The sequence below is a fragment of the Cydia pomonella genome, chromosome 13 (assembly GCF_033807575.1).
Source record: "Cydia pomonella isolate Wapato2018A chromosome 13, ilCydPomo1, whole genome shotgun sequence".
Classification (NCBI taxonomy): domain Eukaryota; kingdom Metazoa; phylum Arthropoda; class Insecta; order Lepidoptera; family Tortricidae; genus Cydia; species Cydia pomonella.
In genome coordinates, this window is record NC_084715.1 from 18,478,785 (window position 1) to 18,704,547 (window position 225,763).

General features: G+C 38.5%; 9 protein-coding genes and 1 long non-coding RNA gene across 12 annotated transcripts in view; 6 read left to right on the forward strand and 4 right to left on the reverse strand.

The window, feature by feature from the left end:
- Positions 1-6,611, reverse strand: part of LOC133524478 (uncharacterized) — a 12,434-nt gene extending 5,823 nt beyond the window's left edge. Inside the window, exons 1-2 of the long non-coding RNA XR_009800383.1 lie at positions 5,893-6,611; positions 3,465-3,634 (exon numbers count right to left, since the gene is read on the reverse strand). This is a non-coding gene — a long non-coding RNA (uncharacterized LOC133524478). The remainder of the gene's footprint in view (positions 1-3,464; positions 3,635-5,892) is intronic.
- A 15,203-nt stretch (positions 6,612-21,814) lies between these two features.
- On the reverse strand, positions 21,815-99,326 carry LOC133524471 (von Willebrand factor A domain-containing protein 8). The gene is made up of 21 exons (XM_061860507.1): positions 98,977-99,326; positions 98,115-98,238; positions 93,422-93,557; positions 92,630-92,797; positions 88,925-89,089; positions 48,074-48,232; positions 45,515-45,851; positions 44,747-44,993; positions 43,592-43,732; positions 42,024-42,159; positions 40,914-41,811; positions 39,715-39,920; positions 31,774-31,961; positions 30,751-30,910; positions 29,371-29,526; positions 28,942-29,050; positions 27,008-27,128; positions 25,741-25,921; positions 24,157-24,305; positions 23,681-23,782; positions 21,815-23,482 (listed from the first exon to the last, which is right to left on the reverse strand). Exons 1-21 carry the CDS (start codon positions 99,158-99,160, stop codon positions 23,371-23,373), a joined length of 4,179 nt encoding a protein of 1,392 aa, XP_061716491.1. The 5' UTR covers positions 99,161-99,326; the 3' UTR covers positions 21,815-23,370.
- LOC133524476 (uncharacterized) lies at positions 58,906-63,347 on the forward strand. The gene is made up of 2 exons (XM_061860512.1): positions 58,906-58,978; positions 62,299-63,347. The coding sequence occupies exon 2, from the start codon at positions 62,369-62,371 to the stop codon at positions 63,323-63,325; it is 957 nt and encodes a 318-aa protein (XP_061716496.1). The 5' UTR covers positions 58,906-58,978; positions 62,299-62,368; the 3' UTR covers positions 63,326-63,347.
- Positions 64,326-77,624, forward strand: LOC133524475 (inosine-uridine preferring nucleoside hydrolase-like). Its single transcript, XM_061860511.1, has 8 exons — positions 64,326-64,512; positions 67,228-67,347; positions 71,622-71,721; positions 72,490-72,658; positions 72,748-72,864; positions 73,324-73,457; positions 74,581-74,767; positions 75,843-77,624. The coding sequence occupies exons 1-8, from the start codon at positions 64,442-64,444 to the stop codon at positions 75,971-75,973; spliced, it is 1,029 nt and encodes a 342-aa protein (XP_061716495.1). The 5' UTR covers positions 64,326-64,441; the 3' UTR covers positions 75,974-77,624.
- On the forward strand, positions 78,535-88,233 carry LOC133524473 (inosine-uridine preferring nucleoside hydrolase-like). 2 transcript variants are annotated; one of them, XM_061860510.1, is made up of 8 exons: positions 78,535-78,688; positions 82,299-82,421; positions 83,714-83,813; positions 84,611-84,779; positions 85,045-85,161; positions 85,601-85,734; positions 86,416-86,602; positions 88,044-88,233. In XM_061860510.1, exons 1-8 carry the CDS (start codon positions 78,618-78,620, stop codon positions 88,184-88,186), a joined length of 1,044 nt encoding a protein of 347 aa, XP_061716494.1. In that variant the 5' UTR covers positions 78,535-78,617; the 3' UTR covers positions 88,187-88,233. The 2 variants fall into 2 exon arrangements, with proteins under 2 accessions (XP_061716494.1, XP_061716493.1); XM_061860509.1 differs by having other exon boundaries at positions 78,539-78,688; positions 82,284-82,421.
- Positions 99,327-99,864: 538 nt separating the features above from the next.
- Positions 99,865-112,507, reverse strand: LOC133524472 (zinc finger protein Xfin-like). Its single transcript, XM_061860508.1, has 10 exons — positions 111,829-112,507; positions 110,167-111,430; positions 109,276-109,494; positions 108,132-108,298; positions 107,582-107,741; positions 106,557-106,750; positions 106,071-106,171; positions 104,452-104,565; positions 102,920-103,074; positions 99,865-100,726 (listed from the first exon to the last, which is right to left on the reverse strand). The coding sequence occupies exons 1-10, from the start codon at positions 112,191-112,193 to the stop codon at positions 100,280-100,282; spliced, it is 3,186 nt and encodes a 1,061-aa protein (XP_061716492.1). The 5' UTR covers positions 112,194-112,507; the 3' UTR covers positions 99,865-100,279.
- A 326-nt stretch (positions 112,508-112,833) lies between these two features.
- Positions 112,834-120,539, forward strand: LOC133524461 (arginine-glutamic acid dipeptide repeats protein). The gene has a single exon (XM_061860499.1). The coding sequence runs from the start codon at positions 113,218-113,220 to the stop codon at positions 118,744-118,746; it is 5,529 nt and encodes a 1,842-aa protein (XP_061716483.1). The 5' UTR covers positions 112,834-113,217; the 3' UTR covers positions 118,747-120,539.
- A 411-nt stretch (positions 120,540-120,950) lies between these two features.
- On the forward strand, positions 120,951-135,447 carry LOC133524462 (uncharacterized). The gene is made up of 13 exons (XM_061860500.1): positions 120,951-122,001; positions 122,716-122,874; positions 123,742-123,863; positions 124,206-124,350; positions 124,768-124,992; positions 126,873-127,017; positions 127,379-127,488; positions 129,388-129,582; positions 130,307-130,493; positions 130,829-130,944; positions 131,897-132,070; positions 132,945-133,049; positions 134,385-135,447. Exons 1-13 carry the CDS (start codon positions 121,924-121,926, stop codon positions 134,481-134,483), a joined length of 1,860 nt encoding a protein of 619 aa, XP_061716484.1. The 5' UTR covers positions 120,951-121,923; the 3' UTR covers positions 134,484-135,447.
- Positions 135,448-137,793: 2,346 nt separating this feature from the next.
- LOC133524488 (palmitoyltransferase ZDHHC8) lies at positions 137,794-193,652 on the reverse strand. Its single transcript, XM_061860545.1, has 9 exons — positions 193,451-193,652; positions 190,003-190,121; positions 178,059-178,216; positions 168,836-169,011; positions 167,999-168,193; positions 155,329-155,500; positions 151,155-151,345; positions 149,758-149,910; positions 137,794-143,449 (listed from the first exon to the last, which is right to left on the reverse strand). The coding sequence occupies exons 1-9, from the start codon at positions 193,540-193,542 to the stop codon at positions 143,014-143,016; spliced, it is 1,692 nt and encodes a 563-aa protein (XP_061716529.1). The 5' UTR covers positions 193,543-193,652; the 3' UTR covers positions 137,794-143,013.
- Positions 193,653-193,991: 339 nt separating this feature from the next.
- Positions 193,992-222,903, forward strand: LOC133524483 (SWI/SNF-related matrix-associated actin-dependent regulator of chromatin subfamily A containing DEAD/H box 1 homolog). Of its 2 annotated transcripts, XM_061860532.1 has the most exons (15): positions 193,992-194,574; positions 199,234-199,484; positions 199,821-200,146; positions 200,529-200,697; positions 201,079-201,263; positions 202,011-202,204; positions 205,027-205,162; positions 205,992-206,127; positions 206,880-207,017; positions 212,033-212,275; positions 212,587-212,814; positions 213,300-213,511; positions 214,858-215,013; positions 215,813-215,943; positions 216,787-222,903. In XM_061860532.1, the coding sequence occupies exons 1-15, from the start codon at positions 194,454-194,456 to the stop codon at positions 216,858-216,860; spliced, it is 2,700 nt and encodes an 899-aa protein (XP_061716516.1). In that variant the 5' UTR covers positions 193,992-194,453; the 3' UTR covers positions 216,861-222,903. The 2 variants fall into 2 exon arrangements, 1 of the variants encoding a protein (XP_061716516.1); XR_009800385.1 differs by lacking the exon at positions 216,787-222,903 and having other exon boundaries at positions 214,858-215,438.
- The last annotated feature ends 2,860 nt before the right edge of the window (positions 222,904-225,763 follow it).

The following is a 225,763-nucleotide window of genomic DNA, read 5'->3' on the forward strand; positions in this document are numbered from 1 at the left end:
CTGAACAGTAATATATGATCACGCGCCATATTGCGGACTCACACACACACACACACACACACACACACACACACACACACACACACACACACATACACACGCACGCACGCACGCGCGCACACACACACACACACACACACACACACACACACACACACACACACACACACACACACACACAGACACACACGCGCGCGCGCGCCTGCACGCAAATTTATCATACTAAACTTAACTGTCACCCTATACATGAGAATAACACCGCCCTCTTGACAATGATCATATATTTCTGGTCGGGCTTTATACATATAAATTAATAATAGTATTTTATGCAACAGTTGTATAAGAAGGGTCAAAAAAGGCGAGTGGCGTGAGTTACAATGTGAGCCGGAGCCGAAGGCGTAGGCGAACATTGTAAAGGAATACGCCACGAGAATTTTTTGACCTACTTATACAACGTTGCATACAATATTTTTCCTACGAGTCAACAAAAATAAATCTTAATTTAGGTAAACAAATTACAGCAAAAGTATATAGCCAAGACGCGCGAGCATACCTTATTATGCGCCCGGCCCGCCCCGGGCCGCGGCCGGCCGGTCGGCGACACCTCCTCGTAACTCATGAGGCCCTGGTACTTGCTACTTGCTAAATTAATTTTTTGGACAGTATTTTCTCAATTTTGGCCACCGTAGCCTACGGAGACTAACAAGCAACGCTAAGCGGTCTTCGTAGTCTATGGGTGTTGCTATATTACGGGTGTCACATGCGTGTTTCTGACTTATGAAGTAATTATTTTTACTATGCAACCAAATGAATATTTTGTAAGTTGGCAGCAATGCACTTAGTTTAAAACTGTATTCGTTTTGGTTTTGTTAGGTTGGTAGCCATTAATCGCAGTAACGTTATAGCTTATAAAAGCACAAGAGCTTTTATGAGGAATAGACAATATAGACTTTTCTTGAAACCTTTTATGTATGTTCTTATATTCGTGTTAATGAATGCATAAATGACAGATAACAGTAGAGGAGTAGGAAATAGTATTTTATGCAACATTTGTATAAGAAGGGTCAAAAAAGGCGAGTGGCGTGAGTTACAATGTGAGCCGGAGCCGAAGGCGTAGGCGAACATTGTAAAGGAATACGCCACGAGAATTTTTTGACCTACTTATACAACGTTGCATACAATATTTTTCCTACGAGTCAACAAAAATAAATCTTAATTTAGGTAAACAAATTACAGCAAAAGTATATAGCCAAGACGCGTGAGCATACCTTGTTACGCGCCCGGCCCGCCCCGGGCCGCGGCCGGCCGGTCGGCGACACCTCCTCGTAACTCATGAGGCCCTGGTACTTGCTACTTGCTAAATTAATTTTTCAATTGGACAGTTTTTTCTTAATTTTGGCCACCGTAGCCTACGGAGACTAACAAGCAACGCTAAGCGGTCTTCGTAGTCTATGGGTGTTGCTATATTACTGGTGTCACATGCGTGTTTCTGACTTATGAAGTAATTATTTTTACTATGCAACCAAATGAATATTTTGTAAGTTGGCATCAATGCACTTAGTTTAAAACTGTATTCGTTTTGGTTTTGTTAGGTTGGTAGCCATTAATCGCAGTAACATTATAGCTTATAAAAGCACAAGAGCTTTTATGAGGAATAGACAATATAGACTTTTCTTGAAACCTTTTATGTATGTTCTTATATTCGTGTTAATGAATGCATAAATGACAGATAACAGTAGAGGAGTAGGAAAAATACAAAAGATCAGCCTTAACACTGGTTTTTCATTCATATGTTCCCGAAATAGTACGGGCAAGGTTAGGTAAGGTTAGATTAGTTTGCCAACGCTTCGCCCGAATTGTAGATGTTGATTCGTAATGTAGATGACATCATTAGCATTATCTTCATTCTTTAGATAAGTTTAGATAAGTTCTCAATTAGATATCGTTTGTATGTCGTATAATTGACAGAAGCAGTACGATTCGGATCGGGCAACCACACTTTAACGTTAGAAATATCGTAAATAGATCTTATTAAGATCACATCAGAATCGAAATAAACATCAATTTTGACATATCGTTTAGTTATCGATCTTTTCAATCTCTTTCCAAGATCTTAAGCATCTCTTAATCATTCTTCGAATCGGGCTCCTACGCTTGTAGTACAGTAGGCTGCAGAGATATCTGACCCCCCTGCATATAAACTTGTTTGCATATTAATTACATATAATTGTTACGTATAAGAGAATATCTGGGCGACCGAGCTTTGCTCGGAAAATATATAAAAATCGAAAATTGTGCGTTTCTCCAGAGATAAGACCTAGCTAGATCGATTTATCGCCCCCGAAAACCCCCATATAGCAAATTTCATCGAAATCATTAGAGCCGTTTCCGAGATCCCCGAAACTAGCCAAATAATTAGGCAAAATCTGTAAAAATAGGAATATTTGAATATGTCTGAGCAGTCTAAGCACACTTGGAGCTTACTACCAACCTATTTTAAATTCATAGTCCGGTTAAACTCAACATGTCCAACTCCTTTCGGGTATTCTCGGCTCCAATCGGCTCAGCATTGCTCCGAGCAATTATTAGGGTTGGCACAACTTGACGTCCCTATGCGTGCACGACCTCAGAAGCCTTGAATTTAGACAACCCAAAATAGCCGAAAGGGATAGTACCATACATTAGAAAGGGACAGCATGACTCGTGCCTGAATCGCTGTCAAACTTCGGTTACTACCGTAAGTCTCGTCACAGAATAAATAATAATACTTACTAAGTACTATTATTTATTCTGTGACGACGGCGCGGACTGTTAAGGCCGGCAACTCCGGAGTTGCAGGCGTACATAGGTTACGGAGACTGCTTACCATCAGGCGGGCCGTATGCTTGTTTGCTACCGACGTAGTATAAAAAATGAGGCCTTGCGAAGGAAGATTTGGCATGCGCGCGGTTTTTAACGTTTACCTCAATAAAACCTACATGGCATGGCATTCACTATAAAAATTGTAGTTTAGATACGTGGCCCACGGTTTATAAACAATGCTTCGTTAGCTATTTTATACTAAAATTATATTGTTGTGGTATATATGTGGTGGTAACAATATACAATTGAAAATAAATGAAAAGTAGACATCTTTTCGAGATTTTTTTCTATCGCGCCAACTTTAACATTTTAATTAAAAATAAGTGACAGTCCGTATCAAAAGGGACCTTATGGCGGTCGGCGATTGCGCCATTATAAGCGGCGCGCCAGTCCTAGTCCTATCCTAACCTAATGTGGTACTATGCGACGTGAGCGCCGACCTCCATAAGGTCCCTTTTGATTTGGATTGTCACAAATCAAAAATCATTTATTTTCAGGCATCAAAGGCCTATAGATACATATTTACCTTAACCATAGACTAAACTAAAAACCGTTTAGGCAACACAAGTCTTTTGAACACAATTTTTGTAACCCCCTCTTACACGCGTAATTGTTGTAGTCCTACTATAGCTATTCCGGGATGTTAAACTTGACTTTCTTCCTCAGTGATCATTGGAGCGGCAGCCGTTTCGTTGTTTCGTTGATTCACTTGGATCTCATCGTCGTCCCTGCTCGCGAGTTTTGCAACGCAGCAACATAGCAGGAGTAATGCCTGTTGGTAAAAAAAATACATTAAAGGAAGCTTATTGGAAGGAAAAAGCCTTTTTTTATTCTACGGTGGCAAACAAGCATGGCCCGCCTGATGGTAAGCAGTCTCCGTAGCCTATGTACGCGTTGCCGACCCTAACCAACCAGCCTTTTGATAGAATCCAAAATGTCAAGCACTTTTTGTCTTTGGCATCCAAATAATGGACAATTTATTGCACAATCTTATGAACCCTTTGACGGCGGTTGCCCTGTATAATCAAATTCAACCACTCAGTATATGTGAAAAATATAACAAATAAATAATTTCTTTTACTACTTAAATATCAAATCACACATCAGTACCCCTAGTGTAAATTTGATCGACATCATAACGTGACGAACGCGTTTGCGTTAAGTCTCATTTTTTATAGGATTTTGAGTTTCCAAAACGTCCCGCTTGGCGCGCTCTTTCTAAATCCAATACGAAATGAGACTAAACGCAAACGCGTACGTCACGTTTCGAAATCGAATTTATTTATACTAGGGGTACTGGTTTCGACACATGTTGACTGTGGTCATTTAAACACTTGTTATTCACCAATTGTTGGTAACGAGTAACTAGAATACGCAAAACAAGATAGAGAATAGATACAGGCAAAACTATAACTAAAGTTTAGAGAGCTTCTTCACCTGTAAAAAGTAGAGTCAAATAGTGATGTGATCAATTCGCACGAGAGTGGTACCTACAACCGGACGCTCGCACTAATTAGTGTCACCTATCTATGAGAGATTTATAAATCTGTATTTGAAATTGTCGAAGAAGAGTAAAAAAATGTCATAGTAGTAAGGCTGTAATACGAGACGAAGTTCCTCATCTAAGGAACATGTCGACTGAATCATATATTCCCATTATCGATGTATGAGGCGAGGCTCTAACGTTACGCTAATAATATTTACGTACACACGTGCTTCCGCCGCTGACCTAGAGGCTGTTATTATTTAATACGCGCAGAAACAGTCCTTGTAGGTCTTCATTCCGGGCAATCCATGAACTTCTCGTATCGTACAGCCTAGTGCGGAGATATTACGTCATGAATGAATATTGTTCAGTGATTGTTTTTTTAAGCCCTATATTTTTAACAGAGACGTGCGTAAAACAAATGTTTATTTTTAACACATTGAAAATAAATTCTAGTTGTTTAAGAACAGAGCCAAAATGAGAAGATTTTTATCATCAATTGTAAATATCGATATCACTATTTACAATCCCTAAACTTTTAGTTGTTTACTTAAAATTTGCTTTTGCGTGTATTTTTTTACATTTGAAATATTGTTACCGATATTCTGATATTTCTGAAACGGAAAACGACCATTACAAAAGTCATGGGCCCCGGCGACCGTGTGGATTTAATTTAATTATGTGGTGTAGACGAAAGAATGAAATTCAAGGACATTGTCTTTCTGATACCACTTGTAACCGATTAAAGCAAGAGGTGCGGACGCAAAAAATGCCAACTCTCGCAGCGGTGAAAGTTGCTTGACAGGATAGATTAAAGCTCGGCGCTTAAGTCCTTTATGCCAATTTCCGCATTTTTAAAAATTTCGAAAACCTGGATCGACTAAAAGGAATGAAATCCCACCACGGACCGAAAGGAACTAGTTCATCTAAAGCGCTCTTAATCGGTATCGACGGTACTTAGTAACAGATAGTCTATAGCCGTGTCCCTCTCGCACACTAGATAACGGCAGCCACGGACCGGATCGATTTAGCTAGCTCCTTCCTTTCCTTGAGATCTCGAGATTTGCTCCTGAAGTAAAGGAACTAAAAGAGCGAACTAGTTCCTTTGACCGATATCGGAGGCTTCGGAGCGCTCTTTTTAAAGACCGAGCGGGCACAACTCTACTAAATTCAAATACGGAACGTCAATCGAACACTTCACACACACATACAGGACGAGCTTTAACTACTGTTTTTTGCCAATATAATAACTATGGAAGGTAAAGGCAAGGAACAGAATCTCCTTAGATAGAACTGTTGCAAAAGTGTCCAGCTGTCAGCTATAAATAATAGTTCCAAATCTCTCCAGAGTAGCGCTAGAGTAGCTAAGAAAAGAACCTAGGCGTTATTGACGGAGTGAAGTGCGCTGTCTATGATTAGATTTTTTTCTCAAGTAAGTATTCTAGGTATTGTAGCGCCACCTATTTATGGTTTTTTGTCGGACACTTTTTAGTATATGGAGATTCTGTTCCCTGCCTCTACTTCATAATAATAACATCACTTACGATCACCATGATGATAATTGTTGGAGTAGCCCCCATGTCGATGTCCCTCGGCCTCTTGCCAGCAAGGAGGTCCCTCGCAAATTGTGTCGACACTATTCTCGCTTTCCTTCTTACTCTGCCCATTTTGAAATAAACTTGATACCTACACTTTATATAAAGTTTATTACCTAAACTAGGCCACTGTTTAACATTTTTGTTTTGCGTTTTGAACACCAAAGTTAGTCATAATTTGTAATTTTGTGTGTTTATCGCGAATTTATTAAATTTTCAACGTTTCAACGAAGGTTAGGTACTAGATGAATGACAAACGGGAAATCGAGATATATAAAATAAATTTGCGTTAGAAATATATTATTTAATATAATTTATCCATGGTTACCGTCGGATTATATCACTTAACTTTACTTGAAGAAAAGCCGTTTTCTGGTCGAGAGTTTTATTTTTTTGCAATTTAAAAGACCTTCCTGACAATAGGTTAAGTTTTGACTTGAAAACTGCACAACTGTTTATAGATTTTTATTAAACCACTGTAACTATAAGACTATTCGTATCACTGTGTAACAAACTTGTGAGAAAAAACACACTCAACCAATGCAAACAGATATAACACGTAGTTGGTTTTTTTATAGTAAGTAGTTTGTTTTTAGCGAGATGACGGCGCAAAACCAGACTCACTTCCGAACTTCCACTCATTGCATTGCATGCAGGCGCGCAAATAACCAAAACGTGTATAGTATAGGCGCATAGCAGAGGGCCTACCGCGAACCACGTTCGACGTGTTGCCTCCCTGTCACGTTTACGTACGAATTTACAAGTGCGACAGAGAGGCAACACATCGAACGTGGTTCGCGGTAGGCCCTCTGTTAGCACACTGCATACGATTCGCACGTCATCGTTCCAATCTGCCAGCGGGATGGCGCTAAAATACGTGCATAGCGTTGTCTCACTCAAACATCGGAGCGACATGCGAATTGTATCCAGTGAGCTAAGCGCCATAGCTAGAGTCAGACCAATATAAAAACTCTGCAGCAAGTTTTACATAAAACACAGTAATGTTATTTTATAAATACGCTGAAAGGACCCAGTGAAAACGACCGTTGTAACTGGTTTCGACTGCTGGTTTATTTTGGACCAATACACCTAAAAAGCACAAGTACGTACGGACATTATATTATATTACACAGCATAAAACACAAAATAACACCGATTCAGTCCAAAAATGCAAGTAAATTTCCCGAGAAATCTCTTTCGGATAATTGCGCCATCTAAACATCCACACAGAAACTACGTGACCATTTATCTAACGCAGCGCGCAAGAGTGCAATATCAACATGCAACAAGCGGGTCAACGAGTGAGACAACAACTGATTTCGTATTGTTATTGAGAGCGGTTGATAGCGAATGCCCCGCCCACTTAAATAAAAACGTTGCCGTAAAAATAGGCCTAGATTCAGGCGCGGAAGATAATTAATATTAATTTACACTATCTAAACAAAAATGAACGCATAAAGTGGTAGAAATTTTACAAGTGCCGACATAATATCTAAATACTCCAAATTGTCTCTTCAATGTCCCATGACTGGTGCCGTTAACATAGGTATATGTGAGCGATACGAAGAACTTGCAAAAATCTTAGCATACGGATGTCATAACCGCGGAAATCGAAGTTCGTCAATAACGGGCACTCGTTACTGTCACTCTAATTACGTCTTAGTGAGAGTAAAAGAGAAAGATGCCCGCAGTTTGTGAATTTGGGTTTTCGCCGCCGTAGGCCTCCTGTCTGCAGGTCTACACACGCAGCTCCACCACATCCACACTTCAAATATCTTCTTACGCAGTTGCATCTATTAATTTGCACACTTTAGTTTGCATTTTCATACAATCAGCATGCAAAGTCTCCGATTGCAAGTAAGTTTGTTACTTAAATTTGGTACTGAATATGCAATTTTGTCTATTTGTTTAACTCGGGTGAAAGGCACCGTTTCATCCCTTGGTTAACAATCTACTACTTATATTTTATGCTCCAGTTTAGCGTATTGTGACGGAAGAGGAACTACGGAACCCTACACTGAGCATGGCCCGACATGCTCATGGTCGGCTTTTTTTTTACTTGGTCATGGACAACGAATTTTTTTTAGTACATATGGTGCTACTTTCCCGCTCGCGTGCGGGAATGAGCACGTTTCGTTCATATGTTCATTAAAAGATTAGTAATTATTCGAATTCTATGTATGCTGTGTATATTTATTGTCTTTTATTTTCATGGATATTGGTGGCATCAAGTTTTTTAGTTGTAGTTCTAGATTTCGTTCTAATTTTAGTTCTAGTTTTAGTTTTACCAGGCATCACTCAAAACCAGCGTCACGTAGTGTGTTGTAAGACTAATTTCGGGACATGAAGCTGAGCCTTTTAGAGCAATTTTCTATGTAAAAGTACCTACAATTAAATATACAAATAAAAATGTTGATCATACATGCTATCGGAGACCTCGTACAGTCAGCATCAAAAGTAGCGGATCAAATAACGTTTCATAAGTATCTACCATTCTGTAACAGCTTAACAAAAAGTGGTATCTTTAATATAGAACAACTAAGACTGAAAAGGTATACTTTTGAGCGCGAATTTTAACAATTTATCTATATTTGGAAAAGTTATCCGGAATATCATATACTTTTGGCGCGTTGTTTCATCCACTACTATTGATGCTGACTGTACATGCTATACTGTGGTTTTTGACAGTACCAGTTTTTATTGCATTTTTTACTTGTCATATATGGCAACAATATTTTTTTCACGTCAGCAGCTCGAACAAAGGTTATTTGCTGCTTAAAAATAGTGAGCAAAAATGCATTTTGCTCACCGAGTGAGACAAAATAACATTCAAGCGACCTTTAGATTCGAATGTCATTTCAACGTGCGGGGCCTAATTAGGGTTGCCACCTTTTTGCGCCCCAAATAAAGTATTTCTCGTCTGACGGTACAAAAATAAAAAGTACACGGCATAAAAATAAAGTATTTTATTATATTTTTTTAAATAAATATTTTTTGTTCGATTTTGCGATGGCTAACAGTTTCTTATCAGCTTGAAATATGTTTATAGCTTCTAAGCATGGCATGCACAAATTTAAATAAACTAGTAGTTCATTTCTGATAAGCTTAATGGAAGCTTTGTTTCTGTCATCCCGCCATTTCGCATTCATTACGGAAAACACCCTTTCTGTAAATGCTGAGGTGGCGGGAACTGACAGTAAACGTGATACCACTTTAAATATATTGGGAAACACTGTTTCCTGAGAAAAGATGGATTCCCATTTTTTGGCCGTGCAAAAATCCTTAAAACTACTGTTGTAAATTTTTTCCCTCACATCATTTAGAAGGTTTACTTCTGTATAAAGGCAATCCATATCTAATTTTGATTGCATATTCAACATTTCAACTATTTTAAAAATCTGTTGAAAGGATAATGCCGAATTTAAGTCAAAGTGACTTATGATGGCTAACCAGTTGTCATTATCAAAGTTAAACCATGTTTCTAGATAACTTACAGCTTTGTCTATAAATAAATCAAAGTTTTTACAGATTTTATTTTTCTGTCCAGGTGAAGATTGTTCCAGTGATTCTATTTTCTGTATTGTCATAAATCCATAAAATTTATCCTCTTTTCTTTTCAGTAAATCTTTTTTTATATTTGTCATTATATTGAAAACATCTAAGACTGTAATAGAATCACCCTCCAGGCTCTTAATAGTTTTACTGAATACATTTAATATATGGCTGCAAAAATTTAAATACACTTCTATTAAATCTTCACTACTATTCAATAATAATAAATTTTGTATTATCATTGGGCAATCTTCACCTAGACTTACAAAATAATTTCTTATCGCTGTCCAGTTTATCAAAACTGTGTCCACACAAGGTAAAAGTGAAAGCCAGCGTGTTCCCACATGTCGTTTCAATTCATGAAAATTACCATCAACTGCTTCAACAAATTTTTTTAATTCTTCTCTCCTTACTGCTGAATGTGCAAAGTGACTGTAAATTTTTAAAATCACGTTTTCAACATCATAAGAAAGGAAGTCCATGGCACGCTTCACACAATTGTGAATAATATGTGCATGGCAGTTGCCTTTTAACACATCCGGGACCTCATCTCTAATATTTGTAAATAGAGAGTGTCGAGCACCAAAGTTTGCATTTGTATTATCAGCACTAAATCCACAAACATTTTCAAAAGTCAAACTAAGATTTTCCAATGACTCCTTTACTGCATTAAACATGCCATCTGCAGTTTCATTACTATTTTCATAGAAATCAAGCAACTTTGTTTGAAGACCATTTTTTGCAGAGAAATATTGCACAACAAGAGGAAACAGCTTAATATTTTTTTTGTTAGATGCATCTGTTTGAAGGCTGAAGTATTGGTCTTCATTTTTTAAATCATCTATAACACCCTGAAGAGAATATGGCCCCAACACCTCAGTTACTAAAGCCTCCATTTTGGTTCGGCCTAGTCGAATGCTGGTTGCTGTGCTGGAATCTACATAGATAATTTTATTTAATTTCACTAAACAGTCCATACTGTTATATGAAAGATTGTGCTTTATGGCATGATATGTTAAGGTAAGCTCAGCAGCTGTAACATTCTCTGTGTTATTGTTAAGACATGCAGTTGCAGAAGTAGATGGAGTTGCAAGAAATTTATTTAAAATCCCTGATGTTTTTTTAATATTCATTTTAATTTTGTGTTGCTTTGAATCTTGGTGTTGTTTTATCTGAAAATTAAAATAACAAACCTTGTTACCTCCACCTCCTATCCACTTTATTCTATCACCAATACTAGTTAGTACATTACACACACACAAATCAGGTCACAAACATATAAACAACACAAAAACACACATACAATGCAATTTATACAATACAGACAGTATAATAAAGTTATTAATTTTTTGGTAAGGAAATTTTAATATAATTTATTTATTTAGACTAATAATAGTTTGATCAAAACCAATAACGATATCAAAACTGTACCTATATGCTACAAAAGCCAAAGATGAAAGGTTGTTTACAATGCATTGAAATCTATACTGAACAAATGAATTAAACTGACTAATTTGGTTGATTTGATACATAAAGTGGAATATTTTTTACTGTTAAGTCAAGGCAATCAATGTAGCCAGTTGTTTTGTTGGTACTTGGCTTTGAAGTCATCTCGTTTATTATAAAAAGCAAGCAATAGGTTTTATTAGTTCAAAGCAATCTAGTTGAAGGTAATAGAATATGCTGTGATGTGATGTGATATAAATAAAATAATGCTCACTCGTCCTAAGCCACCTGATGCAATTGTGAACACAACGCCACATACGGTGCATTTTCCATTGAACTCATTGTTTGGATCGCCTTTCATCCATGGAAAATCAGCTTCCCAAGTAGTTTTATATTTCTGTATGCGTTTTTGCACTTTACGTTTTTTAGGCGTATTGTAGTTGTAGCTGTTCACACTAGGACTTGCCACCGAATCTTCGTCACTCAAGTCACTTTCCATTTTAATTTAAAGAAACTTCGACTGCTTCACACGATTCAAAGAAAACTAACAATTCAACGCAAAACTTTTATACTTAGCATTTACCCGCCGAGTTAAACCGCCAACGAAAACTTTATTGACAGCTGTCAATGTCAACCGTTGACTTGTCAAGTTCGAAGCGTATGATTAAGGTTGCGTTCAGGAACATTGTCAAATGTATTTTCCTGGTGAATATAGATATGAAATTTCCAAAATTTGCATGTTTCGCTTAAAAAAATATAATTAATGAATAAAGGTCGTAAATAAAGTATTTTGGCGTACTTTTAGTGCTTCGTAAAATATAAAGTACACAAAGCTAAAATAGAGTACAATACTTTTTATAAAAGTACGGGTGGCAACCCTAGGCCTAATACAAGTTCGAAATATTTGGATTATATTGTCTTTATCCCTTTCACGTCATTAGCAAAAAGAAAGAAACAAAAAAGTGCATACCTACGTAATTCAACGGTATATTGACGGTTTATAATAGACCCCCGAAATAAGTCAGACCGCATCATTCCAAAACACCCTACGAGTCTTCATTCGTAATAATTAATTAATGAAATAAAAGTTTAAAATTTAATAAAAACACCATATTTTACGTATTTTATTATACAATCAAAACAATGAACTTATACAAATTTACGTAATTGTTACACAGTAAATAATTCTACTTAACTACTTTTAACGATCTCTACTATAGTTGACAAATAGTAGTATCCGCAATACGGACCGGATCTTACAAAGTTTTTTTTTACAAAAAATAAGTTGTCGATTGAACTGTCAATTGATGTTCGTTAATTCATTATTTTCGTATTATTTTATTGAAATTTCCTTCGTTTTGTTTTATTGCGGTAATTAAAGTTAATTGTTAGAATACCTTCAGAAAACATGAGTGAAATAGTGATCCGTCCGTCTGGATTACATTTTTTCAGGTTGTATTTTTTGATGGCTGACTGACGTGAAAATTTTTGTGTACCACACGAGATCAAAGTTATTTACATCTCGTGCGCTTTTGAGTCCTTTACTACGCTCAAGATTCTAAATTATAGAATCTTTCGCTTGCACGGGACTCAAAATAAGCACTCGAACAAATATCAATTTTTGCTCTCTTGTTGTACAAATAACTATTTTTAGTACATATGGTGCTACTTTGTGCGCGAATGAGCACTTATATCACAGATCATATAATGCTTATATCAACATTATAATCAATTTCCAGGTCCTTTTTTAAGTCAAATCAAAAAATACGAGTATTTTGAAACATAAATAATCTATATAAAATTTTCTATAAAAACTCATTCATCAATATTTATTAAGCTTATAAAGCGAAAACACAATGAATGTATAGAATTAGTATTCTTATGATAAATTAAAATGCATTTCAAATTCATTCATTTAATTACATAAAATTGTAAACTTTTACTGTAAATATACCTACAATATAGCCTACATTAGGTACAGTCGCCATCTGATATATCGAGGCGGTGCTCACAAATATCTGAACACGCACTCTAACGCCTTGACAATAGACTCAGGTCCGACCGAGAACGCTTTTTTCTGTCTCGGCCGAGACCGAGACCGAGACCAAGACCGAGATTCAATGAGATTCTCGACCGAGACCGAGACAGAGAATATATAAAATAGAAAAAAAAACTAATTTTGCACTAAAAATGTTTTTATAATCGAAATTCGTTCGCAATCCACAGCCGGAGCGTCCGCGGAGGAAGTTCCTCTTAAACCGCACAGTACGCGACCAGTTAGGCTCTAGGGTATGAGGATGAACACCCTGTCGACGGCGAACGGTGCGGTGATACAAAGACTCCTCTTCTTCTTTTTCTTTTGTCTTTTATCAAAAAAACAATTAAGTCTCTCATTATAAACGGCATGCTGCATAACATGAAACATGGCATGAATAAGCCCTAGTGAAAAAGGGTACAAGTCTCTGGTAGTTTAGGTGTATAAGGGCATAAGTGTTACGTGGAACTTAGACCCCTTTACACCTGCGCTGCCAGAAACTTGTACCCTTTTTCACTAGGGCCACAGAATTGTAGGTACCAACCTATTAGTTTTTATTGGTAATTTTTATACCTACGCCATTTTACGTATCCTGCAACTTCTTTTCATACTTTATTCACAATACGATTTCCCGCTTAATAAGCGTTTCCGTCGTGGTCCTTCAGAATCTTTCTCAAGACCCAGTAAGTTCGTGTTCTTCTCTCACTTTCACTGATCGTAAGCGGGAGCGAGATAGCGAGGAAGTAAGTGCCCGGGAGCGCGGATAGGATATCCGCATTTATTATTGAATACTTTTAATCAACATAACGGATATATACAGAGGATTGCTATAACTATAGCTTAAATCTAAAAGAGGCCCTTGAGGGCTTGAGGGTAAATAGGCTTGCTGGCGGCATTTCCTCGTTGTATTGCAATAGTGATACGTTGTGCGAGGAAGCCGCCAGTTCTTCGGTCACCAGTTATTTCAATTTGAATTAATAGGGTTGTTTCCAATTTTTGGGAACGCTTGTATTACGTTCTATATTAACTAAAAGTTGCCCTAAAATTCAAGTTTTATACTAAAAACGGCTTTAAATATGTTAAATTTACAAAATATATTTTGACAGATGCTTTCGCGCCCAAAACGCTCTGAAAATTGTGTGACGTCACAGTTTACGGTTTGACACATAACTACATACATAGTACGGTCGCCAAGCCGCTCCGAGGCCAGATTTAATTGACTCAGCTCGGCCTTACCCACAACCGGTATCAATGTGTTCGGACAGTTCTCCTGATCACCGTACATGCGGTAGTAAAGCGGAAAAATGGTGGAGGGGATAGTAATGACGTCACAAAGATGGCGGCCGGACCTATTCTTTTTGGCGGTGTATCTCGAAAACCACTTAACCGATTTTAATCATCGAGGTGTCAAATAATAGCTTATATTATGGAGATTATTTCCTTTCCTACAAACATTTACGTGAAACCTATAGGAAAAAAAATAATCACAAAAAACAGTTTTTTTATAAAATTATTATTTTTTATTTTGTAAAAATCTCCGTAAATATTAGCATTTCGCAAATTTTGTTTAATATAAAACATATTGCTTCGTTATCAAGGAATATAATGAGCCTTAAAACATACAGATCGAGTAATAAACAATGAAGCTACACTCATTTATTTGCGCATGGGTAACGATAACTGGCTTTTACCGGTCGAAATTGTGGTGACTGTTACGATACGTATTGAATGGAATTTATAGAGTATCGGTTTTAATTACTGAAATTATAAAAACCAGACACAATAATGTTACCTTACTTCGACGTTTAGTCTCTTTTTTCGTCTTAATCATAGGTAGGTACATATTTCTTTTTACTTAAAAATTTTATACAGGGTGAACTTTTAACCACCAGTCATACTCTGCGCAGCGACTTTATAGGTCATACTTAACAACTTTTACTATGCGACCAATTCCGAAATCGCGAAAAAAATTTTGACTGCCCATATAAAGGTGCGACCAACTTTACCAGACCAACACTTTTCCAAAATGAGCTACAGCTGTCCGATGAAGTTAAGTACTTAGGACTAACTCTCGACAATAAACTCAATTGTAACAACCACATCAACAAACGGATAGACAAGGCGGGAGTTGTCTTCTGGCAGTGCAGAAGGATGATTGGTAAGAGGTGGGGACTCAACCCGAAAATTACCCTCTGGCTCTATAAGACGATAATCCGCCCCTTACTCTGTTACGGTGCTCTGGTTTGGTGGCCAAGAACAAACCTAGGCAACGTACGAGACAAACTACAAAGACTTCAAAGGCTCGCATGCGCGGCCACCACTGGCTGCACGAGGTCTACCCCGACTGCAGCCATGGAGGTCATGCTAAACCTTCCACCGCTGCACCTACACATACAGCAAGAGGCCAGTCTCTCAGCGGTAAGGTTGCGAACCCTCAAGATATGGTCTAACATCACAGGAGCTCTTCACACAAAATGCCTGGAAAAGGTGTATGACGAATTTCCAGTGCTTAGGTCAGGCACGGACCGGATTCACAAACAAGCTATCTTCGATAAAAGGTACAAAATACAGTTATATGAGGACGACAATCATGAAGGACTCAATCCCCGGGAGCTGAGAATCTTCACTGATGGGTCCAAAACAGACAGCGGATCGGGCTCTGGAACCTTCTCAGAAGACCTGAACATGTCGATCACCACTCCGCTAGGAGCCCATAACTCGGTATTCCAAGCTGAGTGCATGGGCATCATAAACGCGGCGGCTGCCATCACTGCAAGGAAGGTAGTAGGATCCTCCATCCGCATACTCTCCGACAGTAGAGCAGTCTTAATGGCTCTAAATAGCCATATAGTTACATCCAAACTTATACACGAATGCCACGAACCGGAACGATCCCGAGGTAACGATGCTGCGGACGAGCTTGCCAGGCAAGGATCGAATGCGGGGGCGATTGGTCCGGAAACGATTCTACCGATACCATTTAGTAAGGTACGCTCAATGCTGCTGGCACGTACAGGGAAACTACACACAGAACACTGGCTGAACCAGACTGGATGCAGACAGGCAAAAGAAGCCATGCCTGGCATCAACGGAAAACTCACAAGGGCGCTCCTGCAACTAGGGAAGGTCCGACTGAGTATGGTAACCAGTGTCATAACAGGTCATGGACTATTTAACAAACATCTTTTCACAACAGGTGTCACAGACAGTCCCCTGTGCCGAGGTTGCATGGAGACAGAAGAAACAGCCTCTCACGTGGTGCTGGAATGCAGCGGAGTGACTCCATACAGGGCTAAACATCTCGGATCTCCGAGAGACCTCCCCGAGGTCCTACTCAACATCAAAGGTTTGATAGGATTCCTCGAGGAGCTGGGCTGGCAGGACTAGCCCACCCCCAACATATCACGCAAAATAGGCGCAAGTCGTCGAGTTGCGGAAAAATCGCCCGAATACAATACAATACAATACAATACAAGGTGCGACCAGACCGCAGCTTAAAAAACGGTCACGATACGGAATCGCAGGGACGCGTCGTATGCGTACCGTTTTTGACGCATGCTCCCCACACCGCTGTTTAAAAAACAGTGACGGTACGGAATCGCAGTGACGTGCTTCACGCGAATCTTTTTTGTTCGCAAAACAGTTGCGTCTTTTACGTCACCGGTACGGTGTCTGCCATAAGATCTCCGTGTAATATTTTTTGCGATTTTTACGCAGTTCAATTTACGGTGCGTCAGCTTATTTTAAGCAGCGGTGTGGCGAGCATGCGTCATGGACCCGGGTACGTCCTTAAACTACGTCCAAAAGAGAGGTATGGGCATTGTGAATGTCATCTCGCTTTGTGTGGTAGGGCACAGCCAGTGGGTGTCATTCCAGATCCAAATTTTCTTGCGTGATTCGGCATTGGTCCCATAATAAAAGTTGTTCAGTATGACCTGTAAAGTCACTGCGCAGAGTATGGCTGGTGGTTAAAATTTCATATTATACCTATATTCGACACAAGTAGTAAGTACTTACAGACCAACTATGATACACATTTTGCCTGTATAGTGATACATAGTGAATAAATTAATACCTGATTTAAAAAATAAAACAAAAATAACAAATAGCATGTTATTTAATTCAGTAATCACTAATCAGTCTTAAACAATGAACATCATACTTTTAGATTAGACAACAAAATGTATATTTATACTGTGTTTCGACTTGAAAGATTTTACTGCTTTAAAACATAAGACAAACCTACCAACCAAATGTATAAAAAAAAATGTTTTTTGTGATTATTATTTTCCTATAGGTTTCACGTAAATGTTTGTAAAAAGGAAATAATCTCCATAATATAAGCTATTAGTTGACACCTCGATGAATACAATCGGTTAAGTGGTTTTCGAGATACACCGCCAAAAAGAATAGGTCCGGACGCCATCTTTGTGACGTCATTACTATCCCCTCCCACCATTTTCCCGCTTTACTACCGCATGTACGGTGATCAGGAGAAACGCCCGAACACATTGATACCGGTTGTGGGTAAGGCCGAGCTGAGTCAATTAAATCTGGCCTCGGAGCGGCTTGGGGACTACTAATAGTAAAAGTTGTTCAGTATGACCTATAAAGTCGCTGCGCAGAGTATGACTGGTGGTTAAAAGTTCACCCTGTATAAAATTTTTAAGTAAAAAGAAATATGTACCTACCTATGATTAAGACGAAAAAAGAGACTAAACGTCGAAGTAAGGTAACATTATTGTGTCTGGTTTTTATAATTGTCATTATAATTTCAGTAATTAAAACCGATACTCTATAAATTCCATTAAATACGTATCGTAACAGTCACCACAGTTTCGACCGGTAAAAGCCAGTTATCGTTACCCATGCGCAAATAAATGAGTGTAGCTTCATTGTTTATTACTCGATCTGTATGTTTTAAGGCTCATTATATTCCTTGATAATGAAGCAATATGTTTTATACTAAACAAAATTTGCAAAATGCTAATATTTACGGAGATTTTTACAAAATAAAAAATAATAATTTTATAAAAAAACTGTTTTTTGTGATTATTTTTTTTCCTATAGGTTTCACGTAAATGTTTGTAGAAAAGGAAATAATCTCCATAATATAAGCTATTATTTGACACCTCGATGATTAAAATCGGTTAAGTGGTTTTCGAGATACACCGCCAAAAAGAATAGGTCCGGCCGCCATCTTTGTGACGTCATTACTATCCCCTCCACCATTTTTCCGCTTTACTACCGCATGTACGGTGATCAGGAGAACTGTCCGAACACATTGATACCGGTTGTGGGTAAGGCCGAGCCGAGTCAATTAAATCGTGTTTCTAGAGGGCTTTTGAGATTTGGCGACCGTACTAACATACGTAGATATATACGAACTGTCAACTGACATTTGTCATTTGTTGTTTATCGCCTAACCGTCAACAGTGTCAATCCGAGAGTTGTGACATCATCAGAATCTTCAAAGACGTTTCGAGTTTGGTCACGTGACGTGTGCCAAAAGATATTTTAAATTCAATATTTACAAAAAGATGGTCATTACAGGTCCCCTAAAAGTAGTTAAACATGTTCAAATAATTCAAAAAAAAATATTGGGATACAATTCTGCCCTAAGATTTGTAGATGGAAACAACCCTATTGTACCTACGTTGAATCAAATAAAATCCCTCAATATAATGTTGCCGATTTTTATAAGCAATTTTTATATTTTTAGCTTTTGTGCATAATTTGTTACAAATTTATTAAGTGCAGTTTTGACCTATGTTCGTGATTTTTTTTGTATTGAGCGAAAGTCAAAAACTCAGGATTTTAATCGATACAACCCCTCGAGAAAGGCCTTAAGATTGCTAATTAAATTTATGGCAGTCGTATTATAATCCTTAAAAGCGCTAAGACTTTTTTTGATATACGTTTTCTGAACCTACTGCACCTTGAGTGGGTTCTAATGCATGGGCGTTGGCCTCCGGTGATATCAACTTCACCCCCCCCCCCCCTAGTTTACCCTCTCGTTCTAATGTAGTTACTCCGGGGTGTTAACTTGACTTTCGTCCACGGTAATAATTGGAGCGGTAGCTTGTTCGTTGTTTGGTTTCATTTGGCTCTCAGAGTCTCCGATGCTCGCGAGTTTCGCAAGGCAGCAACATAACAGGAGTAATACCTGTTGATAGAAATAATACATTAAACAAAGCTTGTTGGAAAGAAGAAGCATGCTTCTTTTGGTTCCTTTTTACATTTCAAATATTGTTAACGATGTTCTGATATTTCGTGAAACGGAAAACGACCCTTGCAAGGATCATCGGGCCCGGCGCCCGTGTGGATCTAATAAACCCTTATATTGTCACATTTTGATTATGTCGTGTGCACGCAAGAATTGTCTTTCCTTGAGACCGATTAAATCTGGAGGTGGACGCAAAAATGCGAAATCTCGCAAGCGGTGAAAGTTGCTTGACAGAATAAAGCTGGTTTAAGTACATGTCCGTCCAGCAGGTAGGGTTGAAAAATTCCCGTTTTTTTTCAAATAGCCATGTTTTTAAAAGTTTTATTCTAAAAAAAACAATGTCACTTAATGTCTATACTTATTTTTCCGATAAAAACGAAAAATCGGAAATAAACGGAAAAAAAGCACATTGAAAAGAACTTGTGATTTTTTCGATTCATATTGAATCCATTGTTTACATAGCTACTCCTGCTTAATCGTGTTTTGTTATCCAAATGCTGGCATTCTTTTCCAAATACAGAAGATACGAAAATTTCAAAACGTTCTAAAAAATAGATTTATTTTTTCCAGAATTTACAACCCTACGGGAGTCGAAATAAATTTAAATGAGATAGACGCCAATCTAATTATGGAGTGTGGAATAAAAGGAGGAACATCTCTATGTATGAAAAGTGTCCATCAAAAAAACATTAAATAGGCGGCGCCACAATACACCGAAATAAAATGTCATAGACCTAGTATTTATATAGATGTACTATACGCGTGCGCCCGTGAGGGACAGAACATAGTTACGCAATGCGACAAAATTAAAAACACATTTTAACATTCCTGACAACATACCCAAAACAACCTACGTAATTTGGTCGGGTTATTCGTTGCCCCTCCCCCATTTCATCTTTATATGATTATACCTCTATGGTTCATGTAATCCATGAGCCTACCTAGCGCCACCGGAGAGATTAGGAACTATTATTTAAACCTGAAAGCTGGTCACTTGCAATAGTTCTGCCATAAGTGATTTTCCTCCTTTTAATATATCAGTTAGCATAGTAGCAAGCTAAATTCAAATATGGAATGTCTATTCGAACACTTCACGGACACATGCAGTCAGCATCAAAAGTAGGGGATCAAACAACGAGTCAAAAGTATCTATCACTGATGGTTAAATCTGAAAAGATACTTTTAAACGTGAATTTTAGAGATTTATCTATATTTGGAAAAGTTTTCCGGGATGGTAGATAGGCGCGTTATTTCATCCGCTACTAATAGATGCTGACAGTCCAAGACGAGATTTAGCTACTAAGTTTTTTGCCAGTATAAAATCACTCACGATCACCATGATGATAATTGTTGGAGCAACCCCCATGTCTCTCATTATTCTCCACAAGCCCGCAGCGGCGGCCCTCCCCGCTGCTTTTGCTACTATTCTCCCTCTGGTTCTTACTCTGATGCCCATGTTCAAATAAATTTGATACACTTAAAAAGTTTAACATTTAAAACTTGCGCGTTTTGAACACCAGTAAGTCATAATTTGTAACGGGTTAATCCCGAATTTATTTTGTTTACTTTTATTTCCGAAGTGTCGACGAAGCTTAAGTACTGGATGAATGAATAACGGGAAATCTGGGTAAACAAAATAAATTTACGCTAGATGCGTTACAAATATATTATTTAATGTAATTATATCCATGTTTACCGTCGGATTGTATCACTTAACCTAGAAAAAAGCCTTTTTCTGGTCTAAAAGTGCAATTTAAGTATCTCCTTAAGGCAATAACACCTCACGGACAACAGGATAAGTTTTGGCTTGAAAACTACACATTTTTTATAGATTCTTATTAAAACAACTGCAACTGTAAGATTCGCACATCACTGTGTACATTTTATGAGAAAAAACACACTCAGACACATCCCCACCAACGCTTTATAGTAGTTAGTTTTTAGCGAGACGACTGCGCATAACCAGACCCACTTCCGAACTTTCACTTATTGCATTGGATGCAGGCGCGTATACAGCCCACACAGGTGTATATATAGTATAGGCGCTTAGCAGTCTCAACACTCTGGATACGATTCGCACGTCGTTCCAATGTGCGAGCGAGATGTCGCTAAAATACGTGCATAGCGTTGTCTTTTTCAAACATCGGAACGACGAGCGACTCCTATCCAGTGTGCTTAGCGCCATAGATAGTTGGACCAAGATACCTTTGCAGCGATTTTTATAGCACAGACGTGCCAGTGTTATTTTAAATGTCAAACTTCTACAAAAAAATCCTTTTAATTATATTATTAACTTTATTTATCCATATAGATCTTTTTTACCGTATCACGATTTATAAATACTTAATTAACAATATACATATCATATCGCCCACCGAGGGTTCCGTACCTTTTAGTATTTGTTGTTATAGCGGCAAAACATCATCTATGAAAATTTCAACTGTCTATCTATCACGGTTCATGAGATACAGCCTGGTGACAGACGGATAGACAGACAGACGTACTGACAGCGAAGTCTTAGTAATAGGGTCCCGTTTTACCCTTTGGGTACGGAACCCTAAAAAGCACTTAATACCTTTAGGAATTATTTAAAGAAGAAATGAATAAAAATATAGTTTTAAATACATCGATTTAATAACGTCACATATTATAAAATATTAATAACATCATAAAAGGTAACAAAATATACATTATAGCTTACACTAAAGGTATACTTATGTACAAGCAAACATGGTTTACAGTGAGGTAGCATTTATTCAAGTTAGGTACACCAATCCAAAATTATGATCGTAAAACCATTTACCTTTAGGTACCCTAAGGTCCGTCTATGGATAAAGAATGGATCCCTCACGCCTTAACCCTTTGAACGCCAAGAACCCCTAAAGGCGTCGTAACTTGTCGTGCCCACAGTGCCAAGGACAACTATAGGTGTTATGGCGGACGCTGTCAAAGTAACCTTCACACTTTCGAATAAGGTTCACATTAGCTCGCTTGCGCCCGGGAGCTTGCCGTTTGAGTGATTATTATATTAATAGAAAACTTCAATCCAAACTTATTTAGTATATGGGTTTTTGTTCACATTTGTGATAACCAGGAAACTATACCTCCAATTACAGGCTTAATAGGGGACATCACGTAGAACTCTACGTAGGGGGCGCCACTAGCACATACTGAGGGCCTACCGCGATACATGAAAATCGAAATTTCGTTATCTACATTTCTGATTTTCGCGGTTCGCAGTAGGCCTCTGTAAATTTATTTATACTTTATTGCACATAAAATTTTAAGTAAATATGGTGGAGTTAATGCCTTAAGGCATTCTCTACCAGTCAACCACCGGGTCAAAAAGAGATGGACGAACGAGACCAGATGTTTGTTAGGTGCAGGCAGGGGTTAGGTGTACTTGAGAATAATTAACCGATATTTACAAATTTAATACTAATTAATATAATATAATGAAATCATAAACTTAAACATATAAATAAATAAATAAATATTATAGGACATTATTAGTTATTACACAAATTGACTAAGTCCCACAGTAAGCTCAATAAGGCTTGTGTTAAGGGTACTTAGACAACGATACATATAATATGTAAATTATTAAAAAGACATAGAAAACACCCATGACTAAGGAACAAATATCCATGCTCATCACACGAATAAATGCCCTTACCAGGATTTGAACCCGGGACCATCAGCTTCATAGGCAGGGTCACTACCCTCTAGGCCAGACCGTTGTATGATATACTTACATAAATATCTACATATATAATATGTATACATTATACATGTACCTACTGTGAAACACTACATACATCTGTCATAAATGGTTGCGCAACATGCGCTTGAAAGTTAATTTACTTTGAACTTTTCTGATATTGAGTGGAAGGTCGTTCCACAGGCGTATCGCCTGAACAGTATAGGAGTTGGTCAGGAAACCGGTGCGATGAGGGGGGATGGAAAGTTTAAGGGTAAATGTAAACAAACCGCCTTGATGCATCAATGTCACGCCTATCGAGCGCGGCGTGTCTTCGTGAACCTTGTCGGAACGTACGAAGGTTGAGATTAGGTTGCAGCCATACGTGTTCGCTAACATCTTTGACGTTCATAGGGTTAAAACAGTCTTCTGTTCTTGGCCGGCGCTTTTACTGTTCAGAGCAAATTTCTATTCGGCGTTGTCCAGTAGCGAGGCGGCGAATATCTGCTGCATGATGTGCGGCAACGACGCCACGTCCATACACACGTGGGCGTGGCCTACTGGCAGCTTGCGCAAAAGGCTGGAACAGATTAAAATTGTCAACAGCAAATGGTAAAAAGGACAAACTATAACAATCATAGTTAATATTCAAAACTTGAATATGAACACCTAGAAATTCAGCACTTTACCGGCAACCGAAGTGAGGAAGTTTTAACTAACTTAAGATCCAGGAGATTCTCAATTCGTCTAGCAAATAAACAAGTTAGCAGTTACTTACGAGTTGGCCTCGTCGCCAAGACTGCCGATGAATATAACGTGCGCCTGCACTTTGGGCTCCGACATCAAGATGGCGCCCAAGTGCTCGGGCGGGATGCCGTATCTGCAACACAAGAAATAAAACCTAATGCAAATGCGGATAAAATAATTCATTCTATGGAAGGACAACCCTTCGCGCCTATATTTTCAAAATTTGCCGCCTTTTCTACTGACGGAAAGGACTGGCCCGAACTATAGCTTGCATGTTAGAATGGTATTCCACCTGTCCAATTACTTAGTCCAATGTGTATTTCCATCCCACATTTTTCTTAATAAGAGAGTGAAACGCAATGCACATTGAACAGCTGGAATACCATCCTTAAATAGATTAGATTATATTCATTTATTTCTGATTGGAAATGTACATTATAGTTTACATGTCAAAATAAATTGCATTCACAAAATAAAGGCTTGTATAGGTAATAACGCATGTCTTACCTCCTCAGATTGGCATCAGAAAGTATGAGCACAACGGAGTCCTCCTCATTATTTTCGGCCGCGAGAGTAGTTATGGCGTGCTGGGCTCCGGGCAGGGTGTTGTCGCCCGACCAGCAGAACTGCGCGTGCGCGTGCATAGTCCGTATGATCTGTGGAGATAAGGTTATTTTACATTGACACAGGAGTTTTTTTTCGTTGGAAGATATTTAAGAAATATGCCTCAAAAACACCTTACGTTACAGCAAGGGTCACGTCACAAATTGGGACGGGCAAAAAATCAAAATTTTGTGTGGTGTGATTATATTGACGAGGCCTTAATGGAGGCCCCCCCATCACAGTTATTCCTTGTGAACTTTGATACCAACTGGAGACCAATTGCAAAGTGGAAGACTCGACTAGGCTTGCGGCCGCATGCTTGTTTGCCTTTTGGTATTAAAAAAAGATAACTAAAAAAAAAGAAAAACAGATCTTGAGCGCAGAGATTAGTGGTCTAAAAGGTGAAGTGTAGGCTTTTTTTCTATTATTCAGTTGCAAACTGATTTCCAATGTTGATAACGACTGATACTTTCGAAAGTACGACTTTCGATATATCGTGTTTTGAGTTTTAAGTAGATTAGTCAACACGAAGAACAAACCGCTACTTATTGTTATCAGACAAGCGGTAAACTCTGACAAACCAATACTCTGAAAAACCATATACCTGCAATCGCTGTAACTCGTTCTCGGGCAGACGGTCTAATCTAAAAAAACATATACCTGCAATCACTGTTCTCGGCAGACGATCCACACTGACTAGCGCTAGTGCTTTTTCTTCACCAGAGAGCACGTAGAATCGTAGAAGTCGTATATGGTGCACGTCTCGTAGCCATTTATGGCCTCGGCTCGCACTACGGCCTCCATGGTATGTATAGCAAACCATATGACTGCAATCGCTGTTTCTCGTTCTCAGGCAGACGATCTACTTTGACTGACTGGGTGGTTTTTCTTCGCCAGAATGCGCATAGATATCGTATGTCATTATGACAACATCCCTTATAAAAACTGTCATCCTTAAAACCCCGCGAAGCATGTAACAATGCACTAATAGCAACACCCTTATTTGATCATTGATAGCTCTTATGTCGTCGCAATAATGTTAAAAATGGTACATGTAGTTGTTGTTTTTCGTTCTCAGGCAGGGAGTAAACTTTGACAAACCATATACCTTCAATCACAGTTTTTTGTTGGCGATCTACTGTGAAAAACCATATACCTGCAACCACTGTTCCATGTTGGAGGTCACTCTGAAAAAAACATATACCTGCAATCACTGTTCCTTGTTGGCGGTCAACTCTAAAAATTCATATACCTGCAATCACTGTTCCTTGTTGGAGGTCACTCTGAAAACCATATACCTTCAATCACAGTTCCTTGTTGACGGTCTACCCTAAAAACCATATACCTGCAATCACTGTTACTTGTTGGCGGTCTACCCTAAAAACCATATACCTGCAATCACTGTTCCTTGTTGGCGGTCTACTCCGAAATAACATATATCTGCAATCGCAATTCCTTGTTAGCGGTCTACTCTGAACAGCCATATACCTGCAATCGCTGTTTCTCGTTCTCAGGTGGACGGTCCACCCTAACGAGCTCCAGTGCTTTTTCTTCACCAGAGTGCGCGTAGATGTCGTATCTGATGCGTGTCTCGTAACCCTTCATGGCCTCAGTTAGGAGTACTACGGCCTCCATTGAACGTTCTAGACGCCCGTCATACGAATTGAATCTGAAAGTAAAATTCATGGGTTATGTTTATATGTTACAGGTTTGTTTAAAGTATCGTCCCGTCTATTCGGAATTTTCAAAATCATATATTTTAAGATATATTTGATACCACTGTAATAAGTGTTTTATAAATGGTATGTAATGGTAATTCAAAAAGTTATTTAGTCTATAAACGCTTCATACTTCAAATTTTACATTCAATGTAACATATTAACATTGCCATCTCTCTACATATATGAGTGCTGCGTATTTGTTAACTCTAACCCTGATCTGTTCCAAAGGAGAGAGCCACCACAAGATTTCAATCTGCGTCCTAGAAACCCTGGTGTGCACCTAGAAACGTGTCAAACTAGCCTTATGCTCAACAGTATTGTGACAATGGGCCCAAGGCTATATAATAAACTGCCTTCTGACTTCAAAAGTACTGGCCCGAAGAAATTTAAATGGTTGTTGCGCAAATTTCTTTTGGAAAAATGTTACTATAATGTTCAAGATTTTCTATGTGATAGTAGTACTTATATAAATATATTGACATCGAATTTGTTATATTATTCCTAAATGTAATTTAATATTAAACTGGCTGTACATTCTTATTAGTAATTGTAGGTGTAGTATGTAAGGTTTATTGACATTTTTTTTTATTTATTTGCTTTTTTTCTGTTTGTAACATGTATTTTAATTGAAAATTAATTTATCTGGGTAGTTATGTTTAAAAATGTCGTACGCCGGAAAGGTACATCATAGTTGCTACACGAAAAACACCCTATCACCTGTACTAAATGTATTTTATACCTATGATGACGAAATAATAAATGATTGATTGAATGTAACTGGCGCTGTATGGCTCCGTACATTATCCGTCCATTATATTAACTCTACTTGTGAAAAGTTGACGTTTGGCAATTCAGTAACTACGCAATATATACGGGCGCCGTAAATAGGTTTCTACTTTAGTTTAACGACAGTTAAAAATGATACATAATGATATAGTGATGATGGTGTTAATGATATTATGGTGGTTTGATAAACCCGTTTTTTTTTTTGGACTTCACATTTATACTAGAATTAATATCTCTTAGTAATTTACCTGTACATGCTTCCAGAGACATCTAGAACCAATCGCAGACGCTTCGGCTTTTCGGGCGGCGCGCCCGGCGGAGGCTCTTGTTCCGTCCGCCGCCGATAGATGGCGCGCTCGCCTGTTAGGCCTGCAAAATCATTGTACCACTAACTATAGTCCCTATCCTATCTCCTATTTAACTAGTTCTGGTGGTCTGAGGTGAAATCGTGAGGAAACCGGATTAATCTCAATAAGGCTTATTTTTCTCTCTGGATTAGCAGGTCAGATATAGCTGTCGCTATCGTAAGTACCAGCGCTTGCGCTTATTTGACATGACATTTACTGTTATTCGGTTGAAGTATAGGGTTCATCTACAGTATGGAGTTCTTCACAAAAGGAGTGGGCATGGACAGGTTTTTCAAGGGTCCGTAACGCGCATGTAACATCCCTGGATTTGCAAACATCCGTAGATTCCGGTAACCGCTTTTCATCAAGCGGGTTATAGGGGTGTTTGCCACAGATTTTGTGTAAAAAAATCCCGACTGCTAGCAAACAACCAGAAATTCCATCAAAATTTGGGACGGGTACCGCCGTGGCCGGGTGGTCCAGTGGTCAAGGACGTTAGCCACGTAAACTGAAGACGCGGTTCCCGCCTCGGCCACCGGTGGAGGCGGTGGACTTAGTCACTTTTTCTTTAGTGTATGATATTTATTTTAGTTTCTAGTTTATATTTTAGTTTATGCGACGACCGGTTTGGCCTAGTGGATAGTGACCCTGCCTACGAAGCTGATGGTCCCGGGTTCAAATCCTGGTAAGGGCATTTATTCGTGTGATGAGCATGGATATTTGTTCCTGAGTCATGGGTGTTTTCTATGTATTTAAGTATTTATATATTATACATATCGTTGTCTAAGTACCCTCAACACAAGCCTTATTGAGCTTACTGTGGGGCTTAGTCAATTTGTGTAATAATGTCCTATAATATTTATTTATTATTTATTTATATAGTAGTGTGACTACTTACAAACCACAAATCAAAAAAATATTTCATAAAATTCTTTCATAAAAAAAAAAGCGGTGGTGGCCGAGTGGATATGACGTCCGACTTTCAATCCGAAGGTCGCGGGTTCAAATCCTGGCTCGTACCAATGAGTTTTTCGGAACTTATGTACGAAATATCATTTGATATTTACCACTAGCTTTTCGGTGAAGGAAAACATCGTGAGGAAACCTGCATACATCTGCGAAGAAATTCAAAGGTGTATGTGAAGTTCCCAATCCGCATTGGGCTAGCGTGGGGACTATAGCCCGAGCCCTCTCGCATGAGAGGAGGCCTGTGCCCAGCAGTGGGACGTATATAGGCTGAATTATTATTATTCTCTTTATTCATTTAATGTCTTAGATTAGGATTTTTTATAATATGGATATAAAAGTAAAATATAAAAACACTTACAAAACAATACAAAAAATATAAACACATTATAAAAAAACCTAACCTAGGGTGCCGCCAGCAGCGGGGCAAGGCCCAAGCTGCCGGTGGTCAGGGCCGCAGAGAGAGGAACCGGCGGACTATCCGCGCCGTGCTCAAGATCACCGCCTTCTGCATCTGACCCTTGATCCAACCACCTAGCGAGAGTCTCTCAAGGTGTTGTTCGAGACTCTTCGCTATGAGACCGTTCGCTGAAACGACTATCGGGACAATGATCGTCGAATCAACATCCCGCATTGCGGTTATCTCGTGAGCCAAGTCTAGGTACTTACTGGATTTGTCCTTCTCGGCTTTCACGAGATTCTCGTCATGGGGGATGGTGATGTCGACGAGCACGGCCCGGCGTTGCGATCGATCTATTATCATTATTATTATTATTATTATTTGATTTGTTCCCTAGTTCCCTAAATATAAAAACATTTCGTCAAAAACGCGCGCGATATTGGCCCAGCACTTCTTTCTAAAGTCCTACCTTCTATGATTTTCCCATCATCTAGTTCCCCGCTGGTCTGATGCCGGCTCCACTGTCGCTCTTTCTTCTTCGCCTGCAACTCCGCCAACACTCCGCGGAGAGCGCCAATCTGTACGAGCAGGCGTTGATAATTTGAGAACCGCCCAATTAGTTGTTGCGTATAAAATTAACTGCTATAAAATTACATTCGTCTGGCAATTAAAACAATAGTTATTTGTTATACAATGGGGCAAAGTTGTTGTTTAACTGCTCGTGCGTTGATACGCGAGCAAGCGAAAGATTCCAAAATTGAACCACGAGCGTAGCGAGTGGTTCGAGAAGTGGAATGTTGAACGTTGCGAGGGTTTCAAGGCACGAGTGTTAAACAAACTTTGCCTCCGAGTGAAACACAAACTTTTTCAATAAGGAATAAAGTAGTAATCGACTTACCTGAGGTTGTACAGCCTTATAAAACTGCTCATATAGTTTAGCATCATATTCGCTGATGTTGATCTCCTTCAGCCGCTCTTCGAAGGCTTTCCTGTTCATCTCGCGAGCCGCCTGGTTCACGTGCTCCGGTACATCGTCTTTCTCCGCGTCTGATAACTGGAAACGCACATTAGATTAGATTATTAACCAAAATAAAAAAAAAGTTTTGGGATAAGGAAATTTTTTGGTACTTTAACGCTGACAGTACTTTTTTCCAAATGCAACTAATACTCATTTAGACAATTCTATAAACCCTAAACACAATTAGGTTGAGTTGTTTTATCACAGAGTTCCTACGGCCATCTCCTGTCTCCATCATCAGATCAACTCTATGGTACCATAATATTGCATTGTCACCCAACTTACATAAGAACAAACAAATGCAAATTTTCAACTTCATCGGAAACCGGGAAGTGGGTCAAATTTTACTTGCAAGATTTGACCCGTACTAACACAGATTAGATCCATAAATTGCAAGTTAAATATAAGCTTGTAAAAAATGATGTAAACTGGGCCTTTTAAGAACACCAGAAAGTACAAATAAAACATTCGTTTCTGTTTTAGAATTATATGACAATAATGTCAAAGAATTTAACCTTTTTCCAGGCCGCACCAATCTACAAGGTTTTCCCAAAAAAACAAATATATTCCAATTAATCCAGCTTTGATGATTCTTTGAAGACAAGTAACATTTCCTGAAAGTGTAATCTAATTTGAACCTTAAATCGGAATGCTAAAATTGAAATTCTAATGGCGCGTATGTGGTCGATAAATCGTACTATGCCTGGAAAAGGGTTAAAATGCTGACGATGATGACGATGACTAAGATTCTGAAATCGATAAGGCAAAAAGACGGTTATAATAACACGATTGTTATAAAAATAAATACGTCGATGTTAATGACTATTACGACTAAATACGTCGATGTTAATGACTATTACGACTAAATACGTCGATGTTAATGACTATTACGACTAAATACGTCGATGTTAATGACTATTACGACTAAATACGTCGATGTTAATGACTATTACGACTAAATACGTCGATGTTAATGACTATTACGACTAAATACGTCGATGTTAATGACTATTACGACTAAATACGTCGATGTTAATGACTATTACGACTAAATACGTCAATGTTAATGACTATTACGACGAAATTGGCTGAAATGACAAAAGAAAGAAAATTAAATCAACAATGACTTCGGCACAATATCAATGACAATGATTGGTTCTTAATCAGTGGGACCAGGAAAACTACCACTAAGAGACCACTTCCCGCTCCACGTGGTACTTGTTGTCGGGGTCCTCTTTACCCAAGTGTTGTAGTCCTCACCTGATGGACGTCATGGCCCTTGTCCAGCCGGTACGGCCCGCCCTTGCCGCCCAGACCTGCTGTATCGCGCCCTCCCGTGCCGCCCGCCCAAGTGTTCCCGCCCACATGAGGCTTGTTGTCCGGGTCCTCTTTGCCGTGCTTCGGCGATGATGTGTCTTTACTGAAACACATAATTGGGTACTTGACACATGTTGAATATTATAACAAAATTTAGTTAAATGGAAAGAAAATGAGCCATCCATTATAAAAAAGTGGAATTTAAAAATTATATTGAGATTATAAAAAAATACAAGGCTCCAGTTTCCAAAAAAAAAATTCTTTTTCTTTCAATAATAGAAAAGATAATGGTACCATTCGATCAACTATACACATAAACGCAATATTTCAGGGTCAAAATGTGTCTGTCATTTAGGACAGAGTAATGTCATGTGACGTCACACCACATTATCATCTTGTTAGAAGCGTTTCAATCGTCGAGTGCGAGCATCAGACTTTAACTCTCATTTCTGACCTTTGTGTTGCTTAAATGCCATGAGTCCCATATAGACATTTGATCCTCAGGAAAATCAAGATCGTTTGACATTATTTACAGAAAAACTGTCAAGTAGCCATATAGTCTAACAAACGTAATTCAAGTAAAATATGTGTATGTATGGTACAGTCAAGATATTAAATATAGATCAGGACAAAATGCCAAAAGTAAGTACACACTACTTTAATGTATAGGTAATAAGGTCGTTATCGTTACCCACTCGTCCTCTCTATAGTCATCTATCTTCTTCAGAGCTTCTTTAGAGCGTCCTTCTAACACTCTTCAGTGGGAAAATAACTAGCATTAAGAACTTCGAATTTTCGCAATTTCTAACTACATATTAAATATATTAAACAGGTTTCTCACGATTTTGAAAATTGCTTGACATATTTCGCTCCATAACGAAAAGCTTCAACGAAAGCACGCGTTGGCGGAGCGACAAAAACTTACAGAACACGGATGTTTTGTTATCAAACATTCTAATGACTTACCCACTTGTCCTCTCAATAGTCATCTGTATCTTCTTCAGAGCTTCTTTAGAGCGACCTTCCAGTACTCCTTCGGTGGGGAGACCGCTGGCGTGAAGAACTTCGAGAAGGGTATCCGCCATTTCCTTGCTGTAGCGATCGAAGTCGAATACGTTGCTTATAGCGCTTGCTAAGTCTTCTGATGGATATTTCTAAAAACATACATTGAATAAACTTAGTTACAACCGTAAACCCCATAGAGAAAAGTTAGGAATGTTTCCATTGGCAATGAGAAATTAGAAATCCCCATTTACAGAAAGTGGGTACAGCAGAAGGAGCAAAGCTCTTCCTTCTTTACTGTATTCGAGCAAGGTACGTAGACAAATAAGAGAATTCTTGGGCTATGGTTATAAGGGGTATTCTTCACTAAAATAAACTTCACAGGATGCTGAATAATAATTGTATTCACTTTCTTTACACAATTCGTTTTTATAATAAATTATTTTTACATCCGGCACTCAACTCTAAGCGTCTGCACTGTTCGACTGCTGTCAAGGCAATGAGCCGATGACTGGGTCTGCCCCTTTTATTATCGCTCGGCAACCGTCGAAACAAGTTGTAGAAGGCGCTGGACGGATATAGTCAAATAACAACTGTACTAATGACTTCTTGGTTTGCCGAGGGATAATCAAGTGACTTGCACGTAGTAAATTAAACATATATTAATTACTTATAAATTATTAATAAATAAGCTAACAGTTCGGCCATCCTGTTTGTAGCAAGTCCCATTGCTACACAAATGTTAAACTTTAATAATCACAAATGCCATAATCAAAATTCATAATTTCTACAGATGCAAGGATAATATTTTAATAATTAATACCGTTAGCATAATATTTAAATCTCATAACAATAACCTGTTAATGTTGAATTATTAACTGTAAATATAAATGAATTAGAAAACGCCATATCTACCTATAAGATTTAAGTATATCCACATATTATCATATTTGAATCATATAATATATATTCTATTCAACGTTACCAAATCACAATGAATATGATTAGCTATAAAATAGATGACATTTTATTTCATTAAACTATATAATATCGATTCAATTAGATGGGTTATTGTTCATGATCACTACTAGAACATCCAGTATCAACATCGCTATCGAATTCTCTTACAAAATTTAACCAGGGTTGAATTTTATCGAGTGCTACCACATTTTCATACCTGCGACCTTTCTTCTTTGTTAAGGGGGTATCTCCTATAAGGTATCTATCATTAGGGAGAACTTTCAAGATACGATATGGTCCCTGGTACTTACTTACAAGCTTTTGTGACTTTCCATCATGTGGTACTTGTCTCTCTACGCGCACCAGATCACCTTCCTTGTAAGTCGTACCGGGTTTTCGGCTTTTGTTAAACCTTAGTGCATCTTTATTTTGCTGCTCAGTTATTTTTTGTTTAGCCTGTTCTCTAACATCATTTAGGTCTTCCGTATTTACAACATTTAGCGTGTCTCTTATGACAGAGTTCAGTATCCCTTGCGAATTACTTGTAACATTGAATCCAAATAGAAGTTCAGATGGAGTTTTCTGAGTAGTTTTATGCGTTGTGGTGTTCAGACCTACCTGAATCTCGGCAACGTATTGGTCCCAATCCTTCTCATCTTTGCCATGTGTGGAGGTAGATAAGGCATTAAGGATTGTTCTATTAAATCTCTCTACTTGGCCGTTGGCCCGGGGAGTAGCCACGGCATTCTCAATATGTTTAATGCCATGAGATGAGACGAATTCTTTGAACGTCTTGCTTGTGAAGCTAGTTCCTTTATCTGTAATGAGACGGGTTGGTACTCCGAAATAACTTATGTGCTCTTTAATTACTTTGATAGAGGTAGCTGACTTTGTGTTCTTGACAGGGGTTATGTTTGCGTACTTTGTGAAGCCATCTATAATTACAAGAAGGTAACAGTGTCCTTTCTTGCTCTTTACAAAAGGGCCTAAGTGATCGGCGTGAATAGTATGGAAAGGTATACTGACCTTTTCTATAGGGTGTAGTTCGCCTTCCCGTTTACCTCCCGGCTTTTTGTGATGTGCGCATTCTAGACATGACGCAACATACTTTTTAACAAACCTTCTCATTTTGGCGAACCAATAATGTTTCTGTATCCGTTGAAGTGTTTTATCGAACCCACAATGTCCGACATCGTCGTGGTTTTTTTGAAGTATTTGCCAACGAACACTCTTGGGCACTACCCATTTTAATTCGTCAGCCACGATGCGGTAGACACGGTCATTTTTGAGTTTATAATTATTAAGGTAGTCAATTACCTGTTCGGAATTTGGGTCGTTGAGGGTTTCCTTTATTTTTTTAATTTCTGTATCCGCGCTCTGGACAGTCGAGATCCAGTCTTGGTCACTTACTTCCGTAGTGAGTAGTACATCAAGAACGTGAGATTCTTGTACACCGTCATCAACAGGGTGGCGACTAAGTGCATCTGCGTGTAGCATGCGTGCGCCGGGTCGATATTCGATGGAACAATCATATTCTTGTATTTGTACCCACCATCTCGCCACCCGTGGAATAACGTCGCGTTTGGTGAGTGTATATCTGAGGGCATTGCAATCTGTAAAGATTTTAAATGATATACCTACCAGATACACCCTGAAGCGATTCAGTGATGCTATTACAGCGAGAGTTTCTTGTTCGTACGAGTGAAGTTTGCGTTCCTCGGGAGTAGTCTTGCGACTAAAGTAGGAAATCGGTTGGAAAATTCCGTTCGAATTAGCTTGGAGTAATATCCCTGCAATGCCATCTTTGCTGGCATCCGTGTGCAGCTGGGTATCCGCCTTTGGGTCATACAGGGCTAGAAGTGGTCTCTGAGTCAGTAGAGCTTTGATATCATCAAAAGCTTTTCTTTGTGGTTCTCCCCATACCCATGTAGATCCCTTTCGTAGTAAGTCTGTCAATGGGGATGTTATGAGAGCGTAGCCCTTGATAAAACGTCGGAAGAATCCTGACAGTCCAAGAAACTGTCTTACCTCGTGCTGATTCCTTGGTGTAGGGAAGTTGGAAACAGCATCAGTTTTTCTAGATCCAGGCCGAATGCCTTCAGCGCTGACCTCGAACCCAAGAAAGTCGATCTGATTCTGGAAGAAATTGCACTTACTTAATTTTAGCGTTAGTCCTCCTTCCTTTAGTAAGTTAAGTACTTCTTCCAGCCTTTTTAATCCCTCATCAACATCTTTTGATGGGATTAAAATGTCATCCATATAGACAATGGCGTACTTAACTTTGGCTTCCGACAAAATTTTGTTTATTGTCCTCTGGAACACTGACGGCGCATTAACTAGTCCGAATGGCATTCGGTTATATTCATATTGTCCGTCAGGTGTGACAAAAGCAGTTTTGTGCCGTGACTCCTCCGAAATGGGGATCTGATAGTATCCCGATGCTAAATCCAGGGAAGTGAATAATGTGTTTCCAGAAAGCTGGTCCAGCTGATCTTCAACTCTGGGGAGTGGGTAATGATCCTTCTTAGTTTTGCGGTTAAGGGCCCTATAGTCCACGCACAATCGCTTCTCGCCGGTCTTCTTTTGGACTAATACTATAGGGCTCGCATATGGTGACGAAGACTCCCTTACGATCCCACTATCAAGCATTTCTTGAACCATATTTCTTACCAGTGTTCTTTCGGCGTGTGACATGCGGTACGGGCGGTAAACGACCGGAGTTGACTCTTCAAGTTCGATAACCATTTCTGATACCTTCGTGAAACCTAGATCACCGAGACCCTTCGAAAAACAATCGCCGAATTTCGATAAAAGTTGTTGAAGCTTCAAACGTTCTTCTTTGTTCACATTTGTACCACAGTTAACTGACGCATCAACTTCCTTTTCGTCGAATGTTACTCCACAACAGTCGTATGTGGTGTCGTCGCCGTCGTCGGTTGGCTGGAACTCAGCACGCGTCAGAAGAAAACCACTGTTCAGAGTAATTACGTCAGACGATGCATTCAGAAGGAGCAGTGTGCTGGTACCGGAGTTGATGTCGTATTGTCCTGGGAGCAAGTAATATTTCTTTCCTTCTGCTCCTCTTAGTGAGCCGTTAATGGTAATTGTTCCAGTAACGAGAGACGTCGATTCCACAGTGACTGGTGTCAACATATTGCATGGCAGGGAGACTTGGTTACGTACCTTTAGGTGTAACTTGCCATTTGCAGTCTTGATGAAGATAAGTTCCTTTGAAGTTTTAATTATTGTGATGTCCGGTTTTTCCGTGAAGGAATGGCCCAGTAAAACTGGTCGTTTAATCACGTGGTTTTCAACGACATATAGATCAATAACTTCCTTTATGCCTTGAACTTCAACACTGCCTGTTACTATACCCACAGGTGATACCAAATTAGCTCCAACGGTGTTCAGCACTGGGAGTTCCTCGGACGTGTCAATGTCCAGATTCAACTGTTTGGCTGCATTAATTGTTATTAGCGAGCATTCGCTGCCGAGATCTACGAAACATTTAATCATTGAGTTGTTGACCTTGACGTCCATTTTATATTTATTATTTGTATCACCCATGTGTACTGCGGCAACCTGCTTCTCCTTACGCTCTTTTCCTCGTGATTCCTCCACTTTCACATCGTTAGACTCGCGCAGTCGCTTAAAACAGTGTTCTGCCAAGTGATTCCTTTTGTCGCAATACGTGCATGTGGCAGCAGGTTTCTTACATTTACTGGCGCGGTGTCCAGTTTCACTGCAATTAAAACATACCTCGCCGTTGTTAGAGTTGTCTTTCGACGTGTCCTTCGACATCTGAGGCCGGGCAGATTTATTCCTGTAGTCATTTTGGCGAAACTTTCGAGAAGAATCTTGAATGTCTCTATCCCGTATCTGCCCCACCTTCACTGTTCTAAAGTACTTCAAGACTTGTTCAGGTTCAGAGAACTGGGCTGCTTGGGCACCTACCTTTACCGCGCGGTCATCTACGCCGTAGAGAATACAATCAACAGCTTGTCTTCCGTAAATTTTGCACCTGTTTAAGAGATTTACCTTCGCATAGTAGTACTGTTCCAGTGATTCTCCAAAACGGGCCCTTTTTGAGAGCATTTCTGTAAGAATCTCGGCGTAATCTTCGCGACAGGGAAATGATTCGATGAGTTTTTTCTTCCACTCGGGCCATGTGAATAAAACGCTAGATAGACCTTGGTACCAAGTTTTTGCAACGCCTGTGAGTTTGGGGAGAGCATAGTGAATCAATTCTCTATCGTCCCATTGGTATATACTGGCGCATTCTTCGACCTTTGTAAGCCAATTTATTACAGTCTGTTCCTTGGACATTGGGTCAAATTCGGGTACAACATTAGTATTAAAGGAAAGTTTCGGTTTGTCAGATCGTTTGATTTGCTTCAACACATGAAGAAACTTATCTAGGACAGCAGAGTCGCGATATTCCCCGTTTGATTTCGATAACCTTGGCCGTTTTATATATCTATCGTAGTGTTCACCAGATTCTTCTGACGAGCTGCGTCGATGTTGGCCATTGACTCTTTCCGACGGACTGTGTCGACGTCTGCGGCTGCCTCTTTCTGACGGGCTGCGTGGATATCTGCGGCCTGACGGACTGTGTCGATGTCTGCGGTTACCTCTTTCTGACGGGCTGCGTGGATATCTGCGGCTGTCTCTTTCTGATGGACTGCGACGATGTCTGCGGCTGCCTCTACCTCTTCTGTAACCGTAGTTTTCATTTTCGTAACCGTAATCTTTTGACCTATGTGCTCCTAGGTCATTATGGTACAGCGGCTGGCTTCGTGATCTAGGTGATGGTGATATGTCGTGGTACATTACCTGGTCCCGTGACCTGGGCGCTTCCGGGCTGCCGTAATACGATCTCTGACCCTGCTGCCTGGGCGCTTCTGGGATATAATAACATGAACCCTGGCCCTGTGACCTGGGCGCTCCTGGGCTGTCGTAATACGAACCCTGGCCCTGTGACCTGGGCGCTCTTGGGCTGTCGTAATACGAACCCTGGCCCTGTGACCTGGGCGCTCTTGGGCTGTCGTAATACGAACCCTGGCCCTGTGACCTGGGCGCTCTTGGGCTGTCGTAATACGAACCCTGGCCCTGTGACCTGGGCGCTCCTGGGCTGTCGTAATACACTCTCTCGCCGTTGTGATAAGAGTCCTGGCCCCGCGACCTAGGTGTTTCTGGGCTGTTGTAAGACAAGTCCTGGCCTTGTGACCTGGGTGTCCCTGGGTCATCGTCCGCCTCCATTCCTGAAACTTAAAGCAATCGTCTCTACATATCGGCTCTACATATCGCCGCTACATATCGAATGTACTCTACATATCGACTCTTCATATCGAATGTACTCTACATATCGACTCTTCATATCGAATGTACTCTACATATCGACTCTTCATATCGAATGTACTCTACATATCGACTCTACATATCGACTCTACATATCGACTCTACATATCGACTCTACATATCGACTCTACATATCGACTCTACATATCGACTCTACATATCGACTCTACATATCGACTCTACATATGTCCACACATGTCTATATCCAGGGAGTACCCGGGCAAGATAAACATACGTGTTTAACCATATTAACCTCCGGACTTCCTCCGTTACGGAAAATACAGTTGTTTCGTTTAAATTATCACCTAAAACCAAAATGTCCACACATGTTTATATCCAGGGAGTACCCGGGCAAGATAAACATGCGTGTTTAACCATATTAACCTCCGGACTTCCTCCGTTACGGAAAATACAGTTATTTCGTTTAAATTAGCACCTAAAACCAAAATGTCCACACATGTCTATATCCAGGGAGTACCCGGGCAAGATAAACATGTGTGTTTAACCATATTAACCTCCGGACTTCCTCCGTTACGGAAAATACAGTTATTTCGTTTAAATTAGCACCTAAAACCAAAATGTCCACACATGTTTATATCCAGGGAGTACCCGGGCAAGATAAACATGCGTGTTTAACCATATTAACCTCCGGACTTCCTCCGTTACGGAAAATACAGTTATTTCGTTTAAATTACCACCTAAAACCAAAATGTCCACACATGTTTATATCCAGGGAGTACCCGGGCAAGATAAACATGCGTGTTTAACCATATTAACCTCCGGACTTCCTCCGTTACGGAAAATACAGTTATTTCGAATCGAGAAATGGTTAATATTGATGGATAAAGATGAAATAGGAAAAAAAAAGTTACAACCGTACTTACGTGTGTGGCGTGGTAAAAAAAAATCGTTTAGATTTTTTTGTGATCCCTTCTTCTGAGTTATAAGGGGTATTCTTCACTAAAATAAACTTCACAGGATGCTGAATAATAATTGTATTCACTTTCTTTACACAATTCGTTTTTATAATAAATTATTTTTACATCCGGCACTCAACTCTAAGCGTCTGCACTGTTCGACTGCTGTCAAGGCAATGAGCCGATGACTGGGTCTGCCCCTTTTATTATCGCTCGGCAACCGTCGAAACAAGTTGTAGAAGGCGCTGGACGGATATAGTCAAATAACAACTGTACTAATGACTTCTTGGTTTGCCGAGGGATAATCAAGTGACTTGCACGTAGTAAATTAAACATATATTAATTACTTATAAATTATTAATAAATAAGCTAACATGATGGTCTCCCAACCAGACATTTTATATGCCGATCTTCCTCACATTGATCTTAACGTGAAAATTACGAGATGTCCCTCATGGAAAATTGGAAGGTTCTTTCCAATGGATTTTTCTTTTAATTCTTGTGAAATTTTCAAAAATTCTGATATTTTTGTCTCTTACCTACAAGTCAACTGGCCATGATCAACCATGTTTCTCAGAACAGTTTGTTCATGACATCATGAGGGACTTTAGGGCCGTAGGAGCCCAATGAGGCTTCAGGATTCCACCGAGGGGTTATCCTAGACCCTTACCTGCAGATGTTTGACAATATTCACGAGTTCCCTCGTCGAGTAGGGATAAGTGAGCTGTCCCTGATCAGCCATGTTCCTCAGAACAGCGAAGGCTTGGACCAGCTTGTTCATGACATCATGTGGGACATCAGGGCCGTAGGAGCGAAGGAGTTCCAACTCGGATTCCACGGAGGGGTTGTCCACGGCGTGGCAGGAGAACAGATCACCTGGGTGGACAATAGTTAATGTTTATTGTCCAAGTAGCGTAAACTTTCCAAAATGTTGAAAAAGTTGTCGATATTTTAAGATCATTTTTACAGGAAGTGAAGAAAAACTTTCATATTGGGAATTAGATACCGCTGGAGCGACAGTGTACAGCCGGATCTGTGCCAACTCAAAGCCGATAACTGGCAGGAAGTGGCACCGGATTGGGACAGGTGGCGTTCTCTCGTTTTGGAGGCCAAGACCCTCTTTGGATCACTGCGCCACAATAGTTAGTTAGTTATTGGGAATTAAAATTGTGGATACCCAAGTCTCCGAAATTTTGAATGTGAAATTTTGGAAACTTTCCGACGACAGATCAGTAGTCATGCTAGAATTGTGAAAGTAAGTAATATACTAGGACTAGGACAGTAAAGTAGGGAAGTCTGTTTATTGACATTACATGTGATCTGAGGCTTTATTTACTAGCCGAGGTATGTATAAAAAAATTCTGTCCAACGGAGCCGGAAAGCAGCAACTTTATTTAGCGCACCAATAATTAAAACAAAAAATTATAATTGAATTAAATATAAAACTATAAATAGGAAGCAATAGACCGTCCTATCGCTTTAAAGCGATCTTCCAAACAATCGTTGATTAATTTTAATAACAATGCTTACGTGAGACACAGACGTATTATAGTGCATTACGATACAAGTGCGAAAAATAGGAAATTCGAAAAGAGTGGCGATGAATTAAAACACGACCGAAGGGAGTGTTTTAAATCGACACGAGCACCATATGTACTGTAAAATATATTTAACGGTTCATACAAGTATTGTTAGTCAAAGATTGCTCGACATGACATTTTGCTCCATGACGAAGAGCGTCAACGAAGCGACCGAACGTCATGGGGCGAGCAATCTTCGATTTTAAAATACGTGAGTGACACGTCTTAATATATTTGACCGTTGGGTAGTGAAAAGTGAAGAATTAATAATACGACACGTCAAACTCACCCAATGCAGCAAAGAAATCATTCCCCAAGAACGGGAAACCAGGTCGGTTGGCCAACACTATCATTCTAAAATCTTCGTGCACTGGAATAAAACTCGCCGCATCCCCTCCAGAACTTTCCATCATATCCTTCGGCACTATCCTTCTCCCATCACTCAATATCATCTCTCCATTTTCAACTAGAGTTTTAAGAATACATGTCACATGTGTGGGCGCTTTATCAGCCTCGTCAACAACTAAAACGTGCCCATGTTTGACAGCCTTTACTAACGGAGAATCCTCATACACAACGACGCCATCTTGAACCGTCGGTTGAACTGTCAATGACTGAACAGTTGTATCTCTGTGCAACTGTATGTATTCTCTAGGCCGGTTCAACAACTGCAGTAACCTATCAGCGATTTTATTTTTACCAACGCCTTGGTTTCCTACTAATAACAAATGGTTTCCAAGTAGGAAATCTTGTAGTAGCCATTCGAGGAGTCTCACGTGTTGGGGTACGTCATAGAAGAGTATATCAGGTACTTTGGTTAAGGCGTTCGTTTTGAAGACTTCTGTGCTAGTGTTTCCTATAGTTACGACGCCATTTTTGACGGAGCAGCTGACTTTTTTCTCAGTGCCGCCAAATAAGCCGAATTTTCTTGGTGGATCAATACCAATTCTTGTGCAAGCGCCATCTAGCGCTCGTCTAGCTAAGTTAGGGAGGAATTTCGCTAGGAATGTTCTTTGGACAGTTTCGTAAGCGGAGTCAGTAGGGTATGAAGCCATGCGGCTGGCTATGCGGAGCAGTTGGCGGGTGGAGAGGGATGAAGAAAGGTTTTTGAGGGTGGCATCGTCGGATGATCGGAGTTCGTCGGCCAGGTTGATGATGGAATGTAGAGGTTGGGAGATGTCGCCGTACTGAAACAATGAGATTAACTTATTATATTACGAATGTGGATTATAGATTGTATACTAGTAAGTGTGATCGATTCCTTAATACAACTTTAGTTGAATTCTTAAAATATGCGATATGTCCTCAACTCAAGATGATATAAGGTGCTGCAAGTAAAAAAAAAATGTAGCATAGACGCAATGATAAAACTATTGATTTTTTCGATATATTTACTCACTAATGAGTTGATAATGAATATCTCTTCGTTCTTGCTCAGGTTCCTCATCTCGTGGAAAATGAACAAGCTCAGTATCTCAGGGGAGAGCCAGTGCGGCCCGCGGCCGAGCGTTGGTGGCTCTGCTAACGCCACTATTCTGGAAGTTGAAAAAAATATTGCTCATATATTGGTGAACACAGTTTCCAAGTAGTCAGGATCAGAACTGATGATGATGATACAGATGATGGCGTGACGTGTTGTGGATTCAGCCAGTAGTTTTATTTTTTATCTTGGTGTTTGTTTTTTAATCATAATATCAATCTTGAGGTCTTTTTCTAGTAAGTTGATCTATTCTAAGCCCTTATTAAATAACTATCGGGTGATAGAAAAGAATCACGAATATATTCACCATCGATTTGTATTTTTTTTTTTTTTACATTTAATTTTCGCCTAAAAATGCGTAATGCTATTTTTGATCGAGTTCAACCGTTACTTTATATTGTGTTAAAATAAAAAATAACTAAAAATAACAATTTCAATAACAATGATATCAGCATTCCTGGGGACGCACGGCCGTCCGCTCAGTGCTCAGCGGGCTGCGTTCGGAGAAGGACCTGAACTCTCTTTTTCAAACTGAAGTTTAATTAAAGTTCACCAATACACATTTGACACCCTTAGAGTTGCACGTATCTGAAAGCGCCTTAACCAATGATATTGATACAATATTATAGAAAACAGGCCCGGGTTTAGAGACCACCTTACAGAAAACAGCAGCCAAATAACACTAGACCCTACTCATAGTGTTGTGTTCCTGTCGGTGAGTAAGGTTGCCAGAGCTCAATGAGGGGGGGCGAGTTTAGGGTCGGCAACGCGCATGTGGCTCCTCTGGAGTTGCAGGCGTACATAGGCTGCGGAGGCTGCTTACCATCAGGCGGGCCGTATGCTTGTTTGCCACCGACGTAGTATAAAAAAAACCTATAGCCCCAAGGCACTTCGTAACGCATTTAGAATTAAGGGGGCCCCTTCTCCATCTCAAAACCATTGCTAGGTTGCCTTAGGCCCGGGCCTTGTGGGCCTAGGCGGCAAAACACGGACACCGGTTAAATTTCCGAAACGTTATCATGTACTTGGCGAAAAACCTTTTTATTCCGGTTTCGCTCGAAAAACCGTTATTTTTAAACCGGTTTTTATGAGAACAGTTCCTGTCAAATTAACCGGTTTAGAGCAATAAAAACTGGGTTCTTCCTATGTCGGTGTCTATGTTTACGTGGCACACCACCAGGCTGGTCGGCCGTTAAGTTGCTCATCGAATAATCCGTTTTTTAGGTTACAATGAAGTTCTTAATACGTTCGCATTACTTCGGAGGAAAACCTAAATAAACCGGTATTAACCGGTTCCAAGCCTTGCTAGGCGGAAATCCGGCCCTGATAACAAATAGCAACAAGAAGCCTCAAAATGGACTTTCTCCGACATCAGCGCATGGCGGCCGCCATTTTTAACTTTGTAAACTGGCCGTCTCAAGGCTGCGTGATACTCGTTACGAAAATTTTAAATATTGCTTAGCCGCCCGACGGGATAGAGAGCTCACCTAAAAGCGGGATGTATTCTTAAAACGCCGCTCTCCTCCAACTCCTGCTGCGTTATTCCTGAAGCAATGAGGTCATCGTATCGGTCGTGGCGCAGTAATCGCTTGCCGTCGTGCAGTTGCAGCTCCCTGTCGTGTACCAGTCTGAAACGAACAATTTTATTTTATTTATAGAATTTTACAAGCTTTTTCTTAATTTAACTTGCCCTGCTAACTAGTATGTTGTTTGTTAGTGTGGGTCAACGCACCATAATTTTTTTGTAACAATCGATGTTCAAAAGCTATTAACATGAGACATGTTTCTAAAAATGCGTATTTTTTTTTTGATCGAACCAATTGATTCATTCCTTTTTATATTAAAAATAAAAATACAAAACAAGGTCAATCGCGATCCCGTGCACGCACGGCCGTCCGCTCAGTGCTCAGCGAGCTGCGTTCGGAGAAAGACCTGAACTTCCGAAGCCTTAAGAATAATCTTACCTGTATAATACGGCAAGGATACTCGCCTCTATGAAGCCATCCGACACAGCTACGTGCCCTTTCAATGCCTCATTTACTAACGCATAATTACTCCATACAGTGTGCTCAAGATCATTTCTTAAAAGAAAACTATGAATTCTATTGCAAGTAGTTTTAAAGACGATTATTTCTATAGGATAGTCTTACCCAGGGCTCGGAACCGGTTTATTTTTAAATCCCAAAATAGCCCAATATTTTTAATTATTTTATACTCTTTACGTAGGACTGGATCATGTGTTTAGGCAACAACTTCGCATTATTAGATAGTCCCATTAAAAATGAAATAATAATAATACCGGTATTTTTTGTATGAAGAATAAACCGGTTCCGAGCCTTGGTCTTACCTATGTAACACAGCTAAAGTACTAGCATGTATCCAATGGAGCCCATCTACTACAGCTAAATGTCCTTTTAACGCTGCATCTACTAACACTGGATTTCTCCATACTGTCTCTCCGTAATATCCTACAACAGCAGCAGTATCATGGTCGCATTTTTGTCACTTTCGCACTTACATACTTGTTAGAACGTGACAAGCATGGTGACGAATGATAAAGAGCCGACCATTTTATCCCTACAGAACTATGGGTTCTATTGTAAATAGTTTTAAATACGATTGTCGCTTGAGGATAATCTCACCTGTGTAAAACAGCCAGAGTACTCGCATGTATCCTATGCAGACCATCTAACACAGCTAGATGCCCCTTTAGGGCCGCATCAACCAAAGCCGAGTTTCTCCATACAGTGTCCCCGTTGTCTAATGTAGTACGCTGTTGTACTAAATCCCGTGCTGTCATGTCTTGGTATAGCACTATGGGCTCAATTGTGTAGCCCAGCAGGGATGAAAGTTGCGTGACGAGCAGGCTCTTACCGCAGCCTTTTGGACCTGGAAGTAAAAGTTAAAGAATGTTATATTTTTTGTTTAGAGAGAAAGATTATGATTCTAGTGACCCCATACTGTAGTCCCTCGAGAAAACCTCGGCAGGCTAATTCCACAGCCGGAGCGTCTGCTGGACCATTTACTATTCAGGTTCCAGGGTGTGAGGATGAACACCCCGCCGACGGCGTGCGGTGCGGTGATAGAAAGCGGCCGTTGACATCACGTCGAACAATTCTTCAGAGCACAGCCCATTGTACAAGCCGTAGAACACACACAAGGAGACAAAATCTTTAAGTTGTATTCTTTAGTTATTTTATGTTTATGTCTTTCTAAAAACTCAAGGAAGAAAGTCACGAATACGAGTAAAGACAAAAGATTTTTAGCTGCTTGAGGTTTTGTGAGACATAAATATGTGTATGTTTAACCATCATTAAACGAAAAATTACGAAACAAGTTTAAAATAAGCGTAAATAAAAAATAGAGGTTTATATTATGTTTCTACAAAAGAAATATTCGATGATACATACCTACTATACAAAAATCCCCAACACTATGGCTCAAAAGCAGCTCATTAAGCAGCTCACTCTGAAAAGCAGTCTTCACCACCCCTTTCTCTTCTCTCCCCTTCTTCCCCTCACCACACGGCACGGCAAACTGACTCGTAACCCCATTAATATCCATAGTCAACAAGGCATTTTCCTTGAACTGTATATCTTTGAGGGATATGCTCCATTGAGGTGCGGTGTCTATTTTGAGGTTGAGTAATACAGCTTCGGCGTTTTTGATGTGTTCCTTGGTTAGGAAGGTTTTGTAGGGGTAGAGTAGGTAGATTAGCTTATGGATCGGAATGCTTGGGTTTTTTTCCTGAAAATATACACAAACAGTAGATAGTCATCACGTCATTCTATTTAGACGATGGTGCCGTTAAGACAGAACATTATTTCTTACGGTAGTAAAAGGTCTCCCTATAGAGCAAGATCCCAGACCTTACTTAATTTATCATGAATAAAATACTTTTAATGTCTGCATACTTGCTATATTGGCCCGACGGCGATTTGTCCGGTACAAGGTGCTAACGGTGGGTAAAAATAATACTAACTTTTTTTATATTTTCATGGCCGATTTTTATCAACATTGCCACACCAATACGGCGGCGGAAATAGGGCGTATAAACAAAATGAAGGAATGGAAAAATTTGTACGCTTCTGGTAATCATCAGAGCTTAGTTGGTTAAGAGAAATTGGACCGATGGTCCAAAAGGTAAAGTTTATGAAATTTATAATATGTTTGTAAATTTATAAGGAATAAATACACAATATGGGCCTTGTTGACTGCTTAAATTTAAGAAAATAGGTACCTAATACGCGCAAGCCAAGAAAGTATAATGCAAAGTGATTAAGGCTAAATTCTTGCTTTTCTTCCAACCCTGAACATTAACTATTGTTTGACAATGGACTTGACACCAAGTTCAGATCTGATGAGAGAATCGCGTGAAGACATGACGTCACAGGTATTTTGCTCTCACAACAAAAAAAGATTATCTAAATTGACGAATGCACAGTAAGTTGAGTCTTGTGGAAGTATTTTTAGAGATGATAATGCCTCTAAACTATTATTGCAGAAGTTTTCTGTTTCTTTCGTCAATGACATTCAATGTCTAGTCTCAAGGACAAAATTTGTTATTATAGAGCTGTTAAAAGTACGCAACACCGAAAATCATACTAGTATAAAGTTTCATTGATCATAAATGTGAACATACCATCAAAGATGGTTGACGGTTGTCTTCGCAAATGTTGAGAGATAGCAAAATCTACGATAATTGTTTCTTGCAACACAACACAAACAACAAGCCTAAGACATAATTAGATTTAGGTTTGACGACCGGTTTGGCCTAGTGGGTAGTGACCCTGCCTACGAAGCTGATGGTCCCGGGTTCAAATCCTGGTAAGGATTGGAAGATGGATTCGTGTGATGAGCATGGATATTTGTTCCTGAGTCATGGGTATTTTCTATGTATTTAAGTATTTATAAATATTCATAACCTCGTAAGGCCCAAGGTCCTACCTATAGGACTTATTCAGTTCGATTAAATTTAAATCATATTCAATTAGGACAGAGTTGCATTTATTTTGTTTCCTGCAATTTTCAAACAAAATAAAATCAACTGTATTCCGTGCACTATAGGTTCAAATTCCAGTGGCAAATTTTGGAGTTTTCATTTCTATGGCTGGGCCTTAAGAGGATATATTATTATATATATATCGTTGTCTAAGTACCCTCAACACAAGCCTTATTGAGCTTACTGTGGGACTTAGTCAATTTGTGTAATAATATCCTATAATATTTATTTATTTATTACCACCCTTACCACCCTTTTCAGTCAAGGGTCTACTAGACGAAAGGTTTTGAAAGAAGGGGATTCAATGGGCGCTTTTATACTTTGTCGTGGTAATGATAATGGTTTTTTATGGACGATATTGTCCACGATAGTACAAAAGCGAGTGCATACGATCTCCTACATTTAGATCCTTTATTGTAACAATAAATCGCGTCGTGATTATTGGAGAAACAACCGTCGAGGAAATTTCTGATTTATTTAACCAACAATTCATCGAGGCAATTCTAAAAAACCCAAACAAAATTAGGTTACGTAGTTTTATTACAGATTTCTTATGGCGTCCTCCTATGTCCATCATCAGATGAGCTCGATAGTACCATAATATTACATTGTTACCCAACATACATACTCGTATGTATGTGATGTTTCAGCTCAATCGAATTATGAGAAATTAATCTAATCATATATATATATATATATAAAGTGGTGTCACGCACACGAATTCGAGCCAATCGTGAAGTCTCATGCCACAACGCGATTGGTTGGTGAGTTCGAATCACGCGCTCGATTGGTCGCAACTAGTTGCGTTAGACTGCATGATTGACTCAAATTCGTGAGTGACACCACTAAACTAGTACCATTCTAAGTGCCCGTAAAGCCCGTCAATCTAATTTAGCTTGCAGGATTTAACCTAACATACATACATTGCAGTTGAACGAAAGCTTTTAAAAAGGTAAGACTGCCTTACCAGAATAAGTGCAGCAGCATGCAGGCTATCCACGGGAAAGTCAGGCAGACTGACTTGCTGTAACTCTGGACTGATGAGAGCGTACGCGGCTGACAGTAGCTGCTCCAATTTAGCCTGGTCTACTTTTGGAGCTTCGTCTTTCAATGTGTTGAGGTGCTCCTGGAAAGAAGAGATATTATTTACTTAAAATCATTTGACACATTGAATGTTAAAGTCGTAGTTACAACTAAATGCAGAACCATCTCCGAGGTGAGCGTCTAGCAAAGCGTTTGGCAGGGCGTGGTAGCGTAGCGTCAAATAACAGTTCACCCGTGAACAAGATACATGTAAATGCGTCGAAATATCGGGAGCTCGAATACAGTACAAAAGATAATCACAGTCCATATCGCGGTAGATTTAAGTGTAATTTAAATCATTTGATACATTTAATGTAAAAGTCGTAATTACATCTAAATATTGATTCCATAAGAGAACAGTCAGTGGTGAGCGACCAGCAAAGCGTTTGTCAGGGCGTGAGAATGTAGCGTCAAGCGCCCAATTATTTTGAACAGGGTGCTCTGAAGCCGCTTGCATTTACTAACGCCGCGCCGAACGCAGATCGTAAAAATCGCCATCAGATCATGAAATTCTTAGACTACCACTTAGGCTACCACTACCAGCGTTTACTAAGAATAAGCTATTAAGTTTAACTATGTCAAGTTATTAAGTAAGGAAGCAAAGTTTGTCCATATAACAGATTGCTTATTACATGCCAATTAAATAGGCTTATAAATATCAGAAAAGACAATAATTATGTGCCTTTAAAATTAAGTTAACAAATCAAACAAAACATAATATCATTAACCGAAAACTTGAATAATACGCGGTAAACTTTGGCAATTAAAACTTGGATAACAGCGAATTGGCATGGCACGCAATTTGGTATAAACAAATGACTGCCGTCACTGCCGTCCTCGATGTTTTATGTAAGTTTCTAACTTACAAAATGTTACTTTTTTTAATGAATACGAAAATATAGAATAACACACAGAGACCAGATAAAAGGTTCAGTTAAAATCGAATAAGCCAACTACAAGTCTCATCGATTTTTTCTGTGAATCAAAACTTTTAAACGATAAACGATATGGGGACCCTTTATCACAATTTTTACGACCCCCTTTCTCCCCTAAACTGGTCACATAGTATGGGTACGTTCCCTAAGGACCTCACTCTAATAAGAAGAAATCGCGTCAACCTGTATTTTAGCGTTCCCCTTGAAATACATTCCTCTGTATGAACCTACAACACAAAAAAAAATCAAATTATAGTGTGTGATTCGCCCGTTAATTTTCCTGTGCCCATTTTTCGACGTTTATCGCGTGTCGCCAAAATCCGGCAACCCATAAATTCCGGGAACCTGTCGACAGAGTTGTAGCTGACACGGTGCGCCATTATTTTTATGATATATTGAAACTAAAATGCCTGAGAATAGTAGAAAAAAACTGTTTATAACTAAATATTGTTTATTATATTTTAAATAGAAATGAAACTACACTAAACTCTTGCCATTGACGTGGTACGAGTATAAAAGAAATTATTAAAAACGGTCACATATCCGATTTGGAAATTGCAAAGACTCAGTAACTTTACTGACTCCTTAGCATTAATTAATCATCACATAAATACAACTTTCACGCAAATACACTAGGTAACCCAAGGATTGATGAATCCGCAAACTCATTAATATATCGCAAGCCCCAAACTTCAGAATTTATGACGACGATTAAAACGTTGACTTTGAATATGTAGGTTACAAACAGCAACACTAAAGTAAAGCTAATATGGTAAAATGACCAAAGTCTTTGCAATAAGATTTACAAAAGGTCAGTGCACAGTGCATCCATGTTTCTCCCATTGCCAAAAGCAAAATTACATTCAATTTTGTCTACTTATGGAGTCATAAGGCATTGAGATATGTAAATGTTACATTCGGATGCGAGTGCAGCAGCTTTACTATTGCAGCATTGCTGGTGTACCGTTGCAGCTGCTGAAAATAAGCAATGTTACTGTCAATTTCCTTCATAAATTGCTTTGCTGTCGTTGCCGCATTACTGTCGCGATTTTGTCACTCATTTTGTCATCCTTGACAGTGACATCGCCCGTTCCCCGCTACAGCAGTAACTGTGCAAAATTCAACTAACCTGAGCAGCTAAACTGTGCAATGAATTGTCATCTGCGGTATTTTCGGACCGATACGAACTTCAAAGTTTAAAAAAAGAGCGCCAACCCCTTTGGTGTTGCGGGTGTCTATAGGCGACGGTAATTGCTCGCAATCAGGCGATTCATCTGCTTGTTTGCGTCCTATATCATAAAAAACGCGTTGCTGCTGCAGTCACAATCTGAACCTTAAGTTAGATTGCGTGACAAGATAAAACGTAATTGCAATGTCACTGGTGCTGTTGTGAAATTAATTTCTTGCGACTTGACTGCATGCTGTAAAGCTACCTATATATGCGAAACATTCGTGTAAACTTTGAGAATGTCCCTAGTATAACAGGACCTCGAGATTTACAGTGCTTCGTTAATAAGGACTGGACTGGATGTGGCTGAGTCACTCACAAGGAAGCCAGGCCGTATAGTAAATCAAAGATGGGAAATTTCATCAATCACTATAAAGAACAAAATGTGAAATTTCTGGTCATGTTAAAGATAAAGTATAAGTAGATAGCATTTAAGATATTGGTCCGTTTGTGTGGTAAGTAGCGATTAGTGAGCATTGTGAATAAAAAGATGGTTTTACACTAAGTTCTGATGGTATCGTACTAGGCGATTACCTAAGCATGGTTGACAAACATGCAACTAATTTGCGTCGTATCCTTTGGTGGAAATAGTCATAACCACTGCAGTACTGTTCATATTATTATAATAATATTAATAAAGTTTTCCATGGCCATAATCCAGAAAGCCATTTCCGAATAACTTTTCCCCTGGGAATAGTGACAATAAATTTAATATATCTCGAAAAAAACAGCTATTCCATTGAACTTCTAGAGCGAGTCGCCAAAGCGTATGGGACCAGGAATATAGAACCAATCATGACCATCTTCTTCACTTTTTGTTATTTCGGAGAATGACCCAGAATCAGCAAGTAAAGTAGAGACCTCAAAGGAACTTATTCAGAGGGGGACTCATTCTGGGTCGAACTAAGGCCAGTTTGAATTAGAAGACCAAACACTAAATCCTGCCAGAGTGAATAGCATTGCTTATAAGTATCAGGTAAAGCTAATAGATATTAACTAAGTAAACTCTTCGGTGAGGGCTGGTGGAGTGAAAAAAGCTGCCCTGACGCTTAACTTACGCTTACGCTTTACAAATCTTAAGTACTGTAACTAATTATTTATATTATTATTTTGGGTACATATATATATATATATATTTTCTGGGCCATGATAGTCATGCTAACATATGATGTCAACTGCTTCATTGCCGCTTTGTTGATTACCGTCGTAATTATTATAGTTATCTCAGTAACTTAACTGTAGTTGGTAGCTGCGCGCAACTACGCTCCCTACAGGTGTCCACGGAAGACCAGCGTCAGCGTACTACTTCAGTAGGACCTGGCATTATGCTGAGTGTCCTTTTTCAGTATTATTATATACAGTGTACAAGTTAGTTATAAGTCATTTTTTCTCTTTCTTCCTCTATATGTATTGTATAACTGTGTACTTATACTGAAATAAATGATATTCTATTCTATTCTATTCTAACTATACCTACGGTGCATACTTCGACAAACCAAATGCAAACTCATAAAATAGTTGTTCCACATTCACCCCTCTCATTAGCATGTCATGCCACGGAGCCATTAACGCCACACGTAAACAATTTGCGATTAATTCTGACAACGGCGCCCTCTGACAACTTATTAGCGGTAATCGTTGGACAAATAACACACCGTGATATACGGATGGTTTAAGCAAAAGTAGAATAAAGTCTATATATCGTCGGCTGAGAATACGTTTGTGCCATATCTATTTTTGAGCAAAATCGTTTTTAATGATTCCTAAAATAACAGAAAATATGCTATAATTGACACTAAACGATTTATACTGTAGGTTAATTTATACTCTGTTAAAATAAAATTATCACAATAATTGTGACATATCCAAAAGTTTGTGTCATTTCATACATTCATGGATATGGCAATAATAAAAATGCTTTTATTTCATGATTACCACTATATTAAAAATATATGTATGGAACCATAAATAATAAACATATGTGATATGTGCCCAAATGATAAATAAGTTGATTAATATGAACAGCTAATAAAACGCCGGTTGTCAACGATATGCTGACCTAATTCCCATATACTTCGGACATCTATCACGTCGTTCGTTCCCCGGATAGACTGGGGAGTTATTTTGACGGGCAAAGTTGAAGAAACCAGACCTCAGGGCCCTCCCCCTACTAGATGGTGTGCTCAAATCACTGCACCTATGCAATTAAAACTGCACGAGGCCATGCGCTTGCAGAGCGATAGAAGCCTGTAGAGGAACCTGGTCTTCAACAGAAGGAAATGAAATCACGATCCTCAGCAGTGAGGTGCCGACTGAAGAAGAAGTAACTAAAAAAAACATAGATAAAACACTGCAACACATAGCTTCATAGTTTAATTTTCAACCACGAAGCAGTTAGCACTAAATCCCTGTCTCTGGTAATAAAGCATGCCGTGTGCAAACAATTTCACCGTAATTACACAGACAGGCAACTTGCACTGGTAATAGCAGGTTGTTTAAACTAAATTGATTCATATTGGTTTAACCTTTCCCATTTGATATTTCACTTTTAACTTGCTTTTAGCTCAGCCGTCTAAGCTCTTTCTAGACGCCCTCAAAAGCAGTCAGCAGCAAATATTTCTTTATTAAACATAGCTGAGAACCACCGCGACGAAACTCGCTTTCACGTTAAAAAAACCGCATCGAAATCGGTCCGTCCGTTTGAGAGCTCTGATGCCACAGACAGACATTGGCGTCAAACATATAACACCCCTCTTTTTGCGTCGGCGGTTAAAAGTAAAGTCAAGGTATTAAATATCGACACGGACAAGGTGCCAAAAATATCTACACACTACTTTGATGTATAGGCAATAAGGTCGAGTATACATATTTTTGGCACTTTGTCCATGTCGATATTTAATACTTGACTCATGACTTTCCGTACCATGATTTGCTTTTCCCAAAGCTAAGATCTTAATTAAGGAGCCCACTGATTACCAGTTCGCCGGACGATATCGGCCTGTCAGTTATTCGCAAAGGTTGACAATCCCGAATAACTGACAGGCCGATATCGTCTGGCGAACTCGTAATCAGTGGGCCCCTTTACCAAGACAAATGTAGGTCTTAAGTTAGTAAGTTACCAAAAGAGGTTATGTCATGTTCAAGTTTACGTGAAGCCTATTCGTGAGCCGGGGTAGAAAACGCAGCGTATACATTTCCGTTACTGACACATAAAATAGGAGACTTAAGGCGACATGGCGGCTTATTCTGTGACTCGCTTCTAAATTTTTCCATATTACAATGCACTTATTAATATCAGAAACTACTACTGGTTCTAATTCTACAACACAACAAAAATGATCGGATGATTTCCTCTATAGATCGCTAATAGTTTTATTTCGGTTCAGTTTATTTTATTTTATTTTTTTATTGGTGACATGCGGGATCTCGAAATGTAGAAAAATATTTTTTTGGCGTAAAAAAAGAAACATTGTAGGTATATAAAATATCAAAGTAATTACTTATAAATACATACACCAAATAGGATGCCGCTCCGCATAAGCCTTGTCTATTAGACACGGCACTGGTTTTCATGGCATCCAAAATTTTAAATTTAAACTTAAAATGAAAACAGAAACAGAACAGAATATAAACGGATCAGAACAGAACAAGTGTAAAAAAGACTTCTAAACAAAGAGATAGAGAGAGAGAGAGAGAGAGAGAGAGAGAGTCATTAACTTGTTGTTGGGTTACAAGTAAATACTTTCTAAGGTTGTATTTAAAATGATAATGGTTTTGCAGTTTCTGATTGGTGGCGGTAAATTGTTCCAACACTACGTTGCAGCATATCGGAAGCTGCCACGAAAAGTGGACGTACTATGTTGGGCACCGTTAAGTCGACTCAGATCTAAGAGCACCATGTACATGACCCTTCCAAAATAGATAAGGTTGTTTATCGCGAATTACTCCAAAAAGCAATGAAGAAAAGTGCAAGTTACGACTGGCAGCCATATTTGAAGGGTTATTACGGTTCAAAAATGGTATTAGAAAGATAAGGAACAGAAAAGCAAAAAATATTATATGAATAAAATTATGAATCACAAATGATACTTAATGGTGCCAAATAAAAGTCTGGGAGTCGATGGTTTACGTTTCTTTGGATTAGCCAGTCTTTAAACATGTATAATTTAAACGCATTAAGCGCCATCTACGTTAAACTCAACGCGTTTCTCCTCATTAGCTCGTTACCTACCTTGCAGTATCTATATACCCAATTACCAATAGGTCTGTTCAGGTTTCATAAAGTTTTATATATATTCAAATAACAAAACATAACAAATTTCATAAAGTTTTGTTTCTCGAATAGGCAGTAACCCAGTGAGTGCCGGCATATCTGATGGCGCCGCGATATCACATTTGAATATCGCCGCAACTATTCAGGGCTTCACAGTTCACTGTCGCCATCCATTTACTTTTTGTGGTGAGGTTTTATCACACAACGCTCTCTTGAGTGTCTTGGTGTATTCGGTCTGTGGGTGTGTCAGCTACATACGATCTAATTATGTTTGTCTGAGAGAGATTGAGTGTCTTGGTAGTAATTAATTACGAATGTTCAGTAATGACATTGTGGAGTAAAATTATTAAAATACTTTATTTAGGTATACCTACTGTTATGTATTCGTTCAACTCCCTTAGTGATTAAATGCATCTAATTGTTACTCGAAATGTAGGTTTTGTTTTTTTCTAGCTTGATGTACTAAATTTGAGACTATTTCATTAAAAAAGACGTATGTACCTACCTACAACGGCTTACCTATTTGAGACTGAGTTTTAAACAAGTACTAGCACCCATTTAAAGTTGCACAGTTAAAAAGTCCCAAAATAGCCATAAATATCATTTTCAAAGCTGTATAAGCTCCTTCTTCTCTAATCACCTTTATAAAAAAAATAAAAATAAACAAACACCAATAAGCTAACAAAGTGTGAACCGACAGCGAACTTGTAAACAAAATTGTGCAACCGACATAACTTTCTTTAAACTTCACCCAGTTCTATTTCCACTCTAATTTAGGCAAAGTTTCTAAATATACAGCGAGATACCATCATTCCATTAACAGACCAAGTTGCTTCGGAAACTACTTATTTGCACCAACTTAACCGTGCCCCAAACAACGACGCCTCGCGTAATACTAAAATACAAGTAAGCATAATACAGCGAGTATTAAATACCTTATTATGATGAACGGAAGGACTATTCTCGTTTGATTTCCTTAATTTTAATATATGCACGTAATGCTATTTCAAAATACGACCGCAGAAATAGCTTTGTATTAGTATTAGTAAAGGATAACCTTTCGTGTTAAATAACAGTTTACATTCGATGCTTTGATTATGCAAAATGACTGCCGAATTTATAATCTGCAGTATATTTGGCGACTTGAAATGTTGTATAGTAATTTATAGGTTGGTATTTAGATTATCTTCTAGTATATTATTGTGACTACACGAATAGGGTTGAACCGCATGTTTGTTGTACGAGCGTTAGCAAAGGTCTCCGATTCAGCTTGGACAAAAATGCTTTCGCATGTCCGCATGTTCTCCTCTACAGTTCGTAATTCTCGTGAAATTTTGTGAGCAGGTTCGATAACTTCGATAACACAGCTCTACAAAAAAAATTTTTTTTTTGTTGCCCTTAATATCTGTGCGCATTTATATATATTCAAGTGCACAGTTTACACATATATTCACAAAAGTTATGAATGTGCTCTAGTTTGTTTGATTTCAGCATATTTTGTATCATATATTTCGGTTTTTTAAATATAAAATGAAAATATGGAGTTAAAAAAATTAGAGCAAATCTTCCAAAATCATTGATAGTTTCCTAAATAGTGAGCATAAATACATCAGAAATTAATCTTATACCAGAGGCAACAAAACCACATTTTTGGTTTTTTTTCAAAATGGCGGAGTCATACATTTATTCAGTTTTAAGTTATGCTCGTGAGTATACAGCTCACAGAGCAACTAGTTATAACGTGCTGCAAAAAGGGTGGTAAAACAACTATTAAAATTCTCTTGCATCTTAACGATTATCCCGACTGAATTCTTAGAATTTGTGAAACACATTGAAATTGAAAAGACTGTTTAACCTAATAGTAAGCACCCATAAACTAATTATATAGCCCCTATATAACGGTATTTTGCTAGTCTTTAAGCAGACCGTGGACACGATTATACCATTCCCATTATCGAAGAAAAATTCTGTAATAAAGTTGTTGAAGTTGAACGAATTACTCCTATTCATATTTGTCTTAAAGTAATAAAGCGTTGGGCAAAAAAATTGCCGTTAAAAGGCAGGTTGACAAATTATTGAAGGCCCGAGCCGCGGATAATGTACCAACTTGGCACGCCAACCATCAAGCACCATTTTGTGTCTGAGAATGCGTCTACATTGTGACTTCTGTAACTTTCAATATATATTTCTTAACCAATTTGAAACTTCTGAAGGCTATATGATCTTGTTCCCTTATTTCTACAGAAAAATAAAGAATTGAGCAAAATTTCTGTTTGGCAGTAAAGGAAGGTTGACAAATTTAACGAAGGCCCGAGCCGCGGATAATGGACCAAGTTGGCACGCCAACCATCGACAGCCATTTTAGGACTAAATAAGGGTGTGGCTAATATGACATCTGTGGTCGAAGTACAATAGATATTTTAACGAAGCTTCGTATATAAATGTTTTAGTCAGATCTGTCTGGTAAATGTGTTTGGCGAACCAATCTGTTAATGCATGACGGGAACAAGACACATTGTGTCCGTGGGCAGATCTTCCGTAGATCTACGCCTAATTCCCATCATGGGCGTTTCAACCTTTAAATAAAACCGGCCAAGAGCATGTCGGGCCATGCTCAGAGTAGGGTTCCGTAGTTACTCTTCCGTCACAATAAGCTAAACTGGAGCTTAAAGTATGGTAGATTGTTAACCAAGGGATGAACTGTGGGTGTACGTCTTTTTACTATGAAGGGGAAACTTTTTGCGATAACTCAAAAATAGCTAAACTCATCATATCGGCTATAGTTTTCATTTAATGTCTTTCTTAAGCTCTACTTCCACGATTTATTTCATATTTTTTGGACCTATGGTTCAAAAGTTAGAGGGGGGGGGGGGGGGGGGACACATTTATTTTTTCTTTCGGAGCGATTATCTCCGAAAATATTCACTTTATCAAAAAATGTTTGTTAAAGACCCCTATTAGTTTTGAAAGAACTTTCCAACTATACCCCACACTGTAGGGTTGAAGCAAAAAAAGTTGACCCCCACTTTACGTGTAGGGGTGATACCATAAAAAAAATTAAATTTTTAGATTTTATTGTACGACTTTGTCGGCTTTATTGATTTATATATCCATGCCAAATTTCAGCTTCCTAGCACTAACGACCACGGAGCAAAGCCTCGGACAGACAGACAGACAGACAGACGGACATGGCGAAACTATAAGGGTTCCTAGTTGACTACGGAACCCTAAAAAGCTTGGACCGCGACACATAATGGAGATTCTATACAACATTTTTTATATCACGTCGATGGCAAACCAGCATACGCGCCTGATTGTAACGTAAAATGAGACAATAATGTTTTTTTTTTACTTTTGACCGATCATAAACGATGTACTTAGCTGCCATTTTAGGGTTCCGTAGCCAAAATCGCAAAAACGGAACCCTTATAGTTTTTTCATGTCCGTCCGTCTGTCCGTATGTCACAGCCAGTTTTTTACCAGTAAAGTCAAACGTGCCGTACATTTGCGAAAAAAATATATTGCAGCAATAGACGGAGCTATTTTAAATGTTTGGTGTTAAACGTCGTAATATAGTCGGCTTGTTAGCGATAAAAGACCGCCTGTTGTTCACTTCTTCCTAAGGTGCTGTATTCTTTGTATTATTTCTGTATTGAGGTGTGCAATAAAGAGTATTTGTATTGTATTGCAAATTTACCAGAACTGAATTTAGTTCTGGTAAAGGACAATTCTTGCGCAAAAGGACAACTACAGCATGACCGAGCCCTAACCCGGGGGTAAAACCGGCTCCGATCGGTCGCCCCACGGCAGTCACACAGAACTCTGAATTCGCGAGGTCGTCACGTCACGACATCTACCGAACCACAATAATACCGCAACGAAAACAAATCACCAAAAAAGGAGGAAAACAAATGTGCAGCTTGAAAATCGAATGACGAACTTTAACCAAAAGGAAAGGATTTAGATACAAGAATATATTCGTTTTTTGGTACCTGCTAGAACGGAATATTTATGAGATCGTTGACTAAAACGGCTAAAGAAAAGTAGGTAACGTAATACTTCGATTAAAAGAAAGAAATAAGACACAAATCACGTATTTTTTGTATAAGCTAAGGTCAAAAAAGATTATTTGCTAATTAAAAACAAAAGGCGTGAGAAGCTAGCTTTCTCGCTAGCAACAAAAAATATATGAGAAAGTTAAATACGACCGTTTGAACAAACGCAGAATTGAGACGGAACCATCAATGTTTGAAGAGAATGGATGTAATACTACGAGCGTAGTGGTTTGTAGAGATCTACGAGCTACGGCGTAGAGAACGCAGCAGAGTGATGGGATTTATATATTTGAAAGAGGTGAGTAGTTTTATAGTTTTATATTACATTTGCTGAATAAAGAAAAAAAAAAAATATATTGTCTATGTTGTTACAAAAACAAAAACCAAAATTATAAGTACTTCGCTTTTCCGAAAATTAGTAATTAATACGAGACGTGGGAAAAATTAACAGTCTGACTAGGAAGTATTTATTTATGAATTTAGTTTTGGGGATGTTAAAAAGATATCAATATCTTCATAGGCGTATCTATCCTCCTATTTTAAGTAAAGTTTTTGGTTGATATAAAAAAAATACATTCAAAACGAATCATCATATAGTTTTAAAACAGAGGTATCAAGGTTTATGAATAGCCATTATAAAAAAAAGTTATTACTATGAATGAAGTGAAAAGCTATGTTAATTACTAATGAAAATAGAAATAAAAGAACGAATATAAAAATAAAATAAAAACATGATAAAAAACTTACACTACTTTATTTATTATAATATAGCCTATATTTATTATTCATTTATTATGTTTTTTTACGAGAAAGTTTAAAAAACTTACATACAACAAAAAGTAGAATGTCCCGTATCTAGTTTTGTTATGAGAAATCAACTATTGTGAAGTATAAAACTAGCTTTCGGGCAATCCCCGACGATCACTGGCATAATAATAGATACTACCCGGGTATGTCCTTAAACTACGTCTAAAAGAGAGGTATGGGCATTGTGAATGTCATCTCGCTTTGTGTGGTATGGCACAGCACAGTGGATTTCATTCCAGATCTAGAGCAGAGCCCAACTAAGGGGAAGTACACCTCCACCTCCACCTTACACAAAACCGCAGCCAAATAACACTAGACCCTACTCATAGTGTGTTCCTGCTGGTGAGTAAGGTTGCCAGAGCTCAAAGAGGGTGCGGAGTGTTAGGGTCGGCAACGCGCATGTAACTCCTCTTGAGTTGGAAACGTACATAGGCTACGGAAACTGCTTACCATCAGGCGGGCCGTATGCATGTTTGCCACCAACATAGTATAAAAAAAGATACTACATAGCTGGTTTTCAATTTGCAAATGCGTCGACTTTGAATGGTCTCGTTACCCTCTTGCCTCGTTACTTTATAATGTTACGAGCTACAGTGTATGTACTTGCAGACTTCACACTTCATACAAGCGCGGAAAATTCTTGGAAGACCGGGATATGAGAGGGAAAGAAAAATAACAGTAATGCTGTTACATATAATCACTGTCAAGTCGGTGCAGAGTTGGCTCAGGCAGACTAGCTAAAAATAATAAGAATTGCGCTACAAATATATAATTTAATAAAAACTATGACATCAATATAATATAGCCATATTATATTGATGTCATAGTCCATACTTGAGAGCCGTTTAGAAGCATGTCCAACTTCTAGCTAGTGTCACAATGAAAGTTCTTTTTTTTATATACCACGACAGCAAGCATACGGCCCGCCTGATGGTAAGCAATCACCGTAGCCTATGGACGCCTGCAACTCCAGAGGTGTTACATGCGCGTTGCCGACCCTTTAAAAATCTACTGCCAATAAGTCGAAATGTATATTGTCCTAATGTCAGAAAGTCTAAATGGCGTAATAACCATTTGTCTAGAGTCACAATTCACAATATCCTACTGCCAATAAACCTAAATGTATTAATTACATGTAGCATTATAATCATAAAGTTAGTCATATAAATAAAGTACGTTTATGATAACGTCTCTCCCCGTTTAACCCGTTAATCGCACTCTACTTTCATCCCCTTAGAACAGCATTTCCCAAACCATGGGTCGCGACCCATCAGTGGGTCGCAAGCGAAATATGAGTGGGCCCTGAAACGTAAGACGGCAGCGGCATGCCAAACGAACAGCCAAGCCATAGTTTTTAAACCAAGGTGTATGGTTAATAAAGGCAGGGGCTTGGCTTTTGCTGAGATACAGGATTTTTTTGGTGGGCAGATTACAGAGGGTTTTTTTGGTGGGATGTATGTTTCCTGATATGATACCAAATTAACAAAATCAACAGCCCGAACAAATAAGACACCATTGAGTAGGCCTCGATTTGCTACTAAGGAATCTGAGTTTACTAATAACATTTTATGTCCCCTATTTAAAACAGCCAAGATGTGGGTCCCGAATTTAGCAGTTTTTGTTACGTGGGTCGGAGCCCAGTCAACTTTGGGAATCACTGCTTTAGAAGATGAAATTCGGAAATGAAAAAGTATCCTGATGTGTTATTTCAGGCTGTAAGCTGAATCCCGAAATTTATCCAATCAGATCTCGGAATACCGGTATTGGAAGCATCAGGCCGAAGATGCTTCCAATACCGGTATTCCGAGATCTGATCAAGCGTTATTCTTCCTTATACTTGTGTCTAAGAGAAATGATGATGATTATTGTAAAAAATATCCTATGTCATTTCCGAGCCCTCAAACTACGAGTATCTTCATACCAAATTTCATCTAAGTAAGTTCAGCGGTTTAGGTAAGCGTAAAGAGGTAACAGACAGACAAACAGAGAGAGTCACTTTCCCATTTATAATAGCTTCTTGTTATATTGTTACTACTGAAACACTGTAGATGAGCTACACTGTGTTAAACGTAGAAATGATTAATCGTTTAGTGAAAGAGCAGTGCGTGACACAACGTTTTTATATAACTTCGGCCCTTTCAATTGACGTCCTACTCTGCTTTTCGTAAAATTTCTGCCATTCATGATTAGACTGTACTTTTATAACTTAAGTGACTTGTTACTAAGGTAGTTACTCGAAATACAATTGAATACACACACGTAGCTACAGCTGTATCTATATAATTTTACAATAGAATTTAAGTCAAGATATTCCTTTTGTTATATACGATACGACAACGACAAAAACAGAAGCGGAAAAATTAACTTATTATACTTTTCGCTTTAAAACTTGTTTTAATGTAATGTAAAGTTCGCCAAAATGGCGCAGTGCAGCTAAACTGATTTCTAGTTTTAGAATCCTTTCATCTTTATGTTAATCGCCATAATCGATATGAATTCAATCATTATACATTGGTAAAATACGCAAAGCAATAATTTACCAAAACGACTTTATACGTAGCTTTCCTGTCGCATATTCCATTTGCTCACCGCGCGCATGTGAATAGGGTGTTTGAACCAACCAGTGTGCCCGTGGCCTCATCAGTACCGAGTATTGTTAATCTTAGTATGCGCTTATACTGGTTAATCTGAGCGTTCGCCTCACCTACGTAAATCAAGCGAGCGGAACAGACCAAATAGATTTCACGGCGGCTTATCCCCCCTTTCGCGGGAACACGAACGTTTTTATTGACTCAGCCATTTCAATTTCAGGAGCATCGATAATCAATTATGGGCCCAAGTTCACGCACGCACGTCCCGTGTGTGTAGCCAGGAACGTGACATGCCCCGCTGGCAGTCTTCGCAGCGGCCTATGTACGTCCGCACGGTGTGGGTCGACGGCTTCCGACACGCGATTCTCACCCCTGACGACCCTTACTACTCCAAAGTCAAAAGGCGACCACATTCGTCCGCCAGCACAACGAAATACTCAAGGAATTCTAGACTGAGTATCAGAGACGAAGGAGAGAGGAAATTGAGCCTTGTTATCAGAAGCGATAAGTCGAAAATTGTAAGTAAAAACCGCCCGAAAAGCCACGAACCAATAGAGCTGCTAAACTTGGAGGCTTTGGAGCTTGAATCGGAAGACGAGTTTTTATTAAAAGCGAATCCGCAACCGATCTACGAGTACGACACCGGCCGTTCTAACTACGATTTATCTGCAAACATGAGGGCATTTAAAAGCAATAGGACAGCTAGAAACGAATGCAAGGAAAACACAGATCTATCGGACAGAGTTTTACAATGGCTAGACCTAGCCGGCAAAATAGATTTGCTGGCTCCAAATGCGGAGCGCATGGCGCAACCGCGACACAGCTGGCCAGAAATACAGAAGCGCAACTGTTTAAGCAAGTCAAAAACAACCGTAGATATAAGGGTTAAAGAAGAGGTTAAAACGCCAAAGGATTCGGCAAGGACTCAAGGTATCGATCGCGATTACCAAGTCCCACCGTCGGCGGCGACCATCGAGACGTACGCGCGACAGTCACGGCATAGAAACACGCCACGCGATGCAAAAAAGGACAAAACGAAAAGAGACATACGGGCCAACGTCCTGGAGACACGGCATAAGGTGGTCACTGAGAGGAACGCGGTGGAAAAACAGTACGCGGAGTTAGTTAGCAAAAAATTGATACCGGATTTGGGTAAAGGGAAAAGGCAGGTGCATATTTTTATGCCGGAAATGATTAAGAAGAATTGTAATAGCAGGACGGAGAGTCTGCTGTCTCAAGTGTCGTAATTTGAATAAATTATAAAATTGAGGTGTCGGTTTTATTTTGTATGACTTTACACGTAAGGCGTGTCCCTTTTTCATAGCAAGGAAAACAAGCAAATACAATTTCACCAGTCTTGCTTAAAAATAATACTTTTTTGGAGAGGCCGGGCATAATCAATTGAAACTAGAAAAATAAAGTTATTGTCGAAATTACAGTTCTTGGTCTAATATATAAATAAAGTATTTTGTGAACAGTGCCGAAGGATATTTCATGAACTATAAAGTGTATTACTCGTGTTTAAGTAGCGTCCATATTAAGTACTATGAATTGAGTTCAAAAATTACCTACTATCTTAAGATAAGTTAAACTAAATACTAAAAAAGTTAAATTGTTATGTAAAAAAATGGAATATAGGTATGTAAGTTCATTCATAAGAGCTGGTGCGAGATTTGTACTGAACTGTCAAAATTCTCGTATAAAATCCAGATCAACTTTCGTGAACCGACTGTGTTGGTATGTATTGGAGTAGGTACGAAAGATCCATAGAAAGAAAACACTCATTGTGTTGTGACCTTTAAGGGAATACATTGCTTACGATAATTATGAACATTATATCAAATTGATAAAGTTCAATTTCGCGTAATTACTGACATCCTTACATCCGTTAAAGGGTTAAAACAATAACAACACCATAGTCCATATTTTCATACTCTTACTGTCAACTGTAAAGATAAAGATAGGTTATTATTCAAGTAGGCATATTACAATGCGCTTACGAACGTCAAATAAAGCTACACCGGTTCTAACCCTACACCTCTGACCCGAGAAGATTTAAATCCCCCCTCCATTGGAGGAACCCTCCTCGATTCCATTCCATTCCATTCCCAATTAGGACCGGCAAGAAACTCGGCGGGGCACATTTTTTCAAAACATTACATCTTATAATTAACATGCATTAAATAATATGTCAGATAACTAATGTGCCACCAGAGCGGCGCCACTTACACATATCATGTGACGAATTTCAAAAACGAAAAGTGGTTGAGTAGCTGTATTTCTGTACTTCCTATCAGATAACACGACCTCGACTACGGATCAGTCGTGTCTCTCAATATCTTAAAAAAATTGTTACTTTTAAAATGGATAAATTAAAATATAAATATTGGATCGTCTCAGTATCCCTTTTAGCTATTTTTCTTGTTCCAATAAGGTGAGTACATTTTTTTTAAATAAATTCCTTTATTGGAAACCGATTAAGTTCATTTAAATAAAATGATAAATATGATAAGTAATTCAAAAAATAAAACTAGACCAAAATTAAATAAATTACGTTTGGCACTACATTTTTTTATTCTGGAAACCGATTTAGTTCATTTAAATAAAATGATAAATTTGATAAGTAATTCAAAAAATAAAACTAGACCAAAATTAAATAAATTACGTTTGGCACTACATTTTTTTATTCGATTTTAATATTTATTTCACAAAATATCATAAAGATCACATATATTATTTTATTGTTATGTTACAATTATTAAACCAATTTATTACAATTATTTTTCAAAACAAAATGACTATTTTAAAAGTAAGTATGTAATAAAATATGTGGCTTGGCCGTTTCGTTACTAAAAGAAGTATTGTAAATATATTAAAAATAATGAATAGTGAATACATTTTTCACCTTACGCTCATGTGACGGTAGTGAAATGGCCAAGCCATATATTTTGACTAAGGAGTCGAGTTTGTGAAGTTAGGCCTTGTAGAGTTAGAAGCTTGGCTCTACAGGAGATTTCATATATTTTTGACAGTGCGAGCCTTATGGTCTCGTCTTGGCTACATTTTACATGCAAAATGTCTTTGATGGGATACTGTTTTCTGAAGTAAATTTATTTTCGTTAAAGATTATATTAGCATAGCTCATTTCCTTATTAATAAATAAATAACTCTGCCTATATACGTCCCACTGCTGGGCATAGGTCTCCTCTTATACGCGAGAGGGTTTTGGCATACACCTTTGAATTTCTTCGCGGATGTTTACAGGTTTCCTCATGATGATTTCCTTGACAACATTTTTTTTTGTTGTAAACGCGCATATTTCTTTCGTTTACTCAGCTTTATCTATAATGATATTTACATTTACACCAACGTCATATAATTACCACACCACAGGTGGGTGACACCCAGCAGAAACGCCCAATTTAAGGTAAAAACATTTTTAGGCAAAAATTTCCTTTTTGGTACAAGTTTTTCTATCGCTAACTGTACTTTTCTTACCACAGGTTAACTAATACTCATCGAGACAGAACATTCTAAGAACCCCAAACACAAGTAGGTTGCGTTGTTTCATCACAGAGTTTCTATGGCCACCTCCTGTCTCCATCATCAGATCAGCTTGATGGTGCCATAAGTTTGCATTGTCATCCGACTTACATATGTGTGCAAATTTTCAGCTCAATCGGAAATCAGGAAGTGGGTAAAATTTTGCTTCCAGGATTTAACCCACGCTAACATTACGTACATACATAGGTACTAACAGGGCAAGTTAAATAATGAATTTATATCGCGTTAATATACCCGGCAAAAACGTACATTTTTATCGACTCGAGTGTTATTTATCTAAATAATAGCAAGCAATTTCTAAGTCATAATAATAAGAAACGTGATCCATCTTTGAAGTAAACATTGTTTAATAAAAGCGTTAATTCTTTTATTATCTATTTGCATACCATTTTCATTTTTTCTTATCGCAACTGTAAATATCTGACATTGTTATTCTGACGATGGATTTCATACATGTCATAAAATATTATTTTATAATGTTGTTTACAGTTCCATAAATACGTTCAACAACACATAACTAATCCAGAAATGCGAAATCGTCAAATAAAGCTACACCGGCTGTAACCCTACACCTCTGACCCGAGAAGATTTAAATCCCCCTCAATTGGAGGAGGGTATCCCAATACGGACCGGCAAGAAACTCGGAGGGACACATCTTTTTAAAACATTACATCTTATAATTAACATGCATTAAATAAGAAAAAAAAAACAATTTAGATTACCAACGAAATCATACAATTACATACAGTTGCTACTTTTGTTTATAGAAATTTGATCAAAAAATATATATATGTCATATCAAATCATACAAATACGTAGCTCTTTCAGAAAACATATCAAATTCTGATAAAGGGAAAAGAAAAATAAAATTAATAAAGGAACGAGAATATACACCATATAAATCTGATAGATTGCTATACCTACAAAACATATTTGATGTGCTTTCTTACCTGAGCTGTGTCACCTATACAATGATTTTACATATACACATAATACAAAGATTTGAATTGCTTAATGATATAATGATTTAGATAGTTTTGTTTATTAGTCTACAGAAAACCATTCTCATTTTTTGTTACCACCCGTTATATAAAAAAAAAACTTCCTCGCGTTGTCCCGGCATTTTGCCACGGGATCCTGGGGTCCGCTTGACAACTAATCCCTAGAATTGGCGTAGGTACTAAGTTTTTATAATATATAAATATTTATAAATACTTAAATACATAGGTACACACCCAAGACTCAGGAGCAAATATCCGTGCTCATCACACGAATAAATGTCCTTACTAGAATTAGAACTCGGAACCATCGGCTTCATGCAGGGTCTCTGCCCACTAGGCCAGACAGGTCGTGCGAGATCGTCGGATAAATATCCGAGTAAGGCTGTGTATCCACCTGAGCTGTGCGAAGAATATGTTTATTAAGAACCAATAGTAGGTAAATGAAGTGATTCTATTGGTCCTTAACTAACACAACCCTCGTAACGGTCTGCTCACGCAGCTCTGGTGGAAACGTAGCTTAATGTTGAGGTTAATCGCGTATAATAACTATGCTAATTATCTACAGTAATTGAATTATTTTACAGCACTGGTAACATTATTAGCAAAGGCCAAGGTCATCCTAAAATAATAATAGACCACGATGGGGGAGCTGACGACGCTATGGCTATATTTATGGCTCTTCTTAGCGAAAAGTATTTAAATGGGTAAGTTTCTCATGGTATGTATTACCCACAGAGTTGAAGGATACGCATTGGCCGAAGCGTGTCAAGTTTCGGCGGTTCCGCGGCCGGCTTCCTGACACAGCGGGGTTGCGAAATGCATCGCAGCCATAGTATCTTTTAGTTTTAAGATAAAAGTTATAATAGACCGCGAGCCAGGAACAATTTCTATGACCAATCGCCTCCCGGCTGAAAACTCGTGTAGTGGTTAACGGCTAGGTATGATTAACCCTCGTAAACGTCAGCTGCCGCTCCGTTGATGGGTTGAGGAATGGCAGCCACCGAAACACGTAAAACAAAAAAAAATTGTCATCGCCTGCCGTTTGATACTTTGTCAAATGATAGTTCAGATGCTTGTTACTTAAATAAATCGTCAGCCGGTTATATCACGGTGATAAGAACATCAGCTGGTCGCATGAACATGTAAAAAATAAGCGCTATACCTTTTATAATAGCAAAAACAAATCATGAAACGTTGCATGTAGCATTTCATCAGGCGTAATCGCCTAAAAAGCCATCAACGGATTACGCAATTTACACATTACGCATACTTTGCCGTAGTGGTAGGCGCATATTTTTTACATGTTCATTTTACAGCTGACGGTCATTCCACCGTGATAGAACCGGCTGACGGTTTTTTAAGTTTAAAACAGCATCTAAACTATCATCTGACAAAGTATCAGCCGGGAGGCGATGACTGACGAAATATGCTCCTGGCCCGCGGTCTATAATATGTATGCTAGTTGTGTTGTGTTGTGTTGTTGTATGTATCTATGGGCCCAGAGTTGCCTGAAAATAAAGATTTTTCATTTCATCCATTGGTAGGGTCGGTAAGACAAAACTGTGATTTCGTATCAATATCATCGTGTTTACATGCGACACGCATGCACAACTCGAGGGAAGTTAAGGCCAGTGCAGACCGGCTACGCGTGGGTAGATGTGCACGTCATAAGGATCCTTATGCATATTACAACGGGCACGTGCACGGACACGTGCATTCTACGCACAAGCATCCCATGTGCACTTGCCTTTAAGGGCTTGTGCACAAATTACGCGAGGTTCGATCGGGGGGGAGGGGGGTCTCGAAAAAATCACGACAGATCACGTTGGGGGAAGGGGGGTATAAGAAAACCTCACGTGTATTTTTCTATGATAAACGAAACTAAAAAAAAAAATCTACCACATACTTTTTCTCGGTTTTGTTAAACATAAATCTTCACTTGGCACTTCAAGATAGCCAGTCTAATAGTTAGGGAGGCGAGGTAGCTAAATGGCGTAATTCAACGGCGCCGTCGAGACTCGAGACCTATCAAAATCGAAAGATAAAATAATTTCGAAAAGAAAAGCTCGTATGGTAAAAAGTTAAAAACCATTTTAGCGGTGGGTTTGGCGTGTACGGTTTTTCAAAAATGTAAAAAAAAACAGTTACTTGGGCATTCTCGAGCGCGTCAGATATTCATACTACGTATGCCCCAAGTGCCTCTGATAACAACGGTATACTAATCTGCCGGTTTGCGTGGTGGGGGTAGGAATATAAAGTAGTCAAAAATGCAAAAAAAAAAAATTTACTCGAGCGCGTCAGATTTTCGGAAGGGGTGTTAAGTAGGCCCCAAGGAAGCTCCCTTTAAAAAAACTGACGATTTCGGCGTGGCGATAAGTTACGATGAATTTTTGAAAATGCAAAAAAAAAAAGTTTTTTTGAAATACTCGAGCGCGTCAGATTTTCATAGGGGAGGTTTATCTCGGTATCCTGAAAGCATATTTTCTTAATCTGACAAAAATGTTGGTGGGTTCTCTTAATCTGACCGAAAAAGGTTTTTTGGTTTCTTTTTTTTCCTTTCTTTCTCCTTGATAAAACGGGGATTTTAAGAATGACAATAAAGCGATAGATGCAACCAACGTAAATGTAGATGAAATGTAGTACGAATTGTATTATTTATTGTATAAAAAAATTAAATGATATAAAAATATATTTCCGCGAAGCGCTCAGTCTGTATTACATGTTTATGGCAAATTCCTCTTTTTTGCTTCAATTCTTCACTTTGTTTTGCTTACGGTACGTCCAAAAAAAACTTTTTTGAGGATCAACAGGCTATTGAATAATATACATACATGAAACTGTACATGTTAATAATACTTTTGTATACAGTATTTTGTACACGCGTAACTTTTTCCGTGTCCACGAAAATTGTCGAGAAGCTTTAGAAAAAAAAAATTTGAGATAATAAAAGTCACATAATTTAATCATCGTTATTTCATATAAATTTTTTTGAACACCCTCAGTTTTCGAGATATACTCAAAAAACCGGGAGTTTGAGTTTTTATGATGCTTCAAGTCAAAAAGTTTTAACTTTGGACAAAAATGTAAACAGACCTTTTTTGTGTAAAATAAAATTACCTTTTTTGTTTATTTAAACTTTTTTTTTGTAAAATGTATCGTTCGCGACTTATATGCCGCAACGCGTTTTTCGGAAGACGAAATGGCTCCTCCACACTTCCGGTCATGCGGAAACCGGCAGATTTTGTATTTTTAGTAAGTTTAAGATTATATTCTTCAAAATAAAAATAAAAAAAATCGCGCTCGAGAATGCCGGATTGACGTTTTTTTTTACAAGTTCGCGACCCTATAACTCGGCGGCGTCAAGGACTTATCGTCAGATTAGTTAAATTTAGTCTTAAAACACTAAAATCAACCCCCAATATCTTAATCTGACGCGCTCGAGTATTTCAGACTATCGATTTTTTTTACTAATCTGATCGTCTATCCTAAGCGCGCGTCACTACATATAGAGCTATATACTTTACAAGGTTGTTCTATTAGGTCTAAGGTATCTCTCATATCTTAAACTGCCACGCTCGAGTATTACCGAAAATTCCCCTATTCGCCGCCCTAACTATAAACAAGATTTACTCTATACAATACTATTTATCTTAAAATAAGATCGAATGAAAAAATAAAATAAAAATACACGTGAGGTTATAATGTAGGGGAAGGGGGTTTTGCTAAGAACCTCACCAAATATCACAAAGGGGGAGGGGGGGGGTCTAAATATACCCGAAAAAACCTCGCGTGATTTGTGCACAAGCCCTAAGCGGTGAGTGCCCTAAACCCCACATGTACACATTATTGTGTGCGTGCTAAGTGCGAAATCGGCCTATCATGAAGTCACAGTTCGTTCTTAGCTATCCTACTTCTATATATTTATTTACAGTACTGCTACAGTACTGGTGCTACTTTTCCGCACTAGTGCATAAATTAGCACATTATGTAACTATGTCGAAAATTTTAAGGTTCATATGTACTGTAAAACGTTGTACGATACATGTGCGAATAGGTAATTCGCAACTCGTGTTGATTTAAAACACTCACTTCGGTCGTGTTTTAATTTATCGCCACTCATTACGAATTTACTATTTTTCGCCCTTGTATCGTAAATAACTTTTATTTATACTTTATTGCACATAAAATAATAAGTACAAATGGGGGACTTAATGCCTTAAGGCATTCTCTACCAGTCAACCACTGGGTCAAAAAGAGACGTTTGTTAGGTGCAGGCATTGTATTTGAGAATAATTAATAGATATCATATTACTACGTATATATCTGTCTAGTCTGTGTTACTTTACGTTATTAATTGGTAATATTTTTTTCCGATGAGAGTAGCGCTCAAAAGTCCTAATGTGTTTGCTTATTTTCACGAATTCATTACTTAATAACTTTCTTAATTAGCGCAAGCTTTACTAATACGTGTAAATCCAGAATAATAACAACTGAATTAATTGTTACTTAAATGATCATTGTTTTTCATTTCTATCAGAATTCGCGCTAAAAGCGCTTAACTAAGAGATCATCTAAACTAGATGGAGCATATTAAACAATCGCAGTTATTTAGTACTCCAATAAGTACTTATTTTATTCCACGTTTGTGATCTGTATACTCACGTAAATTCAAAATATCTATGAAAAAACTTTTCACTTAGTTTATGGTATAAACTAGTGAAGAGTGCAGTACAAAAAAATCTTATTAGCCAGGTGCGAAGCACATGTAATCTTATTGAATATCTCACATTAATGCTGCGGCACGCGGCAGCCGTTTAAATTAATTTTATTGTACAAGATTTAACGTAGAAGCTCACAAAATAAGGGCAGCACCCGTCGTGCACCTAGCGAATAGCTTTAGGACGTTACCTTCCTCAAGTTTCGTGAATATAATGTAATTATAAATTTTGCGGCTATGGTTTCATTTTTTTTTTTTCAGACCATCAGTTATAGCAATGACAACTACTCACGGTAACGTGGACGAAGACCAGGCATTCATCAATACTCAAAGAATTTTAGACGTAGCGGGGAGGCGTGAAGTAAGCAATTAATAACAACTGTCCACCAGTAAAATAAAACTCAACTGCTAAAATTATACCTCTCACACCGGATGATGGTCCCTATGATAGTTGATTTTTATATGGAGTAGCGGTCACATAAAATGTGTGTAGATATTTATTGAAAGTTTAGCACATCAAGCGCCACTTGCATAATCCCACTAACCTGGAGTTACCATGGTTACCAGTACAATTTGACTCTGCGTTAACGGTTAACGGTTTCTAATTCATTTAGAAATGTTACATTTAAGTAATAAAAATACGGTATAAACATATTTCTTGAATTATTCTTTTTAATTACGCTCAACCAAAAGAGACTTGCAGGAACTGTCATAGGTACCATCGTTCGACGCGGGAGTTTATAGTTTAATGTTTTTTTTTTTAACAAAAGATAAGATTATTGAAAAAATTAAACATAAATCATTCTGTATAACAATTTAGGCTGGTGGTAGTAACACCTTTTTTTTATAAATATGAACCAACAACTTATCCACATAGTTAATATGCAAGATTCATCTGCTTAGCAATAGTGGAACATTGTGAAATAAATGTAAATCATCCTCTATCATAAAATAAACTGAGTCGCATAAAAATGGGAATCTAGGCTCTCCGAATTAAAATACGTGAGTTAAACCGTATAATTAGCTTAGTGTTAGTATTATCGCGACAGTTTAAATTCGAAAACTGAATCCGGCTGCAGGCCTTATTGGTTTAAATCCAGCTGTATAACACTATCATTCTGTTTGTCAGGTACCTATATACCGTGGCAGTAACGACTCTCTACTGATCTCAGTAGCATCTGATGGATATTTTGGCGCGGACGGACTCGGTGACAACAATTTTACAGCAATAGAGCCCATTGAAGCTCAGAGGATACCTGCAGCTCTTGGTATCATTGAGCTGGCTAACAAATACCCAGGTACTTTTTATCGGTAGTTTTACTGATAACCCTATTAAGAATAATTTTCATATTGTCTTTTATTCTGTTCATAATCATATTTGTTTCAGATGAAATAATACTGGTTGCGATCGGCGCACTCACTAACGTAGCTTTGGCAGTACGATTGGAACCCCAATTGATTAATCGGCTTTCACATCTGTATGTAGGCGCGGGAAACGTCTACAGTAAGTAAATAAGCAACTGTAAATTTCGTAACATTCTAAATTGAACGATAATAACAATAGTAAACGGTTCAATTTCCAGTGTGCATTATTAGGGTACAAGACGTTGCGAGTTAGTTACAGTTTCGCTATATAATACAGCGGCAGCAAACTTGTGGCAAAAAACATACTAAACTAGTTTATAGTAGAACCTCGATTATTCAAACTAATTGGGACCGAGACTACTTCGGATAATCGAAACGTAGGTTTTGGGACAAGATCAAACAAAAACAATTAACACCTTTTACATTAAAACAGTTCAGTTTATTAAAATTTGACGTTTGTATATTAGCACGTGTATACTACTAATAATAACGGAATCCTGCAGAAAACCGTACCCGCAAAAAGGTTCGTTGGTTCCTCACTGGGAAAGAGCCCTAAGCAGAAGTAACAGTTAAAAATTTGGACGATGGTACATTTCAGGTGAAACTGAAACGAAGGCGGAGTTCAACGCAGAGCAAGACGCGGAAGCATACCACATAGTAATGCAAGAAGCTCATCCAGAGAAAGTGACGATTGTACCCTTTTCACAAGTCAGAACTAAAGGTGTGTCCCGGGTAAGTTGTTCAATAAACCACCCAATAAGCTTTATATGTAGATACTAATCGCATCAAGTATTAAATGGAACTTTTGAAAATTCACTGTCGTAACATATAGGTATATCCATACGGAATTGAGTTTGTTGCGTTGCGTCAATGTGTGGTCACAGCAATTCATTTGATGTACTCCATCTAGTAGTAATGATCTATACAACTTTGAGAACAAATAATTTATTTTTATCAAATATTATGATTTGTGTTTAAAGTAGTCACACTACTAAAATAGATGTCCCAAATATACTAAAGAAAAATTCAGCTAAGTGCGAATCGGGCTCGCGCACGAAGGGTTCCGTACCATTATCTATAGGTAAAATCGAGCAAAAAAATCACGTTTGTTGTATGAGAGCCCCCTTAAATATTTATTTTATTCTGTTTTTTAGTATTGTTATAGCAGCAACAGAAATACATCATCTGTGAAAATTTCAACTGTCACGATTCATGAGATACAACCTGGTGACAGACGGACAGACGGACGGGCGGACGGACAGTGGAGTCTTAGTAATAGGGTCCCGTTTTACCCTTTGGGTACGGAACCCTAAAAAACTGACGAAGACCTTCAGTGGTGAAGGTCGGGACCGAATAGTAGTGATCTATGCTAACAAGTATCCTAACAACAACTAACTAAAACTAACTATTGTGGCGCAGTGATCCAAAGAGGGTCTTGGCCTCCAAAACGAGAGAACGCCACCTGTCCCGATCCTGTGCCACTTCCTGCCAGTTATCGGCTTTGAGTTGGCACAGATCCGCCTGTACACTGTCGCTCCAGCGGTATCTGGGCCGACCCACTGGACGGCGACCAGTCGGTCGTCCCAAATAAGCTCTCTTAACACCTCGATCCTCACCCATCCTCAGTAAGGAGCGTCCCCCGGTTGGTGGATGGGGGAATGGTCGGTAGTACAGCCTAGCTACACTACTCGGCTAAGTCCGATGGACTCGCTGACCAACGTAGGATGTGGTCCTCCAGCATTTTGGGGGTTGTGCGGTGGGTTAACACCCCTCCCACGGAAAAAACTATAAACGTTAAGAAACCGAAAAGAGAGAATATCCTAACAACAAATGTATTATATTATTTATATTTCAGAAATGGCGCCAAGAAGTCCTAGGAGCCATACCAACTGAAATAATGAGAGCGCAAAACGCCTTCGAAAGGATTACCATAGTAAAAAATGATTACTTTACACTATTGGACCCTGTTGTCATGGGTATAGCGCTGAATGACACAATTGTGGGAGATGTGAAATATTCGCAAAATAGCATTATTTTATGCGGTAAGTTAAAGTTGAGTTTCGATAAGTACGTGTGTTGTTTTTCTTATTTTAAAATTGACCATAGAGTCCATAGAATAAAATAATAAAAAAAACCGGCCAAATGCGAGTCGGACTCGCGCACGAAAGGTTCCATACCATTATCTAAAAATTATTTTTTTGTATGGGAGCCCCCTTAACTATTTATTTTATTCTCTTTTTAGTATTTGTTGTTATAGCGGCTAAATTTCAACTGGCTAAACTATCACGGTTCATGAGATGCAGCCTGGTGACAAACGGACGGACGGACGGACAGCGGAGTCTCAGTAATAGGGTCCCGTTTGTCCCTTTGGCTACGGAACCTTAAAAATAGCCACAACCGAATACAGAACCTCCTCCTTCTATGAAATTGAAGTCGGTTAAAAGGCATAAGCCTTGCTAGGAAATTAATAGGAAACTACGTATTTTCAATCGACTTGAAGGTTTTCAAAAGGATTAGTTCCTTAATTAGTCGGGATCAGCTGGGATGATTTTTTTTGTTTAAAACCTGTAATATAGATCGACAGGTTAAAAGAAGTTATTGGGACTTTTAAGAAAATAGTGTAAGTACCCAATTATCTAGCGTGTATTGTTAATAAAAAAATATTCTCTTATATTTTGTGGGGATAATTATTAGGCATTAAATTTCAACAAATAACTTGGTTTCGATGTTCATTTCATAAACTATAAGCTATATAAAAAAGGCAAAAAGTTGATTCCCCTAAAGATTTCATGCTTAATTGTCGTCACAAAACTGACAGCGATTCACTTTTCTTAACTACTCACACTAATTGGCTACACTATGTTTATTTGAGTTCTTTTTTTAACAACGGGAATTACAAGATCAATCGTATTCGAAAAATAATAAAAAGACGCAATAATCCCATAGTTGCATTTATCCCGGTTGACCTTACCTACATCACAGTTAGTCACATTCTGATAATGACACCCTGGAGAAATCGAGAGAACTCTTGAAATATTTTAGACAGACCTATATTTCAAGGCCGGTAAGCGTATAGTATAATAACCCGGTAATTTAACACATGTCTTATATTTTCAGGGGAAGATAGAGGCATCAACACTAACAATTTTACGACAAGGGAAGAAGCGAACGTAAACGTCATCAATAACGTTCTTGAAGAAGAATATAAGAGTTTACTTCTATCTATTTTTTCTGCTGAACTTAATTAAAAGTCTGTATTTTTATGTGTAAAACATTTTAAAATATTTACATGTAAAAAATATGTAGGTATACATGAATTGATATTTTTGTTTGTTATATACTTGTTAATTTATTTATTACTACTTGTGTGTTTTAATTATTGGGATATATATTACTTTCTTTAAAGTTGTTTAAACCATAAAAACCCTATTTAAGTATACCTATGTATACATGAAAAGAAAGACTTCAAGGAAAAAGCGTACTTCGACATTAAATGCCGGCAACGCACTTGCAACCCCTCTGGTGTTGCAGGTGTTCATGGGCAACGATAATTGCGTATTATTCATTCAGGCGATACCTCCTATATCATAAGTATCGAAAAACACACTTATCCCTATGCCACACTTACCCGTATTGACCAGAAACAATGAATATAATACTATAAGTAATTAGGTACATTATGTAGACGTCCGAGTGCTCATTATGTATGTGTTTAGTTTTATTTATTAAGCATAATGTAACATGATCATTACGTGGTAAATCAACATTTAACAATATTAGAGTAGGTAGGTATATTAATTTCTTATACAATGTAAAGAAACTTAATAATAAGAAAAATACGCGTACGGGTTCCAGCAGGCGTTCTACATGACATTAAAGCTCTCCAAGGGGCGGGCGTCTACACGTTGGATCTAAATCCCCACACAAGCCTATCAAAAGACCGGGATTTATAGGCCCGTGAAATTCAAAGAGAAAAATATGAGCTCCGTCAACAAAGTTTTGTACGGAGCTCTAAAAAATGCGTCAAAATATTTTTTATGATTAATATACAGTAATCGAATAGATGGCATGGTTGTGGGGCAAAGTCTTAGCCATGTTTTACTCAAATAAATTAAAAATTAAATCCGTGACACTTGTGAGCAGTGTATTAACTAACTTATTTTTTATAACATTTTGACACGTCTTTAGACAATTCGTTTTGTTTGCTCCTTAGCGGATCAAAGTTCAAACCACGCGTCAAAAGCACAAGTAATCACTCATTATCTAAAGCTAGTCGCACACACAGGGCAAGCGCGGGACGGGCGCGGAACCGGTCGCTTTTTTACGAGACGTACGTACGTTTGTCAACAAGGACTCTCAGGCCTTACACTTAGGTTGATTTGAAATTGACGCATTCCTTTAAAGAGCGTATGTTAGAGTTAATTTGCAATATATGAGTCCCTGGCCCAATTAATGGTTTCTAAGATTTTAACATTTGAAGATTTTTATTACATGTTTTATATTAACTTACAATGTACCTATGTATGTACGGGTCAAATCTTGCATTTTATATTTGACCCACTTCCCGACTTCCAATAAGGGATAAAATTTGCATACATACCTATGTAAGTTGAGTGAAAATGCAATATTAAATTAAGGTACTATCGAGCTGGCCTGATGATGGAGACAGGAGGTAGCCATAGGAACTCTATGATAAAACAACGCAACCTAATTGTGTTTGGAGTTTTTAGAATTGTCTCGATGAGTATCTATAGTTGCCTGTGGAGGAAAGTACAGTCAGCGATAAAAGCTTGTACCATAAATGTTTTTATTGCCAAAAACTTATTTTAATTACACTCGAAATCAAAAAAATTAATTGAACACTCTAGTTTAAAGTATTATCTAGAGCACGCTACTTACATATGTATATTGTATATCGTGTACATATGCATGTAATAGTTATTTAACACTAAATGCTGTAATGAGACGCGTAATACATTGATAACTGTGCAAAGGTCGATGTATGTAGCTATGTACCTCTGTATAAAATAGGTAACAACTCGAAAACCATTTTCATAATGTCTACGAGTATAATAAATATATGTTAAGTTCGTAATAAGGGAACTAAAAGCGAACACAGTATACAGTATCAACGGTGGTAAATAAGTTTTTGGCAAAAATTTCTTTTTTGGTACAAGCATTTATCGCCGACTGTACTTTTCTTTCCACACGCAACTAATACTCATCGAGACAATTCTAAAAACCCCAAACGCAATTAGGTTGCTTCGTTTTATCACAGAGTTCCCATGGTCACCTGTCTCCATCATCAGATCAGCTCGATGGTATCATAATATTGCATTGTCACCCGACTTACATATTATATATGCAAATTTTCAGCTTCATCGGAAACCGGGAAGTGGGTCAAATTTAACTTCCAAGATTTGATTACTGACAACGAGACAGGTGAAACAAAATAAAAGCTTGTAAAGACAACTTTTGTGGGCACACTATTATACTTGACATATGTCAACTTGTCAAGTATCAAATGTGTCCAGGGTCCACCGTCATGCACACACGAATAAAAGTAACGACCCGGAAAACGATTTACGTAGAATGCATACAAACAAACGTTTACTTTGTATGTGAGCGTAAATACAATTGAAGAAGTACTCACAGGTCAATTCGAACGTCTGACATCAGAATTATATTTGAATCATATTATTTAACGATCGTGCGTCTCGCCCGCGCCAATACATACGGACAAGTACCAGCGAAATGCACGATAACTGAATGATATCGGTTAGATGTCAGTGTACGTTCGAATTGGCCAGTCATTCTCAGATTAGACGATCTTGATTACGCATCGGTCGTGTCAGTGACTCCGGTTAAATATAGTGTATTTTTCATCACAAAATGGCTGTAAGAAAATATAAATACTGTATCATTTTAGTGGCAGTTTTACTTGTTGTTTTTATTCCGATAAGGTGAGTACCTACGTATAATCTGTATATTTATAGATATAGATCGGAAGTGCAGGTTTTTTCACTTAATTTTCGTAAATTTGTATCGTGACTACTGTAAAAAAGCTTATTTTTTCTAATAAACTAAGGACATTGTATGTTTTGTAGTTAAGTTTTTTTTCACAGGTCAGTGCAAAAATAATTATTATTTAGCATTGATATATATCTAAGCACGGGCCTTACGAGCAATAAGAATGGGACCAGTGCAGCGATGTCACGCACACGAATGCGAGCCAATCGTCAGTCTAACGCCACAACGCGATTGGTTGGTGAGTTCACATCACGTGCGCGATTGGTCGCAACTAATTGCGTTAGACTGCACGGTTGGCTCGAATTAGTGAGCGACACCGCTGAACTACCACCATTCTTAGTGCCCGTAAGGCCCGTCCTTAAATATATGTCAGTATTATTAAGTACCTAGTGCAAATTATATTTGAACATATTTATTGTACCTACAAAATAGAAGGAAAATGGTATCCATTGGTATTCTTAACCTTAATTTACATAAACTAAATAAACTTCCAATATAACACTGTGTTCATAAGAAATAACCACTGTTTAAATTATGACTATGTTTAAATCACACTAGCAATATAAAAGTTACTCGCTGGCATTTATTTTGTTTACGTATTATGTTGTATACCTAACCAATACCTACATAACGTTAACGATACACTTAAGTGCCTATAGAGTTTTTCTTTTGGCAGCGTTGGATTTGATATCAAAGTAAACTTAATAGTAAGATTTTTTATAAAAATCCGCACGTCTTTTGACACCTTTTTAAACGTGACTTATCTTTTAAAAATAAATAAATATAAAATAAATAAATAAATATTATACGACATTATTACACAAATTGACTAAGTCCCACAGTAAGCTCAATAAGTAAGGCTTGTGTTGAGGGTACTTAGACAACGATATATATAATATATAAATATTCAGAAAACACCCATGACGCAGGAACAAATATCCATGCTCATCACACGAATAAATGCTCTTACCAGGATTTGAACCCGGGACCATCAGCTTCGTAGGCAGGGTCACTATCCACAAGGCCAAACCGGTCGTCAAAATGTGTAGGTATTTTGGGTTGCTATTAGAAAAGGTAAAATTGTTAGTTTTACTTTTCTTATATTTGATAACGATAATAAATTAGATAGGTACAATCGGGGACATTCGCGATGAACCAGTTCAGATTTTTTTGCCTCGATCCTTCGAGTGAGCTAAACTACCCTCCTCCTCCAACAGAAATAACCAATTACAATGCATTTAGAATTATTTATCTTAATATTGAAGGACAAAAACAGGTAATGAGATAAACAATAGGTAGTAAGGACTGTTTGACTGTCATATGAAAAACCAGCCGTTCCTTATTTGATGTATAAGTAAAATGCCAATACCATGTATATAATAAAATAATTTCAAATAATCGAAAAAATTAACACCTGAGATTCTACCGCGTATGTTGAAATCGATGATCGATTTCTGCCTCTCTATCGCTCGAATATGTAAGAGAGAAGCAGATAACAATTTCGATTTTAAATGTTCGCGGTAAGCAAGGCTCGGAAACCGGTTAAATTTCCAAACCGTTATCATGTACTTGGCGCAAATTCTTTTAATTTCAGTTTCGCTTGAAAATCCGTTATTTTTAAGCCGGTTTTTATAAGAACAGTTCTTGTCAAATTAACCTGTTTAGAGCAATAAAAACCGGTTTCTTCCTGTGTCGGTGTCTATGTTTACGTGGCACACCACCAGGCCGGCCGTTTCATCGCTCGTCGAATAACCCGGTTTTTTAGGTTACAATAAAGCTCTTAAAACATTCGCTTTCTTATAAAATTTCGGAGGAAAACGGAAATAAACCTGTACTATAATTTACCGGTACTATATACACCGGTTCCTAGCCGTATTGGCGTTGAGCTCTCTGTTTACAGATCTACGCGCAAAGATGAAAACTAAGCTACAATTGCTCTCATAACATTTCCTATTTATTACTTATCAATAAGTAATATGAGTTTGTTGGTGTGATAACTGGTGATAATGACATTGTTATCTAATGACATGACAGATGGGAAACAATAACCAGAGTAGTCTTGGTAAAACTTAAATATAGATAATACAAATCTTTTAATACATACACTTATGTCATTTGCCTTATCTTTGCCTTATATAATGTTCTATTTTATTGGTTTTATCTTTCTTGAGATAAATGGCGGCGTTACCAAGGCTCAGCCGATTTTGCCCGTTTTAAAAAAACCTAATAATCTTGACAAAACGATAATATTCTAATGGTTGCTTCTGACGAAATGCCATAAAACTACTATTAAAACGTGTTACTTATAATAAAATAATTAGGTATAAGAACAATAAGTAGTTTCATTCGGGAAATCCCACTTCATTATGTCATTGTACATCTCTAAAAATAAATATGTGTGGGTTACACAAACACACACAGGTTCAGAACATACAATGTCCCTAGTTTAATCATTTTCGTTCGAAATAAGTTCGAAGCGCTTACTTTGCGTTTGTATGTTATGCCCACTGCTGGGCACAGGCCTCTCCTGCGGCAGAGGGTTTGGGCTATAGTCCCCACGGTGGCCCAATGCGGGTTAGGGACTACACATACATCTTCGAATTTCTTTGCGGATGTATGCAGTTTCCTCACGATGTTTTCTTTCACCGAAAAGCTAGTGGTAAATATCAAATGATATTCCGTACATAATATACTTTTTTTATTAATAACATAAACACGAATGAGACAAATTATGGCTAAGGGTTGAATAAACACCTTTTTAGGGTTCCGTAGTCAACTAGGAACAATTATAGTTTCGCCATGTCCGTCTGTCTGTCTGTCTGTCCGAGGCTTTGCTCCGTGGTCGTTAGTGCTAGAAAGCTGAAATTTGGCATGGCCCCTCTAACTTTTGAACCATAGGTCCAAAAAATATGAAAAAAATCTTGGAAGTAGAGCTTAAGAAAGACATTAAATGAAAACTATAGCGGATATGATCAGTTTAGCTGTTTTTGAGTTATCGCAAAAAGTTTCCCCTTCATAGTAAAAAGACGTACACTCACAGTTCATCCCTTGGTTAACAATCTACCATACTTTAAGCTCCAGTTTAGCTTATTGTGACGGAAGAGTAACTACGGAACCCTACTCTGAGCATGGCCCGACATGCTCTTGGCCGGTTTTTATTTTCTAATCAGAACCATATTTTGCGAAGTAAATACATAGTAAGCAACGTTTACTATAGGTCCAAGCCCGAAATTGCGAAAACAAATTGGTTCTTTCATACTCTTTGGCTGTTCATGTATCCATGTTAATCTACTTGATTCTCTATCAAAGAACATTAGTAAAATGAAATTTTATTTTATGTACTCTTCATTTGTAATTAGCTTTACCAATAAAATATGAATATGAAAGATATTTTTTTACTATTTCGGGGTTACTCCCTTATTAAAAGTTGCTCAGCATGACCTTCTTTACCAATTACAAAATTTTCCTAAAAATTGAAAAAACATACCGTATACTGGGGCTCATTTCAGTTATGTTAATTTAGTGCAGTGTTTATTATTTCAGCACTGGTAATGATGACAGCAATGATAATGGTGTTATAAGCAAACTAGTAATAGACCACGATGGCGGAGCAGACGACGCTATGGCCATATTTATGGCACTTCTTTATGAAAAGTACTTTAATGGGTAAGTATTGCATGTAAGAGGATAGTGGACAACCTAGTCTTACAAAAGTAGTCCCCATTTCCTCCCTGGACATTTTTTTTATACTACGTCGGTGGCAAACAAGTATACGGCCTGCCTGATGGTAAACAGTTTATGTACAACTCCAGAACTCCAGAGGAGTTACATTCGCGTTGGCTACCCTAACACTCCGCTCCCTCGTTGAGTAGGGTCTAATGTTTTACTGCTGTTTTCTGTAAGGTGGTACTTCCCCAGGTGGGCTTTGCTCTAGATCTGGAATGACATCCGCTGTGCTGTGCCCTACCACACAAAGCGAGATGACATTCACAATGCTCATACCTCTGTTTCTGACGTAGTTTAAGGACATACCCGGATCCATTTGACATTATGGAAATTTTTAATATAAAAATTTCCTGCCTATACAAACATGTATGTATGTGTGTACGTTCGTGATAAACTCAAAAAATACTGAACGGATTTTCTTGCGGTTTTCACAGGTATCAATAGTGATTCATGAGGAAGGGTTAGGTGTATAAAATGTTAATGTTTTGTGTAACCCTTGCGAAGCCGGGGCAGGTCGCTAGTATTGTACGGTCACGTCTGAAAATATCGATACGGACAAAGTGCCAAAAAAATGTATACACTACCCAAATATTATGGGCCATAAAGTCGTGTATACATATTTTTGGCACTTCAATCGTGTCGATGTTTTCAGACGACTGTATATACATAAATTAATGATTTCAATTATTCCCGCTAACAATGAAAACTCATTAATTAAGTAGGTTACAGCAGCATTTGGTATCGAAACATTAAATGAAGTAGGTAAATACTTAATGAAATTGGCCATTTCGTCTAGGTCACGACTGGGTCCGAGCGACTCTATCTCACTAAAACCCGAACAAGAATAAATAAATAAGTGCATAGATATTACAGTACATTCTTACACAAGTTGACTAAGCCCCACAGTAAGCTCAAGAAGGCTTGTGTTGTGGGTACTCAGACCACGATATATATCATATACCTACAAATACTTAAATACATAGAAAACATCCATGACTCAGGATCTGTGCTCACACACATAAATGTCCTTATCGGGATTCGAACCCAGGACCATCGGCTTCATAGGCAGAGTCACTACCCACTAGGCCAGACCGGTCGTCACAATGAGGCACGAATACGAATAGGGAAATAGCCCGAGAGGCTTTTCTTGCAAAAGGGGGCTAGTTCATCTAGAATAGGTACTAGCCGTGTAAAAAGTAACATTATGGCTTCATAAAATTCTTTTATTTCAGCCCAACACTCATGGCACTGTCAACTACTCATGGCAACGTGAACGAAAGCCAGGCATTCCACAACACACAAAGGATATTAGACATAGCGGGGAGACGTGATGTAACTATCTTTATACTCTTTCTAATCGACCGAGCAAGAGCGAAGGAAGATCTATCTTTCTGCCGAGTCAAAAATGCTTTTGTATTTTTTTTATACTACATCGTTGGCAAGCAAGCATACGGCCCGCTTGATGGTAAGCAGTCTCCGTAGCCGGTGTACGCCTGTAACTCCAGAGGAGTTATATGTGCGTTGCCGACCCTTACACTCCGCACCCTCGTTGAGCTCTCCGGCCACCGGCAGGAACACAACACTATAAGAAGGGTCTAGTGTTATTTGGCTGCGATTTTCTGTAAGGTTTTTCTTTAAGGTCCCAGGTTGGGCTCTAGATCTGGAATGACATCCGCTGTTCTATGCCCTAACACACTAAGCGAGATGACATTCACAGTGCGTATGACTCTCTTTTGGACGTAGTTTAAGGACATATCCGGGTCCGGTTTTGTATGTTCGGCTCTCCGGTTGTTCTGATCAACAGGACGCATTTTTTTACCGATTCTCGTGAAATTTGGTAAGGTTTACATAGTTAAATAGAATTTTTAATCGATTCAGTATTTGGTAAATTATCAAAATTGATGAAAAGATCCACTATTTCTAAATAATCTATGAAGACTGTTAAAAGCAAAGTCCAGTTTGCTATAACCCTTTGATCGCCAAAAACGTCAACTGTCGTGCGTGGCAGCTCAATATCAACATTAATGCATTCCGACAAGGTTAACGATGCCAGGCCGCGCACGATAGGCGTGGCATTCAACGGGTTCTTGTTTTGACAAAAATTTTATTAAATTGTTAAAATGTCTCAGGTCCCAATATATCGTGGCAGCAACACGTCCCTAGTGATCTCAGTGCCGGCCGAAGACTGGTTCGGAGTAGACGGTCTGGGCGACAACGAAAACAAGCCGATTGAGCCCATTGAAGCTCAATCGATACATGCAGCTTTGGGGATTATTCATCTGGTTAATAAGCATCCAGGTAAATTTTAGTATCTAAGGCGTTGACATCATTTCGGTAGACACAATCCTAAACGACGTACATATATATGGGACAATTTTAAATTTTTTTTAAAGGAAAAGGATTTTATAAGCGTCCTATTATTATTCAAGTAACAAGTTCAAGTGAAAATTAACATTTCTTCGGCGATACCCTTCCTAAATTCCCTAGTATATGCTATCTTTGAAAGGCTAGGCGCCTTTGGCCAACTTTAAGGACGAGCATTACTTTTTTTAATTTCTTCCAGGTGAAGTTATACTAGTTGCAATCGGGTCACTAACGAATATTGCATTGGCGATGCGATTAGAACCACAATTGGTTAGTCGGCTCTCGCATCTGTACGTGGGCGCGGGGCACGTTTACAGTAAGTATACAATCCCACCTAAATCATTGCATGTACAATTGGCGGCCAAGGTTCACTAGCTTTTACTGTAAAAAAAGTTATCAGATCTCAGTAAAATCAGCTCTGACTTTACTAAACCTTGCTTAAAAAAACCATTGCCAAGCCCCTAAGCCCTGGCTTAACTAAGCTTACATACGATTACAACGCCGCGCTTTTATTTTGCATACTAAAATCGCCCACTTGTGTCCAGCTCGGCAGCGAAAGGCTCAAAAAAATATGGCTTGGCCGTTTCATAGATTTGCATGTCCCATTGAAGTCATGTGATGTTATTTCCTATCGTTTGTACCACTGGACAGCCTGGTACATATGGTAAGAAATTTAGTTTATTGAATAGTAGATCTACTAATAGAAGATCTGTTGGTCAAGTTACTGCCTGTTATTTTATTACTTTTGATTTCAGGTGAAATTGAGCCAACGCCAGAGTTTAACGCAGAACAAGACGCGGAAGCCTATCATATAATAATGCAAAACGCGAATCCAGAGAAAGTGACGATTCTACCCTTCTCACAAGTTGGAACTAAGAACATAACCCGAGTAAGCTTTGAATAATAATGTTTAATTTTGAGTCAAAAACCTGTTTTATCAAAGGACAAGAAAACATGCTAATCTTAGTCAGCTAACAGGTTTTCCATATCGATATTTGAATGCTAACCGCTTTAGGTACCCGCTGTTATCCTCTAGCGAGACAATTTAAGGTCACATACCGATTGCGACGACAGCTGCGTTGCTGTTGCATCGCTTCATCATTTTATCGAAAGGATTGACAATCATATCGCCCGCTTTCATTTCATACATTTTCGACAATTCCAAGAAGGAGAAGGCTCTGTATTTGATTGTAGCTTTTTTATGTATGTTCTATAATTTTTCCAAGCCCCGTGATCCGATTTGAAAGGAGTTACCTACATCCAATGACTATAAGGTCCCATATTAATATGGTTTCTAATTCATTAACTTCTTTTCACAAAAGTTGGCTTGGCGAACGAGTCCGTCAAAAGCTTATGTGGCCCTCTGATTAAACTAACCAAATATTGTCGTTTTTAGGGTTCCGTACCAAAAGGTACCTACAAAACAAACCCTTATGGTGCGATTTCTTTCCGTCCGTCTGTCTGACACATTGCCAAATATCTCGAGAACTACTTTAGCTATCGATTTGAAATAGTTATGAATAACGCTAACCCAGACACATTGAAAGTTTATTTTTATTTTTTATTACAGCAATGGCGCGAGGAAGTACTAGGAGCCATACCAACTAAAATAATAACATCTCTAAACAGCTTTGAGAGGATTTCCATAACGTATGCAGATTACTGGTCGCTATTGGACCCTGTTGTACTGGGTGTGGTACTAAATGATACCATAGTCGGAGATGTCAAATATTCCCAAAATGATATCGTTTTATGCGGTAAGTTGAGACAAGATTTTCAAATAAAATATTTCAGTAGTTATATATAGGGTTCAAGCTAACTTGGTTGTCAATACTAACAGTATGAATTATCCAATGTAAAGTAAACCCCAAATGGCTCAGCAATTAAAGTCCGCGACTGTACAAAATTATAAGGCATTTAATAAAAACGTTACTAGTAGATTTTTTAAAGATTTTTCATAGAAATATATTATTATGATGAAAAATTGTCACCGTAGACATAATTTTCGAATCAATTGAATCAACTTGCGTCAAATGCACGAGTGTCATATTTATATGCACACAAATTAAATTGTGTCATCTGAAACATGATATCATCATATCAGTATGTTAAAGACAATATAAAATGACAAGGAAGTGAATAGAACGGAGCACGTAGTGACGTCACAGCCTTTTTTTTACAAAATTAATAGCTATTAAGTCGATTTCAGGTTTAACAGTTTTGAATGATTCACGGATAGTTTCACTAGACTAAAATCGACCGGGATATGCACCGTGAATACCTTTTGTTGTAAGATAGCGGGTGGGTGTCGAAGTTGTGTAGACCCCGCCCGCTATCATCAGTTACCCGCGAACAAGATGCATGTAACTGCGTCGAAATATCGGGAGCTCAAAAACAATACAAAAGGTAATCACGGTCCATATCACGGTCGATTTAAGGGGACTCCCTCTGGTCGCATAATAACTTTTGTCATATTTTTAATTGTCATAACACTTTATGCATAAAATTGGGAGTCATAAAAAATCTTTAGTCAGAATTATTCCTAAGCATAACTGAGTTTTTTCATAAATGAGTTAGGTATGTTATGTCGTAATTTTTATAGTCATAAATTTAATTCGTATAAAATTTTAGGTTAGTTTAGTTAGGTATGCACAAAAAATATATGACAACTGCTATGTATGTCATCAAATATTATGGCTAAAAATGTATAACACAATATAATATGAGTTTTCATTTGTATGCGCAATGATGATTATGACATTTATGACACTAGTTGTTATGCGGATCAAAGATATAAATAAATAAATAAATATTATAGGACATTATTACACAAATTGACTAAGTCCCGCAGTAAGCTCAATAAGGCTTGTGTTGAGGGTACTTAGACAACGATATATATAATATATAAATATTTATAAATACTTAAATATGTAAATCGAAAAAACACCCATGACTCAGGAACAAATATCCATGCTCACCAATGCAAATGCCCTTACCAGGATTTGAACCCGGGACCATCGGCGTCGTAGGCAGGGTCACTACCCACTAGCCCAGACCGACAAACATGACAGATATGACTTAAACTTTAATGCAACCCAATATGGACCCCGAGTTAAGTCTATATTTCTAGTTTGTTAAAGATTAAAGACACTAACCTATTATAATTTTAATTACGTAAAACATAATGAATGTTTTCAGGTGAACAAAGAGGCATTAACACTAATAATTTTACAACAATGAAAGAAGCGAATGTGAAAGTCATCAACGGAATTCTCCAGGAGGAATATAAAGAATTACTTCTTACCATTTTTTCTGCAGAGTTGCAGAATAAACATGCATAGCTGTAGTAAGAATTTTAGGCTGTGATATTATAACAATATGAACACAATATCATTGTTTTTTCTATATGTAAATGCCCTAATAAAATAATCCTATTATAATTGAATCAGGAGCGTAGCAAGTGATTCTAATTCATTAATTCAGACTTCCAAGAAAAAAAGAAACAATATTTAACCACATAATGAAAGCTTGGCTGTGTAAGAAATGTTTCTATGCTGTGGGTATAGTGTTTCTGGGCATTTTCCGCAACTCGACAACCATTGTGCCTATTTTGCGTGAAAACTGTGGGTATAATATTCTCACATGTTTGTATTTATACGCAAAATGTGGAGATCTTATGTACGTACGGAGCGGCCAAGGTGCTCACAAATATCTGAACGCCTTTATTGTCAAGGCGTTAAAGTGCGTGTTCAGATGTTTTTGAGCACCTTGGCCGCTCCGATCTATCGACTGTACTGCCAGTGATTTTTGCAGGAGTAGGTAATAGTCTGAATAGGTAGGTTTTTTTTGTGTAATTCGACAATTAGAGACTGTATACATCTCTAATAAAGTATCTAATATTTAATTGATTCCATATTTGTAATTGTATTTTGTTATTTATTGTAAAAAATTGACATGTAAAAGTGCCCCTGTGGCCTATTTGCTGTATAAATGTTTGTTTGCTTGTTTGGTCTGAGATAATTCATACTATAATAGCCTTTTAAAAAACATTCTGTATAAATACAGCCCATTAGACTCACCCCAAAACCGATGGTGACGACGTCCCTCGCTTGGAAACGCGAGCGTAGCGGAGGGTCCAAAGGCTGCCCGCTGTACCGCGGCACTGGCAAGCCTAGTGCAATCACGCGGAAGTTTTCGTCGACTCGGACTAGCCGCCATTTTGATAATTCTTCTTCACCATGTTCCTAGTAGAAGAAAAAAAACATTATCCGTTTTTCTATAAACTTATGGCTAATTTGGTATAACCTCGTAAGTCCCACCATACAAAATTTCCCTATTTTTAATTGAACCTTGTTGTATAAGTAAATTGGGATGAATTTTATTTCTTTGAAATAGCAATGAAACAAAGGAAATGCTACTTTATTCCGTTCGAGAAGGGTTCAAATTAGATTGCATCAAATATGCACATTGTTTTTCTTTTTGTTATGCTTGATGGTAAGCGATTACCGTCGCCCATGGACATCCGCAACACCAGAGGGGTTGTAAGTGCGTTGTCAGCCTTTAAGATGGGAGTACCTACGCTCTTTTCATGAAGGTTTGAAGGTCGTATCAGTCCGGAAATACCGCAGGAAACAATTCATTCTACAGTACATTGTAATTGTAATGTATGTACATTGAGCCTTACGACGATAAACTGACTAACCAGGCAATTGGATTCTGGCAACATGAGTATCTATGTCAAATGAGCAACATACAGTATGTATACTGACTAAAATCATTTACTCAAAGCCCGATAATGTTTATGTCAGAAATATGAGATTGGTACCTATTTTACTTTAATTCCGTCACTTTACGACAGGTCCATAAAATAATATTAATTTTAAACCCCCTTTTATTGTTTGTTTACATTCTCATTAATGACAGCTTCTAAAACACATATGAAAGACAGGCGTCAAACTTCATAAACAATACACATATGAAGTGTGGAATTAAAAGGAGGAAAATCTCTTATGGCAGAACTATTGCAAAAGTGACCAGCTTTCAGGTTTAAATAATAGTTCCTAATCTCTCCGGTGGCGCTAGGTAGGCTCTAGGTGGCGCTAGGTAGATTACATGAACCATAGATGTATAATCATATAGAGATGAAATGGGGGAGGGGCAACAAATAACCCGACCAAATTACGTAGATTGTTTTGGGTATGTTGTCAGGAATGTTAAAATGTGTTCTTAATTTTGTCGCATTGCGTATGTTCTGTCCCTCACAGGCGCACGCGTATAGCACATCTATATAAATACTAGGTCTATGACATTTTATTTCGATGTATTGTGGCGCCGCCTATTTAATGTTTTTTGATGGACACTTTTCTTACACACAGTCCATAAATACACAGAACGCATGGGCGTTGCCATGGTTACTTATTAACAGTTCTCAAAGCGCATGAGCGTTGTCAATAAAAACGTAAATGTTGATCAGTTGCCCCTAGTTACGTATCAACAGTGCACGTAATGCATGCACCATCACAAATCAACAACGTAAACAAACTTCACAGGGCGTTACCAGGCTCACGCAACTAGGAACAAAATAAGTTTTGTATGGAACTTGTTTCGCAAATCTTTGCCAACGAAGAAAAATAAAACGTCAGTGCTATTTATTCTGTCAAGTTTACATCAAGTCAACTGTCAGCCTAATTGTTTTGTTTGTTATGAAGGCTTCAATGTTTTGTTCGGGTATTTCGTGCAATTTCTTTATTATTTAGTGAAAATATCGAAAATAGTGAACCGTGATCAGAGTAAAGAACGAGTTTGTTACAATGCCACCGAGAAAACGGTTTACTAAGTGTGAAATAAGTGGCAAGCGAGCCACTCGAGAAAATCACGAAAAAAGGGATTTTATGGCGATATTTCCCTTGGATAAAGACCGGTACGTATTGCTTTAGATACTTTTGACCTTATTTTGGTGCAGCAGGCTTTAAACACATCGAAAATTTGATATTTTATATTATTTTTTGTTGTGAACTAGGGATGTACTAAAACTATCGATAATTCTATGTTTATTTGTATATAAGTGTAAGTAATTAAATAAAATATGTGAAATTTCCTGAGAACTTGCATGCAATATGACACAAAATTAATTCGTCGAAGATTTTCAGTGGAAAATTATCTATCATCTATGCATTAATGGTCATTATTTAACATAATTGATTTGATTTATAGATGCATATTAGCGCTAAATAATCAGTTGATCATCTGATTAGCAAACACTTGGAATATTTTTTTTTATACTACGTCGGTGGCAAACAAGCATACGGCCTGCCTGATGGTAAGCAGTGTCCGTAGCCTATGTACACCTGCAACTCCAGAGGAGTTACATGCGCGTTGCCGACCCTAACCCCACCCCCCTCGTTGAGCTCTGGCAACCTTACTCACCGGCAGGAACACACTATGAGTAGGGTCAAGTGTTATTTGGCTGCGGTTTTCTGTAAGGTGGAGGTACTTCCCCAGTTGGGCTCTGCTCTAGATCTGGAATGACATCTGCTGTGCTGTGCCCTACCACACAAGGCGAGATGACATTCACATTGCCCATACCTCTCTTTTGGACGTAGTTTAAGAACATACCCGGGTCCAATATAAACTGGACGTCCAATATAAAACGGGTTGGAATATAAACTGTACATAACCAAGGCTATATGTTTTCAGATGCAGGCAATGGGTTAAATTTGTTGGGAACGAAGACCTGATACATCTTCCCATAGAAAAGTTACATTTATTGAAACATGTATCTGCAGATCATTTTGAAAATAGTGCTTTTAATAATAAAAAAAATAAGAAAAAAAATAGTGAAGGATTTTATAATTACAATCTGAGTGTAACGAGGTATTCTAAAATAGAATCCTAGCGTAGTGAGGGATTCAATTGTTAACGCCTATGGGTGGTATTTCTATGCAATTTCTTTGTCCAATGTGTATTGCGTCTCACATTTTGATTAATGACAGAGTGAAAAGCAATGACATTGGACCAAGAAATTGGATAGGTGGAATACCACCCTAAGGTGGAAATATTTTTGCTACCGCGTGATAAATTTACATACTGCTTTTCACATCACCTATGAGGAAATTATTATGGTACAAATAAATAAATAAATTTAATTAATGGTAATTAAATTAAATAATTTAACCTAAGAAGTATGCAAAAAGAGGAAAAAAGTGATCCCTACTAGTAGGGAAAAAAAATGCTACTTTGATCCTTCCTAGTGGTCAAGAACAAGGTGTTCTAAAAAAAATCGAGTCCACATTAAGCTCGACCACGTATTAGTCCACTCATAGAACTATCCACTATATAACATACAACTTAAATGTGGATTCGATCCTAACTTGATTTCGAGTACAAAATTTGTAGACAAGAGTCTATATTTCAACCCTCCCCATTTTATCGATATCGATAAGAAACGCAAGCGTGTAGCGTACTACACTATTTAAATTGCTTATGTTGGTACTATGGTTCTTTGACAGTTCTTTCTCGTACATTTTGGTAATGATTTGCGAAACAAAGGGATTCCACTCGCTAGTATGGAAGTCCCGTCTCTTAAAACGTAGTGATTATATGCTCTTTGGGCGTTACAGACTGTTAACCGACTTCGAAAAGAATGTACTTATTAAATAATTTAATACTACAAAACATGCTCAGACAGAAGCTAATTAAAAGCATATCATTATAATGAACTACAGTTACCCATCAATCAATTTTAACAACTGGTTTCCATAAGTATACATACTGTATGAACTTACCTTTAATAACTTGTCATATCTGGCGGCAGGCACTAAAAACCTGCCATCCTCGAGGTGCATCTCTCTGTTCTCCAACAAGTTATTCAGCACTGGCAACACGTTGCGCTCTGCCTTCTCTATGCCTTCCAGCACCAGCACACGACCTTCGACTGCTGCGCGGACGGCGCTCTAAAAAAAGGGGTAACCAAACGTACAGAATGTTTAATGAGAAACTGAATTGAAGGAACCGATAGAAAATTAGAAACTAATAATAGAGTATAAAAAATACATGTATATATAATACATTTGTCACATAATACATAGTTTTTTTAATTTTCTTATTTAACCTCCAAAATTGGCCCCATGTTCATAATGTATGTATTTTAGGATCGGCAACGCGTATGTAACACCTCTGGTGTTGCAGGCATCCATAGGTTACGGTGACTGCTTACCATCAGGCGGGCCGCATGCTCGTTTGCCACCGACGTGGTATAAAAAAAATTTAGTTACACTTCTATTCTTGGGTCATGGAAATACACATTAAGTACCTGCCAAATTTCAAATCAATTTATTTATTTATTTATTATATTATAGACAAACAAACAGACACAGGAAATGATCCTATCATGGGTCCTTTTTTTAAGGTAGGTATAGAATTGCCTTTATTTATAGATGTTGTATGCTCTAATCATATATGATAAATATTACCTTGAAAATCTTGAAACACAGAGTTACACAAATACAAAAAATACTTCCTTCAGTTCATATCCATAATTATTTGCACTAGCAACTTAAATATCTACAGACAAGTACCTGATCAAAGTATTTAGCGGTTGACTGTTGTATTTCTCTTCTCTGCTTTAAGTCCGCCTCCGTGGTGTCCCGTGACAGTGCCACATATTCAAGCTCTCTCTGAGTTAGCTCCAAATATTGTAAAGCTACTTTTCTCCTGTAAACAAAAAAATTATAATACTTATAATTAAATCTTAAGGCTGATAAATAATAATATTAAGCACACAATTTATGGTAAAATCAAAGTATTTTTTTAATAATTACTTTATTCTAGGTAATAAAATGACAGCAGCATAATATAATACGTAGAAAACACAAATTTAAGATGAAGTTGAGTAAAGACCTATCCTAACACATTCTTCGACTAGTTATAGCCTATGATCACAGGGACATGTCCACAGAGACACACGGTTGCGACCTTCATTCAGTAACGTTTTTAATGGCAATATTATATGTACTTATAATAGGTGTCATGTTAGTACTGCAAGCTCTGCAAGGTTATACTTTGACCTCAGGGCTAGTCTACGAATGCCACAAGGCTCTATCAGAGGTAAGCACCACCACCAGCGTAACTCTGCAGTGGATTAAGGGACACAGCAACTCGCGAGGGAACGATGCAGCCGACATATTGGCGAGAGGTGGCTCGGAACTGAGGGTGGCAGGACCGGAGCCAATCATACCTCTGCCTTATGCCTGGCTCCGGAACATGCTGAGATGCAACACCAAGGTAAAACACCAACAGTACTGGTCTAACCTAGGCACGTGCAGGCAGGCGAAGGAGGCCCTCCCGACAATCGACCCCGGTTTGTCGAGGAGGCTGAGACAGCTGAAGAGGCCACAGCTCCGGCTTTTGACTGGGGCCATAACCGGCCACGCCCCACTAAACAAACACCTACTAACCCTACGTGTTACAGATAGCCCCCTCTGCAGAGCGTGCATGGAGGAGGAGGAAACAGCCGCCCACGTCATTCTTGAATGCCCAGGGGTGGCAGAATACCGGGCACAATACCTCGGTTCTCCGGGGTCTCTCCCAGAAGTCGTCGGCAACATCAAGGGTCTGCTAGGCTTCCTGGTAGAGCTGGGTTGGCAGGAGTAGTGCCGTCAACCCACCATCACGCAAAAAACCCAGCCCGCGAATACGAATAACGAATAACGAATAGGTGTCATGTTCAACGGGTTAAATAAACCCAGAGGCCTGATGCCTATAAATATAAAGGGTATAAACCAGACAATGTTTGGCTCTTTAAGGCCAAGCGTATACTGAGACGCAGCGCAGGTGACGTAGTTCCACGCAGCGCAGGGCAGAGCAGATTCTGTAAAGTATGGAACGCCCTTTAGAATTGTGTTCTTTATCCAATGTGCATTGCGTCTCACTCTCTCATCAAGCAAAATGTGTAGCTACGTCCGCTGCCGCGCAAGGACGTTCGATGCCCTGCGCTGCGTAGAACTGCGTCGCTTGCGTCTCAGCATACGCTTAGCCTAACACATTCATCTTACAGCTATTAGTGGAACTTATAATTAACCATAATTTGTATCAGGTCTTGAAGCCCAGCAAGAATGTTAAAGTGCAGTAGTTGTCCCCTATTTTGTAGACAACCAATGCTGCCTTGATGAATGTGTTTGAAATTGATGAATTAACCACGATTAGTATAATTTACCCAATTTGAAATCTATAAAGAACTTTTTAATCTCTCAATTCACTCATAGTAATCATTGATACTAATAAAGTAATTATTAAGCATATTATTAACATACTGTAGGTAAGTCACCTTATTAACTAACACAAACGGGACTGAATCGCGTATTAAGTTTTAAATTGACCTCCGACGTTTCGAATGGACAGCGATCACCGGGGTCATTGGTCTCTATGGGTGTACCACAGGGGTCAATATTGGGACCTTTCCTGTTCCTTATCTACATAAATGACTTGCCATTCCTTGTAAAGACCCACCATGATATAGTATTGTTTGCAGACGACACTTCACTTATTTTCAAAGTCAAACGACAGCAACAAGCTTACAATGATGTAAACGATGCTATTTCAAAAGTAGTAAATTGGTTCAATGTTAATAATTTATTGTTAAATGAGAATAAGACTAAATGTATTAAGTTTGTCACTAGTAATGTAAGGCATGTACAAACAAGTGTCATTGTGAAGGATGAGGAATTGGAATTAGTTGATAGTACAGTTTTTCTTGGTATAACTTTAGATTCTAAACTCCAGTGGGGTCCCCATATTGCTACTCTTTCGAATAGACTGAGTTCTGCAGCTTTTGCAGTAAGCAAAATCCGTCAGTTAACTGATGTCAAAACAGCTCGATTAGTATATTTTAGTTACTTCCATAGCATTATGTCATATGGTATTTTACTGTGGGGTGGTGCTTCAGAGATAAATACCATTTTTGTTCTGCAGAAGAGGGCTATTCGAGCAATATATAAAATGAACCATAGAGACTCACTGAGAGATAAATTTAAGGAAATTGACATCATGACAGTGCACTGTCAATACATTTATGAGAATATTCTGTATGTGCATAAAAATATTGCCGATTTTAAGAAAAATTGTGACATTCATAATATTAATACTAGAAATAAACATAAGCTCGCCGTGCCCTTCACTCGGCTCCATAAAATTAAAAAATCATTCATGGGTAATTGTGTGAGATTTTATAATAAACTTCCAAACCATATTACTGAGTTACCAATTAATAAATTTAAGAATCATATAAAGCGTAAACTTATTTCTAAAGCTTATTATACCACACAAGACTACATGAATGATAAAACAACGTGGGATTAATTGTGATTCGAAATGATTAATTATTTATTATATTTGAATAATGATGATGAAATGGATATTCCAATGCATGTATTTCCTTTGTTGTTTTTATTATATTTGTTTGACATTTAGAATTTATTCTAGAAACAATCTAGACTAGTATTTTTTATACATTTTTTTTTTTAATGACTGTATTTTGTGAAAGTTTTAGTATTAAATTTGATCTATGAATTATATTCATTAGTATTATATATGGAATAATATTTACAACATCAATAAATTGCTCTGATAATTAGATTAAGATAATTATATGTAATACTGTCTTACTATTCATAAGTGCTTGTTGCTAGGCCTACATGAATAAAGTATATTTGAATTGAATTGAATTGAATCGAGGACGGCGTTGTCGCACCATAGCAGAAAGAGTTAAGGAGCATATCACAGCTGTCAAAAATCGTCAGGTGAACAAGTCTGCTGTGGCTGAGCATTTACTGGAGTATGTATGTATGTAATATACTTTATTGTACATAGAAATAAAACCACGAAAAACACAGTTACAGAGTAAATTAAATACATCAAAGGCGAACTTATCCCTGTATGGGATCTCTTCCAGTTAACCTTTGAGGAAATGAGTAAATCAGAAGTAACGGTGAATGAATGACAAACACACATATATGTATATATATATAATAAAAATAACAAAATATTCAATATATAACATAAATAGATATGAATTCGAACCCGAAAAGTAAAGGAAATTAAAAAAGTAGAAGTACTCAATGCAACTAGGAAGTCGTAACCAAAGTATCGGAAAGCCACAATTTTTTAAGCTTCTCCTTGAGTGATGCTACAGATTGGGATTGCCTCACGGACACCGGAATCTCGTTCCATAACTTAACGGGGGCTTGGCTTTGGAGTCAGGACCAAACAACTGGATCGAGCTGCATAACCCTAAAATCCTTTCCACGGATCGCCATTTCTACAGCAGAAAAGTGCGGGAAGCCGTTGAAATCAAAAAACATTGCAATTTCAATCGGGACGAGGGTTTGGGGATCTCATCCGCATGGAATCCAGTCATTAGTTTATGTAAGCGAGAACGAATATCGACAGTCGAAAAATCGAATATCGTTAGTGTTGTGTGTCGACAGAGTAACATCCCTAGTGCGCAGAATGTTCAAGTCAATAAACAAGATAAAGTGCGGGTAGTTCGAAAAACACGCGCGGCTAGAAGATGTTGATATCAACTTTAGCCAGTCTTCTCCGATACCACGGGGACAACGCCGTCCTCGAAACGTCGGAGGTAAATTTAAAACTTAATACGCGATTCAGTCCCGTTTGGGTTAGTTAATAATGTGTAAAAAAAGTGAAAGTTTAAATAAGTGTTTTGTAAGTCACCTATTGTTAGTTTAAGTAAAAGTAACAACAGGTACCTATTTCATGTGCGCATTATTTATCTGCCATAGTAATTATAAATGCTAATAAAACAAAGTCATAAAGATAATACCCATTTATTACCTCAAGTATTGAAATATCCCTATCTGTATCTTAATCGTTTTACTGTTGCTACACAAGAGATAAGTAAATTTCCTGTAATATACCTCTGTAAATGTGATTTTTGTAAATATCTCTATAAAATATTATAAAACAAATCTGCGCTGAAATTCTTTGCCTTTTACAGTGATATTTAAGAATATTATAAAGCAAATAATTATATGTAATATAAGTTGTTAGTAAGTTTTATTATGTATGTTTATTTCTTTGTTTTTGGTAAATAAAGCATATAATTATATGTATTTAAATATTTTATTGTCTGTATAAAAATAAAAATTGTAGCAAAAAACTACTGTTGCTAAAGGAATTCAGGAATTCCATTGCAAATGCAAATGCATGAAAAATTTCATGGTAATGTTACAAAGCAAAGTAATCAATACTCACCGGCCAGGTCCAGGTCTCCCTAACAGAAACATATCCTGCCCCAGTGAATCTTTCTGCATCATCCATCTTAGATTTCTTAAGCTGCTCTGAGACAAATACTTCAATTCAGAGTTCTCCACCGCCACTGAAATTTTAATAGGGATGTTTACTGTATTTAAATTAAATTATTTCACACCATTATTTCAGAACATAAGTTTTTGGCAAAATTTTCATTTTTGGTAAAAGTGTTTATCGCTGACTGTACTTTTCTTACCACAGGCAACTAACACTCATCGAGACAATTCTAAAAACCCAAACAAAATTAGGTTGCATTGTTTCATCTCAGAATTCCTTTGGCCACCTGTCTTCATCATCAGATCAACTCGATGGTAACATAATATTGCATCATCACCTGACTTACATATGTTTGCAAATTTTCAGCTTAATCGGAAATCGTGAAATTTAGCTTAAATGATGTGACCCACACATACATACTAACATGGCAAGTTAATTAAAAGCTTGTAATTAATAGGAAAACATAGAACTATAAAGAGTAGGTAAGGTAACTCAACCGCGACATCATTTGCTAGTGTTTGGTGTTACCTATAAATTCCATGGTGGCAAATCATTTTGACACTTCGAAAAAAGAAACTGATTTGACTAGTAGTCAAATACCCTATAATATAAATAAGTATAATTACTATGAGAGATTTACATCTTGCATCATATGCAGTATTGATACTTTAGCTTTATCTGCCTCTAAGATTAAAAAAATGAGGGGTATTAATGCTTTACACTCAAAGGATAACAATTTTGAAGAGTTTAATGAACTTTACAAAACTTTTATAGGTTATAATAACAAGGAAATGAACTATCAACTTACAATATTTCCTGGGCACATATTCAATCTTCTTAGGAGTTTTAATCTCTTTACTAACATCTCCAATAGTCACTTTTCCTTCACTAGAGTAGCCTCGGACAGGATTTGCACTTAAAATCGCATTTCGACCGCGTAAAATACGAATCAAAACATCGATTCGCCTAACAGTTACTGCAGGGTTGTACATGGTTATTTACAAACGAGGACAACGCAATTAAATAGACTGATATTTATTTGTATTATGCTACGCCATTGCAACAGAGAATGGACTTTATTTAATATAAATATTAAATATAATTCGCCAATATAATCTGCGAGTCCAAAGTCTCTAAGTAGGTCACGTCACGTTGAAGTGACATTGTTGACATTTCACAGCTGATTGGAAAACTGTTCCGTAGATTGTTTTCACGCCAGAAAGTTTTAAAAATATTCAGGTTGAAATTAGACTAAATTAGTATTTCGTGTATTGAAACACACCCAATCAGGGCAACCGGTCAGTAGAAAAGGGCGCGAAATTTTCTATGGCAAGTCAACTCTTTCCGCCTACATTTTTTAAATTTATCGCCTTTTTCTACTGACAAGGTTGGTGGCGGAGTATATATATATAGGTAGTTCTTTTATTTTGGAGGTAGAAAGACGAAGTTTTTCATACAGGGTATTTTTCAATATTTGGCCATAGCCTGCATGACGAATGGTTATACTGAAAAACTTTTACTAGGTACGATTTACTGGCTATGCTTTTTGCTTTGCCGACGACCATGAAATTGTAGCTCCGTATTCAATTATTCAGCCTTCCTCCCAGCAATAGATTTATGCTATGTTTATTTATGTATCGACGTCCTGATGAACGACGAACAAGGGATGTACAGATGGGTGTGGTTCATTTTGTAGTTATAATAAAACCAGTTATTGTAAAGGAATATGTAATGTTACTTTTATATCTATAATACTATTACTTAACCAGATAAACAGATCAAATATTTAGAATACAACATCCTATTAGAAGAAAGACATGTTATATCCACTAATTACACTACTTATTTTATTATAAAATAAAAAATGCATCTCACCAGAATTTTAAACTATAACAAAGATAAAATAGAACTATTTATTTTATAAACTAACACTAGAAATATCTTAGATATAAAACTAAAATAAACCCAAAATATACAGTACAACAAGATCACAACAACACTAATTACATTACAGTTAAGTCTTAACGAATACCTAAATACCTATATTAACCGACTTAAAAGAAAGGTCAGGTTATAACTTATTCGCATATACCTACATGCTTTAATTTTATTTAGTCTGATACTTCTTCATCCATTGGCTCAATTTTAACGCTGACAAAATCAGTTGGCTCCATTTCATCTGCATCTTTCTTCTCGGTTTTTATAATCACTGTACTTATTTCTTCCATCATATTTTCATTATCATCAGAATCTTTACCATCATCATCTTCATCGTTCGTGTCATCATCATCATCATCATCATTAGTTGTATTCTGATTACCAGTTAATTTATCAGTGAGTGTGACAAAATCGCCCATTAGTATATCATTCATAGTTTTCTTAGGTGGTCCGAATATTTTGGTCATAGCTTCATCATCTAGACCTAGATTGCAGTCTCGGGGGTCGATGCGTTTGAAATAGTCTTTGATGTTTATTTCTGTGCCTTTCAGGCCGTGGCGTTTTCTGAGGTGCTTGACAACTGACCGCTTCACGGCGTAGGATTTCGGGCAGCATTTGCACTGGAAGTAAAAATTAAAGATATACGTAGTAAAAATGAAAGAGTAAGTTTAGATTAGGTACTATAACTTCGCCCTGACTTCATACATTTTTTAGTCATGATGTAGATCACGAAAAATTTTTCAAACCTAAACATCAGTCTGCATTTCTAAACCTTTTAACGCCACGCCTAACGAGCGCGGCGCGTCAAAATAAACCTTGTCGGAATGCACGAAGGTTCATATTAGGCTGTACCCGCACGTGTCAGTGGACGTATTTGACGATCAAAGAGTTATAACAGTCCCATTCTGCTCTTAGCCGGTGCTTTTACTCTTCAGGACAAATTTTCGAGATATTTTAATTTCGTCAGTTGACGTCTTTGGTCATTAAAATATAATGACGGGCGCTGAATCGATAGCCATATGTGAGGAGCGTGTAGCTACTCGTACACGCTCCAGAAAGCTTTTTGAGAACTCTATATAGAGGCTAAGAGGATAAGAGTCAGATTCGAGGATCCTTACCCGGAACATATTAAGGCCACTGTGCCAATCCCAAGTAGCATTTAAGTGTCGGTAAAATCAATATACCAGCCAATTTAGAACTTAAGGTGGTTTAAGGGACTTATAAGAGTGTCAGAGAAAACTAACCTGAGCTCAAGCTGTATAAAATCATTATAAAGGAATCTGCGTACGCATGGGGTGTTATATCAGAAAATAAAAAATCTACTATAAAACTTTAAGTGTTGTGTGACACTTCGACCTAATTCTATCGTTAAAGCTGTATACAGGCTGTATTGTAGTATCAATTGGCACTTGTTGCTGTAAAAAAGTATCTGTAAACTCCGTTATAAAACTTTAATTGTTGTGTGACGCTACAAGCTTATTCTATCATTTAAGCTGTATAGAGGCTGTAGTGTAGGATCACCTGGCACTTGTTGCTGTATAAAAGTATTTGTCAACTCCGATTTAAAACTAATTCTTATGGCGTAATTTTACACTATTATAAGTATAATGGTGTTATAACTTCTGTCTGTAAGGTTATTATAGAACTAAAAGAATAAATGACAGCTGTAGTACAGTTTTTGTCTGTATTTCTGACCAAAGTCGCTTAAAGTAATTTTTTAGCGTAATTTTGCACTCATATAAGTATAGTAGTTTTATGATTTCTGACAAGGAGTGTATTATAAAACTAAATGAATAAATGGCAGTCATATTACAGCTTTAGTTTTTTTATTTATAATACGGATCTCTAACGGGAATTATAACTTGTGTACAGAAAGCCGAAATACAGTCAAATGTATAAAAATATTCTATTACAAAGCTGATTTAAATCCAAAAGCTGTAGAAGTGACTCCATTAATTACATAGTACAGCTACTAAGATTATGATGCTCTCCAACTATCCTATAGGCTGATTAAATACTGTCGCCATTTTACTATGAATAAAAACATATTTGAAAATATAATTAAAGATAAACTTGCAAATATTTAACAAAAACTTGTCATATTATGATAACCAGCTAAAATAAATTGACGTTAACCTTAGAATTAACATTAAAAGAAAAAAAACCTTAACCTTAAAAACAAAAACTAAACTTATGTACCACTTTTAGATATTTTTGTTATGTTTTTCTTGATTATTAAGCAGGGGCGTGAATATTTTGCCAGAAAAGATACACATGTTCACAATAAATAATAATCGGCACTTACCAATAGTAATATAACTGCTCTCAAGATCCTGTATCTTAACTGCACTTTATTACTTTCCACTTATATTTGTCATTTGTCGCCATTACAAATATAACGAATGAACAGAAGACATTTTTAGACTTGAATATTTTTTATTCTATTGTAATTCTTCTTAAAAACCTATTTAAAACTGATATTCTTAAATCATATTTATAAGAGATAATCTGTAGTGCTAAGGTTTCCATTTACACCGAATTACAGCTATTATACAGCTTATCTATTGCTTGTACAGCTACTGTACAGCTACTGTACAGCTCTAATAACGCGAAAAGCTGTATAATTGGGGCCCTTTTTTAACTTATAAGGGCTGTATAAGCGCTTATACAGCTGTAGTACAGCCTAAATGTACAGCTTATAGTATTCAAATAAACTGATATACAGCTCTTATACAGCTAACAATGCTACTTGGGATGTAAGTTAATGTAAACCCATTGTAGAGGCAATAAGAGTCAGATTCGAGTATCCTTACCCGGAACGTATTAAGGCCACTGTGAGTGACCACGTGATGCCGTAAGCCTGCCATGCTCGTCAAGTTTTTGTCACACAGCGGACAAGGGAATGAAGTACTAGTATGTGAAGTGCGGAGGTGGCGTAGCATGTAACGCTCATCTTGGTATTTCCTTTCTGTAATAAAAAAAAGTGCGAACTAAGTAGACGACCGATCAGAGCTTTCAGCCGTGTGTGCGGCGCGGCGTCCATGTTAAGCCGGGTCCAGACGGGTGTAACGTTTAATTTAATTGCGTGTGGACGGCATTACGAGCATTACATGGCACGCTCGTGCCGGATCCATCGGCTGTAGGTGTTTAGGCGCTCGCAGTGCCGTCCACACGTTGACGCTATCTTCATCGTTTTCGCGTTGAGCCTGGGGTCCGCTTGGCAACTAATCCCAAGAATTAACGTAGGCACTAGTTTTTACGAAAGCTACTGCCATCTGACCTTCCAAACCAGAGGGTAAACTATGTCTTATTGACATTAATCCGGTTTCCTCAATATGTTTCTCCTTCAGCGTAAAGCGACTGGTAAATATCAAATGATGTTTCGTCCACGTTGACGCCATATTACACGTAATCTTACATTACACGTTACACCCGTCTGGATCCAGCTTTCAACAAATGCAAACGTATGCGAGCGGTCTCACTCGGTAGTCAAAATCTCTTGGAACCTCCAATGCCGGATTTAGAGGTCTGGAGGCCTCGGGCAATAAAGGTGTGGAGGCCCCCTGCCCCCAAATTTTTTCCAAATAAAATGGTAAATTTACCGAATTCTCTATTGTGGGGGGGCCCTCTTTTGTGGAGGCCCGGGGCAGTAGCCCCGGTTGCCCTCCCCTAAATCCGGCCCTGGCCGAACCTCGACTCCACACTGCACGCCCTTTTCAAATTGGGCATTTATTTTATTAAACCATTTTTAAAATGACAAATCTACTACACTTGCCGCATAACTAGGTGGCGAGTCAAGTCATAATGCCATCTCTTTCACTCTTGGTTGGTCTTAACAAGGGTAAAGGAGACAGCATTATGATCTCACACGCCAGATAGTTTTAGTTAAACTAGAAGTACTTTCTACTATAGCAACAGTGTATTGCTGAAGCATGAAGTGCTTCTAGTTTTATAGATATTTCTTCTTCCTCGCGTTGTCCCGGCATTTGCCACGGCTCATGGGAGCCTGGTGTCCGCTTGACAACAAATCCCAAGATTTGGCGTAAGCACTAGTTTATACGAAGGCGACTGCCATCAGACCTTCCAACCCAGAGGATAAACTAGGCCTTGTTGGGATGAGTCCGGTTTCCTCACGATGTTTTCCTTCACCGAAAAGCGACTGCTAAATATCAAATGATATTTCGTACATAAGTTCCGAAAAACTCATTGGTACGAGCCGGGGTTTGAACCCGCGACGTCCGGATTGCAAGTCGCACGCTCTTACCACTAGGCCACCAGCGCTTTGCAAGGTTTATAGATATTTGTCATTGCAAAATTTCAAATTAAAAATTAATAAAAATCTTACCACAAAGCGGACACTGAACCGCTCCTTTCTTCTTGGCTTCATGTATTTTCATGTGTTCGCGTAAAGAGCAAGCGCTAGTGAACAGTTTCGAACAGATCGTACACGTTTCTAAGTCTGAAAAACGATAAGTGTACTTAAATACTTAGAAATAAAGGTGATTTTAAACCGCACGTTTCAAAGTTATAATATAATTTGAAACATACTTTACCTTGGAGGATTTAACAATCACATCTGTAATTTTTTGTAGAAAAAAGTCTGCCGATTTTTGCGGGGAAGGGACTCGTCAAATGTAACGTACAAATAGCCATGTCAGATAAACGTCATACAATACATATGACCATTGGGCGAGGTTTTCGACAGAGGGGCAAGCTCTTAAAGGCGACTCCAGTTGTTAAATCCTCCAAGTCTTTTACTAAATTATCAACCGATCGAAGTGAGGTTCGAAGTTCAATTACGTGTCTATTCATATGTATAAGTTCCAGTTCCAGTTGTGGTATTTTTCACATTGGGTACGGGGACAGCTATCATCTTCATACAGTTACCTTAACCTTTTAACCACCTTAGTCTGGTATATAAGACATCCAATATCCAGCTCATTTCGCCGCAGTCTGATAAAGACAAAACTTCATGTAACTTCGTACCGGCGGCGACACGAACATGCTCGATGAAAATTTCTAAGCGGTTAAAAGGTTAAAACGAAAAAATGCATTGAGAGATTAGAGTTGTAGGCGTGCATAGGCTACGGAGACTGCTTACCATCAGGCGGGCCGTATGCTTGTTTGACACCGACGTAGTATAAAAAAAAAATGGCGGCTGTCTCTGTTCCCAACCTATTTGAAAAATACCGATAAATACCGACGATATCTCGAATAATTTTCAGCCAATGTTCGTGAATTTTTGCATGAACGAAGTTCATATAAGTTCAACTTATAATTAAAACCCAAACACACCACTATGCCCACCTACTACGACAGCGCAAGACCTCCCCAAACCGGTTCTCACAGCGCGCGGTGTGCGACGCGGCGCGGAGCAGTACGCGAAGCACGGCCGTCGTGAACGCTGCTCGCACTGTTAGTGCTTAAGAAAGGAGACCTAGGCTCACAGAAACATGTCGCGCGAGTGACTAAAAACATGTGGGTGTAAACCGTAAAATTAGTTTAATGTAGTATGTCTCACGAAAGTTTAAATACGATTACAACTTATAAGTTTGAAAAGAAAGGCTTCGGTCTAGAGTTTAAAGAGTTAGATAGATCAAAATGTATGCATGCATCATGGAGATTTGTTCGGGGTGAGCTACTAGTGACGACCGGTTTGGCCTAGTGGGTAGTGACCCTGCCTACGAAGCTGATGGTCCCGGGTTCAAATCCTGATAAGGGCATTTATTCGTGTGATGAGCATGGATATTTGTTCCTGAGTCATGGGTGTTTTCTTTGTATTTAAGTATTTATAAATATTTATATATTATATATATCGTTGTCTAAGTACCCTCAACACAAGCCTTATTGAGCTTACTGTGGGACTTAGTCAATTTGTGTAATAATGTCCTATAATATTTATTTATTTATTTAATATTTACTAGTATTGTTTTGCGCTATGTGACCTAATGTATGTGTACTTACTTTCTCCAGTATGTTTTCGTATGTGGTATGTGAGCTTCGATTTCTGAACGAACGTCTGTCCGCAATAGATGCAAGCGTATGACTTTTCTTTGGAATGTGTTCTGTAAAAGAAAAATATACACATTTAATTAAATAGCTGTACCCCGGTCCTTCTTACTAAAACTTATCTACCAAATAACAACATATGCCGTTGAAATTCACAAATACCAAAATTTCAATTGTGAAGAGGGGTTTAAACTGTCAAAAGTGTTGAATCCTGTGATTTGTTTGTGTAAAAAACAAGTGATATCCAAATGAAACACGCATAGTGTGACTGTGAGTGTGCTTGGATAGACCAACAAGTGTGGACGCGACCAGTGGTAAGAGTGTGAATTACAAGCTCCCTTATCAGAGAAAGTCCTTGGACAATGTTGTTGGGGTACGGTCTCTCCCGTATGTCGTTCATTTTAGACAAAGACGAAACACATGAGACAAAGACAGCCTTACCTAGAGTGTGAGTTACAAGCTCCCTTATCAGAGAACGTTCTCGGGCAATGTTGGCACGCGTACGGTCTCTCCCCTGTATGTCTGCGTTCGTGTCGCAGCATGTTCGAACGTTGCACGAAACGCATGGGGCAGTAGGAGCAGGCGTGGCGGGGGCCTTCGTGGATTTGGAGGTGCTCGCGGAAGGAGTCACGTTTCTGGGGACAATTTTATAAGCATAAGTTGTAATTTTTATTGTCTTGGTAAACTAATCAGACTCGTAGTAGAAAGCGTCAAAAATACTTAGATTTCATATTTCATCACTAAATGTTTATAAGGTATAGGCGTGACAAGCAGTGAAGTAACAGTAATTAGAACCCCCCAAAAAATTTGTTTCAGCGCCTCTGGTATATAAACTGTCACTGATGAAGGACAAATCCATTACAGGATACTGCAACTAAATCGGTCGATCAGTTCTTGGAATAATTGGTATACATCCGATGGTGTTAAACACAAATAACCTCTCACAGCATAAAAGATAACAATTAATGGTCCTCGAACAGAGCCTTGTGGCACTCCGCAAACAGTAGATAAATACCAAACTATTTCCATAGCGTAATTCGACAAACTAATTCCATCCCAGCGGGTAGCCTATCAATACCAATTGAGAAAACATTTGTCAAACCTATAAAACGCTAGCTTGGTCATAAGAGTTAAGTGGTGATGGTATCAAAAGCTTTTAAGAAATCTAGCAGTAAAAATCCGAAAATTAGGTAAGTACCTTTTGAATTTTCATCACTCTGCAGCCAAAATATCATCTTTGTTCTTGCTTATACATGGAATGTCGTCTACACTTAACTTTTTGACCGCCATAGACGGTCAACTGACGCGTGCGGCTACAGGTCATTATCAACCGTCGTGCATTTCGACGATGATGCCCCGCGCATGATATGCGTGGTTTTGAAAGATTTAACAGACCAATCATAAACCTTATTAGAAAGACATAAGATCAACAATAAGTGCAGCTATATCCCATTTCTGTCACTCACCGCGAACACTTTGGAGCAGTAGGTGCAAGTGAAGCTCTGCTTGATGGGGGAATGTTCTTGCTTGTGCATGTATAGCGATGACTTGTATTGGAACGATTTGCCACATTCTGCGCATTCGAATGGATGGCGGCCTGGGTGACGGATCAGGTAGTGTAGTTTTCTGAGGACAAATATTTGATTTATTAATATCACGGGCGTTTAGAACGCCTCTTGTCTCTGGTCTGGACACATTTTTGATGATATTTCTGGTTCCTCGGTGGTTTGATAGTAGTGCCTGACTACATCATCAAAATGTAAAGACACTCCGTCAAAGTAGGGGGTAAAAAAATTAAGACAACAAATTATTTTTCTTGTTGGAAAATTATCATACTTTATGCAAAGATACAATCATATTTGTACAGCACAGAGTAGAGTTTATTTCACCTCTCGTCCAATGTATCCATGATGTCCCTAGCTACCTACACTGTTTACACTTGAACTTGCCCAGGCCATGGACCTGCATCATATGACTACAGACTCTATCTCTACGGTATAGTCGAGTTTAGCTCACCTCTCATCCAACGTATGCATGACCTCCCTACAAAGTTTGCACTTGAACTTGCCCGGGCCGTGGACCTGCGCCATGTGGGCCCCCAGTGCGCGCGTGCTGACGAAGTCGCGCTCGCACATGGCGCACGTGGCCGGGCGCTGCGGCCGCGCCGTGGGATCGTGGACCGACTGTGGATGGAAATAACGGTGAATTTTGTTTTAAATTCGAATTACGTCTTGTTTCAAGGATACCTTACATTAGGAAAAACATGTTAAAGCAGTACCATAGAATGAGTAATAGTACTACCGTACAGAAAAGAAACTTGCTACAAAACCGAAGTTTGACAGCGATTCAGGGACAAATCAAGCTGTCCCTTTCTTATGTCAGCTATTCAGGGTTGTCAAAATTCAAGTCATTAGGTATCATATCTCTGGTCGTAGGTACACGCAAAGGGAAGGCAAGTTGTGCCAACCCTAATAATTACTCGGAGCAATGTTGAGCCGAAGCCGAGAATGACCGAAAGGAACAGTTTCGCCCCCATGGCAGTATACTATACTGGTTACCGTATAGCGTAATTAGAAGAACTTTTCACCCAATAGAGTTTCCAGGCAAATCAGCAACTTTTTATGTAAAGTCACGTCACACTGGATTATCTGAGATCATTTAAGAGAGTTGTTGATTCTAGAAAACTTGAAAGTGTTTGACTACTTTTAGGTGTATGGGCATTGTAAATGTCGTCTAGCTTAGTGTGGTAGGGCACAGGACAGCGGATATCATTCCAGATCTAGAGCAGAGCTGGGAAGTACCTCCACCTTACAGAAAACCACAGCCAAATAACACTAGACCCTACTCATAGTGTTGTGTTCTTGCCAGTGAGTAAGGTTGCCAGAGCTCAACGAGGGGAGGGAGGGTTGTTAGGGTCGGCAACGTGCATGTAACTCCGGCTACGGAGACTGCTTATCATCAGGCGGGCCGTATGCTTGTTTGCCACCGAGGTAGTATAAAAAAAGGGGTACTTCCGTAGATTACATGACTTCTATGAAACAATTTAATTTATCTATGAGAAATGCGATAGGAAATGGGATAGAGTCAGGATAGACAAATAAAATTTTATCATAAATACAATGATGCAAATGTGTGAGATATTTAAATGAAATAAACTTACCCTCAAATGAAATTTAAACGACTTTCTATGGCTCAGCGGGCGATACTGGCAAGAATCCAATGAACAGAAAATTTTCCTGGCGTCCGGATGTTTGTCTTCAAAGTGTGTCCGCATCTCCTCAATGCTGGGACGGACAATGCAGCACACGTTGCACTTTAGCATGTATGTGGGAGAGTTAGGGCTGTGGTGCTTTTCCATATAGTGGTGGATGTAGAAAACCTGTAAAATAATAGAGTTCTGTACAGTCGTCTTATTGGAGCGCCCAAGATGCTCAAAAATATCTGAACAAGCACTTTAACGTTAAAAGGGCCTTTGTTCAAATATTTGAAATATTTGTGAACACTTTGGCCATTCCAATATATCTGATGGCGACTGTAGATGTAGACAATGTAGTGGACCTGGGATGTTTCGGAATACAGAACTATGTGATAGTAACGAAATTACTAAGCCAAGTGTGTATAAAAATCGAATGAGCTGACTTTTGGTTTAGTAAGGGATGATTTTGGCAGTGGTCACCATTTCTGTTGGATGCTAACATGACAGTATTAAAACTACTGATTCAATTTTAGTATAACACCTCAATTTGTGGTCCGAACCTGCTAGCATGAGTTGCGTTTTTGCGCGCGACTCCATACATCTAACGCGACTTCAAGTATAGACTCGCGCGCGAGAACGCAACTTAAGCTAAACCGCCAACCTACCTAAAGCTATATTTTCATCCAAGATTTTCCCAAATTTTATTTTACTTTTTATTTGTGATCTAGCTTAGTTGATATTATACACTTATTGTGAAGCAAAAGTGAACAATGGTTCAATTTGACTCTCTTATTATTTTTACTAGGCAGTTTTAGAATTAATAATTTATTAAACGAAATCATTAATATTCTATACCTTATCACTGTATGTTTCCGAGCAATCCTCGCATTTGTAAAACTGATCTGTATACTGACTGAAATGCGTGCGAACTTCATGCATCTCTCTGTCAGTCTCGTTCCAGAACAGAGTTGAACAATACTTGCATTTGAAGCCCAAATGTGGACTAAAACAGTTGTCAAACTCCATAACTTCCCAGTGTTCATTCAAATGTTTCCTTGTATCTTCTCTATTGTCAAATTCTTTGTCACAAAACTGACAAATCCACAGATCCTCAAAATCACCTAGCTCCTCATTCACATGACTATCCAACTCGGTCTGGCTTTCAAATGTAGCTGTGCACACCCTACATGAGAATATTGGTGCTACCTTCATAAAATGATTTTTAATCATATGAGTCATAAAAGCCTGCATATTATCATACTTATTCTTACAAAGAGAGCAGTGTATATCATTTGGAAGATCAGGTTTTGCTGTAGCATAATCTATGTCAGAAACTTCAGAAACCAAATTGGAGTTTATGTCATTTAAAATCCTATTTACATACTCAAAATAGCATTTTTGTAAGATTATTAACTCTGTTAGTGTAATATCAAAGTCTTCATCACCTTTATAGATATTTGCAATATCATTTTCATCTCTGACTTTCTTTATCTTTTCTTTAGGCTTTTCTTCAGGTGTTTCCGTTTCCTCTGTTTCACTAATGGCTTCCTGTTTTATTTCTGGAATTAGCACTTTGAGTAGATCTTCTGACTCATTGTCACTATGATCATCATTGGCGTTTTCTTCAGCATTTTTCTGTAGGTCTACATAACCAACTCTGCTCTGATCTTTAAGTTGGTCATCAATGAACTGTGGACTGACATCAGCACCGCTAATAACAAATGGCAGATCTCTACCAGAGAGTATGCTGCTTAGGCATTTGAGAGTGTAATGATGGTAGCCCATGTAATGATTAAAGAACATTGTGCAAAGATTATTTGATTTAGAGCACAGTAAGCAAAGGAATTTGCTACTGCCTTCATACTCAAATTCCCAAAGTGTGTCCTCATCTTTACAAGACAAGTTTGAAACACTGTGCTTCTGTATTAAGTGTGTATTGTACTGGTCATCATCAGGTACTCGGAAATGGCACAGTCGGCAGTGGACCAGGGTGTGTTCCGCACTTAAATGCTGACGGAGCTCTGCTTCAGTGTCAAAATTTTTGACACACTGGGAGCAGGGCCAGGGCACATGGAACTTGAGGTGGGCCTGCCAAGCTTCTCTGTCTGGTACAAAATATCTGTAAATTCAGACATAACTATTATAAAAAAAATATCAAAACTATGGCTAATACAAAAATAACTTCTTAAAGGTATATTTCTGTTCACAGTTACAAATTTCGTATTCAAAATTTAATTGGGATAATTTAAAGAGTATCATTAGATCCTGTTTGCCACATTTAACTATTATCACTACATATAGAATAGGCACAGGGAACCAGTATTTTGCGCCATGACTTGTGGTTGTTTTGGTTGTATGGTACAGGTTGTTATTGTGATAATTTTATTGTTTAGTATGGCTTATCTATAGTAATAGAAGGTTCGTCAACTAAAAGTTAAAATATATTATCCCATTGAGAGCTTGATGAGGAAATCTGAACAGATATAGGTAAGAAACGTCTATTGTCATATCACTTACCTACATATACCACAATAGTCTTTCTTATGATTCAATACATAGTGTAAAATCATTTTACCCCTATTGATAAACCAATCCGGGCAAAGCAAACAACTGTATGGTCCGGTCGGATTGAGGTCTTTTAAATATAGCCAGACATCCATAGGCCTTTCCACGACCGGTGGTGTGATCACAGCCTTCAAAGCACGGTTGATCTTAATCGTCATGGCATTCATTTTCTTTTGAGGAAAGGTTTTCTTCTTCTTTTTCTTGGCCGGTTCATCTTTGCAAAGTTCAATGGTAAGTGCGGAATATTTCTCCGGATTTAGCTTTTTTGCAGCTGCTATACTTGCAAGTGGTTCATCATCAGACTCATCTGACGACATGGCTTAAGTTAATAAGTTAACTTGTGACGAAAAATGTAGGTAAACTACAACAAACATAAACAACTGCAGCAGAATTTTTCTTCGATTACCCTTTACGCCGTCAATTTGACGTGATGACATTTATAGGGAGGATGCATCTCAAAAATAATATCGATAATGTAAAGCTGGTCTATACTTTTTGAATAAATACTTACCTCGAAAGGAATTATTTTAAAGGTATTTGCACTGAATAGAATCCAATAAAATTGCAACAGTTTATCAACAATCAATGTATTTTATTTGAATCTTAAAAGCAAGTACAAAAAGCATTAGTTTGTACTAAAAACTATAAATTGTGTCAAGTGTATAACAGCCTTTCAAATAGACAAGAAATAAATGTTTTTTATTCCTTCGCGTTCCGTTTCACAGAATATATTTAGCAATAAATTGCACAAGCTTAAAAAGCTTGAATTTCTGTAATGGTTCTATGATGATAAATGATACACTTAATTATTTTCATTGCGGCTAACATACGAAAATATGAGTCATAAATAATCAAACAGACATTTTTCAATTGTTTACAATAAATTTTGTGCGTGTAACGAAAAAATTGAAAGAAATCGTACCGTGGCAGCCATTTTATAGAAAAAATACTGTCTATGGACAAGAGCCAAAGAAAGGCGAAGCTAAACAAAAGGGTAGCATGTAGATAGCGTTTACTAAATTATTAGTAAAATATGCAGTAATATTGAATTAGAAGCTTTGTTTTTATCATATAATCAAGTGAACATTTCAGTTACGATGTCAGTGTATCATTTAAGCTCGTAAAATGAGGTTCAAAGCATCGTGTAATGGTGGCCATTAGGAGCAATAATTATGTATATTGGCATACTTACTGTTTTACGGACCATCAAATTTACGTCCAAAATGGAATTGTGAATCGTGTTGCAAAAGTTTTATCTGAACGGGATGTAATCGGACAATAATCAGTGAACTGTGAATGGGGTAAGAGCGAGCAGTGTAAATATTCTGTGCCGCGCGAATCATGGCCCAGAACCAGGGGGAGGTTCAAGTCGGTACAGCGAACCAACCCGTGAAGGATAAGGATATTTACGCGTGCTTGCCTGATATGCGAGTGCATGGCCCGCTGGGACCAGACGAACCCTGTCCTGGCGGCGAAGAGCTTCGATGGCTGCCCGCGCAGTCCACTGATCGTGACCTGGTGATGTACTTGAGAGCTGCTCGGTCTATGGCAGCGTTCGCTGGTATGTGTGACGGTGGCTCTCCCGACGACGGCTGTGTGGCAGCCAGCAGAGACGACACCACTATAAATGCCCTCGACGTTCTCCACGACTCTGGTTATGATCCTAGTCGCGCATTACAAGCCCTAGTGAAGTGCCCAGTGCCCAAGGGAATAGAAAAAAAGTGGTCAGAAGAAGAGACAAAAAGATTTGTGAAAGGTATTCGCCAATTTGGCAAAAACTTTTTCAAAATAAAGAAGGACCTTTTACCTCATAAAGACACTGCCGAGTTAGTTGAGTTTTACTATTTGTGGAAAAAGACTCCTGGTGCTAGTAGTAACAGGCCTCATAGGAGAAGAGTTCGTCAGTGTTCACTGCGGAGGGTGCGTAACACTAGAAATTCTCGTGCTGGGACTCCTAAAGAGCAAACCCCTGAAGTGGCTCCTACAGTCCCAGATACTAACGGTTCTAGGCCATCCCCTAATACTAAAGAAGGAGGCGAAATGAGTTCAGTAACAGAAGATGAAAATTCAGAAGAGGACAGTGACTCCCGCGATGCTGGAGATTTGGCTAAAGCTGACAATGGCAGAACTGAAAATCCTGATGAATCACCCAGCAGAATGAGAACTAGGAATAAGTCCAAAGAACAGACAACACCAAATGGTAAGAAAGGACAAGATGAGAGTGACAATGACACTAAATCCAAGAAGGCCAAACCTAACACCCAAAGTACAAACAACAATGTTTCAGACAAAGTTCCTTCCTCTCCTGTTAGCAAAGACACTAAAAAGAAACCTGTGGCTAATGGTAAAGTTGATGCATCAAAAGTCAAGAAGCGTCTTCCAGATGATTCATCAAAATTAGAAAGTATATTGGATGGTGATGTACAAATGAAAAAGAGAAAGGCTGCCGATCCACCCGAGAGTCCATCTGAGAGCCTCACTAATGACAGTTTTTCAGCCATGGATGAGACTGAAAATGTGGAACCAGAGCCTGAAGCTTGTGATTTTAGTTTCCATAAGACTGATAAGGAAAATACAGAACAAAATAAGGAAACTTTGCCTGAACAACCACCAAAGTCTGCTGACTCACAAGTTAAAACTGAAGTTAAAAGTGAGGAACATGCTATTAAACCTGAAAAAGATCCTCTACCACCTGTGTTCAAACCTGCTGAAAAGGAAGTGATGAAAGAAGCTCTTGATCTTAAAACTGATACAAACATTCCAAAGGAATCAGACACAATGGAGATGAAACCTCTTCCTCTACAAGGTGCAATGTTCCCTAAGACAGAGCTAATTATACCAAAAGTCACACCAATGACAACAGAAGCTATGGATAAAATTAAAATTAAGGAGGAAATTGTTACAGAGGAACAACCTCATAATTTACAGAAAGAAGAATTCCAGAAGGATCCTCTTCCACATAACTTTCCTGGTCATCCTGTCAGCCAGCCAAATAAACCTCTCAATTTGGAAAATACAAACTTTTTTGTCAAAGACAGCCATATTTACAATCCAAAGATTGCACACAACATCAAAATTGAAGGTGTGCCAAGCAATATATTTAACCCTATGAACATTACAAAAGACAGTTCTATTATAAGGAGTGCCAAGGACTTCTCCACGGGTATGCCACCCTTTTATCCTTCAGGTATCAACTACGCCAGTGATCCTAACAAGCATAATCCTCATCTAAATCCATTAAAGACTGTCATAAAGTTAGAACCGAGGGATGAAGCAAATGAACTGAAAAACCAGAACACCCCAGAAATATTTACAGCAACAATATCTAGTGGGAATAAGGTGGACTCGCCTAATGCACCTAGGCTTGATTCTCTTCAACAAATAAGTCCTTCCCCAACAAATGCACGTGGTTCGTCACCGCCACCTATGGAACATCCTACAACAACCAACACAGAGCCAATTTCTCCAGCAAATTCACACGAAAACAAAGAATCTGATATTGATGACAAACAACCTACTGATTTGAAAACGCAACCAAAGCATGATAGTCAAATGGCTGGACTGAGACCTCCAATATTCCCACCATCAGTCCGTCCTGAAAATCTTGGAGTCAGGCCAACAGAACCACCAAGCACTCCAGTATCAGGGCAGAGTATGCCTCCACCACTGAGTCAACCATCAATAACTGGTTTGTTACCTCCTGGACCATTAATCTCAGTTGGGAGTGGAGCAAATGTAGGCCCTTATGGCTTCATGCCTACCCCATTATATGGACACCCTGGACATCCGGGTCACCCAGGACACCCAGGCCTTCCCGGACACCCGGGACATCCTGGTTTAGACAAGCCAGGTTCCATGCCACCTTTGATACAACCTGTGCCATCACATGGAATCCCTGGAAACATTATACCACCAACCACAAATAATCCTAATGATCCATCAATGCCACAGGACTTGAAAATCAAGCAGGAAGTTCCAGACAACATGCCGGCTAATTTGTCTACACAGGGTGTTTCTGATCCTCTTCAGTCACTCAAAGAAGTTAAGGTGCCAGGTTATCCAATTGGAAGTGCTATTGCACAGCATTTAAGCTCAGAAAGAGACAGAGAATCTATCTCAAGTGTAGAAAACAATAGTAGACCTCCCAGCCAGCCTGCAAATGAAAGCTCAAATATTTCAAGTGGGTTCCTTGGACCCAGAATAGAAAGTATAAAGAAAGAACCAGATTTTTTGCATCAACCACATCTTCCACCTGTGACTGCAAGCCAAAGCAGTGGTCCAGATTCAGCAAATGCTCTACCGCCAGTAAAGAGCCCTCATACTCCTACTCCCATCAAAAGCCAACCTGGTCACAATGGTACCCCAGGACATCCACATCCATCTTCGACCACGTCGCCATTCTCCAGGCACATGACGAGTCCATCGCAATCGAGACATATTTCTGCTTCACCAGTGCAACCTCACACCCCAGTGTCGCATTCGGCGTTGAACCTTATGAACCCAACGCCATTATCAATTCCGTCGACGATGCCTGGCCCGATTATGCACTCGGGTCACCAAGGGGGCCCTCCACCGCCGCATCCATTCGCTTCTCCCTTACATCATCCTCATCACCCCTTGCTACATACTTCTATCTTCCAGTTGTCTGCCGCGGCAGCGGCCCATGCTATGCATCCTTATTATCCTCACCCACATCCTGGCTACTCAATGCCATATCCATATCCTTATGGACCCTTGGCTCAACCTCATCCAATCCCGCCAATGCATCCTGCAGTCAGCGCTCCAGGCAGGCATGATCCAGTAAAACCTTCAACAATAGAATCTACGACAATGCTAAGTTCACATCATAGCACCAGTTCATCAGTTACAACAAGATCTCTGAGAGAAATATCAGAAAGTACTGAGGACCCTAGAAATCCAAATGCAACTACAGAGAGGCATCAATTGCACGAAACTACCATGACGCAGCATCATTCTACCAGTCATCATAGTGCTGTGCACACGAGTACTGAAAAACAGCCGAATCACGCCGGAGGTGGCTTGAACCATACGTTATCTATATCACATTCTACGTCAAGTAGCTCATCTCAGTCTATACAACACAAAATCAACACCCAACAGAAGCCGAGCTCACATTCAAGCTCTCCTCACCATCTCTCGGCCAGTGTATCCCAATCTACCAGTTCGTCGTCAAGCGTGAATGTGACAAATAACCACACCCATCACCATTCACATCACTTGGCGCATCATCCCGAGCGGCTATCTCCGGCGGACTCTATGTTACTACGCCATCATCCAAAAATGCTTCCAGGCAATCCCAGTCACCTTATGATTCAACCACCTTCCATGGGCCATCCAATGGGACTAGGATTACCTCCAGGACCGGGCCCTAGCTCCATCGAGAGTTTACGACTTCATGCCCAAGCTGCGGCCGGTCTACAAGCGGGCCACGGCAGAGCGGGATCTCCGCATCAACTACCACATGGCCACCCACATTTACGCGGCCCACCAAGGCCCATACCTGATGAGAACCCAGAACTGAAACTTGAAACACAGTCCCAACCAGAAGAGGAAGAAATACCGAGTCCTGCGCTTATACGTGAGGGTCCCACTCCCGACCCGAAGATTGAAGACACTGAGTGTCACAGGTCACAATCAGCCATATTCTTGAGACATTGGAACAGAGGAGATTACAACTCTTGCACAAGAACTGATTTAATATTTAAACCAGTTCCAGAGTCGAAATTGGCTAGGAAACGTGAAGAAAGGCTGAGAAAGCAAGCCGAGAGAGATCGAGAGGAAAGAGAAAAGATTGCTCAACAGGCGCATAGGAAGATAGCGACGCCGGAGAAACCGGAGACGAAACCTCCCTCCAGAGGTGCCATTGAAACTATAACTTCCCCTTACGATCGCTTCCCGCGACCACCCGGATACCCGGACACGCCCGCACTCAGGCAGCTGTCGGAGTATGCCCGTCCACACGCTGGTTTCAGCCCAGGGAATCCCCTGCCGCGTCACTGCATGGATCCGATGCTGCAGTACCAACTCAGCTCGATCTACAGTGCCGCCGGAGCGAGAGAGCGGCTAGAATTAGAACACCTCGAAAGAGAAAAACGGGATAGAGAGATCAGAGAGTTGCGGGAGCGCGAACTGAACGACCGACTGAAGGAGGAATTGCTCAAAAATAACGTCGGGCCTAGAGGACTCGACCCACATTGGTTGGAGATGCACAGGCGGTACGGGATGCCGCCGCCGCCGCCGCAGGGCGCGATACCGGTCCAGTTCGGGCTGTACCCGCCGGGGCACGGGCCGGGCGCGCTGTCGCAGCTGGAGCGCGAGCGGCTGGAGCGGCTCGGCATCCCGCCGGCGGGGGCGCCCGGCGCGCCGCAGGCCGTGCCCGTGTCCGGCGCGCCGCCGCACCACCCGCACCACCCGCACCCCGGCGTCGCGGCCGCGCAGCTGGAGGCGGCCGAACGCCTGGCGCTGGCCGCCGACCCCATGGTGCGGCTGCAGATGGCCGGCATCAACCCCGAGTACCACGCGCACACGCACGCCCACACGCACGCGCACTCCCACACGCACCTGCACCTGCACCCGGGGCAGCAGGCGGCGCAGGCTCAGCAGGAGGCGATGGGGCTGGGGCCGTACCGGCCGCTGCCGCACCCGGACCTGCTGGGGCGGCCGTACGCGGAGCAGCTGGCGCAGCAGGCGGCGGCGCACGAGCAGCTGCAGCGCCAGCTGCTGATGGAGCGCGAGCGGGGCTTCCTGCACCCGCACCCCGCGCACCACGAGGACTTCCTGCGCCAGCAGCGCGAGCGCGAGCTGAAGGTGCGCGCGCTGGAGGAGGCGGCGCGGGCCTCGCGCCCGTAGGACGCCGCGCCGCGCCTCAGGGACGATTCCGTGCTCTTGGTTGAGTGAAGTGCGGTGACCCTCGTTAAGTGCGCTAGTGTCGTTAAGTAAAATGTAACATACTAAAGTTGCGAAGTGTTCACGCGGTAGTTTTATCGAGAACCTAAATTAAATACGAGCTAGTTTTTCATGTAATGTGTGACGATACTTGTAATTGATCTAATTATAATTATGTAACTTAATTATTTAAGTTTTTATAATATTTTTATAGATGCATGGTCATGTAGTACGCTTATTTTCCATGCTCAAATTATTTCTTAACTACTAGTCATAATTAAAATTTTATTCATGGAAGACTATCAATGAGTCACACTTTTTTTACATAGATGACCTTATTTTTTAGTTTAAATTATTTTTTTATAATAAATTGAATAATGGTACAGATTCACCGATGGTGCTGGCTAGCATTCATGGGTATCGTAATTACATTTGATGTAAATTACATTATTTTATGATTATGACGTCATACATTAATAATAAATGGTAATATTTAAATATGACAGAGTAGGGACTGTGACTTGCCTTTCAAATCAACTTGCCTTTTTAAGTAATTGACCTGTAGAGAAGTTATCTTTCTTACTCTGTTAAATCCTAAGGCTAAAAATAGTCTTTATCGCCCTTAAATTATTTACAATATTTTTATCCTATACATAAATTATTATTTCATGTAAGAATTGTAACTAGCTCTCAATAAAGATGTAAGTAAATGTAAGTCCGTAAAAAGCGCAATCTACCTGCACAAAAGGACAGTAAGAGCATGCAGTCAGTGTAAAACTCACTCACATATCAATTATAAGGTTGAAATTCTCTCGAAATAAATTGTACATAATTGATATGATGCCTTCAATTGTTGATATTGTCCGAATCGATTGCAATATTTCTATAAATGTAATTAATTAACATTTGTTTAAAATAAACTTAGTGTTCATGTTTGCAAATGATGTTTCTCTTTATTGTGATAGATATATACTTCTATCATATTTTGATAGAGAAATCTATTGATTGATTATTTCCTTTATTGGTATAATCGCGCAATTCATAATGCCCAATGTAATATTTTAATTATACAGTTGTATCATGTCTATTGCACATACATACATCCTGTTTTGTTGAACCACACTTATTTTTCTAACTTGTTGATATAAAACAGATATTCTGTTTGCAAAAAGTTCATTAGTTATAAAGAGACTGTTTGGTTTCTTAAACTTAAATTTTAGTTTCAAAAACAAGTACAAATATCTTTTCTAAAAGCAATATTTATTGTTATTAGTGCAAATGATTTGTACGAATTTCAAAGTTCCCAACATTCACTTCAACTCGATGTAAACTATCATCAATTTTGTCAGTAGTTGCTGTGGAATCAATAATGTTAAGAATTAAAAATCATACATTAAGGATTGTAAGTTTCACCCAATGTACACATTCAGTGACTATTGCACTAAAATTGTTAAATAAATCCCTTTGTAATAAATAGACCCTGTTAGTGAGGTAAATTTGAAATTAATTGCATATTCTAGTTTTCAATTCACAATGTCGCTTGGTATTGGTAGCCGTTATTTTGGTAATGCCATAGTAACTTTCTGATGTTGAAAATATGAAAAATGAGTATTATTTTTAGAGACAAATTATATCTTAATTAATTTAAGAGGTTGAGTGTCGGTTTAAAAACTTCATTTATTTAGACAATAAGGTTAAATGGATGTCTTAGTGCTTTTGTGTAAATTTTTTTGAATAATATATGTGAAAAAATTCAATTTGGTCTTTCAATTTTATGTATCTTCAGGCTTAATGATGAGAATACTTTCGTCTACAAAATTAACTGTTATTACGTAAACCTTATTGCAATGAGTGAAGATCTAGAAATGGTTAATTAATACCTTGTCTGGTTAATATCAGGAGCGCTTCTTTGGTCATTAAACTCGGAGACACAAGAGGCATAATTGGCAACTTCGTCGTTATTTTAAAAGCAGCTATCTTGGCTTTCGTTCTTAAGGTCCTTACGTTTACAGCCCGTAATTGGGTAGTTTACCCTACACGCGTGACCACTAAACCAACTTGCATTTGTGGTATAAAACATTAGGTTATTGAAGCAGGGGTTTTAAAATCTAAATAACCCTTATGTCCGTTCATGAACATCTACGATGTTATACCTGAGGTATGTACCAATCTATAGAAAATATAATCTTATTAAATTGTTTCTCATAGCAGAACCTTGGCTGAAACTATCCATTGTAAACAAGAAAAATCGTGCGAACATTGCCGCCTTTTCAATTCAGTAGAAATTTGATTTTATGGTTCACTTAAATACTAGGCACTAAATACCTAGTCGGTAATCGTATCTGCTCATAAATGCACATGGTTTCACATTCACGATCGTCGTTAATCAAGTAGACCTGGATCATAAAATGCTGTGCATTTTGCCATCACCATAAATTTTATTTTAATGGCTGAAACTATCACGCCATCGACCAATTGGTCTCTTTTGCAATCGAAAGTGAACTTTAAATCGTTAGCTATACAACTCATAGTGAAATAATTGAATTTAAAACTATTTCTGTCAGTGTAACATCTATTTCCATATTTTGTCAAGCTATTTAGGTACATTTTTTTCTAAATAAATATGTTGAAAGTTAGGTTAGGTACAGTTACAGACATTGTCGGGCCATTTAAGCTAATTTGATTGTCAAAGGTACTAACGGTATGAAATGTCCAATGTAAAGTAAAATGGTTCAATCATTAAAGTCCGCGACTGTAAACAACACGCAACATGCCTAATTTAGTGTTTCCTATGTACAACGGTTGAGAGAAATGCATACGACAACAACGCACGACGTGGAAAAAATATGAACGACACCTTATGCCATGTGACAACTATTTCAAAATTAACTGGATATTGCTCAAAGGTTAAGTGGAAGACATCCCTGAAAGAGATAAGTACTAATGATGTGCCTTTGTACGAATGATGTGTGTTTTTTTATATTATAAAGTGATGTAAGTACTACTACTATTCGCTACTAAAGTACTTCACTTCGAAAGAAAACTTTACCGTAACTAAGTGATACCGTGTAGTTTAATCGATATTGAAGTTATACAAATTTAGACAAAGCTCCGATGTGTCTGATTCATTAACATGGAGAAATGGGGCTGTTGAGCAACACTGGGTTGCTGGCATCTGTGCCGCAGAAGTCTACAGAAGCTTCTAGAAATACACAGCAGGTTGGTATAGATCTATTTGAGTATAGGTAGGTATAAGAGGATCGCGTAAGTTTGAAGTGTCGAGTGTTTCACTTCGGTTGGTTGTGCTAAATTCGAACCAAGATAAGTTGACAGCGATTTTGATAGCCCAGACGGTGCACGGCTTATTTTAAACGTCAAACTTCTATGAAATTATGACGTTTACTTGACACTTGCACCGTCTGGGCTTTCATAACCGCTGCCAACTTATCTTGGTCTGACTCTAAAAAGTTATTAACGGCCTAAGAATATAAATGTTTAAATCGGTGTTTAAGTACCTATAGTTGAATTGATAATTTTTAATATTGACCTCTTAGTTATTTTAGTGCCTTGTCGGCCTTGTAGTAGCCTGTTGTGATGAAATCTTGATAGGTTACCTAAGTAAATACTGACACTGACACAACTGAATTGTTACCACGTTCACTGCGACACGTGCAGGATCGATTTGTTAGGTAAATTAATAATTTCCTCAGCAAATGCGACAGACAGTCTAAAGGCGAGATTCCAGTGTGCGGCAAATTCAGTACGTTTTTGTCATTCAAGTAAACATTTGTGCCGCAAACTGGTGGAATCCAGCCGTAAAAAACAAACACTTGGCGTCTAAATATCCAGCCTAGATGGCACTAGGTATGTTTTCTGGTTAACTGCATGTCAACTTTTGATTTAACCGCTAACGTTCATATTATCGGTTTCCAGAGTCCAGTAGAGCTGAAATGCTCAGTGACGCCGGCGCCGTTCATGCTCCGGCCGTACGCGGGGCTCTACAACCCCTTCTCACACGGCTGCTCGGTGCTGTGCAACCACCCGGCTGATACTGAAGCCAAGGAGTTTGTGAGACGCGCTAAAGACTCATGGGTAAGGACTTTTTATATTATTATTATTGGAGTTTGTGAGCCTTTGAATGCCACGTCGACCAGGCAGTGATCTATTGTGACAGCCCTTTAAAGTTTATCACTAGTGCCCGTTGAATCCAGGAAATTCCAGATTCTTTGGGCCGTAATGTTCTGTACCTCATAAGGTTGCAATACGTGCCGCCCTAAGTGGGTACTTCTTTTTGACATTAGTGGTCCACAGGAAGAGAGCATGTGCATTGCAGTCTCCTCTGACGCCTGGCAGAATCTGCACGTTGCATCTTGTTTCTTTCCAATTTGAAACATGTGTTTGTTCAACTTACAGTGTCCAGTCAATATTCTGGTCACCGCGCAGGCTTTGTGTCTTTTGTGCTCTAGAAGCTCCTTAGCAGTTTTGCTGTTGAGACCTTTGATTAGAGCTTTCGAGTGGGTAAGTATCTTATAAGCTGTCTTAAAATTCCAGAGCAGAATTAAAGCAATTTTGCTTGACATTTAGCTTGAATATCTTAAAAAAAAGTTGAATTGCAACGCGGCGTGAGCTTGGCGAGACGTGCGCGCAGCGAATAAGTCTGTTTTTTTTTGTAATATTTATTGTACTTATATGCCATTCACAACGACCAAATGAATTTTGGAGCAGCCAAGAATCAACATCACCAGTCCACGACCCAATCTCATAATGTAAAAAATAAAATAGGAATAGAATGAACCTAATTCAATATTACGTAGAATTGGGTACGATACCTATTTAAAACCCGTAAGTAATAATTGTAATCTGACCCAACAGCACCCACCTAAAACACTTTCCCTAATAGAAATAATATAGGTAAGTGAATTTATAATTAGGTACTTATCTAATATTGTCTGTTTTCAGCTACTGGAGGGCAGAACACATTGCTTCGGCGAGGACCTGAGCAAGATCCAAGATTTGAATGGCCCGGATAAGGATAAAATCCGAACTCCTCATGACATCGTTACAGAGGACATGTTTAGAAGGTGAAGAGCCTCAGTAATGTTTCTACCTTAGTCTGATATTGGATCTTTTTAGTCCTACTTCCAAACGGAAAGATTCCAAGTAATTTTAATATTTAACGAAAATGCTGGTTATGAGGCGAAAAAACTTTACGAGTAACGTTTTTCGACAAGACTACATTATGAGGTGGTGAATTCAGAAAAGGACTGTTTGGGTAGGTATAGGTTTCTAAAGGGTCGGCAACAGGTATAATGTAGCAGTCTTCTTGATGCACGCGTTCCATAACTACGGCAACCGCTTTCTTTCAGGCGGGCTTGATTGCCAACTTACCACCACCATAATATTTAAAAAAAAATTGATTCCAGATATACTGAAACAGACTCGCGACCACTGACGCCCGCTCCGACCCTCGCCAGCGGCAAGTCCAGAGGCTCCCGAAGATGCCTCACCCCCGACCAGCCGCATCACAGAACCACCATTGTTCTAGACCTAAGAAGAAGTCACAGCCAGGTATTATTTAATCTTAAACCTTGTCAACGGTATTAAGATCTTCCTTTACCGATAAAAGACGTGGTTGTACGTTGATTGCAATAGGTAGTAGGATAGTGTCCAGTATCTACTGGGGCATTAACGTTACCACAGATTTAGGATTAACAACGTTACTGTAGAGCTAACACTTTTGCAATCGTTGCACAAAGAAAAAATCATTATTGTACTAAAACTTATAGGTTAGGTAATCTGCAATAGCCCATGAAGTGCTCTAACCACCATCCGAGTACTAAATGCTTCCGTTGCGAGTACAAGCATTACCTAAGCATCACATCGGTCACATTAGTGACATATTAACTTATCGCAATAGACTAAAGGCACAAGTTATTTTATCTTATGACAGGGTAACAAGCGACCAAACATCATTCTTCCTTCTAGGAAACTTTATACTACCACGGCTACACAACCTCCGACATGACAGCGGGCCATGGAACCAGCGCCACCAACGACCGCTCGCTGCCATCTCTGAGTCTTTCTGAGGGCGCTCACAGTCGCCTCATCAAGGGGCAGTGTGAGCAGCTGCCGCCGCTGGCGTCACCGCTTGTGCTGTCCAAGCGGGCGCCGCTCATTAAAGAGAGTGATACTAGTCGGGAAAATAAAAAGGTACCTACACTTTCGATATTAAAGGTTGTTCGCATCGCATGACACGATTGGGCGCGCTCTTATCCCCAAGGAAGCCAGAGGTAGCTAGACCACTTCAGACTTGATAGCAGGCTGCAATGCAATAGTGCCACCAACGACCGCTCACTATCATCTCTGAGTCTTTCGATCACAGTCGCCTCATCAAGGACCAGTGTGAGCAACTGCCACCCTTAACCCTTAGCTTGGTCATTTGTGCTGTTTAAGCGGGCGCCGGTCATTAAAGAGAGTGATCCGAGTGATACTAGTCGGGAAAATAAAAAGGTACAAATTTAAGGTTGAAGATTGGTCGCATCGAATGGCACGATTGGGCGCGCTCTTCTCCAAGGAAACCAGAGGTAGTTGCAACAGTTCAGATATAATAGCAGGCTGCAAGAGTTGCCACCAACGACCGCTTGCTTCCATCCCCGATCCCTGAGTGTTTCAGAAGGTGCTCACAAGCACCTCATCAAATCAAAAGCTCATCAAAGGCCAGTGCGAGCAGTTGCCGCCGCTGGCGTCGCCACTTGTGCTGTTCAAGCGGGCGCCTGTCATTAAGGAGAGTGATGCTAGTCGGGAAAATAAAAAGGTACGGTTACAGGTTAAATTATTGTGCATCGTGCGCGAGGTGTCATCGGGGACCTTGTCATCCGCGTGCGTCAGTTGACGTTTTTGGTGGTTAAGCAAAAAGACAAGTCTGTTAACACTCGGATTTATGAAAAAGTTTTTGAAGCTGAGATTAACTATGATGACTAAGAAGTTGCTGAGAGTAAACTACTTCTAAATGGTAGGTACCTAACTCGCTGGCTACCATTAACTCTGTGCACTATGCCACAAAATAACTGGTAGAGAATGCCTCATGGCATTAAGTCCGCCTTTTGTACTATAAGGTTTTCTTTTGTGCAATAAAGATTAAATAAATAAATAAATAACCCATTTCCGAGATTGCCTGATGCCCTAACAGCAGAACGGGAACTAATAAAAAGGATTAGATACTCGTACTTAGATAAAAGTCAACAAGAATTATAGATAGTTCAGGCACTTTTATAAATGTCAATGCCACGTGTAGTTACAAACAAGGGGAATAGGTAGATACCCGGGCATTAAACCAACGTAACTATTAATAAAATGACGTAAATGTTTAGGATATTTTCCATCCTCTTCAAAAATTACTAGAGCGTATATTAAGCTGATAAGAAGGTATAATCAATACCGTCTCTATCACTTTACTTCCAACTACACAGTAAAACAGTCCATCTAAAGCCTCTTTTTACGCGTATAAAGATGTTGCCTTTTCTAATATCTAAAACAAAACTGTTACCTTTGAGAAAGGAAAAACCTAAGGAGAAAAATCAGAAGCCAAGTCTTGCAGTCGCACAGCCAAGTAAAAAGGAAAAGAGTTTCTTTATAACCGGTGATAATTTGTACACAGCCAAGCCGAGGCGCGTAAAACGAAGACAATTACTGCCTTCTCTGACTCCAACATCTTGTGACTGTAACCTAATGCATTTGACGAGGATAGTCATAAATTATGCACCTAAGAGTAGGAAGAGAATCGCGTCGAATATAGTTCTATCTATGACTGCTTGGGGCGCGACTGGGCAGAGAAAAAGGATGAAGCTACCGAGTGTGGTGTTGCCTAAGAAGGTGAAGAGAGAAAAACCTTTAAATTATGATAATGACGAGTTCTTTAAGAAACTTGAGGTAATGAAAATATAAGTTCTGGCTGGACAGTTTTTAACGCGAGCTAATTCATGTAGATACTTCTACTTCCTGCTGCTGACTATATCCTACTTTATTTACAGATAAGTGCCTCAAAATTCTGGAGATCTCTTAAGATTCAATATCCGTTTTCGTATTTCCAGAATCAGCTGAAAGCCCTCAAGCTAGGAAAAGTGATTAAGAGCAAGAATAAGACAGACGCACCGCCTGCGTCGCAGCGCTCCAAGTCGGAGAAGGACACCAATGACGGGAGCGAAACTGTTCGAGGCACTTTGGATGGTTCTGGAGGTATCATTAAACTTTCAGCTTCTAATAAGTTCCAAGAGACTAATTGTTTCGAACAGCAGTTCATATGCTTACCCCTAAGCCAACAAGGTTAGGAGGATCTTTGGCGTCAAAGTTCACAATTAAAATTCTAGTCCGAATTCCAATAGCGGTTAGGCGTGCAGCAAATATCATTTAATATACCTATGTATACGACTTGCTTTTTAGAAAAGTCATGAAGAAACCTCCACCTGCTAAGAAATTCAATGGTGTAAAATCTGAAAATCCGCATCAGGTGTGGCAAGTCCAAAGCTCCTTGTATAATGAGAGAAGACCTAAGTCCAGCACTGACATGCGGTGATGATGATGTTTGTTTATTTGTTAGACGGCGAGATCCGCAGGCGCGGCAAGAAGCACCGCAAGCGGCCCACCGGCAGCGACCGCCTCACTTCCGCGGGACTCGCGGCGCAAACACAACAGGATCCAGAAACACAAGTGAATTTACATAATACCTTGTTTATCACTAGTAGCGTATCAGTTTTATTTGTATTTTATTTAGGGTCTGTTAAGCTGTTGCACCCACTGTATTAGCAAATAATAAATTAGGAAAGTTAAACGGTTTTCTGAAAACCGCTAGTTGCATTACATGTTCCGTATAATAATAGTACATTACGATACAAGTGCGAAAAAAAGGAAATTCGAAACGAGTGGTGATAAATTAAAACACGACCGAAGGGAGTGTTTTAAATCGACACGAGTTGCGAATTACCTATTCGCACATGTATCGTATAACGTTTTACAGTACATATGGTCCTTTAAATGTTCGACATAGTAACGTAATATGCTAATATTCGCACTAGTGCGGTAAAGTAGCACCATATGTACTGTAAACATATTTACAAATGTTATGCAATCGGCCAAATACGGTCGGTACGTTCGGCCCTTTATTTTCTGGTTCCCGACCGGTTTTTTTTCTCTCGGTATACCTAACTATTATGTTGCTTACACGTATAAATATTACCAATTTACCTACTTCCTGTAATTCATCACATAATTCAAAGGAGAAAACTACAATACAATGTTTGGCACAAAAATGGTCCTTCGAACCGGATCATATTATAAGTACTTGGTTACGGTCGGAAGCGACGCATTCGAATGATGTGAACTTGTTAGTTTCCGACCGTATAGCCTTGTGCCGCCCATTGTACTCACATTAGGATGCACTACCCATTTTGATGGAATGTCAACCTTCATTGAATACAAAGTTGCTTTTCATTTGTCTCTTAAAATTTTTGAACAAATTAAATTCAACCCAATTAAAAATACAATTAGATTCAAACTTCCTTAGTTAGAATTTTGTATAATGGGCGGCCCGAGGATAGGGTGGTGCAGCAAATTTTATTACATCTCGACCAATGTCACCGTAACATTCGACGGCCAAAAGCTTGGTTGGTCACCGTGAATTACCTACAGCCTTTAAACATACATATATATGACAAAATCTTTTTTTTATTTATATACACACATATCATAAACCCACTATGATGCCTTCAAAATCCGTACATAATGGCCAACATTACGATAAACTAATTTGTTACAACAAATTTATTATCTGTGATAATGTAGTTATTGCTTCATAACTACATCAATATCGATTTGGTTATGCGTTCAAATTTGGAACATCTCTGAAAAAAAAGCAATTCGATTTGACCTTTATTCTAATATCAGTCGAGATGCCTTTTTGTTCGAAATGAAATGTCAATTGCATACAATTTTGACATATCTCGCATGTTAGTTTGTATCGAATGATGCGGAAATAGGCCCCGACTCTAGTTTGTCTCTGAATTAAAAAAAAAACATATACCGCCATTTGACGTACAGTACAGTCTATCTTTTAATTAGTTTTTAAGTATAACATGAATATGTTTTGTTGTTTTTAAGGTAACTATAGCAAAAGTTTCGTGTAAAATAAGCAATAAAAATATTTCGGTGAAGCCACCATATATCCGCGATTTCCGCCAAGAGAACAACGATTTGGCTACGATGCCCCAACTGAGGCTGTAATTTGGGTTAGTGAATATTTCATAGAAAGTTTATAATATGTGTGTAGATGAAATAGTGTATGTAACTGTACATAATTAGGCATTAAAACACTCGTGTGATCTTTTTAAGAAACTCACTTCGTTTATTTTAATGCCTTTTATTCTATAGCAGTCACATAATAGTACGATACAAGTGCGAAAAATAGGAAATTCGACACGAGTTGCGAATTACCTATTCGCACATGTATCGTACAACGTTTTACAGTACCTATGGCCCTTTAAATGTTCGACACAGTAACGTAATATGCTAATTTTCGCACTAGTACGCTAAAGTAGCACTATTATCACCCAGATTGCTGGCATCGGCACAGACTCCCAAAACCCCAGCTCCCGCGGCTCCATAGCTCCGGTCGACGATGACGTCATCGTGCTACCCGTCATCAAACAAACACCAACTAAGACAGACTCTTTCTTAGATGATGATATTCTGAAGTATCTACACAGGGAGGTAGATGAAGAGGCGATTGAAACTGAGTTTGATACTAAGGTACTTATTATTTTTCCTCAAAATTGCATTGAAATGTTGACATGACTTACTCGGCAAATACTACGTATCCAGTGCGATGAGTGAAGATGATATGTAAAAGAGTTTTATACAGCCTTACACACCTTGGCCTGTAAAGCAACCTTCTTATGTTTTTATACGTATCATAGTGACACAACGTCTTTGCATTAAACCATCAAATAGTAGTAGATTCGTTATTTGTTTTTAGCTGTGTAAACCTACGAATAAAACAAATTGATATTTTTTTTATTTCATTGCAACTTTGAGAAAAGCACTATACAAAAGCGAGAAACGGGGTTGCCGGCTGCGTATTTGTATCCGGACTCGCTACGCTCGGCCGACTATATCTACTTAGCATGTAACCCTTCGTTTCCTGGCTTCTATAGTAATGTACTATTGCAAACCCGTGATATCGGGCTGCAAGTCATCAAGGTTCACTAAGAATACAGACTCTTTCTGAAGTATAAAAGTAAGTAAGAAAAGTAGATGAGGAGGCATAACAACTCAAAATTCAAAAAATATTCTGTAATTAGGCCACAAGGGCTATTTCACAAGTCAAAATACAACAACTTGGTTTGATACTAAGGTTACCATTTTTACAATCCCATTGTTCCAATGTGACAAGTCTTTAAATAAACAACACCACATAAAAATGATTTCTTCTTAGATTTTATGTTAAAATTTAACTGAAACGCATAATTTCCAGCGTCGTTACGTGCTAGAGGAAGCACTACGTACCCGGCCAGAGCGGCCGCCCGGCCAGGAGATGCAGGCTCTACTCCGAGAGCTGCAGGTCCCCGCCGTCAGCCTGGGCGACTGGCTTCACATTCCGAGGGTCTTCTCCCGTCAGAGCGCGCAGTTCTCCCTACCCATCGATTCCAATGAGCTGGAGAGTGAGTTAAGCTATGAATCTGTTTAGAACACACTTGACAGGTTCGAAAGAATTTTGGGCCAAACGCAAACCCGCTGTCGACAATTGCAAGATGATGGATGGACACATCGTTTTCGAAGCGGTTATTGAAGTCCTTCGTATATATATTATGTAATTCTAATAACGATAACCGTGTGTAGGTAAATGCTTTTTATGGATAGTAATACCTTCCAAAGGGCCAGTAAGCAGGCAGGTAATAGGTAATAGAGGGTTTGATCCTTGCTTGATCACACTCTTTCGTTGCTATCAAATTTTGTCAATATCATTGTTAACTTCGCATCTCTTATTTCGTTTCAGATATTACTCCTATGCAGTACGCGGCGCGATTCGTAACGCTAAAGAAATCCAAGCAGCTCTTGTACCTGACGGTGCTTAGACGGTTCAGACCTGATGGCTACAGAATGCCGATACAGGTGAAGTATATCCAATATATCCATGTCCAAGTGTCAAGGTATGCCTGATTAATTGACGTAAATGTTAACACTCAAACGGTACAAGTTAATCTTTATTGACTTTATACATATTTGTAATAAAATTTCCTACCTTAAACAGCTGATTCGTAATAAAAGTAAACACCTTAAACAGTAGATTAGTAGCTAGTTAGTAGTAAAATGTAAGGGTTCAAAATACTGCCATCGGGTGAAATCAAACTCCCGAGCTCTTAATTTTGGACCGCGATAAGGCAACAGGAGAACCAAAACCATATAATCGGGCTTGTGAAAAGAAAGGCGTTCATCACTTCTATGAAGTATGGCCTAAGATCGGTTAGCAACAAAATTAGTAGCTGCACATCACTTCTTTTCGAGGTAGTTTTAAATACACAGCAACTAATTGATGGAATAATATACCTCCACCATTACCGATTTTTAATTGTCTTAATAGTTTTAAAACACGGCAAGTGACACCTTCTACAGATTCTACAGACACAATACTTTTCTATGTCTAAACTAAAATGCAAGATCCGAAGGCCTCACGCTGCGGCACGCGGGTTAACAACTTTGGAGAATCCAGAGCTAGAGATTTCTTTTTCTGAGAAAATAACATGATACTTCTTTTCTAATTCTGGATTTGACGAACGGTCTGGCCTAGTGGGCAGGGACCCTGCCTATGTAGCCAATCGTCCCGGGTTCGAATCCCAGTAAGGGCATTTATTTGTGTGATGATGATGAGCACGGATGTTTTTTTCTCAGGCATGGTGTTTTCTACGTATATACGTATGTATATCGTCATCTAGTACCCATAGTACAAGCTTTGCTTAGTTTGGGGCTAAGTCGATTTGTTTAAGATTGTCCCCAAATATTTATTATTGTGATTTATTTATTATCTGGTCATTTTACTGTGCCATCGGCTTCTTTAAATTTCCAGGACATCGAAGCAGGCTTGACGCTCATGATGGGTGGCATCCTTTCCACAACTCAAGTGGAACAGTTCCGCTCCATCATGCAGTGGCCAGGGTATAAGGAAGAGGATATTCCGGACGAGATCAAACTCACTCTAGAGGGGTATAGGGAGCGGAGAGCCTCCAGAGATAGTGAGGAGGTAGGCATTTATAGTTTTTCCATTTGGTAAAAAGTGCATTGCAAATTAGTTATTTGAAAGTTAACTATTGATATATTTATAATTTGTTCCAAGCAAAGTTGTCATAGCGAAGTGGCATGTGAGCGATTTAGAGCCAGACCAAAATAAAGTTAGCAGCGATTTTGACAGCCCAGGCAGTGCCAGAGTTATTTTAAACGTCATATTTCTATAGAACTATCACGTTTACTTAACACTTTCACCGACTGGGCTATCAAAATCGTTACAACTTAGCTTGGTCTGACTCTATCGAACGTGTACGTTGCCCGTTTAAATAGATAGATAAAAACTTTATTGCAAAACATTATCGTGCCAAAAAAAAGTTTATCTCTACTCGTATACCTAATATGAATTTTCTCAAATGACTTTTATGCCTAAGACAAAACGAAGGCCATGCGGTTCCTTTTGTGCGAGCGGTGGATTTACATTTTGCTTTGTAATAATATGAGCGCTCGCGTACATTTGAGGTGTCCGATCGTCCTACATTACCAAAACATGTTACATGCACATAGATGTGAACTTTAAAACCACCTCTATACAGCCGCTTTTTAACCTGTCGTATGTGTCTGAGTTAAAAAGTTGTAGGTTCAAGCCTCGGTTGTGCCATATAGAGCAAAAAATCATTTGCGAAAAAAATACAAAAAGATGGCCTTAAAATGTGGTCCGGATCCTAACCACGCACAGACGAGAGGTTAAACGACATTGTTGCTTTGGTACGCGCTCAAAAAAACGGGAGTCCACCGCTCGCACAAAAGAAACAATGGCTTTTGTTTAACAGATTAGGGTCTTAGGCGTACAAAATCATTACCTTCGGTTGGTAAAAACGTTATTTCAACAGTCAGATGTGAATACGTTGAAGTACCGCACTTGGTGCGGCCTGTGCGCCATCTGCGAGCGCATGTACGGCAGGTTCCCGCCGAGAGAAAAGGATCCGCCCGACGGGGTACGTTTATTCTAGTCTGGACGGCCTTCCAGCCTAGTCAGTAGTGACCTTATCTACAAACAAAGACAATTGAAATAGAGGTGGATTGTCAAAGAAAACGTTGTAGCCACGTAAATTTACTGCCATCTTTCGACATATGATTAAAACTTCTAGAACGCCATTTGACTTTGATCACGGAGGAGGAGGTCCTGGTAAGGACATTTATTTAGTGGTTTATATTTGTATAAATATTGTATATATCGTCGTGTACGACCCACACCGCAAGCCTTATTGAAGTTACTGTGGGACTAGGTCGATCTGTGTAAAATTGCCCTATAATATTCCACAAGTTCCATAATTAACTCACCTATGGTGAACCATATTGCGATGACATAAGAACCACCGGCGGTTAGTGTTGCTGTCAGATGTCCACACACTAGTACCGCACGTGGTACCTTTGCGCCATCTGCAAGCGCGTGTACGGCAGGTTCCCGCCAAGAGACAAGGATCCCCCGACGGGCGAGTCTGTTTTATAGGTTATATAGGTAGACCTTATGTCATTGCAATAAAGTACACTTTGCTAAATCAACGGTTAGTATACCTAGGTTTAACCTATATGTAGTTATTTGTAAATTTCGTTTTGCTGAAGTCCCGAGCTCGCCATAGGTTGTATAGGAGGCGTCCATTAATTACGTAAGACATTTTTTTTAGAGGATTTTTTGATATTTGTGATATTTGCCGAAACTCCCTCTCTCTGATATTTAGTAATATTAGGCATGACCTCCTCCCTCCTTGATATTCACGTAATTAACTACTCCTAACAAAAGCGAGCGTGACTCTAATGCAAACTCTTGAGCGCAGCGAGGGACTCAAAAAGCACGGTGGGATCGAAATAATTCTTCGCAACCCTTAGCCAAGGCTTCCCAAACTGTACGCCGCGGCGCCCCGGTGCGCCGTAGACAGTAAAAGGGGCGCCGTGAGGCAATCCTCCGCACCATGTTACCTATCTATTTCGAATAGCCTGGCTAGTTTAGGGCGACGAGATTTAATTTTAAACTTGCAAGTGAACTGAAAAAATAGGGAACTCCTGCATAGCCCTTTTAATAACTCTTTATTACAACTACAACGATATCTGAAGCCTCTCAGTATTTAGATATTTAAAAGAACAGGTATCTAACCTAAAGATTTAAACATAACTAGGTACAGTTACGTCTGAAAATATTGGTAAAAAAAAATGTGCCACAAATATGTATACACTACCTTAATAAATGGGAAAGTCGTGTATACATATTTTTGGCACATTTTTTGTACCCATATTTTCAGACGTGACTGTATAATGTGTATTTATTTTTACAGATGGAGCTAAGCGACTTCACCTTGGTGGAGACTAAGTTAGCCATGCTGAAAGTCGACGCCGGCTTGATAGACGTTCTAAATACTATCAGGGTGCGATAACTGCTTAAAAATAAGTTTTGTAAATATATTTTTAAGGTTATTTTATCTATTTTGATACAAACACAAATAAAATACCTACTATGAAGTTAAGTTTTTTTTCAGTCCACATTTTTTTGTTTCATGGAACATTAATATTAAATTAAAAACATTTATTTCAAGTACCATAATTACATAATTAAAATAGTATTTACATTAAACAAACACAAACATTAAAATTTAAAACATTAAGGTTGCCCTGGTTAACACATTGACAGCCGTCTATTTCTCAATGTTAATCACAGTGCTGCCTGGCGTATGAAGTCCGCAGCAAAATGCATTTTTTTTTATGCAGGATAGGCAGGCGTTTGACCACGATCACACATGATGGTAAATGATGATGCGGTCTACGGTGGAGCACGCTTACGAATGAGATACCTATTTACTCTAGCCTTGAAGATATTCAGATTGTACTCATGCGGAAACGCAGACTCGGGTAGGGCATTCCACTTCCAACAATAATATACAATACACAGGCAAAACTTGTCCGCAATAATTTCCAGGACGCTGTTGGAGTTGGCGCGCTCGCGTCGCACCAGGGACGCAGCTCGCAGGCGCATGGTAGCTTTAAAACACGCCAAATGCGCCTCCGCAAACATCCCCGATGCGACGCGCCCTAAACGCATTATTATTAGTGTTGGTAGGAACTCAAGTCTTTTGAGTCTAAATTAAAGAACTCTACTTGTTTTTACGAGACTCAGAGCTTAAAAAACTTCAGTCTTTTTAGTCCCGATTCGAGTCCTGTATTGAGTATTTTTTAAGCGCAACTCAAAAGGACTCGAGTCTCCGAATAAAGACTGTCGACAATTTTATAGGTTTTACCTAAACAGCAGTAAAGGAAATAGGCGTTATCGTATGATTTATGTTATGTACTTCCATGAATTTTACATAAAGACAACGCATTTCGAAGTTATTTGTAAAAAAATTACAAGTTCTCCGAAAAGGACTCTACAAAACACTGGTCTCTATGAAAGTTGAAAAGAACTCGAGTTTCGCCTTAATTATAAGTCTGAAAAATTGACTCGAGTCTTAAAGCAGAGGACTCAAAGGACTCGAGTCTTAATCAACACTAGTTATTATACTGTAGGTACTTGTAGGGCCCATTTGCAATGGGGCCATCCATTTAGCATTACACTGATGGCAAAGGGCCCATCCATTGTAAACGAACTCTATTCGCTCCGTGCATGACTGTGGCGCCTTCCTAGTGTGTGGGACATATCGTCAGGTGACAAGCAAAACTCACTAATTACCACCACAAGTTCCAAGTTCATAGCCATAATGAGCCATATTATAACTAGTATAAGGTTGATTTTTGTCATTCTTTTTTAGTAATTAGTGAGTTTTGGTTGTCACCTGACGATATTGCTTATTTGACAGTTGGCAGTTAGCCATGTTATTAACCCTTTACCAGGCTGACAGTTCAAAAATGACAATCGAATGTCAGTCTTACTTAACGAAAATTATGGAAGGTAGAGTTAAGGAAGAGGGTTGTCGTTGAGATTCAAGATGGCGAAGACGTCTCGAGAATATTTTTTTGTGTTTTGCTCATTTATGTTGTTCAAAGTGTAGTATTGATAGCTTATTTTGCAGTGAACTATCCTGGAAGTATGCAGTTAATGAAAAACTAATCTTGAAACGCGTTTAACCATGTTTTAATCAACATCCGGCAATCCATCGTGGCTTTTAGTAAAGTCCAGCTATCTCTTTACTAAAAGCAACTACCGAACAACGTCATGCTCTACGAGCACACTTAAAACCAGAGACATGTCAGTCGCTTCTTAAAACTTACAACGAAACTTGACATTGGCAAAATCATCATAGATTTGATGGAAGCCATATTTTAAAAGAAGAAGAAGAGTTAAGGAACGCAGGGTGTGTAATGTTTTTAATAATAACAATTTGCGAAATTTCATTTTTCATAATTTGAATTGCATAATTTTGATATGCAGAAATTATGATTTGGTATAAAAACAAATACAATAAAAACGAATTGCATAATTTCGAAAGTAATTATAGTTTAGTAGCATAGTAATGTATTTGCATAACAGGCAACCAGTATAATGTTCACTCTGTATACTATTTTATACTCAGAACGTTTTTTATTCATGAAAACCAACAGCATAATGTTGAAGGTGTGGTTTCACAATCAAACCACGGGAAATCGTTCATAAACTTTATTTGATTGAGTTTGCTGAAAGTTTATCAACACTGAATTACTAATTAATAAAAAAACATAAAACATTATATTTGCATGGAACATAATCGATTTTTCTAAGCGTCAAACTTACCTACATCCGTACTTTACGTCTGTCGACATATATTTTACCGCAAAGCAGCGGCCAGTGTGAGTTGGAACCTTTGTGGTTCCTAAAGGATTCAGATAAACTTCATATAAACGCCTAGTGAAAATGAACAAGCAAAAATACAATTTCCAAGACATATGGTTCTCCCCATATGGTCGCAGTTCTACCTAACACTCCTCCTCGCTTCGCTCGTCGTCGTACCTAACGGCGACCAGCTTTAAAGTTGAATAGGTAGATTGTTGTATAATTTAATAGTTTGATTGACACCAAGTATATTTATCATAGAACACTATGTCACCATTCGTTAAAATTTAGTACTATATTTTAATTATTATACGAAATGTATGTTATAACAAGTAAAATTATTCCTAAGGATTGTTATGAAGAATGTTTTTATGATGATAGAGCATTCTGTCATTAAATTAGTATGACTAACAACTATATGTTTTTATTTTTATACATAATGTTTATTATGAGTTTCAATAGTAGTTAAATGAAATTATGCTAAAAGTTTGTATTAAAATTGAACGGCACCCAGGAACGCAATCTCCATAGGCAGAAAGTGTCCAGTGGTCAGCTATAAATAATAGTTCCAAATCTCTCCAGAGTAGCGCTAGAGTAGCTAAGAACCTAGGCGTTATTGACGGAGTGAAGTGCGCTGTCTATGATTTGATTTTCTTTTCAAGTATTCTAGGTATTGTAGCGCCACCTATTTAAGGTTTTTTGATGACACTTTTTGGTATATGGAGATTCCATTCCTTATCTCCACCTTCCGTAAACGAAAATAGAACTCATGTTTAAAGAGCCGCATGTGGGAAATATATATCCCTTAGCCTGGTAAAGGGTTAAGATGTTGGCGTTGCTTGTATTTCCACCACCAACATCGCACTTAGCCAATAAGTAACCACCTTTTTTAACGGGCTATTCCCAGTTACTATCACTGATTACCCAAATGAAATGAAACAAATACATGATTAAATTGAGTTTAATATCAATAAAATAAGAAAATTATTTACACAAATTTTATCAAAATACAAAAATAAAACACTGTCACATACATATTAGGTTTCAACGACTTCAGGAGGTTCTAAATACACATTAGTCTTAAATAAATGTGTTGCAGCACAGCTGTCAGTGTTCAGAACACGTCGAGTTCGGGAAAAAAAAAACAATGTCAGATAACCTAAACATTTAGTCTGATATAAACAGAGTTATTCGGTAGAGATCATTTCCCCATAAATATAAGCAATGTTTGAAGAAAGTTGGGCGACTCATACTGCATAATAGCATAGATAGTCTGTAGGTCCGTATTTGGTAATAGTACAGTCGCTATCAGATATATAGAGCAGCCGAGGTGCCCAAAAATATCTTAACACGCACTCTAGCACCTTAATAAATAGGGGCGTGTTCAGATATTTGTGAGCACATTGGGCGCTCCGATATATCTGATGGCGACTGTATGCTACGCAAGCAGATTTTTAGGCAGAGATCCGCAAACATGCTGCATAAGTGTGCTGTGTGGTTTGGCCTTAAACCTTTTCCAGGTGTAGTACGATTTACGCGCCAATAGAGTTTCAACTTTAAAATTCAGATTTAAGGTTCAAATTAGATTGCACTTTCAGAAAATATGATTTTCTCTTTAAATCAATCATCAAAGCTGAATTAATTGGAATATATTTGGATTTTCTGGGAAAAGCCACTGGACGCCAAAAAAAAACTCTTATCTAGGTTGTCCTGAAGAAAGGCCAGGTCAAGAGCACCCTAAACTGGCGAACGTATATGAGGAATGTTATGACAGTTAGGGAAGCGAAAGAGGTATGTCAGGATACTCAGGATCGTAGTAAGTGGAACTCCGTGGTCTCTGCCTACCTCTGCGGAAAATAGGCGTGATTATATATATGTAAGTCTGCATGTCCGGAAGAGATCGCTCTTAAGCGATAAGACCGCCTATTGTTACCTACATCTAATTGTCTTTATTTGATTCTGTACATTTGTAAACTGTGTGAGGTCAAGTAGCGGCAGTATTGACAACTGAGAAAAAAAAACGGAACAGGTGCGAGTCGGACACGCCCACCGAGGATTCCGTACTTTTTAGTATTTGCGGCAACAGAAATACATCACATGTGAAAATTTCAACTGTCTAGCTATCACGGTTCATGAGATACAGCCTGGTGACCGACGGACGGACGAACAACGGAGTCTTAGTAATAGTGGCCCGTTTTACCCTTTGGGTACGGAACCTTAAACAATTGCGTTGTACAGTCAGCGTCAAATACTTCGTAGCAGTCAAAGTGGCCAAATAGTTCGGTACACCATACTAAATATATGGTGTACCGAACTATTTGGCTACTTTGGTTGCTACGAAGTATTTGACGCTGACTGTACGGCGACATACGTTTTAACTACTAAGGTTTCGCAACCTAGTTATTGCTAAAACTATGGGCTCGTAAAGGATGTAATATCTTTTTAATTAAATATCTCGTACTAAGACTCGAAAATAGTTGGACATGATGTTCTGAACTTAAACGAGATTAGTTAAAACCGCTAAAACATTTTTATATTATTAGCCACTTTTATTATTTAGGCACCCGAAGGCTCATCTTTCTAACACTATTAGACATTCGGTTAACATTGAATAACTCTGTTTAAACAAACTAAAATGTAAATTAATACTTTACCTTCTTAAAAACAAATCACCATGTAATCCTTTACCACTCTAACTGCATTTGACTAACCTACCGTTTGGACTTGCTCGAGGTACTATTTATTCCCTTGGACATAAACATCTTTAAAAACCCATTTGTAATAACTAATTTGTAACTATTATACAGTACGGTTTCAAACAATTCAATAATATAATTTAAGTACGCACCGTCAAAAACGCTAGCCAATTCATTTATTTTTCATTTTCGATTTCAACCACCACAATCGGTCACTCATGAGCAGAGAAAAAAAATGTAATTTTGTATGAAAACATTCGTATTCGATGCTCTTGAATTTGACATGTATGCGGTAAGATCCGTCCAGCCAATCGCAAAATACAAAGCAGCTGAAGATATACAAAAACTAGTTATTCTATGTAGTAATCTATGGCCCTGACATCATATCCCATGGTATGAGTTAGACCTAAATATATTAATAATCAATTTATTTTACCTAACAACACAAGAATCCATGTCAGTACTTTTCGTAAAAGCCGCTGTAATGAATCACGATTCGCTGGGCAGAGCATAGTGACTCTGTGGTGATCAGAGTTTACCAACACATTAATCCTATGTAGGTTCGAAAAACTGCATGTTTTGCTAACTACATGAACACAAAATAGGTTTCTTCATCCATTGGTCAACCGCAGAAGGGTTAGGCCAAAATAATATGGCAGTGTAAGGCTCAATCCCATCTCTGACTCTTGGAAAACGACGTTCTCATAAAAAAGGTACTCTTTTTTCAGTCTAAAAGGAAGGTTGATAATTAGCACTCCCCCTTTTTCTTGGACACTATAGACAATTGGTGATAATAATAATAAAAAACACTCAATATGAGTTTACTCCGACGAGTTTCTTAATTCACGAAATGGATGAAGAAAAACCTATCAGTGGATGTGATATAAATAAATGAAAATCGGAATGTTGTCTCTATAATACAATGTCAGTTAATATGAAATTAATGATACTTTTTCAAGTGTAGGCCGTTCACGATCTAAGCACTGTTTGGCAATAATTTACACACGCTACGCTACATACTTAAGGCAGCATAGGAAACGTGATTTGTCTTGAAATCACGTTGAGTATGCAGCGACCTTAACACATCTGATATGTTCAGGAAAAAAACAGGTTACTGGCACCGAATAAATAAGGAAGAAACAGTGATTACGATCAAACATAGTTATTCACAAATGCTATTACACATTCTATACAAAATTATTCTTAGTACTGTTTTACATTGCAGGATATTTACATACTTAATCTTAATAAATTATAAGACATACGGTTTCTGTACAATACGTGGATACGCAAAAATGACCCTAACGCGCCAATTCTTATTACCAAGTTGAGATAATACAAATAGAAGAGATGTTAGTATCTCAAGCCTTAAGGTCACCTTTCCTTTAAAATAACCACATACAAAGCAGTCTCAACTCAAGCTGAACTATATAATAGTTTCCTAAAGAATTGTAGCAGTTCTTTTTTTGAGTATCAGCCTGTTTGAGTCTGCTTGAATTTTTAGAATGTCATTATATAAATATATGATATTATGTACACAAACAATAATCTCGGCCACTGATGTGACATTTTGATTACATTTACGTGTAGATATACAATTTACCTAGCTATAGCGCACGTGTAATTAAGATACATATCGTAAGAAGAAAATATGTCTGTATATGAATTCTCTATAATAAAAATCTAAGTATTGCGTTATAAGGACGAAAAATTAGAAAATCGAGATCATTGAGAACATTTTATCCTCTCTTAGAAAACACGTATAACACCTTTCATAGTTGGTTAAAGGGTGTACGGTGTTAAACTCTGAGTGTGACCTTTTTACTTATGTTTAGTCCTCAGAGCGAGTTGTATCGAACAAATACACATAAGTACATTTATAATAAACACAATGAGATATTCTGATAGATGCCATCTTAATACAGTCCTGTAAAACAGTTGTAATATTCAGATTTTCAGTATCAAACGATATACACCTTAGTCGATAGTTAAAATTTATTTTTAACGACATCGCATAAAATAGTCAATATCTGTTGCTTTACAATAGCATGCCATGTTCACTTATATATTCATATAAGCTCCGTCAATCAAAATAAAAAGGTGTAAAGCGATGTTGGCTATGAAATATGAATTCAGTTTAATTGTGGGATACTCCGGCGCTGCTTTGATTGACCTAATAAGTCATCTAACCAAAAAGTAAATGAGAATTTATATGCGATAATTAATCTACCTGTGGCAGATAACAGACTACAAACTCTATAAATGTTCGTTTACGCGGTTATCGCACTGATGTGGACCCGAATACCGCTTTGATGTGTAAGGGAGACAGCGCTATCCATTTGTATAGTGCTCCGCTATGTACAGCGGAGCGCCGTACAATTTGGTGCCGTGACCAGGATTTTTTATACAGTAAGGAAGGATATTAATATATCAATGTGTTGTTAATCCAGTGTATAAGTAGTACTTTAAACTAGGCGATATGGTTAAGATCACGATCATAACTGCCACAAATATTCTACGAAAAATGAAGTTTCCAGTAACAGATTGCGCGCTAAGCTATGTGTCTACGGAATATTTGGCACATACATTACCAGAGTCAATCTTTTACTTCTTTACGTGTCTAATGTGTCAGTGCTATGTGATTGTGGATTCCTAGTGTTACGTGTAAGTGCTACATCAATACTGAGTTTTGTAATTTGTGTCAAATTATGTAGTCGCTGAGCAACAGAAGTAACAGATCAAGTCTGTACAGAGTTTTCAAAACTAATAAAATTGAAGCAGTATCAAATCAGTCAATTCCGTAACCACGTGTCTCCTTGTCGTACATTAAACCTAAAGGAAAAACATACAACAGCTCAAAGAAATCTTATTTTTTATAAATATATTTTATACAGAATAATTGAGACACACAAATTGTCGATACAATTTCTATATAGTTCTATAATTGTCATCTCGGAATCACAACACTGGGGGGGACTATGTACATGCTCTGTCAACAAAGTTAAATATAATTCAACAATACAAATCGCTCACAAATATACATACATATAAAACTCTAATTACACCTTACGAGCAATAACCCGAGTCTTACATTTAATCGCTATTGACTATATAGTAACGTTACAATCACTCCTCACCGCGGACCTACTCTATGGCATGAGGACACAAAATGCTGACCGGCGGCCTGATATTCTCCAATAGTTTCAAATTCGAATATCTAAATTTACACGTAGGTTTTCTAGGTTTTCCATGGTCAATATCGGTGATCATTGTGCGTTACAACATTAAACAAAAAATAACAAACACGTTCTTTGGAATCACATGCGACCGTGCGGGCCGCTCCCGGAGCACTAGTCGGACCGAACGTCCGATACCGCGGGGGCCGAGAACGTAAAACCGAGTCGCATCGCCACGCGCTAAGGTAACATCGGAACGTTGAACACATAACGTCTCTTTAAAAGTTCGGGCGTCTCAAACGGATATCTCGTAGTTGCAGTCGTAGACGGAGGCGCGGTCGGGCGGGTCGGGCGGCGGCGCGCGCGCCTCGAGCTGGTCCTGCACCTCGAGCGCGCGCACGAAGGAGAGCGGGCGGGCGGCCGGGGCGGCCGGGGCGGCCGGGGCGCCCGCGGGCCGGCGGCGGGGCAGCGGCGAGGGCGCGGGCGGGAACACGGGCACGCCGCCGCGGGGCGCGTGCGCGGGCCGCTCGGCCCACAGGTAGTTGCCGCGCTGCGGCGACGCGGCCAGCTCGCGGATGTCGTCGGCCGTGGGGCGGTGCGGGTGCGGCGGCGGCGCCGGCGCCTCGCGCAGCAGCTCGCCCTCGGACAGGAAGCGGCGCTGCGGCGAGGCGGCGCGCCCGACGCCGATGAAGTCGGGGCGGCGCGGCGCGGTGGGCGTGCCCGGGTTGGACCTGTGCGCCGCAGCGTCAGGGGTTTAATCGCGCGAGCTCGTCGGAGCCCGCGCTATCGTTATCGTACGGCCTACGGACAGAGGAAAAGGGAGCTGCGGGACGAAGCGTTTGCACGTGCGAGCGCGCGACCCGCCCCGCCGCCGGACCCCGCCCGAGTTCAGAATTTATACAGCTTCGGTTTGACTAGTGTTTCCAATATGGAGTTGCAATATTGTTATGTGATTGTCTTGAAATATTATAATATAAGAAATATTTTTAGCCGGCGTTTGAACCACTTGCAAACAGATTGTCATTGTCCAACTACTTGTAAACAAAATAGTTTATGACAAAACATTAAAGTAGTCGTCACTATTTTATTCACTCTAAATTGTTTAATACACAGAAATAAAATAAAAACCCAGAAACTTGTTGCAACTCCTATGTGTAAACACCTTAAAAAAAACAGTTTCAAGTCAAACTATATATCATTATCTAAAAGGCATTAGTATATCTTACAACTATAGTGTATCTCCGACATCGCAAGATAAACTAAGGCCCTTCCTCATATAAACGTACACGCAAACCGCATCACAAATATCTGAACAGTCGAACCGGTCCGTCGGCGGCGGCCGCAACTGCGGGGAGCATGCCAACGCCACATGCCTCAATGTACAATTATACACTATCATACACTACTCTACTGCAAGCTACGCGTCGGCTATCCTGATGAAACATCCACTTACTAATTCATACTTTAAGACCACGTACGATCCGAGAGTTCACTCTCGTTTACTGACTGCTTTTGCTCTAACCCTTTTGACCGCCAATGACGTCAACTGACTACAGCCAAATATCATCCTTCGTGCATTGCGACAAGGTTCACGATGCCGCGCCGTGCACGATAGGCGTGACGTTCAATGTATGGTGGTCGGCTTCAGCGTAGAGCGTCCTCGATCTGATCTGATCGAGGTGTTACTCGCATTCATAAAAATAACCATGCCTTGATAAGATGGTTTTCGTGTCTCTCTAGCGGAACTTCATTAAATAAGTTGTGTGTATATAAGTTTGAGTGTACCAACAAAAGAAATAATTATTATAATTATAGTAATTCGGTTTAATACCTAAATAATGGCAATACATTTAGATCCGTGACTGAAAATAAACAAAACATTTTGGACGTGAATTGCTTATGATAAAAAGATAAATTTCTCGTAATAATTATATGAATTAGTAATTTCTTAGAATTTTCACACAAAACTAAAATGATCAATGATCATCATCTTAGCCTCCTAAGTCGCAATGACAGATTCAAATCAAATTATCTAAATAGAAAACTATATAAGCGAATCTTGAATTATTGTATCCCCTAAGAATAGTTTCTAGTCTAGTCTGAGAATAGTTTCATCAGAAAAGCACGACCCGCGAACGGCAGTGCAACGACCATAAAATGGCTGAAATGTTCGTAATATGTACAAATCGAGCTGAACACAAGCATATCTGTACAATTACAAAATTGATTCATTATAAATGAAATGAAAAGATAGATCGTGAATAGCAATGTGCTTTAAAAAACTTGCATAGAAATATTGAGCTTAAAAAATGGATGAAAAACATGAAAGACATAACTTTAGGACAATAAAAATGACAAACACTGAATACCCATTACCATAGATTCATGTGGTCTATCATAATTCGACCATCGACAAGAGATGGTAGCCGTTATCAGCCATAGTATAGTGCGTCACACGCCTGCGGTCCATTTTGTCACAACAGCTTGCAAATAAAAACGAAATTTTACTTTTAGTATACTTAAGGTACATTTTAAGTTCTGCCTAAAATTACTAAGACCTAAGGGGCCCACTGATTACCAGTTCACCGGAGGATATCGGGATGCAGTCATTCGCAAAACCTGATAGGCCAATATCGTCCGGCGAACTGATAATGAATGGGCCCTCTTAAAAGCTTAGAAATCAAATAAATAGCATGTCAAAATGTAAGCAAAAACGACAGAACTCAAAAAGTTCCTAATAGAAATAAAAATTAGTTTAAAAAAATTGCACTCACTCGTCAAACAACATGCTATAATAAAAAAACAAAACAAAATAAGAAAGCAATGTTGTTTGTACTACGACCACATGTAATATACAAAAGGGATCAAGAGCAATATACAAAAGGCACAAAAAGCATTGGATTCCCTGTATCGAGTTTTTATTTTTATAGCCAATTTATGATAAATACATATGTACCTATAATTATAGCCAATTCAATTTTTTAACTAATTACTAACCTGTCAGATAGGTTTTTAAAGCTATATTGATTAGCAAAAACCCAATATAAGAGGTGCAGTCGCGAATATATATTTACAATTCAGAAGGAATTCTGATACGTATAATGGTGGTCCCGCACTGGTTGTTATACGAGTATTACGTTATAAGTATAACATCATGTGCTTACACGGAGCAGGTTGAGCGTAAAATAGTATGAGCACCGGTAATTGGCGCGGACGTCCGACAAATGTTACCTACAAAAGGACCCGCGTGCGCGCGCCCGCTCCGTGCACCGTGCCCACGCTAGCGGAGGCCCTTAAAAAATTGAGTCCCTTATCAGAATTCCATCTGGGCCTTGTTTCACGAGAGTACAACTAATGTTTTTACTAATATAAACTGGCTATATTTTTCTATAAACGTATCCATTAACAATATTTGGGACCAATTTACAACAATCGTGTGACATTGTTTGATAGGTATAGTCGTTAGATTTGTAGCTGGCCCCCAATGGAAAAAAGGGCCCGGTCACTTTAACCGGTTATTTAATTACAACTCCTATGGTAATTGAAATAAGATTCAAAATGAACAAATGGAAAAATAATTTGCGATTTCTTGTATGGTCCCTATACGGTTACCGAGTGCCGGCGAGTCGAACGCTACCGAATCAGTCTAAAATGTGTCCTCGATATGCGTAACAAAGGCGCGTTATCGGAGAGCACACCTACACTGGTTTTTTGAGCGTTGGACTAGCCCGCGCTCAGGTGCCAATTAGAATTATACTACCCATTTTTTGGAGGAAGTGGCACGCGCGGTTTTCGTTAACAATAGACAAAAAATTAGCCGCTTCGGGCCAACTTCAAATCGAACGACTATATACGAGTAATAAAAGTGTATAGTGTAACTTGAACCTTCGTAAATTAAGACCAGGTTGTCAATTGCGTGTCATTTTTGTCGTCTGGCGGCTAAGACTTATTTACAAAGGCTTTACTTCAAACATGACGGTAAACAAGTCAGATATTGCCAGTTTATAACAAAAAAAAACATCATTTGTATGTACCACGAATCAAGGCTAACTTCACACAAACCACTTAACTGACCAAAAAGGACCTTACACCATTACAATAAGGTCCACTAATGGCCAGTCAGCATAAATATTAAAAGGTTATCAACACACAAAACACAGGAACGAGTTACCGTCGACACGTCGGCGATATGCGTTAGGTCCACCTGCCGCGCGTAAGCGGTAAACGTACAGATTTCATTACGTTTGCAACATCGCTTCCTTAGTCGGTGCTGTTCGAGATTGTTCTTTAAATCAAGGGTTATTAAGCTGCTTTTTCTTTAACTCGTAGGAAGAAAATGTACTTTTATTAGAACCGACAGTGAAAGCAATGTTAACAAACTATTATAGTTCATATAGGGGGCCAGTTGCAGGTTGGGAGGCAACAGTTATTGAGGAAGAGCGGGGTCAGAATGGAAATTTGATTTTTAAAAACTGAGCTTAACATGAGTTTTTAATAGATTACCTCTTACGGCCTACCATACAAGAAAAAAATGCAGTGAAATTTGAACCAATGCTATAGGACAATAGAGTTGAATTTGCTTTTTTTAATCGAGCGGAACAAACCAAATGCAACTCTATTATATTAAATAATGATTTAAATTTCATTGGTCGTAATTAGTACTAGTATTAGGACGCTAGAATACTCAGGAATCAACCAGAACCAACTAATAAAAAACACACTTATGTCAATTCAATTTTATAAGCCTTGTTTTGAATACTATTTGATGTAATGTAGCAATTATCTTCTAAGGAATTTATTAAAATATCGAAAGCACTATAGCAAGAATGCGTAGCAAATACATGAATATCATCTAGGGTAGGTTATAAAATTATAATCTCTATTATATTTAAACATAAATACATTCTACATGTTTTGCTCAGTTTTTAAATATATTTTATAAGAGTTCATATTCATTTAACATACATTGTTTTATACACATATATTAATAGATTTAATAATATAGTTCTAAATGTAACATGACATTAAGGTTTGCTCAAATTCAGCCTTTTAATCAACTTATTTGCATTATATGAAACCTTAGCTGTCAATAAGGATCGATTTCTAAAGGCATATCTATGCCAACAGCTCCTTATTGACAACAAATAAATGTTCCTTTTGTCTGAAACAGACACGTATTTTCTAAACATAGCTAAAATGGAGTCAAACCTTCAAACATAAAGGAAGCAATGTACACCAGTGACACATTAATAAAAAAGTGTACCCAAAAATTATTCACCGCTAAACATGTGAGAATGCAAACCAATGTACATGCAAATTATAACCACTACTCCATTTAAAAGAAAAACAAAGCGATGCAGTTCAAAGTGGACTGGGGGATTTAGTATCAAAGACATTTTAGTATAAACTTGGGACGAACAAACGAAACCGAAAACGTCTAAAGTAAGGACCAAGAATTTCTAACATTGACCCTATCTCTATTGCACACGCATAATTATATTGCTGTCCCGCTCGCAGTGTCTATAACCGCCGGCATCATGGCACAGCAATGTAATTACGCGCGTGCAAAAGAGAACAGGTCAATGTACAAAATTCTTCGTTATTTATCTTTACTTTATACTATATCGCGTTCCTTCAAATTTCACGCCAGATGGCGTTACTAACGCAGCAGATATGAGTTTCATCCCTTTTGTTCGGCGCTTAGAGCTTTGGACCAAATAAATCAACTTCCGTCCAATAGATGGCGCTGGATGGAGGAACGCGACTTTATATAAACATCGTTAGTGTTATTGTTTCATTCGTCCAATATATACAAAGACAAGTAAGTAAAGGCTGGTAATCCATACACGGAATTATCATCATTTTACTAAACATTAGTGGACCTTATATCTTTGCAATAAGGTTTACGAATGCTCAGTTAAATGAACCTGGCGCGACTTAGGAAGTTATTAGTCCCTTCACTATATTACAACGCCATCTAGTGAAAATGATGGGACAGCTACTATTACTTAAAGAAGATTTTCAGTTTTATTCACTTGTCTTTTTATGGTTAACGTTTATGGGAAAAGGCCATGATATAATGGGAACTCATAATAAATACCTAGTTTAACAAATCTTCAGTATGATAATTTTCATTTTAATGCACCGGTAATAATTTGGATCACCATAATAGTCACGGAAGCACATTATGAGTATTTAAGTATGTAAAATTTCGTAAAAATATGAGCTGAAATTTAAAGAAACTCCTATCCAAATAGACCTTTTTTTTTAAAGTGCCCTCTTAAAAATAGTTTTCCCACATAAGTTCCGCTTTCATAGCGACGTGCGGCACACAATTTAGTTATATCTCAGATTTAAATAAGGTTAATAATTGCTTTTTTTTTTCATATTTTATGTTTTTACTTTGGAATTGTGTCAATATCATAAATGAATTCGGCATTTTCGATTTATACGAAAACTATACCAAACTTGGCCTAGTAACTTAAATAATATAAAGTTGAGACTACCCACCCCCCTTTACAAATTTACATCAAAAATCTTGGTGGCTCCACTTCTTACATCCATCCTTGGGTCCTAAGGACCAATCGGGCCAAAGGAAATCTTTATTTCATGCAACATCGTATTTCACCACCTACACGTTCAACTATCAGAAGTGTTTGGCAAAGAGTTTAATATATTCAACATATTTCAACTATCTAAACCTTTAAATTCCAGCTCAAATATCTTGTACGTACCTCTCACGGACTGCTCACAGCGAGCGGCGTTGCCACTCCGAGCGACTCGATGCGCCGTTGCATGGTGGGCGAAGGCCGGGCGCCGTCGCGCCTCAGTCGTTCGGAGAGGTTGCATCACTACGCGGACCTTTAAACTTGAGCTCTATCTTGCACATACCTTAGCACGGGACTGCTCACGGCGAGCGGCGTTGCCACTCCGAGCGACTTGATGCGTAGTAGCATAGTGGGCGTCAGCCACGCGCCGTTCGCGTCGCCGTAGCGGAGCGGCTCCAGACCTTTAAACTTCAGCTCTATCTTGCACATACCTCCGCACAGGACTGCTTACGGCGAGCGGCGTTGCCACTCCGAGCGACTTGATGCGCTGTTGCATGGTGGGCGAGGGCCGCGCGCCGTTCGCGCCGCTGTCGTAGCGGAGGGGTTCCATCACTACGCGGTAGCCGGTTGTTGTGTTGCCGTGGCTGAAATGTGTTTTAGAATGTTATGGTCATCACAAATAAGTTAACACAGCCAGGCATGAATAAGAGGAATGGACTGGAAACTGGAGCCTGCATATATAGAAACTCTCATTGATCTCATTTAACTATACAGTACCTGGGCGACCGAGCTTTGCTCGGTTATAACTATTTATTGTAATATGGTGGTGTATAAGGTGATAATCTTAACTACATTTTTTTACTAAATTAAACTTGTCTAAAACAATAAAAATTAAAAAATTACTTATATATAAACTTGAACATATAAAAAAAAAGTTAATCACCGGGCGAGATTCGAACCCGTAACACTCGTTTAGCAGTCCGCGTCTTAACTCGCTGGACCAGACGGACAGTGGCCGGTAACACGAAATTAGCGACCATATTTTGCGTCGAAAGAAAAACGCATGAAAACTCGGAAACACGCGTTTTCCCAAACATAAGACTACCCCAAAAACCCCCATATACCAAATTTCAGCAAAATCGTTAGAGCCGTTTCCGAGATCTCGGAAATATATACATATATATATATAGAAGAATTGCTCGTTTAAAGGTATAAGATTACGCCGCTGTTGCAAAATAAGGGGACGGCGTTCTTGTCTTGTTCCGATGCTAACCCGGCCGATCACATACATCTTTGGATGTGTCGTGTACTCGTTTTCTCTTAGTTCCACAGTTTGCGCCGGTGCCGCGGTGCTGCATCGGCGGCGGCGTGACTCGCAGCCGGCGTATCCGTCTCACACTCACCTAGTGTTCCTCGAGAACGCGCTGAGCAGCGGGTTATGATGGCACGGCGGCAGATGATGGCCGAAGGGAACAGATTAGCGCCGGAGCCGCACCGCTGCATCGGCGGCGGCGTGGCTCCCAGTCGGCGTGTTCGTGTCACAATTACCTCGTGTTCCTAGAGAGCAGGCTGAGCCGCTGGTAATGGAGTAACTCGTATTTCTACAGTTGATCTACCTCGTGCTCCAAGATAGGTGCATAGCAGGAAGAAACAATACATAGAAACTAGTTTTATTCTCAAAACTGAGAAAGTTCAACAAGCAACTTCTTTACCAATCGCCTAGTAGATGTTTTCATTACCTCGTGTTCCTAGAGAGCGGGCTGAGCCGCGGGTAGTGGTGTCGCGGCGGCAGGTGGTGGTCGGCGGGCGGGAACAGGTTGGCGCCGGAGCCGCGGCGCTGCATCGGCGGCGGCGTGGCTCGCAGTCGGCGTGTCCGTCTCACACTCACCTCGTGTTCCTAGAGAGCGGGCTGAGCCGCGGGTAGTGGTGTCGCGGCGGCAGGTGGTGGTCGGCGGGCGGGAACAGGTTGGCGCCGGAGCCGCGGCGCTGCATCGGCGGCGGCGTGGGCTCGCAGTCCGCCGACTGCGACGCGCCCGGCCCTTCCATCTCGCACGAGGGCTCCTCGCGCCCGGGGGACAGCTGGTAGGGCTTGCATACTTAGTGATGGAGTTACGTGGCTATCACGACTTATTTATAAATTAAAAAAATCTAAAATTATTTTAAGTAATAAAGGAAGGTGTGCCTTTTGTGGAACGATATACGAGATCATCATAGTACGCCTAATGTTTTAATTGGTAATTTGTATTTTATTTTGCAATACCAAGTTTCAATTCAATTCAATTTTCTCTATGTTGTTCGTCTATATCAAAGTAAAATAAAAATTAGCAGGTATGAAAATATATGTAACACTTTATCCTGAAATATGAATTATATGAAAATGAAGTCTACTATTTTAGTAAAATGACAAAAAATCTGCGAGTTAATATTTAATATGATCAGCAACTAGTAAATAATACGCTACGGCATAGGCTACGGAGACTGCTTACCATCAGGCAGGCCGTATGCTTGTTTGCCACCGACGTAGTATTAAAAAAAAAATAAAAAAAAATAAAAAAAAATAAAGCTCACCAATGAACAAAAACGTGTCGAAAAATTATGAATAATGCAAAACGGTCAAAACACATAGATAAGTAAAAGTACATAAAAAATACTTTGAGTCTTTTGGGTGAGCGTGTTGTCGCCTTCTTGAATACCTATTAATTACGTATTTACTATTTATACTTTTACCTTAGACCTCATTATGTTACTAAGTTAATTAGTATTTTGAACTCCCACATTATCCTTATTAAGTATCATTTGTATTCGCTTTGTTCACATATGTGGTTGCAATAGTGCGTCATCTTAGTTTAGTATTATTTCACTACCTGTGAGTTCCTATAATTGGCTTCCTGTATCTACTATATTTTTCTATGTTAATGTCACAGCTGTTGGATCTCCAAATAAAATAAATAAATAAAATAAAAAATACATAAGTATATTTTTCAATGTTTCCGGATATGGTTTAGTTTTGTAGAAGTCAACCATTTAATCTTTTCATTCATGATTTTCTCTTAAGTTACAAGTCTTAAGCGAGGTTTAGACTATCAAGAACTTGCACGCAATTTTCATTACATTGCGGTATAGGATCAAACTTTTGAATACAGTTTACCCAGTAATCAGCAATGTAACGTAAATTACGTGGAAGTTTCTGCTAGTCTACGCCTTGCTTTACTCCCTACTGGGCATAACGTCATTTCTCATGGACTCTCGACACTCTCGTATTAAGGTCTGCATATAAATTGTATAATAATACTCATGTTATAAACTGAAACAGATGTCATATAATATAATAAAGAAAAAGTCCACCAATGGTTGAGGCTGGAATCCGGAATGGAAGGGCCATAGGTTTTTAGACTTTTTCATAATCATATGACATGTATTTCATTTTACAATTTATATATAGTAGTGTGCCTACTTAAATACACAAATCAATAAATATTTAGAATTGTTATACTCAGGTTTGCTCAAAATATGTAAATGACTCTATGAAAATAATATGGCCTATTGATACTACAATTTAATAACAATATCATAGGTAAAAATTTAAATAATCAACAAATGTGGTACACTAATATAACATAACTTAAAATATAAATTGAATAAAATATAACAAATCACCTGGTCCCCAGAAGCATTAAAGAAATGTTAGAAAGAGAGAGCCAGACATACCCATGTCTTCAATTCACGAAAAACGTAAATGTGAAAGTGCAATAGTCGACACTGTGTGGTGAATTGAAGGTATGTTATAGTTTGCTCTAAAAGCATGATAACTAAACAGTCTATATAGCTCTAGGATGTAATAAAAGGAAAAGTAGATGAACTTTGTACAATGAAACAAAGAATGGAAATGTTCCAAAATTTCAGAAGCAATGATTTGTTTCTGAATTAAAAAAAAAATAGCACATTACAAGAATGTAAACAAACCAAACCACGTGACTCAGTCATTTCGCTAATGAGATACATCTTTTTGTATGTGTGGAATTATATCATTTAATATGGTATTTTTTATTTACGCTATTAAAAGTTCCTAATGGAACCTTTTGTTTTTGAATATTGATGAGATAGAATTTTGAATATGTACAGTCAACCAATTAAAATCCTAGGCCACTATAGAACCCTGTCGCTTTTACTACAGTACGTACGTACGTACGTAAGTACGTAGATACTTGACACGCATCACTCAATAAGCACTGTCGTAGAAGTCATTATGGCATGGTTCTATAGTGGCTTAGGAATCAAATTGGTTGACTTTACAATATAATGTACAAATAGCAACACTCTTAACTGTCCACCGGTGGACCTAATGCCTTTTGTAATAAAGTCCACCGATGGATAGTCAATACTGGATAGTATAACAGTGTGGGCGATGGTACAAAGAGCCTCACACCAATATAATATCTGAAGATTTCGTAACCTTCACTATGAATTACTAAATACACGTTTTCCTTTATTTTATTTCATTATTAATAAAAGCAGTATCTACAAATTGACTTAAAATCTTTTTACATTGTTGTATGAAGATTTTTGTATGAAGTCATCTTACTTTTCATTTTATATGGTATGTTATCTATCATGGCATATGAGCGGTTGAGCGGGCTAGACAAATACCACGATGAGAACCTTAATGGCCTAATATGAAATGGTGCTAAGATGATAGATGAAGCTTAGTATTTAGATTTTGTATGTAGTTTGATTAGTATTAGTAACGATCCAAATGAAATAGAATCCATGCAATACTTAACAAAAATAACGTTAAATTAATATATTTAGAAAGTTTCTAGAGTATTCATTGTAAGTATAGTAAAGGATAGCTATCCTATGGAATATTTATAATCCATGCAATGTTTAACCAATATTAAGTTATATAGGAAAATGAATTGAAAATGAGGGATAGATTAAAGAAAGAAATAAAACCTTATTTATTTAGTTAAGCAGTATATTGTAGATTTTTCATGAAAGCCGATTTCACTCTTGAACAAATGATTCCCTAGTAATCCCACAAAATTTTACATATATTTGCATAAAAAAAACCCACAAAATTGTACATAAATTTCTTAACCTAATACTCAAAAGTTCGTCATATTCTTTTTTTTATCTCATGACATTTTGTGAGTTTTTTTCATGCAAATTTATGCCATCCAGTTGAAATTTTCACAGATGATGTATTTCTGTTGCCGCTATAACAACAAATACTAAAAAGTACGGAACCCTCGGTGGGCGAGTCCGACTCGCACTTGTCCGGGTTTTTTTTAACTGCAACCTTCTACTATTCAATCAATTTTTTTTAAATCCGGCCTGGCGAGGTAATTTCTGTGTGGTAAATAGATTTACCCGTTGTTAAAACTTTATGAGTGTGTCCCCGCAACATCAGTGCAAATCCCAAGCAAGCTAAAGATTAACCTTTAAACCGCCGCAGTCTGATATATAAGACAACACAATGGTGTGAACATAGCACCATTACCTTAAAAATAAACTCCGTGTTTTTGTAAGTGATGTACCTAAGTGATAAAACACAGTCAAAGATTTAAAAGACCATTATTTAAACCTATTTGTCAAAGTATGCAGGTATTACGGAGTATATATATGTATATGTATAAAGACCTATATGTTAATTCTAGAGATATGCATGCAGAATGTGTTTAAAATCTTGCTATTTTTTTAAAAAAAATCTGTAAAATTTCTATAGATAGAATTCTATTGTGAAATAATTCCTATAGCCAATGTTGTGGAATTTCTGAGAGTATCCCACGTGAAAAGTTGGAATTTTGTAAACTTCCTGTCGGCATATCTGTAGTTTATACACGACAGCGCGCTCCAATATGGCGTGAACACCACTTCCGTGTTTGTAATTTCTCAAACTAGTGTTCTATGAAAAAGGAATGCGCTTTCGTGTATTATTTTAGGCTCGTCCACACCGGCTGCACACACGAGAAAGCGGGAGATGCGAACGCATCCACAGCCTATATGGCCAAGCCTTACTCTAGCTTACTCGCTAGCAACAGCAGCAAGCGTCTGGCTCTCACCTTGTTATAGTGCGCGTGCGCGCCGACCACGCGGTGCGCCGTCCCGTTGTCGGCCGTGTACGTCTTTACCTGGTGCGTGTCGGTCGCGATTGTTGATATGCCCGAGTCGGAGGGCGGTCGGAGCTCGCGACGCTTCTTGCCCTTGTATACGTATTTCGATGGGCGGACTAGGCTGGAAGAAGGGAGAGGAGGTTTAGTGTATATGTCACATACTCAAAGGACAGTATGCAGTCTCTTCCTGGAATGACTGGTTTTTCTTAATTCCTAAGTTTGACCAAAGCCTTTGGGCAAACCCCGAAATAAATTACCTAGAACTATTTTAGTCAAATCTAGAAGTACCCAATTTGTCAGTCATACTTAGCTTTGCCTATAAGTCGGTCGGTCTAATGTCAATCTGTACTCGGAAAATCCAACCGATCGTAAAATTCCTGTGTAATGTTTTGACGGTAGTCTCATTAAACCAGGTCTCATTCGTTAGGTTGCTTCAGCTGCCCGAAGGGCAAACTGTCCAGAAATAGGAGCCCCGTGTCGACTACGGGAGCGGGATTTTCATTACGACAATATGAAAAAACAATAAACATCTAAATTAAAAAATATCGTTTTTATAATAAAAGGATAAGAATGTCTTAGTTTGTTAGCAGCCACAAGAAAGGGTTTTATCCCTTTTGGTTGTCATGTATTATAAGTAATAAAATATCTCTCACAGAAAAATATCGTAATCTTTACGCTCAGAGAGAATCTCTAAACCGTATTTTCTGCCTTTTACCCCGTTTGTGGGTGCTGAACGACGATTTAGTTTCCTGAAATTGAATCGAATCGTTCTGCGGAAATAAGTACCACCGTGAACTCTATCGAATAGTACTATTTCCTCTCTTGGTTCTTATAAAGCTCTATAATTATGTTTTTTTTTTGCTTAAGGTATTTTATTGATACCAGACAACACCCGATGTTGCCTATAGGTTAGTGCGTGATAGTAGTAGAGCTTTTTCATGATTACGCTCAACGCCGCAAAATGTACAGTTAGTAGAACTATTAATTTATTGGCACTTCTAGTAATTAGCAAAACTAGTAACTAGTCCTAAGTTAATAGTATGGGCTAACATATTTTCATATTTGTTACCCATCAAATAATGTGGTTTAGAGCCACCAGATGGGCACCACAGTCAATATATACAAAAAACACGCCATAAGAACATGAGAATCCCAAAATAAATTTACCTAGATTCTTATTATTCAGCAACATTGATACTCGTACGTACAAAATATAAATTCGATAAATGATCGAGCAAATAACATTACCAGTCAAAATAATCCAACCCAATACGGTCGGTATTCCAGACGCTTTCTTCGGTTGGACTAAAATTAAATTACGATACGACGCCACAGGGAACGTACTCGAGGATAATAATTGGGAGACATAAACATGTTACTGAACTTACGACAGTACCTACCCACCGTGAGAAAAACTAATTTTCCACACGAGGGAGTTTGCACTTATTTTGTTTCGTTTGTTATTTCTTTGTTACAGCGAAAGAATCTTTTCAAATATAGCTCAGAAATAGGATAACACAAATACTATGTATTTCCACACATAGTATCTTGAACGGATAAAATTCCAAGAAGAGGGCACTCACAAACTTAACGTAACGCCATCATGTAAAATGTTGATAAATAAATTTGAATCGTGACGTGAAACGCTCCCAATTCCCGATCAAGACGCGGTGTACAGTGTAGTGTGATCTCTTGTATTCTATTATTTAAGTAAAAGAAAAAAAATCGGCTAAGAGCATGTCGGGCCAAGCTCGGGGTAGTTACAATTCTGTCAGAATAAGGTAATTGGTTGTATCATGTACATAACAAGCATAAGGGAGTACCTTCGCAGCGCTTTGTTCTTCTTTTAATTAAGAAGAAAATACTTTTTCCAATAACTCAAAAGCGGCTGGACCGACCATGTTCAATAGTATTCAATGAAAGTATTTATTAAGCTCTTGTTTTAAGACTTTTTTTTTATATTTTTTGGACCCGTGTTACAAAAGTTAGCGGTCCCCCTGGGACGACATATTTATTTTTCTTCCAGAACTATTATTTCCGAAAATATTTACTTTATCAAAAATGGTTGTTGGAAAGATTCGTTTTGCAAGACCTATCCAACACCCCACACCATTGGGTTAAAGCTAAAAATAATAATAAAAAACCGGCCAAGAGCATGTCGGGCCACGCTCAGTGTAGGGTTCCGTAGTTACTCTTCCGTCACAATAAGCTAAACTGGAGCTTAAAGTATAGTAAATTGTTAACCAAGGGATGAAACGGTACCTTTCACCTGAGTTAAACAAATAGGCAAATTTGCATAATCAGTACCTAATTAAAATAAGTCTTTTTACTATGAAGGGAAAACTTTTTGCGATAACTCAAAAACAGCTAAACTGATTATGTCCGCTATAGTTTTCATTTAATGTCTTTCTTAAACTCTACTTCCACGATTTTTTTCATATTTTTTGGACCTATGGTTCAAAATTTAGAGGGGGGGGGACACATTTATTTTTTCTTTCGGAGCGATTATCTCCGAATATATTCACTTTATCAAAAAGTGTTTCTTGAAAGCCCCTATTAGTTTTGAAAGACCTTTCCAACGATACCCCACACTCTAGGGTTAAAGCGAAAAAAAAAATTCACCCCCACTTTACGTGTAGGGGAGGTACCCTAAAAAAAATTAAATTTTTAGATTTTATTGTACGACTTTGTCGGCTTTATTGATTTATATATCCATGCCAAATTTCAGCTTTCTAGCACTAACGACCACGGAGCAAAGCCTCGGACAGACAGACAGACAGACAGACAGACAGACAGACAGACAGACAGACAGACAGACAGACGGACATGGCGAAACTATAAGGGTTCCGTTTTATGCCATTTGGCTACGGAACCCTAAAAAGCATTTTGTACGGGAGGTACGCTAAATTTTTTTTGTACTTTTTATTTTACCGTTCTGTCGCTAATGTTGCCATACATGATTTATGTATCCATGCCAAATTGCAGCTTTCTAGTACTAACGAACACGGAACAAAGCCGCGGACAGACAGACGGACGGACATGGCGAAACTATAAGGGTTCCTAGTTAACTACGGAACCTTAACAAGTAGGAAAGCGGGCTCTGAAGCAGTAGGTGATAAGGAATGCTGACATATGAAGGTGGCCTGAGGTTTTTATGACCTCTTAATCGCACGCCTGTATTTACCTGTATTGCTGTCCCGCCCATAATGCCGGTGTTCAAAGACACTGTGCGACCGGGACAGCAGTATAATTATGCGCGTGGGACAGAGATAGAAACAGGCGGGTTAATGTACGAAATTCTTCGTGATTAGCTTCTTCTTCCTCGCGTTGTCCCGGCATTTTGCCACGGCTCATGGGAGCCTGGGGCCCGCTTTCAACTAATCCCAAGAATTGGCGTGTACTGTAAACTAGTTCTTATTGGGATTAGTCCGGTTTCCTCAATATGTTTTCCTTCACCGAAAGTGTGAACTCCACAGTTCCGTAGCCAAATGGCAAAAAACGGAACCCTTATAGATTCGTCATGTCCGTCTGTCTGTCCGATTATGTCACAGCCACTTTTTTCCGAAACTATAAGAGCTATACTGTTCAAACTTGATAAGTAGATGTATTCTATGAACCGCATTAAGATTTTTACACAAAGATAGAAAACAATAAATTTTGGGGGTTCCCCATACTTAGAACTGAAACTCAAAAAATCTTTTTTCATCAAACCCATACGTGTGGGGTATCCATGGATAGGTCTTTAAAAATGATATTGAGGTTTCTAATATCATTTTTTTCTAAACTGAATAGTTTGCGCGAGAGACGCTTCCAAAGTGGTAAAATGTCCCCCCCCCCCCTGTAACTTCTAAAATAACAGAATGCAAAATCTAAAAAAATATATGATATACATTACCATGCAAACTTCCACCAAAAATTGGTTTGAACGAGATCTAGTAAGTAGTTTTTTTTAATACGTAATAAAATTTAAAAAAAAAATTTTTTACATCAAACCCATACGTGTGGGGTATCTATGGATAGGTCTTCAAAAATGATATTTAGGTTCCTAATATCATTTTTTTCTAAACTGAATAGTTTGCGCGAGAGACACTTCCAAAGTACCATGCAAACTTCCACCGAAAATTGGTTTGAACGAGATCTAGTAAGTAGTTTTTTTTAATACGTCATAAATGGTACGGAACCCTTCATGGGCGAGTCCGACTCGCACTTGGCCGCTTTTTAAATTCTTCGTGCTTGGCGTCCTTACTTTATTGTGACACATCATGACATCATTTATTATCTCTCTGAAGAAATAATCAGATTATCAGATGGTATGTCAGGGTGTAATGAGAAAACAGATTATGTGAGAATAGGTTGTATCACTTATTGTATAGGGAGCAATATGTATACTAGGTATAGAAGTCCAATTCCAATCCCCGCCGACCTTTGCCAGGCCTTCACTCAACCGAATCGTCACGATTGAAAACCAGTGGGAAGGCACATATATAACTTCTACAAATTACATTCTTTTCAAGTCAGTATTATAGAAAAATACTAAGGGCATCCGCTAGGCGCGGTTGTACGGAGCGGGTGAACGGGTTTACCAAAAATAGTATGAGCATTGGGTGGACGACATACGAAAAATCGCGGGACACATCTGGATGAGACTTTTTTTTTATACCAAGACGGTGGCAAACAAGCATACGGCCCGCCTGATGGTAAGCAGTCACCGTAGCCTATGGGCGCCTGCAACACCAGAGGCATTACATGCGCGTTGCCGACCCTTTAAAAACCTGTACACTCCTTTTTTGAAGAGCCCCATACTGTAGCCCCTCGGGAAAACCTCGGCAGGAAGCTCATTCCACAGCAGAAGCGTTCGCGGGAGGAAATTCCTCTTCCGCACAGTACGCGACCATTTAGGTTCTAGGGTGTGAGGATGAACACCCTGCCGAGATGAGACTAGCCCAGGACCGGGATTCTTTTTTCTTTATACGGGATTTTATCGAATACCGTTGTAGGGCAACTTTTAAAATCGTTCACACGGCGACTATGCGGCAGAGCCGTCTATCCGATTTAGATTTTCTGGTTTTGCGGTAAGCCTTCTGAATTTGAAAAATAACTTAAATATTTGGAGACGTTACACAAATTGACCTACCGCAACGAAGCAAAGCGCGTACTATGGGTACACGATAAAATATATATTAAATGTAGTCTAGATTATATATAGTTCGGTTTTTTATCATTATAAAGAAGGTAAGCGATCTTGATTTATTTTTATTAAAAATCTTGGTTTATTAAAAAACACCTTTGAAAAATAAGTCTTGGGAAATATGTAAAAATTATAAATAGCCGGGTCCACACAGAGCGAGGCAATTTCCTGACGCACAAACCGGCCAGTGTAGACGTGCCTCGGCCGAGGCGGCGCGCGCCACGTCACGTCTATACACTGGCCGTATTGTGCGTGAGGAAATTGCTTCGCGCGTATGCTCGCTCCGTGTGGACCCGTCTAATCATAAAACGATTATTTTGCTTTCATAATAAGTGTTATAAACAATTTTTTTTAAACCGCCTTTTTAATAATTTTCAATAAAAAGACACGTCAAGATTGTTTACCTTTTGTCTAATGCTAAAAAACGAATTTTAGTGATTGCAAGAGACCGGAATTTAACGGCTTTAAAATATTTTTGAATATCACATGCAGAAGTTTTGAATGTTTATGTTTCATTGTTTTTATTGGAGCTATTTCACTTTATGAACGGAATTCATTCACAAGGTACGTATGCACTTGCCTGCTGTACAGTCGCCATCAGATATATCGGAGCGGCCAAGGTGCTCACAAATATCTAAACTCGCCTCTATTATGAACGCGTTAGAGTGCGTGTTCTGATATTTTTGAGCACCTCGGTCGCTCCGATCTATCTGATGGCGACTGTACATGGGCTGGACTGTAGGAAAATGATTATCAACACAATTCCACCTGGTTTGTCATTAGTATGTGTAGCGCGGAAAATCGATTCCTTTAATATTGTAGTAGCCACAACAAGGCTGTAGCTACATTACCTGCCGACGAACATAAATAGTAGACGGTGCACGATGTGGTTGAATAGTGCATTAACTTAACGCTGTTGAAGCGTGATATCATGATATGCCTAGTTGCCTAGGCAGACTTGGTGATTGGGTCGAAATACTTTCTGTTGTCTTGTTTTGGACCATTCCGTCACGCTTGTATTTCTATATTTTATTAAATAAATAAACCCGGAGAAGTGCGGACTCGTCCACCGAGGGTCCCGTACTTTTTAGTACCTATAAATATTATAGGACATTATTATAGGACATTATTACACAAATTGACTAAGTCCCACAGTAAGCTCAATAAGGCTTGTGTTGAGGGTACTTAGACAACGATACATATAATATATAAATATTTATAAATACTTAAATACATAGAAAACACCCATGACTCAGGAACAAATATCCATGCTCATCACACGAATAAATGCCCTTACCAGGATTTGAACCCGGGACCATCAGCTTCGTAGGCAGGGTCACTACCCACTAGGCCAAACCGGTCGTCGGCCAAACCGGTCGTCAAACCTATTTGTTGTTATAGCGGCAACGAACGAACTATCATGGTTCGTGAGATACAGCCTGATGGTGACAGACGGACGGACGGACAGCGAAGTCTTAGTAATATAAAGGGACCCTCCCTTTGACTACGGAACCCTAAAAAGACGAGTGCAATTGCATGTCTTTTTAACTGTAAATTACATTTACAATGTGAAAAATTAAAAACTAAATTACCGCATCATTTCCGTATCATTTTTTGGGGTCAAAATCAAGACAACGAAAATAATTCTGACCAATTTGTGAAACGATTTTTATACTGTGATGTGGAACGTGAGACATAGACATATGAAATACATTAAAAACGGTTTAAATAACATTTTATAAAAACTACTTATGTATTTTTTTAAAGCGTAACCTATAAACCTAGAATATATTATGCTGAAGCGATCGATATCAAAATCAAAGTGATTTGTTAAGATTTAGTTAGTGGAAACCGTATTTTCCCGAGATGGAAATTTCAACAAAAATGTACGGGTAATGTCGGGTTGGATCGCAAAGCTATTCTTCCCTCAACGGTGACAGACGGTTTGGTGCAAACGACCCTAACTCTAGTAGGTGTCCATACTGTCCATCCGTCGAAACCGAACCAATGTGACCTCTATCATTAATGTCGGATTCTAAGTTACTCGTGTGCTACGTGTCACGTCATTCACTACTGAGAAATAATAAGTAACTATATAGTAATTGACATGCGCTTCTGTAACAGTCTTACTTCTGAACAACGATCGACGAACTGTATATAAGATACCAATGCTGATGGTGTCTTCATATTGTCATTGAACTACATATTACAACAATTACATCCCTCATACATAAGAACAAAAAAATACTATTAGAAGTATCAAAACAAATTTAATTATTTTCAGAAAATATTTTAATTTGTGTTTAAATTCACGTAGAAACACTACTAGTCTGTGCAGAACGTGAGGGGACGTAGAATGTAATGCTTCACATATATTTCACGACATCTCTTTCCGCACAGACTCTATATAAATACTATTACTGTGAAAAAATGATGTAGAAACATTTGAGAATATGATAAGTACTTTTACTTCAACTATTTACTGCCGGCCTACTTACGGCCGGTACTAGAACTATAAAATTGGAACTTTAACTGCAGGGTATGGTGGAGGGCCCCCCGAGGGTTGCCCACCTTGTCGTGGTGGAGGGGCTTAGTAGCCGTGGCTTGGTCTCCCACGGTGAAGCGAAGAGGCAACCAGGGCCGGCCTGTTTGAGGTGCTGGCTGGCCCGAGGAGGACGCTCCAAGTGGGCTTGATAAGCCCGCTTGTGACGCGTTGGAGGGGGACCGTCGAGGAAGAGGAGTGTCGGTATTGCGGTTAGCCGTTCTCCCTATCCTCGACGGCCGAGGTGGGATCGCAGGGGAAGAGGCGTGATGGTATCACGATGCGCCACTCTGCCTGCGACCTTGGCGGGGCCGTTCCGCTGTAGCGGCGTTGGTGGGGCTGCAGAGGAAGAGGAGTGTCGGTGTTACGGTGTGCCGTTCTCCCTGTCCTCTGCAGCCGAGTTGTGGTTTGCGGCAGAACCATGGACCTCATCTGCCGCCGGGCGCTGGGGAGTTTTCTGGCGCCCGTGGCCTCCTTGTGGCGGGCTCGGGGGGGTCCGCTACACTGCAGGACGGAGGCCGAGGAGGAAGGCGCGTCGAACCATCTGGCGCGCCTCGCGTGAAGGGCCTTCGGGCATCCGCGAAGGAGCCGCTCGCGGGCGGCTGCCGCCGGTGGGGTCGCGGATGAGTACGCAAGTGTTCCCGTAACCCCACCAATAAGGCGGCGAGGTGGCATATGGGGGGTTTTTAGTGGGTATACCGTGGGCCTCATTAGCCTAGACGGGAGTCCCACATAACCACTCGGGTCACCCCCCGCACCCGGGTGGTATGCGGAATGCATTTTCCCCCTAGAAAAAAAAAAAAAAAAAAGGGTATGGTGGAGGGACGAAGTGCAAAAAGACCTTAGCCAACTCGGCGCCGTCGACTGGTCAGAAACGGTTTTGGACAGAGAAGCATGCCGGTCTTTTGGCGGTTGTAAGTGAAACAAACATACTTTCCCTCTTTGATAGGGAGGCGAAAAGTAAGCGGAGGCTTGGTAGTAAGCAACCCTGTGGTCGAACAAATTATAGACCCCTGATCTACTAATACCTACTTATGTTTTTTTTGTTACTTTTTTTTGACTACTGATACCTTTACCATGTCTGCCACTGACCTGTTACATGATGATGAAATATTGTCAGCAAAAACATAATGCAATATATAATAATTATGATAACTTCAACAAATATTTAAGATAAGTACTTCAACGCTAAAATGGGAATTTAACTGCATGGTGCCGACAGACTAAATGAAATTAACATACTTTTCATCAACTAAGGGTAATTTTACTTCCTTCTTATAGTAACGGCGAGCGATAAGTAGTTTTCTTTGGCGACAAAACGCTTGCATGAACTTGGTTTCGGGTTCAACCAATTGGCTGAAACAAGTTATTAATGCGTGTAAAAAAATAAAAATACATGATACAAAATAAAACGTGGACGTGATCGTTGATCCACCTGCTTGGATTAATTTGACAAAAAAAAACGGTTTTTTTATATAATTCTTATATATAAAAATACATTAATTTTCTGGTTACTTTGTAAGGTCCTGTTTACAACGATATGTACAAAGAACAGACACATTCAAATATTTATTTTCAACTTTTATTGACTAACAGAAGGTTCGAAATTCAAAAACTATGGACTCTGGAACTCGGGAGGATGAATTAAGGCATAACGTGAGTCACAAATAGAATGTTGTTCGAAAATTTTAAAATCTATCGTAACTCTCTTAATCATCTCTCTGTCATCGATCTTATTAAGCGCTAAATATGACGCCAACAGAGATAGACAAAGGATTTTCGATACATTATTTACAAGGAAAGGGGAGCATCGAGATCGAGTAATGACGGCGGGATTTTGATATAATAGTACATTACGATACAAGTGCGAAAAATAGGAAATTCGAAACGAGTGGCGATATATATAAATTAAAACACGACCGAAGGGAGTGTTTTAAATCGACACGAGTTGCGAATTACCTATTCGCACATGTATCGTACAACGTTTTACAGTACATATGGCCCTTTAAATGTTCGACACAGTAACGTAATATGCTACTTCTCGCACTAGTGCTATAAAGTAGCCCCATATGTACTGTAAATGTCATTTTTTTCATACTGATAGCAAGTTCAACAACCAACTGCAATATTGACTAACACGTTGTATTTAGCTCAAATATCGTGCACTTAAATAATATTCATTTAATCGTTCAGTCACTACTATTTGCTGAGTATGTAAAATAAAAAGATAATTTATACGGAACCCTCGGTGGGCAAGCCTGACTCGTACATGTCCGGTTTTTTAAACTCCGTTAATTTCAATGGTGCATTACTAAGCTTAAATTAAGTTATTAGGATCGACATATACTCTAACAATTTCGATGAAATTTGCTATATGGGGGTTTTCGGGGGCGAAAAAACGATCTAGCTAGGTCTTATCTCTGGGAAAACGCTCATTTTTAGGGTTCCGTAGTCAACTAGGAACCCTTATAGTTTCGCCATGTCCGTCTGTCTGTCTGTCTGTCTGTCTGTCCGAGGCTTTGCTCCGTGGTCGTTAGTGCTAGAAAGCTGAAATTTGGCATGAATATATAAATCAATAAAGCCGACAAAGTCGTACAATAAAATCTAAAAATTTAAATTTTTTAGGGTACCTCCCCTACACGTAAAGTGACGGTGAAATTTTTTTTCGCTTCAACCCTGGAGTGTGGGGTATCGTTGGAAAGGTATTTCAAAAGTAATAGGGGTTTCCAAGAAACATTTTTTGATAAAGTGAATATATTCGGAGACAATCGCTCCGAAAGAAAAAATAAATGTGTCCCCCCCCCCCCCCCCTCTAACTTTTGAACCATAGGTCCAAAAAATATGAAAAAAATCGTGGAAGTAGAACTTAAGAAAGACATTAAATGAAAACTATAGCGAACATGATCAGTTTAGCTGTTTTTGAGTTATCGCAAAAAGTTTTTCCTTCATAGTAAAAAACTTACTTTAATTAGGTACTGATTATGCAAATTTGCCTATTTGTTTAACTCGGGTGAAAGGTACCGTTTCATCCCTTGGTTAACAATTTACTATACCTACTTTAAGCTCCAGTTTAGCTTATTGTGACGGAAGAGTAACTACGGAACCCTACACTGAGCGTGGCCCGACATGCTCTTGGCCGGTTTTTAAGTTTTTATATGTTTTCCGAGCAAAGCTCGGTCTGTCTCCCAGATATTGCACATTTATTAGATCGCAGTTTGTACTGGTGTTCCACGGCTTCAAGAAACCCAATGTTTCCTGACTGTAAGGTAGAGCCGTTTTGCAGTGATAGAAGGATCAGAATGACTGCCATCTAATAATTATGCATACGACACAGTTCTAGAGATCTATAAGTAATGTGACTGTTTAACAATATAGTGATTTCAAAAATTAAGCTGCTAACGCCTAACCGATATCAGGTTTTCGAAATTCGAAATTTGCTGTTGACTTTTTCTAAGCCATGACCCACTCATCAATCTCAGCTACCCAGGCATCCGTAAAACTGGACAATAAGCATTTTCCGCCCGTTACAAAGATAAAAGGGCATCCCCCACCAAGGATTAATTAACCTAATTGCCAAGGAAATCTCGGGTTCGCACCTAATGCGGTTATCCACTGAATGCGATTCTCACGTCGCTTCGATATTTGAGCGAGAAGACGCTATGCGCGTATTATAGCGACATCCCGCTCGCACATCGGAGCGACGTGCGAATCGCATCCAGTGTCATAACCGCCTAATTGTGATAATTAAAAATAGCCAACCATTTTGTTTTCTTTGCGAGAAAATTGTTTTAACCTTTATGAAAAGGGTCATTTAATATGACAGATTAAATTTTCAGCGTTGCAGAGGCGGGAAATAATACAAAATGGAATCTCAGTTTTCATTAAAATCTATAAATAGACGAGAGCGGCGTTATTGTTAGACGTGACGCGCTTATATTTTTCTTTGTCTTTTCTCTTATTTAGGTATTGTGGACCTCTGAATTCTTTTGTTTCAGTCGATCTCAAGTTTCAGAATACTAGTAGTCCAAGATCCCAGAGCCGCCAGACCTTACTTATTGTCTCATGAATAAAATGTATGGGATAATATAGTGTTAGTATGTATTTTTAATGTCTGTATAATTGCTATATTGGTCCCACCAATACTACAATCTTTTCTCAATATTCTCATGGCTGATTTTTATGTATGCTTTAGAAAACATTGTTAAAAATTGATAATCAACATTGGCAGACCATTTCTGTCGGCGATAACTATTACCAGATGCTTTAAAACTGTCAAAAAAATATCGTAACTTTACTTATATTCTCAATCTTGATTTTTATATATGATACTCAGGGAACTCTCAAAATTTCTAAAGATTACATAGCGGAATTCGCAAGCGCAACGACGTTATACACACCTCATACGTCGATTTTATAAATATTTACTTTTTATATGCCACACGCGGTATCGGTGCTTCTTTCAACGTACCCAAGATATTTTTCTAAAGTCTACAAGTCTACATCTCAAATCTCCCACCGATAAGCATAAAATGTTTGTATCACATTACTTGTATCTTCCTTCCTTATTTCCTTATATCTTCCTATTTATCCGTCTTCTATCCTTACTATAATAGTATTGTAATTCAGCTAGGATATTGATGGCCATGCTGCGCCAAGCAGTTATACCAGGCATCCCTTCAAGGAAACGGGTGAACTGGTGGCACCAGCGCAATGTAGAACCCTGTCAGCCCGATTATCGGGATCGCCAGAAGGGCTTATCATTATCACGCTCATTATTACGCCTTCTTTCTGCTACTGACTGATTCTTTTTTAAATTACCAGACTTCTCAATCTGTCAGATCTTTATTGGCATGAAGGGTTAGGTCATTTAGTAGCAAAAGGTGTCTTACCTAGGATATTGCGGGCCGAACTGCGTATAGCAGCAGTTGTACCAGCAGCCCTTCGAGAAGGGGTTGTAGCCGCCGGTGAACTTGCCCGTGACCTGCTCGTTGGTGGTGCGGCCTCGCGACACCAGCACCATGTGGAACCCTGTCAGCCCGAATATCGGGATCGCTAGGAGGGCTATCACGCCCATTATCACCATTCTGGCTGTGCGTTAAGGTTGTAACTGGTTCATAAAAAAAAATACTATACTAACAATCTTTGACAAGACAAACCAAAACAGAACGTCTCTTACTTAATTTGGGACAGTGATCCTAAAAAAATGGTATTAAAATACAAGACTTAAATGACTATATTTATTTCATAGAGAGGATATTTTTCATTGATATGATATCCATGGTTGGATGTTTATTTCTAAATTTCTATTTATGGAAATGTAACGTCTAATAATTAGCCAAACACTGCCAAGATACAGTGTTTCATGATTGAGTTCCGTTGATCATTTTAATGTCTTCATCTGCAGTTCCTCTTTAGCAAAAGGTGATCCAAATCACTATGAAAATGACTATGTATGAGTAATATTTTGAGAATTTTCTCGATTTCTCCAAGACGCTAACATCAGATTAAGACAAACCTGACCGAAAAGGATTAAATATATTTTTAGTTGGGGAACATAGACACATACAACAACGATTTTAGCACCATAATGATTTTTTTTACCGTAAAACCTGATGTCTCTTGACGGGTATTGGGTGTTGATGGGTGTTGGGTTGAGTGTAATTTTACTGAATCACACGATTTACCCTTTAAGCCACACACACACTTCACTACTTCAAAAAGGATACGACACAATAGGCTCGACTTCGGTCAAAGTGCGGCCGTTGTTGTTCATGATGAAGTACAGACTGAGTCCGAATATGCTCAGCATGTGTATGGAGAGCGATATTAGGAAGAAGAAGAAGAACCTATAGTTACGGCGCCCTATGCAGTTGTTCACCCAGGGGCAGTGGTGGTCAAATGTCTGTGGACAAAGAAAATATGTTAATACAGTGTTTAATGTATCCTTATTCTTTCACTAATAGGTATGTGTTAAATTTGTAACATATCAAAAAGTGGCGCCATCTACTAGAGCATGGCATAGGCCAAAAGTATGGCGCCATTGCTCGAAAAGATGCCGTCATACCTTTGGCTAGTAGATGGCGCCACTATTTGTTATTTAACACATATCAGTGAAACAATGAGGATCAAAGTCAAATGGCGTTTTAAAAGTTTTAATCATGTGTCGAATGATGGCAGTAAATTTACTGTGTCTACAAAATTTACTTTGACATGAGTTTTTAGCTCGAAATAAATGATTTTCATTCATTTCATTCATTCATTTGACAATACACCTCTATTTCAAATTCTCTTTGGTATTAGGGAATGTGAGTATGTCTTCGTTTTTTAATAAAACACAAAATATACAGTAAAAGTGAAAATATGACTTTGGACGTGATACAATATTCAATCAAAATATTTCATAAATAATTATTTAAGTACACCAATGACAAAAATTATAGTCAAAGCCAAAAAGGCAGGACTTTGTAGTCATTAGAAGAATTTAAGTCATAAATAAACAGAAAATAACCGATTATTCGAGTTTCCAATAATCGGTTATCATGAAGTCTTGTCAAAATAATCGGTTATTTCGGTTACGGTTATAACCGATTTTCATTCCCTACTACATTGCGCTATCGGCTACAAGCGTAGCACGTAGCGCGCTGGCTGCTAAGTTTTACTAACATTGTCGGTGAGCACTTTTCTAAGAGAAAATAAAATACTAACTTATCGCTAGTTGCACGCTTTTCGCTGATCAACGGATTTCCGAAACGATAGAAGTAAATATACATCGATACTGTATTTAATTTTAAGATGAAAGAGAGTCAATATTTTGTTTGATTACGATTAGGTGAACCCGGTGAGTCTTCACTCACGTTTTTTAAATAACCAGATGCTTGGACCCGGGTATGTCCTTAAACTACGTCTAAAAGAGAGGTATGGGCAATGTGAATGTCATCTCGCCTTGTGTGGTAGGGCACAGCACAGCAGATGTCATTCCAGATCTAGAGCAGAGCCCAACTGGGGAAGTACCTCCACCTTACAGAAAACCGCAGCCAAATAACACTTGACCCTACTCATAGTGTTGTGTTCCTGCCGGTGAGTAAGGTTGCCAGAGCTCAACGAGGGGAGTGGGGTTAGGGTCGGCAACGCGCATGAAACTCCTCTGGAGTTGCAGGTGTACATAGGCTACGGAGACTGCTTACCATCAGGCAGGCCGTATGCTTGTTTACCACCGACGTAGTATAAAAAAAAAATGCCTATGAATTTAATCTGGATTTTATGGATATAATCTCTAATAAAACAAATAAGTAATAAATAACATATTCAGATCAAATTCATAATAAATTTTTTATTACAATCAGAATACGCCTCTAGTTTCCGGTTTCACGTAATCAATTTAGTCATTCGCAGTTTATGATAGTTATAATAAATTTAAGCATAGATAAAGTTTATTAACAGTTTACCATATAATTCAACGCGTCATAAACAATTTAGTCTACAAATATCATACTTACTATATTATTAAGCTTAGAGCAACTAGTTTATTCAAAAATAAACTGAATATCAAGTATACAAAGTTGCTTTGCTTACGATGAGAACACGCAAGCTCCAATGGTTGTATTGTAACTTCTAGCTTAAAGCAACTCGACGTGTACTGTAAAACAAACTTTATTCTTAAAAGGCAAGGTTGGATTTGCATTCTCAAGAGACCAATGCAACTACGAGTGGACGTAAGAAATATGGCTTTTCTATTTTAAACACGTCGTTTCTATTGGAGATGTATTGTGCAAGTTGGAACAAGTTCACGGAACAATGCTCTCACGCAATAATGAACTTGACGTTAGGAATTAAACAGGAAGGTCATAGGGTTGCAGCAGGTGATATGGCAGATGCATATGCATATTGAATATACAACGAAGTGATATTGATTCATGAAATGTTTTATTAGTAAAAAATGTACAGCCAACCTAACACAATATATACAAAAATGTTATCTACGCTACAGATAGCCCAGATAGGCCGGTAAATTTTTTAAATGTTTGTTTGTAAATACAACCGAATTGTGTGTCTCTGATGGAACGCCAACGCCACCAATTGTCATTACTTTGCAAGTGGTAAATAAGTTTACACAATTTTACCTATTACACAATGCATAGTAATCATAGTAGGTACTAAGATATTACTTGATACCGAAAAAACCTTTTCTCATCTATAATGCCATCGCGTTTTAACCTTATGATCTAAGAAAATAAATAAATAAGGTTTCAATTTCAAGCCATTTTATCAGCAAATCCCGAGCAACACGAAGATATCAACCGTGAATAATTTATTTAACTAACCTTTTCAGAGCAACCAACTACGCTTCACATTCTAAAAGCAACTTTATCTTCATAAGTTTAAGGTCTAAATTGCTTTTTAAATAGTAGTGGAGTAGTTTTAAGGTAATCCCTTTTAGTGCTCTCATACTAACGACAAGCTGAAATCTGATTAGAGCTCACAGATGACGTAACTAGCAACTAATTAACTGTAGCTGGTTAGTTAAAGAGGGTAGGGGACATACGAAGATATAAGCACTTTTTCCCAAAAAACGGTCATAGAAGCATTTAGTGAATAAAGTATCCACGATTTGAATACGGGTTAAACATAAATTAGTTGTCTTTTATGACATATGCTGATATAAAATGATCGTTGTCAACGTGCAGTTTTCAAATATACACAAACAAAAGTAATTTTATTATCATCATTATCAGGCTTCGGGGTATTTTTAGCACGGTAAGACTAAACCGAGCTATGGAGTCGTTGTTAACTTTAAAATTAAGTCATACTCATTACGCTCTTTTTACGTTCCGATCTTCGTCCATTCTCTCAAGGTGGCCCAACCAACGGAGTCTGTGGGCTTTACTTTCTCCCATGATGTTAGGTTCAGCCACTAGGTCTTCAATCTCACGGTTCTTAAGGACTGTCCAACTTCCATCCGGTCTTCGTTTGGGGCCCAATATTTTACGGAGGATTTTCCTCTCGGCAACTAGCAGCATGTTTTCTTCCTTGAGTGTTAGTGTCCATGCTTCGCATCCGTAGGTTAGGATTGGGCGAATCACGGTCTTATAGATTCGAATCTTGGTGCGTCTGCTTAGAAGCTTGGACACTAACACCTTGTGAAGGGCTGCACTGCATCGCAATGTATTCTGGATCCTAATCTTTATGTCCTCGTCACGATTGTTGGTATCAGTAACGGTGCAGCCTAAGTATTTAAATTTGGACACGCCTTTGTACACTATATCTCCTACATTTAGGTTTTGGGGTGGAACACGGGTATTTTTATAGCGTCGCATGTGGAGATACTATACTATAGATCGGAACGTAAAAAGAGCGTACCTGGGTCGCCTAGCAGGAGGACGTCCTATCGGACGCCCTAGGTATAGCTGGAGCGACATGGTGGAGACGGATCTGCGCGAGCTTCGAGTCGACAATTGGCGAGAGGTCGCACAGGACCGAGAAAAATGGCGCTGTCTTGTGTCGGAGGCCAAGTCTCATTTTGGGTCGCTGAGCCAACGGAGTAAGTAAGTGCATACTCATTATGTAGTATCAGTATGAGTATGACTTTAATTAGTCATACTCATACTCATCCTCATTGATTAAGTTCGTCCGGATCCTTTTTTAAATATTCTGACTACTTATATGTAATACTTTTTACATATATGTAATTAAATTAGTCATTATAAAAATATAATCAATATCCAATAAAAGAAGCCATCGCAATAGCTAACGCTCAAATCGCATTGCTGGATATGAACATGTCAAACGAGCTTAGTTTTATTAAAGACAATAATCAAGTTATTGTTGAATCTATTACAAAATTACAGTGTACTAGTATTCCAATGAAGCAAGCGTTTCAAATAACACAACATAATTTTTTACATGTTTTGGCCCTGACACAATTAAAGATAAATAAGAAAAAGTTCTAAAAAGGAACCCGGATATTAATGAAATACGAATGATAGCAAGCTCACAAAAAATTGAGGAAGTTCTAAAACATGGTACTTTAATTTCAGTCTATGTAAAAAAAAATATTTAAAGTCATAATTGGATTTTTAACTAACATAGAACATGTTTCACTCCACAATAGGTACATGGGACAAGTGTAAATTATTTACACATTTTACAACTGGACTGATGAAATGAACAACGTACACGTCATACCACGTGAAGATTATAAAGAACTCATTCCTATAGCTACGTGTTCTATAGATATTGATTGTTCTATATATTTGGTAGTACCTGCATATTATTTGTTGTTCGTCAATGAAGATGTTGGCGTATTTTTTTGCGGTGGGAGGGTGGGAACATTAATTAGATGTAAAAATACGCAAGTAAGTATAACGGGTTAGCACTGATTGACTAGCACGTTATTTTTTCGCGGATCAGCAAAGTAATATATTTTTTTTTATTCGAAAAAGGTAAGCATTTGACCACAATCTCACCTGATGGAAAGTGCCGATGTAGTTGAAAGTGTAGGATGGAACATGCTTACCTAAAAGATGTCTATTCACTCTCGATTTAAAAAGGTCCAAGTTATGGATGTTATGGATTTCCGCAAAGTAACGCCTGATTCTATTCAGTATTTATTATAGTTATTATTTATTTTATGAGGACGAGAATGAGTATGACTTAATTTTAAAAGTTATTTATTATTATTTTAAAATTTTATAAAATCAGGTGCACGTTGCGAAGACATACTAAAATCAATGGAAACAGTCAATGTGACCTCTGAGGATATAATCATTATCAACGTGGGAAATTGTGATAATAATCCAACAAAACTGGAAATAGAACTTAGTTATTTCTTAAAATTACACTATAAGCCTTATATCATCGTAACAGGTGTAAAAAACAGTGTTCACTTAAGAGAGGAAAAACTGAACGACACCTTGCAACTATACTGTAAAAATTTCAAAAATTGTATATTTTTGCCTTTGCATGACTTGAATTATCTTGACGTAAACTTTATGAAAAAAATGTGTACAAAAATCAATTTCCTCATAGATTGTAAGTACTATAGCGATAATTATCTCGGTTATAATAATCTTAAAATAAATACAGGACGTGAGCATACTATGCCGCACTACTATTGTAACAAAAAGCTGGAAAAGCCATTAAAACAAAAATACATAACGGACTATTTTCCAAGAAATTTTTTTCGTTAAGGACTATGTCGATACTCGTTATACACATTCAAGCAAATTTAGGGTTATGCACCAAAATATAGGAGGATTATTAAACAAAACAGATTTTATAGAAATAGCGCTTCAGAATTTTCGCAATAATCAACAGGAAATTCATGTGTTGTGTCTTAGTGAAACTTTCGTGAAGCGCGGCTCAGAGAAAAACATGAAACTTCACAATTACAAACAAGTAGCTTCTTTCTGTAGAGAGAAAAGTCGAGGGGGGACTTCTATTTTTGTTCAAAAAACATTAGAGGTGAAACCTGTTTACTTTCTGTCTGATTTATCCGCCAATAATTATTTTGAATGTTGTGGAGTCGAAATAATTGGTATCAACTTGATTATAGTTGTTATTTATAGAGTTCCTGAACAGTCCCAATCTCATGTTGGAGTTTTTATAGATAAAATGAATAAACTCCTTTTTCGCTTAAATAACAGATATAGGAATAAAAAAATTATAATATGTGGAGATTGGAATATTGATATTCTTAAAGAGACTCAATTCTCTAACGAACTTGCTAGCACTTTAAAAAATCACAATTTTACTATGCATATAAGATCGCCAACAAGGATCAACGCATGCTTAGACCAAATGGCCAGTAACATTAAACAAGTTGACTCGATGACTCATAAATTATATTTATCTGACCACGACATGGCTCAAATACTAACCATTGAAACGAAAAATAAAAAACCAATTGTAACAACTTGGTTTGAATATAAGAGAGATTTTAGTGGTGACAATGTTAGAAAGTTTAGTGAGTATATAGAAGCTCTATCATTCTCTGATGTTTTAGAAAATGATGACCTTAATGGAGCATTTACCATTTTCTATGACCTAATATGTTTGTTATTCAACTTGTGCTTTCCGTTAATCTTAGTTAAGGTTAGTAATAGATGTAAGAGTATTAAGTGGTTAACTAAAGGTATTCGGAAACCATGCCATGTGAAACGCAAAATGTGCATGCAAATTCAGAGTGATGCTACGAATAAAAAGAGAAATAGGGATAAGCTAAAATGTTATAATAAAATTTTAAGAAGATGTATGCTACTTCACAAAAATTAAGAAACAGTAAATATATACTAGCTAATAATAATAAATGTAAAGCTACGTGGAATGTAATATCTTCAGCGACTAATAAAGACGCTTACAGTAGCGATATTGCTTGCATTAAATCAAATGACAGAATACATCACAACCCACAGGATATATGTAATATCTTAAATATTTTTTTTATTGATGTCATTAATACTGATATTTCAAAGAATAATAACTGTAATATAACTTTAAAAAATTGGCCTCATACAATCTTCTTTAAACCTGTAAATGAGAATGAAGTTTATAGATTAATCATGACGCTTAATAATACTAATACATGTGGCTATGATAATATAACGACTACAATGTTGAAGAAAAATGCTAAACATTTAAGTCGCCCTCTAACGCATATAATTAATTTATCGCTTAGTCAAGGAGTGTTTCCAAAACAGCTCAAAATTTCGATTATTAAACCTTTATTTAAATCGGGTGACCGTGAAGACCCAAACTGTTATAGGCCTATTACCATAGTTCCTATAATTTCCAAAATAATTGAAAAAGCCATGTACACTAGATTGAATGCCTATTTGACAAAACACAATATATTACAACCTGAACAGTACGGCTTTAGGAAGGCCCATTCCACTGAACTAGCATGTTTTAATTTTGTAAAGTACATCACAGAAGCTATTAATGACAAAGTGCCGATCATGTCCATCTTCCTAGACATGAGCAAGGCATTCGACTTTGTAAATCATTCGTTACTTCTTTCTAAATTGGAATGTTATGGTATCAGAGGTAAAGCATCAGATTGGTTCCGAAGTTATTTGTCTGAAAGGCAGCAATGTACCGAAATTGCTCGAATAGTTTCAGTTAAAAAATCCCCTGTAAAAGTAATGTATAGGTCACAATTTAGCATAAATAACTCAGGTGTACCTCAGGGTAGTAATTTAGGGCCATTGCTATTCCTGTTATACATAAATGACCTCCCGCAAGCAACGTCACAAAAGTGCATTCTTTTCGCAGACGATACTACGCTACTAGTAAAGGGGGACTCCAATGATGACTATGAATTAATAATTAATAATGCTTTGTCTGACATTTTTACATGGACCAATAGTAATTATCTTAATATTAATTTGACAAAAACTAAATTTATGCAATTTCGATCCCACAAAACTAATCCTAAGACATTAAATATTAAATATAATGACAAACATGTGAAAGAGACTGACTGTATAAAATTTTTAGGTTTAAATATTGATAGTCACTTGCATTGGAAAAACCACGTAGAGACAATATGTTCGAAATTGGACAGATTTGTATTTGCCTTGAGAAAACTTGTTAAAACAGTCTCGACAGAAGCTGCAATTACAGCCTACTATGGCCATGTATCTTCTATTTTAAACTACGGCCTCCTACTCTGGGGGAACTCTGTTCATGTCGAGAAAGCTTTTAAACTACAAAAAAAATGCGTCCGCGCAATTGCAAATGCATGGATAACAGACACTTGCAAACCCATTTTCAAGAAATATAATATTTTACCTTTAGCATGCATGTATATCAGAAAAGTTTGTCTGTTTGTCAAAGCTAATATGAAATATTTTAGGTTACGCTCTGATGTTTTTAAAGGAAATCAGCGAACACAGTACAAAAATCTGCTTTATCAACCTCCCTGTCATGCTGACATTTATAAGCGTAATGCATGCAATATAATTATTGAAATTTATAATAAGCTTCCTGATAATATCAAATTATTGTATGATTTAGAATTTAAGACAAAATTAACGAGATGGCTTCAGGAACATTGTTTCTACTCTGTTAAGGAGTATCTGGACTTGTAAATAATTTTAATGCTGTCGATACTTATTCCTAAAATTTGCATGCCAAATGGCTGAATATTGTTACTCACTATTTATAAGGACACCTTTGTACATACATATTCTTGCGAATAAATTATTCTATTCTATTATTCTATTCTATTCTATTCTATTCTAAAGTTAACAACGACTGCATAGCTCTCTTTAGTCTTACTGTGCTAAAAATACTCCGAAGCCTGATCATTATACACATTTATATATCCAAATTATGCTGAATAAACAACTAAAATTTGTACAATGAATTTGGGTGCCAAGTTGTTGACGTCTATTAAAAAAAAACATTTTAAGTAACTAAATGACCTTTCCACGTTGACGAAAGTTACGGGAAGGTAATTTAGGTATTTTAAATGTTCCACGTAATTATTATTTACTTTTACCTTTAGTTGTATTTTTATGACACGACATGAATGCATGTCTTTGTTATGTCATACGACGTAGGTGTAGTTTTTTTTTTTTTTTTTTTTAATATAAAAGGTCGAAGGTTTACTAATGTGATGAATGGCCGTCTGTAGAACTTGCACGTGACGCACTATTCCATTCGTACAGTTATGCCATTTATTATTATTTACTATTTGAACTTACCTCTATGCAATGATTGCACAAAGAACAGTGCGAGCAGCGCGGCCGTCTGTAGAACTTGCACGTGACGTACTATTCCATTCCTACAGTTATGCCATTTATTATTATTTACTATTTGAACTTACCTCTATGCAATTATTGCACACAGAACAGTGCGAGCAGCGCGGCCGTCTGTAGAACTTGCACATGACGCACTATTCCATTCGTACAGTTATGCCATTTATTATTATTTACTATTTGAACTTACCTCTATGCAATGATTGCACACAGAACAGTGCGAGCAGCGCGGCGGCCTGTAGAACTTGCACGTGACGCACCATTTCATTCGTACAGTTATTCCATTTATTTCCACGCTGCGATATAGAGGAGCTCGGAAGTCGTCTTCGCGGTCCTCGTCAGGTGGAGCTGGTGAAGAGAGACAAAAAGTTAATTAGGATGACATTTATCAGGAACAAAATCCTGATTTCAGTGAGGATTGCGAGCTTATTTGGCGATTGTAAGTATTTTTAGGAAGGTTTATGGTGTACTATTCGCAAACCAGAGAAAGAGCATAAATGGAACAACTGTCACTCCGACCAATTTTAGGTTCAACACATATACCTAAAAGTTTTTCGGCAAATGAAGAGTGTTTAATACATTTAAAAGATTTAAAAAAAAAGTACAAAATACGGAGGCCGTGAAGAGCCCACGAGAGAGGTGTTTTGGAGAAATTGTCGTCAAGGAAATGTCAGGATTTTCAGCCTGATGCCCGGACTTTTCTCAGGATTTTTCATATGACAATGACTTATAGTACATTTGGATTAAAAATGTAGTGAATGCGTGGGAATCGGATTATTCGTGCAGAGATATCTAAACATAAGAGTAAAATCATCCAGGGCATCCTTTAAACAGCTAGGTTGTAAAAAATTATACAGGATGTTATTTAGTCCCCTGCAACAATTTCCGTGGTCAATATACAGCGTGTTTTTTTGATACGACTGCATAACCAAAGGTTAGTTAGTTTAGGCATTAATGAACACAATTTCATCGGTTTTATAGAAAACAGACTTTTATTTTTTCATATAAAATAATTCAGCAAGCAATGTATCACTAATTTGTTTTAACTCAAAACGTTGCATTTAATGACGCAACGTCACGTTAATCTTCGGATTAGTTGTCAAGCGGACCCCAGGCTCCCAGGAGCCGTGGCAAAATGCCGGGACAACGCGAGGAAGAAGAAGGAGTTAAGAAGAAATTTTAAAAAACTTTCAGAATCGTTTTATAGTACTAAAACCTACGTCTAGTTTAAATTTGCGTTATATCTAAAATACATACTGTATAGATCATACTGAGGAACTTTTACTTACACTCTGTATAATATTCATGCCGTAGACGAAGGCAGATTACTTAATAAAAACTGTCTCAAAAGAAATAAGCTTTGAGCTCAATTAAAATTAGTTTACGTGGGAAATTAGGCGGCGGTTATTTTAAAAGGTTTCAGTAGCCGTTCTTTTTTAAATTAAACTTCTTAAATTACAACTTAAGGACAATTTAAGTAGAATAGAATAGATTTTTTTTATTCGTAAACACACAGTCAACAGACATGCATAAAAGAGAACATAGTGAGAATAAAATGCCACGAAATGGCCTCATCTCAGCATGTTGCTGGCGACTTCCAGCGGTGATCATCCGATGAAACCATCAAGGAAGGTAACAGACAAAAGGAAAGAAACATAAAATAAACCTAAATATATTCTACAGAACGAGTGTGGACTAGTAATAGCTATAAATGAATTGTCTGATCTGATAAACATATTTTCCAATGAAGCATGCAAATGTACGCTCATTTGTTTTGCGCCTATTAAATTATCCCGCATAATAGCGGTACCCGTGTTAACAAATCAAAAATTTGCTGGGCAGCGTACAACATTGTTATAATTATGATGAACTAGCTTTGGCTTTTGAACCACTTCCGTCTTCGTGGAATTAGTAATTTGGATAGGTTCTTCTTTATCCAATCTGCTTTTTATTTATACCCTATACTAACTTCCTTATTTGAGGGACAATTATAACGCCTTGATAAAGTGTAAAGGCAATCATTCAATTTGAGCATAATGCTTACATTAATTATCAGGTGATGCATCATTGCATTGCATTGCATCAATTATCAATTTCGGGGTGGAAGTGACACAATTCTCACCCTCTTACGGGATGATTAACGGGATAAAAACTATCCTATGTCCTTCCCCGGGACTCTTAACTATATCGATACCAAATTTCAACTAAATTGGTTCATCGATTTAAGCGTGAGGAGGTAACAGATAGACAGAAACTCTTTCGCATTTATAATATTAGTATGGATTAATGACGATATGCTGTGTTTAACAAACGTTAGTTTTGTTCTCTATTTAACAAAAAAAAAAAAAAAAACATTGTACTGATATAGCGACTTAAACGTACGTATTTTAATCCGTAATTATTACCGCTTTATGTAACGGTGAATATTTTTATATTTTGCGATGTGTTTCTTCGATAAATGATGTCGAAAAAAGATAACATAGTGGCAAGTTGCAACATTGTAATTCGCAATAAAAGTCTCTGAACCTGAGCCGAATCCAGAAAACTAAATACGACCAGGAATATTTAAACTGTTAAAATACTTCGGATTAGAACAAGTGTCCGGTGTCCGACCAAAGTTTCGGTTTCGGCATAAAAATCATGTTTCGGCCGAAGGTAATTTTTCGGTCAAAAAAACTGCTGAACCTTTCGGTCGCGCCATAACTGTATTATCCGGTCGAAGGTACGGTTTCGGTGGAAACTAGTGCAAAAACCGAACCTTCGGTTTCAGTTTCGACATAAAACCGGTCTTGACCGTACATTAATTGCTAGATTATCTAGCAGCACTGTTCACGTGATCTATACGAGAGATGCCTGTAAGTAGTATTATAAAATGTTATGTAGATACTTTTGTACTCAATGTATTAGTATTACTGTCTCCCAATTTGTGCCGCTGGGGCTTTAGCTGTTAAGGTACAATTGTAAACTTAAATAAATAAACAATCAACAATCTTGTTAGTTTTTACGTAGCGTCGAAGTTTGTACGGATAACAGTTCATCTCTCGTATACAGAATACCCAGCCTTTGCCTAATGGAAGGCGTCATCGTGTGGTAAATTTGGATTTAGCTGGTGAAAGACAGTGTGACCCCGATCAACCAGCAGTTCAAGCGGCGATAACGGAGTTGGATTGAGAATACACTCCGAAGATATCTTGAAGACATACCCAAGGCAAGCCCTAGACTGGAATCTCCAAGAAAAGAGAAAAACGTTGCCGTCCAAAGCAGACCTGGTGACGGATTATAGCAGAAGCGAAGGCTATTGGGAAGACTTGGAGCACGAAGCACGAAGCTCAAGACCGATCCAGATGGCGGCGCACTGTGGACGCCCTCTGTCCCATGCAGTGAATGTCCACTCAAGTGTGAAAGGCAGTGTCAATAGAAACCCAATTTAAAGTTTACTTCGTTAGCATGGGACGAGTTACCAAGTTGATTAACTAGTTTATTTGCCTTTTATAGACATTACGCGAATTTGGAGGCGCGAAAATGAAGCGAAAGAGAATTGGAAAATTGAATTCCAGAAGTCATAAACGAATTCAATTATAAGTTTTTAAGTTTGTGAATACCTAGTCGGCAAGAGGAGTTGTCAAAGACAAAAGGTGACTCGACACTGATTTTAGGAATTATTAAAAACCGGTCAAATGTGTCGGACAACGTACAATGAATTTTCGTCCCCACTTTACATTAAGGTGCCGTAGGTTCAGAGAAGTTTTTGAATAATCGTACCGCTCTTTTACCCCCTTATTCATAAACGTTTACTAAAGTTGACAAGCCGCTAATAATTGTTTGTCCCTTTCCGACGTATTGGTATGATGGAAAGGGAGAAACGATTATTAGCGGCCTGTCAACTTTAGTAAACGTTTATGAATAAGGGGGTTAGATCACAACACGGTTCCCAAAAATTTTATTAGCATTCTTGAGAATTTTATCTAGTGACTCCAATCCTGGTTTTTTGACTTTCGTTCCATAGAAAAAAAAACACGAACATAGGTCTAAAACGCACTTTCAAAATTTGCAACAATTTATGCACAAAAGCTTAAATGCTTTTAAAAATGCCCAATTTTATTTTTGAGGGAACTCATCTATATCTTTTTTTTGTTAAAACTTACAACAAAATAAAGTTCTAAAACATGAGGTCCACGGTCTCGAGCACGCCCATCGGTCTCGCTCACGCTTACACTGAGTGAAAGAAGAACACGAACCTACTGGGCTTTAAGTCACGGACAGACAGACAAATGGCGAAAATATATTATCCTAGTTGACTATGAAACCCTATAATATAGTGACGAATATTAACTCTTTTTGTAATAAATCAGTTCTGGCGCCTATTTCACCACGTCTGGTGACAACATTTTGTCACATTGGTGATACAGGGGTCTGGTCTCTGAATCAGTAATGATTTCATCATTTACTACTAACTATACAAAGAATCAAATTACAGTAATTTCAATCACAATACTTTCTAACGCGGATACAAAACTAAATACCATCTTAATCATTCTTATCATTAGTTGGCAATATTGCACAAACTCTTGTTTACTAATTGTCACCGCCTTTACATAAACTAGGTAACTAATATGACATCTACGACGCTACTACAATAACATTCCTTCAAAATAAAACCTTAGCAATCACGAAATAAAGATGATTTCGCATTGATTCAGCCAGCAGCTAGAGTAACATGGAGTTGAAACAAAATAGAACCTAAACTAATAATAAACTAGGTTGATTTTGCATTGAATCTACAAGTTCATTTACCGATAACCTAAACAGTATTTAGTTAAAACAAAATGGAACCTTAACCATGAACAGCTAAGGTTGATATTGCATTGATAAGGCTGGTGTATTAGAAATGCGACCTTTGGTAACGAAGAGACTGTATAATTTGTTGGTTAAACAGTGTTTACTTGTTGTCGAACCGGTTCCCAATCAGTGTCAATTGGGTGCTAAAGTAATGAGGGTCAAGTTAGGGATATGTAAAACGGATAAGTGCAAAGTGCGAATAGCTAGGCTTAGGATTATTTCATAATAAAGCTAGCTGCATGTAAACGAAGTACTAAATTTAACGATAAGTATGTTATATTACATTATACTTTAGGTCTTAATTGATTGATTAGTATTAACGCATGTTGTGTTTACCTATTATTGGATAGACACTTACTCATGTATTTTTGGGTTTTTATCTGTATTTTTTGTAGTGTTGTATCTGTTGGTAAACCTTAAATAAAAAAAAAATAAAAAAACCCGACCTAGTGCACCGACTTCAAACATATCAGTTGCTGGCGCATATAAGGGATCATATTTTAATATTTAAGATTAATTTTATTTTTCCATGTAAATTGTCTGCCATGAGCCATGAGTGACGCAGCGCATTCTGTAAAATTCGTTCCAGTCTGGCTAAACAGCAACGGTCATATCACTTAACTGTCTTGCGCTTCGTGTACATTTCAAGTGTCAAGTTCTGGATCTGAAGCAATCAATATTTGAGGAGTTCCCTCAATTCCTCATGGATCACATCATTAGCATACCTCGCAACGGATGTAGCAAAACCGTAGCATTTGACAGTTTGTTGTTAGGGTTGGCGATTACGATGAATAATTTATTTTATTGCACGAATGAGTAATAAACATACATGACAAAATTATACATATTTAAATTAATTACATTTAGTTTAAAATGGATTTACACAAGTAGGCGACGCAGTTTGACTGCAATAAATTAAAAAAATATATGATAATTTATTTTGAAGATTTGTAGAACATTGAACACTGTTGCCGCTACACCTACTGCTACACGTCTTTAACCGCTGTCATCACTTTTCACAAAGAAAATGATAAGTATTCAAATAAATCTCATAATTATTTATAAAGACGCCGGGATTTAGTTCATCACTTATTTAAAAGAGAAACAGGCCAGCTATCTCATATGTGTAGCAGGCAGGCTCTAGTATCTATTAGCCATATGAAATGGAAACATCAAGTGACTATATACAATAGAGAAGAAGGTTCATATTTAAAAAATAAATTTGATGATTTAAATAACATTGTGTTTTTATTTATTCCTAGTACATAGTGACAACCCTGACGTACATTTGCTACAGATTTGCGGGTTTGATTACGGGGTATGATCATTAGAAATAGACCTTGACACAACTGTTCCTTAAAAACCGTACTTACTCAATATACCTGCATAAAGCGAGGCTTAGACTAGCAAGAACCTGTATGTAATTTACGACCACTAAGGTAAACTCCATTCAGAAGTTTAATCAGATACCGCAATGTAATTAAAATTGCATGCAAGTTCTCGCTAGTCTAAACCTCGCTTAACGAAGAGGACAAATCGACAAACCTGAAACATTCATCGTTGAAGAGTTCCGTTCTGGTCATCTATTTGTAGATGAAAATACGAAATTCGCTATATGTATGCCAATAAGAGTTCCCTCAATTCATGGATTCCATCATCAGAACCGAGGTTGACAAAAATGGGACCAACTTGGAACGATGGACTTTAAAATAAAAATATATATTTTGCAAATCGGTTCAGAAATCACTGAGTTAGGAGTTAGGAGGTTCAGTCCGTGACATCCACGACGACGCGCTGATTTGTCAAGTTACTCGTACCTTTAAAAACATGACAATAGGATTCAAGGCACGCGTCTTCGTGAATGACACGATCTTTAACATACAAGACTTTTTAGAAGTCTGCTAAAAGACCAATGCGTGTCGAGTTCCGGTGTGACCGGTTAATATATTCATGACATCATATGACAAACTGTCATTACTAGACGTTAGACAACTAGGCGTAGTGACAGCCGTTGACAGCAAAAATAATTACCGACACATGAGTCGAGTTGTTAAGTTGTGAAGCGTGTGAAACAGGTAATTAATAATTACTTAATTACAATTAACACACCACAGGAGTTGTACACAGATTTAATAACTTGTTACGGGTAAAAGGCATGGTACAAAAGCATACGGTATGTCTGGTGGTAAGTAGTTTCCGTAACCTATGTACGCCTGCAACTCCAGATGAGTTACGTGCGCGTTGCCGACCGTAACACTCCGCACCCTCGTTGAGCTCTCGCAACCGTACTCAACGACAGGGACACAACACTATGAGTAGAGTCTAGTGTTATTTGGCTGCGGTTTTCTGTAAGTGTACTTCCTCAGTTGGGCTCTGCTCTAGATCTGAAATGACGTCCGCTGTGCTGTGCGAAGCCACACCAAGCGAGGTGACATTCACAGCGCCCATACCTCTCTTTTGGACGTAGTTTAAGGAGATGTCCGGGTCCCGGGCTAGGGTTTGAACTGGTGGTTTTGATTCAACCTTGACGATCGTCTTGGTGCTCGGCCTGCATGTCATGCATGACTTTTACTTAATTCGCATGCAGCAATCGGCATCAGCGATTTTCAAGGTCGTATTTAAATAGGACCAAAACCGTAACAGATTATTATATCTGAATCGAGCTCCAGTCCAGGTGGGTGGTTAACTTCAGGCCGTGGAATAAAAGTAATGGGTGTGTGCGTGACATCGGCGCCCGGTTGACGACTAGGTATTATAGGTCAAGTTTTTTTTATAAATGAATAAATACTAGAGCTGAATCTTCGCCATGATGAAAATATCTGAAGATGAGACGATAAAAAATCTATACAATTATTGAACCAGCTTCCGTTGAGAAATTCTACCTGTAAGCATTTTTCACCCAAGCTGCACCGGAAACCTTCGTTCTCGCTCGATCAATAAGGTATTAGGGACCATCTTAAACATCGATCTAGTCCCAAACTAAGCAAAGCTTAATCAAAATAAATACAGTGGCTACGAAAATCAACCACTTCGCGCCAATTATCGAAATGATGTCATTTGGCAAACCCTCTAGTCGTTAATCACAATAAGGTAAAAAAAAAATAGCAAACAAGTGTACAAGTTAGATCCTCAAATATAACGCGCCTAAAAGGAACTAGATGGCGTTCAAGGGATTTTAAACGCCATCTAGTTCCTTTTTTCGCGTAAAAAAAAACAGTCACCGCTTAGTTTCCCTTTTCCCTCCCCTCCCCCGTGGTGATATTTGGTGAGGTTCTTGGCGAATCCCCCCTCCCCCACATAACCTCACCCCCCCCCCCTTCCCCCAACGTGATCTCTCGTGATTTTTTTTACTCCCCCCCCTATCGAACCTCGTGTGATTTGTGCACAAGCCCATATTTCGAAGCGGCAAAAGGGCTCACAAATATCTGAACACACCTCTATCGCTGTTATGTTAAAGTCTATGTTCAGATATTTTGGAGCACCTCTGCCGCTCAGATATATTTTTTGGCGCCTGAACATAAATTTATGATTATGATCCATCACATCCATAAATAAATGTGTATCTTAGCACTTTATTACTTAATGATAAGATAAGGTATATGTTTAGATATTTATGATAACCCCATTAGTCATTCGCGACTGCCCGAAAAGAGATAAGGCAATGTTTACATTAAATGAAGATGTAAGTGGCAGTGATTGTAGCTATCTATGTTATCTACTTTATCTAGTAAACCCGTTATTGTACGTTAGCGACTGCGTGATCGCATTCCCTCTCTATCGCACCAATAAATCAGTGCAAGCGAGATAGACTCGGACATTGAGAATAACAACATTAACACAATAAAAGATGTGCCACCCAAGTACTATCATCCGTAAAAGTGCATGGCGAATTTATCAATAAATTCATTCATAATTTCTCCAAGGGCGTAGACAGCCAGTGAACTGGGGGGGGGGGGGGGGGGGGCTTGGATATTCTCGAGGCCTAGAGAGGGGCAGGGGGGGAAAGAAACCGAACAGGGGAATACACTGTATGTAAAATGTCAGCTCATACGCGAAATCGACTAGACTGCGAGACAGGACACGACGTGCAATAACACTAGACCCTACTCATAGTGTTGTGTTCCTGCCGGTGAGTAAGGTTGCCAGAGCTCAACGAGGGGGGGGGGGGGGGGGGGGTTAGGGTCGGCAACGCGCATGTAACTCCTCTGGAGTTGCAGGCGTACATAGGCAACGGAGGCTGCTTACCATCAGGCGGGCCGTATGCTTGTTTGCCACCGACGTAGTATAAAAACGTGCGCACATTCAAATACGCAAAACATTTGCTTCATTTGATGCGAAGTTTAAAATGATGCGAATATTCGTATATACGAATGCTAATGCGAATATTGGTGACATCCCTAGTAACTGGTAAAAGTTTTATAATACAGCTCGCGCAATAGCGTAAGTGAGTAAGAGTGTCAAGGTCGCAAGGTCAATGTCGACATGGAAGTCATATAAAATAGATACCTTTACTTCCGTTACGTTTATTTTATCAATTAAGCGAAGGCAATATATGAATTTAGGATCTATAAGCGATTTTATTAAATTTGGTATGGAGACAGCCACTATATGACGGCACCGCTATCCTAGGTAAACAAAGCTTTAGATTGGCCTACGTTGGCCCAATATGTAGGGTTGCCATACGTCCCGTATATACGGGACTGTCACCGAGTTTAAGTATCGGGTCCTGTATTTTTTCCCGTCCCATTTTTATCCCGTATATCAATACCGATGCAGAATACGCAGAATACGTAAATAAATGGTCAAAATAATCTGTTTTTAATTTTAACAACCTTGTTTTCCCACTTATGTGAGTTAAAGCTATGTGAATACATATTTGCACCGCTACCAACAAGAGTACTCAACTCAGAATAAAACTTAGCAAACCGTTGTTAAGTTTTGTCTCTTTCTAACAAACACAAATGTCACAATGACAGATAGAGACAAACGATTAACCCTTGGAGTGGTAGGCCGTCGACTTCCGACCGATAATGTCATTTAAATTTCAAATTTGATTAATTGAAATAAAATCAAAATTCCAATAACTCAAAAACTATATCCATATGCCACTTGCAGAGATAACAACGGCTTGTTTGTTAGGCTAGATTCACACAGCGGTCATTTTTCCCGTATAGGGAATTTTATCGAATACCGTAGTGACAGCAAAATTTGAATTCAAAATAGTTCACACGGCGTCTATGCAAAGCCGGAAAGCAGTCTAGCAACGATTTTGTAAGTTGCCAAATTTTGCTGTCAGCATGGGCGAAGACAGGTACAGGCAGGGGAGCAGCTGCCCCCCTTGAAACTCAAATTTTACATACAATGTATTCCCCTCTGCGGCGTCTGCCTAGTTCACTGGCTGGCTACGCCCTCGGCTGTCACTACGGTATTCAATAACATCCCGTATGACGGTTTACGGGAAAAAAATACGCTGTGTGAATCTAGCCTAAGGGTTGACAGACGTTTACGAATAATGGTATAGTAATGTTTAGATAGCGACTTTTATCTCTCTGCACCGATTTTCTTTTCCGCACTAATTGTAAGTTTCTGTTTGGCCCAATGGTTGACTGGTAGAGAATGCGTTAAGGGCATTAAGTACTTTTTTGTATTGTGCAATAAAGATTAAATAAATAAATGGTACTCTCACATTGGCTGTTATACAACGTTATACGACATCGTGTGACGGGGACAGCATGATAATATTGATAGTGTTTTATTATGTTGTCCCTGTCTCAAGATGTTATATAAGATTTTATAATAGCCAACGTGGGAGCATCATAAAGCCATTATGCCATTAATCACGGTGCAAGGACTGCAAGGATAAAATACCGGTATCATGTTCATACAAATTAACTGGTATTTTATTGGTATTATTGTAATTAGTATCTCGGTTGTTTATGTATGTTTTTGCATTTCATTCATCTAATCTGATAAGTTGCACTTATCTACTGTTGACGATAGTTAAGGATAATTATTATTAATTTGTTTTTTTTTTAAATGATATATGAGGGAAAGGAGCAAATGATAAGCAATCACCGTTACCCATGGACAACTGCAACACCAGAGGGGTAGCAAGTGCGTTCCCGGCACTTAAGATGGTACGCCCTCCTCCGGGCCAGGTCACAAGTGGTAACTTTTTGCTTATTTCAACCATTTTCATAATCATTATTTCTTCAAATATTAGTATTTTATCTGTGTATTAGTGCTCTTTAAGCATATTGCACAATATTAATGTACAGTAAGCTGCAGATATAACTGACCCCCATGCAAACAAACTTGTTGGCAGGAGGGGTCAGTTATCAACTTACCACTGCAGCTTACTGTAAATAGGTGAATAGGCAGTATGTTGCGTTTCAAATATGGAATACAAACAAAGTTACTGACAATCACAACAAAAGATTGAAATGATTCATCCATACATATACTACTACATCGTAAACTTTTCATTGTGATCGTTCATTCATCCCAGTGGTTTTATTCAACTCGAACTGCTCATATGAATTAGAACTCTATTGCTCATGGATTACAGTTCAAATCAACATTTAGACAATAGTTCCTTTGACACCTGGGCTTCGGTCAACCATATAAATCCATTACGTTCTACGTCATATGTAGGTCCAGTAGGTCCTCCAATAACTACCTCAACTCCTACCAATTCGAAAGTGTATTATATTTTTCATTACTCATGCTTTAAAAGTGGGTCGTTGTTGTTCTAAAAAGTGTGTAGAAAATGATACGTTTCTGCTCTAGAGCACTGTACTTTCTAAGTACGTTTTTTTTTTCTTTTTTTACGATAAGCAATTGGTTTTAAGGATTTGTTGTACAATTTCCAAGTGTTAGCGAGAAACGATGGTAGCGTTTTTTTAAGAAAAGTACTCTTAGGTGTAGTATCGCTGGTCGAATAGCTATCTTAGGTCCCGTAGGTATTGGGACCTCTAACCGCACGTTTTAATAGTTTCAGTGTGGTGGCCCTACACTTAGAGACAACATCCGGGCTAGCACAGGTGTGGCGCGACAGTATCTCGCTCGCGAGATAGACTACCGATCATCTTCCTCGCGTTGTCCCGGCATTTTGCCACGGCTCATGGGAGCCTGGGGTCCGCTTGGCAACTAACATCAACTAGTAGGCAACTATTCTCCCAAAATGTCCACTTTGGTGGTTTCTGCGTAAATTGTATTGCGGCCCTACCAAGGTCATAATGACCGTTGGAATCTTGGTTACCAGCCGTGTAGGACAAAAAACAAAACACACTGACCTTTTGGTATAACTCCCGGGTCCATGAAAGTGGCCAATGTAAAATTGGCCAAAACAAAAAACGTTATGACACCTTGATACGCCGGGACCCATGGGTGTCTTTGTAGATAGTACTGGCATCTGTAAGAAAAAAGGTTTTTTACTACTTTATTCCAGGATGTTTTTCCACTCTTAGAGTCATTACACCATGTTCTGAAAGTTGAAGAGATGTATGTGGTCATACCTTAGTCAAAACTGTTTATAATGACGACGAACCGGGACAAGAACAAATGTTCAAGATCCTGTCCGCGGCAGATGCCTGGACCGCTCGGCTACCTGAGCTCGGTGGCATGGGTCGAAATTTCCAATTACATATATGACAATTAAGATATAGTACCTGGGCGACCGAGCTTTGCTCGGTTATAACTACCTATTTATTGTAATATGGTGGTGTATAGGTGATAATCTTAAGTACATTTTTTTACTAAATTAAATTTGTCTAAAACAATAAAAAATTATAAAATTATATATAAACTTGAACATATAAAAAAAAAACAAAAGTTAGTCACCGGGCGAGATTCGAACCCGTAACACTCGTTTAGCAGTCCGTGTCTTAACCCGCTGGACCTGACGGACAGTGGCCGGCAACACGAAATTAGCGACCATATTCTGCGTCGAAAGAAAAACGCATGAAAACTCGAAAACACGCGTTTTCCCAAACATAAGACTAATCTAGATAGATTCTATACCCCCAAAAACCCCCATATACCAAATTTCAGCGAAATTGTTAGAGCCGTTTCCGTGATCACAGAAATATATATATATATATACAAGAATTGCTCGTTTAAAGGTATAAGATAAGACATATGTTAGACCCATCTTAGGGTATGCTTTTCAAGTCTGGAGTCCTTATTTCGTCAAAGATGTTGAGATGCTTGAGAAAGTGCAACGTAGTTTCACAAAAATACCGAAACAACTAAAAAACATGTCTTATGAAGAAAGACTTTAAGTGCTGAAGCTCACAAAATTAAAAGATCGCCGAGAGCGCGGAGACCTGATTGAAACGTTTAAGATTCTGACGGGACACTACGATATAGACCAGTTTGAAGACCTGTACAAGCGCAATAGCAAGCGCAATAGTACCCGTCTGCGAGGCCACCAATATAAGTTAATATCTGAACTGTCTAAAAACAACCCCCGCAGACATTTTCTCAGCAACAGAGTGGTCAAAGCATGGAACAAACTACCAGAAGATGTGGTCTCAGCACTGAATGTCAATCAGTTTAAGAACAGACTAGACAAATACTTAACCAGCGCAAAGAATACATATTAAGTGAAGATCACTCAGATACAGGCAACTATCAGTTGTTTCAACTGCTTGCCTGATTAATAAATAATAAATTTCCGAAGGCTTGTGGCACCCCCTGGCCATCCCTAAGGTAGAACAGTATGGTTCAAACTCCTAACCGAATCAACTCAGGTGATTCTGGGTTACTGAAGAGAGTTGGCGCTGCCATTAATATACTTAGAACAAATTAAATTACTTTCTATGAAAATATTTCACAAAAAATTGGCTGTCCTATAGAAAATGCCCATATCTGATTAGCAATTTCAAAACATTTAATTAGAAAACACAAAGGATCAAATTACATCAAATAGGCATTGTCTATTGCATACGATCCAGCGTAGCCAACATGCCTCTCGCGCGTATGCTCGCTCTGTGTGGACCCGCCTAATCGTTAACGCTCCGTAGCCAACAAACGCAACTGTCACTGTCGCAATAATATCAAAGGGTGATAGAGAGAGATGACTACACTACCGAAGGTTAACAATTAGCATGTTGACTATGCGGGCTCGATAACATACATACAGTGAACAATTATAGGAAAGTTATTTCATTATTAAAAAAGTGATGGTAAGATAACATATTGTGGAGATGAGAACTTACAATGAATATCATTAGAATTTAAGATTAGAGAAATTCTTATTAGAATATTTAAATTAGAAAACATAACAATAAACATTGCTTATACATCACATAGTAATGATAATATGTATTGTTTTCTGCCATAAAGAGCATTTTATTCAATTCCAATAATACCATTGATATCTGGAATGGTATCTATACATTTATTGGATTAAATGGTGAAGTATTAATATTGGTATAATGTCATGAATATGATAGGTGCTTTTAATATCAGAATAATCGAAAAATTGTACTACTTATGCAAAGTTTGTTTGTCAAGTAAGGAACCACTCAAATTAAATTTTTTAGAAATTCCTATTTGAGTTGCTTAACACATTCACCTCTGAGCTACACTCGTACCGCTACATCGTAGCTGATAACATGGGTTTCCAGGTATGTAGTGTCATCAAAGCTTTGTCAAGGCAAACCGACAATGTCTCGTGATTAACACTGAATGGGTTAAAGTAGAAACACTACTATTTAAATTATGAAACTAAAATCTAATTAATACATACTAAGAAAAAGAGCCCTCATCAATCAAAGAGCCGGTTTGAACTGGTTTCTTTAGTCTTACATTACATTAATAAATTAAATATATGACATCTATTTCAGATAATTTGTCAATCATCCATTGTGAAAAAAATTGTCATACAGTCAAGTTCATAAATATTTATACATTTCTTCATCTTAATCCATTGCAATAAGGTGAAAAATCGTATACATATTTATGAACTTAACTGTACAACAACATTATTAGCATATTTTATGGAATACATTAAATTGCTGCCAAATTTAGAATAAAAAGTTGGTATAGTTTTTAAATCTAGTGTCAAGCTTAGAATTAAATATTTTCACTGTCATAAGAAAATTAATAGATGTATAATAAGAATAAGACAGAAATACCTATACCAACTGTGAATAAACAAATGAATTTTTTAATTGCGTATAAGAGATTCCAAAAACTTTATAAACAACATTCTGAAATGGTGAACTGTTTTTTTGTTAAATGTGAAAATAATCAACTACACATCATGAATTGTTAAGTATGCTTTGCCAGTAATTCGTAACAAGATTATAACATTTAAATTAATGAAATAGCTTGAAAGCTACCTATGCTTTTTTTCTCGTAATTTAGACTTGTCATTACAGGAACCAAGTTGACTCATTTCTAACTCACTTTGTTCAAATTTACCAACTTTATATACATTTAACAATAGTTAGTAAAAAGGGTCTTATAGGAACGTGGAGAACTGCGTGCAGATAGGATTTAATTAATATACAAATGACACTAATTACTCTGGCATGGCTTAGCTCCGAGTTCGAGGTTCGAAACTCGTTATTGACAAGCCCTATGCCCTTTAAATGAAACATATACAACAAGTTGATGCCACACATAGTATACATTGAATCGAAAGATATTAATAGCTCCAATTTCCACGATCTGTGTGAAAGTTGTCAAACCAAAAATCAGATTTGTACTAGATCGACATGAATGTATACTCACGGAAAATAAAAAAATAGTGACGTCGTGCCCAAAAGCAAGGTCCAGGCGAAGGTCGCAGGGATGTATCTCGTTTTGAGGTCGCATTTGGGCATATTGTGTCAATTTTTATTCCCTAAAAGCAAAATGATTCTATTTTATTCGCTACAGATCAACATGGCCGCACCTATTAATCTGACAGCTGCGTTAGTGGGTTGCTATATAAAAAGAGCGTTGTTACCTACAAAAAAATTAAATTGTCGGAGAATCGTTCATAAAAATCATGTTTTTATAAAATGTTCCTTAATATTTCAAATTATTAATATGCAGAAAAGCAATATATGTGTGTGTGAATGTGAAACGATTGCTCATTTGCTTAACTATTATTGGAATAGTAATCAGAGTTTTTGAAAATTAAAATTAATTTTCGAACTAGATTTCCCGTAGATGACATATTTTTTTTAATAATGGCAACCAGAGCAGTTTTGCTAGGGATTTCAAAAACTCATTAAAACCGATTTCGGTATCAGTGCTATTCTGCAATTCTAATATTGCTTATCTTATTATACTGCATCTTTAATGTACTTTGGTTTTTTATCTATTAATATTGACGTGAAACGTAAATTAATAGCCATCAAAATTGTTATTACCAGAACAATATTCAAACCGTAACTGAATCGGTAATTCGGAAAAAGTATTTAATCAAACACTATCGGCTCGTTAAATTGAAAAATGATGCCATTGGTCCTTAATGACAAAAAAGAGGTAAGCGAAATTTTCGGTTTCCTCTATTGGTGTATTCTGTACAGTGACAGTTTTATCTCTCAGTGATTGGTCGAAAAGAAAAGTAACGTTCAGTCTCGCGGATAAAAATGGCCGTGGTGTTGTCTTCGGTGTGCTTTGCTTGACTAATTTCTCGTAAAACTTTGCAAGCTTTTAATTAATTAACTTTTCTAAGCTATTGTGTATTTAAGGGAAGTGCTTTTTTGTTTGAGTGACTACCAATTGTGTTACGCGACTGTGTAAAATGTCTGATAGCACAAGCCCAAGCGTGCTAAGTTACTTGAGACAGTATAGGTTTCAGAAAAAACCGAATGACGATGGCAGCAACAGCATAGTTACTATGTCTGGCCCTTCTGCGACCGCCCGTGAGTATATTTCTTAACTTTGTTTCAATATAGAACACGTGTTACGGTCATGCTATGGGGACTTGCAATGTGTCCAGTGAGCCTCGTTTTCAAGGTCTTTTTTTGTGAGCCGGTAGATTTTATATCTCAGCAAAATCCATAAGTTAGATTAATTGCTGTAATTGTTTTAGTGGCATTGGCACAAGTCTGCATTATGCAATTTGATGAAATGGTAAAAGCTTTTTTTACTCATTAGTAGGTCAAAATTAACAGCTGATCGTTGAATATAATACATAAGTGCAATTATACATATCATGGCGTACAATCTACAAACAACTGAAATAGCTACTATCTATTTCACAGTAACTACATTCTGTTTCCTTTATATTTCAATCACACAGTACTCAGTTACAATAAGTCATTAATGTATTTTAGGGGCAAAATAATAGTCTTTTTAGTATAAAGTAACATTAAAATCGTATACAGCATGTTATTTTGCCCCATAATATGCCACCAAATCAACAAAATAAGATAAAGCTTACTTCATTGACAAGGACAGCATGCATTGATCTTTCCTTATTATTATTATAAGGTATATTGTCCCATTTCAATTTAATGGTGAATGCTATTAGTTATTTATCAAATGATTTAATAGAATAAACTACTGTAGTGAAAATCTTGAATTTAGATGTATGGATTGAATCAATACTTTCAGGTTATAACATTCTGATTTATAGGGTATTATGAATTTATAACAAAATAATAATTAAAAATCTTGTATTCAGCTTAAATTGAAACAATTTATGAAGCTTAAATATACAAGTTTATTTTGATGTGATATCATTCCTTTGTTAGTTAGCATATTCTACTGCTAAAAATTATCTTTATAATCATCTTAAATACCAGGAAAACATGCACAAAAATATTGATCAGCTGTTTTTCTGCACACTTAACTTTGCTTTTGCTGAAATAATGTTAGTCTTATATTCAACCTTATGGTCATAGACATAAGGCTACATGCTGAAGTTACAAAGTGAATAACTAACTTTGCTTAGTTGATGCTGGATGGAATAAGAATATTTGTAACAAAACCTCGATAACAATGAAATTCGAGGTAGGCAAAACTGTCTACCATAGGGAACCCTAACTTTGCCGTTGGTGCCCATCTTCACACAAGAAAAATATAAAAATAACAAATTGTGCCAAGAAATAGTTATTCATTGAATTCACGATTAGATTGATGTGGTCAAGGGGTTAAATATCTTTGCTACCCAACTATGCCTTATAACTTTTTTTATTATGAAAATTATACAAAGGAGGATGGGAAGATTTGTAAGGACACTGGCCTATGAACCAATAAGAATAAGTGACATACCATCAGGAAGGTTTTTTGTATACACTCCATTTTTAGGGTTCTGTACCCAAAGGGTCAAACAGGACCCTATTACTGAGACTCCGCTGTCCGTCTGTCACCAGGCTGTATCTCATGAACCGTGATAGTTAGCCAGTTGAAATTTCTACAGATTATGTATTTCTGTTGCCACTATAACAAATACTAAAACAGAATAATATAAATATTTCTTTCCAATCTCGAGATTCTCATCCAATCACCGAAGTTAAGCAACGTCGGGTGGGGTCAGTACTTGGATGGGTGACCATTTTTATAGATAATGGTATGGAACCCTTCCTGTGCGAGTCCGACTCGCACTTGCCCGGTTTTTATTTTGTATGACAAGACTTGTCAAATCTCTGTTTGAAAAAAATATGAGGAGCAAAAATGTAAGAAAACTAATAAAAAACTAAAATATCGTGACACGAAATCATCGACAATAACAACAAAACCTTCATGATCTGCAATACAAGAACTTAGTAAAAAAAAAAAAACTATATAGTCAATGTTTCAACTCGCACAACTTTTTTTATGGTGATAACTTTTTTCACACAAAGATTTGGGACTACTTGCCATAGTAAAAGTTTGACAACTTAGAATAACATATGCCACATGTTATTCCCTTCACATACTACATATTGCCCTTATTGGTCAAATAGGCCAATTTGCCCACCCTCCTTTTATTCTAAGGCCTAAGGCACTGGTCCCACCGCCGGCTACAAACTATAAGCGAGTGAAACTATAAACTACAAACTAGTGGGCGAGCGGCGAGAAGCGAGTATAGTTTTACTAGTTTAGACGCTGAGCTATAAGCGAGTGTTTGCGTGCGACGGGCGATTACTCGCTCCACTAGCTCAGCCGGGTGGCCCAGCATAAAGGTAAAAAACTTAAGAGGGCCCTATTCGCCAATGACCTATACAGGGTGGAAATAGATTTTGGGTCAGTGAGTGCAGCCACCAGATTCCGTACTGCTAAGCGAAAATGGTCTTAGAAGACCTTCCTTCTATTTCAAATTAATAAAGATTGGCGTTTAAAGATTTTTGAAAAAACATATGGGGTGCAAGAAAATTTTTGACAAACTTTTTTATTATGTCTATCGATTCTATTCCTATCCAGTATCAATAGTTTCCGTGGGTCAGCTTTCGGTAATGTACAAAAAAGTCAGAAATAAAAAAAATGTTTTCGTACATTTACTATGAAGAAAAATTTACAATTGAGTGTTACAAAAATAGGTACCTTATTAGTGCGGTAGAGACAGGTAGATGCGATTAACCCGCAATTTTTTCCTTTATATAATAAGTTCGATCGACCACTTGCAAAGTATGGTTAACTATGTACAAGGTATATTTAATTGCCGCAGCCAAGGTATTAAAAAAAAGAAAATCCTAATCAAAATGTTTGTTAAATAAATCGATCTCTTTCAATTGCCACTGCCACTACACACACGCTTTTATAAAATACATCATCATCGTCATCCGAACTGGACAACAAAGATAGTTCATATGATTGTTTTAAATTCATTGTAAATACGTGCACTCGCATCCACCTCATAAGGTAAAATGATCGGTCTGATCGCCAAGCAGGCACCGGCGAGTACCGCTGAGCTAGTTTTATAGTCGATAGCTTTTATCGCGGCGGTCAACTAGAAAACAGTGGTCCCACCGCCAACTATCAGCGAGCTCGGCTATCAACTAGTAAAATTATGTACTAGAAACAGTTGACAATCAGCGGGCGGCTAGTAAACATTGTATGGAATTATCGCTTACTCGCCGGGCGGTGGGAGAGTGTCTTCGCCGGCGGTGTGAACAAGCCAGCTATGAACTATAAATATATATCTCTCTCTTTTATTTACACGAAAGCGATTATCTTTTGTTCGTTTCTTGAGCTAGAAAATAGCCGATAGTTCATAGCTTACTCGCTCGCGGTGGGACCAGTGCCTAAATGTAGAATACACCCATGAAATCCGTGGTGCAATTTTAGGTGGTTGTTGTTGTCCTAAAGCACCCCAGAGGTGCAAAGGGCCTCCACAAGCTCGCGCCACGCCTTCCTATCTTCAGCTCGTCTTCTGGCCTCGCTCCAGCTCAACCCGACCGCTCGTAACCCTCTTAGGATGGACCGTTGCCAAGAGTGTACAGGACGCCCGGAGCCACGGCTTCCATCCGGCGGTTTCCACGCGAGTTATGGTAGCATTATTCGTTTCCCCTCTTCGAATAGTATGTCCTATCCATCTCTATTTCCGTATCGCAATTTCTTCGTCAATGGGTGTTTTCCGGCATATACTCCATAGGTCTTCATTTCGAATGGTTTTTGGCCAGAAAACGTGAAGGATCGACCTGAGGGACTTGTTGACGAAGACCTGAAGTTTATTAGTTAGGCCTTTAGTCACTCTCCACGTTTCGCAGCCAAAAAGCAACACAGATTTCACAATGGATTCGATTTTAGGATTTTAGGTGGTACTATGATTTAATGCTATTTAAGCCGAAGTTAGGCGCATCGCCATGCGCCATGTTCGATTCGTTCAAATACACCTCATAGCTCTTATGTTGGGAAATTAAGAACTAAGGGACATATTTTTGAGTAGGTATGTTGTATGCACACTGGACTGTACCTTTTTCATGAATTCATCATAAATTATAATTGACAAAGCATTAGCAAAGATCTCCCTTTTTAACTCAGGCATTTTGCTTTCGTATGTCCGATTTTTCTCCTCTACAGGTAAATTCTTAAATGATCCTCGTGCAATTTTATGACCAGATTCTATTATTAAATTGAATTACTTTTTGATCCAATATTTCGATTTTTTTTTTAATGCGATCATTGGCATAAAAGATCTTACGTGCCAATAGCGGCTATGGTGCTTAAGACCATTGTGAGTTCACTGTCATAATGACTCAACAAACTAAGTATTTTTCACTTTTACATTTTCTAAGCTTGATGCGAGCTCACAGAGCCACTAGTTTAATTGATTACAATGACTAGTTCTTTACTTCCAAAATTATCTAAAATGTTGGAAGCCTCTTCACCAAGCATTCCAGATTTTTGCTGTTCTTATCTTTATCTAACGTAATATATTTATACATTTGATTTTGACAAATGAGTAGGTCTGCACAGAACAAGCCGCCCCGTGAGGAAACTGCCGCGCGAAGCATATAAATTAACCCGCTCGAGGCAAACACGCGGCCCTGAATGCCTGGGGTAATACATATCTACTCTACCAATAAAATTAAATTTAAGACGTCAAACTTCTTCTTCCTCTAATCTAAACACTATATATTTTTTTCTTTTTCTAGAACCTCAAAGCAGAATGCCAGCGCCAAATACCGTAAACAGAAACGGGCCTATGGTGTACAAACGCATCAGGGTGCCAGACTCTGACTCCGATGAACCTGCATCACCAGCCAAGAAGATCATTGTTACCAGTCCGGTGGTGGTGACGTCACAGCCGCCCAGCCAGCAAGCGCAACCGCAGCCCCTGACTACTGCCATCAGGGAGAAACGGTTTAGGAACATGCTGGAAATGTTTCCGGAAGTTTCTCCAATGGTAAGTTACTCTTAACAGAAACGGGTCTATTGTCTAGTAATATATGAAACAATTTGGAATGAGCGAACACGAGCCGTCTTGCGAGGAAATTGCCACGTGAATCCATTGTGATAATGTGCCTCAGCCAAGGCAAACGCACTCGCAACCCCGATACCTCGCAAACGTACGTTTCACTGACGTCGCTTTTTCTACCTCCTTGCTTTAAATCTCCAAACCCCGTATATCATGACCCGTGTATATCATGGGTTGTTTTTTCGATGTTTCGCCATCTGTTCCGATTCTAAGTGGCGCGGATACGGTCAGTCAAATTTGAATTTTACCAATTTTTTGTTTCAGTTCATAAAAAACACCCTGGTAAAACACGGCTGGAACGAAGAACGGTCAAGAGACGAGCTCCTCAAACACGACCCTGAAAGCAACGACCGCGCGCCAACATCCTCCTCCTACCAGGGATCCCGTCCGGGATTCTCCGGACAGCGGTCCAACGGATCCAACATGGGTGTTGTCCGCGTAACCAGTAAACCGGCCGGTACTGGGGCTACTACGGTGGTGGTTAGGAAACCGCTAGCGGCGCAGGGTGGGAGGGCCAGGAGAGGCAGCAGTGGGAGTGAGGATGATGATTATGGGGTCAGGAAGGGGAAGGATGATCGGGTGTATGATAGGTAAGATAAAAACAATGTTACAACCTTGCACTTATATAAAATAAATCTTAAATTCCCTGTTCACTAACAGAAAAATATCATACAACCCATAATTTTCCTGAAGGCAATGCCCAACTGTGGTTTTCAAGGAATCACAAATAACTAAATAGTTTTGGTTTTCATTTCTTACTGACTTTGTTTACTTCATTGGGTTGGGTGCCGACTACTACTGGAGTTTGGTAGTTTGCAGATTACAAGCGAACCAGTGCTTTTTCGGAATAATTGGCGCAGATTTTTAAGCCATGATAGTCTAGGAACCTCTCTTGCTTTGTATTTTCCCAGAATTATGCCGTCCTTACCCTGTGCATCATTTACTTAACTGATGGCATGTAATTTGTTACAGTGACGATTCAGACAACGAAGTGACGGACGACCTGATCGGTGACAAACGGAAAGTGTTCGAGTTCCTCAACAAAAGCAGTCTCAACGAGTTGTCGCTGCTCAGCGGTTGCTCTCAAAAGAAGGCTGAGGCGATTATCGCGCAGAGACCGTTCAAAGGCTGGCTAGATATGGTAAGTGAACTTTGTTATAGTGGACATTATAATGGAGTGAAAAGAAAAAGTGTAACAAAAATACTGGAGATATGCGGTATCGTGTTCTAATTACGAAAAAGCTAAAGAAAAATTTTTTTACGTCAAAAATTTTTGGCCTTTGTATGAGGGTGGGCAGACTTGGGCGACCTGCCCCATAATATTTTTTTTATCGCGTCACTGTACGATCGGGTTAGTGAAAAGGGAAGATTAATCTACAGAACAAACACAGTGAATGGCCACAAACTAATTCAAATACCCCACTACTGCCCTATTTACAGAAGGTTCCATTCTAAAATTGTCCGCAAAGTATAAATTCTAGTAAGTTCACGCTTATAGCTTTAAACATATTTCGACTTTCAGGTAGAAAAATTCAACAGCATCAAAATGCTAAGTACAGACCTCCTCAACTCAACCCAAGAGCTGCTGACCACCAGAAACAACATTCAAAGGCTGATGAAGAAATGTGTGGGGCTGGCTCAGCAGCTAGAATCGGCCGTGGCGGCGGGAGCGGGCCGGCTCAATCAACCCGCCATATTGGACTCTAGGTATTTTTTTATTTTACTTAAGTGAAAAGGTCAGAAGCCTTAGATTAGATAGATCAGACAGGCCCATTTAACGAAACGTTTGACTTGTATACAAGCCTAAGGCCTCGGCCTGAACGCATGCGGCCGGCGGAGCGGCGAGCGGCAAATCAAGGCCTTTCATATATTTGGTCGCCAAAGTTCCTTTCTAGAAAGAGGTTATAAAAGGAAATTAAAAACACCAAGTCCCCAAATCTCTAGAATTTCTTTATGACATGATTCTATAGGTGCTGTCCTTTTTAGCCTACTTATTATGAAGATGAACTAGTTACTTATTTAATTTGGTTTGACACTATTATATTAATCATCTGGATAAGCTGGAGACAAAGGTGATGAACGTAGGACTAATGAGAACATCGGGCATTTCATGGCCAGATTTAGGCTTGAAATTTGTGCATTTCTGTTTCCTCTTGATATAACTTGAAAAATATTAACTTGTACATACAGAAAACTTATTGGTTCTTCTTCTTTGTTAGGGGCTATGTAAGGCTCTACACCCTATCACTGCGACAATTCCTGATCTATTGTGATCGCCTTATTATTGGTTAACCAATTATGTAAAGTTCAAGTTCACATTTCAAGTTTGACGGAGTTGAGCAAAGAGTAAAGTAAGTATATGAGTTGAGTCTGACCACACCCACAGTCATATAATTTAAAAATGACCCATATTCTGTTTTGGTAGATATACCATGCTGTTTATTTTCTTTCCAGTTTAACTTTAGCCCCATACCAGCTAGTTGGTCTCAACTGGCTTGCAGTGCTACATAAGCAAGGTGTCTCCGGAATCCTAGCCGATGAAATGGGACTTGGAAAAACTGTGCAAGTCATAGCGTTCCTGGCACATTTGAAAGAGACCGGACAAGCCAAGGGCACTCATCTGATTGTCGTTCCGGCTTCTACACTTGGTAAATTCATAATTATTTTATTTAACTAAGCCATACGTACCTATTTGTTAAAAAATTTGCAGTTTATGTTCATAAGTATAGAAACCCACTGTCTAGTCCTTAATTACGCCAATACGCCAAGTACCATCAGATACCCATACTAGTAAAATAGAGGCAAACTATTTCAAAAATTCGTTTCAGACCCTCAGTTTTATTCTACTCAATATGTGACCGCGGCCATAATGACGACATTTGCTTGCTCTTTATACGAATAACCTGACAAGGCGTCCTTATGGCAAGCGTCAAAGTGAGACATTTTGCTAAGGTCCGACCGAGATCTCGGTCTCGGTCTCGGCATTCTCGGCCAAAAATCGAGCCGAGATCTCGGTCTCGGCTCTCGGCCAAAATGGGCCGAGATTCTTGCCGAGACCGAGAATAGGCAATGAGTTATCATTGGTGAATTTGAATTTTCAGCGCACGAGAGCCGGGGTCTAAGCCACTCGTTGGTTGCATCGCCCGGTTGGTGTGACGTTTTTCGTAGCCACATTTTAAGGCAATTACTTATCAAATACTAAGTGTTGGGATCGATAGGCGCGGTTGCAAGTAATCACTTGTTCATTTGGTGTTTTTCGTTTTGTGGTTGTTCTTATTGATGAATAAATGAGTGTATATTGTTATCGGGATGTAACTTAGATTAACTTGTTGTGAGTGGAAGATGACACTGGATTTTTTTAATACTAAATATATTTGTGTCAATGGAAAAAAGCAAAGCAGTAGATAAGTACAAAACGACACGTGTGGCGGATATTTTGGGTTACAATATAGAACTCTTTATTTTGATTATTGTTATTTTACCTCTTTTTGTGCACATCCGTACTGAAAAAACCGACCAAGTGCGTGTCGGACCACGCATAATGGAAGGTTCCGTACCTTCATACAATACAAAAAAGCTGTACAAGCAAAAGAGCGTATGTTAGTGGCACTTTCGTTGTTTTAATAAGAGATCAGTTTTTTTATAACTCTTAAATGGCTTAACCGACCATATTCAAAATAATTTTCCTGAAAAATTATTTGCTTATTAAGCTTTATTATTTAGATTTTTTTTAATGGTTTTGCTCTCCAGGTTCGAAAGTTAGAGGGGATCACACAATTTTTTTTTTGAAGCGATTATTGTCAAAAGTATTTACTTAATCAAAAAAAAGTTTTTAGCAACCTTTCTGTATTTTTAAAGACCTATCTAATGATGAGCCACATGATTTTTTTAAAACTTTTTGTTACATTTATACGGAGTATATACTGTCGCTAGATCATAGATGCTGCTTAAATCATCTGTAAAGATGTACAAGGCCTGAATGTGTATATTTGAAAATATATTTTACAATTTTTGTTTTCAAAACTAACAAGCGACTTACATAATACATCTACACCTACGTTCCAACATTGGTTATAAAATATACCGTATAGTTTTTGAGTAAAATGGCTGTGACACACGCACAGACCAACAGACATAAGGACATGACGTAACTACAAGGGTTCCATTTTTGCCATTATGGTTATGGAACACTAAAAATACTATTTAATAGCGCTACGAATTGATTATGATAACTTTTTTCTGATAAATCTTCGAATTTTGACTTTAAAAACATTTTTAGTGCAAAATTCGTATTTTTTTATCTATATTATAAATTCTCGGTCTCGGTCTCGGCCGAGAATCCCATTGAATCTCGGTCTCGGTCTCGGCCGAGACAAAAAAAGCGTTCTCGGTCGGACCTTATTTTGCCGCCCGCGATCTCATATCGCCCGTAGGTCGCTGTATTTTGCAGGATAGATTGGCTGACATGACAATCAGAATCTAAATTTAAAACTGTAAGTCGTTTTTTGATTTGCAAATTAGGCGGGTCCACACAGAGCGAGCACGGCGCGCGCGTTTTCTCCTGGCAGTTTTGTGCGCGAGGAAATTGCCTCGGGCGTATTCGCGGGCTTGGTTTCCGCAACTGGACGTCATATTATCGCGCCTATTTTGCGTGGTTGGTTGTCGGCACTACTCTTGCAAACCCAACTCTACCAAGAAGCCTAACAGACCCTTGATGTTGCCGATGACTTCTGGAAGAGGCCCCGGCGAACCGAGGTATCGTGCCCGGTATTCTGTCACCTCTGGGCATTCAAGAATGACGTGAGCGGCAGTCTCCTCTGCCTCCATGTACGCCCTGCAGAGAGGGCTATCTGTATCTTTCGGAGAATACTCCAGCGCCAGTGCCTGACCTTGTCTTTGATCCATCCGTGAAGATTCTCAGCTCTCTTGGGTTGAGTCCTTCACGAGGTTCTTCGTGTAACTGTATCTTGTATTTCTTGTCAAAAACGAATTGCCTGGGTATCCTGTCAGTCACCGCTTCTATTAGCGGTTCCTTACCTATCGCCTCGTAGAGGATTTTGGTGTGTGGTACCCTAGGTCTCCAGAGATTAGATTTTTTGAGACGTACCGCCGTAGCTTCCAGTTGGATAAAGAGGTGCAGCGGCGGCAGGCCCAGTAAGGCTTCCAGGGCCGCGGTTGGTGTTGTCCTCATGCAGCCCGTGGTCGCCATACAGGCCAACCTATGGAGTCGTTGTAGTTTAGCTTTAACTATGGATAGTTTTTTGTGGACCCACCTATTTAGATAGGTACCAGATGTTAACTTACTACTAACGAAGCTGGAAGTTCTGGTTCAAATCCCGGTAAAGGTATTTATTTGTCTACGTTATCGTGGCAGCACAGCTACTTGTGTATAGTACAAACTTCACTTAGTTTGGTTTTAGGTTTATCTGTGTAATATTGTCCCCAAATAATGAATGAATACTTGTAACAGACAACTGGAGCGGCGAACTGTCCCGCTGGTGCCCCGCCATACGCGTGAGCAAGTACTACGGCCATCCCGAGGAGCGCCGCCAGCTGCGGATACAGTACGCGCGAGGCATGGACGATATAGATGTCATACTTACCACGTGAGTCTACTTAACTTTAAAAATTTAAGTTAAGGGGCTCCCATGACCTCCGATAAGAATCCCTTAAGTTTTATAATGTCACTGTTTTAAGCGATTTACTATCCCATATTTACTTCAAAGTTCATTGTGTTTGAGATATTTGGCATCAAATTGAACTTTTTTAGGCCAAAAACCTGGTTTTCTGGCCATAACTGTTATGTTAATTAGTTTTTAAACACGTCAAAGATGAACCCAAATATGTAGATTTCGTATATGTAAGATCCTTCACAGCAATCGAGTAGGGAAAAAAATATTTTTTTGTACGTTTCAAAAAATAAGTGTCCATTTCTTTCAAAATCCAGCAGTCCAGAATGGAAATAAAATATTGAAGAACCCATAGCCGTTTGTCTTATAATTCTATCAGTAGTGCAAATAAAAGGAATAACGACTCAAAACTCGTCAAAAATTGATGAAACCCGCGGGGAGCCCCGTAACAGTGTGGTCGATGGTACAGGTATCATTCTGACGTAACAAGGAACTGCTGGACCATCTGACAGTAATCTTTCACCCTTTGACCGCCAATGACGTCAACTGCATCGTTCTGCATTGTTCGTGCATTTGGGGTTAAGCTCACACTGTTATTTTATAAATACCTTAAAAGCTTGCGTAATAGTATTTTATACAATCGTGATATAATAGAAAGCTTTTCAGTCAAGTACCGTGTTTAGGCAACGAAGCTTGCTGAGGTGCCTAAGTAAGGTACGAGATTGCAAAGCTTTATTATATCACCATTGTATACATTACTTTTAACAAAAAAGTAGAAAACACCCATGTATTATTCTTTGTTCAGGTACACGATGGTGAGCAGTTGCCCAGAAGAACGCAAGATGTTCCGCATAACGCCGCTACACTACGTCATCTACGACGAAGCTCACATGCTCAAGAACATGTCTACCCAGAGATACGACAATTTGCTTAAAATTAAGGTTAACCTTACATTGCTCACTAACAACCCAGGTCTTTGTTCCAAATTTGCTACAATTGAAGATAAACAACATTTTACTGACGATAAGTAGTCTTAATCTCGTTGCAATAAGGTCCAGGAATGATCAGTGCAGAGACGACCATGATAAACAATGATGAGTGTGGTTTGGAGTAGAGCAAGATGTTTCGCATATCCCTCCTCGTCTTACGGCTTTTTACTGTGTGTGTTTGCCGTTCAAAATAATCGGATTCTAAAATATGAAAGTTTAAAGTCCCACGACGTAAAGTTAACTGAATCTGCTAATCCGGGTCTATTACCAAAGGGAATTGATTGTAATAGAGAGGTAAAGTCTAAGAAAAAAAACGTGCCCCATAGTTTGACATCCAAAACAGATGGTGCTGCACTGCGCGTACTTGCGGTCTCTGAATTGTCAAACGTCAACTTTTGACAGTCAGACTTACCGCAAAATTAATGGAGCTGTATAGCGTCTTCTCGTCCTGTCAAATTCGAAGCACGAAATTTTCTTAGATTTTACGTATCAATATATATATTTTATTTATTTATTTAAACTTTATTGCACACATAAAGAAAAATGTACATATGGCGAACTTAATGCCAAAAGGCATTCTCTACCAGTCAACCATTGCTATTACTATTTATATATCTTTGCTATTACTATTTTCTAGAGCTAGTATATCTTTTGTCTAAAGAAATCCTAAAGATACACGATCTAAAGTTGATTTTCCTTAACAGTCGAAACACCGTCTCCTCCTAACGGGTACTCCGCTCCAGAACAACCTACTCGAACTGATGTCGCTGCTCTGCTTCGTGATGCCGCATATGTTCTCTGGGAAAACGGACGACCTTAAGAGCTTGTTCCAGAAGAATGCAGTAAGCTATACTCATAATTATATGAACAGTCGAACTCGTCTCCTGCTAACGGGTACTCTGCTCTAGAACAACCTACTCGAACTGATGTCTCCACTCTGCTTCGTGATGTCGCATATGGGAAAACGGACGTCCTTAAAACCTTGTTCCAGAAGAATGCAGTAAGCTATACTCGTAATTTCATTATATGAACAGTCGAACCACCATCTCCTGCTAACGCGTACTCTGCTCCAGAACAACCTTCTCGAACTGATGTCGCTGCTCTGCTTCGTGATGCCGCATATGTTCTCCGGGAAAACGGACGACCTTAAGAGCTTGTTCCAGAAGAATGAAGTAAGATATACTCATAATTATATGAACAGTCGAACCATCGTCTCCTGCTAACTGGTACTCCGCTCTAGAACAACCTACTCTAACTGATGTTGCTGCTCTGCTTCGTAGTTCGAGATGCCGCAAATGTGTTCCGGGAACGGAGAAAATTCATGCTATTGCTGCATTTACATATAAGTATTTCATAGACACCAGTAGCGGCGCGTGGAAATTTTGGCTAGGCAACTCGGACCAAAAAAAAAACACTTACCTTGACATTATGTACTTAGTTTATTTTTCCGTGATAAAAGTGAAGCGTGCGCTATGTGTGTCCTTGGGCGCGACCTTTTGCAGTTAGTGCATAAACCACCTTTGCCATACTAGTCATCACTGACTTCACGTAAACAGTGTATATCGAGTATGACAAAAGCGGCTTTGAAAAAAGCCTTTTGAACAGCATTCACATCCCAGCACGTAACACACGTTAGTTTAAAAAAAACACCAAACCAGTGAAACTTAAAATACCGAGTAAAAATCATTACGTAAAAAGCTATCATGCACATCATTAAACCGAAACCAACGACCTGCTCTAATAGACAACACCTCTTGCAAACGCAACTTGCTTATTTACAAAAAAAAACGGTGAATTAAGCAGCACACACGTTGGTTAAAAAATACAAACATTACACATGTAAATTAATTAAAATATGACCATATTAGTGAAACAAAATCACCAAGTTAAAACACGTCAATTAAAACCTATTATTGAATTATTAAACCGAAACCTGCCCTAATAGACTCAACACGTCTTTCAAACCCTAAACACCTATTTAGAAAAACGTGCGTTTACTAAACCTGCAAATATCATCAAAATTACTTTTAGGTTTTGTTAATCCCTGCACGTTCCACGCGTTATTTAAAAAACACAAGGATTACACGTTTTAATGAAATAAGAAATGACCAAATCAGTAAAGCAAAGCTTAAATCACCAGCTAAAAAACACCAATTAAAAACTATCTTGCACATTATTAAACCGAAACCAGCAACCTGCCGTAAAGCTTTGCGAGCGAGACAGCGCTATGGTCATTACATAGCGATGTCTCGTTTGCACAACGCCACGCCACGGCGCGCGGCTCCGCGTCCGTGTGGTCGAGCCGTAATAGACTTAACAGTCTCAACACCTCTTGCTAACGCTAAATATTTATTAAAAAAAACATGCATTTACCTAAACTGAAAATAGGTTGAAAGCTGATTGATTTTTTTAAATGATAATTTCTGATTTAGGCTTTAAATAACAGTCTATTTGTATTGTAACATAATTCTGCGGGCTTTTTTAACAAAATGAGCCAAAACACTATCGTAAAATTCGTGACGTTTTTGAATTTTTAGCAGTAAATGTTTTTCTATTGAAATTATGGCCAAATTTGACAATCTTTCTTCTTTTTGACAATTTCGCGTGTAGGTATGAATGCGCTTCAAGGCCGAAAACGATCTTTCCGCGGATACAACCGATACGGGAAGAGTCAAAAAAATGTGACACAAAGTTAAAAGTTGCGAGAATATGTCCCTCAAGGATGAATTGTGGAGGTACAAATAAAGTTCGTACGCGTCTAATACGTACGTGTCTAATGTATTTAGACTTGGCGAGGTGTACATAACATTTAATTCATTTTTAAGGCCGTGAAATTGAAAACATTTGGAAACTCGTTCATTAAATCGGATATTTTTTCATCGGGGAATAATCTGCAATATTGGGTGTATTTGTGTTTGTTTAATAAATCCAAGAAAGTGAGTTTATTCAATGATCGATATCGGGAATCTATTTGAATTAAAACGTTATGAATAATTTTTTGATATAGTAGTTTATACTGAGTTTTTAAGTCCATTTCTGTGTTTAATCGGCGACGACGTCGCGGGGGCTCACTATAGCCTTGAATTCCTTCGAATATGGAATCAAATATTCATAAACTCCTCTGTTAGCCAAGAGCGAAATGAGTCATTTAATAAATAATCTACTACACAACAATCGAAGTGGACTAACGCGGCCATAAGTAAAATAAAAGAAAGTACCTTTTCCTAAAAACAAGGTCAGTCCCTTGAAAACACCTGCGCTACGAACAATATCCAACACTTACACGCACAAAATTTCACTGGTTTTGGTTTAGTAACATAATAATATATAAAATGCACAAAACTAACTAAAATCACATAAAAACACAAGCCTTGGGAATAACCGAGACGGGAGTGTTGTCATAACATTATTCCATTTTCACCCACGAATTCTAAAACCTATTACTACAAACCTTCAAACAGAACTTTCTTTGAAGAAACGTTATCAAATTACAAAAATTGAAACTACATAAGTTTCTTGGATTATGTAATAAAATGTATCTTTTTTTAAAGGTTTTTACAAACCTTGGTATTAATTATAGCAAAATACAATAAAATTTTACCCGTTTATTCAATTCAATGTTTTTGTATGGCAATATTAAGCATACGCGCGGCAAACGCCACTCGATTCAAAATTGTGAAACATTACACTCTAATATAAATCTTACCTGTTTGTATTTAAAGTTTAAATTCAAATAAAGCAGCATGTTAATATAACGGACGTTGTTGCGGCCGTGTACTACGGGGCCTACCGCGAACGCCTTGGTTTGCAAATATTGCGAGCACCTTTCTATGTCACTCTAGTTACACCATGATTGGAGTAAAAGAGAAAGTTGCCCGCAATTTGCGTACTTCGGGGTTCGCGGTAGGCCCCTCAGTACTCGCGTGGACTTTATGAATGTGTGTGTGCATTTTTCCAATATAAACCTTAATTATTACGTTTAAGGTTTTTATTCAAATGAATAACTCGATACAAGACCGAGTTGCTTTGAAGCTCATTCGCGCGGACTCTCTATAGCAAACTTTATGAGTGTGTGTGTGAGTTTTCGTATCCGTGTAGTGTCTTATGAATGAATAGTCAAGTTTAGGCTTAACTAGCTTGACTTTGCGCGCCCGCTCGTGAAGCTTTAGTAAATCGTGTTATCAATTCCAAGGTAATGTAAATACGTAGTGTTTTCAATGTGGATATATTTTTAATTTTAATGATGATTTATAAGTTTGGTATATGTAGCAATAAATTTTAGGCAAGCCGGTGGGAATCGAGTTGTATGGAGGCGCCGCCCCTGATAGACACGCCAATCAACTCAAATGGAAGTGGGCGGGACATGTATCACGAATACCGGACCAGTTTTGGACCAAAAATGTTAATAAATAATAAAATAGAAAAATCTTTATTGCCACACAACAAAATTTACAATTTCTGTGAAAATAGCTAAAAAATACAAAATAACTTAAACTAATTAACTTAAATTAACATAATAATTACAACTTAAATCTATAATGTGGCAAAGGGTGCCAATCTCAGCATGTGCAGTGCCAGAGGGCTCTGCGCTGATTTTCAGACTGGTCCCGGGAGAGATTGGGGTCGGTCACTACTAGCATAATGTACCTTTCTTAGGTACAGCTCTATATTGACATCTTTGTGTATTTGTGTGTTCCTGTACTATGGTTTATTAATGTACGTGTATGAGTATGTGGGGCTGGTATGTAGAAATAGTGTAGGTAAGAATGTACTTTGTAATGTGTGTATTATGTTTTGTCTTTACATACAGATAAAAGAAAAAAAGGAGATTACATTCAATAAATATAAAAATAATAAAATGAAAATAATTTATCAAAACCAAAAAAATAATAAATATATATATAAATATAATATTTGGAGCTACAACTTATTTTGTATATTTAATAGATGTGTACGGACTAAACGCTTATATTTTAAGAACGTTAAAGGTTCTCGCAAGGGGGGAGGTAGGTCATTCCAGACTTTACTAGCGGCAAATTTGAAACTCCCCCTGAAGGACGCAGTTTTATGTTACGTCATGGAAAGGGCCACTAAGAAAACGGGGTATAGGAAAACCTGTTACTAGATGGGAAGACGAAATAAAAAATATCGCCGGTCAAAATTGGATGCAAATAGTTCAAGATGGAGATGAGTGGAATACTCTGGAGGAGGCCTTCACCTGCGAAGACGGGGGGTTCTTGCTACATATTAAAATTAATTAAAAATAATTTTAGAACTAACATTAAAAAACTATAAGTGAACTTAAGACTAATTCTAAACAACAAACACTGTTAAAATTAGCAAGAAATAAAAGGCTATTTTATTTATTTATTTTAAGTATTTCATATTATTTGAAGCGAATTATTGTATGACAGTATCTTACGCGATTATCTTACAAAACTGTTAATATTATAGCGAGATATAAAAACATTCGCAGCGCTCCAAAGGCTTTTAAATACTAAACTTACTAAGTTATTTTATTTCTGTACCACTTTTTCCCTTGTCCCAGTGACAACAATATGGAAGCCGCTAGGGATCTCATATTGTCTCAAATTATTCACACTATGACGAGGTAGCACAGAAATCAAATTCCTTGTCCACTTTGACCTTTGAACATAGTAATAGTATTTTGTCTCTAAATCTGCTTTTTCTGTAGTAGGTAGGTAACAGGTTTAGCCACAAGTGTAGAAAGGCTGACATCATAACCAGACAATTTCATAAAAAAAAAATATAATTGCGAGAGAAAATCATACTCATTAAATAAATACATCTAAAACTAAACTAAAAAGGGTATAATTAAAATCTTTTTTTTATTCAGAAATCCCTCCGAACCACAAAGAAAGGCGACGGCACCAAGGAAGACGACGTTCCCCCGTTCGAACAGAGCCAGATCACGCAAGCCAAACGCATCATGAAACCTTTCGTGCTGCGTCGGTTAAAACGCGATGTGCTACAAGACCTGCCTAAGAAGACGAATCATACGGAGCTGTGCGCCATGTCAGATCGGCAGGAGAAGCTGTATAAGCATCTCATTGCTGGGTTCGCGGCTAAAGATGGAACGGTAAGAAATTTTAATAATTCAAACGTATTACATTTAGAAATATTTGGTGGCTGCCAAATGCATCATAAAACCTTTTGTGCATAAAATTTTTTGACAGTGCGAGCCTTATGGTTTCGTCTTGGCAACATTTCCCCTCACTCATATTGCCCTCTTATATTGCTGTGCCCTTACAGGGCATGTATACCTATATGTTCCATTCCATCCATGCTTTGAATGTGATATGCAATAAACTATTCTATTCTATTTTACATGAAAATGCTTTTGGTGGGATTTAGTAATTAATTACTAAAATCCTTTTTCTGTCAAATCAGATCCACGCAACAATGGAACAAAGCGGCATTTCCATGATGATGGACATGCGAAAACTTGCCAACCATCCCTGCCTACTCCGTTATTTCTACGAAGCTGACACCGTCCGGACTATCGCGAAGCGCCTCGCCAAGGATCCCACATACAAGGAGAAAAATGAGCAATACGCGTTCGAAGATCTCATGTGTCTATCGGACTTTCAGATACACCAGCTCACTCAAACCCATAATGTGAGTATTGTTACATGTAAGCGCTAGACAAATATCCCTACAAACTGTGTTGTTTCTACGATGGCACCTTTCGTAAGATCGCAAAGCGCCTCACCAGGGACCCTACATGATCTGTATGGTTTTTCTTTGGGTTAACGGGTGCGTGCAAGAATGTTTTTTCCTCCATTTTTCCAATGGATGCTGTTGTTATCTGTAAGGGTGGTATTCTACCTGTCCAATTTGCATTGCGTCTCACTCTGTCAATAAGCAAAAGCGAGACGCAAATATACATTGGATCAAGAAATTGGATAAATGGAATGTTTTTTTTTTCCTCCATGTTACAATTTTTTTGGGCCCCAATACCGTTTTATTTCACTACTTTTGTGTAATTTATTCATGAACACTTATTCAATTCAATTCAATACTTTATTGATAAAATAATTATTTAGATGTCAGGTAATGGTAAAACTTTAGCCATCTAATCTCAATTGTTTTTTTTTTTTCAGAGTATAAGCCAATTCGCTCTCCCAATAAGCCTCATCTTAGATTCCGGCAAGTTCCTCAAACTGGACGAGATGCTGCCGAAACTGAAGGAGGAAGGTCACAGAGTACTGGTGTTCAGCCAGTTCACCATGATGCTGGACATCATCGAGCCGTACCTCACTCACCGCCAGTACCGGTACTTGAGGCTGGACGGACAAACCGCCGTCACGGACAGGTCAGTTTCGGGATTGCTTGTTTTCTCATCAGACTTGTATCGCAAATATCAAACAACTATTTCCCAATAAAAACCCGACTGATTCAATATGTATTGATATCAATATCAGTATCTAACCCTTTTCCGTCAGTAGGCGGGTCCTCACAGAGCGAGTAGCGCCGCGAGGAAATTCTCTCGCGCGGCAAACGGCTCATGTAGACGTGCCTCGGCCGAGGCAGCGCGCGCGTTACTCTCGGCCGAGCGCGTTGCCTCTCGTCTACATTGGCCATTTGCCGCGCGAGGAAATTTCCTCGCGACGCTGCTCGCTCTATGTGGACCCGCCTAGTTATGTATAAAGTATTCTCTGAACAATCTAGATAAACTGTACTTGCAACTTTTCATCAATCAGAGCAGAGGGCCTACCGCAAACACTGAAGTTCGCAAATTGCGGGCATCTTTCTCTGTCACTCTAATTACGCCTTCATTGGGGTACAGGAGAAAATGCCCGCGATTTGCGAACTTCAGTGTTCGCGGTAGGCCCGCAGCCCACTTTCTTTTTACGGGCTTTGTAATAGGTTGTCGACCGCGCAAAGCGAGGTTTCATTGAATACGAGTTTTTTTACCCTTCGGCCGCGTACGCAACCAGAGCTTCGTAACCAGATGCGATCGAAAACTATTTCTGCCTTGTACGAAACCGGTTGCGATCAAAAACCAAATTCGTCTTACCCGTAACCAGTTACGATCAAACACTTCTCGTTCTTATACGAAACCAATGTCTGGGTCATCTAGCTATAGGTTTTTTTTTTCAAATATTTTGTCATGATACTCATAATTTCTTATCCAGTGCATTTTTTGGAAACTATTGATTTAACAAATCTCAATATAACATATTTAGATCTCACATGAAACCTTTACAGTGGGTAATATAACAAATCACTGGCCACTTAAACATTACTTCAAGTGAGTTCTAATCTGATTACTATGTTCTGATTTTTGACTAGATATATAACGTGTACAGTACTTATACTGTATAACAAGGTGTATAAATATAATCTCAGCTGACTTTATCAACGGTCGAAAGGTTTCGTACAACAAAGAAAAGTGTTAGATCGTAACTGATAACTAGTAAGACGGAATTAGTTTTTGATCGCAACCGGTTTCGTACAAGGCAGAAATAGTTTTCGATCGCATCTGGTTACGAAGCTCTGGTTGCATACGCGGCCGAAGGGTTTTTTTATGTCCTAATTGTTTCACCTAATTAATTTAAAGTGAACACTAGAAAAATAGTGGTAATAAAAAACTGTCGCTTGGTACTCTGATAGATTACAGAGACTGTATTTTCTCATATTGTATTTTTTTTTTCACAGACAAGACCTAATAGATCAATACAACGCCGAGGACATATTCGTGTTCCTACTGTCGACGCGCGCCGGCGGACTCGGCATCAACCTCACCGCCGCCGACACCGTCATCATTCACGACATCGACTTCAACCCGTACAACGACAAGCAGGCCGAGGACAGGTAACTAGCGCCGACAACGACACGTATGCGTCACTGACACTCGCCGACACCGTCATCATTCACGACATCGACTTCAACCCGTACAACGACAAGCAGGCCGAGGACAGGTAACTAGCGCCGACAACGACACGTATGCGTCACTGACACTCGCCGACACCGTCATCATTCACGACATCGACTTAAACCCGTACGACAAGCAGGCCGATGACAGGTAACTAGCGCTGACAACGACACGTATGCGTCGCTGACACTCGCCGACACCGTCATCATTCACGACATCGACTTCAACCCGTACAACGACAAGCAGGCCAAGGACAGGTAACTAGCGCCGACAACGACACGTATGCGTCGCTGACACTCGCCGACACCGTCATCATTCACGACATCGACTTCAACCCGTACAACGACAAGCAGGCCGAGGACAGGTAACTAGCGCCGACGACACGTGTGCGTTACTGACGCGCGCTGACACCGTTATCATACACGATATCGGCTTCAACCCGTACAGGGAGCGCGCATGAACTGTAGGAGGCAGCACAGGAGCCGTCAGATTTTTGGCGCGAGGCGTAAATGTGATGTTTTTTGTTCCGATGTAGCCCACAAGATGGCAGAACCTACTATGCACAAGAAAACATGTGACGTGTACATGTGCATGTTTATGGTTTCGATTCAGGCCACAAGACGGCAGACCCTCCAACGCGCACGGTCCCTATTTTTTAAAGAGTATTATCGTGGGAATTCGCCGTATTCAAGAAACAGGTTATTTTCAACTACATGATCAACATGTTTTATATTTCAGATGTCATCGAATGGGCCAAACGCGACCAGTAACCATTTACCGCCTGCTGAGCTCGGGCACTATCGAGGAGGGCATCTACCAGGTCGCACAGGAAAAGCTCAATCTAGAGAAGGAGGTCACCGGCGCTGACGGTAAGAGCCCCTACTCACTTGTTTATTTATTTATTTTAAACTTTATTGCACAAATACAAGTATAACGTACAATAGGCGGACTTAATGCCTTGAGGCAGTCTCTACCAGTCAACCACTGGGCCAAACAGGCGACACGAGGCGGGCTGAAACTTTGATTTTGAAAAAAAAAAAAATAAGTGCATTGCCATAGATGCCGGGAAACGGAGGGGTTGCAGGCCAAGTAGACATAGACGCTGAGCGTGGCGAGGATCCAACATGCAATGAAAAAAAAAATTGTCACCTAGATCGTACTTTATTTACTAATCAAAAAATATTAAATAATTAATTTCAATACGTTACGGTAACAACTTATTCATTTCTCATGCTCTGAAATTGGGTCGTTGTTGTTCTGAAAAGTGTGCAGAAAATGATAAGTTTCTGCTCTAGAGCACTGTACTTTTTACGTACGTTTTTTTTTATTTTTTTTACGATAAGCAATTAAAATTTTAGTTTTAAATGGATTTGTTGTACGATCTCCATTCTGATTATTAACTCCCCATTTCGATATTTTTACCGACATTGTTAATTAAAAGTACCATCAAGAAATACTACTGAACTTTAAACTTAGCCGTTTTTTTAATGCACGTGTATTTTCCTCGTATTCGAAATGAAAAGTAGAGTGTTTAACTCGGGTAAAAGAAACCATTTCAGTCTCGGACTATTGGCGCTCTCACTGCGTTCGAGCGCTAAAGTATCTCGAGAATCTACAGAATCTACTATACATTTGGCGGACATGCTTGTTTCCGAAAAATAATCCAAACCAAATACATGCATTTATAAATTTCTTGTTTTTTTTTGTTGCAGAAAACGATACTCAAGAACAAAAGAACGTGGTGCGACTTCTGTCCGCCGCGCTCGGCCTCACCACGAACAAATGATATTCAGCCGAGCAAGAGCCAGTGCTACCTGCAACGCAGTGACTTTGTATAGGTTAGTCAATAATGGGTTGATAACTGACTGTGAACCTTATTGGTGTGTGTTAAGGTCTATGAATGGTTAGCTATGTGTGTTAGTACCGATCGGAACTTCTGGCTGGATTTAAACAAACTGTATGTAACAAATCAAACAAATGATATTCGGCCGAGCAAGAGCCAGTGCTACCTGCAACACAGTGACTATAGGTTACAGTGGCGGATCGTTCAAAGAACTCGATTCCCACCGGCTTGTCTAATTTTAGCCCGTTGAGTACTTTCACGATCGGTTTATGGAGAAAAGGAAAGCAAAATTAGCTCCGGGTTTCCTACGAATATTTGTGACGCACCGCCACTGATAGGTTACTAAATAATGGGCATGTTAATTGTGTATAATTGAACTTTAATGCTGTGTGTTAAGATCTATGAGTGATCAGTTAAGTGTTGTGCTGATTGGAACTTTTTAAGACACCAATTTGAGAATTATCTTCAAAAACTACAACCACTTGCTTGCCCGGCGAGTTTTGACATCAGCGATTTATTATTTATATGGCAACAATTTTACCTTTGAAATTAGATTTCAGTTTCATTAGCCAGTGTTTTTAATTAAATGTGGTTAGACAATGGGCATTAGAAAAAGATACAGTCTGTCAGAAATTCCGATCCGTACAATGCTTTCTAGTAGTTCCATGGAACTTATTGCCCGAGTATGAATGAACTCTATTACTTAGGTGTTAAGAACAGTCCCATGGAACAAATGGGAAATACCCAATTTTGTATGTGCATTTGAAAATAAATGATTGATGAATTTGAATGGTTCTTGATTGGAAGATTATTGTGAATAATAATTGTAAATTGTATTTAAATTTATCTCTATGTTATTGAATTAAGGTACGTTTCCGGTATTGTAGACTTTGTTTTGTTTTTTTTTTTTATTCGCATCTAAATTTTTGACCAACATACGTTTTATAAAGCTTGACTAGAAATAAAAACTTAACAGACCACCAAGTTTAACAGTATTAATGATAGTGTATTCACTATAAACAATGTCTGGGATACACTGTTTCTGAAACACTATACAGATGTTTACAGAAATAATGTTTTTGCTCACATAGTGTGGACGGTCTCAGATACGGTCACGTCTGAAATTTTTGATACGAAAAAAGCGCCAAAGATATGTATTCACGACTTTATTGCCCATATATTAAGGTAGTGTATGCATATTTTTGGCACTTTTTTCGTATTGATATTTTCAGACGTGACTGTACAATGAACGTGGCGATTAACAATATGACGATGATGGGTGTTATTCATAAAGCTTTACGGGCCTGATTTAGTTAAATTATGTTTTGTCCCTTTCTTACAAACACGTACGTCAAAATGACAGGTAAATATTATATTATTCATAGCTAATTCAGGCCAGTAACGCGTTTATGAATAACGCCAATAGTGTTAACCGCAACTGTTTCCTAGTTTCGGAAACACGTGGATTTATGTTTCTGAAACCGTGTTTCTAAACAAAATGTTTATAGTGAATACGCGGGTTTCGAGTGTTATCACACTGACGAGTTGCGGGCTAGTTGAAAGCGAAGCGAAGGCGCAGCGATTCGTTTCGTACTAAGATACTGGAATTCATTAAAAGTTCGTTGCGCGCTGGCAGCAAAATCGTTACGTGCTCGCGGCGAACTCACTGCCAGGACTGCCAGATCGTATAATTCGATACGAATTTCGTATAATCGGACTGATTATCGTATCTATTATGTATAGGTAGTCGTTAGGTACTCATATAATTGGATACGAAAAAACGCGAATGGTTATTTCGCATTTCTATTTCAGCACGGGATTAACAGAGACGGATTGCCAACTTGATAATACAATACGATGACGGTATGGGTGGTTTTTCTCTTTAGACTCACCATTTGATCGGTTTGGTGTTCTATATGATGGGTGTTTGAGACGTGTTTTACTTTTTTGTGCTGTGTTTCAGCGCTACTTATTAAGGGATTTTAGTTACTACTTACTATTCTTACTAAATAAAAGTCGGTTTTTGAAGTAAGTAATAAAAAAAAGGGTATAATCGTTTTCGTATAATGCAATCGAATTTCGTATAATTTTTGCCGTTCGACTGTATAATCAAGCTTCATGTACTGGCAGCCCTGCTCACTGCGCGCTCGGTTCGCTTTCAAATTGCCCGCAACTCGCCAGTGTGATAGATACAGCTGTTGTTAATGGGTGACGTGTTTAAAATTACTTTTTTTTTTCTAAGTAATGTGTGATCAGATCATATTGAACATCGCAGGCTTAGCTTCTGCTGCTGGATGTACCTGGAAATTGATTAACACAGATTCTGATTTTGAGGAAATGTGAAATTGAAAACATTGCGATATATTATAATTTGAAACAATATATTCAAAGATGTGAGTTAAAATATAATATAAGTATAGTAGGTACTTTGTACAAAAGATACTGTTGCAATGCCATGGACACGTATCTGTATTGATTTTGAATACTGCTTGGTTATTGATTATAATAATGTACAGTCGCCATCAGATATATCAGAGCGGCCGAGGTGCTCAAATATATCTGAACACGTACTCTATCGCCTCGACAATAGAGGCGTGTTCAGATGTTTTTGAGCACCTCGGCTGCTCCGATATATCTGATGGCGACTGTACAGTAGGCAACTTCACATACAAATAAAAGGAAAGCTTTTCTTACTGTACCTATTATAAAAATTACTTCATACTCGTAATTCATATTCAATGCGTTGACATAAAGTTGTTTTTTAATTGTAAGTTTCGTAACGTACAGTACCGAGCAAAAGTGTCGCAACAGTATTGTACAGTCAAGGTATTAAATATCGATACGCACAAAGTGCCAAAAATATGTATACACGACCTTGTTGCCTATATATTAAGGTAGTGTGTACATATTTTTGACACTTTGTCCGTATCGATATTTAGTACCTTGACTGTACCACCTTTGTTTTAAACCTCACATAGATAGCATTTAGTACCCCAGAGTAAAACCACCAAAGTGATTATTTGCTACAATATGGGTTGTTGAAATTTATAGAAACAGTTTGCAAATTGAATAAAACCCTTAACATCAACACCAAAGATACTAAATTAACAGAGATTTCATTAACATTGTTTAAAGTGTATTATCGTTAGCTTATTATACAGTAAACTAATGTGGCAGTATGCAGTAATTGGAGAATTAATCTTGAAACGCGATTAACCACCATTTTGGAGTCAACGGCCGGTAGTCCACGTGCTACTTGTAAAGTCCAGCTATCGCTTTAGAAGGGCTAATGAAATCACCGTTAAGTGTCTTGTACTAACCGTACAATTTTAGTCGTAATTAAATCACAAAATTTTACTTTGCTAACCCGCGAAAAGATCATCATCATCGTCTCCTAGCCGTTTTCGGCCACAGCAACTGCTTTCTACCGCTGAGAGTGTCGCTGGTGCGCTCTCAGGTGACTGACGTAGCCAATCTTAGCAGCGAATGTGCGGCCACACTCGCTGCAGGTCAGCACCCCTCCTACGTAATTATATGTTAATCCATATTAATTAAAACACAAAATGTTACTTTCCTAATCCGCGAAAATATAACGTGTTAGTCAATCATTGCGTATTTTTACATGCAATTTTACTGTTCAGTCGTCGGACTTCGAACCGTCAACATCTTCTGAGGATGCCTCGTAGAGACGCGAAACACGTGTCGAGTTTTATACTGTCGGTGGTGGATTGTTATATTTATTTGCATATTTATTTTTGCGGTGGGAACCCTCCTTAACACATTAACATTAATAAAATTGCATGTAAAAATACGCAAGTAAGTATAACGGGTTAGCACCGATTGACTAGCATGTTATATTTTCGCGGATTAGGAAAGTAACATTTTGTGTTTTAATTAATATGGATTTCCGCATAGTAACGCCTGATTCTATTCGTTAATTTTAGTCGTATTTAAAGCTAACTTGATACTGGCGAAATAGACCCACTGAACTGCAGCCATTTAATATTAAAAGTATGAATGAATGAATTAACAGAGATTTGCAAGAGGTTGCAGTTTTATAAATAAGAGGTTAATATTAAAAACCCAACATTGTGTCTAAATAAATAAAAGTATATGTTTGTTCAACGTTCTACGGTTCTACTTCACATATTGTAGCATATATTCAAATTATTTTGTATTATTTATGTTAATTTTCGTTGTAAGTAGTTAATTTTCATTGTTCGTTTTAGACATTCCGTGGTAAATGTTATTTAGACAATCTCACTATTTTATTTTATGAATTTAAGTTTAAATAATTATGTCTTTGTTTCTAAGTAAATTTGATTGTAACCATTGACTTGTTGCTTTTTCTCAGAAAGGTCTAAGAGTACATTACGATACAAGTGCGAAAAATAGGAAAGACCGAAGGGAGTTCCTATTTTTCGCACATGTATCGTAATGTACTATTTACCTACACAGAATATGACTTTTTTGAAGACGCCTTGTCTTAATTTAAAGTGTTATTTATCTGACGAAATTTAAATAATATTTATACAATAAGTCTCGCAATCTAAGAACAGGCAATGATAAATACATTGTGCCCCCCCCCCCCCCCAAATACGTATACATTTTTTTTTCGAATGGCTTCTTGATTAACGTCTTTTACGAAATGTTATTAAAACTAGTCAGTTACTGTCAGTCCAATAAAAAAACATATTATATTCAATTAAATGACATTCTCATCCAAAAGTTACCATATTTTCGCTTGCCATAAGGACGCTCTAACAGGTTATTCGTATAGAGATACGAGCAAATTTCGTCCTTATGGTGAGCTGCAATGTGGCACCTTTTGCTTGAGAACGTCACAAATGTTCTTCTTTAGCATTAATACAAACACAATCGTTTGTTTTTGACAAAAAAATTACAATGTGTTTTCGGGCCACGTATAAAATTGCTTTGTTTATACGACGACGTGTCACTGTGTGCGTAGCCTCTACCTTCGATGTTAACCTTTGTTGCCTAGTTAACGAGTTCCACTTGCCCACTGACTGTCTATTTTACACAATAAAAGGTATCTGATTAACAATGTACATTATTAGTGGTAAGTTATTATTGTAAATTGTAACAATTGCTGGCAAATTGACTTATTCCTGTTTATAATATGCTGTATAATTTCAATATTTAATCGTTCGATCACCAAAGACGTCATATGACGCGCGCGGCTACAGACCAATATCAACCTTCATGCGTACCGACAAGGTTCACGATTACGCGCCGCGTGCGATAGGCGTGGCGTTCAAAAGGTTAAATCTTTTAGCCTATTATGGTGTAACAAAACATAATTGGAAAAGACCATTATATATGTACATACAATTTATTTAAAAAATAGGTCCGCGGATATGGCGATGCATTTTGTCCAATTTTTTTTTGTTTCACAATTTTCTTGTGCTTCTTTATATAATAACACTTAAGTTGTTATAGAAATCCAATTTAGCCCTTCCAATTTGTGATGCATGTATTCAAATTCACTTATAAGAAAAGCACATCTAAGAGGTTTGCTACATAACGAATTATAATCTATGACTGTATCTCGTGAACCTGTATATTAAATAAAAAGTGAGATTATATTACTTCACACAAACGGAAAAGTGACGTAGTTGTAACGTAGTGTAAACTGTAGACGTAAGATGTCGCTGCTTGACACACGCAATCGAAAACGAACCTTAAGCGTTTGCTTTAACGTTCATTTGTAAAGTGACTGTATCTATCGTAGCGTGGAGATCTCTGGGCCTACCGCGCATTTCGGTTTCAGCAAATTACGAACTTCGGTGTTTGCGGTAGGCCCTCAACGTTGGCCTCAATTTTAAACCTTAATTTGGTGAGTTTAAGGGTGAATTTAGTAGATTCATTGGTGTGTCAAGCAGCAGGTAATGTATGACTTGGGCTAGCTGTATGAGATACGATAAGTTTATTTTGTTATGTGGAAGCAAAGAAATTGTTGAATAGGCGCAGTTGTTTCATTAGCTCCTCATTATTCCCATATCCTCATTATTTTAGAATACTATGTTAGGTAAGGCGCACTCCACACTGGAACCGATTAGCACGTCGCTATAATACTACGCGCATAGCGTTGTCTCGCTTAAACTTCGGAGCGACGTGCAATTCCGATGCAGTGTGCCATGCGCCTAAGCCAAAATGACATTAACCCTTTGATCACCAAGGATGCCTAATACACACGGAAAGTCATGCTTTCACCTTCAGTGTCATGAGATAGTCACCGACGACGAGTAACCGTCTGTTACCTCTTAACCGTTGATCCGATTTAGATAAAATTTGGTATGGGGATAGTTTGAGGCCCAAGGATGGACATCGAGTAGTTTTTAATCTATAATCATTCCACACAGACGAAGTACATAATACACTAGTACTTACATAAGTAGGTAGTCCCCCAGAACTCGTGTTTTATAAGGGCCTACTGTAATATGTCACAACAAAGAAATGGTGACAGCAGATACAGAGATATAGCTACGCGACCTAGACACCAGACATTCTAGTATACTTACTGCTGTGGCGCAGCGACCCGAAGTGGATCTTGGCCTCCGACATCAAAAACCGCCATGCTACTCTGTCCAAAGCCATTTCTGTCCAGTCGATGGCGTCGATTTCGCTAAGGTCACAAAAAACTTATTTTATCAATTATTCGCAGCGCTAACAGATGAGAACAAAATCCAGCGTTTCCAGTGATATCATCATCAATCTTCCTTCCCGTTTAAGGTAATGACGACTCCATCAACAGTTCTTGTCCGGATTGTAAAACACTAATGTGGCTCGCAAAACCAAACTTTGTTTTGAAGATTTGGTCACATGATGCGCAGTGGTGTCCAGTCGAGTTGCGGGTAAACGTGGAGGGCTTCGGGTTCGGACACACCAGTGATAACTACAGCTGGGAATAATCCATCCGTCCGAGATTAGTCAATTTACTAGTTAATTTCACAATGCGCGACTTAGACACCAGACATCCAACTAATTAAAGATGGTCGTGTTCTTTGCGACAATATACAAAAATAGGTTCAAAGGTTATGTCCAGTAATTTGGACGTTGCCGAATTAAAGGTTAACTTAATCGGTCTAATTTATTGGCATGTATAGGTATACATAACTGTACTAAGGACACACTGAACTAAGGTTAGTACAGTGTCTTTACCGCCAATTTCCTTTCAGTGACCTAATTTCATTCATTCATTGCTCTTAACTTGTATAAACTGCTACTCGCACTCAACGAGATGACTCTTTAATTTTGAGAATTTGACCCCTCGACAGGAATGGTACCTACGGCCGAGTTCACAAACATCTTTACACGATCTTATTGTCAGTGTCTTAGGTGGTATTTGCACCTGTCCAATTTCTTGGTCCAATGTCTATTTGCGTCTCACATTTTGCTTAATGAGAGAGAGACGCAATGCATATTGGACGAAGAAAGACAGGTGGAATACCACCCTTAGAGGCGTATAAATAAATTTTTAGAACGTTGGCTTGTAAAGATGTTTGAGAACTCGACTGTACCTAAACTTTAGTAAAGCCTGACCAGTAATGATCACGCGCCATATTGCGGAATTTCATTGGAACTAAACCTTTCATACTAAACTGAACTGTCACCATATACTTTCATGAGAAAGAAAGCGCCCTCTTGTCAATGATCATATATTTCTGGTCGGGCTTTACCTACGTCTCCTTCACCAATTTCCTTCCCTTTCAGTGACCTAATTTCATTAATTCATGCTCTTAACTTGTATACAAACTGCGAGGTAACTGAACATTTGACCCCTTGGTCCCCTTGTGTGGAATGGTAGGTAGAACTTAGGAGTATAGAAAATTCAGATCCTTTCTTTTCTTCTTCAGATTCAGATTTTTATCATACTTGCTCGATAAAGATCTTTATGTCATGCAGGTATACTGAAGGACAAAGGCATGTATTCTTCCTCTCCTTCCCCCGGGAGTTATGGATTGTGAAAATAAAAGCTTATAACTCCGAGGGAGTAAGAAAGAAGGGGGTAAGAATATTGCAATTTGTCATTCAACCGACGTCGCGCCCTAGCGAGCTAGAATATTTGACATGTCTCAAATAGCCAAAAACATTGAACTATTTTTCTACATCAAGAAATATTGTAAATGATGTGCTATGATTTCGAGTTCGCTCGTTCGAGTGTGCTCGGTTTTGCAAGAGTTGCAGGCGTCCATAGGCTGCGGTGACTGCTTACCATCAGGCGGGCCGTATGCTTGTTTGCCACCGTCGTGGTATAAAAAAAAAAAAGACTGAACAAGATCCTTGACGTCGCGGCCTATCGTTCGTCATCCGTCCGAAGGCAGGATAAGTGTAATAAGTCAGCGGGATAAGTGACGATGATAACCGCATAAAAGTAAAAATCCTGCATAGTTATTATTCGGTAAATACCTATTCCAAGACTAAAAGTCAAGGTATCCATTTGCAGTATTAGCAGTAGATCCAAGAACAAACATTGAATCGTTTGGCCAGTGTTTTTCTTCTAGACACTGTGTCGAAAACTTGTTTCCGAATGCCATCGATTGCTAATGTGCAGGTAATTATTTCATTTAAAAACAAAACAGAATAATATTTGTTGTCAAGTTATCGATTTATAGCCGGTCAAACAACTTTGTCAGTTGAAAAAGGGGCGAAATTCAAACATTCTATAAGACGACAATTTTTCGTGCCTACATTTTTTTAATTTGCTGATTTTCTCTACTCTCTATTGACGGAAATCACTTGACGGACTATAGATCTATTTACGAATAAAAATGATGATGAAATGGATATTCCAATGCATGTATTTCCTTTGTTGTTTTTATTAT

Coding starts and splice junctions, on each gene's coding strand:
- LOC133524462 (XM_061860500.1), top strand. CDS start 121,924: ATGGGGCTGTTGAGCAACACTGGGTTGCTGGCATCTGTGCCGCAGAAG. Junction 123,864..124,205: donor ACAGAGGACATGTTTAGAAG/GTGAAGAGCCTC, acceptor AATTGATTCCAG/ATATACTGAAACAGACTCGC. Junction 132,071..132,944: donor CCTCCAGAGATAGTGAGGAG/GTAGGCATTTAT, acceptor TTATTTCAACAG/TCAGATGTGAATACGTTGAA.
- LOC133524461 (XM_061860499.1), top strand. CDS start 113,218: ATGGCCCAGAACCAGGGGGAGGTTCAAGTCGGTACAGCGAACCAACCC.
- LOC133524483 (XM_061860532.1), top strand. CDS start 194,454: ATGTCTGATAGCACAAGCCCAAGCGTGCTAAGTTACTTGAGACAGTAT. Junction 194,575..199,233: donor TGGCCCTTCTGCGACCGCCC/GTGAGTATATTT, acceptor TTCTTTTTCTAG/AACCTCAAAGCAGAATGCCA. Junction 199,485..199,820: donor TTCCGGAAGTTTCTCCAATG/GTAAGTTACTCT, acceptor TTTTTGTTTCAG/TTCATAAAAAACACCCTGGT.
- LOC133524472 (XM_061860508.1), bottom strand. CDS start 112,193: ATGTCGTCAGATGAGTCTGATGATGAACCACTTGCAAGTATAGCAGCT. Junction 109,495..110,166: donor CGGAAACATACAGTGATAAG/GTATAGAATATT, acceptor ATTATTTTACAG/GTTTTCTACATCCACCACTA. Junction 108,299..109,275: donor CGTTTAAATTTCATTTGAGG/GTAAGTTTATTT, acceptor TTCCATCCACAG/TCGGTCCACGATCCCACGGC.
- LOC133524471 (XM_061860507.1), bottom strand. CDS start 99,160: ATGTACAACCCTGCAGTAACTGTTAGGCGAATCGATGTTTTGATTCGT. Junction 98,239..98,976: donor ATATGTGCCCAGGAAATATT/GTAAGTTGATAG, acceptor TTAAAATTTCAG/TGGCGGTGGAGAACTCTGAA. Junction 89,090..92,629: donor GATATGACAAGTTATTAAAG/GTAAGTTCATAC, acceptor TTCTTCTACTAG/GAACATGGTGAAGAAGAATT.
- LOC133524473 (XM_061860509.1), top strand. CDS start 78,618: ATGGCTGTAAGAAAATATAAATACTGTATCATTTTAGTGGCAGTTTTA. Junction 83,814..84,610: donor ACATAGCGGGGAGACGTGAT/GTAACTATCTTT, acceptor AAAATGTCTCAG/GTCCCAATATATCGTGGCAG. Junction 86,603..88,043: donor AAATGATATCGTTTTATGCG/GTAAGTTGAGAC, acceptor GAATGTTTTCAG/GTGAACAAAGAGGCATTAAC.
- LOC133524488 (XM_061860545.1), bottom strand. CDS start 193,542: ATGCCCAAATGCGACCTCAAAACGAGATACATCCCTGCGACCTTCGCC. Junction 178,217..190,002: donor CCCGGGAGTTATACCAAAAG/GTCAGTGTGTTT, acceptor TCTCTTCACCAG/CTCCACCTGACGAGGACCGC. Junction 151,346..155,328: donor CGCACGCGCACTATAACAAG/GTGAGAGCCAGA, acceptor AAGCCCTACCAG/CTGTCCCCCGGGCGCGAGGA.
- LOC133524476 (XM_061860512.1), top strand. CDS start 62,369: ATGCCCCGCTGGCAGTCTTCGCAGCGGCCTATGTACGTCCGCACGGTG.
- LOC133524475 (XM_061860511.1), top strand. CDS start 64,442: ATGGATAAATTAAAATATAAATATTGGATCGTCTCAGTATCCCTTTTA. Junction 67,348..71,621: donor AGCGAAAAGTATTTAAATGG/GTAAGTTTCTCA, acceptor TTTTTTTTTCAG/ACCATCAGTTATAGCAATGA. Junction 71,722..72,489: donor ACGTAGCGGGGAGGCGTGAA/GTAAGCAATTAA, acceptor TCTGTTTGTCAG/GTACCTATATACCGTGGCAG.